Consider the following 237,742-nt stretch of genomic DNA (forward strand, 5'->3'; position numbering starts at 1 on the left):
CGCTGCCCGGATGTACTCCAGGTTGCGGTGGTCAGTCCAGATGAGAAAGGGTGTTTAACCCCCTGAAAGCTGTGTCTTTCACCACAGCGGTCACTCTCCATCTCCACCCCTGATGTGGAAATGCAGTACCCTAGGAAGGAGACGGCCTGCTGGAAGAACAGGCATTTCTCAGCCTTGACGTACAGGTCATGCTGCAACAATCGTCCATGTACCCTGTGCACCAGCAACACATGCTCGGCGCGTGTAGTGGAGTATATCAGAATGTCATCAATATACACCACTACATCCTGCCCATGCAGGTCCCTGAAAATGTTGTCTACAAAGGCTTGGAAAACTGATGGAGCATTCATCAACCCGTACGGCATTGGACACACGTGACTCCTGGGAAGTGCGGCGTCTACCAGGAGATTTATCGCACAATCCCCCTGACGATGGGGTGGTAATTGAGTTGCCTTCTTCTTACAGAAGGCGAGAGCCAAATCGGCATATTCAGGGGGAATGCGCATGGTGGAGACCTTGTTTGGACTTTCCACCGTAGTAGCACCAACGGAAACCCCTAAACACCTCCCCGAGCACTCTCGTGACCACCCCGTGAGAGCTCTCCATTGCCACGAAACAGTGGGATCATGACAGACTAACCAGGGTAGGCTTAGCACCACGGGAAACACAGGAGAATCAATAAGGAAGAGACTGATTCTTTCCTTTTGACCCTCCTGCGTCTCCATGCCCAGGGGCGCGGTGACCTCCCTAGTCAACCCGGACCCTAATGGTCGACTGTCTAGGGCGTGAACTGGGAAGGGCATATCCACTAGAACAATGGGGATCCCTAATCTATGTGCAAATGATCTGTCAATGAAATTCCCAGCTGCTCTTGAATCGACGAATGCCTTATGCTGGGAATGCGAGGAAAACTCAGGAAAAGTAACGTTCAAAAACATGTGAGCAACAGAGAGCTCTGGGTGAGCATGGTGCCGGCTCACCTGGGGTGACGCAAGAGTGCCCTGCCCGCTGTCTCGACTCCCAGAGGAACCTCCCCAGCACCGACCGGCAGTGTGCCCTCTGCGGCCACAGATAGTGCATGAAACAGAACCTCCTTGGGTTTTCCTAAGCGCAGCACCTCCCAGCTCCATGGGCGTTGGAGCGGTGGGGCTGTGGGATGGAACTGACAGACCCTGATCTGAATATCCGCGGGTAGCCAGCAGGTTATCCAACCGAATGGACAGATCCACCAGCTGATCGAAAGTGAGGGTGGTGTCCCTGCAGGCCAACTCCCAACGGACGTCCTTGCGTAAACTGCAACGATAGTGGTCGATCAGGGCCCTGTCGTTCTATCCCACGCCTGGTGGCCAGGGTCTGGGTGTCCAGAGCGAACTCCTGGGCGCTCCTCGTCCCCTGCCTCAGATGTACGAGACGTTCACCCGCCACTCTACCCTCAGGCGGATGGTCGAAGACAGGTGAATTCTTCGAGGTGGTCCAGCACCGCATCTCCCTCTCCCCACAGGGCTCTCCCTGAGAGGCATGAGACGAGGGCGGACGCCCTCTCTCGGTCCGAAGGCGCCGGTTGAACGGTTGCTAGGTAGAGCTCCAGTTGTAATAGGAAACCCTAACATTGTGCAGCCGTCACATCATACTCCCTAGGGAGGACCAGACGAATCCCACTGGGACCGGGTGAAAGAGGGGCGTGTAGTGGAGACCTTGGTTGCGCTGGCGGAGGCCCTGGAGGACCTCCCTTTCTCTGCTAGCAATCCATAGTCTGTAGGACGTGATCCATGATGGCACCGAGATGATGGAGCATTGCACGCGCTCCTCAACCCCAATAACAGGGGTACCTGCTCCTGCTGAATCCATGACACTAGGGGTGTGTGATTCTGTCAGATGGTGGGTGTAGCTGGTGCATGAAGTCAGGCGCAGGAGAGCAGAGATGAGTGAACAACGCACTTTACTAAAGAAAATAGCACACAGGAAACAAATACCAATGTGCGAACAATAATGGTTGCCACAAAACACGGGTTTTTGAAAAGAACTGCCGGAAACATACCGACCAAACAATAAACAATCACACACAAAGACATGGGGGAAACAGAGGATTAAATACATGACCAGTAATTGGGAAATGAAAACCAGGTGTGTGGGAAAATTAGACAAAACAAATGGAAAATAAAAAATGGATCGGCGATGGCTAGAAGACTGGGGACGTCGACCGCCGAACACCGCCAGAACAAGGAGAGGCATCGACTTCGGCAGAAGTCGTGACACGTTGGCTATTATTGTAATGAGCTCCATCCCCAAACAAGACCACATTTGGTTGGTTCGGAACCGAACCAGTCTGAAATAATCACAGATCATTTATAATTATATTAGGACCCCCATTAGCCGACGCCAATGGCGACGGCTAGTCTTCCTGGGGCCCGAAACATAGTGAAACTGTTCAAACGTGAAAAATAGACATTTATGATTGGTTTAGATTTGTTCCGGCCAGGGCAGACAGACCAAATTTCAACAAATGTTCAATGTCCATGGAGGTCCGGAGCCAGTCAGTGCTCAGTGTGTGAGGATGCTTGTTACAGTTAATGGAAAGAGAGTCAGTGATAGGTGTCGTGGTAGGTGTCAATAAGAGCCAGGAGAGGTAATATTTAAAAGAGAGAGAGGGAGAGAGAGAGAGAGAGAGAGAGTTCATTTCTTTGCCACATTTTTTGCAGTATTACTTAACTGCCTTGTTGCAAACAGAAGTTTTTGAATATTTTATTCTGTACAGGCTTCCATCTTTTCACTCTGTCAATTAGTTTATTATTGTGCAGTAACTACAATTTTGTTGATCTATCCTCAGTTTTCTCATATCACAACCATTCAACTCTATAACTGTTTTTTCCTAGCCACCGCACATCTACATCTGCATTGCTTGCTGTTTGGGGTTTTAGGCTGAGTTTCTTTACAGCACTTTGTGGCATCAGCTGATGTAAAAAGGGCTTTATAAATACATTTGATTGATTGATTGATTTTAAAATTACCATTGGCCTCTTGGTGAAAACCCTGAGCAGTTTCCTTTCTCTCCGGCAACTGAGTTAGGAAGGGTACCTGTATCTTTGTCTTGACTGGGTGTACACCATCCAAAGTGTAATTAATAACTTATCCATGCTCAAAGGGATATTCAGTGTCTTCTTTTTTTATTTTTACACATCTACCAATCGGTGCCCTTCTTTGTGATTCATTGAAAAACCTCCCTGGTCTTTGTGGTTGAATCTGTACTTGATATTCACTACTCGATTGCAGGACCTTACAGATAATTGTATTTGTGGGGTACAGTCATTCAAAAATCATGTTAACCACTATTATTGAACACGGAATGAGTCCATGCAACATCTTATGCGATTTGTTATGCACATTTGTACTCCTAAACTTATTTAGGCATCCCATAACAAAGAGGTTGAAAACTTATTGAATCAAGACATTTTAAGCTTTTCATTTGTTTGTCATTTCAAAAATGTTCTAAAAACAAATTTCCACTTCGACTCTATGGGATATTGTGTGTCGATCAGTGACACAAAATCTCAACTTAATCCATTTTAAATGCAGGCTGTAACACAACAAAATGTTGTAAAGGGGTATGAATACTTTCTGAAGCCACTGTATATAATATGTTATCAATAATACACATTTTACAATGTTAATAGGATGGATCAGAAGTACTTCTGTCCCCCTCTTGATCTGGTGACTCTCCTTCAGTGAATGGAAGAGGACACCCCGGAACAAATGTCAATGGGGTTGTGGGACGTGGCACTGTGGGGCATTCTTTGCACACCCCACTGGCGTAATCAGCACAGAGAAAAAAAGTTGCTTTGGGCAGTGGCAGCAGATTGTATTTCTCCAGGGCCAAAAGGCGCAGCCTAAACAGAGGCCTCTTTGTTGCCCCTAAGAATGGCTTTCACTTTGCAATTGTGGAGGTAATTCCAGAGCAATGCCCAATGGGTTTTTCCTCAGAATCGTGACCTGCAATCAGAAAGACCTCTCGGCCACACTTCCCTGAAGCGTCAGCCTGTGAGCACATTGCGATAATGGGTTTACATTACCAAAGAGTGAGATTATAGATATTAACGCAGGAAGCAAAGGGTATGAAGATTCCATGGCAAACCTGAACATTATTTATTAGTCAAGCGGATTGTAAAAATCTGTTTTTAAGAAAAACATATTTTTATCAGCAAACAAGGGGCCACAAGAAGTACAGTAACAATGCTGAAGCACTATCGAAACATAAATACCATGTTTTCCCATCATAATCTTTGCGTTGGTTACTTGACATTTAGTCAACTTCCTGCTGATTGTGGTAATTCAATGTACAAATTCTAACATTGTGCCATTTTTGTTGTTCATGACTCCTGTAAACCCCCCCGCCCCCACCCAAATAACTTTATATGCGAATAGGTTCAACATTTGGACCACTGGTTAATCATGTGTGGTAGTACAGGGATGGCTTTTGACAGTAACTTAGTGCACTGTGCACTGAAGAATAGAGTAGTGCAGGGGAGGTGATGGCTTTTTGGGAACATGTCTGAGCGTGACTGCGTATGAGGGGAGGGAAGTAGATAGGGAACGAGGGGAAGGTACCGAGCTGAAACTCCCACCCTTACTTTGCCTCGGTGTGTTCTCCTCCATTCAGGATACATTCCTGGCACACCACACCCAAGATCATTGTAATTAAAATTCCTGTGCCTGTGCCAAAAGGATCCAGTTGCTGCTAATCCTTTTGCAGAACATCACTCGATCCCAGGGGCCTGCAGAAGTTATGACTGTGGTCCTGCCAATGGTTGGAGCTGGGGGGGTGGTGAGACATCTGGGTTCATGGCACTCCTATTCACTTCCTTTTCCTTTTTTTCTCCTCTTCTTCCTTCTTCTCTCCGCTTCTTCTTCCTTCTTCTCTCCTCTTCTTCTTCTCTCCTCTTCTTCTCTCTTCTTCCTTCTTCCTTCTTCCTTCTTCTCTCTTCTTCCTCCTTCTCTCCTCTTCTTTCTTCTTCTCACCTCTTCTTCTTCCTCCTTCTCTCCTCTTCTTCTTCCTCCTTCTCTACTCTTCTTCTTCCTCCTCTCCTCTTCTTCTTCCTCCTTTTTCTCTCCTGGTCTTCTTCCTTCTTCTCTTCTCTCCTCCTTCTCTCCTCTTCTTCTTCCTTCATCTCTCCTTTCTATCTGGTCCCTTTCTCAGACTTGCATTGATTGAGTGCTTTTTCTTTGAGGCATTTCCTTTCTCCCCTGAAAAGCTAATGATTTGATGGCTGACACAAAACATAGTGTGTGTAAACACATCATTTCCTTTGTTCAAGTATGCATTTGGTTGTTTTCAAACTTTTTTTGGGGGGGGGGGGTTCAAACTATAGTCATTTTTTTCTATGCGCTTTCTATGCACTTTTTCTATGTTATAAATGACATGCTTTTAACCATATCTGCAACACTATGCAGCTCCAGTTACAATTTTTTTGTGTGTGGTAATCTTGAGAGAGGTAATTTGATCTGCTAATGCAGCCCAAACATTGGAGAGCTTCTAATGAGCCCGTCTGACTTTGAACCTAGCCTCTCCTATGACCTCTGTGTCCTCAGGAGGCGACAATATGTGATTCGCCAAGCCACCCCTAGCCTCCTGTCATATGACAAGAGGTGGTTGGCCGATTGGTCCAAAGCTTTGCGTGGCAAGGAAGTGGTTTGAGAACTGACAGGTGAGGGGGACAACAGACATGGATCGGCATTCACCATTACAACACTCCACCACTAGCAACTACTAGATCAAGAGAAAACAGCCATTTCTACAACTCTGGGCTTTCACCAGTTTGAGTTGGTGCCATTCGGCCTATGCATGGCTTCTGCCATCTTCCAGGACCTTGTGTTGCTTCGAGGGGAAATAAAGGATTGTTATTGAGCTATCTGGATTACATTTAAGCAATGAGGCATAGGGGGTGTGGTGTATGGCCAACATACCATGGCTAAAAGCTGTTTGGCAACGCCGTATACTGGCCATATACCACAAACCCCTGAGGTGCTTTATTGCTATAATAAAGTGGTTACCAGCGTAATTAGAACAGTAGAAATGCATGTTTTGTCATACTTGTGGTGTACAGTCCGATATACCATAGCTGTCAGCCAATCAGCATTCAGGGCTCGAACTACCCAGTTTATAATTGAGTTTATTTTCCCTGATTTGACAGCCACCTGAAACACCTGGAGCAGACCTTTGTCAAAATAGTGATGGACAAGATTAGAATATTTAAACCTTAGAGAGCAAACAACTGATTCATCAATGGAGAAAGGAACGAAACCACGATAATAGCCAGTCTATTGTATTTGGTATATTTTATTAGTATAGTGTCTGAAGGAACGCCATTGAAAAGTTGCAGAACCAGATTCACAATCTCTAATTCAAGTAAATGCATGACAGATAAGCTCCCAGATGTATGAGAAACTAGGAAATTAAAAACGGCTGCGTCTGTATTTATCTAGCCCCGGTTGCCATGGGTTGTGTCCCAGCCCCTTTGGCACACACTCTTATCTCTGTTTAAATATCCTGTTACTTCCCGTCTCGCTGAGGCACATAGATACATGTCATTAACAGCCGTATACTATCTCCCCTCCTGGCTTCCTTCCTGTGTGCGTGGTGATGGATTGATTTTCTCCAGCAGGAGTCTCCGGTCTAGGGTCCCATCTCCGTGCTAGCCCTTGGTGCCCAGGGTCAAATCTCTCATATACCTCAGCACAACACGCCACGGCCAATAGCCAGCAACGGAAGGTGTCAGGACCAATCAATTCAAGCGCTTCCTGTTTGTTGCCCTCTAGAATGGCTAAAGGGGGGTATTTTTGTATTACTCAGACATGTCTCCGTCAATGATGCTCCTAGGTTCAATGTAGTAAATCTGGTGATGTGAACTATTAGCTAGAGAACCTTGTCAATAGTGTATCGAAACAGTTAGTGTATTGATCACTGTTGAAATATACCAGCATTGTCCATGTCACATCTGGTATGGAAGGCGGTAGTCCTGCGATACAGCTGTGAGGAAGGGAGCATTCTAAAATGACACAATTATCTTGAAGTATAACCTTTTCTCTCAACACCCTACTCTCCCTCAGCTTTGCGTTACGATCCTATTACACGTCCGACCCATAGGAGTTTTCCCAGCTCATTTCTATAAGAGATGTTTCTCCGTTTTACAGATGCCCTGGAGTTGAACTCTGGAAGAAAGTAAACAGTAGAGAATGGGCTATGCAGGCCTTTCCTTCTCTTTCAGCTGCCCTAATGATGTTGTGTTGTCCACAGCTGTTTCACAGTGACAGGTGTGCAAGTGGGAGCAGACTGCAGTCCTTTCGGACCAGAGGAATGCTAAAAACAAGATGGAAAGAGAGGAGACGGGTGCACAGCAAGAGGAGAAATTAATATCTGCACGAGATATGTCTGCCCCTTAGCAATGGCCCCCAGAAGTTGCAGGATATTCCATAAAAAGTTTCCAGACACCTGGCCATCAGCGTAAATATGATATTGACGTGGTTCCCAGCCAGCCCCTCAGCTCAAATAATTTGGAATCTTTTAAACAATTTCATGCAATATTATAGCCAAGATGCTTGGACAAGAACTTGTCTGGATTGAGACAGCGACATAGCCAGCATGTCTTAGATACACACAACTGGTCAGATCGAAACTGATGGAAATGAAATAGGATAATTTCCTGTTGGGACTTCCTGTTGGGAAACAAATATCCTCCAGTGGAAAGTTTGGAACGTTAAAAGCATGTTGGTTTCAAACTTATTTGTAGCACTTTGTTACCAACATTAAAAAGCAAGTGTTGGAACCGGTTCAAGGAACAGAACCCGAACCGAAAACGAAAGTGATCTATATTGTTCCAGAACAGAACCGTTATTGTAAAAGCATGGGAACTGGTTAATAACATTCTTTCATATTACAGCATTTTTTTCAAGTCCCACAGAAATTGCAACAAAGCGCCTACGCAAAGCCCTCTGTCACTCAGAAACGTCTCAGCGACTGCCTGCCAGCTGTAAATCTTTGCCCGTGGGTGTGTAGGCTACCTGCCCCTCCCCTCTGAAGCATAAGTTACAGTAGCCTACTGACAACATTACAAGCGTAATTCAGAAATTAGGCAGAGATGTTTCATTAGAAAATAATGGATTTACTTTTTTAATGTTAGTTAAAGATACTACGGTAATGGATTTATTAACTACAAAAACGTAGGACGTGTTTTTAATGCTAGTGCTGCACTGTACGCACCAGCTTTTTAGCTAGATAGCTAGCTAGCTAACGTTTACTCTGGTCCAACGTTAAACCAACTCAGTAGTTCAAAGGCATTCAAAGTTCCTCCATAGAAGCCGCTCCTCCGTAGGTATAATCCTGTGGGCCTAATCCAGATAATACATGTCATAACAAGATGCACAGCGCTTTAAGGCAAGCTTCTTCCATCCTCTCTCGCTCTCTCGTCACCCTAAAAATTTCAGTTGCATCTAGCGCCCTACACTATGACTGGCAGCACACTGTGTGTGTTTGTATTTCGTTATCATTGAACCATGCTGTTACGGCAAAATACAATTTGCTCTTAACGACTTTCCTATACAGATTAGACCTGCTCTATCTGCACTGATTGGTGAAGTAATTTCATGTTAAGCTAATGGTACAAAATAAATGTATATATCAGAAGTAATAAAGGAGAGCAGAAAGGAACAATATAAACCGGTACAGAACTTTATTTTTCTGTTCGGAACAGTGGTTCCAACCCCTGTTAAAAAGTGACATAGGACAGCAGTTGCCCTGGTAGTTATCAATATGAAACTTGATTCATTATTTTTACCCAAAAGTTGCTAGTGCTGCAAGAGCTGCAGAGTTTCCAAACTACAGGCGAGTTTCTTAGCCGCTCGGCCTGACTTTGTTAATAGTAAAGAGCAACCAAACACAAATGTCACATCTTTGATTCAATAAAAAGATTAAACGACAGGGGAGATAGTTGTACTGCAGTCATGGTCTAAGCCCCAAAGTGAGGCCTCTGTTGTACTGCACTCGGCATCCCGTGCTAACATTAAAACCCGTCTGTACGTGGTAAATATTAGCTTTCTTCTGATGTTGACAGTTTGTGATTTTCCACACAGACGGAACAAAGGTCTGTGATATCACACGCCCACCTTTTCTTCTCTTAGCTGGGGTAGAAGTTCATCACCAGACTGAATTGAAGCAGATCATTCTAGGGGACAGTTGCGCTATGGATAACCCGTCTGACTACAGATCAGAAGATTCTAGGTTCAACACTGTCTTTAGTGAACCAAAGTCAAGCCCGTGGAAATATGACATACATTTTAGTGTAGCTGGCTGGTCCGCACTGATTAATGAGTTAAGAGGGGATGCATACATTTCTTGTTTTTTTTTAAAGCAGATCATTCTTCTGTGGGGGACAATGATACTAAGCACCCTACAAGAGAACTTGATAGAACTTTATTTGAAGCCAAAAGGTATAAAGCATACAGCATAAGGTTTTTCATAAGCACATTTGATCAAACGGTGCAACAGGAGCATCTGCAATCCACAATGACTATTTGTTTACTTTGGAAGGCACTGTGGGAATTGGCCTACAGTGCATTCGGAAAGTATTCAGACACCTTGACTTTTTTCACATTTTGTTATGCTACAGCCTTTTTCTTAATACATTTGCAAAAAGATCTTAACCTGTTTTTTCTTTGTCACTATGGGCAGTGTGTGTAGATTGATGAGGAAAAACATCAATCTAAAAAACTGAAATACCTTATTTACATATGTATTCAGACCCAAGCGTCACATCTGTAGGAAACCTGGCACCATCCCTACGGTGAGGGATGGTGGTGGCAGCATAATTCTGTGAGGATGTTTTTCTGCGGCAGGGACTGGGAGACTAATCAGGATCGAAGGAAAGATGAACAGAGCAACGTATAGAGAGATCCTTGAAGAAAACCTGCTCCAGAGTGCTCAGGACCTCAAACTGGCACGAAGATTCACCTTCCAAGTTCAATGTACATGAGTGGTCCAGCCAGAGCCCGGACTTGAACCCGATGGAACATCTCTGGAGAGAACTGAAAATAGTTGTGCAGAGCTTGAGATGATCTGCAGAGAAGAATGGGAGTAACTCCCCAAATACAGGTGTGCCAAGCTTGTAGCGTCATATCCAAAAAGACTTGAGGCTTTAATCACTGCCAAAGGAACATACTGTTGAAGTTGGAAGTGTACATACGCCAATTACATTTAAACTCAGTTTTTCACAATTCCTGACATTTAATCCTAGTAAAAATTCCCTGTCTTAGGTCAGTTAGAATCACCAGTGTATTTTAAGAATGTGAAATGTCAGAATAATAGTGGAGAGAATTATTTATTTCAGCTTTTATTTCTTTCATCACATTCCCAGTGGGTCAGAAGTTTACGTACACTCAATTAGTATTTGGTATGCATTGCCTTTAAATTGTTTAACTTGGGTCAAACGTTTTGGGTAGCCTTCCACAAGCTTCCCACAATAAGTTGGGTGAATTTTGGCCCATTCCTCCTGACAGAGCTGGTGTAACTGAGTCAGGTTTGTAGGCCTCCTTGCTCGCACATGCTTTTCAGTTCTGCCCACAAATGTTCTATAGGATTGAGGTCAGGGCTTTGTGATGGCCACTCCAATACCTTGACTTTGTTGTTCTTAAGCCATTTTGCCACAACTTTGGAAGTATGCTTGGTGTCATTTTCCATTTGGAAGACCCATTTGCAACCAAGCTTTAACTTCCTGACTGATGTCTTGAGATGTTGCTTCAAAATATCCACATAATTTTCCTCCCTCATGAAGCCATCTATTTTGTGAAGTGCACCAGCCCCTCCTGCAGTAAAAGCACCCCCACAACATGATGCTGCCACCCCTGTGCTTCACGGTTGGGATGGTGTTCTTTGGCTTGCGAGCATCCCCCTTTTTCCTCCAAACATAACGATGATCATTATGGCCAAACAGTCCTATTTTTGATTCATCAGACCTGAGGACTTTTCTCCAAAAAGTACGATCTTTGTCCCCGTGTGCAGTTGCAAATCGTAATCTGGCTTTTTTTATGGCGGTTTTGGAGCAGTGGCTTCTTCCTTGCTGAGCGGCCTTTCAGATTATGTCGATATAGGACTCGTTTTACTGTGGATATAGATACTTTTGTACCTGTTTCCTCCAGCATCTTCACAAGGTCCTTTTCTATTGTTCTGGGATTGATTTGCACTTTTCGCACCAAAGTACGTTCATCTCTAAGAGACAGAACGCGTCTCCTTCCTGAGTGGTATGATGGCTGCGTGGTCCCATGGTGTTTATACTTGCGTACTATTGTTTGTACAGATGAACTTGGTACCTTTAGGTATTTGGAAATTGATCCCAAGGATGAACCAGACTTGGAGGTCTACAATTTATTTCTGAGGTCTTGGCTGATTTCTTTTGATTTTCCCATGATGTCAAGCAAATAAGCACTGAGTTTGAAGGTAGGCCTTGAAATACAACCACAGGTACACCTCCAATTTTTATTTTTATTTTTTATTTATTTTGTTTCACCTTTATTTAATCAGGTAGGCAAGTTGAGAACAAGTTCTCATTTACAACTGCGACCTGGCCAAGATAAAGCAAAGCAGTGCGACACAAACAACAACACCGAGTTACACATGGAATAAACAAGCATACAGTCAATAACACAATAGAAAAAAATAAGTCTATATACAGTGTGTGCAAATGGTGTGAGGAGGTAAGGCAATAAATAGGCCATAGCAGCTAAGTAATTACAATTTAGCAAATTAACACTGGAGTGATAGATGAGCAGATGGTGATGTGCAAGTACTATAGAAATACTGTGCAAAAAAAAAAATACTGTGCAAAAGAGCAAAAAAGTAAATAAAAAAATATGGGGATGAGGTAGGTAGATTGGGTGGGCTATTTACAGATGGGCTATGTACAGCTGCAGTGATCAGTTAGCTGCTCGGATAGCTGATGTTTAAAGTTAGTGAGGGAAATATAAGTCTCCAGCTCCAGCGATTTTTGCAGTTCGTTCCAGTCATTGGCAGCAGAGAACTGGAAGGAAAGGCGCCCAAAATGACTCAAATGATGTCAATTAGCCTATCAGAAGCTTCTAAAGCCATAACATAATTTTCTGGAATTTTCCAAGCTGTTTAAAGGCACAGTCAACTTAGTGTATGTAAACTTCTGACCCACTGGAATTTTGATACAGTGAATTAATTATAATTGAAATAATCTGTCTGTAAACAATTGTTGGAAAAATTACTGCGTCATGCACAAAGTAGATGTCCTAACCGACTTACCAAAACTATAGTTTGTTGACAAGAAATGTGTGGAGTGGTTGAAAAATTTGTTTTAAAGACATCAAGTTAAGTATGTGTAAACTTCCGACTTCAACTGTACATACTTATGTAAATGTTATATTTCATATTTATATATTTTTTAAATAATTTTGCAACAAAGAAAAAACTATTTTTGCTTTGTATGGGGTATTTTGTGTAGATTGATGAGGAAAAAAAAAAAAACAATTTTAGAATTAGGCTGTGATGTAAGAAAGTATGAAAAAAGTCAAGGGGTCTGAATACTTTCCGATTGCGCTGTATAGCCTACATGATGAGATTATTATGGACAATAGAGACAGATTATTTTGTCAAACAGCAGCCAAGAATCGATGATCATTTAACCAGAATAAGACCCTCAATATTAAATGGAACGGAGCATCAAGCTCTTCACTTTGCACTTTCACCCCCCTGTGAAGTTCATCGTAACTCTTTTCATCTGTAGCCTAATACCCTGCATGCTTTTCTGATGAGTCGTAATAGGAGAACCACACGTCATAGCCTGACTCCAAGTTTACTTAGATGTAAATGGTTATTATATCAACATTTGAGCATAAAAGCGTTTCCACCAACTTTTCTCACACAAAAAGATCCCACTTTGTCGAGTGTATTTAGTTTTATAAACGTTTGTAAAGTTTACCATTTTTTTAAATTGTATTATTATTCTTTATATAAACAAAATTGTCAGGACTGTCATGACAATTTTTATCCAACATGTGTTTTACTCATAAAAAGGTTTGATGGAAACCTGGTTGGTGACTGAAAAAGGGCATAGGGGTTTAAAGGATGTGTGTGTGTCTGTGTGTGTGTGTGTGTGTGTGTGTGTGTGTGTGTGTGTGTGTGTGTGTGTGTGTGTGTGTGTGTGTGTGTGTGTGTGTGTGTGTGTGTGTGTGTGTGTGTGTGTGTGTGTGTGTGTGTGTGTGTGTGTGTGTGTGTGTCTGTGTGTGTGTGTGTCTGTGTGTGTGTGTGCGATCATGCGTGTGTGTGTGTGTGTGTGTGTATGTGTGTGTGTATGTGTGTCTGTGTGTGTGTGTGCGATCATGCGTGTGTGTATGTGTGTGTGTGTGTGTGTGTGTGTGTGTGTGTGTGTGTGTGTGTGTGTGTGTGTGTGTGTGTGTGTGTATGCGTGCGTGCGTGCGTGTGTGTCAGTCATCAAATCTCAACCCAATTGTACACTTATGGGAGATTCTGGACTGGCGCCTGAGACCGAGTTTTTCAGCACCATAAACAAAACAACAAATTATAGAATTTCTGGTGGAAGAAGGGTGTTGCATCCCTCCAATAGAGTTCCAGACACTTGTAGAATCTATGCCAAGGTGCATTGAAGCTGTTCTCGAGGCTTGTTGTGGCCCAATACCCTATTAAGGCACTTTATGTTAGTGTTTCCTTTATTTTGGCAGTTACCTGTACATGTGAAGAATATATCACTCAGGTGCAAACTCTGTTTGCGTTGTTTTATGGCAGGGGGAACCAAAGGGGGGAATTTGTGTTCCTTAAAAGGCTACATAACATACTTTACATGATAATGGCCACTGCATCTTTAAGAGCAAACCAGCAGCCGTATAAATAGTAAGAACTCTCTGGCTTCTTCAATTGTCCGAGTGGCATGTTGGTTTCCCTTGGCTGACTGATAATAACAGACACAAAAATCCTTGTATCCGTTTCTTTTTCCAATGAAATGAGTCACTTCCTTGCCAAGCCCGGTAGCTGGAATGCGGCCAAGAGATACCCTGCTATTTATTGCCCGTTTCCACCCAGAGGGAGCTTGGTAAGTATTTTAAAGGAGCCCCATACTTCCTGCCTGGCTTAGCATCCGACAGGACACAGCCACGTTTGGATTGGACGATTGATATTTGCAATACCCTCGGTGCCTTTAGGTCTAGTTTTCCCATCTGTCTCACAGGGGGCCTGACGAGATTTATGTCCATCTCGGGCAGTTCAGATGTAAACTGTGTCCACACGTACATTTTCGCACACAAACACGGTCTTGTGAAACACACAAACACGCTCTTATGGTAAAAACGGATATGCATAAACTAACGAACGAAAACACACACATCCGTGCAATTGGGTAGGCCTACATACTTTAATGATGTATGGGTAACTTGTATCATTTTAATTGGGGAATATTTGACTAACATCCTCACTAAATCCAGTTTTACTAACCCAAGTTAAGGGGTTAAGGGGATGTTGCGTTTCACATTCTGCCAATTGACAAGGGTTTCAAACTTACTGTTTAACCTTATTAATCAGGATGTGAATATTGCATGAGATTTGTTGAGGCCTTTTTTTTCCCTAATCTTGATCTCGGGTCACTCTTATCCAGCCTATTCAGTAGGGATCACATCAGAGCCTACACACACACACGAGACCCCTTTGAATCCAAAACATTCCAGCTCAAGTTTAGGCACATCCCTCTAATAGTGGGTTTTGCACATTTATTCATGGGCCTGCATTGAAATATGGCTGCTTTATCATTCCAGGGAGCCACATACTTGTTAGCTTTTTTGCTGCTGTTCATTGTACTTCCCGCGTCCGTTTGGAACTTCAAAATTGTAATTTAAATGGCTTTTGAGTACTTCTAATCCTCCGGAGGCACGTAAGTCATACAAAGGGAGCTCCAAAAGGTCTCCAGGAATTCCACCGAGCAAAGAGGAAGTTTTAAATCCCAGGCTCCCCGTAAATACAGCTGAGGTGACTTATTAATGGAATGATTTTGACTTTCTATGAGAGCGACCTTGATCCCCTGTGATGGACTCAGGTGGCTGGAAACAGCAATTATGCAGCACGACAAAGGCCTAAAGCCTATTCTAGTAGCCATTCTATAGGGATTTCTTATTGTTGCGGAGGTAATACAACGGCAGACGTATTTCCAAGAAACCAGCTAGTAAAGACTGTTGAACTGCAGACTTTGCTATATGGATACCGTCACGGCATCTACCACAGTAAAGTCAGATTTGGAATGATTTCACATCCTTCTGCCATTATGCAACATGAGCAGCCATGATGATATGCACAAACACGTTGCCTCTGTTTACGACCTAATATGGGTGGTCCCTTCACCTGCGCACATGGACTCCTCTCACTTTGCATCTGCCAGGACATCAACATGATAGAGGCAATTACTTGCCAAGCAAATTAATCTCCATTTCACCATAAAACTCATGTTTGAAGGCACAATCCATAATTTATTTGTCCCCTGTGGCTGTGCAATGAATTGCGCAAACAGTCAAGTCTAAAACGAAAACATGCACACAGACACGAAAACAAACGTAGTTTCATGCAAACCAATCAGTGCACAGTACATTCACAAAGATACCTCTCCCTTTACTTCTCCCGGCTCAAACGACCAACTGCACCTTTAAAACAAAAAATAACCACAAAAAAACATTAAGAAAACTTTGCTCAGCCATGTAGCTAAACAATAATGAGTTCTGTTAACCCATACTTACTCCCCTCATTAAACAGTGACATTTTGACCAGCGCAGGCTCTTCGTTATACGTTTGGCTTATTGTGCATTTCATATGCTGAGGCAGGCCCCACTAAATGCCTGTGAGGACGTCTGAGTCATGGCAGAGTCGAAAGCCTTCTCCTGCACGCCAGGCTCATTAGGCCGTCATCACACGTCTATTTGCCCTGTCACATGTAATACCTGCTGCTGGCTGCCCCACCAATAAAACTATGGAGGCAGAGGGAGAAAGAATATCACATTTATCTGACATCTTCTTTCAGTTTTGGAAGTCATCAAGGCCAATTTCCTCTTGGTAGAGATAACATCGGCCAAATTAAATCTTTTATGGATCGTATTATGTCAGGTTGAATGAGAGTAACTCCGGCAGGGAGTAACAGCCGGTCAAAATGATGCTAATACTGATTTTTCACTTTAAAAGTATGACAAACAAAAAACATTGATTGCAAAGTTACAACAAATCATAGAACTCTATGCAGAAGGACAACTTTTAACAATTTCCACAAAACATTTTACAAAGACATATTTAATCGAAGAACAGTGCAGATCTAAAGTTTGGTAATATTTTCACAATTATGTGGTGTATTTTGAAAACGCTCTCTCTCTCTCTCTCTCTCTCTCTCTCTCTCTCTCTCTCTCTCTCTCTCTCTCTCTCTGAATACCTATAAACATTTACTGATCATCAAATGTTTTTTTTTCTTTCCCATGTGTGTTCAAGGATGCGATCATTGAATAAATCTTTCAAAATGTAATCAAATTAAATCGCAGTATATATCCTCATTGTTCATGCACTTGGGGAAAAACGGTTTGGTATGGTGCATCCAAGCCTGACAAAGGTCTCGATTGAAATCATTGCATGCCTCATCCATGGCGTCAAGGAGGGTGGTACGCTCGTTAGGATGGCAATCATTCATCATCCGGTAGTACTGTAATTGTAGTGGTCCTGTACGTGGCTCAGTTCATAAGAATATGTTCCTGTACTGTCTTTTTTTGCCTCTTTGATTGCCTCACGGAGGTCATAGGTTGTATGTTTGTACATGTCCATGTTCCCAGTCACTAGGCCATGGTGAAATTCAGTGTTTGTACTGACCTCTACTTTTCTTTACTGTACAGTACAAAGTAGCGGAAAAGACATCTATGATTGGTTGAAATTTGGATGACCCAATTTCAACAACTGTTCAACATCCATGGATGTCGGTCAGTGATCAGTGGTTGAGGTGGGCTGGTTACAGTAAATGGAAAGAGAGGGGGCTCATGGGTAGGTGTCAGTAAGATATAGGAGAGGTGACATTACCTGAAGAGAGAGGCAGAGAGAGAGGGAGGGGTTTCCAGACTGTTTTCACATTCTTGCTTTGACCACCAGATGACAGAAAGAGAAAGAAAACAGCTATGAGCTGAACATAACAGTATGCCAGTGGAGGGAAAGACGGTAGCAGGTGATGCAACTGTGGTTTGTGATACCTAGGATTTCCCATTGTAGCCAATTCAATTGCAGTAATTCCATTATTACTTGGTAACAGAATTATGAGCTCCCTGGCCTCCCGAATGGAGCAGTGGTTTAAGGCACAATGTCGCAGTGCTAGCTGTGCCACTAGAGATTCTGGGTTCGAGTCAGGCTCTGTCGCAGTCGGCCACGACCGGCAGACCCATGGGGCTGCACACCCAGCGTCATCTGAGTTAGGGGAGGGTTTGGCTGGCAGGGATGTCCTTGTCCCATCACGCACTACTCCTGTGGCGGACTGGGCGCAGTTCACACTGACACGTTTGCCAGGTGCATGGTGTTTTCTCCGACACATTGGTGTGGCTGGTTCCGGGTTAAGTGGGCATTGTGTCTCAAGAAGCAGTGCAACTTGGTTGGGTTGTATTTTGGAGGACACCTCTCCCAAGTCCGTACGGGAGTTGCAGCGATGAGACAAGACTAACTACCAATTGGATACCATGAAATTGGGGAGAAAAAGGGGTAAAAAAAAAATATTAATAATTATGAGTTCCCTTTCAGTCTGTCACTCGGTATAACATACTATGGGAAGTCCATAACCAATCATATTCACCTGAAGAAAACTAAAAATACCCAACGGGCCAATGAATGCAGAGCCCGCCCCCGGAAGCCCTGCCTTCTTGGCTATAACGCTCGGGTTAGCATTAATTTCCTCCATTCTTTGCTCTTCAGCTCAGCTGAAGAAGAACATTTCACGCGATTAACTTTTTTTTTGTAAGCACACAAAGACTACTAGATTTGGCTCCAACTTAGGTGTCTGTTAGGGGGGGAGAGAGTTCTCGTCCCCCTAGACGTTGCTAGTTTTGGTCTTGGTATTGGTTTTTGTGTTTGCTAAAAGCTAACCAGTTTCTGATCTGTTTGTGTAGCTGATGCTTCCTTGGTTGAGGAAGATGGCCAGTGGAAAGAGTATGTTCAAAAAGGCTAACCAGCCAGATGACCGTGCACTAGAGCAATGAACAATGAAACTATGAAAATTACAGATACTCACAAGCAATGCTCTAAGCTGCACTCGGGGAAGCACGACATTGATCACGACATTGAACGTCACTCAACTTTCTAGTTTTCCCCTTTAGTTAACACTACCAATGTTTCCCTATACTGTGGGAATTTGCCAAAATTAGCCACTTCAATGCAACATACAAACTTGAAAGAGTAGGATTTTATTGCATTGACAGGCATGACTCAGCCATATTCTATCGTCGTCTGTTCTTCTCATTAGGGGATCTGGGAACGGAAGTTTTAGCGTATCAGTGGCCTCGGACCCTGCTCTATGCACTCCTCCGGTGTTCCTGATTCAGGCCACCTTGGAGAGGGTCCGTCAGGAGGGTCTGTTGTTGATTCTGGTAGCTCCCCGTTGGCCCAGACGACCCTGGCTCCCGGAGATCATCTGGTCGTCTGGATCTATTGTCCCAGGCAGACTGGAGGATATGGCACCCACAACTGCAGACAGGGGATCTGTAGGTTTGGCCGCTGAAAGGTTGAGCTAGGGGTTTTCCTCTCTTTTTTATTTTATTTTACCTTTATTTAACTAGGCAAGTCAGTTAAGAACAAATTCTTATTTACAATGACGGCCTAGGAACAGTGGGTTGACTGCCTGTTCAGTGGCAGAACGACAGATTTGTACCTTGTCAGCCTCAGGGGTTTGAACTTGCATCCTTTCGGTTACTAGTCTAACGCTCTAACCACTAGGCTAGCCTGCCGCCCCAAGGCTGCTGCCTCTAATGTGATTACGACTATAGCGAGAGGATTCTACATGTAAAAGTGACGCGCGTTTGAGGCTGTCAGGTTGAAGGAGTTGTTCCTTTTCATAGCTCTTTGGTGGACATGTTGATGTTCTTGCAAGAGTTTTTTTTAGCAGTGCATTTCTTTTTCCACATTGAAGGTTTATATGGCAGCCATTTCGACGTGTCATGTAGGGATTGACGGCTCTACCCTGGGGTCTCATCCACTTGTGATGCGGTTCCTGTAAGGGGTGTGTCGGCTCAAACTAGTGTATAAGCCTATGGCACCAACCTGGGACCTGGCTTTGGTCCTGGATGCTCTGCGTGAGCCTCTGTTTGAACCACTAGACTCTGTGGACCTGAAGGTCTTTTCCTACTAGACTGCCTTGCTCATGGCCTTGGCGTCAGCAAAGCATGTTGGGGATCTCCACACGCTACCAGTACACCCTTCCTGTTTGGAGTTTGTGCCTAATACATTTTGATCCCAAGGTTATGCCTATGTCTTATGTCTTTCGAGCTTTCCCTTTCTCACTTCTTCCGTTTGCTTCCAGTGAACAACGGAGGTTGCATGGCCTGTGTCCAGTGCGCGCTTCATGCACGTATATGGATAGGAACAAGGATAATCCAGATCGGGGTAAGGTGCATTCTAAGCAGCTTCTTACTCAATGGAATGTGGAGGTGATCTACCTAGCATTTGACAGCAAAGGACAAGGGTTGCCTAGCGGTGTGCATGCTCACTCTACTTGGGATGTGGTGGCTTCCTGGGCATTGTTCAGGGCCAAGACGATTGGCAATATCTGTGCTGCTGCGAGTTGGGTTCCCCACATACCTTCGTAGCGCTTGGATGTACTGTAACTGCTCCCAGTGTGGCTCATAGTGTTCTTATGGCTGGATCCTGGAGGTGTTGTTAGGCAGCTTGCAGGTTGTGCGTTAAACCTGGTTACCACAGTTTCCCTCTGGATTTGAGCCTTGGGCTGCCGTGATTCGTTGATGAGGCGGCGTGCAAATGCGCATTATATCAAGTCACAGCAGGTGCATGTTGTTTTGGACTTGCGGTTCCTTGTGTGAATTTTGACATTTCAGACTCCTTAGGTCTCTGTGTGAGCCTTATTGGAACCAATAAAGTCTATGGACTTGGGCCGCCATGGTCAATGTTAGGCAGCGTTTTGAATATAATATAACTACATATAACTATAATGAATATAACTACTGTTCCCTGAAGGAAGGAACAAGGTATAACATATTTTGGGCCTGTGCTGTCAGGGAGTCTGGGCTCACTGAAGAGCGGTACTGAATTGAGGAAATGAAACCAAGTGTCATAGCCAGGAAGGCGGGTGCTCCCAAGAGCGGGTTCTGCATTCATTGGCCCGTTGGGTGTGTTTTTTTGTTTTCTTCAGGGGCATGGGTCATGGTCATGCTGAAACAGGAAAGGGCCTTCCCCAAACTCTTCTTCCACAAAGTTGGAAGAAGAGAATCGTCTAGAATGTCATTGTATGCTGTAGCGTTAAGATTTCCCTACACTAGAACTAAGGAGCCTGAAGCATGAAAAATAGTCCCAGACCATTATTCCTCCTCCATCAAACTTTACAGTTGGCACTATGCATTGGGGCAGGTAGCGTTCTCTTGGCATCTGCAAAACCCAGATTAATCTGTTGGTCTGCCAGATGATGAAGCATGATTCATACAGATAACGCATTTCCACTGCTCCAGACTCCAATGGCGGCAGCTTTACACCACTCCAGCCGACCCATGGCATTGTGCATCGTGATCTTAGGATTGTGTGCGGCTGCTTGGTCATGGAAACCCATTTCATTAAGTTTCCAACAAACAGTTATTGTGCTGACGTTGCATGGAGAGGCAGTTTGGAACTCAGTAGTGAGTGTTGCAACTGAGGATAGACTATTTTTAACACAATACACACTTCAGCACACGGCGTTCCCGTTCTGTGAGCTTGTGTGGCCTACCACTTTCCAGCTGAGCCGTTGTTGCTCCTAGATGTTTCCACTTCACAATGACAGTACTTACAGTTGACCGGGGCAGCTCTAGCAGGGCATAAATTTGACAAACTGACTATTATGGTGCCACGTCAAAAGTCATTGAGCTCTTCAGTAAGGTCATTCTACTGTCAATGTTTGTCTATGGAGATTGCATGGCTGTATGCTTGATTTTATACACCTGTCAGCAACGGGTGTGGCTGAAATAGCAGAATCCACTCATTTGAAGGGGTATCCACATACTTTTGTATACATAGTGTATAAGTAAATTTGTCCCAACACTTTTGGTCCCCTAAAATGTGGGTACTAAGTACAAAAAGTGCTGTTATTTCTAAATAGTTCACTTGATATGGATGAAAATAACCTCTAATTAAAGCTGTCAGTCTGCACTTTAACCTCCTTGTATAATTTAAAATCCAAAGAGCTGGAGTACAGAGCCAAAACAACAAAACATGTGTCACTGTCCCAATACTTTTGGAGCTCACTGTACCCCATTCACTCATTCAGGGAACAGTAGTTATATTCATAACTGTACGTTTTAATCACTTAATAATTCATAAACATAAATTGATATCAGTTAATGGAATGACAAGGCACAAGGCAATTTTCCTTAAACTTAAAGGCAAATCATTTCTAAAAAACTTAATGTAAGTCTCGATACTAGTTGGAAGGGGTCGTTACTTCTGCGTTGTGTTTTGATGTATTTCTAATGCCTTTTAATATTTAATATTAGACCTGCTTTTGACCAAATTGGATGTGCTCTCATGAACTTAATGTTAGTGCTTATAGGTCCTTTTTACGAGGAAATGCCCAGGCCCAGTGTTCAGGGTGGAAGGATACACACAAGGCAACCATGGTAATGGGCCATGGTAACAGGGGGTGAGACAGGAGGAGAGAATGCATTCAAATACCATTTTGCATTTAATTGGCAACTATTCCAATTAATAAATATATATGTGGATTTCAACATACACCAACCCAACAAGATGAGGAGTTTGACATCTCCAACACAACATAAGGTGAATGTTCTGGTCGAGTGTGCCCTATACAGCCAGAGAGACAGGAAAGGGAACATAAACATTCATTAGTCCTCTGTGATGTTTTAGAGTGCTTAAATGCTCAATCTCTCTTAAAATAATTACACCTGAAAGGCAGAGATCCATCACGGCTGCCTGGGCTGAAAATTGCCCTCAGATGGGCACATTGAGAAGAGCCACATTTGCTAACTATTACCACTATAATTTTTTTTCTCTGTTCCCTGCTCTCTTGATGGTAATGCAGGATGTGGCGACACCAAATATCCCATGCATCTGTGCTGCTAAGCATCTTAAAGCACCATAGGGGAGAACATACAAAAAAGTTTGTTTGAGCGTGTGTGCGTGCGTGTGTTCTAATGGTATGTTCAGCTGGGTGACTTCCTGTTTATAGACGTCAACATAAACAGAATTCAAATCTGCCGAGACGGTCAATACTGGCTCTTCCTAATTTCCTCCCTCCCTTCAGGCGAGCCATTCCATCTCAGATCTGTTGCAATGTACTAGTTCAGCTTGTCATTCAGGGCATGTGTTATTCTGGCCTATGGTCTTAGGCCTTTCTAATTCACTTTTCAATTAAAGGGATAATGTGAGATTCTGGCAATAACATTTTGCTACTTACCCAGCAGGGTAGCCTAGTGGTTAGAGCGTTGGACTAGTAACCAGAAGGTTGCAAGTTCAAACCCCCGAGCTGTGCAAGGTACAAATCTGTCGTTCTGCCCCTGAACAGGCAGTTAACCCACTGTTCCTAGGCTGTCATTGCAAATAAGAATTTGTTCTTAACTGACTTGCCTAGTTAAATAAAGGTAAAAAAAAAAAAAAGGTGAACTCGTGGATACCATTTTGATGTCTCTGCGTGCAGTTTGAAGGAAGTTGAAGGTAGTTTTGTGAGACAATGCTAACTGGAATTAGCGCAATGACTTGAAGTCATTATTTACCACTGAATGAAAACTCTTCATACACCCTTTTGTCGCTCATTGGTTTCCTAAACGTAGTTTTCTCAACGGAAGGCAAGATCGCAAACCTGTATTTTCTCGAGGGCCACACGATACAGTGGTAGTTAATGTTTACCCAGAAATATGTAATTGCGGACTTCCCCCTAATAAACTGTTCCAGAACGCAGGCGGCCCTGGTCTCCAATGTAGTTGTTATCTAAGAGCCTGTGGGACTGATTCTAGAGTCCTCTCTCCCACACATCCTGTTCAACCTAGGCCTGGAGCACACAGAGCCACTCTCTGGAAAATGGAACACTTGACCACATGATTATCTAATAAAGTGCAGGGATTCAGAACCGAAGCTAGTTTCTGATGGTGGTTTATCTTTAGACGAGTTTGTTGTTGACCCTTCAAATGCTGAAGTTGCTGTAGAAAAATGTGTACCATAACATTTAAAGAACTGAACTTTACTCTAAGCTACTATTTTATTAAGCAAAAGAAAAGTTTGCTAGTGAGCTGAAAAGTAAGAAACATACATTGTCTAATAAGGAGTGAGGTTCTTGTACACTATGTCGTATTTCTTTTCTGAGCTGATTGAGTGTGGTTGCATGCTAGCTAATCAAAAGGTATTTACTGTGTTGCCAATTTACAGATAGCTGAAATATAACCTCAAACATTTCATAAATGAGCTAAAAAAGTTTGTAGCTGAAATATAACCTCGAACATTTCTTAAATTAGCTAAAAAGGTTGTTTTACTCTTTTGAAGTCAATATGAAATATGAATCTAGCCAGCATTATCCCATATATCATCTTAGAAAGTATTCTGTGGTTACCATTTTTGGATGTTTAAATACTGAGCACAAAACTTGTACCTGCATGCAATTCCTTCAACTGTGCCTTCAAAAAGGCTTCCATAGCCATGGGGAATTTCAGACATATCAGGCAAGCCACAAAAGGTGAGCAGTGGCTAAAACGGTTGTCAAGGTCAACAAAAGCCCAACTCATGTGAAGAGGTATGAATCACAAACCTAAATGTTACACAGGGTCGTTTATGAGATCCCTGCCTCTCAGTAGCCTTGGAACATATGTGTTAAAAATAGGCTTAATGTTTGTGCCAAAAGCCCCAGGTACATTTTTATATTTATGTCAGATAAAAATGTGACCCTCAGATTCCGACCACGTAGTTTTGCACCACAAAACCGGGGGTAAGCGACTATGGATATCCCCGTAGAAGTAAAGCTCAACGTACCACTAGTATTCATGATTACTGCTTTCACAATATCTTTAAAAGTCCATTTAGAGGAGATTATTTCATGTTTGACTATTTTTATAGTGCAGTTGAGGATCTGGTCATTTCGGAGTACTCACACGGCATTTACACCGTCCATTTTGTTCCATTGCTCCAAGTTTCTTCATAATGTTTTGAATAAATGTTAGTGTCTTGTAACCTTTAGCTATTCAACACAAAGGGAATAAGGATATAGTTGCCTTTAGTGAGGAAAATTATACAATACGAAATCATCCCGAGTCATGAAGTACAGCAAGTAAATAACCATTGAGAGGGAACAGTGGCGAATTTTGCCCCTATTACTCAAATTAAACACTTTGATGGCAAAGTCAATCTCAGTCAATGAAGGAAAGGGAAGGAGGTGGTTTCGGGGAAGGGGCAGGGGTGGGTTGGGAGGAGGGTTACTTTTCTTCCTGTGGGAAAAAAAAACTTGGGATACTTTGGCATCCCACAGAACAGAAGAGGGGCATATTTTTTTCTTAGCCCTCTCACTTCACAGCACTTCACTGCTGGCCGGCCCTCTGACTCGGCTCCGCCCCTTTCCGTGCGCGGTGAGGCAGTCGGAGGGGGCGAGCGCTTATTGAAAGTGAACGGAGTGGAACCTCTTGTATTGTCCCCCCTCTTTCTCCGGGACAAAGAATGTCCTGAATGCCTGGCGTCTCCTGCAGTGTCAAATGACTGAAGGATAGGTGGAGCGCTGCCTGTGCCAAAAATCCAGTCGGCTGGAACCCCCTTGGACATAGACCGAGAAGAGGAGAGAGGGCCACCACACTCACAGTGGATGTTGTTGATGTTAAACTGATAGTTATTCAACTTAAAGGAGGTTTAAATTCTTATTATGAGGGAGTATAATGAGGTTTCAATAGAAATAATCTCTTTCAAATAAGTCGTTTTTCGATTATCTCACATGGCACAAATACAAACATGTTATCTATCAGCTTTTTAAATGTATTTATTTTAGTTATATAGGTTGAGTACATTTGATGTAGTCTTGCCAACCTGGCTGAGTGTGGCCATGGAAACAAAACATTTCCTGAGGTTCACCACACACACAGCTAGACAGGCTCTATGACATGGTGCATGTAATCAGTGATTGTTCTAATTAGTGTGAAGCTGTCAGAACACTGTGGCCTCACGATCACATCAAATCATCCTGTTCCACAAGCCGCCTGTACACAACAGGCAATCCATTATACTGTCAGGATAACATCCGCCCCTCTCCAAGGTATGATGCTGTGGAAATATTATGGCTGAAGTACTGGTCTGAAAGCCATGGAGGTCAAACTGTTGCTTGAATAGTTGTACAGTTTGTTGTACACACCAATATCAAGTCAGGATTTGGCTTATGAGAGTTGTGAATCAGCTGCATGAGTATGCAGAATGCAGTATGAATTAAACCACTGTCTAATTCACCAATAAATGGCCGTGGATGGCCCTATTTACACTGCAAACCTTATGGAAACATTTGTCTCCAGATGGGCCTAGTTGTACAGTAGTTTAATTAATGAGACAAACCAAAAGGTTCACATTGATTTCATCTGTAGCCGTATGACAATCAATCTGTCCTTTTCCTGAACAAGAGGTGCTTCATAAAAAAATCATGTAGTATATATTTTGAAAGCTTTCATTAGCAACGAAATGGCCGCAATAGTGCAGCAGCAACAGAAACAGAAACCAAACTAAACATGTATTTGCAATAAGGCCTTCTGTCATTAGTACGTTCAATCAGTAGTTCAATCAATATTCCAGAAAAGCTCAATTAAATGCAGTCCAGCCCCAAAATATGAAATGTTCTTAAGTGGCAATCAGCAGCTGGAACGATAACAAAGCGTACTCCCTGCCCTTGTTTCACTAAAAAGCTGAGGGATGGGGCTGGAGAAATGGAACCACTCTCAAATTCATAGACAGAATTATGGATGCAAATACTGACCATCCAGGATATCAAAATTATAGTTTTAACCATGTTAGGCTATACAATGTGTAAACATTTGTGCTGTTTACTGACATTGGAGCAAAAAAAGCTTATACTGTGGGTTCTCATGGAGTGTGACAGTTGAACTAAGCTCATGAGGCACTTATAATTAAGTTCTTCAAGAATCATTGTCCCTTTAACTTGCAAATGACCTTATGTTTCACATCTACAGGTAAATTAAATCTACAGGAAATTAAATCAACAGGTGTTTTTCAGTTCCCCAACCTGCACCAAACCAGGCAGGAACCACCAGGTGGCGCTCAACAGGATCCATTTGACCTGGTCATTACTTGCTTCCAGAGCCACAAAGTCATAAACCCTGCCCATTTCTACAATTTCTGTTCTTCAAATGTTATTTTAAATCTAACCCTAACCTTAACGACACTGCTAACCTTATGCCTAACCCTAACCTTAAATGAAGACTCAAAAGCACACCAAAGAGGTGAGAGGGAAAAACTTGGCTCACAATGATTCAGTCTGGACTGGCAAGACAGGAGGTTTAAAGGAATGGTATGTGCACATCCAGAACAAAACTGATCCCATGCGTGGGATTTGAGAAAACAATAGTGGGTAACAATATATGCAGTAGAGTAGGATTTGAGTTACATTTTGTGCAATCCAGAGATCCAACAACATAACATCAATATCTTAGCAAGTGAGTTTCTGTTCTAATGTTATTGAAGTATGTCTGCAATTAGCCTAATAAGGTGTGCTAAAAGTTGATGGAAGGGCTGATGGTTGGTGTGTATACTGCTAAATATTTGGAGGAAACAGGGGACAGTGCAGATAAGTTCCTTACGCTCCTGCAGACACACAGCATTTGTACTGAGAAATAATCGCCATGCATTTTTTCAGATCTCAGTGACATGAGATAATGATCTGCAGAATGGAGAAGAAAACCAGAAGGTTTGAGTGCCAAAAAAATGTAATGTGTGTTCGCTCGGGTGAATTTGTGAGAGTGTGTGTGAGAGAGTGAAAAAGAAGAGTAGTTGGAGTGGGGGGGGGGGTTCTTGCTGATTTGTCCTACGTTCCCCCTTTGGTGCAAGCCTCAGAAAAATGATCTAAATATTACTTCAGGTCATTTGTTCTACCTTGGCCTATCAAATACACAAAGTAGTTCAATCAAGTGACTGGAAACTGCACTTTGAACTCAGCCACTGGCAGAGCTCCCATTCAAACAGAAATGTAAAAAGTTCCTCTCTCCTCCTTGGGGCCCGCTGTTTGGGGGTGTCCCTATAAAAAGACTTATAGATGGTTACAGCAGCTTGGAATTTAGCCCGTAGAGAGACAAACAAGCCTCAACCAGTATTATTTCCTACTGGCCTCTGTTTGGTAAATGTTTTTTTTGGCAGAGTTCCTATTGTAGGCTGAACTCCCCATTGAGAAAACATACAGGCTCCTCCGTCGTCAAGCATGGCACTCATCTTTCTGCTCGACTAGCAATGACTGCTAAGATGCCTCGGTTGCCTTGGTTTTTTGGCCCTGTTTTTCCTCGGGAAACTAGTCACAACTATTTTCTGCCCATAGTCATTTCTCTTGGTGCTCAAAATTAAACCTGTTGTAGGTAGAGTACAAACACAAATCAATCCACATTGAGGTTCCTTTAGGGCTTCCCCTCAGGTTGATTGAAGCTGTTAAATACGTTATAACAGCTGTTTACTGGTTGCATCACTGTTTTTGATTATTGTTTTTGTTTTATGATTTGTCTGTATAAGTAAAGTTCCCAATTGTTTTATTGTGGGTAAATTAATGCCAGTCTGAAAGTTATGGATGTCTCACTTCCTATTTGAACTGCTATTTAGATTTTTTTTTTTTTTTTTTTGCCAACTATTCGAGTGCAAACAGAAGAGATCCGTGGCTGCCTGAAGATGCATTCGATGAACACACAGGCCTCTCATCAGTCAGAGTGTTTGTTGTTGTCTTGACAATGTACTGTTTCAGACCCAATCATTAAGTTATGCACTTAAACCCAGGTGGAAATGTGTTAGCATGACTCGTCACAGTCCAGGGACACAACACTTTGGCACCTTTTGACATTAGCCGCCTCAGTCAGCATTGGCAACATTACAGATTACAAAGTTCTGAGCCACCCGGCCGACAGCCCTAGCTAGCACACATCCGCTCCACAATACATGCCATAATTATCCCCTTCATACTCATCTCCCCTGGCAACTGCACTCATACAGCCAAATAGCTCCAGCTAATTCCTTACTCGCAGAGGAAGTTGGCTGTAAGTAATGACGCCAATTGCCGACCTAAATGCTGTAATAAGACCTCTCAGTACAATGGCGAGGAAATGGCTGCAATTTAAGCTCTTCCACTTCCTAGCAACCGGAGCTTGGGCCCACAATTTTGGGGGAAATGCTTTACATTACCTGTACCCTGCAGCCTGAAACCTAGCCTAATGAAGGCAAAATTGTGCGAATTAAGCGAACAAGAACGAGAAAGCACGGAAAGTGGAAGCATGTGTCAAATGGGTTTCTCGTTTATTTGGGGCTGTCTTGAAATGGGCTAGATTAGAGGGAGGACGGAATTTGCATGGTCGTGCAATCAGGAATGATCAGGGGGGAACAAATGCAAACTGTCCATTCAGTCAACTCGCAAGAGGCATGCTTCTGCTGCTGCTCCATTAGAGATTATGGATGGTTAATAGTGTATTAGTTCATATATATATATATATATATATATATATATATATATATATATATATATATATATATATATATTAACTCATACACTAACTTTATAGTTAATATATATAACTAATAAACTAACTATATAGTTCATGTATATAACTAATACACTACCTATATAGTTAGTGTATATATAACTACTGTCCATTCAGTCAACTCGCAAGAGGCATGCTTCTGCTGCTGCTCCATTAGAGATTATGGATGGTTAATAGTGTATTAGTTCATATATATATATATATATATATATATATATATATATATATATATATATATATATATATATATATATATATATATATATTAACTCATACACTAACTTTATAGTTAATATATATAACTAATAAACTAACTATATAGTTCATGTATATAACTAATACACTACCTATATAGTTAGTGTATATATAACTACAGTTGAAGTCGAAAGTATACGTTGGAGTCATTAAAACTTGTTTCTCAACAACTCCACAAATGTCTTGTTAACAAACTAAAATTTGGGCATGTCGGTTAGGACATCTACTTTGTGCATGACACAAGTAATTTTAAACAATTGTTTACAGACAGATTATTTCAATTATAATTCATTGTATCACAATTCCAGTGGGTCAGAAGTTTACCTACACTAAATTGACACTGCCTTTAAACAGCTTGGAAAATTCCAGAAAATTATGTCATGGCTTTAGAAGCTTCTGATAGGCAAATTGACATAATTTGAGTCAATTGGAGGTGTACCTGTGGATGTATTTCAAAGCCTACCTTCAAACTCAGGGCCTCTTTGCTTGACATTATGGGAAAATCAAAAGAAATCAACCAAGACCTCAGAATGTTTTTGTTGACCTCCACAAGTCTGGTTCATCCTTGGGAGCAATTTCCAAATGCCTGAGGGTACCACGTTAATCTGTACAAACAATAGTATGCAAGTATAAACACCATGGAACGATGCAGCCGTCATACCGCTCAGGAAGGAGACGCGTTCTGTCTGGTGCGAAAAGTGAAAATCATTCCCAGAACAAGAGTAAAGGACCTTGTGAAGATGCTGGAGGAAACAGGTACAAAAGTATCTATATCCACAGGAAAACAAGTCCTATATCAACATAACCTGAAAGGTCGCTCAGCAAGGAAGAAGCCACTGCTCCAAAACCTCCATAAAAAAGCCAGACTACAGTTTGCAACTGCACATGGGGACAAAGATCGTACTTTTTGGAGAACTGTCCTCTGGTCTGATGAAACAGAAAATAACTGTTTGGCCATAATGACCATCGTTATGTTTGGTGGGAAAAGGGGAGGCATTGCAAGCCGAAGAACACCATCCCAACTGTGAAGCACGGGGTAGCAGCATCATGTTGTGGGGGTGCTTTGCTGCAGGAGGGACTGGTGCACGTCACAAAATAGATGGCACCATGAGGGTGGAAAATTATGTGCATATATTGAAGCAACATCTCAAGGCATCAGTCAGGAAGTTAAAGCTTGGTCGCAAATGGGTCTTCCAAATGGACAATGAAGTCAAGGTACTGGAGTGGCCATCACAAAGCCCTGACCTCAATCCTATAGAACATTTGTGGGCAGAACTGAAAAAGCGTGTGTGAGCAAGGAGGCCTACAAACCTGACTCAGTTACACCAGCCCTGTCAGCAGTAATGGGCCAAAATTCATCCAACTTATTGTAGGAATTGTGGAAGGCTAACCAAAACATTTGACCCAAGTTAAACAATTTAAAGGCAATGCTACCACATACCTATTGAGTGTGTGTCAACTTCTCACCCACTGAGAATGTAATGAAAGAAATAAAAGCTAAAGTAAATGTTTAAAGGGGCAGTGCAGTTAAACACAAGATTCTCTGTTTTGGCCGGAAAAATAAAAACACGAAACAGACCAAAATCTTTGGTCCTTTAAAAACCTGCTGTATGTAAAATATTGTGTGCTATAGCATGGGAAATAAATATAAGTGACTCTGGATGACAACATAATGATATTTGTTGCTTAGGGCTGTTTTCCTAAAGAAGTGAAACCCGCTAAGTGTTTGGTTTCCTTATCACAATACTAATGAGTATCGCGATACTGGTATCTTCACGGCCCTACTATAAGGTCGAAATATCACTCTAAAATTGTGAAAATGAGGAGAATGCCCTTTTTGTGTAAGAGCTGTTTGAATATACAGTTGGCATTGCTGTTGATTTTAGTTGTCCTTGATGTCCTTTGTTTTAAATGTATTATTTTGTTTTATTCTTTTTTTGCATTGTTGTTTGCTGTTTTCTTTCGTCTTTTCCTATTTTCTCTTTAGTTCATTCTCTTGGTTGTCGGTGCATTGGGGGGTTCTTGGGGTGGGGAATGGAATTCGTTGTATTTTTTATTTTTCTTCCTGGGGGGACTGTGGGAGGGTTTGGGGAACTGTGGGGGGATCTTGGAGGGTTTGGGATCACATTTTTTGGCCTGGTGACCCTGGATGCTTCTATGTGTCGCTCTGAATAGGAATCTGTTGGATGACTGGTATGATGTAGTTGTTAAGCGGCTTCATTGCAAATATATTGTATGTTTCGAATATTCAATAAATAAAAAAGAACTATAATAAAAAAAATAAAAAGAGCTGTTTGAAAAAAATACTTGGAATTTCAGCCTGTTCAAGTGGGGTGGAACTTTTGGCAGACATCATGACATCACAATGTGATCTGATTATAATAGGCCAATAATTAAATACATTTCAACTCTATATCTGACATGGTACAGGTGTCATCTTTTTTTTAAGCCCATAACTATGTATGTGAGGTATATACATTTGTTTCAAAGTAAGTTTGCTTAAAACTAACAAGAAACACTTGATTTAGCCCACTGCAGTAAAAGGTTCATAGCTGTCAAATACTTGCTTCCTCTGTCCTTGGGAGAATCTTAATTGCATTTCCTTAATTTGTCACATCCTCTCTCCTCATCTCCTTCTCAAAAACATTTGGATGACAAGGTCAGAGGTCCTTCCCCTCTCACCTTCTCATCCTATGGGTTTTGAAAAGGAGGCGAGGAGAGAGGACGTGAGGAATCAAGGAAATTCAAGTGAGAGTCACCCTTAGTTTCCCCTACTCCTCACCTCCCTCAAAGCAAATTGGGAGAGAGGAGTGAAGGTTCCTCCCTTGGGGCTACAATTCACTATCAAGGAGAGGCAAGGAGTGAAGGAAACAAGAACATTGGCAAGAATTTGACAGCTAGTTTTCAGACACAGACTCTCGCACGCATACAATGCTTGAAGACTTTACCGATAATGATTTCATTATTATTATTATCAACGATTTAGTTGACAGAAACCATTGTATTATATTATTGTATTATATTAATAACTATTAAAACAGAAATGCTGTTTATCTTTTTCCTTCTTCATGAATGTTTAGCGTGGCTATAAATGACAGACAAGTTGACTAAAGCACAAAAGACCTGGCAACTTGGTATGACAAAGAAACATGCAGTGTCCATGTTTCTTGTGACGTTTTGAATGACATGTACAGTAGGTGTTATGTAGTTGCTAGGTGGAGTTATGGTCTCATTGTGCCTACCTATACTTTTATTCCTGTAACAACACATGTGAAGCTACAAGAAAATCACATTTAAATATATATCAAACCATTCTGAAATTGACCCTGATGTCACACATTGGCCCCTTTTTTTATTGAAAGACCCATACATGGAATTAGCCCACTGCGCCACCAGGATGGACGTAGCATGCAATGTTTTTCTATCTCATACGAAGATGTGAATTTTTTGTATTTTACCCACTTTTTCAAAATATCCAATTGCGATCTTGTCTCATCCCTGCAACTCCCCAACGGGCTAGGGAGAGGCGAAGGTCAAGTCATGTGTCCTCTGAAACATGACCCGCCAAACCGCGCTCCTTAAAACTCACCCGCTTAACCCGGAAGCCAGTAGCACCAATGTGTCAGAGGAAATCCCGTTCAAGTCAGCCTGCAGGTGCCCAGCCCACCACAAGGAGTCGCTAGAGCGCGATTAGCCAAGTAAAGTCCCCCCCGACCAAACCCTCTCCTAACCTGGACGCTGGGCCAATTGTGCACCACCCTATGGGACTCCCGTTCAAGGCCAGTTGTGACACAGCCTGTGATGGAACCCGGGCCTGTAGTAACGCCTCAAGCACTGCTGTGCCACTTGGGAGGTCACTAAACAGACCCCACTTCAAAAGGAAATAAGCACTCATTAAGATCAGGTGTGGCCAATTAGAGGGCGTGGAACACACTAAACAAGAGTTTTATTGATTTTGATAACAGAATGCATGTTTTTATATAACTTTCTTTGAATGCTATTAATGCTGTGGTTTTTATGAAAACTTCTCTTAATGTACTGAGAGCATGGACTTTAAATAGAACCATGAGGAAACCTGCAGAAAAACACACTGAAGTACTGAAATGTTTTTTTCAACGTTCTGAGAACGACTTTAAGTAGAACTGTTACATTCCCCAGCAAGAATACCAAAAATGTTGCTCAAGCAGAAGGGGGAACTAATAGTCACTGACCAACCACCAAAACGTGGGGTTTTGAAAGACTCGTGGGGGTGTCGAGCAACAACTTCATCCTAAAAAAATACACCCACCATGAGCGCCCACTACATTTTAATTTTTTTATTTTTTACCTTCATTTAACTAGGCAAGTCAGTTAAGAACAAATTCTTATTTTCTGTGGGTAAATACATCGTATTAAATAATTGCATAGTTCCACACAGGGTGCATTCCGTTAGGAATTATACATCGCTTTACAAACCATAATGTGACTTGCAGGCCTGATTAGGTATAACTAGGCCCTCAAAATAAAGCCTTCTAAAATATGTATTGTATTGTCTTAAATAATTGTATTTTAATTATTACATATTCACTTAGGATCTCACTTGGTGGGAATGAATGAACGCAACAACCAGGTCTCTGTCACTAGCAAACACAGTCATGCATGGTACTGGTAACAAAATAAATCACTTGAATGGCACACTGGGAAATATGCAAATAAGGCTCATCGCCCTACAGTGTTAAAGGAAAACTCTACCCAAAAACTCTCTTTTGGTATTTGTTTCATTAGTCCATTGTTGATATAGTCCCAAAATGTCTTGCATGTCAAGTTATCAAGCTATATCACTTTCGAAATACAGAAATACAGCCGGTATGATGCATTTTGCTATATTTCTGTATTCTGAAAGTTATGTATCTTGAGAACATGATTGATGACATGCAAAACAAGTTGGGACTATATCAACAATGGACTAAAGAAACAAATACCAAAATATAGTTTTTGGGGTTGGAATTTTCCTTTAAAACAACAACCAATTGCATTTATCAATTATTTTGTATGGTTTTTCAAAGAACCATCCCGTTTAAAGTTCTTAGAGAACCTGAAATGGTTCTCCAATGGCATTGCTCTGAAGAACATTATTTAGTTCCAATAGTGTAGTCTGAATATTTGGATGGTTTGTGAACTGTATATTGATTATTAATTTCACAAAAAAAATATGTTTTGGCAATCTTTGTGAAGGTGATGTGAATTTCAGTCTGTCCAGAAACTGTAGAAATAATAATGGCAATATCCCCCTCCAAGCAACCACTCAAACACCACAGCTGTAGGTTGGCCCACTGTAGGACTGGATCATCTCTGGGACTTTTGATTGGTTGGCTTATAATTAAAGCACTATTTCCTCCAGCAGCGTCTTGGAAGATCCACCTGTGGGATTAGGTAGGTATCCCAGCCTTTGATTGGTTACCAGATAATTGTCACGTTCTGACCTTTATTTCCTTTGTTTTGTCTTTATTTAGTATGGTCAGGGCGTGAGTTTGGGTGGGCAGTCTGTGTGTTTTTCTATGTTGGGGTTTTGAGTTCAGCCTAGTTGGTTCTCAATTAGAGGCAGGTGTCGTTAGTTATCTCTGATTGAGAATCATACTTAGGTAGCCTGGGTTTCACTTTTGAGTTGTGGGTGTTTGTTTCCGTGTGAGTGTTTGTTGCCACACGGTACTGTTTCGGTTTTCGTTCATGGTTATTGTTTTGTTATTCATAGTGTTCTGTTTATATCTTAAAATAAATGTTATGGACACTTACCACGCTGCGCATTGGTCCTCCAATCCTTCTCGCTACTCCTCCTCAGAAGAGGAGGAAGAATGCCGTTACAATAATGTTATCTGGCTGATATTTAATCACAGAGGACACGGCCAAAAGCGCACTGGGGACAGAAATTGTTCCATAAGTGGACTGGTGTGCAGATGTAGCCTAGCTGGCGAAGTCTACAGCCTCTGTCCAGTGTTAGAGAATAATTGAACTTGAGCTTGTTGGTAGCTGAACTAAATTAAAATCTAGGCTGTGTTTTTTTGCCATGTAGCCATGTAGCTGTCTACTTTTTTTTTTGCAAAAAGTAAAGACACTTTTTTGGCATCAGACATGCCTAATTCTCACTTGAAACAGTTTTTGTGTTAAATAGGTTAAATTACACATTCGGGTAGCATTTGATCCCAAGTGATCTATTCATGCAAATTGTAATCAATGGCATTTCAGATTTACATTTGATAGTTTACTACTTTGTGAAAAAGTATATTTTGCTTAAGGGGAGCTTTAGTGTAACTTAACTTTATTCCAGTGTGAAGTAATTGGTAGCTTGGTAAACTGTATTTTCAAAGTAACTTCCCCAACACTGCCCCCGTGTCATCCAGAAGTCCACACAGACTCTCTAAACCAGGGCTCTCTAACCCTGTTCCTGGAGAGCTACTGTCCTGTCTGGCACACCTGATTCTAATAATTTGCTGGTTGATAAGCTGAATCATGTTAGTTTTACAACTGGGGTTGGAGTGACAACCTACAGGAGGGTAGCTCTCCAGGAACTGGGTTGGGGAGCACTGCTCTAGACGAAGCACACCAAACCAGATCACTGAGAATATGTTGGAAATTGTTGATTAATTCAAACTGTATTAATGTTATTTTCTTATCACGTGCACTAATAAAGATTTGCATTTTCTCCAGTGCAACGCTTGTATCTATTATTAACTTGTACATTTTTTTCATCTTTAAACCTATGCGTCTGCCTAATAAGCCAAATGTGAGGCATTTTGTATTCTAAACGGCATTATGAAAGAATCACAGACACGACATCCCTCTCCAGCCTGAGAGTGTTTTTTGCCTTTATCCGCCTCTGAGGAGTGGGTCACTCCTGAAGAGGACCCCTCCGGTCTGAAATGGTCATTTTGGCTGCTCAAGCCATGTCACCTAAACAATGGCACTTAGGAGAGAGTTTCTTCTTCCTTCCTTACTTCCTTCCTTCCTGTCGAGTGTTCTGCCTGATTTAGCAAACTCAATGTGTCCCAGTCAATCCCCTCCTTCCCCCTCACCTCTCCTCCCACCGACCAAGGGGCCCCCTCCTAAAAGAGCCCAGCCGACTTGATCAGAACTGAGGAGGGGAGAAAGGAAAAACAAATGAAAACAACAAAGCTTACACTCTTATACCCAGGGGCCTCCATGGTGGTGGGGTATACCAAGTCAACGAGCAGGTTCTATTCACATGTAGATGATGGGGGTGTTGGGGGAAGTACTCATCAGCACCTACAGTGCTCTAAACTTTCAACCCCACTCACGACCTCCAGGCTTTTCACCAGATTGACGATGCAGTGCACTTCCTTTGCAAGAGCGTGAATTTTGGCAGAATGAAAGTTGATTTATGTAGTTCAATTTGACTCATTAACACATAGGGAACATCCACAGTTGAGATGTTGTTTCCAGATATGCAATGCCTACTTATATAAGCCTGTAAGCAGGAAATTACCTTTAGTATGAATGCAAATAATTTTCCATAATCAGGAAGCCGATTTATTGCCATTTTACAAGTCTTGACAGCTTTCTTATCTCTATGAGTTTACAGTACCAGTCAAAACTTTGGACACACCTACTCATTCAAGGGGTTTTCTTTATTTGTACTATTTTCTACATTGTAGAATGATAGTGAGGACATCAAAACTATGAAATAACACATATGGAATCATGTAGTAACCAAAAAAGTGTTAAACAAAACAAAATATATTGTCTATTTGAGATTCTTCAAAGTAGCCACCCTTTGCCTTGATGACAGCTTTGCACACTCTTGGCTTTCTCTCAACCAGCTCCATCTGGAATGCAATGTAGAAAATAGTAAAAATAAAGAAAATGTATGTCCAAACTTTGGACTGGTCAGAAGATGTACCAACCTTAGGTACCCCATGTGTACCTAAGGTTGGCAACTCATACGTCACAGTTACACATTTCTCCACACATTATATCTTTAAGGAGCTGTAACACAAAGTCACCTTTTAGCAGTGCAAGAATACTTTAAAAGATCACTATTTTAACATATAGCCAAAATTTGAACCTCCCAATCCCAAAGCCCATCCATTCAAGCACCACTGGTGATTATGTGGGGGCTGTTTTAGTACGGGCTGGGCTCTGGGCTCGCCCACCAAAGGTCTTTTAAGTGTGCACCTGGTAGCATGACATAGCGGAGCAGACTGGAGGCTTGATGTGGGTCTAGTGTGTACTATTCCCTCAGGCAGGAAAACATTAGAGAACCCTTTGTTGTCTACATCTATGCTACATTACGTACATGCCATATAGCGTATATATATTGGAGGGTGTAAATACACGAGAACCCCCCCCCCCCCCCCCCCCCGAAAAAGACCACCACATAACTTCTGTAACATTCCGGTAAAGGCAAATGGAGCGTTTGATTGTGGCAAAACTTGGACTCGGTTATGAGCCCGCGTCGCTGCAACGTCGTAAAGATGAGGCACTTCCAAACAGCTGGTTTCACTTTTTTTCCCTCACGTTCTATCCCTCTCTCTCTTTCCTTTTGTTTCTCCAAAGCGTTGCCGTTCGATTCATCCTGAGGGATGGTGTGAGATTCGCAGGCGAGGGTGGCTGGAGTTTCCTTTCAACTTCTCACCCACACATAACCCACCCAGCTATTCCTCAAGAGCACACCGAAACAGATGCAGAGAAAAGGGCCTGTCTGGGAAGGCGTTATGCTCTCCGCCATATTTGAAGCCTACTAGATTTGAAGCCTGAACATAAGAGGCACAGAAGACATACTGTGTTAAGCTCAGATATAAAGTTATTGAAGAATTGTCCCCCTGCTACATAATAGAACAAGAATAATAAACTAGCCTACTGTAACCTATAACCCTGTTATAACTCTGTCTTAAGTTATGACAAAACTGTAATAAGCTTGAAGACAAACGGACTCTTCCTCGAAAAATGGTTAAAACAATACAACTTGAAATGTAAGATATTTTTTCTCGACACAAGAAGGCAAATCAGGATCCGGAGTTAGGTATTCAACGTGTCACACGTTTGTTCTACCTGCAATATTCAGCATCTCCAATGGAGATAAACAAAACACACAGGTTTAAAATAATTTGTCCTGGTGGTGGGCTAACAACAGGCTCTATAGAATCCACACACACAGTCTGAGGTTTCAATCTTCTGGCAGTGTACTTCGACCAAGTGGAGCCCCGGCTTTGATTGACATGGCTGTTTCAATGAAGCGGATGTGATCTCAACAAATCGAGCTGGGGCATATTATAGAGGGGACAACGTTAATAAGATCTTACAGCTGGAAGAAAGGCTGCCCTCCAGCTTCTGTTACCCCTCTAGCATAATGCCACTATTGAACACAATGGAGATCGAATCGAGCTTCTTGCAGAGTTCGAAATTGAAATGTTAATGCAACTTTTACAGAGAGGAGAAAGATATGGAACTGGACCCTGTTGCACCTAGCCTACACACCAGCCACCGTGTAAACTGTGCTCGATATTGAGGAATTCCAGAAGAAAAAGTTTAAAGGAACCCGGCTTCATCGAAATGTCTCTAGGATGTGATTTTTTTTTTTTTTTTGTTAAGTCACTTCCTTGTCGCCTAGAAGAAAGGCTTTTTACTTATCGTCTCTCGGTAATTTTTTCCCGTACACTTTAAAGGCGCCGAAGAGTGAGCGGAGCCCCCCATTTCAAAGCGTCCGAAGAACAAAAGCATAACAAGATGTAAAGAGGGATTCTATGATCTGGCCCTGTAATTCCTAGACACATTTCTAGAACCCTGTGCTTCACTAAAAGCCCAAAATCAACAACAGATAAGCCTTTTCTGTGTGCCTCGACTTTGATCTGGGGGTCCCCTCAAGCGCATAGAGAAGAGGGGGACTCAATGCTTCCTGTTCGGGGACCCCCCTGCTCCAGAACCCCTGTAGGGAGTTAGAAGGGCTATCCACTAAGCAAAACAATCTCTAACTTACCAGTAGGTAGATTTACATAGCAACATTTTGTCTACATTGCATTTCAAGAGATAACTAGCCAGTTAGACTAGCAAATGCATATTAGCGTTTACATTTACAAGGATTTTTTTGGGGGGGGAGGGGAAACAACAACATGAGCTCAGTTCCTCAATGGAAGTAGGAGTGCTGTTATCAGAGTGCTGTTGCTGTCCATTCTCACCTATTCAAATGGCTGGCCTTCATTACCAGGGTTTAACAGGGGTTTTGTTATAGGTTTATAGTAACATAAAGAGAAGGAGACTAGCGATAAATTACTCGCGTCTCCTATGTTAAACTACAAAGTCATCATTTTCTGTCCTTGGAGTTGGTCATTATAGGGGATTTGAATCTGGATTGGCTCTCCCCGGCCTCAATTTAAGAGCACATATTTTAATCTGACTCAATTGATTTTAGGTGTGTGTGGACTATAACCATCAGCAATTGTTACCCTTCATTGATTGATTCAATTCTTACCCCTATAAATATTTGTCTAGTGGAGTATTTGCATATGATCTCAGTGATCATTGTCCCATAGTATGTATTAGAGATATGAAACAGCAAAGCACTAATCCTGGCTTAATTATGAAGATACATTTTTTAAAGTTATCTGCGCAAGGGGTTTCTACATGACATGTTCTGCTCTGATTTAGCCACTGTCTCCTGTATTCCTGACCCTGAGTTGGCTCTAGAAAATGTCTCCTCCATATTTATTCCTCTGGCAGATAAACACGCCCCATTTAAACAATTCAGAGTCAAAGATAGATCGAACCCTTGGTTTTCTTCTGTGTTATCTGAGCTCATTCAGATGAGAAGTCAGGCCTGGGCCAAAGCAAGGAAAACTGACTCTGTTGCGGACTGGCAATCTTTCAGACAACTGAGGAACAGATGTACTATCTCGATTTAAGAAAGCTAAATCAAGCTACTTTTTAAGCTCTATCTCTGCTGGTGATCCTTCTAAATATTTGAGAACAGTAAATGCACTGAAGCGTACAAATTTCTCTTCTTCTTCTTCTCTTCTGCCTGACTCTGGCATCATAACTGAGAAGAACGGGATAAGTGATGCTTTTAATCATAATTATACCACAGCAGGCTTTTTATTTGAGAGCAATGGTGGTGTAGTTGCCGCTGGTCAGTCAATCAGCTATTCTTTCCACTGCCGGCCTCTAGCTGACACGATGGTTAACCTGTCAACATTTGTTTTCATTTCAACAATGTATGTGATTTGATAGATGCCTTGCTTAAAACGTATGTAAAAACATCCACTGAAGCTGATATGCTTATTCTATTTTTGCTGTAGCTCTCTGCCCCCCGATTGCTGAATCATTAACCCATATTTTTAACCTGGCAAATATATCTGGTACTATCCACAAGGTTTGGAAGGTGGCCCATGTACTCCCACTTCACAAAGGTGGTGACTGTTGTGACCTAAATAATTGTTGGCCTATTTCTAAACGTTCTTGCCAAGCTAAAACGTTAGAATCCTTGATTAATTCTCAGCTAAGATATTTCTTATCTTTGAAATGTATTCCAAATGTACATCAAGCCAGGTTTTGGACCAGGTCATAGCACTATCTCTGCTGCATCCATAGTTATAGATGTGGCTAACTGTATGGATAAAAGGCAACATTGTGCTGCCCTCTTCATTGACCTGTCAAAGGCTTTCCATACTTTTGATCACCCAATGCTAATTCAGAGGCTTTCCTCGGTTGGCCTTGACCAGGCTGCATGTAACTGATTTAAAAATTACTTGACAGATTTAACTCAATGTACAGTATATCTACTGATGGTGTTACATCACATTTCCTGGATATTATGAAAGGTGTGCCACAGGGGTCGATTCTGGGTTCTGTACTATATTAAATTAACAATATTGACTTGTCCGTAAAACAATTGTAACCTGCAATTCTATGCAAATGATACTGTTGTGTATGCTATTGCTCCCACGGTTGACCAAGCTCTATCTGAACTACAGTCTGCTTTCATTGTGTTACAGAAACACTTTATTGACCTGAAATTATTACTGAATGCAGGTCAAACTGATTATTTGTTATTTTCTAGAGGGCATAAAAATAGGTCTGATTATTTAAGCATATGTACTGTGGATGGTGTCCATATTGGCTGGTGTACACATCAACACCCTTATCCCAGAAACCCTAGACCCACTTCAATTTGCATACCGCCCCAACAGATCCACAGATGATGCAATCTCTATTGCACTCCACACTGCCCTTTCACACCTGCACAAAGGGAACACCTATTTGAGAGTGCTATTCATTGACTACAACTCAAGAGTTCAACACCATAGTGCCCTCAAAGCTCATCACTAAGCTAAGGACCCTGGGACTAAACACCTCCCTCTGCAACTGGATCCTGGACTTCATGAGGGGCTGCCCCCAGGTGGTAAGAGTAGGTAACAACACATCTGCCACGCTGATCCTCAACACTGGGGCCCCTCAAGGGTGCATGCTCAGTCCCCTCCTGTACTCCCTGTTCACTCATGACTGCACGGCCAGGCATGACTAACACCATCACTAAGTTTGCCGATGACACAACAGTGGTAGGCCTGATTACCGACAACGACCAGACAGCCTATAGGGAGGAGCTCAGAGACCTGGCTGTGTGGTGCCAGGACAACAACTTCTCCCTTAAGGTGATCAAGACAAAGGAGATGATTGTGGACTACAGGAAAAGGAGGACTGAGCACATCCCCATTCTCATCGACGGGGCTGTAGTGGAGGAGGTTGAAAGCTGCAAGTTGCTTGGTGTCCACATTACCAACAAACTAACATGGTCCAAGCACACCAAGACAGTCGTGAAGAGGGCACAACAAAACCTATTCCCCCTCAGGAGACTGACAAGATTTGTCATGGATCTCAGATCCTCAAGAGGTTCTACAGCTGCACCATTGAGAGCATTCTGATGGGTTGCATCACTGCCTGGTATGGCAACTGTTCGGCCCCCCGACTGCAAGGTACTACAGAGGGTAGTGCGTACGACCCTGTACATCACTGGGGCCAAGCTTCCTGCCAAGCTTCCTGCCATCCAGGACCTCAATCGAGAATCTCTCTCGGAGCCACCATGTGACCACTTACGCAATGTGGCCGCCTGCGGCTATTCTTCAACAGAAATGCGTAAAACTACGTCACAATGCTGTAGACACCTTGGGGAATACGTAGAAAGCGTAAGCTCGTTGATGGTACATTCACAGCCAAATAGGGAGTCATTGGAACGCAGCGCTTTCAAAACCTGGGGCACTTCCGGATTGGATTTTTCTCAGGCTTTCGCTTGCAACATCAGTTCTGTTATACTCACATACAATATCTTTACAGTTTTGGAAACGTTAGAGTGTTTTCTATCGAAAGCTGTCAATTATATTCATATTCTAGAATCTTTTCCAGACAAAATATCCCGTTTAAAACGGGAATGTTTTTTTTTTCCCAAAAATGAAAATACTGCCCCTAGAGTTCACAGCTTCTACCCCCAAGCCGTAAGACTCCTGAACATCTAATCAAATGGCTACCCAGACTATTTGTATTAATAACAGACTGTAGACAGTACACTGCTGCTACTCTCTGTTATTATCTATGCATAGTCACCTTAATAACTCTACGTACATGTACATATTACCTCAATTACCTCGGCTATGTGCTCCCACACATTGACTCTGTACCGGTACCCCCTGTATATAGCCTCGCTATTGTTATTTTACTGCTGCTCTTTAATTATTTGTTGCTTTTATTTGTTATTTTTGGGGGGTATTTTTCTTAAAACTGCATTGTTGGTTAAGGGCTTGTAAGTAAGCATTTCACTGTAAGGTCTACCTGTTGTATTCGGTGCATGTGACTAATGAAAATGGATTTGATTTGATTTAATATTGATTGTGTCCCTGCTTACACATATCTGGGCATCTGGATAGATTAAAAGCTGTCTTTTAAAAAAGCATATTGATGAGTTAGTTAAGAAATAGGTCCTGCCTCTCGCTAAAACAGTAGAAAGCAGATTGTTCAGCCGACGTTCATATCGGGTCCTAAACTATGGTGACATCATCTATGTTCACGCCGCTGCCACTTCATTTAAACCCGTTAGATGCCGTTTATCATAGGGCACTGTGCTTTATTACGGGTACAGTTTTAGTACTCATCACGGCATTCTCTACCAGGAAGTTGGTTGGACCTCTGATGTCACATACAATAGGCTGATACATTGCTATGTTTTCATTTATAAAGCCCTTTTACAAAAAAAATCCCACTTTTACCTAACATGATTACTAAATTTAAGACGTAGGAGTTACCACACCTGGTCTCAGGGATGGCTAACTCTGGAAATTCCTTTGGTCTCTACTGAGTTACAGTATGCAAATCAGGTTTTAGTTTTCTGGCACCTTATTTATGGAAAAATCTTCAAAATGTTCTTACCTGTTATGTTCTGGTGCCTCTAGAGCAATTCAGAAAACTGATTTAAGGACCTTATTACTGATTCATGTTTTTTTATGACCGTGTTTCTCTTTCTACTTGCAGTTTGTATTTGGATGTGTGTATTTTCTGTAATTTATGTAATTCAGGGCTCATCTGTAACAGAGACATTGGTCTCAGTATGAGGCCCTGGTAAAATAAGGGTTAATAAAAAATAAAAATGCTTTCTAACTGCCAAATACTATGTTTTGTGACAACGAGAATACACAACATTCCACCAAACCTATTTTGTAACTTTTTGTCAGCTGATGTTTTTCTTGCAATGCTACGCTGTGGTTCGGGTACACATTTAGTTGGAGATTCTTGGGTTTCATATGGTGGTTATCCATAATATTAGGTATCTTTGTCATTGGAGAAACTATTGATTTGATCTGGTTTAGAAGGAAGCTAAAAAACGAATTGGTCATTTTGAACAAACAAGTGAATGCCTAACTGTTTAAACCTCTATCTTGATCCTCTAAAGAAATGCTTAGGTATTTGGAATTCCACTTTTGACAGAGCAGTGAAACGGATTCCCTGTGATCAATGCTGAAGTTTTTGGAAATGTGAATTCTTAACAAGGCGCAAACGCAGATCAATTAAAGTAGGTAACCAAATAGGGACCCGTCAAAGGCCAAATAGCTGAGCAGCCATCACTGAACTGTTGCTCACCTGTTGACCACTCTCAGTTGACTCAAGGGTCCACTAATAGTAGAGATTAAAAGGGAACATTTGAGGCCCCTATTGAGGGTCATCAAGAAGGAGGGAGGAAAGGAAGGGAGGAAGGGCAAACCATCTCCCTCCCGTCACAATAAAAAAAAAATGACATGACCCCCACCCGATCCCCCCAGCCGAGAGTCGGACGGACTAAAGCCCCCCATTGTTGTCCCTTACACAGGATCACCAAGCCTGCCAGTGAAAAGGGGGAGGAGAGGTGGGAGGGGGGGGGGGGGGGGGGGGCTGCCAGCTCAAACACAATTGTGTGATAGGACTTGGCCCTATCTAATCAAGGGCAGGAGGTCACTTCCGAACAACTGGGCAATAAAAGATTATTTCCAGTCGCAAAACAGAGGAGCCATTGGGGAGGGAGGGAGGGGGAGGGAGGGAAGGCAAGGAGAGAGAGAGAGTGGGGGAGGGGCACAGACTGTCTGTAAGGAGAGGAAGTGAATTGAAAAAAGTCAGCAGACGGGAACCTTCTGGCTGGATGCATAGTCTAATCTTTTAAAAAAAGGGTGAAAAGAGAAGGGGGGAGCAACCCCCTACCAAACACAAACACACCCACACACACTCTGAAAGGGGCCATTGCCTCCAAAGAATGATTTAAGCTGTTTTATTTTTTGAAGTTTTGGGAGGCATTTTTTTTCCTTGGTTGAGATATCAAGGAAAAAAGGAAAGGAGAAGGAGGGGGGTTGTACATACAGTGGGGCAAAATTTAGTCAGCCACCAATTGTGCAAGTTCTCCCACTTAAAAAGATGAGAGAGGCCTGTAATTTTCATCATAGGTACACTTAAACTATGACAGACAAAATGAGAAAAAAAATCCAGAAAATCACATTGTAGGATTTTTAATTTATTTATTTGCAAATTATGGTGGAAAATAAACTTTTGTTATTGACCAAATACTTATCTCAATACTTTGTTATATACCCTTTGTTGGCAATGACAGAGGTCAAACGTTTTCTGTAAGTTTTCACACACTGTTGCTGGTATTTTGGCCCATTCCTCCATGCAGATCTCATCTAGAGCAGTGATGTTTTGGGGCTGTTGCTGGGCAACACGGACTTTCAACTCCCTCCAAAGATTTTCTATGGGGTTGAGATCTGGAGACTGACTAGGCCACTCCAGGACCTTGAAATGCTTCTTACGAAGCCACTCCTTCATTGCCCGGGCGGTGTGTTTGGGATCGTTGTCATGCTGAAAGACCCAGCCACGTTTCATCTTCAATGCCCTTGCTGATGGAAGGAGATTTTCACTCAAAATATCACGATACATGGCCCCATTCATTCTTTCCTTTACACGGATCAGTCATCCTGGTCCCTTTGCAGAAAAACAGCCCCAAAGCATGATGTTTCCACCACCATGCTTCACAGTAGGTATGGTGTTCTTTGGATAAAACTCAGCATTCTTTGTCCTCCAAACACGATGAGTTGAGTTTTTACCAAAAAGTTATATTTTGGTTTCATCTGACCATATGACATTCTCCCAATCTTCTTCTGGTCATCCAAATGCTCTCTAGCAAACTTCAGACGGGCCTGGACATGTACTGGCTTAAGCAGGGAGACACGTCTGGCACTGCAGGATTTGAGTCCCTGGCGGCGTAGTGTGTTACTGATGGTAGGCGTTGCTACTTTGGTCCCAGCTCTCTGCAGGTCATTCACTAGGTCCCCCCCGTGTGGTTCTGGGATTTTTTTGGACCCCACGGGGTGAGATCTTGCGTGGAGCCCCAGATCGAGGGAGATTATCAGTGGTCTTGTATGTCTTCCATTTCCTAATAATTGCTCCCACAGTTGATTTATTCAAAACAAGCTGCTTACCTAATGCAGATTCAGTCTTCCCAGCCTGGTGCAGGTCTACAATTTTGTTTCTGGTGTCCTTTGACAGCTCTTTGGTCTTGGCCATAGTGGAGTTTGGAGTGTGACTGTTTGAGGTTGTGGACAGGTGTATTTTATACTGATAACAAGTTCAAACAGGTGCCATTAATACAGGTAACGAGTGGAGGACAGAGGAGCCTCTTAAAGAAGAAGTTACAGGTCTGTGAGAGCCAGAAATCTTGCTTGTTTATAGGTGACCAAATACTTATTTTCCACCATCATTTGCAAATAAATTCATAAAAAATCCTACAATGTGATTTTCTGGATTTTTTAATCTCATTTTGTCTGTCTTAGTTGACGTGTACCTATGATGAAAATTACAGGCCTCTCTCATCTTTTTAAGTGGGAGAACTTGCACAATTGGTGGCTGACTAAATATTTTTTTGCCCCACTGTAGCTCTGGGGGTGTTAAGGAAGGAGCAAGGACATGATCTTATCAATGTGGGCCCATCTGGCCAGAAGGAAGAGCAGTATACATAGCTAATATACTGTGGCTCATTAAGTACACTTCACTGTAACTCTGTAGCATACAAGGTTTGAGAAAATAGATGGAGATTTTGTTGGTGTATTTTTTCAGAACACTTAGCCATCAAACTGTTGCTTTAAAATATCTAGATGTAATTCTCTTTTCTACACCTTCCCAGACCCAAATGAGCATTTCTTGACAGAATTATCAAACCGTCTTCACTTCTTGTTACATTTGTTAGATTAACGCATCGGCCACTTGGATTTGATTGAATTTGGCATTAGTAGGACACACACTTATCGTTGGTTAGAAGGTATTAGCCATGACTTTGTGATCAGTCTGGGAGGAAGTGGCCTTCTGGATGCTGATGAATCAATCCCGGTGATGAAATAAAAGCTATTGATCTAGCGCAAAGCTCATCTCTCAAACGTGCCTGGCCATTCATTACAATAGGATCCCTCTGAATGATTGCCAAGGCTTGGTTATTGACCCTCTCACTCAACCCCCGCCTTCTCCTCCCTATACCCTACTGGCCTTTGTCCATAAAATGGCAGACAAAGACAGACAGGAAGAGGGGCTTGGGAATAATGTGTGATATCAGATGGCAGTAACGCTGCATAGGCACACAGCACTTGGGGACAATGTGTGAAGGGTTTACACTCTGGCCCTGTGCGAAACCAAGGAGCAAATGCAAAGAGGCTTGGTTCCAAAGGAACACCTCTGCCAAAGTAGTCCCAGCACCTGATAAAACATTGTTTATTACTAATATGTGAATTATAAAAAGGTCACTGAAGTAAATTTTAGTGTTACAAGTTTTCCTTGTAACCAACCAGCCTCAGAATAGAAACCAGACACATCCGCCACAACAAAACACCTCCGCCACACTGACCATCAACAAGGGGGCCCCTCAGGGGTGTGTGCTCAGTCCCCTCCTGTACTCCCTGTATGGCTGCACACGGCTCCAACACCTTCATCAAGTTTGTTGACGACACAACGGTGGCAAGACTGATCACCGACGACGAGGCAGCGTCTAAGGAGAAGGTCAGAGATGTGGCAGTGTGGTGTCGGGACAACAACATCTCCCTCAACATAAGCAAAACAAAGGAGCTGATCATGGACTACAGGAAACGGAGCAGGCCCCCATCCACATTGATGGGGCTGTAGTGGAGCGGGTCGAGAGCTTCAAGTTCCTAGGTGTCCACATCACTAAGGAATTAACATAGTCCACACACAGTTGTGAAGAGGGCACATCAGCGCCCCTTCCCGCTCAGGAGGCTGAACAGATTTGGCATGGGCACTCAGATCCTCAGAAAGTTCTACAGCTGCACCATTTAGAGAGCATCTTGACTGGCTGCATCACCGCTTGGTAAGGCTAATGCAAGGTACCTGACCACAAGGCATTACAGAGGTTAACAAGTATGGCCCAGAACATCACTGGGGCTGAACTCCCTGCCATTCAGGACCTCTACACAAAAAATGGTCAAAGACTCCAGCCACCCAAGCCATAGTCTATTATCTCTGCTACAGCACATCAAGCTGTATTAGTGCACCAAGTCTGGAACCTACAGGACCCTGAACAGCTCCTACCCCCAAGCTGTAAGACTGCTAAGAAAATACTTCTAAATAGCTAATCAAATGGCTACCCAGATTACCTGCATTTACCCCTTTTTTTTGCACAATCTCTCTTGCACTGACTCTATGCACACACACTGGACTCTACCCACGCACTCACACATACTTACACTGACATCCCAACACACACTACATACGCACACGTGCATACTGACGCTATTTACTCCTTGTGTCACTATTTTCTCTTAACTCCACATTGTTGGCAAATGACCCATAAGTAAGCATTTCACTGTTAGTCTACACCTGTTGTTTACAAAGCATGTGACTAATACATGTTGATTTGGTTGTAGCAGGTGTTGTGTTATCTGTTATCTTTAACTTTTACTCCATTCAGATGAATGAAGATTCATCAGATTTCCAATGCTATGGGAAAAAATATTTCCAAAAACATTGAACCAGAAACGTGTCTACATTCACCACGATATGTTTCCCTCCGTCTCTCAGAAAGGGTTTCACCCAACAAAGTCTATGAATGCTAATTTCCATTGAGATGTTATTAAGAAAAGGATGGAAAGGCACTGAGGTTAGGCACACTGAAAGCTGAGCTTTGCCTTTGGTGACGAATGCTCCGGGAAGTGTTTATAGAAAAGCTTCAGCGTCAGCAGTAGTGCCCTGGCTAAGGACAGCCCCGGCCGGCAGCAGAGCTTGTGGGTTCCACCGTGGTGACTCACAGGGTAGTCATGCATGTTTGCACTCTGAAGGCCCCAGTGCTGTCAGAGGGCCCCGGGAGAAGGGCCGCCAAGCTTGACACACTCAAAAATAGCACCCCGTGGGCGTGTGGTGCTGCTAAATTTACTCTGCATCAAGTGCGAGGGAGCCAATTCGCTTTGTGGCAACTTGTGCCATGGAATGACTTAACTGACTCAGATTGACTTTCACCCCAGTGTGGGACTTGACACAAGAATGATGAAAAATGTGGAAGATTGTAGGGGCGATGATGACAAATAATCTCTTAGAGTGGGATCCTTGAAATAGAAAACAAATATTAAGACCCTTAAATTATTTTGGTATTTATATTTTAGTCACTCTTATCCAGAGCAATTTACAGGAGCAATTAAGGTTAAGTGCATTGCTCAAGGGCACATTGACAGATTTTTCACCTAGTCAGGTCGAGGATAAGAACCAGAGACCTTTCGGTTACTGGCCCAACACTCTTAACAGCTAGGCATTTCATCTGATTGAAAAAAAGGAAGGTTTTTAAGGGTCTCTTGTTACAATCTGAGAACTGGAAATGCGGAGCGAAGAGGTTTCCTTATTTGGATCAGGCTGGAAAATACAAAGTAAACATTAGCTTCATGTTGGCCGCCTCCTGAATTCAGTTTTAGCTCTGTCCTCGGTGTCAGGGATCTAAAGTGAAACCTGAAGAATAAAAAAAACATTTGCAAATGTCCAGGAGCCATGAGAAAATGGGGCTCAAATTCAAGCTCTAAAAGGTAACAGAAATGGACAAATCACCAACTCACTCTTAATTCAGTGTAACAAAAATTAACATTCCAGACGCAAAGTGTGAAAAAGCACGTTAAATAAAAGGAGACATCTGGAAGGGTTGTTCTGTTCATGCAAACTGTTGAACCATAGTGACAGGGAATCCTACAGGTTGGGCCCAGCAAGAGCCTAGTCAGCTAAATCACAAAATGCCACTTGGTTTTTGACAAAAATACCCCCTTCTCAATGTTTACCACACAACCTAGTTATATTACACATATTACCTGACTGAATAACTGTGCTTGTTTTACTCGAGGTCAAGAGTTTCCTGCTCCAGCTAAACTGAAACATAGTATTTCAGACTAACTGCCCACTCAAAGTTAAACCCTATTATTCCACTGCATTTCCTGTTGCCGGTCTGCCATTTCAGGCCCACCAACTTTAGAAGTGATGAGCTTATCCCCTGGGGGTCAGAAAACTTCCAGAGTGATAAATTCAATGACAAAAAGAGGCAGCCAAATGGGGTCTGTATCTGCCCCATCTTTGCCTTTAGTGCAGGAACATGCCATAAAAGCTCAGCATTGATAGCTGAACAGGTGGCCTTGGGTAGTCATAATGGTGGCTTTCATTTCTCGGACACACACTGTGGCCTCAATATGGAGACCATTTAGGAGTTGGGAACATCCTGATCTAGCAACTTTTTAAACAAAGGAATGGAGCAATTACTAAGTTTGGTGGTGACCTCTTGGCTGGAATGAAGTTTCTTAAAGGAAAATACCACTCAAACTCTTTTGGTATTTGTTTCATTAGTCCACTATTGATACAGTCTCAAAACGTTTTGCATGTCAACAATCAAGTTGATATAGAACATTAAGATACAGAAAGAATGATGTGTTTTGCACTTTCTATATTTTGAAAGTTCTATACCTTGAACACTTCATTGCTGACATACGTATGACTCACTAAGTTTTTTTAAAAAGTTTTTTTTTACCAGAATTCCAAATCAGTAAATATCAACTTGCTGTTGACCAAAGCATTCCACGTTTTGCAAAGAAAACTTGCTTGAAGTAAATCATCAACCAAAGTTTGTTCTCAGTTTCAGAAATGTACTCTATGGTGTATGCAAGAACCAGACTTGGACCCATTCACTGCTTATGAAACATCAATACCCTGAAAGCATTCAAACCAGCACAAATCACTCCCAAGGGTCAATGTAATGAGGATAATCAAGACAACATTTTTTTTCTTCATTATTAATATATTTTCTGCATTAAAGTTAACATAGCTTTTTCTTTTGTGCCACCCTTTAATTTTTCAGTAAGTATTGATATTTTGTTATATTCAGACATGAGTACATTTAAGACTGTCTTTTGCAATAAATATCATAAAATAGAGCTTCACATAATAAATATTTTTTACAAAAAAAAAAAAAAAAATGTTTTAACAGACATTTTCTTTTTAAAAAAATAGCCAGAATTTACTCCTATGGGTTTGAGCATACAGTTTACAAAATGAAAACAAAAAAAAAACAGGGAAGAATGCCACAGAATGTGTGTGAATGATGAGAGGGGGAAGAGACAAACATATCCAACAGAATACTATGAGATGCATGTGCTTTCCATAATGCAATTCGAGCACAGAAACCCAGATAACCATGGTCTTAGTGTGGTAGCAACTGGGAATTCACACAATCCTCGTTAGCTATGAACACGTGGTAACAGCTACATATTGCCTGGCTAGATAGTCCTTCACAGATTTGGTAAGAGGCTGCTCTCACTTGAAGCTTAAAGCACCAGGGAAACTGCCTAGCTAACAGAATATTCTTAATGAGTAGCTGAAGAGAGACAGAAACAGTTCAGACAAAACACTGGTCTGTAACAACATGGCCCTGTCAGAAAAAAAAGGAAGGAAATATAAAAAATAATTGAGTGGTTTTCATATTCCGTGCTTTACTCCTAGCAGGATTCCCTGTTGGAGAAAGGGAGGCAGATGGGAGGTGCTTCAAATGTTTGATTAACATCAATAGTGAATATTATTATCATCGTCAGAACCGCACGGGGATCGACTGCCCCTCTTCCTACACACACGGGATCAGGAAGGCTTTTCCAGGGCCTGCGGGGACCAGCTCTCCATTTTGCAATAGACAGTGTTGGAGTTCTTGCAGCGGCAGCCGGGCCTGTTGACTTGGTCGTAGCAGCCCTGGCACGCCTTCAGGCACCCCTTGACGGGCGGGTAGCACAGCAAACAGGGGAACAGTACCGACAGTAATCCCATGCAGAGGAAGCGTGAGCAGCAGTGGGAGCGCGACAGCGAGCAGGGGTGGTCGGCGCACGAGTCTCCCTCGTCGTCATTGGAACAGTGGTAGAAGATGCCCTTGACCAGGCACATGCACGTGCCATGCTCCAGGGCGCTCTCCGCCGAGCACAGGCACTGGCCGTTGCAGGCCAGGCAAGAGGGCAGGGTCCTTGGGGTTGTGCAGTCCCCGCACTTGCACTTCCCGCAGCGCTCGCAGATGAACTGGTGGCCAGACGCCACGTCCCCTTTCCCTGAGGGCTTGAGTGGTGCCTCCAGTGGCGGCGGCGGGTGAGAGCCATGCTGGGGGGCTAGCAGCGCCTTGGGCTGAGCCCGAACAGGCTGAGTCCTCTCGGCTCTGTGGTGGTGCTGGTGGAGGGCCACCATCCCCGGTCTAGAGGGAGGCGAGCGGGCCAGGAGTCCCTGCTCAGAGGATGCACTGCTGTTGCTCCCGGAGCTGGCCGCGCTGCCTGTACTGGTGGAGCGATTAAGGCCCGGGGCCCTGGTGCTACACTGCTGGCCTCCGGCTACTACCACCACCCCACTGTGGTGGCCATGCCCTACCGGCCGGTGCTCATAGTTGTTGTTCACATTGACGAGGATCACCTCGTGAGTCCTCTCCTGCTGCTTGTCGGGCCTGGGTGCCATGCGGGGCGCAGGGGGCCTCCGGACCACCGACGGCCCCTCTGTGTACTCGTTGCTGGAGCGAATGGCCTTGATTTGGTCCAGGGAGAGGATGGCGGCATGATGGAGCTCCCGCTCGTAATCCGACCTCTGCCGGCCCTCCAGGGAAGGCTGCTGGATCACCACTAATGAACCGCCAGGGCCATGTTGACTTTGGAGCGCCATCTGGGGTGATCACCACTTCCGACATTCACCGTGGACTTGGCATGCATCAGAAAACCTGCAAGGGGGCGGCAAGGGAGACACAGAGAAGAGCCATCAGTAAAGACAAGGATGCCGTTTGTAAATGTGATCTAGGATGGTGGAGGTTTTGAATACTGTTCCCATAGCATTTTAGATTCAACTCATGATGGGAAAGGCTAAAGAGCTGACAAAGTAAAACCATCAACAGATCCCTGGATGGTCTCTATATAGTTCAAATAGTTTTCAGCAATGATCATCTGTTATAATACACCTCTATTGAGGCGATTATTATTGTATGCTTTTTTTGTGGTTTAGGCTGTTTAGTGCTTTTAAAAATATCTATAATTTCTAACACTTCAGCAGGCCTACCTTCAACAATGTTAAGAGCATGTTCACTTAGCCCAAAAATTGTATTTGATCAACATCCCCTTTACAATGGCACATTTTAATGCTCTGGGCGAAGCAAGCCGTGGAAAAGTATACTATTAACTCGTTTTGTAGCTTCCTCAATAAGCACACATCCAAACTTCAGTACAAATACTTCCCGGTCTAATTTACATATGTATGACTAGTTAACATTATAAAGCGCCACGGCGACGGAACGAGGCCACGATTCAAGAGGACAAAATGAGCCGCCTCACTTATTATTCTATTACTAAACGGAAGACGGTTTGAAGGAAATGTGAAGACAATAGGGTAAAAAAATATATAAAAAATACTAGGGTCGCGACAAAATGCCACAACGTCAGTGTCGACTTTATGTCCATGTAATTTCAAGCAAATGTTTAAGTTATTGTTCTTCTCAATAACTTCAAAAGCACATTTTTACAATCGAATTAAAACCTAATACCGTTACTCGTAGGCCTATTGGATACCAACAGCTTCTGGAATTAGCCGAGGTATCAGGCCTAGCTATAAACGCGTATCCGTCGAAACCGGAGTGCAAATGGGACTGATCGGTAAACACATATTGGCAAGGTGTAATCAGCATGACGCAAGCGAGTTAAAAAAAAACGATAAAATGTACAGACAGGAATTCTCTACGTGAAGACAGCTTGCTTATGATCAAGGCTCTAATTTGTTGACACTGCTTCATGAAAATCCACAGTAGCTCGCACGAAGCACAATAACTAGGTTTAGCCATTATTTGGATGGGTGGTATAATTATTATATATGTATATATATATTTTAAAGGGACATAAATACGCCGTTTTTAGCCATATCATACTTCAAACATTTCTATGCCATCGGGTTAAATTGACCAAGCAACCGCCCATGTGATAGAGATGAATCGAAATAAGGGGGGAAACCTTATGAATGAAAACAACTCGGCTATCGTGGGGGAGGGGTGCTTGCGCGTGAGATCCTCGACTCTGACAACCCTACTATGACCGTTTTGATTCTTTTCGAAAGTCGAATGACCGGTGTTAAATAGACACACCGAGTAGAGGGCACACGCGTGTGAAGAATGTTAAGCCAACTCTACAGATTCGAGCACCAGATGAGTGTTCCCAAGGACACCCATCGACAAAAAGCCTATTTCATGCAACTACAGTGGCAACAATGTTCCCAAAGCCGGAGTTCTGAACACTATGCGCATAGCCTACTTGCATCAGAGGGTTTGACGTATCCAGTCTACATTTAAGTAACAAAGAATCGATGACCAAACCCGATATTTCAAATGTGTTTCACGCATTGAGGGGGAGATACGCACCCATCTGCAACCATCCATAACGTCGATTCCATCAACCAATATGCCAAAACTCCATCCAAGTAAATTGTCCAAGCGTATTTTAATTAGCTCTTAACATTCGTAACGATTGCGTTATATCCCGATACGATGTTGTAGCTTATCTTCTTTCGTTATTCCTTCTTAAAATCTGGTGCATTACACACTGTGTTCCAGAAATTGTAAATCCACGCTTCTTGATACACCCAATAAAGGTTGCGCACTTGAAGCCGATCTAGTCAGACAACCCAGTTTAGTCCTAGAGCGGAGTAACACTTGTAGGAATAATCTTCTTTAGGATTCTTAAAAAGCACACTTTAATTAATTTACAATATGAAAACAAATAATTATATATCCAATGGCTTCCGTCTTCGAATTCTAATGAGTCATTTTTTGTAAAATAAGGTTTTTGTTATGCGGAATGCTCAAAAGCAAGCGCTAATCGAGGACGTGCTCTCTTCAACACTGCATGCCTGTCTAACTCTGAATGAATGAGAACGTAGAGCTCAGTGTTTGCTCGACAAGCCAACTCCCATTGGCCATTCACTCCACTGAAAAAGGATACATCGCATCCGCTCTTAATTCATTGGGCAGATGTGGAAGGCCGGGCGATAGAGATGTGTGCAGCAGTTAAGGTGGAGCTGTTTGAAATAGCAGAGAAAGCTCATTTTGTTCTTGTGCTTACAAACTATGGAACAGTGACAACAGAAGTATCAATCTTTATAGCGTTGTTTTATTTAATTCCACGGCATTCCACGGCGTCTCACCATTCCAATTACGCATAGCATAGTTAGAAATCAAACTCAAGACAGAAAATCATTTTAGAATGTATTTTTAAATGGTTTATTTATCCTTTATTTAACAAATTATTATTTACAATGACGACCTACTGGAATAATGTTGGCCTAAGACCTAAATCCGTAATAAAATTGGGTATATAGAAAATGAAGTGACAACTTCTTCATTACACCGTTGTATTATAACTCCAGTGAATAATGGGCCTAAACATAACTTCGGAGCCACCTTAAGAAAAAGGCACCCCGCAAGCGAGGGGAAAGATTCCCCCACCCGCCGCATCCCCCCCTCTGTTCTTGACTGTCTGGTTTGATTGGTGTCGCGGATGCGCTACATCCGGATCCATGAGAAAAGGAAGTTCAATACAAAGTCAATTTATCCTCTTCAAATGGAAAAATCAATAGATGAATGACCTCAATACCATCTCGGGTCAGAACATTCCACAATACTTCTACATTAACGGACTGATAAATGCATCTGTAGGCCTATGTCTCTGATGTTTGGGCTGGATAGACTATGTTAAAAAAAAGTAGTTTGGAGCTTCATGCATGATGATAAGGTAACTCCTGCTGGATTCGCAAACGACAGATGGGAACGTCTTCATTGTGGTCGGAAGTGCGGAAAGCGGTTGGACATTTTAGGATTACAGTAATTAACAGATTTTCCATGGATGCAATGATTAATGTACCATCCGTGCTTCCTTTTCTCCCCCTGGATATATCCAATACGCAAATGCAAACCAAATGTAAAGCAAATTATTAAAGTTGAATTGCAAACGTTTTCCTTAAAAATTTCCACCCAGTGCAATAATCAAAGGGGCAGATCGAAATGTAATGGGGGAGGGCTGGGGAGGGTCGTGTAATAGAAAATTAACGAGTTACCCTCTTGTCTGTTGTCTATATCTGTATAGCAGACGCAGTAGGCATCTGACATACAGTTAAAGTCAGAAGTTTACATACACCTAAGCCAAATACATTTAAACTCAGTTTTTCAAAATTCCTGACATTTAATCTTAGTAAAAATGCCCTGTTTTAGGTCAGTTAGGATCACCACTTCATTTTAAGAATGGGAAATGTCAGAATAATAGTAGAGATAATTATTTATTTCAGCTTTTACTTCTTTCATCACATTCCCAGTGGGTCAGAAGTTTACATACACTCAATTAGTATTTGGTAACATTGCCTTTAAATTGTTTAACACTCAATTAGTATTTGGTAACATTGCCTTTAAATTGTTTAACTTGGGTCAAACATTTCGAGTAGCCTTCCACAAACTTCCCACAATAAGTTGGGTGAATTTTACCCCATTGCTCCTGACAGAGCTGGTGTAACTGAGCCAGGTTTGCAGGCCTCCTTGCTTGCACATGCTTTTTCAGTTCTGCCCACAAACATTATATGGGATTGAGGTCAGGGCTTTGTGATGGCCACTCCAATACCTTGACTTTGTTGTCCTTCAGCCATTTTGCCACAACTTTGGACGTATGATTGGGGTCATTGTCCATTTGGAAGACCCATTTGACTCCAAGCTTTAACTTCCTGACTGATGTCTTGAGATGTTGCTTCAATGTATCCACATAATTTTCCATCCTCATGATGCCATCTATTTTGTGAAGTGCACCAGCCCCTCCTGCAGCAAAGCACCCCAACAACATGATGCTGCCACACCAGTGCTTTACGGTTGGGATGGTGTTCTTCGGCTTGCAAGCCTCCCCCTTTTCCTCCAAACATAACGATGGTCATTATGGCCAAACAGTTATTTTTTGTTTCATCAGACCAGAGGAGATTTCTCCAAAAAGTACGATCTTTGTCCCCACGTGCAGTTGCAAACTGTAGTCTGGCTTTTTTTATGGCGGTTTTGGAGCAGTGTCCTCTTCCTTGCTGAGCAGCCTTTCAGGTTATGTTGATATAGGACTCGTTTTACTGTGGATATAGATACTTTTGTACCTGTTTCCACCAGCATCTTCACAAGGTCCTTTGCTGTTGTTCTGGGATTGATTTGCACTTTTCGCACCAAAGTAAGTTCATCTCTAGGAGACAGAACGCGTCTCCTTCCTGAGCGGTATGACGGCTGTGTGGTCCCATGATGTTTATACTTGCACACTATTGTTGGTACAGATGAACGTGGTACCTTCAGGCATTTGGAAATTGCTCCCAAGGATGAACCAGACTCGTGGAGGTCTACAATTTTTTTCCCGAGGTTTTGGCTGATTTCTTTTGTATTTCCCATGATGTCAAGCAAAGAGGCATTGAGTTTGAAGGTAGGCCTTGAAATACATCCACAGGTACACCTCCAATTGACTCAAATGATGTCAATTAGCCTGTCAGAAGCTTCTAAAGCCATGACATAATTTTCTGGAATTTTCCAAGCTGCATACAGGCAGTCAATTTAGTGTATGTAAATTTCTGACCCACTGGAATTGTGATACAGTGAATTATAAGTGAAATAATCTGTAAACAATTGTTGGAAAAATTACTTGTGTCATGCACAAAGTAGATGTCCTAACCGACTTGCCAAAACTATAGTTTGAGAAATTTATGGAGTGGTTGAGAGACTAGTTTTAATAACTCAAACCTAAGTGTATGTAAACTTCCGACTTCAACTGTAAATAAATGCATGTCAGTGTTGTAGCATACCACCAGCATATCTCTATCTCTCTCGGGTTAGGCCTAAGCTTCTCCTCCTTTATATATATATATATAACAATATTAATTTCATACAAAGGACACCTAAGCTTATAGGCCTTTGCATGCAATGCCGTGATGCATTTAGTGCTCAAATCTCTGACAGTTGAACCATGAGGTGGACAATTATTAGCAAAGCAGCCTAACCCCCCCCCCCCCCCCCCCCCCCCCCCCCCCCCAAAAAAAAACAACATGTTGGCTATAAAGTTCTTCATATCCTACACATCGAAACACAAGGAATAGTGTTTTTGGAATTCGTTTTAAGGCTGTTTTTAAGGACATGTTAATGTGGTTCATTTGACCAATATCCCTCGTTTATTGATGGCGCTGACTGTGCCAGATTGGATCTTAATGCAGATGGATGTCCATTATATTTCTCAAAGGTCCGGTTGATTAAAATCCTCCCTGTCATGTTGTCCGGCACCAAATTTTCCTAAAGGAAACTCTGAAATGGCATATTGTTTTTATGAAGATTTTAGAATACTCACATGAAAATCTGTCACCAATTGTACAGAAATCTAGCTATCGATACCTTAAAGACTCGGCCAAGTGTGCTAGTCCAGTGCTACTTTGATTATGCTGCACATCATGGTTCACCAGCAGCCCCAAGCATCTAAAGAATAAGCTACCAGCCAAACAAGCTTGTACGAATTGTACTTAAACTCCCCCCCTCATACTCATCTAGAGGTTGATCATTTTTTCATCTCTATCATTGTAATGTGTCTATATCTATGTAGTTGTATATGTATTTATGTAAAAAAAAATAAGGACCACAATGGAAATAGTTCCCAAGCCTTTGTTGTGCAATCCCTGTCACTTAAAAAAAAGTATTTGTGTATATATATGTATTTTTTTTAAATGACAAATAATATCAATTAATCAATCCAAACTGTGCAGTGGCCAATTGATGAATGGAAAGAGACATCTGTTACAAAACACCAAAATGTTCAATGACATTCGGACATTGTCAAGCCAAGCCTTCTATACTGGGTAAGCCTACAAGGTAGTCGAGATTGACATAGTCTATTTATTGTGGTGTTGAAAACGCAAACCATGACATTGAAGTGCTCGTAGTCGGTATACTTTGTTTATTGGTTGTGTGTTGCATTGGCACAGAAACCTGTTGGTGAAAATGTATTATTTTATATAATTGTAAATATGTTGAAAATCTAATTTCCCCCTAGTTGATCATTGTCTGCAGCCTGCTCTGATCGTAAAATAATGAAACAGGCAGCAGGGAGAGTGAGCTCATCTGTGGTGGTCGGCGAACCCTCAACCTTCTGGCCCGTAGCCCTGCATGGCATCAACTGTGAAACAAAAGCATGCTGAAGTGGCCCAGTCCATATCCACGTTTATAAACACAGGATTGCTACATTTGTTATTTGCGGTTGTTAACATTATTGAGTTAATTCTATGAGGTGTGAAGGTGTTCAATTTACTTCACAGTACAAGGGGAGGGTCATGTGAAAATATTTGTAACTTTGTGGAGAGGGGGAGGGAGGGGCATGTTTTTTTTTTTTGTGACACCTTGATTTAGACCCATAACTTTTGCTTTGAACATTGCCCATTGAAGAGCCCTTGAAAAATGTATAAATGTTGGTTATTTTTCTGCACGGTAATCTTTTTGCGTGTGTACCCATGCCTAATATATTCAATTTGTCTTATGAGGATAACATAATAAAAAGCATTAACAAGCATATAGAGAAACAATTAATTTATTACATTGTAGCCTAATATTGCATTTCAGGGAGCACAGGTTTGTAAATAACAATTTTGTCGAGAATTTAGGTTATTTTTGGTGACCAAGAATAAATGAGCACATTACAAAGTAGCATAATGGTTCAATCACATGGGCTATTCTCGCCTATTGTTTCCCCCTAATCCAGTGTTTCCCAAACTCGGTCCCGGGGACCCCAAGGGCACACATTTTGTTTTTTGCCCTAGCACTACACAGCTGAATCAAACAATCAAAGCTTGATGATGAGTAGATTATTTGAATCAGCTGTGTAGTGCTATGGAACAAAAAAAACTAAAATGTGCAACCCTTGGGGTCCCCGGGACCGAGTTTGGGAAACGCTGCCGCCTATTCACTGATGTAATGTCCATTTGGAAAACCCTTGCGACTTCAGTGGATAACTGCATTTACAGTAACCATATGCAGTCGGTCCTGTAGGCCTACTGCTTATTCTAGCAAAGACTCCTTTCGCAGGTTTGGAATTTTTCCACGCCGACGTCAGAAGAAGCGCAGGCCGCGTTGCTGTTGATAGTTGATATACGACTGGATGAGAGAGTCTGGAACTCGAGGCTTCACGGTGTTCAGGGCGCTTTCAAAGTGTCTCCCCATGATGAGCTGTGCTTTGATGTCCTCTTGCAGGGCCAGCAGGGCAGCCTCTCTGCATACTGCCGTTATCTGCGACAGGAAACAGATACAGGGCTGTCAGACGGCCAGATTACGACTATTTAAAATCATGCTAGCATCCACAGCCACTAGGCCAGTGTTTCCCACTGCCAGTCACCGGGCCTTAGTCTTATCACCGTTAATTCAGTGGGATATTATAAAACAGGTGTGGTAGGTGGGGGGTCTGCTGACACCGCCACCTCCCTCCATGCCAGGGGAAACCACAGAGGGCTCAATGTGTTTGGAAAACAAGACCTATATACGGAAATCTCACTGGAGGCGAGTTAGTGCTGGGCTGGAACAAAAGCCTGTGTGCACATTGGCCCTACAGGACCGGATATGCCCGTCCCGATTCTAAATTTAGGCTTATACGGTGTCCTGGTTTCCTCCACAAACAATCTGGGTCCATATTCATTAAGCCCCTCAGTGTATGCGTGGTGATTTAGGGTCAGTTCTGCCTTTTAGATCATAATTCAGATGATTATAAGGATATGGGGGGACCTGATCCTAGATCAGCACTCCTACTATGAGGTGCTTTGTAAATCCGGACGGTCCGGAACAGCAGAACTGAAACGTTGAGGGCATAATTACACCTGCAAAGGCTGCGAATGTATTCAATCTATTTCAAGTGGAGGAAACTGAACCATTTGGAAGGTGACCTCACAAATTCCCTTGGCATATTTTCCCCATTCCAAGAAGGGGACAGCACAAATGGGTACCCTACAATTAAGGATTCAAAGAACTTAAAGAGGCGAAAAAAAGTATTCCTAAAAGGAATAACCCCCTTATTGTAATGGGAAGGGCGAAGAGAAAATAAAAATTGTGGTTCCCCTTGAGCTCATCCATGGGACAGAGGCTGGCAACAAGATGGCAGACTGTTGACATTGACAGACATTGCAGGGTAGAAGTCGGCGAAAGGTACAGATCTCCGTTCCTAATCTTAACCATTATGGAGAAAACCACAAAACAGATCTTAGATCAGAAAAACAACAATGGAGGAGGGTTGCAACAGCCAACAAGAATATTTATTTATTTATATTGTAGCTGAAGTGAATTCGTAGCAAAATAGCTCCATAGCTGCTTAAAGACATGCTCCAGAACTTTGGTGACTGCTAATCATTTTTTAAACCTCCCACTTTGGACTGAATGTGTCAATGTGTAGTTCATACATGCACTATGAGTATAATTACTGTCTTACCTCAATTAGCCAAGAACCCCCCCCAAAAAAACATTTTGGGAAGATGTGCTGCACCATTTCCCCTGCACTTTCCATCATGTGGGCCAGCCCCCTAGCAATTTGAGTTCTAGCCATTGAGCTTCAGCGCTTCACCATTTGAGTGACAGCTAGTAAGATGCATACACAGCAGAGCGAGAGAGAGAGAGAGAGAGAGCAATGATGTTGTGCATATATCTGCGTAATTGTGACGTGGTAGGCAATTTTCGGGGCCCACTTTTGGCTCGTGAGCTCAACTTTCAGAACTACCGGCTAATAAGTATACAAAAGTACCGGAGAATCTCTTTAGCCACTTTGCCTGTGTGTATATTGGGCCAGGTCGCTGGTTCGAATCTCAGAGCCGACTAGGTGAAAAATATGTTGATGTGCCCTTGAACAAAACATTTAACCCTAATTGCTACTTTTAGTCGCTCTGGATAAGAGTGTCTGCTAATTTACTAAAATATAATGTAAAAAATGTGTGTGTCTGTTTAAGAGTGAGTACTGTAAGAGTATTTCTACTTTGACAGATTAGTTGTGGTACCAGCATCCACCAGGGTTACATATTCGCTCAGGTATGGTAATAACCCATTAGTATCCACTTCTCCGACGACTCACTAAAGATCTGTGTGTGCACTGTTTGCTTGTTTTTGCTAGTTCAACTTCTACTCAACATAGTTGACGGAGCGGTCTTCTGGTCAGGCTCCGTAGACAGGCACATCGCCCACAACTCCCGAGTATACTACGAGCCAATGTCGAAAAAAATCAGAGCAAGGGTTGCCTTCCAGAGCGACATCAGAGATTGTAACGTTCTCTGTTTCACGGAAATATGGCTCACTCAGGATACGTTATCAGAGTCGGTATAGCCACTTGGTTTCTTCACGCATCGCGCCAGTCGTGTACACCCCCCCCACCCCCCCAATCACGGACTACAAAAAGAAAACCAGTCCCGCCGCGGACCCCGATGTCTTGCTCCTAGACAAACTTAACAACTTCTTTGCTCGCTTTGAGGACAATACAGTGCCACCGACACGGCCCGCTACCAAAACCTGCAGACTCTCCTTCACCGCAGCCAACGTGAGTAAAACATTTAAATGTGTTAACCCTCGCAAGGCTGCCGGCCCAGACGGCATCCCTAGCCGCGTCCTCAAAGCATGCGCAGACCAGCTGGCTGGGTTGTTTACGGACATATTCAATAAATCCCTATCCCAGTCTGCTGTTCCCACATGCTTCAAGAGGGCCACCATTGTTCCTGTTCCCAAGAAAGCTAAGGTAACTGAGATAAATGACATTCGCTACGTAGCACTCACTTCCGTCAATATGAAGTGCTTTGAGAGACTAGTCAAGGACCATATCACCTGCACCCTACCTGACACCCTAGACCCACTCCAATTTGCTTACCACCCCAATAGGTCCACAGACGACACAATCGCAATCACACTGTACACTGCCCTAACCCATCTGGACAAGAGGAATACCTATGTAAGAATGCTGATCATCGACTAAAGCTCAGTATTTAACACCATAGTACCCTCCAAACTCGTCATTAAGCTCGAGACCCTGGGTCTCGACCCCACCCTGTGCAACTGGGTCCTGGACTTTCTGACGGGCCGCCCCCAGGTGGTAAGGGTAGGAAACAACATCTCCACCCCGCTGATCCTCAACACTGGGGCCCCACAAGGGTGCATTGTCAGCAGTCTCCTGTACCCTCTGTTCACCCATGACTGCGTGGCCATGCACGCCTCCAACTCAATCATCAAGTTTGCAGACGACACTACAGTGGTAGGCTTGATTGCCAACAATGACGAGACGGCTTACAGGGAGGAGGTGAGGGCCCTCGGAGTGTGGTGTCAGGAAAATCACCTCACACTCAACGTCAACAAAGCAAAGGAGATGATCGTGTACTTCAGGAAACAGCAGAAGGAGCACCCCCCTATCCACATCGACGGGACAGTAGTGGAGAAGGTGGAAAGTTTTAAGTTCCTCTGTGTACACATCACGGACAAACTGAAATGGTCCACCACACAGACAGCGTGGTGAAGAAGGCGCAACAGCGCCTCTTCAACCTCAGGAGGCTGAAGAAATTTGGCTCGTCACCAAATACGCTCACAAACTTTTACAGATGCACGATCGAGAGCATCCTGTCGGGCTGTATCCCCGCCTGGTACGGCAACTGCTCCGCGCACAAATTCTGGCTCTCCAGAGGGTAGTGAGGTCTGCACAACGCATCATCGGGGGTAAACTACCTGCCCTCCAGGACACCTACAGCACCCGATGTCACAGGAAGGCCAAAAATATCATCAAGGACAACATCCACCCGAGCCACTGCCTGTTCACCCCGCTATCATCCAGAAGGCGAGGTCAGTACAGGTGCATCAAAGCTGGGACCAAGAGACTGAAAAACAGCTTCTATCTCAAGGCCATCAGACTGTTAAACAGCCATCACTAACATCGAGTGGCTGCTGTCAACATACTGACTCAAATCTCTAGCCACTTTAATAATTAAAAATTGGATGTAATAAATGTATCACTAGTCACTTTAAACAATGCCACTTTATATAATGTTTACATACCCTACATTTCTCATCTCATATGTATATACTGTACTCTATATCATCTACTGCATCTTGCCTATGCCGTTCGGCCATCGCTCATCCATATATTTATCGTGTACATATTCTTATTCATTCCTTTAAACCTATGTGTATAAGGTAGTTGTTGTGAAATTGTTAGACTACTTGTTAGATATTACTGCATGGTCGGAACTATAAGCACAATCATTTCGCTACACTCACATTAACATCTGCTAACCATGTGTATGTGACCAATACAATTTGATTTGACATATTTGATGGGGATAGGATGGTTTGGAGTCTTAAGACAGGAAGGGGAGTTTTCGAGATGAGTATGTACAAGGAAGTATGTCGGTTGTGTAAGACAGGGCTAGCTCACTTGGCTAAGGCAGGTGCTAGGCAGATGTCAGGAAGTGAGCGATTTCTTTGTTCAGGGCCAGCCGAACAACATGATTCAGACACTGTAAACAGCGTCCAGGACTAAATGTCTTTGAGAGTTTCCCATCATTCAAATCATTTAGCTTGTTGTCAATGGTGATGTGAAACAATGAAGGTTTTGCAACACAGGCCTCAATTAAGGACGGAGGACATTGAAATAGAGAGGGGGAAGAGGGGGGTGCGAGCGACTTCAACAACATGATTGAAGGAAGTTTCCACACGCACAAACACATGGACCCAAAAACACAAACTCAATTGTCTTCAATTTCTTTCTTTTTTTTTTTTTACTTTGTTCCCGACATAGGGGACATGTTAAGGGCCTCGTCTCAATCCCATTACTCAACAACAAGTAATTTGGCTATTTACGCAGGGCGCCCCGCACCCAGTTCGACAAACCAACAGAGCTGCTAACAAGTATATACTGTAGCAATAGCAGTACACACTGACGTATTCATCTCTCTCATTTAGGGGGGGTCTCTAGACGCTGCTGAACGCAGCAGTTTTTATTTTTTTCTTGCATGTGTGTTTACCATGCGCAATTTGAAAAGCCACAAAGGCAAACAGGGTGAGCAAAAAGCAGTTTGTTTGTAAACGTGAAGAAATTCCAGGCCCCGAGCCAACACAACCCCTTAAAGCTGGGCCCCCCGCCTTCAGAGAGAGGGACAAAAAAAAATGCAAACGCACAGCAATGAAATGAAGGGGGCGGTGGCAGCCCAAGCTAAATTATGGATCGTTTTTTTTTTTATTTATTGCAATGCAGACTTTATTTTTCATTCCCTTCATAAATTATGTCAGCAATCACTTAAATATATGGAGGGACTAAACTGATGCATTGCAGCAGCCATTCGTTGGAGATGTGGCGAGTACTTTGGATATCTGGCTGGCTGGCGGTGCAGTAACAGCCATCAAAGACCACCTAGGACCAGGTCTATTTAGTAGCATTTTCCAAAAACAGGTTATGACCACAAAAACAACAACTGTAAAGAGTATTCGATGCAGAGTGAGCCAATGCGTTAGTTTTAAATGTAGCCTATATACTGTATCTGTTCAATTACAAGATCTTGTTCTTCTATTAGATCCCAACCTAAATATACACTTTCTGTAACGATGACGTTAATAACCCTTTGTTAATATCGCTTCCATGAAACCTGTGTTCCACACACACACACAGATATTTATTTCTGATGAAAGACTGTTTATTTGACGTAGTCGTGGCCTCACAACAATCACCTTATGAGTGTAACGCACTCTTGGCAGCCATGTTTGAATACCAACCACAACGTACTTCTACTTAAGGGAGGCTCTGGGACTCTCCACGTCGGTCAAAGTGATGAATAAAGAAGTCATTCGAGTGGCCTGGACCCCAGTGATCTAGACAGGGAAAGACACACAACCGCCTGATTGAACTCCGACCACATCCTTGTTTCCACTCGTTCAGCTGATTTGATCTCCTCCTCCGCTGCTCCCAAAACCCCTCTTTGCGAATGATGCCTGTCGTGCGCGAAAATAAGGAAAATGCGATCCGAAGAAGTGATTACGCAGACGATTTACAATCTGTCATCATATTTCCCGACCGTAAGAGGCGAGAGGGGGGGGGGGGGGGGGAGCCCTCTGGTAGACCATAATGATACGTTGCTGCAGGTTGGTAGTCACATTTAGTTCGGTTCTTTGTTGGTCATTTAATTGGGGCAGGAAAAGCAATTTGGATCTCCAGCTTAAATGGCATAGGGCTAAGCATGGTCTTTTTAGCCCAGTGCAGGGAGGGCGGCCGGCCCTCAGTGCTGTTGTGAGGAGCTGTTTAACGCCATGACATCAGCTTTGGCACGCGCACGGGCATTTTTCCTTCAGGCTTGAGGCTTTTCTCATTTCCCTTGCTTGGAGTCAGACCGCCACAACACGAGCCCCAGATACTTCAGTGGCCTCTGGACATGCTCCTGCAACCGCTTCCCTCCTCCACTGGCTGTTGGCTGTGTGTGTGTTATCCCCATCCGATTCCCTCCTCCACTGGCTGTTGGCTGTGTGTGTGTTATCCCCATCCGATTCCCTCCTCCACTGGCTGTTGGCTGTGTGTGTGTTATCCCCATCCGATTCCCTCCTCCACTGGCTGTTGGCTGTGTGTGTGTTATCCCCATCCGATTCCCTCCTCCACTGGCTGTTGGCTGTGTGTGTGTTATCCCCATCCGATTCCCTGCCTTGTAATGGAAGTAACACCTGCCTAACACTCAATGCACACTTACAGACATTCACACACACTTATGTACACACACACACTACAGACTGTATTCATTGGGATTCTGTCGGTGTTCCTTTACATAGAAAATGTGGCCTCGCGGATTCCCATATTTGTCATGTGTCAGTTGTACGAAAAAATCTCTCTATTTCTTTTCATAACATTCAACAACATTTTTAGTTTCCATTCCAGTTTCAGTAATACAAGTGTGCACAGAAAGTTTTCAGGATTGGATGAAGAAGCTAACCGGCAGCGCATACCAACGGGCTCAGGTCAAACCCACCCAGTATGCCGTCGCTTCCTACTTCAACAAAGCCGCTCAGTCCCAGTATCAAAAAGCCTTAATTAGGGGCTGGTTTGGTGGCTACCTGCTCCTGCAGCATATCAACGAGGCCAGGCAGCGTAGTAACTATCGAGCCGGCCCTGTGTCCTTAGGCTCTGCATTACACCAACACTTGTCCCAGCTCTCTTGCTATCAAACACACACACACACACACACACACACACACACACACACACACACACACACACACACACAGTGATGATATTGGCTCATGAAGAAGTTCTTAGGCCAACGCCAAAAATATTGACTCCCCCTTTTAAGAAAAATAGTCCCCACTGCATCCGACATTCGGAGAGGAAATTAAATAATATAGAAATCAAACAGCGTCACGCTCCAACCAGAAATAAAATGTTTCATTTTCCAAGAAGGCAAAGAGGAAGTGTGCAGTGACAGCAGGCTGCCAAGAGAAACAAGGCCTGTCCACAACCCATGTGAAACCTACAGTATTTAAGATTAAAAGGCAGGGGGGGTGCTGGTTAAGTTGAGGATAGGGGAGAGGAGAGTGGTGAGGAGTGTATGAGTTGGGGGGGTTATGGAGTTACGTGGGGGGGGGGGGGGGGGGGGGAAGACGTGAATGGAAACATACCGCACAACCATAAAGGAGAAGGAGAAGAGTCACGGGATTCAGATTCCATAGAAAACATGGCTCAAAAATGGGACGGGTGCTCGTTTCAAGACCACACAGTGTTTGGTTCTCTCTTTCGCCCCCCAGAATAACTTTCAAAGCAGGGGTGACTTGGCTGTTATGAGGTCCATCCCTAGCGCATTACTACCCCCATAACTAGCGCATTACTACCATCAATCGCTCTAATCCAGAACCTATAAAACAGCTGTCATAGCTGATGCTGACCAATCAGTTGAGATTACGAAACTCTTTCAGAAGGGCCCCCCCCCCCCCTCCTCACCTCCACACTGTTTAGGAAAGGCCCGTGTGGAATAGCACCTGTGTCGAGGCTCTGGGACGAGGCGGCCGTGGCGTGTAAGGGGGAAACAGGGCCTCACTTTGAAGGGCATATTTGTCCTCGCCGGTTAATCAGGCGAATGAAAGCGGCACATTCTCCCCAGCGCTGGGAAGGAAGAGATGGCATATTTACTAAACATGCCCACACTGGAGCGACCTGGAGACCCCTCTCTATGGCTCTGTGTGTGTGTAGTCTTGTGCACTACTCTGCCCCTGAGTGTGTGTGTGTGTTTGCGTGTTGTGCTCACATGTTTACACAGTCCTGATCACATGGTAAGCAAAATTCACAACGTCCGTGCCCATCCTCTATTCTAAAATTGCTTTAAATCGTATGGGTAACATGGTAGCCTCACAAGCCACCTAATCCCACAAGATTACATTAAACGCTGCATGGATATCAGTCTGGTAGGGCTGAGAAGGCATGCTTCTTAGCTCCGCCTTGTCCCATCACTGCTGCTTCCTCTGATGAACTATGGCGGTGGCGAACGCAAAGCTCCGTTGTTGACAGGCAGTTAACAGTAGGAGAACAACATGTAAAGTCATATTTACGAGGTGATAGCTAAATATAAAGCTTTACATGACAGTTAAAAAGTAGCAAAAATAGACTCTGCTCCCTATCATACATGCTCCATTCTATGCCACAGCATATAAATGACAAGAAGGTTCAATAAACTGTAGGCAATCAGAGGTTACTGTAGCAAGACGATCACTGTATTGAATTCGATGCAGTAGGCTAATCTCTATCATCGCTATGGTTTGGCAAAAACATTAGTAGGTTACTTTATTTCTGTTAGTCTCACGTTGACACACAGCACGTTATGCATGTATGTACAGTACCAATCAAACGTTTGGATACCTACTCATTCAAGGGTTTTTCTTTCTTTCTTTCTTTTAAAAAAAAACAATTTTCTACATTATAGAATAATAGTGAAGACATCGAAACTATGAAATACCAAATATGGAATCACTTTTAACAAGGCACACCTGTTAATTGAAATGCAGGTTGAGAGAATGCAAAGAGTTTGCAAAGCTGTCATCAAGGCACATATTGGCTACGTTGAAGAATCTCAAATAGAAAATATATATATTGATTTGCTTAACACTTTTTTTGGTTACTACATGATTCCATATGTGTTATTTCATTGCTTTGATGTCTTCACTATTATTCTACAATGTATAAATTAGTAAACAAAGAAAAACCCTGGAATGAGTAGGTGTGTCCAAACTTTTGACTGGTACTGGTACTATATAATGTTTTGTTGCCCTTTTGTTTTTGGGCTCATTATCCTGGTGTTCGATGTGCATGTTTTACTTCCTCAAAATGCCCTAGGTTAAAGATGACAACTTCTCTTTAAACCTAGAAAATGTCGCGCTGCGGCTTCTGTTTTCTGATTTTTTTTGTCAAAGGTGATCCAATTGCTTTCGAATTTCTTATGCGCAACGCCCATTGGCCAAAACGGCTTCAATGCTATCAATTCCAGACTGATAGCACAGAGTTAATTACGAGGCCCTTGAAAAAGACATTTGATCCCAATTGTTCTGGCCAGTACAGCTGAATAAGACTATGGCTAAAAGGCATAGACATAAGGGTACAATTACATTTTGAATGGGAACATGTTGGCACACAGAGACACAAACATTTTCAAAGCAATGGCTAAGTGGAACACCCTACAAAAGTAAGAGTCAACAGTATCACCAATATTCTCACAATTCCTCATGAAACCAAGACAAGGAAAATACCATGTGTTTAGGGAATTTCACAAAATGTAATGGCCCTTTGGAGGAAGGACACCTGCTCTTTCCATGACACAGACTGACCAGGTGAATCCAGGTGAAAGCTATGATCCCTTACTGATGTCACTTGTTAAATCCACTTCAATCAGTGTAGATGAAGGGGAGGAGACAGGGGTTAAAGAAGGATTTTTAAGGCAAAGGAGTGGCCAATCCACAGCTGTTTGCGAGGTGTTAAACGAGAGACTAGCCTTCCTGGGGGCTGCTCAGTGCAGCGTTTAACTACAGACTGACCTCTTGGCCCGTGTGGGCCTCTGAAACAGGCACACCTCCACCTGACAGTGGCCTATGGGGCCTAAGGCCAGGGTAAGAAGAGGAAGATCCGGGGGGCCAACTCAATAAACTTTTTTTACAGGTTCCTGGAGTTCCTATTGCTGAAGCGCTGGTCTTCTTCTTTCCTTATATTTTCGCTCTTTCTCAATCTCTCTCTCGCTCACTGTAGTTTGCCTCCTCTCCCATCCAAAAGTCCCTAGGATTTTTTTTTTACTGGTTCCTTAATGCTGGAGGGGTAAACATCCTTCTCTATCCTTCCTGCTCTCCCTCCGCCCTTTCCCTCCCTCCTGCCTCTACCCCAAGCCAAGAGAAACATTACAATGAGTACACTTGAGTGGTTCATATTTCCCAGGAAAAATTTAATTTGTGCCACGCGTGTACTTGGACCGAGACCACAGCAAGGTCTTTATATATAAATGCAAAAAGGCAGAGCTGGAAGTCTTTCCTTTTCATACGTCTCCCATTTTGACAGCCAGGACTCTGAATGAAAAGGAAAAAGATGACTTTATAACAAGAATTAGAGAGGTAAACAGCTATTCGTTCCAGACAATCTGACATACTTGCCGGGGTAGTAAATTGAATATTATATGCACATATTTTTTGGCAATCTCTTCCTGCTTCCTATGGTCGGAAAATGTCAAAACAATAGTGGTTCGCTGTGGCAAAATTATACTGTGCATTTAAAAGCTCACAGATTTATAAAACTCACCTACGTTTTGGCCTCGAACAAACGCAACATATGCATATTTTCTTGGTCAACATTGTGATTTTATTTATCTTTCTCTGATCAGCAGAGGCCAGACGTACACTTGCGTCATTGAGTCTTCATTGAATCTTAATGCTATTAAAACAGCAACAGCTTTGTTGATGCGTTCTTCTGGGTGTCCTTGATAATAAAACATCTTTGCAACAACAAATATGGGGTCATAAATCTTTGTTGGGGAACAGGGCAGAAGAACAACCACAACAGGTGTTAAGAGGAAGCCATTTATCTTCCTGCTTGGAAAACAAATTATATTATGGTGTTTTTTTGTGGTTTTCTTTCTCCCCCTCCATAACATCAATGTTATTTCAGTCTTTCCACCTACAGATTGAGTATACGAGGCATTTTGATATTTCAAAGTCATACATTGGTTTTGGATGGCTGGTAATGTTAAGCAATCTTTACAGTTTCCTCAAATAAATCTAAATCAAATGAAATCAAATGTTATTGGTCGCACACACATGGTTAGCAGATGTTAATGCGATTGTAGTGAAATGCTTGTGCTTCTAGGTCCGACCGTGCAGTAATATCTAACAAGTAATCTAACAATTTCACTTGTTGGAAGCAGCCACTCAATGTTAGTCATGGCTTTTTAACATAATAGAAGCTGTTTTTCAGTCTCTCGGTCCCAGTTTTGATGCACCTGCACTGACCTCGCTTTCTGGATGATAGTGGGGTGAACAGGCAGGGGCTCGGGTGGTTGTTGTCCTTGATGATCTTTTTGGCCTTCCTGTGACATCGGGTGGTGTAGGTGTCCTGGAGGGCAGGTAGTTTGCCCCCGGTGATACCTTGTGCAGACCGCACTACTCTCTGTAGTGCACTACGGTTGTGGGCGGAGCAGTTGCCGTAACAGGCGGTGGGTGATACAGCCCGACAGGATGCTCTCGATTGTGCATCTGTAAAAGTTTGTGAGCGTTTTTGGTGACAAGCCAAATTTCTTCAGCCTCCTGAGGTTGAAGAGGCGCTGCTGCGCCGTTTGGAGGGTACTCTGGTGTTAAATGCTGAGCTGTAATCGATGAACAGCCTTCAAACATATTCCTCTTGTCCAGATGGGTTAGGGCAGTGTGGTTGCGTCGTCTGTGGACGGCATTTGATTGTAAGGAATTCTAAGTCAGGTGAACAAAAAGGACTTGAGTTCCTGTATGTTGTTATAATCACACCACGACTCGTTAATCATAAGGCATACACCCCCGCCCTTCTTACCAGAGAGATGTTTGTTTCTGTCGGCGCGATGCGTGAAGAAACCGGGTGGCTGTACCGACTCCGATAACGTGTCCTGAGTGAGCCATGTTTCTGTGAAACAGAGAATGTTACAATCTCTGATGTTTCTCTGGAAGGCAACCCTTGCTCGAATTTCGTCTACCTTGTTGTCAAGAGACTGGACATTGGCTCGTAGTATACTCGAGAGCGGTGAGCGATGTGCCCGTCTACAGAGCCTGACCAGAAGACCGCTCCGTCTGCCCCTTCTGCGGCGCCATTGTTTTGGGACGCCTACTGGGATCCGATCCATTGTCCTGGGTGGTGGTCCAAACAGAGGAGCCGCTTCGGGAAAGTCGTATTCTTGGTCGTAATGTTGGTAAGTTGACGTTGCTCTTATATCCAAAAGTTCTTCCGGGCTGTATGTAATAAGACTTAAGATTTCCTGGGGTAACAGTGTAATAAATATAACATTTAAAAAAAACTAAATACTGCACAGTTTCCTAAGAAGGCGAAGCGAGGCGACCATCTCTGTCGGCGCCATCAGAACGTCCACAACACATGGTGGATATTTTGACAGCAGGGGATTTCGTGGATAAATTACCTTCTGTAAACAGGAAAACTATGAAATGTGGATCCACCTAATCAACCACAATGTCCCCACAGTAGGCCTATATGATGTCCCCATACTGGGCCTATATGATGTCCCCACAATGTCCCCATACTGGGCCTATATGATGTCCCCACAATGTCCCCGCACTGGGTCTATATGATGTCCCCACAATGTCTCCATACTGGGCCTATATGATGTCCCCACAGTGTCCCCATACTGGACCTATATGATGTTCCCACAATGTTCCCATACTGGGCCTATATGATGTCCCCACAGTGTCTCCATACTGGACCTATATGATATCCCCACAATGTCCCCATACTGGGCCTGTATGATGTCCCCATACTGGGCCTGTATGATGTCCCCACAATGTCCCCATACTGGACCTATATGATGTCTCCATACGGGGCCTATGTGATGTCCCCACAATGTCCCCATACTGGGCCTATATGATGTCCCCACAGTGTCTCCATACTGGACCTATATGATGTCCCCACAATGTCCCCATACTGGGCCTGTATGATGTCCCCATACTGGGCCTGTATGATGTCCCCACAATGTCCCCATACTGGGCCTATATGATGTCTCCATACGGGGCCTATGTGATGTCCCCACAATGTTCCCATACTGGGCATATATGATGTCCACACAATGTACCTCTGCCCATTTATGAGTAAACCAAGTTCACAGAGTCCTCCGGAAAACCGAGAACCCCTTATTGACGTGCGTCCTCTCCGTGACACCCGTGCAATCTCCCGCAGGCTAACATGGGAAACAATGCTGATTCCTAGTAAAGAAGCCTCCTCTATCAAAGCTAAATGAGCCAACAGGTCTCCACCAGGCTGAAGGATTTGGCCTCTCTCTGACTCGGGACATGTGATGGAGTACATAAATCCTCGGATACTTCCTGTCAGGGCTTGATCATAAAAAAAAGAGAAAAAGAAACGCGTCACCCTTCCCTCCGGACTAGCAGCAATCCCTCTTTATGACAACACAATGCAATTACAGTATCGAATGTTACTTTGTTGGACGGCTGAAGGCGGATGGTGAAGGCAGGAGCAGTGCTGATGGACGGGTATGGTGGTTAGGGGGTGTAAACTTGGGGAAAACAGATGTCACTCTGGGCAGGAACCTGCCGGGTGGAAGACGTGATTTTAACAGGGCTTCTGGCTCGGAGCTGACATGACAACAACTGCCAGTCTTGTCACTCTACCAGTCCATTCAACCTTACCCTTTCAAGACTTGGGATGCAAAAGGGTCTTTAGATGAGAAACACAAAATTAGGCAACACTTCAGACAAAGTTGCAACAGTGTCATTAATGTGAAGTGTAAGCCAAAATCATATTCTCTCCTCACAAAGTCTGACAACTAACGCAAGACTCAATGCTTAGTAATGTCCTTGCTCATTCTCTTAAGAGTTCCTAGTACTTCAGTTGGCAGAGAGAGGAGAGAGGGATGAGAAGGCTGTGTGTGAGCGAGAGAAATATGACTCGGCAAACCGGCCTCCAATTTCAATAAGAGCCCGGACGATTTACAAGGGCCCCTCATCGAGCTTGTTCCCCTGAAGCGTGGGCTTGATACACGACTGATGCCCATCCGCCATGGCACGCCTCACCGCCCTCTGCAGAAATCCCGCCGTGCCAAGACAAATATCCCCGCTCAGTAGCATTTCAAACAGATGCATAGCACCACGGCAGGCTTTTATGACCTGTCATGCCAGGAGTATTCATGTTCACGTACCCTCAGGAGAGCTATAGTATATTTAGTATAGACAAGATGCCTTTAAGCACTCCATTCCACCTATATGTCCCACCTTATGGCCACCAAAAGACACTGGATCAAAAGAGCTACTTATTTACAAGCCGATTCATCGAATTACTACATCTAATGATTTGCTATATTACAGTTTGTTCATGTTATTTATCTTATTAAGTTAGAGCATTGAGGAGCATGAAAATGGCTTCCAAATGTCCCCTGACATACAGAGGTACTACAAAAGCGCTGGCAACAACAAAGTGTGTAACAGCTCACAGACCATTGACTTTAAGCTTGTGCATGTTGTGCGAAGCAGCACATACTTCTGGGGGGGGGGGGGGGGGGGGGGGGTTTGTGGGGTTACCGAGAGTGAACCTGAAAACAGAGATAGCAAACTTTCCACTGGGAGGTGAAAGCTCTATCCCAAACACCCCGATGTAAAATGCAACACCTGATACCGAGGGATCGGTTTCCAGCGCATACCTTCTCCAGGTGCCTGCTCTAAGCTGCTTTTGGGTGGGGGAACTATGGAGGGAAGGAGGGAGGAGAAAGGAGGGTGGGGGTACATGTTTTCAACAGATCTCTTCAAATCCCTAAAAGGTCATGTAGAGAAGCAAATTCCTCGACAGCTGTGTTCCTCTGATCAGATCTCCAAGAGAATAGCCAGAGAAAAGTTAGTGGCCAAAAGGTCCTAGACACAGAATTGACAAATCCTCTTCATAATACCCATGTGGCCTTGCAACCACATTTTGATCGACTGGAACATTTTTGGACAACTGGAGTTGATTTTATAGCCACTGAAGGATGTGTCATCATTAAACCACCAAAAGCATGAAAAACATCTTGACAGGTAGTAGGGCTTGTCAGGGCTTCAACGGCACCACACAGTTTCTCTGTCAAGACAACGTGATTCACACCCCAGCCCAACGTCAAGAGACAAGCCTGTCACACAATGGAGTGTTTGTGTGCTCGCTGCGAGTCCGCCAGCTGTGCGATCACGAGGCCCTTGACACAGCACAGACATAAAACAGACAGTGGAAGGCGAACAACATCTCCTTGCAAACGCTGGCCACCGCTCTCTTATTTCCTGTAATCGTTAAAAGGTAGGCTTAAAAACAATAACAACGAGGAGAGAGAGAGAGAGTCTTTCACCTCAATATTTTTCTCCCCATGTTGAACTTGACTTTACGGTCTCCGTGTTGGGTTTGTCTTAGCCGATTTTTCTCGGACAGTCCGGCTCTTGCCAGGGTGGCCAACCATGAATCAGGTAGCATGCCTTCGATAAATCTCACTTCAAGGAATTGATTCAAACCTGGACTAAAATCCTCGATCATTTGGTCTAATAAAAAAACAATTTGCCGCCAACCATGACTAAATGGCAGAATTGTTCCTGGACGTGTCCTTTTCATTTGATATAAAAACACATACGGGCACTAGTGCTGATATTCTTACATTCAATATCACATTCTCAATGCTAATCACAATGAGGTGAAATCCTAACTTGAGATCTGCATATGTGTAACTTAGATTTTTGCGTAAACTACGCATTGATGTCAATGGGAGATGAGCCCCAGAATCGTTATTACATTACAACGTGTATTACATCCTGCATCTTCTATGTATTCTACCGTAAAATGACTTATTATAGAGTACGTGTTGTTTATTTGCAACCATAAATCAGTACTGTTTGTCTCACCTCTGCTCCGGAGTACTTTTCCGTTCGGGTCACCAGGTCATCCAGACACATGTCCTGGTCCACGGGCATGCTGCGGAGCTGCAGCGCGAAGATCTCCCGTCGCGTGGGGCCGTCCGGTAGAGGGACGTACACTATCCGGTCCAGTCGACCCGGACGCATCAGGGCCTAGGCAACAGAAGTGAGGGAAATGTTAGTCATGTGTGTGTGATTGTCTCTGCTGCTGGGTGACAAACATCCCTTTGAGGATGGAGTCTTCATCAATCAATCAATCAATCAATAAATACATCTTTCCACCTATCCTTCTCTCTTACTCCCTCCCTCCATCTCTCTTGTTAGGAACCTGAGACGAGAAAAATTCCAAGCACTGATCGCAGGTGTGGTAAACTTGCCCAGAAGCAAGGCCTGATTTGCACAATTGACCTCAGCTCAAATCAAGCGTGAAGATTATTATTCCAAATGGAGGCCGTGTGCAGTCTCAGGAGGACCATATCCAATCAAAGTCCACACCATTCGCCGGTTTCCAAGGCACAGAAAAACAACACTGGATGAAAGAATGCACATTTCAACTATTGTTTACCATGTGAAATGGAAGAAAGGAAATCGCAGGTGAATATTCGTTCTAACACGTCGTCTTGCAGTGGAGGTAAGAATACTGTTTTGGTTGATCTCCGAGAAAGAAAAGATGAAGGGAACTATTCTGAACTAGTTTGTTAGGAAGGCATTTAAGTCCTTCAATATTGACTGAAGGCCGTCATTGCTCTTGGAAAGGAAGTTAACATGGCTAAACACAGCCGGATCATCAGTCGCAGGGGGCAAACAGAATAGCTTTCCTCCCCACAACCTAGTGCACGGGTAGGGAACTAGATTTAGCTGCGGGTCGATTTTTGTTTGGAGCGAATAGTCGGGTCTGGAATATAATTATAATAATGTGTACACTGCAAATTGACCACAACTAATCCTCAACAGAGATTATTTTTGAAAATAACAAACATTTCATATCTCGATTACATTGTGACAAGATCACGTCTCTTTTTTATTTGTGGGAATACTTGGGGACAAATTTTCTAAATTAAACTCAAAGCTAAATTCTAATTATTTTACCAAAAACTAAAATCCTAAAAAAAATATATAAAAATATGTTGCCGACCCAAAAATATCCCTCCAACCACTGCAGTCTCTCTTCCCTGATGTCATAGAGGGACAGTTGGCTGCTCAGCACAGACAGACAGACGGGCCTGCAGAGGTGGAAGTAATGTCTGTGCCTCTGGTGAGCAGTGACCTAGCCCACAGCCTTTCAATTTTTTGTTTATGTCCTCGTCACATCCCCTGCTATAACCTTCTGGATATACAAAGGACTTTCAAGCCCAGAGACTTCCTTCCTATATGTACATATTTAAAATCTGTCTGCGCTTCCCTGTGCGGAACGTTTGCAAATGGGGGGAGATTTTTTTGTTGTTGTTGACGTAACCATAACAGTCTGGCTAACAAATTAACGATGTATCACGAGAGGATCATTTTTTGTTGTTGTTGGGTTGTCCAGATTCCTCCACTTGGATCCGCCCTGCTATGCGCTACCAACATGAATAGGAAGACAACAATGTCACTGTGATTAGGATGGGGGAGATGAACAGGCCCCAGGGCCACTGCCAAAGGAAAATAATAAAGGTCCATGCTGGCTAGGGGCCAGAGTAGCTTGACAACGTGTGTCTGGAACAAAAACACGTGAGGCTGTCTCTTCTTTGTCATCGCTCTTCCCACAGGGGGGACAGAGGAGGGGGTGGGGGGCTGTGGTTGATTGTCGCCGAAGTGCGTACTCCGCTCCACTGTGGACGTGCCAGGGACACTTCCGGAGTTGATCTCCCTGGAAGTATGTGGCGGCCGCATGCCAGAGCAAACTTGCCGACCCCTCACACACACACAGGCAGACAGACACACACACACAGCCTCCACAATACAACTAGCCTAACAGGACACACTGGGGAGAACTGAGTGTTAAGATGATCGAGCTCAACATGCTAAATCCATTTATGTTCGTTAACCCTAGATGTTGCTTGCAACAGATTATCTGGGTATTTCCTACAAGTAAAGTTGCACGCTTGCTCTACCATAAAAACACACACATTCACGCGCGTACAAAAAGCTACACATGCACACTCCCAATTATCCAGGTGCTCACACAAATAGGCCCAACTCTGGGCTTTTGAGACTGCTAAACTCATTTGACTTCCCTGGAGGCAAAGGTATTTTTTTCTGGTCCACTCAGGAAGAGCAGGGGCCCATCCATCACTTAACAAGATACACTTCCTGTTTTCAAGGATCCGGGGGGTGGGGGGGTGGGGAAGGACCCCAAAAGAAAAATACTTGGCTTGGCATGTCGGGCAAGCGTTGACGGGCTCTTTCGTAACGCCATCCTTCCACCTGAAGCCTTGGCTTGACAGCAGAAAGACAGTGATGGAGGGGGGACGAGGGGGGTGGACAGAGGCAGGGAGGTATAAAGACAGCTGGAGCAGAGGACACTGACAAAACCCACTATAACCTCAGGCTAACAACTCTCAAAACGTCACAGAGAAGAAACACTGCAGTTATTGTTGAATAAGGTACCTATATTCAAAGTATGAGGTTATCACAGTAGCCCATACTCTTCTCTGAGTTAACTATGAAGAGAAATAGTCACACTGATCATGAACCTCTGCATCTCAACATGGAGACATCAGATGGGAACGTTCCACCAAATACTTCAAAATACTTTGCAATCGCAGAAAAAAAGTCAGGATACAGTATAGTGGCTTCAGTCCGCCTGATCAAAACAGGTTGAAAAAAAAGCCTCGCCCGCTCGCTGCCAGCCAAGTTTCACTGCCGATAACAACAGTAATCATTCCAGGGATTGCGATCCTCCTCGAGAAGTGATTACGCTATAACGACAGATGACTTCCTATCTCTGAAGGCCACTACCTCTCTGTAACATTTCTTTAGACATACAATACCAGTCAAAAGTTTGGACACATCTACTCTTTCAAGGGTTTTTCTTTATTTTTTTAAAACTATTTTCTGCATTGTAGAATAATAGTGAGGACATCAAAACTATGAAATAACACATATGGAATCATGTAGTAACCAAAAAAGTGTTGAACAAATGCACTGTAGGCCTACTGAACCTTTCCAAATCATGTCCAAGAAATTGAATTTCTTGAATTTACTAGTGGAGTCCAAGTTGTAGAAACATCTCAATGGAAACAGGATGCACCTGAGCTCAATTTCGAGTCTCATAGCAAAGGGTCTGAATACTTACGTAACTAATGTATTTCCATTTTTTTAAACGTATAAACATGCAAAAATCAAAAAAAATCGCTTTGTCATTATGGGGTATTGTGTGTAGATTGATGAGGATTTTTATTTATTTAATACATTAAAGCCTTGTTAAAAAATGTAACAAAATTTGGAAAAAGTCAAGGGGTCTGAATACTTTCCGAATGCACTGTATGTGGTTCAGTAGGTCTACAGTATATGTGGTTCAGCAGGTCTACAGTATATGTGGTTCAGTAGGTCTACAGTATATGTGGTTCAGCAGACCTATATGTGGTTCAGTAGACCTACAGTATATATGGTTCAGTAGGCTCATAAGTGGTTCATTAGGCTTATAAGTGGTTCAGTAGGCCTATTTGTGGTTCAGTAGGCTTATAAGTGGTTCAGTAGGGCCTATATGTGGTTCAGTAGGCTTATAAGTGGTTCAGTAGGCCTATATGTGGTTCAGTAGGCTTATAAGTGGTTCAGTAGGCCTATATGTGGTTCAGTAGGCTTATAAGTGGTTCAGTAGGCCTATATGTGGATCAGTAGGCCTGTAAGTGGTTCAGTAGGCCTATATGTGGATCAGTAGGCCTGTAAGTGGTTCAGTAGGCCTATAAGTGGTTCAGTAGGCCTATATGTGGTTCAGTAGGCCTATAAGTGGTTCAGTAGGCCTATAAGTGGTTCAGTAGGCTTATATGTGGTTCAGTAGGCCTATACGTGGTTCAGTAGGCCTATATGTGTTTCAGTAGGCCTATATGTGTTTCAGTAGACCTATATGTGGTTCAGTAGGCTTATATGTGGTTCAGTAGGCTTATAAGTGGTTCAGTAGGCCTATATGTGGTTCAGTAGGCTTATAAGTGGTTCAGTAGGCCTATATGTGGTTCAGTAGGCTTATAAGTGGTTCAGTAGGCCTATATGTGGTTCAGTAGGCTTATAAGTGGTTCAGTAGGCCTATATGTGGATCAGTAGGCCTGTAAGTGGTTCAGTAGGCCTATAAGTGGTTCAGTAGGCCTATATGTGGTTCAGTAGGCCTATAAGTGGTTCAGTAGGCCTATAAGTGGTTCAGTAGGCTTATATGTGGTTCAGTAGGCCTATACGTGGTTCAGTAGGCCTATATGTGTTTCAGTAGGCCTATATGTGTTTCAGTAGACCTATATGTGGTTCAGTAGGCTTATATGTGGTTCAGTAGGCTTATATGTGGTTCAGTAGGCCTATACGTGGTTCAGTAGGCCTATACGTGTTTCAGTAGGCCTATATGTGGTTCAGTAGGCTTATATGTGGTTCAGTAGGCTTATATGTGGTCCATTGCAGGAATCAAACTCACAATCCTGGTGCTACCATGCATCATGCTCCAAACAACTGAGCCATCAAATCCACATACAGAATCCTTTTTTCATGCCACATCCTTTTTTATGCTTGATTGTTATCTTCTTCTTTGAAAGGGACATTTCCCCACGCTGGTTGGCTGGGAGTATGGCTGGCTGAGACATTAGTGGAGTCTCTTCCCTGCCCCAAAGGCATCCGCTCTATGTGGTTTCCTAAACCTGTCAGTCTGCAATCCGCAGAGGCCCAGGTGACTCACTCCTTTCCACGGTGGAGATACATGGGCCACCCTGCAACTATGCTGGCCGGGGACACTACAGAGATAAAGTGGGAGCACAACAACGCACACCGTGCAGCTGGTCCACACCATCAGACCAGGGGGGTGCATAGGATGGTGTCTTTAGGGAGGGCAGGGGACCGGAGTGGGGGGCAGGCGGTAGGAGTTGGTGCCACCCAATTACATTGTGGAGAGGGTTACAAAAGAGAGAGAGGCAGAGGAAGGGAGAATTGGGATCAGATCAAAATATTAGAGGCTTTCAGTCTGATTAGAGGCTTTCAGACTGGTTTTGCCCTGGAGTCAAACTTGTTTGGGACAGGCGAGGCCACAGTGTCCAAGAAGGGATTGCTCTGGTACCTGTTAACACCCCTTATGGCACCTGCTGCCCCAATCACAGTCTGTTGCAGAATGTTTACATCTAGCCATTGTGAGTAGATCTTGCAGGACCAAAACCACAGGACGCGTTGGTTCACAGCTGACCACAAACACCTGTCATGTTACTTGGTTTGTCGTAGAGTGTTTGGGAATTAACGGAAGCACCACGTTAACATAGGCCCCTCTTTTAGGAGGTGTGTGTGTGTGTGTGTGTGTGTGTGTGTGTGTGTGAGACAGGTGCGGTTCACTGTCACATACCGGGTGTGGACCAGGTGAGAGGGTGGGCTGGTAGGATGGTAGCAGCTGCATCCCACTTATGGGGATGCCTCCTAGGGGGGGGGACGGGGGAGGTCCGAGCTAATACGGCCACAGCTGCTGGGTGTGTAGTTAAATTGCCAGGCTCTAAAACAACCCCCTGAGCACCTCACAACTCTAGCAACACTCACTCAAAATGGCAGCTGTCAAAAAGTGTCTACATTTATTTGGATAGGTCACAAAAATAGCCAAGACAAACGTTAAACACGGAAATAAAGGGACATGTGGGTTAAGTCGGAGTGAGCCACCAAAAAAAAAAAAAAGGTGAATAAAAGGAGAGGAAATTAGGCCGAGCCCCGTTGAAATGTCAGGTCACTGGAGCCCGGAATAAAATAGCAGTAAAACAGCTGCCATAAAATACATGTATGTTTGCTTACCAGAGAGGTGTATCCTGTGAGCTGTCCCGTCCACAGTTCACAGTTGAATTATAAGGGGATTGCGTTAGGTGTAAACTATCAATGTCTGGTTTCCACAATCCGTCAGAACCCATAAAGTGGCCTGGTTTGATGTGGTGGCCCTTGCGCCGGCCAACTCGTTACCAGCGCCTCCCCTCTCAAAATGTCAGAAATATTTATCTTGTCTTTCACCCCCCCCCCCCCTCAAAACTGTCCCCCCCTTTTTACAGTACCAGCCTTCTTCATCCCCCTTCTTATGGGGGATGACGGACGAAAGCAAGGGCTTCCGAATTTCATTTAACAAGCGGAAGTCCAGTGACAACAAACAGAGTGGATCTGGGGGTGCTGGGAACAGGGGTTGCTGGGAACAGGGGTTGCTGGGAACAGGGGGTGCTGGGTACAGGGGGTGCTGGGAACAGGGGTTGCTGGGAACAGGGGTTGCTGGGAACAGGGGTTGCTGGGTACAGGGGGTGCTGAGTACAGGGGGTGCTGGGAACAGGGGGTGCTGGGTACAGAGGGTGCTGGGTACAGGGGGTGAAGGAAATATCTTCTAGTTGCAGCCTCTTCCCCCCCGTATCCCCCTCCCCTCCCAGTGGCTCTCCCATAATGATAACCAAACATAACAAATACATTTAGTACAAGTGCTGCAGGTTGCACTTCACCATCCTCTCAGCCACAGACCCCCCCCCCCCCGTGGAAATGTCAGATCCCCCCTTACAAGTTCTAATTAGAGGGTTGACAGTCCCCTATGGTGTGTGCAGAACTGCCACTCCAGCCAGACTTGTCACATGACCCTGCAGACAGACGGGCACAACCACAGATGTATTTTCCTCCATCTCCCCTCCTTTTGGTACATTCAAGTTCCTCATAACTTCTGTCACACTGCGATGTCCCGTTGTATGCCTCAGCTTGTGACCTAGTGTGTGTGTGTGTGTTGGGGGGGTCTTCGGGGGGGGGAGGGGGGGGGGGGTCTTCGGGGAGAAATTAAACGACTATTCATAAAACTGACTGCTGAAAGAAATGTACCGACTGTTTTTGAGATATGACAATAACGAGGAAAAGCTCTCAAACCGAAGTACAGAGAATCTGACTGTCAAGATTTCAAGTTTTTATGGTCACATGCACAACTACAGTGAAATGCCTTTCTTGCTGGCTCTTTCCCAACAATGCAGAAATAAATAGATTTTTTTTCAACATGAGAAATAGAAATAAGAAGAACACGAGAAAGTAAGTAAGCTATATACAGGGTCAGTTCCAGGGTCAGAGCCAATACCATGTTTACAATGTGCATGGATACTGGAGTGGTAGGGTTAGATATCATTTGGCATGGCAAACTGAACAAAATATAACTACACACCTGAGGTCCCAAATGCCAAGCGGAGTCACAAGCTGCATGAGGGGTGAAGATCTAACGAGGGGGAGAGGCGAGAGGGGTGGCCACCCCGTCAAGACTGCTAATAGGGCATGGGAAGAAGGAGGAAGTGCTGTTGTGGGGGACGTGGACCGGGCCTGGGGAAAGGGGTGGGGTGGGGGTGACCCAGCTCTCCCCAACCCACCCTGCTCTCCCTTCCCCTCCAGCCAGACTGCAGGTGCCAGCCCACCTCAGGGTCCCCGCCAGGCTCTCATTATGCCCGGTGCCATTCAGCTGGCTCCTAACACGCAACCCTGAGCGCATTGTGTTTCTCTGGCGGCCCTTGTCCTCCTCCCCCTTCTCTCTGTCATGTAGGAGTGATGGAAAAAGAGGACTTTTAAGAGTAGGAGTTCAAGAGGTTTTCTTTTTCTTCATTTGATGTTTTAATATGAAGGCTTCAGGTGTTCTGTAGTCTCGGTGGCTATCACCTTGGTTTGCATTTGTTTTTGTCTTTCACACCAGCACTCCCTCATGCTCCCAGATGCCATTATCGTCACAGTAATCACCGGCATCAGACACAGGTCAGCCTGCTGGCAGGGTGCTGAAAGAATCACCTCAGCTTCCTGAATACACACACACACTCAATAGTTTCGAAAACATACCTGTAAAACACACACAGCCTCAAGCTTGCACACACACACACACACACACAGACACACACACGCACTTGCAACACATGCGCTCTCACTCACATCGAGGCCTACTTACGTGCATACAAACAGAGAGACAAACATAAACACACACATTGCTGAGTGACGAGGCTGACTCAGTCGGATCAGTTTCCACTTCCGTGAAATATAAACATTAGCTTGTTTACCCTTTACCCCAGTGGGATTCAAACTTTTTCAGCAGGGACCCCATTTTTTCTGCACTCATTTCTGGGGAACCGATTTTTTTAGCAAGACTTTCTCGCGACCCCACCCCAAATCTAATGGCACAACCTTAAAATTGGTTAATTTAGATTTTTACATTAACAAATAACATTAAATTCATTATATTTCCATCTATTATCAAATTAAAATAAATAAATAAATACATTTACTCCATAAACCTGGTCTTTTCTCAAAAATGTATGTATATTGTCCCACACAATAATCTGTACTCTTCAATTTTTGTTTCTTAAAAAAAAAAACATGTATTTTATTTTGGCGACTACACTGCAGTTCCCCCACGACCCCACCAGGGGTCATGACCCCGGCTTTGAATATCACTGCTTTATCCCAAGCTGAGACGATGGTGGGGAGGGAGTCCTGGGCGTGTGTGTGTGAGATAGAGAGTGCGAGAGTGAGAGATGACATAAAGAGTACTCTTTCTCCCTCTCCATAATCCTTCCATCCTGTCCCCCTCCTTTGGTCTGGCAGGTGCCCATGAGCACCAATTGAGTCGGCCAGGCAAGGACAGGGGTGGACGGGGGGAGCATCCAAAGGGGTGGGTACCTGTGGATGTAGGAGGCAGAAGGGGGTGGGTGGGAGCAACTAGACCGGGAAACCCTGTCAACAGGCTTAATTAAGAAAAAAGAATATCTGGGCTATATCTAGCTCTCAAAATAGAAATTAGCTGCCCCAGTGTTTGAACACCCAGAAAAAGAGAGAGGGAGAGAGAGAATGAAAGAGATAAGAAAAAAATCCCCCTGCATGTGAAGACCTGTGTTTGGATTTCGAGGTAGACAAGGTCATCCTCTCCCTTTTTTCAATGGCTTGGCCCCGTAATCAGACCCTGCGCGAGGGCGACAAAACCTGTTTTGTCACAACGGAGTGCCCACTTGGTTTACATGCCCCATTGTGTACACAACACCTCTGCCCTTCTCCTGCCCCCCCCATGCTCCTCCCAAACACACCCCACCAACCTCCCTCTTCCACCTGACGCCTGAACAAACCGCCCACTTACCTGTCTAGCTATTCCCCCACCACACACCATCCCACCCCATGCCACCAACCAGAGAACCTGCCCCCCTTTCCAAAACCGCGCAATATCATTGGCAGAGTGTTGCTCCGTACATCCGTACAACACTCAGTATGTTTGTAATTGTGTACCCTATCATTCCGGCTGGTAATCCCTACCAGCTGCCTCCCTCCCTCCCTCCCACGTTTTTCCTGGCCCACTCCAACCCTCTCTCCCCCCGTACTGCAGAAACACTGAAGCTCCACTCCAAGTGTGTTCAACGGGCCCCGGTGGATACACCCTGTTGACAGTGCCAAGCCTTTTATGCACTGAAAACACAGTATTCCCTTTCAGACACAGAGAGGATGGGGGGGTGGAGTGTGTTGTGGAGGGGGGAGGGGGATCAAGGACAGCACCTTGACAGACTCCAAACTTCAAAATCTCTTTCCTCATCTCTTCAAGTAGAGAGCAAGAAGGAGAGAGTGAATTGAGAGAGAAGCACAACAAAAAATGTACGCACAAAAGAGTGCATAATTAGGACAGGATATGGTAGGAGAGGGAGCTCTGGGGTAAAAAGAAAAAGAAAAAAAGAAGCAGGCTGGCTGGGGTCGCTTTCCCAGAAAGCCAAGCTGCGATACCCGACCCGTTTGAATGGAAACCAGATAATCTGTTAACACAAGGAATGGCCCAGATCCTGCCTGCAGACTGACATAGATAGGTTGGTTCCTGTTCCAATCCGCTGCGGTAGCAGTGTGTGCTTGCAGTGTTGCCGAGGCAACCGGGTGTTCCGGCCAAACTCTTCTCCCCACAGATGGGAGGGCAGGAGGCGTAAAAACAACAGGTGGAACTTCCAGACAGGCACAGTAGGGGCACCTCACAAACCGAACACTGTGGTGGTGGGGCAAAACAGGCAGAATAAGTTGAAGACCCCATCCAGCACAGTGCCTTGCTATACTAGCCATGTTACTCCTGTTTAGTCATATCAAGTACGGAGAACAAAAATGAATATCAGTAAAGGTACAATTTACATCTTCATTTCTTTCCTCTATTTTTCCCTGTGCTAAGCTCCATTGCTGTTATTTTGTACAAAATAATGTTGGTTAAAGTTGCTCAAGCCTGCGACCGACTGTTCATGCATTCAGCTCCCCAACCCTTCCACATACTGACACGTATGAAAAGACAACACCAATCGTAGAGTAGTAGGTTTGTCGATTTGCCTCCGGGGTGCGTGGGGTAGCAGCCGAATGTCATGGCACTGTAAGGATCAAGTTTGGTTGGCATCCATTGAGTGGCCCAAGGTACCATAAAGCTATTAATTACAATGGCCTTAACAACTATATAGTTTTCCCGCTGAGGTTAACAGGAGGCCATGCCACTAAATCAAGCTGTGCAAAGGTAGCTATTTCAGCCTCTTTCTCCCAACCACATTCATATTTTAAGAGCTGAGACTCAGGGCCGGCCCGCCCATTAGGCAGGATTAGGCAGCCGCCCAGAGCTAAACTGACCAAGACGCACCTCCAACAACACTTAAAAAAATTCTGCCCCAAAACAATGAAAACTTCTCTCACCCAGTGGTATATGGGCTATTAAGGTGAGCGTTGATGCAGCCCCATGATAAGAAGTGCCCACCTGGCCAAAGGCAGGGGCGCAAAATATGCATCTCATCCATTCCCAGCGCCGCCACTCCATGGTGCGGTTGGAGTAACGCAGGGCTGTGGCGCTCCACCAAAGCTCCGTCAAAGTCGTCTAACATGAATCACGTAGCTTATACGTTAGAAAGAGGATATACATCTACTGTACAAAACATGAAGAACACATGACAGACTGACCAGGTATGAATGCTGGTGAAAGCTATGATCCCTTATTGATGTCACTTGCTAAAGCCACTTCAATCAGTGTAGATGGGAAAAAAATAATGATTTTTAAGACTTGAGACAATTAAGACATGGATTGTGTATGTGTGCCATTCAGAGGGTGAACAGGCAAGACAAAAGATTTACACCAGCTTGCGAAAGTATCATTTGATTTACACAACATAACTACCACTTTGAAGATGCAAAATATTTTTTTATTGTGAAACAAACAAGACATTATACAAAAAAAAACAGAACTTGAGCGTGAATAACTATTCACCCTTCCCCACCCCTCAATAGTTTGTAGAGACACCTTTTGCAGCAATTACAGCTGCAAGTCTCTTGGGGTATGTGTCTATAAGCTTGGCACACCTAGCAACTGGGACTTTTGTCCATTCTTCAAGGCAAAACTGCTCCTGCTCCTTCAAGTTGGATGGATTCCGTTGATGTACAGCAATCTTTAAGTCATAGATACTCAATTGGATTGAGGTCTGGGCTTTGACTAGGCCATTCCAAGACATTTAAATGTTTCCACTTAAACCACTCAAGTGTTGCTTTAGCAGTATGCTTAGGGTCATTGTCCTGCTGGAAGGTGAACCTCTGTCCCAGTCTCAAATCTCTGGAAGACAAACAGGTTTTACTCAAGAATTTCCCTGTATTTAGAGCCATCCATCATTCCTTCAATTCTGAAAGTTCTTCAAAAAGTTTCCCAGTCCCTGTTGATGAAAAACATCCCCACAGCATGATGCTGCCACCACAATGCTTCAATGTTGGGATGGTGTTCTCGGGGTGATGCGAGGTGTTGGGTATGCACCAGACATAGCGTTTTCCTTGATGGTCAAAAAGCAAACATTTTGTCTCATCTGACCAGAGTACCTTCTTCCATATGCTTGGGGAGTCCCCCACATGCCTTTTGGCGAACACCAAACATGTTTGCTTATATTTGTCTTTAAGCAATGGCTTTTTTTCTGGCCACTCTTCCATAAAGCCCAGCTCTGTGGAGTGTACGGCTTAAAGTGGTCCTATGGACAGATACTCAAATATCCACTGTAAAGCTTTGCAGCTCCATCAGGGTTATCTTTGGTCTCTTTGTTGCCACTCTGTTCAATGCCCTCCTTGCCTGGTCCGTGAGTTTTGGTGGACGGCCCTCTCTTGGCATTTAATGGGATGTTCAAAGTTTTGGATATTTTTTTATAACCCAACTTTTTAAAAATGTTTATGTATTTAATTTGACCTCTTTTTCACCCCAATTTCGTGGTATCCAATTGTTTTAGTAGCTACTATCTTGTCTCAATGCTACAACTCCCGTACGGGCTCGGGAGAGATGAAGGTTGAAAGTCATGCGTCCTCCGATACACAACCCACACAGCTTCTTAACACAGCGCGCATCCAACCCTGAAGCCAGCAGCACCAATGTGTCGGAGAAAACACCGTGCACCTTGGTTAGCGCGCACTGCGCCCGGCCCACCATAGGAGTCGCTGGTTCGCGATGAGACAAGGATATCCCTACCGGCCAAGCCCTCCCTAACCCGGACGACGCTAGGCCAACTGTGCGTCGCCCCACGAACCTCCCGGTCACGGCCGGTTACGACAGAGCCTGGGCGCGAACCCAGGGTCTCTGGTAGTACAGCGCCCTTAACCACTGCGCCACCCGGGAGGCTGATCTGTACAACTTTTAAAAAATAAAGTCGACCCCTAATCTTAGTCCATGTATCTTATTATGTGATTTGTTAAGCTATATTTTACTCCTGAACTAATTTAGGCTTGCCTAAACAAAGAGGCTGAATAATTATGCAATGACTATATTTGAGTGATATATTTTTTATTAATCTTTAAAAAATGTTTTCTTCCACTTTGACCGAGTATTTTGAGCAGATTGTTGACAAAAAAAAGACAATTATATCCATTTCAATCCCACTTTGTAATATAATAGATTGTGAAGAAATCTGGCAAGGCACTGTAAAATTCAACTAATGCGAGTACACCGGACTCTATCATATGGACACATTGATAGGCCTCCACCTTGAGCCATTTGCAGCTAAAGAAATGAGCGCATGGAACTCAGAGTTAGAAGTTACTTGGCCTATAGACTATCGTCAACTAAGTAAAAAAAAAATGCATAAAGCTGACAAATAAAAACAGTAGAAAATATCCTGATGAAAATTCAGGTTCTTTCAATCACATTCATCTATCTACTCCGCCTGTCTGCCTCCCTTTCTATCTGTCTTGACTTGAGCTATCGTTAGTGAAGTCCAACATTGTATCAAATCAATCAACTGGGTTAATCCCAAAGCTGTCAATAGTGAACTTGCAACATTGTATCAACTTGCCTATTCCTGGCAATCAGAGTTTCCTGTGCCAGTGAGCTCGGGACATACAGCTGTTTTTACGCTATGGAAAACTGTTCAGCCATTTTATGACATTTCCACTGGATATATGGGATCCTCAGAGAATGATATTTTGCTCTTTCACACCATGGCTTGATGACTATCGAGGGAGAGTGTGGGAAAGATTTTTCAAATACTATGAGGAACAATTAGCCTGTCATTCGCAATGGATGTTAAAAAAACAGACTTTGTTAACTTACTGTGTGAGGTGAAGAAAAAATTACTGAGAAGCTCAGTAGGGGTGGTCAGAAATCAGACATCCCCAAATGGGCACTTTGTGCACAACAGGACAGGAATCCTACTTTATGAATAATCATGAGATATGCGTCTATATCGTCGCCACCCACCCTTTCTTCTTGTCTCAACATTTCAAATTATAGTCAAGACACATTATCTGTACACATATTTTAGATGCTTTTCACAGACAGCCTCAACTCAATCAGCTAGGCCTATTGCCATGCATGCTCTGTCAGGTATCAGGACTATAAAGCCAATGCAACTACAAACCACACGGATAGGCATTCATAAAAGTGCATTGCGGGGCGACACTGTATAGCCTAGGTTACTATTCTACTTTTTCGGGGATAGGAGGACGACAATTTTTTTGGTCTAGCCTAGAGCAGCATATCGGCCAGGAACGGGCCATCCTGTGACTTTACAACAAGGAACAAATCAGAGCAATAAATGCCTAACACTTGACCCTCGTTGTATCCCAGCCTCTTTGTGATAATCACATATCTGAGCATGTGAAAAAGAAAAGCATCTACAAAGCCCATTTCCCTGACTCCACCTCCGCTCCCCTGCTTCAAGAGCAAGGCGACACAACATTCTGCACCGTACGGGTTCAAACATCCCCTTCCTCCAAAGGGGAAACAATTTCATTGTGTTCTCTGAGATAATTGCCAATCCTTTAAATGAAAGGGTTTTCTTGGTGCTGTGGTAATTACTAGATGCGCAGCAAGGGTCTGGTGAAGGGAAGAAAACATGACAGGCAGGTATTAAAATCCAGAGGGCGGGACAGGAAGGAAGTTGAGAGAGGGATGTGTTGAAAGAGAGAGAGAGAGGGAAGGAGGGGGAGGCGTGCTGTGCACCAGGGCTGGTCCTGTTTAGCCACCGTTTGGGGTTGAGGGAGGACATGTTTATGGTCGGAGGGTTGGGCCTTTTTTGATCCGGGTAAGCAACCCTCTGCCAAGTGCTGAAGACACATCTGCTCCCGAACCCTCCTTTGCAGTGGAACATGATTTATGTGGTGATCATTGACCTCTTTCCTAAATCATTGATCTTTTTTTTAGGAACTTCCCATTGAAATATAATGCAGCTAAGATGAGCTGAGATACTTGGCTAGTCTTTTGGTGAGCAGAGACGATTACGAGCATAAAAAGAGAATTCCTTAACAATTTGATGTGCACAATACGAGTTCACAGGATCTTGACAGTGTTTTACCGATGCCATTGCTACATCTCTACACTACTGACTTCAAGGTCTGGAGGAAAACTCCAGCCCAAAACGTTTTGAAGTAGACTAAGAGTAAGGATACAAATGCAAACAGAAGAGTTAACCGAAAAGAGCCCTGTGAAACAAATTGAAAATATGGTCTGGGATTGGTGCTAGATATATACCACAGTGAGGAGAATGGGGGTTGGAACAGGAATTGGGATGGGTCTAGGAAAAGTGCGCAATGAGGAAAGGACATGGATGGTGGGGCACGGAGACCATGGATGTGGGGATCAGGAAGGCAATGCTGAATCACAGCTGAGAGGAGGAGGGCACTAAAGAGCCTCACTGGGTGTGCGGCACCAGCTGTTGTCTAATTGTGTCCTGTCATTCAGAGTGATTTGCACCTCTCGCTCTCTTGATTTCGTACCCCTTCACTCTCGCTCCTCCACTTTTATTCCACCTCCCTTTCTGTCTATCCTAAACCAAACCGTCTGTCACCAACATTTCTTTTCATCAAGGACAACTCGATGGCATCAGATAGTTTTCCTTATAACATGGCTAGCATGACCAGCATATTCCGATACATAGATTACAAGGTCATTCATTGCAAAAAATATCAGGAGTCGTTCAATTAAAAAGCATATGTCATTCCATCAAAAGTAGCAATATGAAGAAACGTAGTAAACTCTTGTATATGTGCATCTGGATAGTGGAAGTCCAGACCACATCATTCCATCTAATGGAAGAACGATCCAATAAACGTTTTTCATTTTATATAGCACATTTCCTTTTTAACATTTTATTTATCTCTGTCTAGACATACAGAGACAAAGCACTTCTGCAGTGTTGCCAGGGAGTTACCTGTCCAAGGACTCTGGATTGGATAAAAGTGTGTTTATTGTCAAGCAATGGCAAAGAGGGGCAGACAGCACAGGGAGGAGGGAGGGTTAAGGCGTGAAACAATAGCCCCAATCAAGAGGAGGAGGCCCGTCAGAGAAGCATTTTTCTGCAATTTGAGAAAGTGGAATCTGGTCGAATTGGTGTGTTCCGAGTTCAGATCGCATGAGTTATGTGAAGGGGAGGCGGGTGGAGGGTGGCCCTAATTTATACTTTCAGATACTTTTCAGGGGTTAGGGGTGGGGTTGGGTGGTGGTGGTGGTAGCAAAGCCTCACTAATGCTGAGCAACATTCCAGATCAGACTGTCTGTCGCCATGGTGATGACTGAGGGGGCAAGCTTGGACAACGCAGGAGAGAGTGGACCCGGCAACAGATATAGTGACAGACTGCGCCACAAGCTACAAAACAGACTCCAGCCGCAAGGTCAATCATCCCAACTAGCATTATCATTCTTTACGCCAGCCAGACAATATTGGATTTACAACAGAGTAAAACTCATAGCGGAAATAGTGCATATTTACAATACAAACCGAAACACTCATATTGTGCCATTGACCTAATACCAGTACCCCTCTAATCCATATTAATTTACTTTGGTATTAATTACCTAATCAATATGTGCCTGTGGTAGATCTCGCTTTCAGTGCTGGCCAAAGAACCTATGGAATATCACCATTATGAACATAACCAATGTTGTAGAGCATACAATTGTCCATACTGTATGGTTATTTAAGGAAATGCCATGTTGATTTGTATTTTATTTATTTAACCATTATTTTACCAGGTAAGTTGACTGAGAACACATTCTCATTTACAGCAACGACCTGGGGAATAGTTAAAGGGGAGAGAAGAGGGGATAAATGAGCCAATTGGAAGCTGGGGATGATTAGGTGTCCATGATGGTATGAGAGTCAGATTGGGAATTTAGCCAGGTCCCCGGGGTTAACACCCCTACTCTTATGATAAGTGCCATGGGATCTTTAGTGACCAAAGAGAGTCAGGACACACGTTTAACGTCCCACCCGAAAGACGGCAGCCTACACAGGGCAATGTCCCCAATCGCTGCCCTGGGGCATTGAGTGCCTCCTACTGGCCCTCCAACACCACTTCCAGCAGCATCTCCAATCCAGGGACCGACCAGGACCATCGGAATAATCTGACACTGCTCTTTCCAAGACACTCACTCTCAGTACACTAGACTCAAATCAGTAATAGTCGTATATCCTGTTTTCTATTTTACAAGAGGATATTAGTTGAAACTTTCCTGACCTTGGGCACTGTGCGTGAAATACAACACCATACACAAGTCTATTTCTGTATTTGTCTTACTGTAAGCTCCTTGGATTTTAATTATACACTCCTGGACTGTGCCATGAATAGTGGTGTATACAGACACAAAAGTAGATGCTTATCGAAATGTACAAGGAACTGGCTTATAAATGATTTTTAATTAGATAGGTAGTGGCTAGCTAAAAGCTACAGCCTAACTGTATATCTGTGTGGTGGCCAGCTCTGGTTGCTAATGGCTGGGTTAATGGTGCAAGTGCAGTAGCACTTGCCGTCTGACATTCTGTCATGTACGCTCATTTAAAACTCTGCCAACTAACCGCGCCTCCAGTTGTGTAACACTCCGGATCTAGGTGATTCCTTTCGGCATAAAAAAAAAACACCCTGCGTTTCTAAAGATAGATAAACTGGTCTATTCGCATGCTGTCAAATGCTTCATCTCAAAACAAACAAACCCAAAAGTCGTGAATTTATCCAGTAATATTAAACCTCTTTGAATCTCTCTTGAGCTGCACCCATAGTGTGAGCAACATTCTGTTATGGTGCACTAATACATGCAAAAGACACTAGTGTACACAATTAAACATGTGAAAAATAGGATATAGTCTACACTCCTACATGCTATTGCAGGGAGGGCTGTTATACTGTGGAATGATGATGACTTTGATAATATAGTGTTGATAATGCAGCATTGATGGGCTGTGAAAAAAATGGTTTTACCACCTGAGCATAACAGCAGGCACATAACCCATGAACCTGCACAAAGTAAACAGGTAGAGACCCAGTACAACACCCTTCGACACATACGCATGCGCGCACACACACACACACACACACACACACACACACACACACACACACACACACACACACACACACACCTTTACACAACACCTCACAGCCCATTTCCTGCTCCGGCAGCAGATTATCTCACGAGAAGAATGGCAGAATCTTTTCCCCTCCCCACCCCCACCCACCTACCTCCCTCCCTCTCCCCCCCACCTACCCTCCTTCCTCTCTCCCCCCCACCTACCCTCATCCCCCTCTCCAACCACCTACCCTCCTTCCTCTCCCCCCCACCTACCCTCATCCCTCTCTCCCCCCACCTCCCCCCTCTCCAACCACCTACCCTCCTTCCAACCACATACCCTCCTTCCTCCCCCCATCCTCCTCCCTCTCTCCCCCCTACCTATCCCCCCCACCTACTCTCCTCCCTCTCTCTGTACTTCGACGCAAGGTGAGGATCACAAAAGGAACACCTGGCAAACACGGATGTAGCCACCCCCCCGACTCCCTTTTCAGAGGCGCTCGGCCCCACAGCCACAGGAATGGCAAACAAGACTTTCAGGAGGGCTCCGGCTCCCCAGGCTCGCCTTTCACACAACAGGAAGTGGCATTCAGACCCAGGAGCTGCATCTACATGTCCCATTCACTCCTCCAGAAACATCTATGTCTGGGTGAAAAAGTGAGTGAGTGAATGTTTGTGAGTGAGTGAGGCAGAATGGGAGAAAGAGAGATAAAAAGGGGGAGGAGGATAAAAGGAGGGAGGTAGGGAGAGGAAAGAGAGAAACAGGGATATACAGTACATTCAGGAAATATACAGTGCCTTGCGAAAGTATTCGGCCCCCTTGAACTTTGCGACCTTTTGCCACATTTCAGGCTTCAAACATAAAGATATAAAACTGTATTTTTTTGTGAAGAATCAACAACAAGTGGGACACAATCATGAAGTGGAACGACATTTATTGGATATTTCAAACTTTTTTAACAAATCAAAAACTGAAAAACCCTTTACTTTCAGTGCAGCAAACTCTCTCCAGAAGTTCAGTGAGGATCTCTGAATGATCCAATGTTGACCTAAATGACTAATGATGATAAATACAATCCACCTGTGTGTAATCAAGTCTCCGTATAAATGCACCTGCACTGTGATAGTCTCAGAGGTCCGTTAAAAGTGCAGAGAGCATCATGAAGAACAAGGAACACACCAGGCAGGTCCGAGATACTGTTGTGAAGAAGTTTAAAGCCGGATTTGGATACAAAAAGATTTCCCAAGCTTTAAACATCCCAAGGAGCACTGTGCAAGCGATAATATTGAAATGGAAGGAGTATCAGACCACTGCAAATCTACCAAGACCTGGCCGTCCCTCTAAACTTTCAGCTCATACAAGGAGAAGACTGATCAGAGATGCAGCCAAGAGGCCCATGATCACTCTGGATGAACTGCAGAGATCTACAGCTGAGGTGGGAGACTCTGTCCATAGGACAACAATCATATCGTATATTGCACAAATCTGGCCTTTATGGAAGAGTGGCAAGAAGAAAGCCATTTCTTAAAGATATCCATAAAAAGTGTTGTTTAAAGTTTGCCACAAGCCACCTGGGAGACACACCAAACATGTGGAAGAAGGTGCTCTGGTCAGATGAAACCAAAATTGAACTTTTTGGCAACAATGCAAAACGTTATGTTTGGCGTAAAAGCAACACAGCTGAACACACCATCCCCACTGTCAAACATGGTGGTGGCAGCATCATGGTTTGGGCCTGCTTTTCTTCAGCAGGGACAGGGAAGATGGTTAAAATTGATGGGAAGATGGATGGAGCCAAATACAGGACCATTCTGGAAGAAAACCTGATGGAGTCTGCAAAAGACCTGAGACTGGGACGGAGATTTGTCTTCCAACAAGACAATGATCCAAAACATAAAGCAAAATCTACAATGGAATGGTTCAAAAATAAACATATCCAGGTGTTAGAATGGCCAAGTCGAAGTCCAGACCTGAATCCAATCGAGAATCTGTGGAAAGAACTGAAAACTGCTGTTCACAAATGCTCTCCATCCAACCTCACTGAGCTCGAGCTGTTTTGCAAGGAGGAATGGGAAAAAATTTCAGTCTCTCGATGTGCAAAACTGATAGAGACATACCCCAAGCGACTTACAGCTGTAATCGCAGCAAAAGGTGGCGCTACAAAGTATTAACTTAAGGGGGCTGAATAATTTTGCACACCCAATCTTTCAGTTTTTGATTTGTTAAAAAAGTTTGAAATATCCAATAAATGTCGTTCCACTTCATGATTGTGTCCCACTTGTTGTTGATTCCTCACAAAAAAATACAGTTTTATATCTTTATGTTTGAAGCCTGAAATGTGGCAAAAGGTCGCAAAGTTCAAGGGGTCCGAATACTTTCGCAAGGCACTGTAAGTATTTGGTCACCTACAAACAAGCAAGATTTCTGGCTCTCACAGACCCGTAACTTCTTCTTTAAGAGGCTCCTCTGTCCTCCACTCATTAATTGTATTAATGGCACCTGTTTGAACTTGTTATCAGTATAAAAGACACCTGTCCACAACCTCAAACAGTCACACTCCAAACTCCACTATGGCCAAGACCAAAGAGCTGTCAAAGGACACCAGAAACAAAATTGTAGACCTGCACAAGGCTGAGAAGACTGAATCTGCAATAGGTAAGCAGCTTGGTTTGAAGAAATCAACTGTGGGAGCAATTATTAGGAAATGGAAGACATACAAGACCACTGATAATCTCCCTCGATCTGGGGCTCCACGCAAGATCTCACCCCGTGGGGTCAAAATGATCACAAGAACGGTGAGAAAAAATCCCAGAACCACACGGGAGAGCTGGGACCAAAGTAACAAAGCGTACCATCAGTAACACACTACGCCGCCAGGGACTCAAATCCTGCAGTGCCAGACGTGTCGCCCTGCTTAAGCCAGTACATGTCCAGGCCCGTCTGAAGTTTGCTAGAGAGCATTTGGGTGATCCAGAAGAAGATTGGGAGAATGTCATATGGTCAGATGAAACAAAAATATAACTTTTTGGTAAAAACTCAACTCGTCGTGTTTGGAGGACAAAGAATGCTAAGTTGCATGCAAAGAACACCATACCTACTGTGAAGCATGGGGGTGGAAACATCATGCTTTGGGGCTGTTTTTCTGCAAAGGGACCAGGACAACTGATCCATGTAAAGGAAAGAATGAATGGGGCCATGTATCGTGACATTTTGAGTGAAAATCTCCTTCCATCAGCAAGGGCATTGAAGATGAAACGTGGCTGGGTCTTTCAGCATGACAATGATCCCAAACACACTGCTCGGGCAACGAAGGAGTGGCTTCGTAAGAAGCATTTCAAGGTCATGGAGTGGCCTAGCCAGTCTCCAGATCTCAACCCCATAGAAAATCTTTGGATGGAGTTGAAAGTCCGTGTTGCCCAGAAATAGCCCCAAAACATCACTGCTCTAGAGGAGATCTGCATGGAGGAATGGGCCAAAATACCAGCAACAGTGTGTGAAAACCTTGTGAAGACTTACAGAAAACATTTGACCTCTGTCATTGCCAACAAAGGGTATATAACAAAGTATTGAGATAAACTTTTGTTATTGACCAAATACTTATTTTCCACCACAATTTGCAAATAAATTAATAAAAAATCCTACAATGTGATTTTCTGGATTTTTCCCCCTCATTTTGTCTGTCATAGTTGAAGTGTACCTATGATGAAAATTCCAAGGAACAGGACCCTAATCTGGACGCTTATAAGACATCCCGCTACGACCTCTGACGAGCCATCAAACAGGCAAAGCGCCAATACAGGACTAAGACCGAATCCTACTATGCCGGCTCTGACATTCGTCGGATGTGGCAGGACTTGCAAATCACGTATTACAAAGGGAAACCCAGCCGCGAGCTGCCCAGTGACGCCAGACGAGCTAAACGCCTTCTAAGACTTTTAAACCGGTAAACATTCACAAGGCCGCAGGGCCAGATGGATTACCAGGACACATACTCTGAGCATGTGCTGACCAGCTAGCGGGTGTCTTTACTGATATTTTCAACCTCTCCCTGACCCAGTTTGTAATACCTACATGTTTAAAACGGACCACCATAGTCTCTGTACCCAAGAACGCCAAGGTAACCTGTTTAAATAAATATTGTCCCATAGCACTCACATTTGTAGCCATGAAATGCTTTGAAAGGCTGGTCATGGCTTAACACCATCGTCCCAGACACCCTGGACCCACTCCAATTCGCATACCACCCCAACAGATCTCCAGATCACGCAATCTCTATGCCACTCCACACTGCCCTCTCCCACATAGACAAGAGGAACACTTATGTGAGAATGTTGTTTATAGACTACAGCTCAGCATTCAACACCATAGTGCTCTCCAAGCTCATGACCCTGGGACTGAACACCTCCCTCTGCAATTGGATCCGGGACTTCCTGACGGATGCCCCCAGGTGGTGAGGGTAGGCAAAAACACATCCACTACGCTGACCCTCAACATGGGAGCCTTTCTGAGTGATGTTGGGTCCTACTCTACGGATGTTGTAGAGCATGAATCTGCAGGACTAAGTCACTGCTTTGATGTTTGCAGAGAACAACAGGGTGTTGTCCAGGGTCACGCCAAGGTTCTTTGCACTCTGGGAGGGGGACACCGTGAAGTTGTCAACTGTGATGGAGGTCTTGGAACGGGCAGGCCTTCCCCGGGAGAAAGAGCAGCGCCGACTTGTTGAGGTTGAGGTGGTGGGCAGACATCCAAGTTGAGATATTTATCAGGCACGCAGAGATGCCTACCTCAGCCATTGTTATAGTGAACGGAGGTAAAAATTTAGAGGAATCAGAGATGCCAAAAAGTACAGAGCGGTAGCCCTTCTTCCTTCGGCTTTTCAAATGATTATCATAAAAGAAAGAAAACATGAGAAAATTACTAAACAGAAAGGCATTTTGTTCTGGTGCATTCAAAAGAGGAGGAAGGGACCAGAACATCAGAACACGGTGAGCATTGAAGATGATGAAGCTCCTTTCACACACCAATACAGGTACCTGTACTAGAGAAAAAGCATCCCTCCTCTCTAATCCTTTGTAAAAGCCAGGATGTTGTTGTAAACCAATGCCCCCAGACCTATTGATATTAAAGCTATCAACGTGGCGCATCAAATTGCACACCGCCATCATGTGATGACCCCCATGCAGGTCTGCTGAGAAGAGACTGTGTGTTTGTGTGTGTGTGTGTTGTGTGTGAGTAAGTGAGAGACAGACAGGTACAGCCTCCACCATCAAACTTCCTGTTTACCCAGTAGGCAAACTGCTGTTAGGCCAAAGAGAGGGGGCAGGGGGAGTGAGGACAAGAAGGGATGGTAAAGAGACAGGAGGAGGTCGCAGAGGATGGGCCCTGTTCAAAGCCTGGCGTTTTGTGCTTCAGGAAGGACGCCCCGTCGAGTATTTATAACCTACAACCTTTTTAGAGCCCCTGCTTCAGCCCTACCTGCACTCTGGGCTCTTTCTGCGCTGGTCCCCGCTGTACTGTAATACTAAAGCACTTGTGGGCTTGTAAATCTCTCAAAGGGAACCCAGGACTTCCTACGTCTGCTAAAACAGCAGAGGAGCCAACATGACTTGAGAGTGGCTATTTGCCTGTCAAAATTTATCTTGGGTATCGGTTTTGACTTGAGGTGGCTTTTACTGTGTTTGAAGAAAAGGAATGAATGCAGTGTGCAGTTGTACTTTCACGGATAGTTATATAATTTTCTGTGAGAGGAACAAAATACAGAAACGGCTAGGCTATAGGAGCACCAAAAACAAGTCATTTGAGCTCTTATTTCAAGCTGACTATCTTTGATAGCCTCAGTGGCAGATGGAACTACAATACTCACATCCAACAAATCACCAACATTTCTATATTTTTTTTATTTTACCTTTATTTAACTAGGTAAGTCAGTTAAGAACAAATTCTTATTTTCAATGATGGCCTAGGAACAGTGGGTTAACTGCCTTGTTCAGGGGCTGAATGACAGATTTTTACCTTCTCAGCTCGGGGATTCGATTTCGCAACCTTCCGGTTACTAGTCCAACGCTCTAAACACTAAGGTACCTGCCGCCCTGCCATAAAACTCATAAAAACTCACCCATTTTATTGTTTTGTAGTTTAACATACACTGAACAAAAATATAAATGTAACATGTAAAGGGAATGTCCCATGTTTCATGAGCTGAAATAAAAGATTCCAGACATTTTCCATACGCACAAAAAACGTATTTCTCTCAACTTTTGTGTATAAATAAATATCCATTCAGCTGACAGATGTGTTATATCAAGAAACTGATTAAACAGCACGATCATTACACAGGTGCACCTTGTGCTGGGGAAAATAAAAGTCCACTATAAAATGTGCAGTTTTGTCACACAACACAATGCCAAAGATATCTCACATTTTGAGGGATTGTGCAATTGGCATGCTGACAATTTAATGTTAATTTCTCTACCATAAGCCGCATCCAACGTCGTTTTAGAGAATTTGGCAGTACGTCCAACTGGCCTCAACCGCAGACCACATATATGGCTTTGTGTGGGTGAGTGGTTTGCTGATGTCAATGTTGTGAACAGAGTGCCCCATGGTGGCAGTGAGTTTATGGTATGGCCAGGCATAAGCTACGGACAACGAACACAATTGCATTTTATTGATGGCAATTTTAATGCACAGAGATTCCGTGATGAGATCCTGCAGGCCCATTGTTGTGTCATTCATCAACTGCCATCACCTCATATTTCAGCATGACAATGCACGGCCCTATGTCGCAGGGATCTGTACACAATTCCTGGAAGCTGAAAATGTCCCAATTCTTCCATGGCCTGCATTCTCACCAGACATGTCACCCATTGAGCATGTTTCAGATGCTCTGTATCGACGTGTACGACAGGGTGTTCCAGTTCCCACCAATATTCAGCAACTTAGCACAGCCATTATAGAGTGAGACAACATTCCACAGGCCAAAATCAACAGCCTGTTCAACCCTTTCACTTTTCCCCATTTTGTCATGTTACAGTGTTTTTCCTCATCAATCAACAAACAATACCCCATACTGGCAAGCAAAAACAGGTTTAGAAATGTTTGCACACACATATATATATATATATAAAAACTGAAATACCTTAGTTACATATGTTTTCAGACCCTTTACTATTAGACTCGAAATTGAGATCAGGTGCATCCTGTTTCCATTGATTATCCTTGAGGTGTTTCTCCAACTTGATTGGAGTCCACCTGTGGTAAATTCAATTGATTGAACATGATTTGGAAAAGCACACACCTGTCTATATATATTCTTGTGAGGAAAAATTTGGACTTTGTCATCTCAAAGTCAATGTTCACTCTCCAAATCTTAGCGTCTAACATCAACCACTCAGATTACTTTATTCTTTCACGACACACTAGCTACCTACAGTATAATTGTTGCTACTCTTTATGCAAAGTAGTTAAAACTATCATTAATGGCCGGTTGCTGTTGCACTGTTTAAGACATTTTAGCCCTATATCTATATAGCAGATATCAAATGTACATATCCATTTTCCCCCAAAACAAACTCAAATAACTAATTTCCCTTTTTTTTTCAGCAAAATATCAATCAAAGGACCCAGAGCAAACTGTTTTTCCAGTTGTCAGTAATCATCTCTACACTTCTCTGTGGGACCTCGTGCAGTAACTCATGCATATTGACAACCATATGGAATAATGCTCTCTCTTGCTTTGCTCCGCAAAACACACTTCAAAATCATTCTTTTTTTTATACCCCGGTGAGCCTTTCCTCTGGTATCTCAATAAGAATGCAAACATTTTGAGAAACGTTGGAAAACGATATACGCAGATATTGACCAGAAGTTTGAAATATGGGTTTCTCTACAGTTGCCCCTATGAAATTGGAAACAGTGAACAGCTCACTTAATTTATACCTAACAGTAATCATTTGTTTGTCTAACTGTCAATTTTGACACTGTTTAGGGATAGGCAGAGCATAATTGTACTGTTGGTAAGTGAGTGCTAAGCTGGAGTAGCACAGCGTGTCCTGGTGTCACCAGCGGAGGTGGAATGTAAGAGTACATATTTACCTTATATTTGCTTATATAACTGGGGGAAAAAAGAAGAGGCCCCATTCAATCAAAACAGAAAGGAGGATTTCCTGCTAGTGAGGATGAAAGTTTGAATCCATATGCAGTTGTTTAGTTCATGGGAATTCATTTTTCCATCAATGATAGCAAGCTGTCCAGGCCCTGAGGCATCAAAGCAGCCCTCCACCATACTTTAAAGTTGGGATGAGGTTTTGATGTTGGTGTGCTGTGCCTTTTTTTCTCCACACATACTGTAGTGTTGTGTGTTCCATCCAAACAACTCAACTGTAGTTTCATCTGTCCACAGAATGCCAGTAGTGCTGTGGAACATCCAGGTGCACTTTTGCAAACTTCAGATGTGCAACATTTTTTGAACGGGGCATGCTTATTTAAGATGGTGAGGAAAGCACTTTTAAAGAATAACCAGGCTTCCTCTACTGACAGAATGAGGTCAATATCCTTCCAGGATACCCGGGCCAGGTCAATTAGAAAGGACTGCTCGCTGAAGTGTTTTATGGAGCGTTTGACAGTGATGAGGGGTGGTAATTTGACCGCGGACCATTACGGACGCAGGCAATGAGGCAGTGATCGCTACGATCCTGGTTGAAGCCAGCAGAGGTGTATTTGGAGGGCAGGTTGGTCAGGATGATATCTATGAAGGTGCCCGTGTTAACAGATTTAGAGTTGTACCTGGTAGGTTCCATGATAATGTGTGTGAGATTGAGGGCATCAAGCTTAGATTGTAGGACGCCCGGGGTGTTAAGCATATCCCAGGTTAGGTCACCTAGCAGTACAAACTCTGAAGATAAATGGGGGGCGATTAATTCACATATGGTGTCCAGGGCACAGCTGGGGGCTGAGGGGGGGTCTAGAACAAGGGGCAACAGTGAGAGACTTGTTTCTGGAAAGGTGGATTTTTAAAAGTAGAAGCTCGAACTGTTTGGCACAGACCTGGATTGCATGACAGAACTCTGCAGGCTGTCTCTGCAGTAGATTGCAACACCACCCCCTTTGGCAGTTCTATCTTGGCAGAAAATGTTGTAGTTTGGGATGGAAATTTCAGAATTTTTGGTGGCCTTCCTAAGCCAGGATTCAGACACAGCTAGGACATCAGGGTTGGTGGAGTGTGCTAAAGCAGTGGAGAAAAAAAACTTAGGGTGGAGGCTTCTGATGTTAACATGCATGAAACCAAGGCTTTTACGGTTACAGAAGTCAAGGCTTTTAGAGATACTTTTGTAACCCTTTCCAGCTTTATGCAAGTCAACAATTCTTAATCTTAGGTCTTCTGAGATGTCTTTTGTTCGAGGCATGGTTCAAATTAGGTAATAGTTCTTGTGAATAGCAAACTCAAATTTTGTGAGTGTTTTTATGGGGCAAGGCAGCTCTAACCAACAATCTCGTCTCATTGATTGGACTCCAGGTTAGCTGACTCCTGACTCCAATTAATTTTGGAGAAGTCATTAGCCGAGGGGTTAACATACTTTTTCCAACCTACACTGTGAATGTTTAAATGATGTATTCAATACAGACTACAAAAATACAATAATTAGTGGGTTCTTAGTTTAAGCACACTAGGTTTGTCTATTGCTGTGACTTCGATGAAGATCAGATGAAATTTGATGACCAATTTATGCAGACATCCGGGAAATTCCAAATGGTTGACATACTTTTTCTTGCCACTGTTTTCTGCGATTTGTTTTACCATGCTGCACCACGCTCCTCAGCTTGGCAACAAAAACAATAACAACGGTGGTGGGGCGGCCAATGGTGCAGTTTCCACCTACTGTGGATTACATCTTTAAAAAATGAAATCATCAGCCTTGGGATTTCTTTCAATTGAGCACATAATGATTACGACTAATCCTTTTCAAGCCTCATCTCCTGTCTATACTGACTCGTCTAACTCCTTGTTAGGTTTGTCCCCTATCACTATGTCAAATCAAAAGTAATAATAGATACACAATGAGTAACAGTAACGTGGCTATATACAAGGGGTATCAGTACCGAGTCGATGTGCAGGGGTACGATATAATTGAGGTAGATATGTACATATAAATAGGAATAAAGTGATAGATAGTAAACAGTAGCAGCAGCGTAATGAGTCAAAAAAAGTTTGAGCAAAAAGGGTATATACAGACAGTTAACTATTTAACCAAATAGCTACCCGGACTATCTATTTACCTGTCTATTGGCTTCGGGGTAAAAGCTGTTCAGGGTCTTGTTGGTTCCAGACTTGGTGTACCGGTACCACTGGCCCTGCAGTAGAAGTGAAAACAGTCTGACTTGGGTGGATGAAGTCTATTTTTAGGGCCTTCCTCTGACACTGCTTGGTATAGAGGTCCTGGATGGCAGGGAGCTCGGCCCAAGTGATGTACTGGGCTGTACGCACTACCCTCAGTAGCGCCTTACGGTCGGATGCAAAGCAGTTGCCATACCAAGCAGTGAAGCAGCTAGTCAAGATGTCCTTAATGGTGCAGCTGTAGAATTGTTTGAGGATCTGAGGGCCCATGCAAAATCATTCAGCCTCCTGAGGGGGAAAAGGCGTTGTCGTGCCCTCTTCACAACTTTGGTGTTTTTGAACCATGATAGATCATTAGTGATGTGGACACTCAAAGCTCTCAACCTACTCCACTTCAGCCCCATCGATGTGAATGGGGGCATGCTCAGGCCTCCGTTTCCTGTAGTCCACAATCAGCTCCTTTGTCTTGCTGACACTGAGGGAAAGGCTGTTGTCCTAGCACCACACCGCAAGGTCTCTGACCTCCTCCCTATTGGCTGTCTCATCGTCGTCGGGGGGCAGGCCTACCACCGTTGTGCCGTTGGCAAACTTAATGATGGTGTTGGAGTTGTGGGTGAACAGAGTACAGGAGGGGACAAAGCACGCACCCCTGAGGGACCCCAGTGTTGAGGGTCAGCGTGGCAGATGTGTTGTTGCCTAGACTCACTACCTACGGGCATCCGTCAGGAAGTTCAGGATCCAGTTGCAGAGGGAGGTGTTTAGTCCTGGGGTCCTTAGCTAAGTGATGAGCTCGGAGGGCACTATGGTGTTGAACGCGGAGTTGTAGTCAATGAACAGCATTCTCACATACGTGTTCCTTTTGTCCAAGTGGCAAATGGCAGTGTGGAGTGCAATAGAGATTGCGTCATCTGTGGATTTGTTGGGGCGGTATGCGAATTAGAGTGGTTCCAGAGTGTCAGGGATGATGGTGTTGATGTGATCCATGACCAGCCTTTCAAAGCATTTCATGGCTACAGATAGTCATTTAGACATGTTACGTGTGCGTTCTTGGGCACTGGGACTATGATGTCTGCTTGTAGACATGTAGGAATTACAGACTGGGTCAGGGAGAGGTTGAAAATGTCAGTGAAGACACTTGCCACGCTCCGAGTACGCATCCTGGTAATGCTTCTGGACCTGTGCCCTTGTGAATTTTAATCTCTTTAAAGGTCTTACTCACATCGACTACGGCTGGTGCGGCTGGTGCTCTCATGCATGGTTCAGTGTTGCTTGTCCTGAAGCGAGCATAGAAGGCAATTAGATAATCTGGTAGGCTCGCATCACTGAGCAGCTCGCTGCTGGGTTTCCCTTTGTTATCCGTGATAGTTTGTAAGCCCTGCCACATCCCAAGAGCGTCAGAGCCGGTGTACTAACAATTGTCAGACTCCAGCCACCCTAGTCATAGACTGTTCTCTCTGCTATCGCACGGTACCGGAGCGCCAAGTCTAGGTCCAAAATGCTTTTTAACAGCTTCTACTCCCAAGCCATAAGACTCCTGAACAGCTAATCAAATGGCTACCCAGACTATTTGCATTGTCCACCCCCCTCTTTTACACTGCTGCTACTCTTTTTTAAATGATCTATGCCCAGTCACTTTAACTCTACCTACATGTACATATTACCTCAATTACCTCGACTAACCTATGCCCCCCCGCACATAGACTCTGTACCGGTACCCCCTGTATATAGCCTCGCTACTATTGTTTTCCTGCTGGTCTTTAATGATTTTTTCCCTTTGTTTTTTCTTAACAATTATTTTTCTTAAAACTGCATTGTTGGTTAAGGGCTCGTAAGTAAGCATTCTACTGTAAGGTGTTGTATTCAGAAACATGTGAGAAATACAATTTGATTTGATTTGCGTATGAGTATGATCTTATTCCTGTATTGTCGCTTTGCTTGTTTGATGGTTTGTTGGAGAGCATAGCGAGATTTCTTATAAGCGTCCAGGTTAGTGTCCCGCTCCTTAAAAGCAGTAGCCCTAAACTATTGCTCACTGGAGATGTTGCCTATAATCCATGACTTCTGGTTGGGATATGTATGTACGGTTACTGTGGGGACAACGGCACTTATTAATGAAGTCGGTGACTGATGTGGTAAACTCCTCAATGCCATCGGATGAGTCCGGGAACATATTGCAGTCTGTGGTAGCGAAACAGTCCTGTTGCTTTGCATCCGCTTCATCAGACCACTTCCATATCGAACGTGTCACTGTTAGTTCCGGTTTGAGTTTATGCTTGTAAGCAGGAATCAGGAGGATAGAGTTATGGTTAGATTTGCCAAATGGACAGCGAGGGAGAGCTTTGTATGTGTCTCTGTTTATGGAGTAAAGGTCATCTAGAGTTTTTTCACCTCAGGTGACATGCTGGTAGAAATTAATTAAGACGTATTTCAGTAGAGGCAGTTTATTTATTTGTGCCGCAGTTTCTTCAGGGTGCCTGCACATTGGCCTCTCATTCTATTCCGAGTGTCGGGAATAAGGGCCTGGTCCTGGTGAGAAGTATGTCCTGCGCTACCGACCCGTTGAAGTAGAAATCTTTATCCTACTTGAAGTTAGTGATCGCTGTTCTGATTTCCAGAACCTCTTTTTGGTCATAGGAAACGATGGCGGAAACATTATGTACATAAAAACACAAATTGGTCAGGAGCCCGTAAAAAGGCTGCTTTTACATTCCAGCGTAGGTCTTGGCGATATGGTCTAAAAATCATTTCTTGATATTTTTCAAACTTGTGGCGATTCACAACTTCTCTATTTAAAAAAAAAATGTTTTCTCTAAACAAGATTTGTACAACTAAAGGTCAAACACACTGCACTTCAAACAGTCAACAATAACCTAATGAATTCAGGGCTTGTGAAATTACACCTAGACTAAATATAAGCCTTCCACAACCATAAGACCCACTAATAATTGAATTACTTTATTTAGAAAATGTTGAAAATACCCTGTTTGTTACAAATTTTACCAAACCATGCATAAATGCACATTCACTAATCATTTCTAACTTCTTGTAGCAGGCATCTTTGGTTAAAATGCTGCTAGCGGAACAAACTGAGCATTTCCCAGAATCAATGTTCATTGATACTCTTGTTTTAGTAGTGACAATTTGAGTAGTTGAGACATAAAAAATATATTGTTTGAAAGTTTAACTTATGGGCCTCCCGAGTGGTGCAGTGGTTTAAGGCACTGCATTGCAGTGCTAGAGGCATCGCTACAGACCCAGGCTGTATCACAACCGGCCATGATCGTCAGTCCCATAGGGCAGCGTACAATTGTCCCAGCGTCTTCCGGGTTAGGAAGGGTTTGGTCAGGGGGGCTTTACTTGGCTCATTGCGCTTTAGCTACTCCATGTGGCAATACTGGCGCCTGCAGGCTGACCTCAGTCGTCAGTTGAATGGTGTTTCCTCCCGACACATTGATGAGGCTGGCTTCCGGGTTAAGCGGGCAGGTGTTAAGAAGCGTGGTTTGGCGGGTCATGTTTCGGAGGACGCATGACTCGACCTTCGCCTCCTGCGCCCGTTGGGGAGGTGCAGGAGGCGAAGTACGCAAGAGAAGTACGCAAGCAATGAGACGAGATCGAAATGGGGAGAAAAAGGGGGTCAAATAAAAATATTACAGTAAAATAATGATTCTGATTCTGTTGGACCAGACCTCAAACAGCAAGATAAAACCGCTTGTTAGAGGAAGATGTGATCAGGGGGAAGGGCATGGGGAGTCTGTGTAAACCATAGAGGATGAGGCAAAGCGAGAGGTTTCACACTCGACAAAATCTGTCCAAAACAAGCCCAATGCGTTTTTATGGTCTTATTTTGGACCTAAGCTTGTCACCTGACTTCCTGCCTTTGGAACGACTCCCATTGTCAGAGCGGAGACATGTGCAATTCATCATTATATACAGATCTCTGCCGTAAAGGGGAAGGTGCACACAGCACAAAAGGAGTGAAGAAAACAAGACCAAAAAAACAACATGAGAACAAGCGAAAATAAAAGCAAAAAAAACAACATTGATTCTTGCAATAGAGGCATTTGGAATATTGCGCAAAAACTAAAATTCAATATATCTCCCTGCCCTATGCCAGTGCCATTTTCTTAACAAAAATGCCCATGCTCAGCCAAATACATTTGTCATATCTCACGTACAGTTGAAGTCGGAAATTTACATATACTTAGGTTGGAGTCATTAAAACTCGTTTTTCAACCACTACACAAATTATTACGAACTATAGTTTTGGCAAGTCGGTTAAGACATCTACTTTGTGCATGACACAAGTCATGTTTCCAACAATTGTTTACAGACAGATTATTTCACTTATAATTCACTGTATCACAATTCCAGTGGGTCAGAAGTTTACATACGCCTGAAGGTACCACATTCATCTGTAAAAACAATAGTAAGCAAGTTTAAACACCATGGGACCACGCAGTCGTCATACTACGCAGGAAGGAGACGCGCCCTGTCTCCAAAAGATGGACGTACTTTGGTGGGAAAAGTGCAAATCAATCCCAGAACAACAGCAAAGGACCTTGTGAAGATGCTGGAGGAAACAGGTACAAAAGTATCTATATCCACAGTAAAACGAGTCCTATATCGACATAACCTGAAAGGCCGCTCAGCAAGGAAGAAGCCACTGATCCAAAACCACCATAAAAAAAAGCCAGACTACGGTTTGCAACTGCATGTTGGGACAAAGATCATACTTTTTGGAGAAATGGCCTTCGGTCTGAGGAAACAAAAATATAACTGTTTTGCCATAATGACCATCGTTATGTTTGGAGGAAAACGGGGAGGCTTACAAGCTGAAGAACACCATCCCAACCGTGAAGCACGGGGGTGGCAGCATCATGTTGTGGGGCTGCTTTGCTGCAGGAGGGACTGGTGCACCTCACAAAATAGAAGGCAACATGAGGGCGGAAAATTATGTGGATATATTGAAGCAACATCTCAAGACATCAGTCAGGAAGTTAAAGCTTGGTCGCAAATGGGTCTTCCAAATGGACAATGACCCCAAGCATTCTTCCAAAGTTGTGGCAGGACAACAAAGTCAAGGTATTGGAGTGGCCATCACAAAGTCCTGACCTCAATCTTATAGAACATTTGTGGGCAGAACTGAAAAAGCGTGTGCGAGCAAGGAGGCCTACAAACCTGACTCAGTTACACCAGCTCTGTCAGGAGGAATGTGCCAAAATTCACTCAACTTAAGGTGGGAAGCTTGTGGAAGGCTACCCAAAACATTTGACCCAAGTTAAACAATTTAAAGGCAATGCTACCAAATACTAATTGAGTGTATGTAAATTTCTGACCCACTGGGAATGTGATGAAATAAATAAAAAGCTGAAATAAATCACTCTCTACTGTTATTCTGACATTTCACTTAAAATAAAGTGGTGATCCTAACTGACCTAAAACAGGGAATTTCTACTAGGATTAAATGTCAGGAATTGTGAAAAACTGAGTTTAAATCTATTTGGCTAAGGTGTATGTAAACTTCCGACTTCAACGGTATGTGTCAGCCATAGAAGTGCTTCCTTGAGTTGGCCATGTGCAAACACCAGAGGTGTCACCTGTAAATCATACCTCACTAAATACCATTAAGCAGCAGTGCACACATGATCATTTTACTAAGATTTACCAGTGAAAGGCTGGAGTTTGGGGCTAAATTGGTATTTATTAAATAGCCGCCCAGTGGAAACATTGGCCTACGCAGTTAAACCCTGGTGTTCTTAGCCTGGATTTCATCATTGGATGAAACCATTAACCACAGAAACTTCTGCTAGTAATGGCTAGCACCACATAATCCGAACCAATAAAATAATGACAAGGCTCAGAGCGGGGGAGACCAATTGTACAGCGGAAATCCACAATTATCCTTTCATTTACTCATTTTCACACAAATTCTCCATTGACACGAGGGTGTGATATGATTTACAGTTTCAGTTGGAGCTCCATGCATCTTGAGTCAGAATTCAGGCCTTAGTGATTCATATTTCCAAAGTCAAAGCCGAGCATGAATCTTATTGAGCACCAGTTCTTATTTTCCCAGAAGTGGCGACCATCTTGGAGTTTGGAAGAATACATGGAACTATAAATGCTACATGCAATATATTTGTCAACGTTTAACATTTGAAATGGCATTCTCTCATACAATGATGTACTACAGATACTTTTGAACTTCAATACTGACTACAACTATTCCTCCATCTGTACACAGGTTGTAGAACTAGTAGTTACTTGTATGTTTTGGTATTCATATGAGGAAATTAGTCAATTGAAATAAATTCATTAGGCTCTAATCTATGGATTTCACATGAATGGGAATGCAGATATGCATTTGTTGCTGACAAATACCTTTTTAAAGAAAAGGCATGACAATGGCCCTCAAGATCTCGTCACTGTACCTCTGTGCATTCAAATAGCCATCGATGAAATGTAATTGTGTTCGTCATCCGTAGCTTATGCCTGCCCATACCATAACCCCACCACCACCAACCGCTTACCCACACAACGACATACACGTGGTCTGCAAGGCCGGTTGGACGTAATGCCAAATTCTCTAAAGCAAAGTTGGAGGCGGCTTACATGCTGACCACACCACTCGCGCATAATATAACACATACATGTTATTCAATCATTGCACCCATACTGCTCACACGTGTCTGCATAGCCAGGCGCTAAAATAGAACTTGGTTCTATTTAGAACTTGGTTCTATTTTTGACGCTTGGCGTGCTGCAAGTCCCGCCTCTCCCATCTCCTCATTGGATTTTAGGAGCAAATACCCATGTTGGTGATTGAAAGATGAACTGAGGTCCACACTCCAGTTGGGAGTGGTAATCACTTTAAAGTTGGTTGCCAACTGCCATATAAAGTCCAAAGAATAAGAATAAGACTGAAGGAGGAGAGATTACTAGAAACAAACTTGGTTTACCCTTTTATCTGTGGATTAATTGTCGGAGTAGAGGACCTTGGCATTTCAGGTAAAATAACAACCCAATGTTTATATCCCAGGACCAAATTGGCAGGAAGCTAGCTAGCTAAATTGCCATAAATGTTTAATGCTTTTCAACCTGTCCCCAAATTAACATAGTTGGTTCAGAGTTTGTTTTGATATTTCAACCTGCGTGTCCTGATCGCATCTGGTGTGGGTGGACAAACTCAACATGTGTGCTAGTAGTCTGGTCACCATGTTATAGTAGAGAAATTAACATTAAATTATCTGACAACAGCTCTGGTGGACATTCTTGCAGTCAGCATGCCAACTGCATGCGCCCTCAAAACTTGAGACACCTGTGCTCATTCTAGAGTGGCCTTTTATTGTCCCCAGCACAAGGTGCCCTTGTGTAATGATCATGCTGTTTAATCAGCTTATGCCTGTCAGGTGGATGGATTATCTTGTTAGATAAAAAAAAGATAAATGCTTACTAACAGGGATGTAAACAAATTTGTGCCTTAAATTTGAGATAAATAATGCTTTTGTGTGAATGAACATTTTCGAGGATGTTTTATTTCATGAAACATGTTGCATTTATATTTTGGTTCAGTGTAGAATGAAATTCAATTTCTTCTCTCTACCACACTCTGCTCTCAGACATGAGCCTGCAACTCATCTCTCCAGAGTTGCACTTCATAATTTATTTGAAAGTTATTTAATATGCAAATTCATTTTTAAAAATCATACAGAATTATAGTCGCGGCAAGGGTCGTGGAAGTGCTGCGTTTTTAAATACATTAGCTAAAATTATAGAATTAGCTACTCCTGCCTGTAGCCTACATGAATAAATGAAATCCAAAATACTACACCAGAAAGTAGGTCTATAATTTAGCCACAGAGGATCAATAGCCTAGCTAAAATATGCTGGATCGAATCCCCGAGCTGACAAGCTGTCGTTCTGCCCATAAGCAAGGTAGTTAACCCACTGTTTCCTGGGCACCGAAGACGTGGATTTCGATTAAGGTAGGCCCCCGCACCTCTCTGATTCAGAGGAGTTGGGTTAAATGCAGAAGACAAATTTCAGTTGAAGGCATTCAGTTGTACAACTGACTAGGTATCCCTCCCTCCCTTTCTTTTAAAACATAGCTGTGGATCATGTAAAAAGTGTTGCCCAATCACAAAGAATAGCCTACAGTCGGGAAAGCGCGGCAACAGGCTACCAATCGGCAGCCAAAACAGGCTTTTCACAATATCTAATATACAATCCCGGGAAAACCACACATTGTAGAGCAAATGGCTCCTGCTGAAAAACGAATATGTCTAATAGAACACTCTAATCTGTCTGTAGATACCAAAATATTGTATCAACTCCCAAATAGTCTGGTTGACGAACAGCATCGTTTTAAAAAGTAAAACGCCGGTCAGTGCGCTGCGCATCATTGGGTGAGTCAGTGACACTGGAAAATGTCCTCCTCATGTTTGATCTACCATCTCTCTCCACTCCACTCTTTTTGTTGGCCTAGGCTACTGTTTGCATTCAAGATGAGGCTGCTCTTATGGATCTCTGTCGGTGTCAGAGTAGCCTGACATTTTGATAATTTGTGTGGTATTAAAATAGATTCTGCTAAAGTCTCCAGTCATGTAAAATGACGTAGAATTGCAATAAATGCAATATAAAAAATATTTTACCCATGTGTGCAAATTCTGTAAGCACCTCTGCTCTACTCTATGCCACTACGCAAATGCCATGATATCCATGCAATGCTTGATTAAAGGCAATTTTTTTTTTCATGCGTTCCGATCAACCCCCTCTTGCTCTCACTTTTTTATTCCAGCACCTCCCGATTTACAAATAAACACTGGTCAAAGGCAGTCAGTGTGCTTCAGTTCAGCTGGCGGTTAACCGAAGTCGGCTAGGCAAACCGAACAAGTGTGCTTGCATATTCCCTGAAAAAAACCTTTGCTTGAAAAACGAGAAAAAAGCGACGATAAGGGTTTGTCCATTTTGAGAAGCTATTAGTCTGGGAAGCATGTGGACGCTTTTATCCACATCCCATAACAACCCAGAGCTTTTTTTTCACCTAGCATGTGAGCCCACAACGTTAGCCTAGCCTTGGTTGCTAATTTGTTTGCATCCTGGCCTACTTCACTGTATACAAGTGACTTTCAAAAACGCAGGCGAGCATTGCAAGTGTCATAGCACAGGTCCATTGTACTTTGTAATTTTAATTATTTGTTTATTTGTTTGCCTTCCGCTCCACCATTCCCCCTCCTTTTCTTCCTCGTTTGCAGGGCCTTGTGAGCGGGTCTGCACAGCACAGTTGTGGGTCTGACGGACAGAGTTTAAAGAGCACTAATTGGTGCTTCCCCCCCTTCATGTTGTTTATGCACTAATTGGGCCACTTCCTGAAGCTGGGGCCAAATAGGGAAGGGAGGAATGCATGGCAAAAGGCCACTCAGACAGGCTAGCGTCAGGGGGAGGTGTGTGTGAGAGAGAGAGAGAGAGAGAGAGAGAGAGAGGAGAGATAATACATGTCCCTGTTTATCTCTAGAGCAAGGACTGTTCATGACATAACATTTCAAATCTCCAAGGCTCCCACAGAATACTTCAGTTATTCTCAACAACCCTAAAATGCCACCAAAAGCACTGTACTCTCCTAATTTTCACTCTAAACAAACTTAACTAGCGTGCACAATCAGTACAATGACAGAATCCTTGTGTTATCCCTGACCTCCACAAAACCCGACCAAACACAATGGCTTTTTTCTTCTTCTACAAATGCCAATAAATCATGGTATTGACAAATGGTGAGGTTCATGTTCGTTTTATCCTGAATGAATATCTATGCGCTTGGTTTCTGTTTGATGTCCAGGTCCTTTGATGTCAGCCTAGGGTCTATTGGTCTTTTCCAAGGGTTAGAAGTTGAGCCCATAGCATTTATAACTTGTGCAAGGCTGGTAAAGGATGCCAGATGAGTATCCAGCATCTGGGAATATGGGAGGTGAGTGCCAGTAGTAAACTCAGCAAAAAAAAAGAAACATCCCCTTTTTCAGGACCCTGTCTTTCAAAGACAATTCATAAAAATCCAAATAACTTCACAGATCTTCATTGTAAAGGGTTTAAACATGGTTTCCCACACTTGTTCAATGAACCATAAACAATTAATGAACATGCACCTGTGGAACGGTCGTTAAGACACTAACAGCTTACAGACGGTAGGCAATTAAGGTCACAGTTATGAAAACTTAGGACACAAAAGAGGCCTTTCTACTGACTCTGAAAAACACCAAAAGAAAGATGCCCAGGATCCCTGCTCATCAGCGTGAACGTGCCTTAGGCATGCTGCAAGGAGGCATGAGGACTGCAGATGTGAGCAGGCAATTGCAACGTCCGTACTGTGAGATGCCTAAGACAGCGCTACAAGGAGACAGGACGGACTTCTGATTGTCCTCGCAGTGGCAGACCACATGTAACAACACCTGCACAGGATCGGTACATCCGAACATCACACCTGCGGGACAGGTACAGGATGGCAACAACTGCCCGAGTTACACCAGAAACGCACAATCCCTCCATCAGTGCTCAGGCTGTCCGCAATAGGCTGAGAGAGGCTGGACTGAGGGCTTGTAGGCCTATCGTAAGGCAGGTCCTCACCGGACATCACCGGCAACAAGGTCGCCTATTGGCACAAACCCACCGTCGCTGCAGCAGACAGGACTGGCAAAAAGTTATCTTCACTGACGAGTCGCCGTTGTGTCTCACCAGGGGTGATGGTCGGATTTGCGTTTATCATCGAAGGAATGAGCGTTACACCGAGGCCTGTAATCTGGAGCGGAATCGATTTGGAGGTGGAGGGTCTGTCATGGTCTGGGGAGGTGTGTCACAGCATCATCGGACTGAACTTGTTGTCAGTGCAGGCAATCTCAACAGCTGTGCATTACAGGGAAGACATCCTCCTCCCTCATGTGGTACCCTTCCTGCAGGCTCATCCTGATATAACCCTCCAGCATGACAATGCCACGTGTGATTTCCTGCAAGACAGGAATGTCAGTGTCCTTCCATGGCCAGCGAAGAGCCCGGATCTCAATCCCATTGAGCACGTCTGGGACTTGTTGGATCGGAGGGTGAGGGCTAGGGCCATTCCCCCCAGAAATGTCCAGAAACTTGGCAGAGTGGGGTAACATCTCACAGCAAGAACTGGCAAATCTGGTGCAGTCCACGAGGAGGAGATGTACTGCAGTACTTAATGCAGCTGGTGGGCACACCAGATACTGACTGTTACTTTTGATTTTGACCCCCCCCTTTGTTCAGGGACACATTATTCCATTTCTGTTAGTCACGTGTCTGTGGAACTTGTTCAGTTTATGTCTCAGTTGTTGAATCTTTTTATGTTCATACAAATATTTACACATGTCAAGTTCGCTGAAAACAAACACAGTTTACAGTGAGAATACGTTTATTTTTATAATGTGTTTATGTGTGCATGTGTCCCTCTATAAGAAGACCTGCAGGAATTCCATGTTTGATTTTGACTGGCAAGCATTTCTTTATATTTCTGTACGACGATACGAAGTCTCTCATAAACTAATCCAGGTCTCCTTCCTGGACAACAATCTCAATCACTAGTCAAGGAGTTTCATAAATAAACACCTTAATGCAAACTAAAGCCTCCTCAAAACACTTCTTCATGTGCGATAAAAAATGAAATGGCCACCATTTTGAGCCTGCATGGACAAACCTTCAACAATATATTGCTTTAGGCCTGCTGTCTGTCAGAGCAAGGGATGTAGTAGTGGTCTAACCTGGGCCCTGATAACATTGTAAATCAAATAACATTATTGACGTATAGTGGGAAAATGCAATCCTGCAAAATTGAGGGGACACTCCCCTGGCAAAACATGTAGCTAATTCAGAGTGATTGATGTCCAGAGACACAGTGACAGTGTGCGGACTCCAGGGTTCACAGGTAGCCCATTTAGACAACAAAACAGGCCACTCCACAAGGCTGCTTGGTGAGAACAGAATCAGACTGGGCAATCCGGAGGGGGTTGTGACAGATGCAGGCTCCTTCCTGTTGTCCTAAATAGCAACAAACGAGGGAGCTCCATCTCCCAAACTTCCTGTTATATCAGCTTCTCAAGAAAATCTGGACTAGTGGAGTAGGAGGAAAGAAAATAAATATACAGCACAGCATGTCACTGGCAACACTTTGGACAATAGTGAAGTATTATAATCACAGTCAAGTGAACAACAGAAGGTTAGAGCAGAATGGATTCATGGGTGTGTGTATATAGGTGCATGTTTGAGCCAGTACTTATCAAAACGCCAGACGACAGAGTGAAGGGATAAAGATATTGTACAACAAAATATTATTTCTGATAGAAAACTTTTTCATACATTTGTTTTCAGATACGGCAAGTTCTCTGTTGCTTCCCCAAGACACATTCTTGCATGGTGAAACAAGATAATCCACAGGGGGCTTGGGGAGCCAATGCAACTGGGGAAGAGCGAAAGAGGCCAGCCAAGTCAAAACACTGGAGGTCCCCGACGCTGTCCCCGGCGCTGGCAGACGCGATGGCGTCGTCCGCAGGTGCCGTGCGATACCCGGGCCGCAGGCTGTTCCAAAACAGGATGTCTGTAGCTCCCCAGGCTTGGGACTTCATCCTGGAGCTTGGCTGTCCAAGGGTTCCACGTTCCCAGAGCAAAGGAACACATTACAGAGCTGTCCGCCGCTCAAAGTTCTCCCCCCCCCTTCCTTCTCTTCCCCCCGCCCAATCCCCTCCTGACAATTTAAAAGATAAATACTCACCTTGGTGCTTTTCCAGAGGAAATGAAATGTTTTCCCTTCTCAGTTTTGCATCAGCGGGCACGGAGAGTGAACCCACCAAACCGTTAATAAAAATGGGGCCTCGGCAGCCAACAGCCCCAAAAGAATCCAGCGCAAACACATTAGGAGAAGCAAACACAAACACTGATAATCAAGCCAATGCAAGGTAGAGACTGTATCATCTTGCTTTGTTTGGGGGGTTTAAGGAAGCCCGATTAGTGCTGGCACAATTACCATATAAAAGACAATTTATGCTTGATTGGAAAATGTGGTCGGAGTCTTTGCAGGGAGGGTGTGTTGCAATTGCGGAGCATCTGAAAGCATGCAATGGCCAAATCAAGTGGTATGCAAAGGCCAAATCAAGCAGTGTAACCGCATCGCCGTGCGCCTCTCAAATGTTGTAACAACGCTGGAGGGCTTTGTATAGATCCGCATTGACATGATTGGTTGACAGTAAGTGCGGGCGGTACGTCCTGTATAAACACAAATTAATTTCCTTGAAAACTTCCTTCACAATAGCTCTGCTCTGCTCCACTAAGTGCAAGAAGTATGAAAGTCCTGAAGTCTGCAGAGGCTGCATCACAGTAAATAATGTATGGCCTTTTCAGATGCTGGATTGACCATGCAGAGACTTTAACCGTGTAACTGACAGTTATGGATAAAGACCGTCATGGAAATAAAAAAAACTGAACAGCTGACAGAAGACGGGACGGCCGGGCATTTGTGCGAATGTGTTCGTTTCGGCCCTAACACGGACTCTAAACAATGTGATGAAACTTTGTCAGTCCTTGCTGAAACAAGCCTTTGGGTTGCCTAGGCAACACACCACAAAAATGCAGTAGCAGCACACATAGATATATAATGAATAGAATGGGCTTGGAACCTCTAACCCTGGCATTTTGACTTGTAAACTCATGGGTACCCTTGCAATGGCTGCCTGGTATGATCATTTCCATGGTGATGTAGAATGTTAATTTAAATGATATTAAAACCTCTTGAACGTTTTGGAAAAATGTATATTTACGCCTAAAAGTAATTACTTTTCATGAGATGGCCATAAACAATAACAAAAAATGCTGTATAGTTCTAGAAAGGTCTGGATCTCACCTTTCTGCTAAAAATAGTCATAAATTGCTGCAATGTACTCACTTTTGAGAACACAAGCTCAAGTACACAGTACAAAAATATCATATATGATTATTTTCTTATTCAACGAAAGTGGGCTTGAACTGACAAATTGCTTTCTAAATATAGTAACAATCAAATTATAAACGACTTACTATAAGATATAAAACTTTTATTATAATTGTGAAATAATTGTTAAATAAAAATGATCATATTTAGTAACAGTACATATTTGACCGCATTTCATATAACTGACGACAGTTTGACTAGAGAACGAATCAATGTGATTCGCTTTGATGCGATACGATGTACTAACAGTTGTTGCATAAATATATACATTTTCAATTCTAATTTAAAATCTGCTGCTGATGGAGCTTATTGTATTGGGACAGCAGCTGTTCAAGGGCCTGTTGGTGTCAGACTTGATGCACCGGCACCGCCTGCCGTGCAGAAGCAGAGAGAATAGTCTATGGCTTGGGTGGTTGGAGTTTAACGATTTTCTGGGCTTTCCTTCTACGCCACCTGATATAGATGTCCTGGATGGCAAGGGGTTTTGTAGCGCCATGCAATCGAAGGTGGTGCTATGGTCATACCAGGCAGTGATGCAGCCAGTCAATGGTACAGCTGTAAATCCTTTTGAGGATTTGAGGCCCCATGCCAAAACTTTTTCAACCTCCTGAGGGGGAAGAGACGCTGTCACACCTTCAGGACTGTGCGCGTGTGTTTGGACCATTGTAAGTCTTTACTGATTTGGACACAGAGGAATGAGAGTTGTGTCTAGCTTACTTTTATTCCAGGTACAATGGTGCTCGAGTACACCCAACAGCACACATTTTCTTTGTTGAAGCCCCGGACAAAAGCACCCCATTCAACTTACCAAAGGTTTGATGATTAGTTGACAAGTAGAATCAGGTGTGCTTGTCCGGGGCCACAAAAATATGTACTGTTGGGAGTATTCAAAGACCGGAGTTGGGAACCAATGGACTAGGCTACTGATATTCCCTATGGTTGTTTGGCATGCAAAAATGACATGTAGCTTTCTGGCACTATAAGAGCTCAGACACACCGGTAGGATTGGCAAACGTTTGACAAACGTGAACACAATAGAGATTGGCAATCTCTTTTCACTCAGACTTAAAATACTCCAAACCATAAGGTGGCAGTAGCGTTGTTTGACAATGCATGTCTGTGTATGTTCTTTACGGTCTAGTCAATGTTAGCTATTGTTGTAGAAAGCCCTTGTTGATATTAGGCACTCTCCATAATCACATACAGCCATGGATACAGTGTCTTGCAAAAGTATTCATCCCCCTCGACATTTTTCCTATTTTGTTGCATTACAACCTCTAATTTAAATTGATTTTTATTTGGATTTCATGTAATGGATACACAAAATAGTCCAAATTGGTGAAGTGAAATGAAAAAATAACCTGTTAAGAATTTTTTTTTGCATAAAGTACATGCATATGCATTCACCCCCTTTGCAATGAAGCCCCTAAATAAGATCTGGTGCAACCAATTACCTTCAGAAGTCACATAATTTGTTAAATAAAGTCCACCTGTGCGCAATCTAAGTGTCACATGATCTGTCACATGATCTCAGTATATATACACCTGCTCTGAAAGGCCCCAGAGTCTGCAACACCACTAAGCAAGGGGCACCACCAAGCAAGCGGCACCATGAAGACCAAGGAGCTCTCCAAACAGGTCAGGGAAAAAGTTGTGGAGAAGTACAGATCAGGGTTGGGTTATAACCAAAACTTTGTACATTCCACAGAGCACCATTAAATCCATTATTATAAAATGGAAAGAATATGGCACCACAACAAACCTGCCAAGAGAGGGCCGCCCACCAAAACTCACAGACCAGGCAAGGGGGGAATTGATCAGAGAGGCAACAAAGCGGCCAAAGATAACCCTGAAGGAGCTGCAAAACTCCACAGTGGAGATTGGAGTATCTGTCCATAGGACACATTTAAGCCATACACTCCACAGAGCTTGGCTTTATGGAAGAGTGGCAAGAAAAAAAGACATTGCTTAAAGAAAAAAATAAGCAAAATGTTTGGTGTTCGCCAAAAGTTATGTGGGAGACTCCCCAAACATATGGAAGAAGGTACCCTGGTCAGCTTCTTGGCCATCAAGGAAAACGCTATGTCTGGCGCAAACCCAACACCTCGCATCACCCAGAGAACACCATCCCCACAGTGAAGCATGGTGGTGGCAGCACCATGCTCTGGGGGGTGTTTTTCATAGGCAGAGACTGGGAAACTGGTCAGAATTGAAGGAATGATGGATGGCGCCAAATACAGGGAAATTCTTGAGTGAAACCTGTTTCAGTCTTCCAGAGATATGAGACTGGGACGGAGGTTCACCTTCCAGCAGGACAATGACCCTAAGCATACCGCTAAAGCAACACTTGCATGGTTTAAGGGGAAACATTAAAATGTCTTGGAATGGCCTGGTCAATGCCCAGACCTAAATCCAATTGAGAATCTGTGGTATGGCTTAAAGATTGCTGTACATCAGCAGAACCCATCCAACTTGAAGGAGCTGGAGCAGTTTTGCCTTGAAGAATTGGCAAAAATCCCAGTGGCTAGATGTGCCAAGCTTATAGAGACATACCCCAAGAGACTTGCAGCTATAATTGCGACAAAAGGTGGCTCTACAAAGTATTGACTTTGGGGGAGATGAATAGTTATGCAAGCTCAAGTTTTCTGTTTTACGGTTTCACAATAAAACATATTTTGCATCTTTAAAGTAGTAGGCATGTTGTGTATATCAAATGATACAAACCCCCCAAAAATACATTTTAATTCCAGGTTGTAAGGCAGCAAAATAGGAAAAATGCCAAGGGGGTGAATCCTTTCACAAGCCACTGTACATGTTTAGCTAGCTGGCTAACGTTAGTTAAATTGTTAGCATTATTTGTTAGCTAGCTAGGCAAAGTAAAGACACTGCATTGACTCTCATCAGCCAGCTACAGTCAGCTACAGCAACTAATCCATTGTGATTTATTATAATGTTACTAGCTCAGTGGCCAGATAGCTAGCTTGGTAAAGCATTATGTGTTGTGTGCATTGTGCTGCACTTAACACTCCATTCTTTCACATGAAGTGTGTGTGACTGCCTGGCTCAGTTAGCAAGCTAACACTAGCTGAATAGCTAGCTTGCTAGCTAATAAGCTAGTGCACCTTATCAAACCTAACAAAAAGCACAAAACTCCTTAGCTAGATGTAATCAATGTAAAGACTTGCTCTAGAAGAAAAAATATTATGCTTTATTGTTTTAGTTCCCGATTCTGATGAAAGGGGTGGATTAGGCCAGATTGTTTCTTATTCTTGTCACTCCTGTCGGCTTCCCCATGTGGAGGCTTGTGCTCCCTGATGGGCTCAAAGTCAAGTTGTCAGCCACTGCCGAGCGTTGCGATACCTACAAGTAGAAACGCCAGTTCCGTCAGTGCCAGGTCAGTAGACAGCAGATACTTATTTTGTTCTAGCAAGATAAGGAACGGCCTCCTACTGTGATAAGTACCTATCGGCAGTCAGATTCTCTGTGTGTTTCATGCTTAAGGCACTGGACCCTGCGACATTCACAGAGTGCTCTGTACAATAAAATGTCAGTCGGAACCAGTCCAGAGCCGCTCCAAGTCTCATAAATCTGATGTGGTTCATGCAATGGAATAGATTTTTGAGTTGAATCATCAATTTCCTGCTTTACTCCTTTGGGTACAATCTAAATGGCCGCCAGTCCAATTATGCCATCATTGACTTGAATGGGGATTTCCCATTCTATTCATTCTATGTCTATGGCAGCACAGGCCGAGAGGACAAAATGTGCTTAAAAACACAACATTTTTGTTATTCGAACGGTTATTACAGTGACCCCGGTCATTTGGCTGGCCAATTACCATCATCCAAAATTCCATGACAGTCACAGCCCTACGCCTGATTATCAATGCTTTGTCTTTCCCCTGCCACTACTTAGGTGATGCCCCCCACCTAGCACTATTGTCCCGCCCATTAAATAATTACCTTCAGTTGGTTTCAATTGGAAACATTACAACATCAGAAAAGTGGGTCTTTCTGGTAGTAATTCTCCTCTCAAACTGTTTAAGGGCTAGCAGCTGCACGGGCCGTGTTCACAAGCTTGAGCAGTGTTAATACCATTAGCAAAGATAGATGAAAGATGAATCTGCCTTTGAAGGGGTGGTGGAATAAAAGTGGCCACATTAGAACTGTGGAGTGTGGTGAGGAGAGAGCGGGGGATGAGGGGTATAGGGGGCTTACTGTCCGTTGGCCCTGCGGGGGCTGCTTCTCGCATTACCCACCCGGCCGGATCACAGTGATTTCGTTAGGATGGCGCGCTGTTGCCAATGTGGTTCTAATCGGGGTAAACTGTAAATAAAACCCACAGGAAATGCAGCTGGGTGACAGACTGTCCAAAAATAAAGAGAGAGGGGTTGGGGGGGGGTTGAGGAGGAGGGGAATAAGCAAAATAAAACATGTGAGGCGACGCCAAATGGAAGGGGGGCACTGATGATTAACGATGCCGACACTTTGAAGACAGGAAGACACCTGGCGACCATCTTGTCTCTGGGGTGGACGGACAGTAATGCTTCAGCATGTAGGAATTAGGGGCTACGCATCTCCAGGCTTTAGTAAGGATCCGCTGCCCAGATGGAGGCTAAGCCATGGATTGCGGAGGACTCAAGGAATGAGCCTACGGCTGGAGCTGGTGAACAGCCTCAGTGTAGTCTCCTTGGCAGAGCGCTTTAGAGAGTGAATACTACCCAGACCCTTTCCTGATTCACTATGAATGTGTGTAATCCCGCCCACACTGCCCTGCTTGCCTTGGGAAGACCAGTGAGGTGATAGATCCAGAATCACTGTGTCATGGTTTAAACAAACATCACAAAACTAAACTGTTATTTTCAGGTATAGAAAATATCTGTCCCATTTTGGAAGAATAATAGGAATATGAATCTGAGAAAATACAAGGGCATTCTCTGATAAATTCAGAGCCATGAACTGTACTGACCTGCTTTTAGTGGTGAACCCAACTCCTATTGGTTAAGGAAAATGCATGACGGATGTTTAATGTAATGAACCATTTCCTGTCTGCAAGCAATTGCCTCCTCCAGACCCTGTACACACACCGTATGGGAAACATAAAAAATGTTCTCACAGTTCGCAAGAAAGAGAAAAAAAAAACGATATGTCAAATTTAGCAAATTAAGCAGTCAAAAATCCAGTTTCCCAAACCAAAGCTGGCCAGAATAGCCATGACAGGAAGAGAGTTGTGGGAATCTGGATTTGGGATTTGGAATAGCCCGGAGGCAACTGCTCCAGTGGATCAGGCTTTGGAGTTGGAGCCACTCCTCACAAAGACGGGAAGCCGTGTTCCTAAGACAGCGGAGTCGAGTTTCTAGTCCCGGGGTCGTCTTTGTCAGACGTGGACTGGTAGTTAGCCACTGACAGCTGTCTCTAGTGACCCTGGGTGACAGGGAGCAACAAGCTCAGCACTGTCATTAAAACACTGCCTTTGAAGAACCAAACTTCAGTCCCACTCTCTCCTTCCCACTTATTTGTTATTGGTGAAGGTCAGTCGATATCCCATCAATATCGCTTGCTAGTTAACGTGTCTGATCCAGTTGGTTCTGATCAGGTCAGAATCAAAACCAGTTCTTCAGATAAGTCCAAAAAACAATATAATTTCAGCGCAGCAAGACAGCATGTTGTGATTGTGTTTTATGTTTCACATTGTAAACAATGTCTAATTGAGTATATGGATCCAGGCGCACATTCTTACACAGAAGAATAATGTTGGTACTGAATGTAGTTTGATTTAATAATAGGACCCTAAGAGTACAGTGGTAAGATGTGTACACAATTCAACATCACCAAAAGTACTGTGTTAAGACATTGAACATTTTCTAGCGTGGACTCCATGTCCTAACCAGAGAACAGCCAGTCTTTGTGTAGTGTGGGCCAGGGCTCTATAAATACACACATCCAGTCCAAATGGCCACAGAACATGCCACAAGAAAGAGTGGCCTTACAGAGACCATGGAGGAGGAGACAGGGCCCGCAGCGCAACTCAGAGCAGGTCTCCAATCAGTGCTCCGGGAGAGCAAAACATATGTTAGCTGTGTTATGGTTAGAATTAGCATCTTTGGTTTTCAACGGATGTGGGTTTGATCCCTTTGGCCTCCAGGCTCAATCAAATCAATCTAAAATTAGTTGCTGCCTCTTTTTCCGGAAAGTAGATAATTCCCTGTTGATTGTAGAGAAGAAAAAAAACACAGAGGAAGCTAACATTGCAGGGCAACAAACGAGTCTCAAAAAGTAATATGGTTGGTGCACAGGGCGCAAAAGCACATGCTACGTCTTGACGTGAACAACGACAGGTGCACAATATATTTGCACCCATCTACTTTCTTCGTCGCCATAGGACAATTAAATTAGACTGTCCAACAACTAAAATATGTCATGTAGTCCTCTCCTTATGCATGAAATGTAGTCCCGAGTAGACACAAAACTCACTGCATCCTCATCTTGCAAGTGAAAACAATGTACAAATAGTATGCATAAAATGTGTTTGGCTAATCATCTGCTCCTGACTGTTGGTCTCGGTTATGCAACTGTATGATTTTCTTGTTTACATAAAAAGGTATGTAAACAACATTTGGCAAGATGGTCAAAGGAGAACATTGATCTCAGACCGGGCAGCCAGTCAATAGCCGCCTGTGATTGTGACTGCGACAGGAAAAGAGTCACCTCTGTCTCAAGCTTCAATGGTTCCCTATAGGGTTGCACAATTAATTGAATTTTAATCGAAATTGCAATATTGACATGTGCAATATCCATATCGCAAGAGGCTGCAATTTTTTTCAACGCCATGAATGTAACATTCAAATGTGATAAGGGTTCCCTGGGAATCTCTGTCCAACACTGTGGTTCCTACCCTGTTACAACAACTTCTAATGTACATGGCTTTTTCATTAGTTGTCGTGCCAAACAATACTAACCATTGTATCGGAATACTCATTTATTTTTCTATGATTCCAACAGTTCCCCCAAGTGTTTTGATCGAAATCGTGAGTAAAAATCGCAATATTTGATAAAAAAAATGTAGACCCTATAATATTATCTGCTCATATCGTGCAGTCTAAGTTCCCTCTACAACAATGTGCAGAGGCCTGCGTCTGGCCTGTGAAGCAAGAAACACAAAAGAAATAGAAATAAGAAGAACACGAGAAAGTAAGTAAGCTATATACAGGGTCAGTTCCAAGGTCAGTGCCAATACCATATTTACAATGTGCAGGAATACTGGAGTGGTAGGGTTTAGTGCTTATTTAAACAACTAATTGACCAACATAGGTTCAATTATTTTAATTTAATTTTGTTCGTTTTTGATGTTGTTGTGAAGTTTCTCTAGAGATAAATCCGGTCATGTCCAAACTGTGTGATGAAGTAAGGATTTGTAGTTTCCAACAGGCCAATGTTCTACATAGTTTAGCGCAGAGAATGTGGTAATTAACTACAACGACCATAATCCACTGCACATCTACTTGTCCGGTCTGTGTGTTTATTTTACGCCTACTATGTTAGGATAGTGTGGGACAGAAACTGCATGATCAAGCGGGATAGAGAGCAGTTGCATTAGGCTGTTTGAGGTTGGAATCCTAAGCAACTTGCATACACATTGTTTGAAGTAAAACATAGCAACCGTAGTAGCTCAATGCTGTTTGCAGTAAAAAGTTAGTAGAGCATGGGTGGAGTGGTGCTCATGTGAATTTCCTTTCTTTTTCGGCTTCAGACCAATGCCTACTTCTTACTTAAAACTTTTTTTTTGTTTTTCATTTCAATGGTTTTTACACTGGAAGGTGATTGATTTTTACAACATTTCCACCTGAAAAATGTTGATTTTCTGCACAAAAAAATCTGTTTTGCCTCACAATTTATTGTCCAGGACCCAGTTTCCCAAAAGCATCTGAAGGCTAAGTTCATTGTTAGAACATTCGTAGGCGCATCATTAAATCCCAGAGCTGTTTCACAAAACCGTCATCACTAAAGATGCACTTGAAAACACTCATTATTTACCTGCCTCAGTCCACTCATAGAACAGCTAACTGGGTCATTAGATGCTTTTTTGCCCTTCCGAGTCACTTTGTACACAGAAGATCTCTGCTAAACTTAGTATCAAGATGTTTATCTGTCTCACTGTCACCGCCAATAACCTCAGAATGAAGTTGACTACAATACAAAGGTGCTAATGTGTTTGCAATTGTTATAAACAAGCAAAGGGTAAAACGATAATTCAAATGAAAACTGAGATGACTCCATTAAAATATCAATACAGTAGGCTCTACATAGGCCTAAACATTTAAATCATATTGTTCAATCAATTGAGTTCTATTTTGCTAATTGTAGGTTACTGTTTGTAATTTTTGCCTCAATTTCATGATGTGTACGCCTAACAACATTTACGCAATGATATGCAAAATATTTGAATTAGTGCATAGCCTAAAGCATTAGAATAAGGAGGCTAATGTATTTCTTGGAGTTGATCTGTTGTCAGTATGTACCTAATGTTAAGGTAAGATTTCAATGGAGAATGCTGATTCGTAAGCAGAGCTGCCTTTTTTTTAGATCCTATCAGCATCAACACACGCTCTAACGGCGTACTTATCGAAAGTCCTTAGGCCGTTATAGAAACAATGTATCGTTAGAACACTGGTAAGCATAAGTTTCATCGCTATTGGGAAAACGGACCCTGCCTATTACTTCATAGACATGGCTATTTGCATTCATGCAAAACATATGGATTCTCCCTTTAAAGAGGGGAGGGAGGTGAATATCAACAGCTGCTTTACATTAAGTGACTCAAAGTACGGAATAAGTCGGCTGAGTGACCCCCCTCTATTTTTTTGCTTGTTGATGGCTACTTCCCACTAAGGGGTCCTACGCCGACATCTTTTGGACGTCATTCTCTCTTTGTTTTGTGCTGTCCAGACCTTCCTTGACTTCAACGTCCATGGACGGGACTCCCTAAAAACACTCTACTTCGATACAAGAAACATTTCGTAGGATGTTAGGAGTGTATTTTCGTTAACTTGAACCCTTTTCCTAACCTTAACCTAATTCTCCTAGCTTGTTACGTTAATTCTCCTAACCTGCTGCGTATGTTCTATAAATCTGTTACCAAATGTAGCTGTATCAAAGTGGTGAGGCTTTAGGGAATCTATCCCCCTTTTCTCCCCGAATTTCGTGGTATCCAATTGTTAGTAGTTACTGTCTTGTCTCATCGCTACAACTCCCGTACGGGCTCGGGAGAGACGAAGGTCGAGAGCCATGCGTCCTCCGAAACACAACCCAACCAAGTCGCGCTGCTTCTTACCACAGCCGCACCAATGTGTCGGAGGAAACACCGTACACCTAGCGACCTGGTCAGTGTGCACTGTGCTCGGCCCGCCACAGTAGTCGCTAGTGCGCGATGAGACAAGGATATCCCTACCGGCCAAACCCTCCCTAACCCGGAAGACGCTAGGCAAAATGTACCTCCTGGTTGCGGCCGGCTGCGACAGAGCCTGGGCTCGAACCCAGACCACTGCGCCACCCGGGAGGCCCTCACGGACGTTGATTTTTGTTCTCTTCCGGATAAAATCTGAACCAATCATAGACGTCTGTTTGGTTTAGGACCGACCTTGATTTGGCCCAAACAATGTTTGCTTCAGTTTTGGTCCTGTCCGGACTGGACCAAATCTGAACCAATCATAGAGATCTATGGTTCACCAGTTTGGAAGCACAGTACAGAGCAACACAGTAGAGTAGTGGTTCGCAAACCTCCATGGGAAACCCATGCCATTCCATGTAATTGATCTATTCCAGAGCAAGCACACCTTGCAAACAACTTGTCAACTACTACTCCTCATGCTCTCCAATAGCTAGTTCGGAGCTACATCAAAATTGTGAAATATCTGTAGATCCCAGAGGAGAGGTTTGAGAACCACTTCAGTAGAGCACAGCAGATTGCAGTACATTAGAGTACAAACAATTACAGAAAGTATTTTCAAAATTCATTCAGAACCAAAAATGTACCTAATTTCAATGCCCGGATTTTATTTTATTTTAATCGTCTGGAAAATACGTATTTTTTGACATCCAAAGAAATATGTATTTTCAACGTCCGGAAAATACATGTTTTAAACATCCTGAAAATACTTATTTTCACCTTTTATTCAGAACCTAAAATTCAACGTCTGGAAAATACGTATTTTAAACGTAATTTTGTTTACTGGGTTCAGATCTTTGGAAACACACTGAAATCTAACTTGACACTGTTGGTCAGCAAAATGTGGGTTAAAATGGCATGAAGAAAATTGCATTGACAGAGGACGGTGTACTGAATGAATAAGGCAAGGGCTGGAATTTGTTCTGGATGCTCGTGTGTTGATCTAACTAATTCGCTAGCTAGCATGTGTACATTCACTGCAATGCACAGCTGATGTGCTACTTGCATGTGCATTGGCAGAGTTTATCAAGGCAATTTGTTTTTATCAGTTTGTGTTGTGAGAGGCTGGTCTTGGTTGAGGAAATGTAGGCTAGCTAGCATGGTTTGTGATGAAACTGGCATCTGGCTGCACACGTAGCTATCATGATGGAGTAGCTAGATGGGCAATGCCCAGAACATTGCATGTGTAATATGTTAGCAGTGTGGCAGTTTCCCAAAGATTGGTATTAACTTTACTTTGCTAACTAGATAGCTACGCTTTATGGATGAATGTAGCAAGCTATGATATATTGTCAAATTGAGTTGTGGTTGGTGCACAATCTATACAGCTATGGTACAGTCTCGTTGGCTTGTAACTACTGACTAGTTGGTTAGCTAACTGGATATAATAGCAGCCAAGGACTTTCACTAGATTATTTGTTTGTGCTAAGATTTAGTTTACACAGATGACTTAGCAAAATAGCATATACCTAGCTAGCTAGATTCCTTTTCTTGCAGCTTGCTTCTCATTTACTGGTGTTAGGTACCTGCTAGTATGCTCCTAGCTAGCTGCTGCTGTTGCGCAGCAACGGAGTTGTTGGTCCCAAAAAGATTTTAGCATGGTCAGAAATGCTATAAAAAAGTAGTAAATCATTGGTTCTTAAATTGACTTAAATGTACACGTGAAAAGCGATAAAATATACATTTTCTAAAAACTGTTGCAACAACAAAGGTTTTCAGTCCAAATGGATCCAAGTCTAATTGTCACCTTATTGACGCTGTAGCCTCATTTTAATCTGATGTCTATAATTTTGGCTAGGTTTGGGTAAAGAAAACTCTTGACAACCCTAACGCTAAAAACCGTGTCAAAAATCCGGCATAGTGGTTCTTGGTAAACGCTGGACGGATCATGACGTGAGGCGGGGAGTGTGTTGTGTACCTCCAATGAAGTTGATTTGCAAATTTTCATCGACATTGGTGTTATATTGGCTTAGATTTTAAATGAACATTGAGCTTCAATCAACCCCTACCGGTCGGCGCTACTATAATGTAAAAATAGACAATTGCTGAGCATTAGTCTGAGCTCCGCCCCAAAACAAGGTTTTGTGTAGAAGAGTTACAGATTTGATCAAAATGTACTTGTCGTAGCAGGTTCAGGAGAATTTACGCAGCAGGATAGGATAATTAACATAGCAGGTTAGAAGAATTAGGAGAAACTGTATACAATCTAGACATAACCCCAAAACAAGGCCAATAATAATACCCAGTGTGCTTTGCAGTTCATTTTGGTGTGTTCATTTTCACATAAACATTCACATTTTGGTCATTTAACCTCTTGGAACTCCCTCTCCCGGAGAATTGTCTGACACTAATTATCATAACGCAACGGACAAAAAATATTCCTCTAAAATATTCATATTCATGAAATCACAAGTGAAATATATTGAAACACAGCTTAGCCTTTGGTTAATCACCCTGTCATCTCAGATTTTGAAATTATGCTTTACAGCCAAAGCAAGACAAGCATTTGTGTAAGTTTATCGATAGCCTAGCATAGCATTATGCCTAGCTAGCAGCAGGCAGCTTGGTCACGAAAATCAGAAAAGCAATCAAATTAAATCGTTTACCTTTGAGGAGCTTCGGATGTTTTCACTCACGAGACTCCCAGTTAGACAGCAAATGTTCATTTTGTCCCATAAAGATTATTTTTATAGCCGAAACACCTACGTTTGTACTTCACGTTTGGTTGAGAAATCCACCGGAAACTGCGGTCACGACAACGCCGAAAAATATTCAAAATTAGATCCATAATATCGACAGAAACATGGCAAACGTTTTTTTATAATCAATCCTCAAGGTGTTTTTCAAATATCTATTTGATAATATATCAACCGGGACAGGTGGCTTCTTAGTAGGAAAGAGAGAAACAATGGCCGCATTTGTCTTTTACGCACAAAACACTCTTGAGAGCCTCCAGCTGACCACTGACGCAATGTTGTCGTTCAGGCTCACTTTTCAAAATAAAAGCCTGAAACGATGTATTGTGACACTAGACACATTAGGGAAGCCATAGAAAAAGGAATCTGGTTGATATCTCATTCACTGCTCAATAGGGACGCATAGGAACGCAGAGCTTTCTAAATAAGAGTCCCTTCCTGCTTGGATTTTTCTCAGGTTTTCGCCTGCAATATCAGTTCTGTTATACTCACAGACAATATTTTTACAGTTTTGGAAACTTTAGAGTGTTTTCTATCCTAAGCTGTCAATTATATGCATATTCTAGCATCTTATCCTGACAAAATAGCCCGTTTACTTTGGGAACGTTATTTTTCCAAAAATGAAAATAGTGCCCCTTAGTTTCAGACTCTCTTATCCAGAGTGATTTACACTCAGTGCCAACAATTTAGGTAGATAAACAACACAGATTACAGTCATAAACTAAAGTTTCCATCCAATTTATTCAAAAATCTGCATAAAACAATAGGCGCATTTTCCCACCAGAGATATGTTTCCATCAAATTGACTTAATGTGGATAAAAGACTGTGTGATGACGTTATGCACATAGAAATCTTACCACAAAAGTATTTTTTATGTACCAAATAAAAAATTAAAAGTTAAATGGGTTTCCATCGCATTTTCAACTCTACTGATGGTTTTTGTCACAAACACTGTTGTGTTATATAGCGATCTGTACCCACTCTGGTTTTGGTACGTGCGCTCTAGCCGTCAGCTCACAGAAAGTGCGGTTAAGCTACGGTTAAGCTACCTGCATTATTAGATTATTATGGATAAGAGCGTTACATTTTTAGGGGGGGTAAACGGCAGCCAAGCGTCAATCATCATGTCCAATAAGATATTTATTGGAAAAGAGCATCAAGCTCATCATGTGCACTTTCACCCTCCTGTGAAGTTCATCATAATTTATTTTATCTGTAGCCTAATAAATTGCATGGTAATGGGAGGACCACAGAACGTACCATCGTGTGACTCCAAGTTTACTTCAATATGATGGTTATTATATCAATATTTGCGCATAAAGGCATTTCCACCGTCATTTCTCGCATACATTTTACAGAGACCATTATCCCACCATGTCGAACAAAGAAATTGTCTGTCGGCATTCATAAAATTGTAACGGCATATCCTGTTCCAATCAGACGGTTGTGATTTTTCTTCAATTGTCAGTTCATTCATCCGCATTAAATGGGTGGATGAAAACCTGGTCAGAGCAAGTAAAACGTTTCTGTAACCATTACTGAGAATGTGGTTGCTGTTCGGGCTGGGTACTTGCAAATGTTTTTAAAATTCAAAACACATTTATTTTAATTAAATACATTTCAAAAAAGTATTTTGGAGATTATTTTTGATACATTGATCTTAAATGGTATTTTGTAATTGTATTTTGTAATTTTTGCCCATCCTTTTGTGTGTGAGAAAATTAAGTATGAGTGAGTGTGCATAGAGAGAGTGCAAAAATAAAATAGAAAAGGTCAAAACAGATGTGTAGCCATTTTGTTAGCTATTAAGCAGTCTTATGGCTTGGGGATAGAAGCTGTTCAGGAGCCTGTTGGTGTCAGACTTGATGCTCAGGTACCGCTTGCCGTGCGGAAGCAGAGAGAACAGTCTATGGCTTGGGTGGCTGGAGTCAAAACATTTCCGGCCCTTCCTTTCACACTGCCTGATTTGGATGTCCTGGGTGGCAGGGAGCTCGGCCCCAGTGAATTACTGGGCTGTCCGCACCACCCTCTGTAGCGCCATGTGATCGAGGGTGGTGCAATTGCCATACCAAGCATTGATACAGCCAGTCAATATGCTCTCAATGGTGCAGCTGTAGAATCTTTTGAGGATTTGAGGGCCCATGCCAAATCTTTTCAACCTCCTGAGGTGGAAGAGGTGCTGTTACGCCTTCTTCACAACTGTTTGTGTGTGTGTGGACCATTGTAAGTGCTTAGTCAGTTGGACACGAGGAACTAGAAGCTCTCAACCCTCTTCACTGCAGCCCCGTCGATGTAGATTGGGGCGTGCTCGCTCCTGCATTTCCTGTAGTGCACGTTTAAGCTCCTTGGTCTTACTGACATTGAGGGAGAGGCTGTTGTCCTGGAACCACACTGCCAGGTCACTGACCTCCTTCCTGTAGGCTGTCTCATCGTCACCGGTGATCAGGCCTACAACTGTCATGTCATGCGTGGCCAAACAGGAAGTACAAGAGTGGACTAAGCACACACCCCTGTGGGGCCCCCATGTTGAGGTTCAGCATGGCAGAGGTAATGTTGCCTTCCCTCACCACCTGAGGTTGGCCCGTCAGGAAGTCAAGGATCCAGTTACAGAGGGAGGTGTTGAGTCCGAGGGTCCCAAGCTTGGCGATGAGCTTGGAGGGGACTATTGTGATGAATGCTGAGCTGTAGTCAATGAACAGAAATCTCACTAGTTAGTTACCTAGTATATCTGCTTGTATTTTAGTCACAGACTCATTCAAAGACCAACAAACAACCCAACAAGCGATCACACAGACATTTATACAGAATACCGTCACCGGAGAATACATAAAATATATAATTCTTATAGAATTTTCCCATAAACTGACACATTCACTGGATTATCAGTGCGGCCTAGTCCCTTCCAGGTTCTTCAAAAATGTTGATATATGTTGTGATGTGCTATCCTGTTTTGTACATTTCCTGAAACCCAATGTGTAAGGTACAGGAAAAATCAAACAGGAGTGGGATGGACGGCCTTCAGCTCTCCCAGTCTGGAAAAAACATTAGTTGAAATGAGAGGGAAGTTACAAGGTCTAAGTTATTTCTGCTCTTTTTCTTTTCTTTTCATCATTTGCAGGGGGAAAAACATAATTTTTCCTCCTTGCAGTGTGAGTACTACCATTCGTGGACAGGAAGCAATGACAAGGGCTGAGGACACACTGGTGTGCCATGCAATACCCCAAGGCTATGTGCATCTGGCTCCAAGGCCAGAGAGCGGAGGTGAACCTTTGTGTGCGTGCATGCGCATGTGTGTGTCTGTGTGTCCCATAACTACTCTTGATAAAAACTTGATTTCATTTCTTGAGTTTTGACCTAAGCGAAAAAATGCAAACAAGACGATCAAATAAACACTAAAAACCAACCAGAACCTTCTAAGCATTAATTGAAAGTGTGTTAACACATTAAAACATACTAATCCACAACATAAAGACAACCTCTCAGTGATTGCAGGAATCAGACCCCTTGAATCTGCATGGGGTGCTTCGACTATCATTACGACAAAACAAAAACTGCCAATGTCAGTCACACATTGTTGGACGATCACATTCATCCTGCACTAACCTGTTTTGGCTGGTGAGCCACTTTAAAAGGGAGAGGAAGTCTGACTGTATGACAGCTTGAGGCAAAAGGTTATTTGTTTGTTGCCAAGAGGTTAGGTAACCACCGAGACATAGAGCAACAAGCTCAATCAGGAAATTGGATCATAAAAAAGGCCCTGATCCTTGAGTCGGCCCGGCAACCTGTGGTTTTCCTCAGGTGCTCAGTATTCCCTGCGAGTTCTCCGAAGCAACCGTTTTGGTTAACCAACTAACCACTTGAGCATAATGCAATCTTCTATTCATAACCCTCACAACGTATTGGCAGCTGTCCACAACACAAATCCAAGTCAGAGAACGAAAATACTACAACAAACCTTTGCTGAGGAGTTTAGGTGAATGGTTTCTTGTCGATTCAAAACGCTGCATATTCTCTGAGATTTGTCAAATTCTCGATTCTGTTCGAGAAGAGACATTTATAGTAGTGCTGGTATGTTGTTAGAGACTTTCCAAACACAGAGGCAGCAGCAGTCTTGGAATGTGCACTGGTGTACAAACCAAGCTCTGAAATTATGGCCCTCGCCATCGCTAAAGAAAATTAAATCGATGCAATCTGTAGACCATGTAGCTTTTAATTAGTGGCTTCCGCCTCCTAATTGGTTTCTCTAAGATTCCCCCACCCTAATTTAGGATCCGACCAATTGGCTGTGCTGTATTTAGTAGGCTTTGTTGGTCTTAGGAGAAACCGTACACCGTAATCAAGGGCCGGAATGAACGTTTTAAAGGGCAACACAAGCAATCTGTGTTAGCAAACACGACCTCAGTCAAAGTTATTTTTACTGTGCAGTCAGTCTCAAGGTCCTCTGGTGGAAAACAGTTCTGCGGCAGCACCTCAGATTTAAAATGCACTTTTCTGGTGTAGCAATTGTAACTGATAAAAAACATTTCATTCATAGCTGATATGTGCATTTACTGGACACTATTGCTGCAAGGGGAAAACAAGTAGAGCTTAATTTGTGTAAAAGCTAACGACAACAGCTATATGGAGCACAATGCAAAATGGCTGCTGGAAAGTCTATTATTCAAATACAAATGTTTACAGTCCACCTTACAACCGAGCCACGTTCTTTGCATACAACGACCGTATCAAACAAGTACAAACACAGAATGCCACAAGTTTACTATGACATGCTTATATCTGCGTGTATAACCTCTTTAGTGTTTTTTCTCATCAGAAACTCTGCAAGTAAACACTCCCATGTTGCTGTTCTGTTGGTGCTGTTGTTTCTCCATGACATAGGACGTATGCAAACTAAATGGTACACTTCTCCGGATCTTTCCCACTAATGTTGTGTGTTCCCTCGCTGAAGAAATAAAAACAGACCTGGATCGCATCTCCCTCTGTCTTATTGATGCTGACAAGGGGAGATAAACCATTGGTTGTGGACATGGCCAGTCGATAACTCCAATCAAATTTGTTTCTAAACAACGCGGGCTCTCTAGACCAAACATTGTGGGAAACCAAAAGTGAGAGACAGAAACAGAGACGGAGGAGGAAAGCAGAGACGGAGGAAAAGGGAGATAAAGATAGATAATGAGAAAGTGTCACTGAGCATAAAAGGTTGAATAAATAAACAAAGTGGCAGCTATCTCTGTGGGTTGAAATGACGCAAGTGAAGCTAGTAGATCTGTTGAGTTTTAAAAAATAATAATAATCCATTTTGGCACGTTGAGTCTTTGAAGAGATGGTGTGTATCTTGACAAGGTGCTGTCAAACTGTCACAGAGAGAGGAGGTAAAAGGAAAAAGACGGCGAGAGACAGAGTTGGAGAGAGAAACAGAAACAGAGGCAGCTCAAGGAAGCGAGTTAGCATGCCTTTGTAGTGAGGGTTTGTGTTGACTGCAGCCTGGCTTGTGACTCCATCATAAAAAGGCAAACCCTTTTGAGGTCAGAGACAGGTCTGGTTGCCCAGTGCTGCTGGGTAACACTGGAACGTGACCATCCCTTCTCCCCCGCGTCTCCCCTGGGACACCCCCCCCCTGCCCACCTTGTTTACTGTAACTCCTAATCAACACCACGTTTTCCAGTTGCCAGGGCAACTTTCAAGAAATATGTGCAGAAACAAGATATCAGATGACTTCACAAACCTTCAACTACCATTACATGTGCTATCTGATGCTTGAGATTAAACACAGCAATGACTGTTCAAATTTAATAAATGTTAGCATATTATACAAGTTATTTTAATTAATTTGGAAAATTATTTCAACAAAGTGATATTATGTCTTAACAGTGTACCATTTCAGATAAGAACTTATAACGCATATATTGAGGTAGCTACAGTGCCTTGCGAAAGTATTCGGCCCCCTTGAACTTTGCGACATTTTGCCACATTTCAGGCTTCAAACATAAAGATATAAAACTGTATTTTTTTTGTGAAGAATCAACAACAAGTGGGACACAATCATGAAGTGGAACGACATTTATTGGATATTTCAAACTTTTTTAACAAATCAAAAACTGAAAAATTGGGCGTGCAAAATTATTCAGCCCTTTTACTTTCAGTGCAGCAAACTCTCTCCAGAAGTTCAGTGAGGATCTCTGAATGATCCAATGTTGACCTAAATGACTAATGATGATAAATACAATCCACCTGTGTGTAATCAAGTCTCCGTATAAATGCACCTGCACTGTGATAGTCTCAGAGGTCCGTTAAAAGCGCAGAGAGCATCATGAAGAACAAGGAACACACCAGGCAGGTCCGAGATACTGTTGTGAAGAAGTTTAAAGCCGGATTTGGATACAAAAAGATTTCCCAAGCTTTAAACATCCCAAGGAGCACTGTGCAAGCGATAATATTGAAATGGAAGGAGTATCAGGCCACTGCCCTTGACTATTTCCACAATTTGTTACATTATAGCCTTATTCTAAAATCGATTCAATTGTTGTGTAGATTGATGAAAAAACAACAGCATACCCCATAATGACGGAGCAACATTTTGAAAGTGTATTGAAGCACCATTGGCAGAGATTACAGCCTCACGTCTTATTGACTATCATGCTACAAGCTTGGCACACCTGTATTTGGGGAGTTTCTCCCATTCTACTCTGCATATCCTCTCAAGCTCTGTTAGGTTGGATAGGGAGCGTCGCTGTACAGCAATTTTCAGGTCTCTACAGAGATGTTGGATCAGGTTCAAGTCTGGGATCTAGCTGAGCCACTCAAGGACATTCAGAGACTTGTCCCGAAGCCACTCCTGCATTGTCTTGGCTGTGTGCTTAGGATTGTTGTCCTGTTGGAAGGTGAACCTTCGCCCCAGTCTGAGGACTTGAGCACTCTGGAGCAGATATTCATTAAGGATCTTTCCGTACTTTGCTCTGTTCATCTTTCCCTCAATCCTGACTAGACTCCAGTCCCTGCCGCTGAAAAACATCCCCACGCTTCACCGTAGGGATGGTGCCAGGTTTCTTCCAGACATAACCGGGTTGCCAGCTCTAGGTAGAGTATTCGTGGTTCCAAACTTCTTTCATTTAAGAATGATGGAGGGCACTGTGTTATTGGGGACCTTCAATGCAGCAGACATTTTCTGGTACCCTGCTCCAGATCTGTACCTCGACACAATCTTGTCTCGAGGCTCTACGGACAACTCCTTCAACCTCATGGCTTGGTTTTTGCTCTGACATACTGTCAACTGTGGGACCTTACACACAGGTGTGTGCCTTTCCAAATCATGTCCAATCAAGTGGTAGAAAGATCTCAAGGATGATCAAAGGAAACAGGATGCACCTGAGCTCAATTTATAGTCTCAAAGGGACTGAATACTTATGTAAAAAATGTAATTTTTTTGAATACATTTGTAAAAAAAATCTAAAAACCTGTTTTTGCTTCGTCATCAATCTACATCATTGTGTGTAGATTGATGAGGAAAACAATTTATTTAATACATTTTAGAATAAGGCTGTAACGTAACAAAATGTGGAAAAGATCAAGGGGTCAGAATACTTTCCGAATGTACTGTAGGTAGGTGTAAAGTGACTAGTCAACAGGATAAATGAATTTAGTCTCTGCGGCCAAGAAGGGGGCCTTTAAGAAAATAATCCTAGGGGAAACACTGTGTGCGCGCACCAAAGCAAAGCTACAGGAAATACTGTGGGGATGCTTCAAACAGAAATCAGACGCAATTAGCATGCATATAATGATATTGAGTTGAAGTCGGATGTTTACATACACTTAGGTTGGCGTCATTAAAACTCGTTTTTCAACCACCACAAATTTCTTGTTAAAAACGTCTTATGTCCATCCGGGGGCAGTATTGAGTAGCTTGGATGAATAAGGTGCCCAGAGTAAACTGCCTGTGACTCAAGCCCAGTTACTAATATATGCATAGTATTAGTAGATTTGGATCGAAAACACCCTGAAGTTTCTAGAACTGTTTGAATGATGTCTGTGAGTATAACAAAACTCATACGGCAGGCAAAAAACATGAGAAAAAATCCAACCAGGAAGTGGGAAATCTGAGGTTTGTAGTTTTTTAAGTCATTGCCTATCGAAAATACAGTCTCTTTGGGGTCATTTGCACTTCCTAAGGCTTCCACTAGATGTCAACAGTCTTTAGAACCTTGTTTTAGGCTTCTACTGTGAAAGAGGGGGGAATGAGAGCTGATTGAGTCAGGGGTCTGGCAGAGTGCCATGAGCTGATCACGTGCGCTCACGTGGGAGTTAGCTGTGTTTCATTGTATTTCTACAGACAGACAGGGAATTGCTACAGACAAGGAATTCTCCGGTTGAAACATTATTGAAGATTTATGATAAAAACATCCTAAAGATTGACTCTATACTTCGTTTGACATGTTTCTACGAACTGTAATATGACTTTTCGTCTAAACTTTCGCCTGGACTTGCCCGCGCCTCGTGAGTTTGGATTGTGTACTAAACGCGCAAACAAAAAGGAGGTAGTTGGACATATGATGGACTTCATCGAACAAATCAAACATTTATTGAGGAACTGGGATTCCTGGGAGTGCATTCTGATGAAGATCATGAAAGGTAATTGCATATTTATAATGCTATTTCTGATTTCTGTTGACTCCACAACATGGCGGATATCTGTATGGCTTGTTTTTGTGTCTGAGCGCCGTACTCAGATTATTGCATGGTGTGCTTTTTCGGTAAAGCTTTTTTGAAATATGACACACTGGTTGCATTAAGGAGAAGTTTATCTAAAGTTCCATGTATAACACTTGTATTTTCATCAACATTTAAGATGAGTATTTCTGTCAATTGATGTGGCTCTCTGCAAAATCATCGGATGTTTTGGAAGAAAAACATTACTGGACGTAACGCGCCAATGTAAACTGAGATTTTTTTATATAAATATTAACTTTATTGAACAAAACATACATGTATTGTGTAACATGAAGTCCTATGAGTGTCATCTGATGAAGATCAAAGGTTAGTGATTAATTTGTTCTATATTTCTGCTTTTTGTGACTCCTCTCTTTGGCTGGAAAAATGGCTGTGTTTTTCTGTGACTAGGTGCAGACCTAACGTAATCGTTTGGTGTGCTTTCGTCGTAAAGCCTTTTTGAAATCGGACACTGTAGTGGGATTAACAACAAGTTTATCTTTGAAATGGTGTAAAATACTTGTATGTCAGAGCAATTGTAATTATGAGATTTCTGTTGTTTTGAATTTGGCACCCTGCACTTTCACTGGCTTTTGTCATATCGATCCCGTTAGAGGGATCTAAGATATAAGAAGTTAACAAACTATAGTTTTGGAAAGTCGGTTAGGACATCTACTTCGCGCATGACACAAGTAATTTTCCCAACAATTATTTACAGACAGATGATTTCACTTAATCACAATTCCAGTGGGTCAGAAGTTTACATACACTAAGTTGACTGTGACTTTAAACAGCTTAGAAAATTCCAGAAAATGATGGCATTGTTTTAGAAGCTTCTGATAAGCCAAATGACATTTGAGTCAATTGGAGGTGTACCCTTGGATGTACAGTTGAAGTCGGAAGTTTACATACACCTTAGCCAACTACATTTGAACTCAGTTTTCACAATTCCTGACATTTAATCAGAGTAAAAATTCCCTGTTTTAGGTCAGTTAGGATCACCACCTTATTTTAAGAATGTGAAATGCCAGAATATTAGTACTTATAATGATTTATTTCAGCTTTTAATTCTTTCATCATATTCTCAGTGGGTCAGAGGTTTACATACACTCAATTAGTATTTGGTAGCATTGCCTTTAAATTGTTTAACTTGGGTCAAACATTTTGGGTAGCCTTCCACAAGCTTCCCACAATAAGTTGGGTGAATTTTGGCCCATTCCTCCTAACAGAGCTGGTGTAACTGAGTCAGGAAATTAGGCCTCCTTGCTCGCACACAATATTTGCTGGTGGTCCTTGTCCATTTGGAAGACCCATTTGCGACCAAGCTTTAACTTTCTGACTGATGTTTTGAGATGTGCTTCAATATATCCACATAATTGTCCTTCTAAATGATGCCATCTATTTTGTGAAGTGCACCAGTCCCTCCTGCAGCAAAGCACCCCCACAACATGATGCTACCACCCCCGTGCTTCATGGAAGGGATGGTGTTCTTAGGTTTGCAAGCCTCCCCCTTTTTCCTCCAAACATAGCGATGGTCATTATGGCCAAACAGTTTTATTTTTGTTTCATCAGACGAGAGGACATTTCTCCAAAAAGAATGATCTTTGTCCCCATGTGCAGTTGCAAATCGTAGTCTGGCTTTTTTATGGTGGTTTTGGAGCAGTGGCTTCATCCTTGCTGAGCGGCCTTTCAGGTTATGTCGATATAGGACTCATTTTACTGTGGATATAGATACTTTTGTACCCGTTTCCTCCAGAATCTTCACATGGTCCTTTGCTGTTGTTCTGGGATTGATTTGCACTTTTTGGCACCAAAGTACATTCATCTCTAGGAGACAGAATGCGTCTCCTTCCTGAGCGGTATGACGGCTGCGGGGTCCCATGGTGTTTATACTTGCGTACTATTGTTTGTACAGATGAATGTGGTACCTTCAGGCGTTTGAAAATTGCTCCCAAGGATGAAGCAGACTTGTGGAGGTCTACAATTTTTTTCCTGAGGTCTTGGCTGATTACTTTTGATTTCCCATGATGTCAAGTAAAGAGGCACTGAGTTTGAAGGTAGGCCAATTCCATGCAACATTTATCAATGAAATATGACACCAAACACCATTGAAAAGAGAGGGCTGAATTATTAAGAAGCAGAAAATAAGATGGATGTAAAAGAAAATTAGGGAAGAGAGGAGGGAGAGACAGAAAAAAGAGAAAGACATAAAGAGAGAGGGAGGAAAGATAGAGGCTCTCTGTGTTCCTCCTTGTGCCTGCTGTCTGCGACCACTTTGCCCTAGAGCATGAACGCGAATGTTAGCCCGCCTCTCTTCTCGGTCTGTTCACAATTACCCAGCCACTAATGAATCTTCCACGAATGACTGCTTAACTGGCAGCACTGACTCCTCAGGAACAAGGGAGCTATTAGTGGAGGAATTGAGGAAGGAAGGAAAAGGGGAAAGCCAAAGGGAAGGCAGGCCAGCTCAGAGGCCCAGGCAGGGAGGGAGGGAGGAGGGCTCAGCTGCATCCCCCCGAGGTGATGTCTTTAACAGAAGAGATCCTGGAGGAGGGAAGTGCGCTCTCCACTTTCTCCCCCCCAGCAACCAGAGATGAAAAAGATTAGTTCTGGGTCTGGCCCCGAGGACAGTTTTTGACTGGTGAACATCTGAAATGCTTCATTTCTCAGGCAACAGGATTTAGGATGGGACCCTATGTCCTTTAGAGGTGGTAAATACATGAAAATATTTTTGCGGGGCACTGTCCAAGTCGGGGGTTTGGTGCATGAGACAACTTCGGGTGTTTCCAGCCAACCGTAAATTACTTTATTTCGGGGTTTACATGTGTTTTGGAAAAAACTCCACCCACAACCAGTCAACATGAACACGCGTGCACACGCGCATACACAATTTGTATGAAGATGTATGAAAAAAAAAAACATTCTGATTTCGGTACTGACTCCAAGGAGCTTCTCAAACTATAAGCCATCTCAACCTGAAGTCTGACACGGACTGTTTGTGTGACAGCTAGGTAAAACTTTAACAGATTAGATGAAACCTCCTTGACAAATAAGAAGTTGGGGCCAAACTATACCAATTGGTGCTCATGCAACTAGTGAGAAAAGTGACAAACCAATGCTTACACAGAGACATGAAACAGTGAAATAGCGTTGAGAAAAGAACACACATACTGTACACATATGAGAGTGAACACACACACACACACACACACACACTTATGACCCAGGCACATTTCACAGGACCATTTATCAAGTTAAAGTCCAGGTAGCAGCTAATGGACCCCCCAACAGATATTTATGTAGTTTAGGGCTGTCCGCAATGTAAAAAAGAGTCTGTTCTTTCGAACCAATTGATTGGCCGGAATATTAAAACGGGTATTTTTCCATATATAGACACACTATGTTTGAATAAAATCAACTATATGTAGGCTACTGAGCTTGTATGATGCTTTAAGCACTGCAATTAAAAATTAAAAAGACACACAAAATACTAAAGAGGGAGCTAAAGATCAATATAGCCTAACCAGAAGAAGAAAAAAAACTCCTCCCACTGCCCGCTGCTGCTGGCCTTCGCAGATTCTGCCATTATGCTCCTGAAGTTGCTGGTAATAGGCTACACCAGCAGTTGACAACCTTTTCCATTTGAAGTGACAAGTTATTGTACCATTTCTACAATTCTGCGTGGCAGTTATGACTTTCATATTTTCATGGAACAGTTTAATTTAAAATAAAATCGTAACATCTCAAAATCAAATGTGGTTAATCAAAATTGTATCTAAATGAACATGATACAAATTTTAAAGTAACTTATATTGCCATTGCCAATATGTAAAAATAGCCTACAAAAATCCGACAAAGAAAAACATTGCAGTCCACAGTTGTGGAAACATTTATCAATATTCAACAACATTCATCAACATTCATCAATACAAATATTGTGATGAAAATAAATATCCTATAAAATTTGCTACGTATTGCCTATCTGCAAGGAACTTGACACATTGTATCAACTATTAATTTGGTCTGGCCCAAAGCTAGTGTTGCACACTTGCACACTATATAAAATATTCTGGGTCCTCAAGAGTTTCACACCAGCGAGCTCCAGACAGACAGAAACACCTGTAGGTTATTTGCACAAAAGATAAGAAGTAATCAGGTAGCCCTATTTTATTACGTGTCCACCGGAGAGCATGACATTTTTTTTTTAGAAAGGGAGAGAGCTGGAACATTTTTCAAATAGGCTACATTGAGGAACTATTGACATTCTCAATGGAAGTAAAAACAGACTTTGTTACCTTGCTGTTTGAGACGAAGAAAAAAATTACTTTAAATTACTTTACAGTGACGGTGGGTTAAGACAATCAGATAAAGGCTCAATGTACTACTGTTGAGCCATCTCCGTGGCCCGCACAATGGATTAGTCCACTCAGACAGGCATGAATCAGACAGGTGTCTCGTGTGCTGTACATTTATTTTTCATATATTTGCCACTGCTCAACAACAACAAAAATAATGGTTGATCAACAGCCTATTGACAAAACAATTGACCAGTTGACTAAATGGGTTCAGCCCTAATGTATAGTACCAGTCAAAAGTTTGAACACACCTACTCATTCAAGGGCTTTTCTTTATGCTTACTATTTTCTACATTGTAGAATAATAGTGAAGACATCAACTATGAAATAACACATATGGAATCATGTAATAACCAAAAAATACTTTTTGTTAACTACATTTTATATGTTAGATTCTTCAAAGTAGCCACCCTATGCATTGATGACAGCTTTGCAACATCTTGGCATTATCTCAACCAGCTTCACCTGGAATGATTTTCCAACAGTCTTGAAGGAGTTCCCACATGCTGAGCAATTGTTGGCTGCTTTTCCTTCACTCTGCGGTCCAACTCATCTCAAACCATCTCAATTGGGTTGAGGTCGGGTGATTGTGGAGGCCAGGTCATCTGATGCAGCACTCCATCCCCCTGCTTGGTCAAATAGCCCTTACACAGCCTGGAGGTGTGTTGGGTCATTGTCCTGGTGAAAAGCAAATGATAGTCCCACTAAGCACAAACCAGATGGGATGGCGTAGCGCTGCAGAATGCTATGTTAGCCATGCTGGTTAAGTGTGCCTTGAATTCTAAATAAATCACACAGTGTCACCAGCAAAGCGCACCAACACACCTCCACCTCCATGCTTCACAGTGGGAACCACACATGCAGACAATTTGGACTCATCAGACCAAAGGAAGGATTTCCACCTGTCTATTGTCCATTGCTCGTGTTTCTTGGCCCAAGCAAGTCTCTTCTTTTTATTGGATTCCTTTAGTAGTGGTTTCTTTGCAGCAATTCGACCATGGAGGCCCGATTCACACAGTCTCCTCCGAACATTTGATGTAGAGATGTGTCTGTTACTTGAACTCGGCAAAGCATTTATTTGGGCTGCAATTTATGAGGCTGGTCACTCCAATTAACTTATCCTCTGCAGAAGAGGTAAATGTGGGTCTTTCTTTGCCGTGACGGTTCTCAGGAGAGCCAGTTACATCATAGCGTTTGATGGTCCTTGCGACTGCACTTGAAGAAACTTTCAAAGTTCTTGTCATTTTTCTGATTGACTGACCAGCCATAATATGGCCATATCAAATAGGGCTATATTCTGTATACCACCCCTATATGGGAAGCAGGTAACCTAATGGTAAGAGCGTTGGACTAGTAACCGAAAGGTTGCAAGTTCGAATCCCCGAGCTGACAAGGTAAAAATCTGTTGTTCTGCCCCTGAACAAGGCAGTTAACCTACAGTTTCTAGGCCGTCATTGAAAATAAGAATTTGTTCTTAACTGACTTGCCTAGTTAAAGATAAAATGGATACCTTTTCACAACAACTGATTGGCTCAAAAGCATTAAGAAGTAAAGGAATTCCACAAAGTATTGTCTACTGAACTGTACATGGTAAACTGTAAGTGGAACTTCACAGGTTGTAAAGAAAACTCCCCCGGAGCCACAAAATGGCCGAATTAGGGCAATGCGCAGCACCCACAAACACCTTGAAAACTTGCTCTGTACAGTAAGTGACCTCCGTCGCAGCCAAAACTACTCTTTCCCATATCTATAGTATGACAGAATCAGCAGCTGGCAGACATTTTTACATTTGGTTAGTTGTATCCGTGTTATTTAGATGGAGCTAAATGTGCAATAGCTAGCATAGAAGTAGCAAGCTAGCTCTTTCACTTACCCAGTTGACCTCCATGATCACCGAAACCCATGATAATGCTGTCTCTGCTGGTGCTGCTGGCTGTTTGAGATGCTTTAGAAGCCACATTGATGGTAGGGACAGAATCCACTTTGAGAAGCAACTTTGTGTTGAAGCACTCCTTCCATTGTTGATAGCCATGGAAGTTCTCAGGGATGAAATGTGCCCTGCAGATTGATGAGTAGATACCCAATTCACCCAGTTTCCACTAGTTACCACAGCCACATTTAAGGTTAGGCATAATGTTAGCAGTGTGGTTAAAAGGACCAATTTGACCACCTCATTCTCACATGTATTTCTTTAACCTTTTTAATACACAATGTGATGCTGACCGAGGGGCATTGTGGAATTACTTTTTCCGAAATTAGAGTTGATTTGGAGAAAACCTCAGGCCCAACTTTTAGAACAACATTATAATATAACAATTGATTTAGAGTTTATAATTTGGGAACTTTTTCTTGGGGTGCTCTAAGTTCCTATTATATGTGTTTCTGGCATTAAGAAATAAGTGATACACTCCCTTTAAGAGAGTAAATGTGTTGGCATGTCCTCTTTCCAGTGTGGCTGCAAAGTCCCAGCAACAGCATTTGGGAAAGACCTCCAACATATTTGTTCCGTGGTTTATTACTGGCCCTTGCCACGCCTGACCCCAGGGTTCCCCCACTTTGAAGATTATTTAACGACGATTCCACCCTTCACAAGTTACTGCCAGTGGACACTAGCACCGAATTGAGGAATTTCATGGAAAGAAATGTTCCTTTAAAAAAAAAAAAGTGGATACAACTAGTCTGTTGTTTTAAGACTCAAGGAAATAATTAATTACAGTGCTAAACTATGTAAGCACATTGCATTTCATTTGATAGAAAGCATTTAAAGGGACGGGATTCTTTCTTGAAACTTCGGATATTGAAAACTACCAGTAAGCAATCTATGACCACAGGATCCAATCTCAAATTGATGTCAAATTGCACAGATTGGACTGTCGCCTCATACGAAACGTTCAGGAAAATCCCCACTTGAAAAAGTCACAAAGCAGTTTGTGCAATAGTTGCATTACAAGAACAACCCATGTCAGAACATGGATTTAACCTCAAGTCAGAAAAAGCAACACAACTGTCCCCATTTCCTCTGCAAACATGCTAAAACACATAGAACCCCAATATGTTTTTCCCAATGTATTTTCACAGTGAAACTAACATACAAATGTGGCTTTATATTCCAGCATTATGGATTTGAGATCTAATGTTTCATACGAGGTGATAGTACAGAATGTTACCTTTTATTCGAGGGAAAATACATACATATTATTTAGAAATTAAAGTACTTTATTATCTGGTCCCCCCCCCCCATGTGAAGAAATCATAAGTATTTGGACAAATGCACTTATAGTGTATCAAAGTAGCGAAAGGTTTTGTATTTGGTCCCATTTTCCTTGCACGCAATGACTATATCAAGCTGTAAAACGGCACATTTCTTCTCTCCTCCCCATGGGGAAATTTGTAGAATTGCCGCAAACTTGCTTTAAAATGGCTCCATTTTCTCTACAGCCCATGGCAAAATGTGTAGAATTACACGAAAATAACTTTAAACCTTTAATATTTCTCCACCGTCAAGAAGGGGACAACTAACCACCACCCCCCCCCCCAAACAATTCTCACTTAGGATCCCAAAAGGCTAAATTTAGCTTGTGTTATGTTTTGCCCCAATATTAACTGAATGGCGAATGATGACTGAAGTCATTTTCTTTCTAAGTGAGTAGATATGTTTCTAAACACTTCTAAATGAATCCTGATAATGCCATGATTAAGAAAAATCATGAATTAATCAGGAATGATGATGAGTGAGATGCCGTTCAGAGGCTACAACAAAACATGTTAACCACTCACCATTACCAATAACAGGGCAGGTTAGCATTTTTTTGAGAAGTATCTTTGTGCCTCTGTATGCTTATTCATAATCATGGTAGCATCCACATGAATGTAAAAGTGTTCAGAAACAGCTTCTACTTACAATAAAAACACATGATTCACTATTCGGTTCCTATTGGGCAAAACATAATCCCTAACACAACCAAAACAAACCGCAAACGCATCCAACAAGTTTGTAGAGTTACACGCTTGGTTTAGGGATATGGGACCAAATACAAAACTTTTGACTACTTTAATACACTAAGTGAATTTGTCCAAATACTGTTGACTTCTTCAAATGGGGGGACTAGATACATAAAGTGTTTATTTCTAAATGGTAAAACAGATTAGAATAACCTCAAATAAAAGGTGACTGTCCAAATACATATGAAGGAGAGTGTAGTTAACCAGCAGTTGGATATATACAGCTCCAGAACACGGAAACATTACTCCCGCTCTGACAGCCAAATGGGCCTCGCAGAAGAGGCTTGGTTTGATTTAATTTCACTTACAATGGGTAACTTAAATCTTGATGATAAATCTTGATGAAGATGAATGGGCGGATTGAGGATAAACTTTGGGATACCGTTACCATCTCTCCGGCACCGCCTCCAAATCGTCGCTCAGATAATAGCTCATTTGTTAGCTGCCCAAACAGCACTAGCACTAACCTGTCCCGTTTATGAATGGACAGCAATACCCTCAGTCGCATGTTACAATACCCCGCTCCCATTTAAATCCCCCAAACTTACACCTAATCCACCTGTAAGCGCCTCTTAATGTGGTGTCGGGATCCCCCGGCCAGGGTGATCTATTCTGGGGGCTTTTGGAGAAACACAAAGGCGGTGTTATTAGGAGGTAGCCCCTCCCAGGTCCCCTGCTGCTGTGGACCTGGATCTATGGCCGTATGATGGAGGTGAGGACTGATGAGTCATGCAGCTCCCAGCTCCCAGGCTGTTAGTGTGGGGAGCACTGGGAAGTAGGGAAGAGTGGGGTCGTTTAGGTGTTTTTGTCTTTGCACGTCTCAAATGTGCAGTCAAATAAGGTCCCTGCCCTCTTGAAAATACCAAGCCCAAACTTCCAATGTACTCCTGAGGCTTAAAGTGAAGTGAATTAAATGGGACAACAAGACGCTTTCTCTTCTATGCACAAATACACCAAATGCAAGAGAAGGAAAGGGTCGCTCAATGTTACCACAGTCTTAGCACCGAATGCTACACCAGTCTAACGTGCGCTCCACTCGTCACCTCAAGACTTCACAGCAAAAGAAGTAGACCTTCACCTCAACATGTACCATGGTATATGTACTTTAAACCTAAAAACCTACACCTCAATGAGTACATTGATTTATACATTTCCCGTTAGACTCGACAAAGCTCCAATGAGAGAGCGGGGATGAGAAGAGAAGCTCTCCAGTGGGATTGTGGAGGGGTTTAGGCACAGCATTTATGAGAATAAACTAGATTTCCTGAACTGAAAGCATTCCAAGGCCCCGGTGGTCTCTGCTCGCCAAGACGGCAAGACGACACACGCTGGAGATGTCTCCCTCACCCTCCCTCTCTCTCGCTCACCAAAACAGAGGAGCAGCCGGTGGAAGTGGAATGTGCGTATTAGTTCATTGTCATTTAGTATTTTGTATTATCTATGCATGCTCTGCTACTCCCAATGTGGACAGCACATCATCAACCGCCTTTCAAGTTGAAAAGAAGCATGCAACGACCAGGACTATGTTTAATACACTGCCACCGCATGAAAAGGAGCAAAAATGTGATGAATCGCATTAAACTGTCCTCATAATTATGCATTTAAATCAGCGTAATTTGGTGCATGGCGTGATCAGAGTTTTTGGTATCCTGGCGGGGGCTTGACTGATGTTGTCAGTTCTACTACAGTGAAAATACGCTGATTTGCTAGGGTTCTGTTGATTTGCTTGATGGTATTCTAAAACGTACACTGTGTAATCTGACACTAATACAGCCCTTGAAGTTTGATACTTGCCTGGGGATAAACCCCACCCCCACCCATCTCCTCCCAGAGCTCATCCCTCCCCTGCTGGTATCCCGTTGCCTGGACACACACACACACACACACACACACACACACACACACACACACACACACACACGCAAGCAAAATCTCCCATTTGTTTTCGTTTGCCACTGAGCTACATCTGTAGCTGGTGTCTTTTCACGTAACTGATTTCGACAGGCGAAAGAGTGAGAATTGGGGTAAAATGCTGTATCATTTACCAGTAAACAGAGATACTAATACTTTGAAATAACATTGACAGCCAAGCTTTCAGAGAGACATCCTGTGCTGTGCAGCACCACCCTATTGAGAAGTGTACAGTCAGGAAAACAGTGAATGAACTCTAATCCTTTAAGACAGCACAAATAGAAATTCCATCATGGTTGGCTCACCTTGAGTGAGAGACAGAGATAGAGCGAGAGAGAGGCAGTGAGGCAGAGAAAGAGGGATAGAACAAGAAAGAGAAACGGATAGAAAAATAGGTAAAGCTTCGGGGAAGATAACCAAAACACAATACAATATGGCCTGTTTTGACTGGAGGGCTTATTACTGCTCTCTTTTAGCTAATATTGATTTCTTGCCAGGTCAAGGTTGGGCCCAAGTAGGCTTCTGTTGGATGAGTGGCAACACAGGAGGAGCGCATCATTCAAACAGTGAGAGTCACCCATGACCAGTGTCTGCTAGGTGGATATAGTTGATAGTTCCCCATGTTGGAGTGAAGAGCCAAAGGAGACACATTTATAAAACGTGAGAATGTTTACGTCTGGTCAAAGGTCAATGAAGAGTTGAAGACACATTTTCACAACAGACTGTTCTTGTTTCAAAGACTAAATGCACTTCTGTCGCCCAAAACAATGGCACTTAAAAAGCTAAGTCTATGATGGGATGTCTGGGAATGCCATCTGGTTGAATGGTGATTGGCGGTGTGGTAGGTTTCCAAGGCAAAACAAAATTGGCGTCAGCAGGCAACTCTGATACAATCCTTTTCACCGATACACCAAAGACTACAAGAAACTTTATTAAAAAGGTCAAGGCACATTTGTGGCTAAGGGCTTTTTATAGGCTTGGGAACCTGGAGCTAGAAATAAAGGCTCATATTCACATATTTACAAACTGGCCCACAAATTACAGACTAGGGCAATTAGACTCTGATTACGATTAGAAATGTCCAACGTTGACCATTGGCTTGAAAAATACTGACAGATGTTCAGTGATCTCATAATCTGCAGTCGTGTGTCTGTTTGCATATAAAATCAACAGCTCAAGTCCAGCTCCTCTAAAACATTAGCAAACACAAGGCATGACCAATGTTGAGATGTGGTGGTGGAGTTTTCAAATAAAAAATCTTTGCTTTCAGTTTTTTTCGTTCCCCCTTAAAGACACTAGGAGACATGCAATTAGTTATGAACCTTTTTCCCACCCTACGGTTATTAACAAAGTTCTGAGAAGAAAAGGTGAGAGGGGTCAGATTCCGTCATTTTGCAATCTTGTGTGGCAAATTTTAAATTACTGGGGGGGAGGTAGTTTGGTCCATTTTGGAGGTTTAAACACTGCCCTTTGGGAAGCTGCAAGTATTAGGCCGCAGATTAATACGCTGATAAGGACTCTTTCAAGATGCACAAGGGAGGCATACCAATTACCAATGGTGACATGCAGACTGTGTAAAAGTACAGTGTTCAGAGAAAACAAAATGTGTCTGAGGGCAGTATGTGTTGGGGTTCCAACCTCGAGCATAACTTTGCAATCTCCTGCATGTGTGCCTTTATTTTTGCACTCATAGGCCTTAGCCTTCACTCTTGCCATCGTAGAATGCTAAATGTAATTGTGTAGAACAACCTAATAGCCAATGGAACCAGCAAAATGCTAACATGTTTAGAATAAAATGTGTAAAACAAAAGTCCACAGGACTAATAGCTCGACATAATTGTTTATGGCGGAACAGTACCTGATGTGGCGCCATCTCCTGTTCACAAAATAAACTACACAAGCCCTGTGTTGATTGGAGGGAGGGGATTATTAAAAGAAGCATGAAACACCACACATCTGTTATCCACAGACCTGATAAGAGCCCAGTCGGTAACTTCTGGTTAAAAACAAACTCCATCTGGCAGTAATCACATATACTGTAGCATTCCCACCTCCTGATAGAAGGGTGGGAGCTCAACACATATGTTAAATAGGCTATTCAGTAGAACAACAAACCAACAGTATCCTTCCTCAAGGAAAAAGTGTGCACATGTGTGTGAAGGGGTGGGTCGGGGGGCTGTTTTAGATGGACAGCTGTTACAAAAACAGAGTGACACAAGGCTAGGGGGCTCTTCTCCAAAGCAGGCTGGGTAAATAGAATAGTGCCACTCATCAATCGTCACAGGAGACTCAAAATGGGTCAAAGGCGGGATGGGGCGATTGGTGCAATACAATCGCCTGTTGAACTGTGGGAATTTTGTATGATTATTTATCGGTATGAAAGTGATAGTTATTTAACACAAACAGGTTGTGTAAACAGTCTAAGCTGTATTTGTTGGAATTATTTGTGAGAGAAAGACGAGCTCCCTTTCCACTGTGGAGCCAGTTCTAAAGGCTGGCTTAAGGAGGTAGATAAGTAGGAAGTAGACACTTGACTCTGTTAGTGGCTGAGAGACAAAAGCAGACCCACCCAAACTACATTATGCCCCATAAGTACATGCATACTCCCTGTCTTTCTTCCCCCCCCACTCGGTCCATCAAACTAAGAAGTCCCTGTGCTCCATCAATGTGCCGACAATGTGCCTCATTGACACCCAAACATCCCATTAATCTTCATTTGTCTCATCATATCCTGCCATTCTCATGGAAATGGCTGCCTACTCCTGTGTGTTGACAGTTTGGGGGTGGTGGTGGTGTGTAAGTAGGGTGCCAGACCAAGGGAAGGGGGACCATAGAAAGTGCCGCTCCATTTGGCGGCTTGCGTTTCCCATCACGCCTAATGTGTTTTGCATTCAAATAGCACCCCCTACTAACCCCTTGGTAGGGGGGGGGGGGGGGCAGGCTAATCTGATTTCTCAGCTGTCTGGGATCCCTGCTTCCTGACAGCAGCAGCAGGGTTGGCTTGGTGGGGCTGCTGAGGATGCCTGGGGTTTCTCATGCACCCCCCCCAGGGGCTCGAACCCCAACTGCCCACAGGGCTTGGAGTGGCAGGCCAGGCAGTAGCAGGGGAGGAGGAAGGAAGGAAATGGTCTTCAGTTGCTAGGCAAGCCAGGGATGTGTCAATTCTTCACCAGTGGCCCTGGAGGAGACTTCCAGCTGTTCAGCTGTCCATAAGGAAGCACTATGAGGGTTTATCCCACCATGGGGCCTCAGCAGCCACCTGGCAAAGTGGGAGCAAGAGGAAGTTCCCCCTCGGAACTGGACTAAAGGATATCTTCAGTTTTAAGTTTTCCCCTCCTAATCACTCTTACTTTCTGATAAGAGCAGAGAGACGATTACATTTCAGAAAGCAGAGTATGTTCATAAGCAGCAAGTGCATACATAAATGGAGGAGAGAGGAAGACGGAAAAGAGGGAAAGCTACAGAGAGCGAGAATGAGATAAGAGCAAGCTGTAAAAGCCTATAGTGCCTGTGTAGCGCCAGGCCCTTTTTCCTGGGTGTGCTTTGACAGGGCCCAGGCTCTGTCTTTGATCAGCACTCATGAAGTTTCATTAAGAGATAGATGGAGGATAAGAAGCAGAGAGAGAGAGAGAGAGAGAGAGGCAGAGAGAGAGAGAGAGAGAGAGGCAGAGAGAGAGAGAGAGAGGCAGAGAGAGAGAGGCAGAGAGAGAGGCAGAGAGAGAGAGGCAGAGAGAGAGGCAGAGAGAGAGGCAGAGAGAGAGGCAGAGAGAGAGGCAGAGCGAGAGGCAGAGAGAGAGGCAGAGAGAGAGAGAGAGAGAGAGAGAGAGAGAGAGAGAGAGAGAGAGAGAGAGAGAGAGAGAGAGAACTCTGCTGGATCTACCTTATCTATCATGTCAGGCCGGTTGGTGGCGGCCAGCACGGTGACGTCCCTGAGTTGCTCGATGCCGTCCATCTCTGTCAGGAGCTGGGCCAGGACCCGGTCCCCTACGCCACCAGACCCCGAGGAGCTGAGAGAGAGGAGGGGGAGTACAAATGGAGAGGTGGGTGGGGGGGTGACAGGGGGAGGAGAGAAGGGAGATATGAAAAGACCTTTAACCAAAAATGTGTCTGTTCAAGTTGTCATGTCCCAGTCCCTGCACTGAGAAATAGTAAGGTGTTTATTTTCCATAGCACAGTGTAGTGTCTTTCCCTCCTGTTTCTGCTCCCCACCTCTGTGAGACACACACGCTCTCTCTCTGTCGCTGTTCACAGGGCCAGCGGAAGTGCCACACGTCATTACCACAGACAAGGCCTCAGAGGAACACAAAAGAGACCTGTCACTGTGTTATGACCCTGGGAGGAAGAGGCCTTGCGACTAAGAGAGAAATCTGCCATGCTGCTTCCACCTTTCTCTTTCATTCTCTATGAACCCAATGCCTCCCTTCTTTTCCCCCTCTCCCCTTTCTCTTTATGCGCCTGTCTCCAACGGTCTCTCTCAATCTTCTTTTCTCTGTCTCAGTATCAGAAAACTCATACCGACAGACGCCCCTGCATCAAGCAAATTTGAAAGGCAGGGTTCAAAGAATTTCATACAATCCGGTCAATTCGGGCATGCAGTTAAATTAGAAAATATCTAGTGTAAGTGGGGCATTTTGTCAGGTCGAATACCATATCCAGTCCATTCCTGAGTTGACTTAAGTTGACCCCCTAGCTGATATATATACAGTTGATATCGGAAGTTTACATACACTTAGGTTGGAGTCATTAAAACTAGTTTTTCAACCACTCCACAAATTTCTTGTTAACAAACTATAATTTTGGAAAGTCGGTTATGACATCTACTTTGTGCATGACAAGTAATTTTTCCAACAATTGTTTACAGACAGATTATTGTACTTATAATTCACTGTATCACAATTCCAGTGGGTCAGAAGTTTACATACACTAAGTTGACTGTGCCTTTAAACAGCTTGGAGAATTCCAGAAAATGATGTCATGGCTTTAGAAGCTTCTGATAAGCTAATTGACATCATTTGAGTCAATTAGAGGTGTACCTGTGGATGTATTTCAAGGCCTACCTTCAAACTCTTTGCTTGACACCATGGGAAAATCAAAATAAATTAGCCAAGACCTCAGAAAAAAATGTTTAGACCTCCACAAGTCCAGTTCATCCTTGGGAGCAATTTCCAAATGCCTGAAGGTACCACGTTCATCTGTACAAACAATAGTACGCAAGTATAAACAACATGGGACCACGCAGTCATCATACCGCTCAGAAAAGAGAGATGAACGTACTTTGGTACGAAAAGTGCAAATTAATCTCAGAACAAAAGCAAAGGACCTTGTGAAGATGCTGGAGGAAAAAGTATCTATATCCACAGTAAAACGAGTCCTATATCGACATAAGCTGAAAGGCCGCTCAGCAAGGATGAAGCCACTGCACCAAAACCGCCATAAAAAAGACAGACTACGATTTGCAACTGCACATGGGGACAAAGATCATACATTTTGTAGAAATGTCCTCTGGTCCGAGGAAACAAAAATAGAACGGTTTGGCCATAATGACCATCGTTACGTTTGGAGGAAAAAGGGGGAGGCTTGCAAGCCGAAGAACACCATCCCAACGGTGAAGCACGGGGGTGGCAGCATCATGTTGTGGGGGTGCTTTGCTGCAGGAGGGACTGGTGCACTTCACAAAATAGGTGACATCATGAGGAAGGACAATTAAGTGGATATATTGAAGCAACATCTCAAGACATCAGTCAGGAAGTTAAAGCTTGGTCGCAAATGGGTCTTCCAAATGGACAATGACCCAAAGCATACTTACAAAGTTGTGGTAAAATGGCTTAAGGACAACAAAGTCAAGGTATTGGAGTGGCCATCACAAAGCCCTCACCTCAATCCTATATAAAATTTGTGGGCAGTACTGAAAAAGCGTGTGCGAGCAAGGAGGCCTACAAACCTGACTCAGTTACACCAGCTCTGTCAGGAGGAATGGGCCAAAATTCACCCAACTTATTGTGGGACGCTTGTGGAAGGCTACCCGAAACGTTTGACCCAAGTTAAACAATTTAAAGGCAATGCTATCAAATACTAATTGAGTGTATGTAAACTTCTGACCCACTGGGAATGTGATTAAAGAAATAAAAGCTCTGACATTTCACATTCTTAAAATATGGTGCTGATCCTAACTCACCTAAAACAGGGAATTTTTACTTGGATTAAATGTCAGGAATTGTGAAAAACTGAGTTCAAATGTATTTGGCTAAGGTGTATGTAAACTTCCGACTTCCGACTTGGGCCATATGACACTGCAGGTCGCAGTTGAATCGCATGTATGAGTTATGCACACTGTTTAGTTTTGTGATCTCATGGACATCATAAGAGAAGTTTGGAGCTAAATCCCACTTCAAGTATTGCAAGTACTTCAGCAGACACAAAATGTCACCCTACATGCACTAAATGGCAAAATGGTTTTGGAAAGAATAGACACTGTGACCCATCCCAGGCTCTGTCCAATTAGGCTTGAGAGAAGGCCATGTTTGAACCATATCTGGAGTGGTCTTTTGTCTGGTCCTAAACCACTGACTTTCAGTGGGGGTTTATCGGGAAGTAAGCCTCATATTTAGCTTCCCCCATCTGCTGTGGCGTGCACAATGAAGCGCTTGTCTGCCGCGGCCTGTGTCCTCTCTCTGTCCCTTTTTTCTTCTTCCTGAAGCCACAGATGTTCCCAGTGCCATCCCATTGAGGCGCCTCCGGACAGACTGGCTCTTCTGTTTGTCAGTGTGTACGTGCATGCTCGTGTGTGCATGCGCTAGTGAACTGTCTCCATGGGAACTCTACAGCCGGCTTTATCAGTGTAATTATTGTACAGACTTGGGGGACTATAGACAGTCAGTCATTGAAAGAGTCATTGTTCTCATTTCTGAGAAGAAATACCTACCTTCCTCTTTCTCCAGCAAGAGCGTCAATCTCATCGAAGAACACAATGGAGGGTGCGACAGCTCTGGCCTTCCTAAACAACTGGTATTGGCATATGCCAACATATATAGAGAGACACGCATTAATATATAGTAGACCCCGATTCTGCATATACATTGTACTGTAGAACATGTGTCAAACTTATTCCACGGAGGGCCGAGTGTCCGTGGGTCTTCGCTCCACCCTTGTACTTGACTGATGAATTAAGGTCACTAATTAGTAAGAATCTCCCCTCATCTGGTTGTCTAGGTCTGAATTGAAAGGAAAAACCCAAACCCTGCGGACACTCGGCCCTCTGTGGAATGAGTTTGACACCTCTGCTGTAGAATATTAAATCAATTTATTTTAAATGTAAGAAGTCCACATATTCAGTGTATTGGGTGTACTGTATGACAGACAATGAAAGTTGGCCTGGTACTCACCTCTCTGACAGCTCTCTCAGACTCCCCTACATATTTACTCAGTAACTCTGGACCCTGAAAGAGACAGAGGGAAGTTGGTTCTCCAGTCCAGTGATTCATTATAGGACCAGGAGTGTTCCATACGAGGGAAAACCTTGGACCGTAGTTATACAGTACAACTATTAATATCAATATAAACACTAATGATACACCTAATAACACTGTTTACCTAACTACAAGCTAGCCTCACCACTAATTTCTGACAGGAACACACCAAAACAACAATGAACAAACCACTGAGAAGTTATTAACAGCCCGCCAAGAAATCTTTCAGACATGAAAGGGATAGTTATTTAAGGGATAGAGGGGAAGGGAGGAAAAAAAAAAAGAAAAACAATAATTGAGAAGGAAGGCAAAGAGGACCAAGGAGGTATGGTAAGTAAAGCTGCTGTGGCTACTCTGCACCCTCCATCCGAGGCAGGTAAACATCCCCTCAGGCCGTCAGGACGCACTTCCTTCCCCTGCAATCCACCCTTTTCAACACCTCTGAGCAGGCAGGGACACAACACTTAAACGGCAGCCCTTTTGTCTCCTCAGAACACAACAGCGTTGTGGAGACTGACTCATTTATCCCCAGTTTCTCTGTGGTGGTGTGGCCAGGCCGGGTCTGGGCTTGATAATGTATGAAGTGTGTTTATTTTACCAGCTAAAACAGCACATTTTAAAGTGTCCTTTTATTGCCCGCAGCACAAGATGCACCTGTGTAATGATCATGCTTTTTAAGTTAAATTAAGGTTAAATCAAATAAATAAATACAATCAACTTCTTGATATGTCACACCTGTCAGGTGGATTGGATAGATTATCTTGGCAAAGGAGAATTGCTCACTAACAGGGATGTAAACAAATTTGTGCACAATATTGGAGATAAATAAGGTGTTTGTGCATATGGAAACCAACACTTTACATGTTGTGTTTATATTTTTGTTTAGTGTAGGTACATTTCTATGTAGCTATGTATTAGATAAATGCCTCTATTGGCTCCCGTGTGGCGCAGGGGTCTAAGGCACTGTATCTCAGTGCTAGAGGCGTCACTACAGACCCTGGTTCGATCCTGTATCATAACCGTCCGTGATTGGGAGTCCCATAGGGCGGAGCACAATTGGCCCAGCGTCTTCCAGCTTTGGCCAGGGTAGGCCGTCATTGTAAATAAGAATTTGCTCTTAACTGACTTGCCAAGTTAAATTAAGGTTAAATAAAAAAATAGGTGTGTGGGACAACATGATAATGAAGTGTTAGGGTTTTACTGTACAAGACAGAAGTAGTATAAAGTATAGTAAAGCACAGATAATGTATCAGAGTCAAAGCTACCAACACACTAGGGGAAAGTACGTCATGATTTTGTAATTGTAAAAGTACTAGCCTGGACTTTATTCCCAAACAACATCTACGAGAAAAATAGCCCCTTTTGAGAGACTTTTACAGTCTGTCTTTTCTTGCTAATATAACAGCCTATCCACCATCTTTTACCACTGACCCCCTCTAAATCAGGCTGGCTGACAGCTTCTGTCACGACCCCATTGCACCCGGCAACAGCTTCCAAAATAAGCGCCAATCAACGATTGCTGAGCTGATCAATCAATCTCCATCAAGAGGCCTGGACAGAGCAGGGCGAGGGGTAGGTAGAAGGAAGGTGTAGGGGCGAGTGTTGAATTGGGGTGGAGGGAGAGGGGGGTAGAGAGGATGGGGTGATGATTGAAGAGGACAAAGACAGGGTCGGAGGGGTCAAGTGAGGAGGCCAATAGGTCTGCCTCCAAGGAAGCCAGAGAGTCTGAGGTCCTTGAGAGAATCAGGGACATATCCCTTTGTTTTTTAACTGGGTTAAAGACAAGGGAATGGCTGCTGGTATATGTAAATAGGCATGGCTAAGTATTTCTCCCCAATTTTGTGATTACGATCTTGTCTCATTGCTGCAACTCCCCAAAGGGTTCGGGAGAGGCGAAAGTCGAGTCCAGCGTCCCCCGAAACATGACCTGCCAAGCCGCGCTTCTCAACACGCACTCGCTTAACCTGGAAGCCAGCTGCACCAATGTGTCGGAGGAAACACCGTTGAACTGATGACCGAAGTCAGCTTGCAGGTGCCCGGCCCGCCACAAGGAGTCAGTAGAGCGCGATGAGCCGAGATAAGCCCCCCTCTGCCAAACCCTCAGCCAAACCCAGAAGACGCTGGACCAATTGTGCGCCTCCCTATGGGACTCCCGTTCACAGCCGGTTGTGACACAGCCTGGGATCCAACCCCATTGCCTTAGACCGCTGCGACACTCGGGAGACCCGCAAAGTATTTTTGGGACAACAGAAAAATGTGGTGATAGTGTTACTAGCTATAGTTGTAGCATTAGTTACTTAATGTTGTGGAAACAACAAAGGTCCATGCTAGGTCAGCCATAACTAAAGGAACTGTGCTTAAAGGCGATGCAACTGCAAAACTGATGCATTACAGGGGTGGGATTTATGGTAACTTGTAGGTGTAAAAAGGACACCTCCCTGCCCATACATTGACCATTTGGAGAGAATGCAGGCAACAATCCAATGTTAAATGACCATCACCTTGATGGCGAGAAAGTTGAGTCCGCTCTCATTGGCCAGAGCCTTGGCGATCATGGTCTTGGAGCAGCCTGGGGGCCCGTAGAGGAGCACCCCTTTAGGGGGCTGGATGCCCATGCGGGTGAAGGCCTCAGGGTGCCTGAGGGGCCACTCCACCGCCTGCTTCAGTTTCAGCTTCACCTGCTCCATGCCTCCCACGTCCGACCAGCGAACCTGCAAGGGAAACAGTCAGCAAGGGAAACAGTCAGCAAGGGAAACAGTCAGCAAGGGAGAGAGTATGCAAGGGAGACAGTCTGCAAGGGAGACAGTCTGCAAGGGAGACAGTCTGCAAGGGAGACAGTCTGCAAGGGAGACAGTCTGCAAGGGAGACAGTCAAACCATTTGGACAATAATATGTGTTCCTAGATACAGAAGTTTTATAGACAATGGAAAGAGAGATGTCCCTAATGGGCTGTATAGGATGGCAGTTTCAATGGGGCTTGGTATCTAGCGGTGTTATGGTAGCTTCAAGAAAACCCAGGTTTGAAAGGATAAAAAGTTTTCCAAGTCAAAAGTAACATCCTTATTATGGCAAGAAAGTTGTGGGTTCTGTGTGCAGTGTTTATTTCTCTCTACAGCTGTAATTAATCAATCACTGAAATACTGTTTGTATTTTTGCTCTGGGCAAATTATTTGGAATAACAGTACAATAACTAGTTGAGATACACAACAGGAAAAGCATTGGGCCAGATCTGGGCGGAGAGTGACAACACAGAGAGTCGGACAGCAGCTGCCACTTTGACGGATGATGGGCAGAGGCGCGCGACCCCAGGGAGATAAAACCGATAAGGAGAGCAGGGGTTGGACAGAGAAATAAGGAGAGCAGGGGTTGGACAGAGCAATAAGGAGAGCAGGGGTTGGACAGAGCAATAAGGAGAGCAGGGGTTGGACAGAGCAATAAGGAGAGCAGGGGTTGGACAGAGAAATAAGGAGAGCAGGGGTTGGACAGAGCAATAAGGAGAGCAGGGGTTGGACAGAGCAATAAGGAGAGCAGGGGTTGGACAGAGCAATAAGGAGAGCAGGGGTTGGACAGAGCAATAAGGAGAGCAGGGGTTGGACAGAGAAATAAGGAGAGCAGGGGTTGGACAGAGCAATAAGGAGAGCAGGGGTTGGACAGAGCAATAAGGAGAGCAGGGGTTGGACAGAGCAATAAGGAGAGCAGGGGTTGGACAGAGCAATAAGGAGAGCAGGGGTTGGACAGAGCAATAAGGAGAGCAGGGGTTGGACAGAGCAATAAGGAGAGCAGGGGTTGGACAGAGCAATAAGGAGAGCAGGGGTTGGACAGAGCAATAAGGAGAGCAGGGGTTGGACAGAGCAATAAGGAGAGAGCAGGGGTTGGACAGAGCAATAAGCCGCCCTTTCCTCCCCCTTTCATGACATCAGCATGACTTTTCTACTCTCGCTCTCCTTCTCTTTCTCACCATCTCTCTCCTTCCATCTCCACCTCTCTCTCCCTCCCTCCTTTCTCTGCCCGAAGTAACACATCCCAGGCCACCGGCGCCGTCTCCCGGGAACAGAGCACCCAATGGAAACTTGGCGTCCGACCACATACTGTAAATACCACACGTTGAACAATTTATAGATAGATAGAGAGATAGATAGAGAGAGGACGGTGGGTGAGGAGAGAGAGAGAGAGCGAGAGATATAGATGGTGAAAGGGAGACTGGAAGAGAGCGTGAAAGGAGAGAGCAAGAGACAAGCGAAAGCGAGAGAAAGAGAGAGGCACAGCTTCCCCTTGCCAGAATCTATGGGGTGTAAATCAATCAGGCAGCTTCAGGTGCCTCTACCCTACCAGGCTAGCAGCAGATGTGCACAGCAAAGATTTATACCCCTTTTCTCCCCCTGAACCTATTTTGTTGTGTTTCTGTTCAAGTTTTCTGCAGACAAAATGAACATGGCACTGGCGTGAATGACAGTAAAAAAAAAAATGTAAAAGCATAATTGCAAGGTGCTTTTGTCACGAACACGGCGGATGTACAATTAGAGGGTGCAGTTTGAGTCACACCTTGCTTCGTTGATTTTACTCCCCCTGCCTCTTTTTCTCTCTCCGAGACCCAGTTATTATCTTTTACTGTTGTTGTCTGAAGTTTACAAGGGGCCTCTTAGGGCCCGGGCTTTGATGGGGTTGCCTGGGATGTGGGAGAGGAGGGCGGGTGCGACAGTAGTTGTGGTGGGTACTTCTCCAGACAAGAACTTGGAGAGGAGAGGAAGTCGAAAAAGGGGAACGGCGCTCTCGGCTGCAGCTGCCAGATCCAAACATTAAAAGGTCCGGTCGGCCTGAGAGAGAGAGGTGTGCTCTGCTCTTGCTCTCGCCAGGCCTGGCTCCACTGAAAGTTTCTTATATAAATGGATTAGAAACAAATGTTTTGCACTCATATGGATATAATCAAGTCGGAGCTCTGCAGCCAACCCTTCAGCTGCAGTGCACTGAGGGAAGGAAAAAAACTCAAGCCCATCTTTTGTTTCCAGGAACTGGCCGCAAGAACTGAATGTCTCGGGGTGAGCTCAGTGCAGAGGAGCATTAGGAGGAAGGAGAACGGACTTTTTTCTATTTTTTTTCCCTCTCTCGCTCTCTGGCAGGAACCGATGTCGACCCGATCTGCTTCCAATTAGTGCTGGAGATGATGTTAGCCTCTTCCTGTCCGTTATGTCTTGCACATGCAAACTCCAAAACATCCTGGAGTCTCACCACTGCCCCCCCCCCCCCGAGTGTGTGATTCATCTCCGTTTCAGGGAGGGCAGCAGTATGGCTGTGGGTCATTTCCATCCGACGCTTCCTCGGTTTGAACCCTCGGTGAAAACCGCACATCAACAAAAGTAACTGGGGATCTGAAAGTATCTTCTCCGATGCACAAAATACTTAATGCCTCACTTGATTACTCACCGTACTGTTGACATAACACATTGACTGGTAATCCAATGAGTAATTAAGCGATTTGCGCTCCTGAGAAGATTTGTTGACGTTTCAGAACATGAGACTAGAAAACACTTTCCGTTGTGCCGGTGACATCAGCAGAGCTGTTGTTCCATCTTTGGTGGCACCCGCTAAATCGGATGACAGTTTGTATGCCGACCTCACATGCCGACAATTTTCATGCCGACCTTCAAAAAGGAGTCCAAGGGACTATAATCCAGACATACCTTGGGGACATCGATGGCGACCTCCCTCATGGCACTTGGTTTGACCTCTGACATGGCCCACTGGAGGTCCTGGAGGGTGACTGTCACTGTCCCCATCAATTGGAGGTCTGATGGCTGGGAGCCACTCCCGAGAGCATGCCTTAATGCATGCAGCCCTGTAAAAAAGACCAGATTGATAAACTTATTTGTTAAACGTACAGGTTTTCAAAATGTCTAGGTTTAGTTGACAATTTCCTGTAGGGTGATATTTTGGCGAATAGTGCATGGTGGGTAATAAGAGGTAGAACATTCTGATAAAAGAACATTGTCACGTTAGAGACGCTTTAGAAATGCAAAATTCACACAGGATGGACATTTTGCAAGTCTAAGATGAGTTGATGACGTGTACAGTTACTAGGAGGAAAGATGCCCCAAGCTGCAAAACAAGTCATGTTTTCTAAAAATCAATACTTTGTCATTCAGCAACACGCCATCGTCAAAATGTCAACAATAGGCTAAGCCTCACTTTCCTCCTTTTTAAAAAAACGACAGGCCATACAGTGATGGACAGTTTCCCATAAGTCCTTGGCAGCCGCTCCACGACTCCAAACACACACTTACTTTCACACAGTAGAACTTTCACCTAACCTCTCAGGCTCCTACATGTCGTGATGACGAATCCCTGACGAATGCCTAAATCTCCAAATGAACACTAGTTCCCTTCACTCTTTCAATTCAACAGGGCACATTGGACACGCATAGCCAAGAAGAAAAGCTGCAGAGGAACTGTAATTGACGCGTTGTGTTTGAGATTAACTCTCTCGTGACTAGAGGCGATTCTGTTACCGGCCGAGTATTAAAAAGGACGGTACAAATAACTTAATCTGTGCATTAATATTGGTGTTGGATTTTGAGTTCGTGTTGGGCCTTGCAGAGCAGGGCCACAAAAAGTGTGAGCCACGGAGAGAAATAGGCCCGTGTACAATCAGCATTCCAAGGGGGCCGGGGTGATGATAGCTCATGAATAGGCCACATCGGCGCTGGTGACGGGACAGGGAGCACGCTAGAAGGCGTAACCACAGGAGGAAGCGAGCAAGAATAGGGATTACGGCCTACATCAGTATCACCGACAGGGAAGGATTAGAACAAGGATAAAGCCTTGTTTTCCAAGAGTGTGTCTCTTGGAATACTGTGGCATTAGAATTCTGAATTGAATTTTCTTGAAGATGGTTTCGGAAAAAAATGAGAGAAAAAACTCCTCTCAGGGAGTGTTTAATACAAAGGAGAAATTTTGGCTTCCTGTGGGTTGTGGCATATTTGTCATGTGTAATTTGTCTTAAACAGTCTGTCAAATACATCATACAAAAGGAAATAGATAAATCTCTGAGACTAGATAAACATGTCACGTCTCCAGTCAATAAAAGATAAGTCAAATTATGTGTAAGGATCAAGGGCAAACAAAACTCTGAATAAGGCTGGTTGAACTCTGTGCAATAGATAGTAGATACAAATATGAATGGGAAAATCCTGAATGAAAAGCTGCTGCTAGGAGTAAATCAGCCTCATTTTTAAAGAACCCTACCGCATGACATTGCAGAAAAACCTGCAGAAAAACCTGCACTCGACTAGAGTAGCCACCGCTCATATCCAGTTGTATAGATTCAAGCCATGCATGTAGGATAACAGGCATTTGATGAACAAATGATACAATGGCTGAGCGCATGATTACCGAAGGCTTCCACCTCTCCTCCGAGCTGGGGCCAGGGACTGGGGTGGGGGGGGGTGGAGGGGGGTTGGGGCTGTGGGCCAGGGCAGACAAGAGGGGATTTACGATCAGACAAGACTGCATCCTGTTTATATTTTCCAGGATTTGAGAAGACTGAAAAAAGGGACAGAGAAAAAAAAGAAAAGCATAATATGGAGAGAGAGAGCGAGCGTCCGTGAGCGGATCAGGCCAAGGTCAGTGTGTTCTAGGGTCCTGGGCTCTGCTCTCGCTGTGTCCCGTCTCCTCTCCCCAGAGTCCCCCACCACATCACATCAATCCCGCCTGACCTGGCCCTGCCCGAAGACATGGCCATCTCTTCTCCATTCAAAGCTCCAGGGCTCTTCGACTAGCAGTACAAAAACATCTGCCTCAGCCTGGAGCCTGAGACCATGCACAGGGAGGGGAGGGGGCAAGCATATTTTTCTGGGGAGAGGGGGGAAACGGGGGCTACCACATGTGCTACCAGAGGGACTCTTTACTCCTCCTCCTCCTCTTCTCCACTGCTCAGCCTCCTCATCGCATTAAGAGGGATAGAAGGATGTTCAAATGGTAATGGAGGTTAGGGCTTGGTTCTGGTTCGTCAGGCAACGTCTACTTCAGTGATGGGGGAGAAGAAAATCTATATAGTTAAACATCTGGCCATTATTTTTGATTATATGATCGTATTGTTTTGACAATATCGCAATATTATTTTTGCGCTAGATGGCTGTACCTTCATAGCTTGTTCTCCATCTTCTTTTAAAAACAGGGAAACAATTTGTTTTCAGCACTTTTATTTCCCTGACTGAACAAAACTTGTTTTTCTCGTGACTCTCTTGTCCCTCTGCAGCAGACATATGGTGAGCAATATGTTAGGACCATGGAATCCCAATACAAATCACAGTATCGAATCGCATACATACAGAAATCGTGAGAATCACAATACATGTAGCATCGGCAACCAAGTATTGTGATAATATCGTACCGTGAGGTCCCTGGGAATTCCCGGCCCTAGTCTATTTGCCTTTGAAAAAGAAGCCCACTTGACAGTCGGGCGACCGTGACAGCCTTCTTACCTGCTCCAGTGCATCGTAGTAAAAACGATGTTTGGCTGTGGTGCGTTAACCCGGAATTCTAGACAGAATAAGAAAGAAAAGTCTGCGCTCATAAGGCTGAAGAGCTCAAAAAAAAGCCCCCGAAATACTGTCTTCTTGGATTGACAAACGTTTCGTCCAGCTAAAGGATCTTTCTCTAACCAATCGCTGGACACAAAACACTACAGTTGCTGAGGAATTAACCTACAGAACAAAAATTGACCAAATGAAAGTCGGACCAACTCACGACCCATTGTCCGTATGAGCAACTGATGGGTGTCTACACAACCTAAGCAAATGCTTAGTTAGCAAGTACATTCATGAAGCAGATTAATGTAGTATCCAGCTTGGAATCTGGATAGCCCAAAGGCAAAAGGAAATGTAATTCAACAATGCGACTCCAGCATTTCCGCTTCAGGGATGATATCCCCTGGCTAGGCTTGGCTCGATCCGAGCACACATTTGGTTTAGTTATGAAAACATCCGATGCACTGTTAGAAGAGGAAAAAGGAGCGACACAACAAAGTTTAATCTGAACCTTATGTGGATTCTCTTTTTTTCTCACTTGTTCTTTCCCGAATGCTTCACATTTACCAGCAATCTGCGGGAAATTGAGAATGGGGTGCCCCTGGCTTGGGGAGGAAGAGACAAGGTGAAGGCAGGGGACTGTGGGCTGGTAAGAAGAAGGGATGTTCCCAATTATCTGGCACCAAAACAGGCCCTCCCCGACTCGAGGCTCTTCTTCCGGGGCCACGTCCACCAGCCCGGATCTGTAAGGGAATGTGAGCCAAGTACACAGACCAACATATCTAAGACACCGGTGCGTCCTACTATAACTACCTTCAAAAACGACTAGCTTGGATTAATTTGGGCAGTTTACAACTTTGCTACAAAGACAGGCAGAGGACACTGAGGTAACTCTAGTCGCGGTAAAGTAAAAGTTCCCCCTGCCAAATTCATGGGCTTCTTATACAGCTCTATTGTCTTGATATGTCAACAACAACCGTGGGTAGGTCATTTATGGAACTCCATCTGTGGGTGTCCATCTGCACTTCTACAACATGTTCAAAACTTATTTAGACAAGAAAAACCCCTCCGTAACACCTTCACCCCCCCTGTCCCGTCCCGGGGCACTTGTCAGCAGAGCTGTGTGGGTCGGGCGACGTTGTCCTCAAATTAATTGTGAAATACTTTTGGCTCTACACCATAAAAAAAAAAACTGGAACGTTTTCATTACTCTGAGGGGCTTCCGGAACGCTCTTTGCACCTGTATTTACAATACCCAACATCTGTTCCAGCACTGAAAGACTGCAATAATATGTGCTCTTAAACACACACACTGGGGAAAGGGAGGGAAGGAGCGCGCAAGCTGCCATTAATAAAGGTAAGGACCGAGGATAAATAGTACAAGGCGAACATTTCCGGATTTTATAAACAGAGCCGGCAAATAAACGTCACATACTGATCTGGCAATATTTATGTAGCCTGTCCTAAAATTCCAAAAGTGCCTTTAAAAGGACTGTGGAGTCGGGAAAAGTGCTTTATATGGAAGGCTTCCTCTGTAAACACACATCAAGCATTTACCACTGTTGATCTCATTCATGTCTCTGCAACAAGATTTATGTCAAACAATACTCGCCTCATTTTTCCCTGACATTTCTTTCCACTCATACTTGTGCAATAAAATAAATCGGCATTCCAAAAACTAAATCAAATCAAAGTTTAAGGTTTGGGCTCCCGAGTGGTGTAGTGGTCTAAGGCACTGCATCTCAGTGCTAGAGACATCACTACAGACACCCTGGTTTGATTCCAGGCTGTATCACAACCGGCTGTGATTGGGAGTCCCATAGGGCAACGCAAAATTTGCCCAGCATCGTCCGGGTTTGGCCAGTGTAGGCCGTCACTGTAAATAAGAATTTGTTCTTAACTTTAACTAGCAAAGTCAGAAACCAGAATATATAAATAAATACATACATACACATACAGTGCCTTCAGAAAGTATTCAGACTCTTTGACTTTTTGCATATTTTGTTATGTTACAGCCTTATTCTAAAATTGATTCAAATGTTTTTTTCTCCTCATCAATCTACACAAATTCCCCCACAATGACAAAGCAAAAACAGGTTACCCCACAATGACAAAGCAAAAACAGGTTTTAGAATTGTTTTGCTAATTTAGATATTTTTTTACTGAAATATCACATTTACATAAGTATTCAGACCCTTTACTCAGTACTTGTTGAAGCACCTTTGGCAGCGATAACAGCATTGAGTCTTCTTAAGTATGACATTATAAGCTTGGCAAACCTGTATATAGGGAGTTTCTCCCAATCTTCAATGCATATCCTCTCAAGCTCTGTCAGGTTGGATGGGGAGAGTTGCTGCACAGCCATTTTCAGGTCTCTCCAGAGATGTTCGATCGGAGTCCGGGCTCTGGCTGGGCCACTCAAGGACATTCACAGACTTGTCCGAAGCCACTCCTGCCCTGTCTGTGTGCTTAAGGTCATTGTCCTGTTGGAAGGTGAACCTTCGCCCCAGTCCGAGGTCCTGAGCACTCTGGAGCAGGTTTTCATCAAGGATCACTCTGTACTTTGCTCCGTTCATCTTTGCCTCGATCCTGACTAGTCTCCCAGTCCTGCTGAAAAATATCTGCACAGCATGATGCTGCCACCACCATGATTCACGGTAGGGATGGTGCCAGGTTTCCAGCCCTATTTGGTAAAAGACCATATTATGGCAAGAACAGCTCAAATAAGCAAAGAGAAACGACAGTCCATCACTACTTTAAAGACATGAAGGTCAGTGAATCCAGAACATTTTAAGAACTTTGAGTGCAGTTGCAAAACTGATCAAGCGCTATGCTGAAACTGGCTCTCATGAGGACCGACACAGGAAAGGAAGCCCCAGAGTTACCTCTGCTGCAGAGGATAAGTTCATTAGAGTAAACTGCACCTCCAAATGCAGCCCAAATAAATGCTTCCCAGAACAAGTAACGGACATATCTCAACATCAACTGTTGAGAGGAGACTCCGTGAATCAGGCCTTCATGGTCAAATTGCTGCAAAGAAACCACTACTAAAGGACACCCATGAGAAGAAGAGATTTGCTTGGGTGAAGAAACGCGAGCAATGAACATTAGACCGGTGGAAATCTGTCCTTTGGTATGATGAGTCCAAATTTGAGATTTTTGGTTCGAACCATCGTGTCTTTGTGAGACGCAGAGTAGGTGAACAGATGATCTCCACATGTGTGGTTCCCACCGTGAAGCATGGAGGAGGAGGTGTGATAGTGTGGAGGTGCTTTGCTGCTGACGCTGTCTGTGATTTATTTAGAATTCAAGGCACACTTAACCAGCATGGTTCCCACCGCATTCTGCAGCGATACGCCATCCCATCTGGTTTGAGATTAGTGCGATTATCATTTGTTTTTTAACAGGACAATGACCCAAAACACAGCTCCAGGCTGTGTAAGGGCATTTGACCAAGAAGGAGAGTGATGGAGTGCTGCATCAGATGACCTTGGCCTCCACAATCCCCCGACTTCAACCCAATTGAGATGGTTTGGGATGAGTTGGACCGCAGAATGAAGGAAAAGCAGCCAACAAGAGCTCAGCATGTGGGAACTCCTTCAAGACGGTTGGAAAAACATTCCAGGCGAAGCTGGTTGAGAGAATGCCAAGAGTGTGAAAAGCTGTCAAGGCAAAGGGTGGCTACTATGAGGAATCTAAAATGTGTTTAACACCTTTTGGTTACTACATGATTCTATATTTGTTATATCATTGTTTTGATGTCTTCACTAATATTCTACAATGTTGACAATTGTAAAAAGAAAATAAAAATCCTTGAATGAGTAGGTGTGTCCAAACATTTGAATGGTACTGTATGTATGTATGAACAGTTGAAGTTGGAAGTTTCCATACACCGTAGCCAAATACATTTCAACTCAGTTTTTGACAATTCCTGACATTTAATCCTAGTAAATATTCCGTTTTAGGTCAGTTTAATCATTTTATTTTAAGAATGTGAAATGTCAGAATAATAGTAGAGGGAATGGTTTATTTCAGCTTTTATTTCTTTCATCACATTCACATACCGAATTAGTATTCGGTAGCATTGCCTTTAAAATTGTTTAACTTGGTTGGGTCAAACGTTTTGGGTAGCCTTCCAGAAGCTTCCCACAATAAGTTGGGTGAATTTTGGCCAATTCCTCCTGACAAAGCTGGTGTAACTGAGTCAGGTTTGTAGGCCTCCTTGCTCGCACACACTTTTTACGTTCTGCCCACACATTTTCTAAAGGATTGAGGTCAGGGCTTTGTGAAGCACACTCCAATACCTTGACTTTGTTGTCCTTGCCATTTTGCCACAACTTGAAATATGCTTGGGGTCATTGTCCATTTGGAAGACCCATTTGCGACCAAGCTTTATCTTCCTGACTGATGTCTTGAGATGTTGCTTCAATATATCCACATAATGTTCCTTCCTCATGTTGCCATCTATTTTGTGAAGTGCACCAGTCCCTCCTGCAACAAAGCAGCCCCACAACATGATGCTGCCACCCCCGTGCTTCACGGTTGGGATGGTGTTCTTCTGCTTGCAAGCCCCCCCTTTTTCCTCCAAACATAACGATGGTCATTATGGCCAAACAGTTGTATTTTTGTTTCATCAGACCAGAGGACATTTCTCCAAAAAGTACCATCTTTGTCCCCATGTGCAGTTGCAAACCATAGTCTGGCTTTTTTATGGCGGTTTTGGAGCAGTGGCTTCGTCCTTGCTGAGCGGCCTTTCAGGATATGTCGATATAGGACTAGTTTTACTGTGGATATAGATACCTTTGTACCTGCTTCCTCCAGCATCTTCACAGTGTCCTTGGGGAACTTTAAACTTTTGGGGAGGGGGGGTGTGCTCTCTCTGCTCTCCTGTAATCCACAATCAGCTTTGTCGTTTCGTTGACATTGAGGAAGAGGTTATTTTCACTCCGCTAGGGCTCTCACCTCCTCCCTGTAGGCAGTTGGCCTACCCCTATTGTGTTATCAGCAAACTTGATGATTGAGTTGGAGATATGCATGGACATGCAGTCATTGGTGAACAGGGAGTACAGGATGGGACTGAGCCCGCACCCCTGTGGGAAAGGGGGATACTTAACTGAAATGTGTCTTCCGCATTTAACCCAACCCCTCTGAATCGGAGAGGTGTGGGGAGCTGCCTTAATCGACATCCACATCTTTGGCACCCGGGGAACAGTGGGTTAACTGCCTTGCTCAGGGGCAGAATGACAGATTTTTACCTTGTCAGCCCGGGGATTCGATCCAGCAACGATTCGGTTACTGGCCCAACGCTCTAACCACTAGGTGGCCCTGTGTTGAGGATCATAGGGGCGGAGGTGTTGATGTCGTCTCCTCAGCAAGTCCAGTACCCAGTTGCACATGAAGGCGTTCAGACCCAGGGCCCATGAGCTTAGTGATGAGCTTGGAGGGCACTACTGTATTGAAAACTGAGCTGTAGTCGATGAACAGCATTCCTACATCAGTATTTCTCTTGTCCAGGTGGGATAAGGCAGTGTGCAGTATAATGGCCATTGCGTCATCCGTGGATCTGTTGGGGTGATATGTGAATTGTAGTGGGTCTAATGTGTCGGGCAAGATGGAGGTGATATGATCAATAACTAGCCTCTCAAAGCACTTTATGATGACAAAAGTGAGTGCTACGGGGCGCTAGTCATTTCATTAGTTAACTTCACTTTCCTGGGTAAAGGAACAATGACGGACATCTTGAAGCAAGTGGGGACAGACTGGGATATGGAAAGATTGATTATGTCAGTAAACACTCCAGCCAGCTGGTCTGCATATGCTCTGATGATGCGGCTTGGGATGCCATCTGGGCCGGGCAGCCTTGCAAGGGTTAACACACTTAAATGACTTACTCATGTCAGCCATGGAGAACGAGAGCCCACAGTCCTCATGACAGTCGGCGGCTCAATGTTGTTTTACTCGAAGTGGGTGAAGGTGTTTAGATCCTCCAGGAGTGAGGCATCGGTGACCGCGACGTGGCTGGCTTTCCCTTTGTAATTTGTGATTATCTGGCGTCTCTGCCACATACATCTTGTGTCTGAGCCGTTGAATTGCTACTCCACTTTGTTCCTGTATTGTCGTTTGACCTCTGATTGCCTTATGGAGGTCGTAGCTGGTATGTTTGTAAACCTCCATAGTCCCAGTCACCTTGCCATGGTTAAATGTGGTGGTTCGTGCTTTCTGTTTAGCGCGAATGCTGCCATCTATCCACGTCTTTTGGTTTGGATAAGTTCTAATCGTCACAGTGGGAACAACATCCACTATGCACTTCCTGATGAACCCAGTCAACGAGTCAGTGTATACATCGATACTATTCTGAGAGGCGACCCGGAACAGTTCCCAGTCCGCTTAATCAAAACAGCCTTGAAGCATAGATTCCGATTGGTCAGACCAACATTGAACAGTCCTTGCCACGGGAGCGTCCTGTTTAAGATTTTGCCTATAGGGGGGAGGAGCAGAATGGAGGCAGGGGATGGCCTTGTAGCCATCCTGGAAAGGAGAGTAGCAATGAACCAGGGTCTGTGTTGCGCGTGTAAAACAGGAGATGTGTTGCTAGAATTTCGGTAGCTTTTCCCTCAGATTTCCGGGAGGTAATACGGTCGGCATTTGATAGTGAGGTATTCCAGATCGGGAGAACAAAAAGACTTGAATTCCTAAATGTAACCACAATCACACCATAAGTTGTTAACCATGAAACAAACCCCGCCGCCTTTCTTATTTCCATAGAGTTCTTTTTTCCTGTCCGTGTGATGGATGGAGAGCCCCGCTGGGTGAATGGACAGGGACAATATATCCAGAGAAAGCTATGATTCTGTAATACTATGTTACAGTCCCCGATGTCTCTCTGGAAGGAGATCCTCGCCCTGAGCTCGTCTACTTTATTGTCCAGGGACTGAGGGTTAGCAAATACTATACTCTGAAGCGATGGATGGTATGAACACCGCCCAAGTTTAACTAGGGCCCTACTCCTACATCTTATCCAGCATTTGCGTTTCGGTGCAGCCCCCGGGATGAATAGAGCTGCCTCGGAAGTTCAAACAAAGGATCCAGGTCAGGGAAGCCTAATTTCTGCTTGAATTTCTGGTGAGTGACCGCCAATCTAATATCCAAAAGTTACTTACGTCTGTAGATAATAATACAAGAAACGTTCTGAGCAAATAATGTAAGAAATAACAATGAAAAAAACGAAATACTACAAAGCTGGCTACGAGCTAAAACCAGGGTGTCCTTGTCTGTTGTACGCCATCTCTCTTTGGTCAGCAAGGTTCAAATGAACTACCTCCAAAGAATGAATTCCAAAGTTTAGAACTAAAAGGTCCACAGTTACAAAAATAATACTCATAGCACATCAAATCTACAGTGGATTCGGAAAGTATTCAGACCCCTTCCCTTTTTCCACATTTTGTTATGTTACAGCCTTATTCCAAAATTGATTAAATTGAGGCATCAACCAAGCTAGCTAGTCATACATGAAGCTTAACACACAATGTAACTATTTTTTGGAAGAAAAAAAAATGCATACAAGGCAAAAAAATATATCTTAAAAACCAACATTTTAAGAACAGTACAGGCTTCTATTCTCCTTCATTTTCCAAAGGGCTTCCCCTGTTTTAGAAGGCTTTGTAAATAGTTGGTCCGGAAGTGGCACACAGCAATTTACACTGTTTAGACTCAGGAAATGATTAATCTGCCACCACTAGGATCAGTTCACCATCATAACGACAACATAAAGACGCCTAAAAACCCTGGGAGAGAAAGCATGCCGGGACAGGCCGACAGGACTCCATTCAAAACAGTGAAAAACACCTAGGGTTGATCACAGATGGGGACAACAGAGAAAATATTTGTAGAAACTTACATTAAAATCAATAGGTCTACAACAGGCTACCTTTGTAATTTAATTCTTAAAACATCTATAATAAATCACTGTGTGTTTATTTCATTAATACAAAAATAACTCCAAAGTATATTTGTAATCACCCTTGAAATGCTCAGTCTGATCAAGTGGGCGTGAGGAAATACATTTTCAGGTACAGTGCCTTGCGAAAGTATTCGGCCCCCTTGAACTTTGCGACCTTTTGCCACATTTCAGGCTTCAAACATAAAGATATAAAACTGTATTTTTTTGTGAAGAATCAACAACAAGTGGGACACAATCATGAAGTGGAACGACATTTATTGGATATTTCAAACTTTTTTAACAAATCAAAAACTGAAAAATTGGGCGTGCAAAATTATTCAGCCCCCTTAAGTTAATACTTTGTAGCACCACCTTTTGCTGCGATTACAGCTGTAAGTCGCTTGGGGTATGTCTCTATCAGTCTTGCACATCGAGAGACTGACATTTTTCCCATTCCTCCTTGCAAAACAGCTCGAGCTCAGTGAGGTTGGATGGAGAGCATTTGTGAACAGCAGTTTTCAGTTCTTTCCACAGATTCTCGATTGGATTCAGGTCTGGACTTTGACTTGGCCATTCTAACACCTGGATATGTTTATTTTTGATCCATTCCATTGTAGATTTTGCTTTATGTTTTGGATCATTGTCTTGTTGGAAGACAAATCTCCGTCCCAATCTCAGGTCTTTTGCAGACTCCATCAGGTTCTTCCAGAATGGTCCTGTATTTGGCTCCATCCATCTTCCCATCAATTTTAACCATCTTCCCTGTCCCTGCTGAAGAAAAGCAGGCCCAAACCATGATGCTGCCACCACCATGTTTGACAGTGGGGATGGTGTGTTCAGCTGTGTTGCTTTTACGCCAAACATAACGTTTTGCATTGTTGCCAAAAAGTTCAATTTTGGTTTCATCTGACCAGAGCACATTCTTCCACGTTTGGTGTGTCTCCCAGGTGGCTTGTGGCAAACTTTAAACAACACTTTTTATGGATATCTTTAAGAAATGGCTTTCTTCTTGCCACTCTTCCATAAAGGCCAGATTTGTGCAATATATGACTGATTGTTGTCCTATGGACAGAGTCTCCCACCTCAGCTGTAGATCTTTGCCGTTCATCCAGAGTGATCATGGGCCTCTTGGCTGCATCTCTGATCAGTCTTCTCCTTGTATGAGCTGAAAGTTTAGAGGGACGGCCAGGTCTTGGTAGATTTGCAGTGGTCTGATACTCCTTCCATTTCAATATTATCGCTTGCACAGTGCTCCTTGGGATGTTTAAAGCTTGGGAAATCTTTTTGTATCCAAATCCGGCTTTACACTTCTTCACAACAGTATCTCGGACCTGCCTGGTGTGTTCCTTGTTCTTCATGATGCTCTCTGCGCTTTTAACGGACCTCTGAGACTATCACAGTGCAGGTGCATTTATACGGAGACTTGATTACACACAGGTGGATTGTATTTATCATCATTAGTCATTTAGGTCAACATTGGAACATTCAGAGATCCTCACTGAACTTCTGGAGAGAGTTTGCTGCACTGAAAGTAAAGGGGCTGAATAATTTTGCACGCCCAATTTTTCAGTTTTTGATTTGTTAAAAAAGTTTGAAATATCCAATAAATGTCGTTCCACTTCATGATTGTGTCCCACTTGTTGTTGATTCTTCACAAAAAAATACAGTTTTATATCTTTATGTTTGAAGCCTGAAATGTGGCAAAAGGTCGCAAAGTTCAAGGGGGCTGAATACGTTCGCAAGGCACTGTATTTAAATACACAGCCCTGATTGGATGACAGGATGGTCAAGACCTCACCCCCTTACCTAGATGAACAGCCATTGATCTATTATAATCAGATCACATTGTGATGTCATGATGTGGGCCCAAAATCCACCCCACCCGAACAGGCTGAAATTCCAAGCAATTAAAAAAATTTATTAAAAAAAACAGCCTTTACACAAAAAGGGCATTATCATCATGTTGAGTGTTAAATTGACCTTATAGTGTGAAAAAAAAACACCCTTTTAAATGACTATACACAATTAACTCTTCACCATAATTGATTTCTCCCTTTACGCGTTTTTAAAACCTGTTAAACTCTGAGCTAAGGGTACCCCCAGAAAAATATATTGCCCCCCCCCCCCCCGCCCCCATAAAGGCCATAAATCATGCACTATGGTCATATTCATGGAGCATGCAATATAGGTAAACATTTAGTATGCAATGGGAATTGTCCCCCACCGCTATGGGACACCTTCTTTAACCATGTCCAAAGGGCAATTACAGGTGCACACAGTGGAATTTCACGAGCAAATGCCACACATTCGACCATCCTATGACAGGAAAACCTTTTAAAATTAAAGATATCATAGCATAGTCTACCTATTGAAATACACTTGTGGCCTGGCCTATGTGGTTAAGACACGCCGGGCACTCAATAAACACATATCCGAACATAGGAGTAGAATCAGATACCAAGACCCCAAAAGTCCAGTCGCTATGCACTTTATGACAGCCAGACACAATGTTGCCTCATTAAAGTACATGGGTATCGAGTATATCAAAGACCTGAGGCGAAGGGGGGACATCGATAGACTTGCATTGCAAAGAGAATAATGTATAGACTGCTCTAATTGCCGTTTCTCTTATGTCTATAAATATGGGTGTAGTACACTCCCGGTGAAATGACCTGGCGAAGATCCTTGCAGGATGGAAACGTTGTTTGTATATTCATGAAAGTATGTGGTTGATACTGACTTTTTTTCGCCACCCCACTTAAAGGATGTGGGTTTGATCACACTTGACTGCAAGGACTGATCTTCCATGATATCAAAACATTTTAACCATGTTAAGGCTTTACGGTGTTTGTTTACATTTAATTTGTTTAGAAACATTGGAGTAGAACAAGCTTATATTTTGGGTTCCGATGGGGTACGACAGTTGACCTAAGGTCATGAGGCATTTATACATTATATCCTTCAAGACACAATGGGACATATCAGAATTGATGTAGCAACTGCTGATTGCCGCGTTAAATTAGACAAAAACATATTAAACTCGATGCACACAAAAATAACTCACTTCCCTATTCACATCTGCTTTTCTTGCTAACCTAACACAGAAGCACACAAATGTGCAGACGTCCGTCTTGGCCTTGTCATCTTTCCCTTTGTCTACAGAGTGTCCGTCTCAGGTGAGAAAAAGAAAGAATTTTAAAAAAGGAAAAAGAGGGAGAGCGAGAGAGACAGAGAGAGAGAGAGACCAGGATAAGCTACAAATAGCCTTCTGCAGCCGGGTCTGGTCTAGCCTACAGCAAGCAGGGCACCATTGTACTGCTGGGGACTGGGGGAAGGATGTCAGAAGCCCCTGACCCTGTCCTGGGGTGAGAAGGGAAAAGCGGGGGGTGGGGGAAGCTGGTCGTGGGGTCGATCCGTTCGTGTGCATGACACCCTCACTGCCCTTCTATTTACAGGAAGAGACGATGCAGCGAGCCACGTTCCCCCTCGCAGGTCATTGTTACCTGAAGAGGACTGGGAATTGGGGGAAACAACTGGGGTTCCTTGAGAAGTTTTCATGACCGTATGTTGTTGTCGCAGACGGCAACAGAGGAAAAAACACACATCAACCTTGTGGTGCTGGACAGGGTCTATTAGAGTTGAGTGTCCCTTAACTCAAACATAAAAACACACACACACACACACACACAGAGTGGACACTGGAGAAAAATGTGGAATGGGTTGAAATGGGTTTATGTGACCGATACTGTATCTGAACTACCATTATGTATGGATCCATAGCATTGATAACCTTGATACGGTCGGATCGAGAGATCCAATCTTCTCTGGAGACAGTTAGTTTTTCCTGTGGTGCACATGTGAGGTTCTGTGTTTGTCTAGTGCTTTGGGTTTCAGCATCGGAGAGAGAGGGGGGGAATCTTCCCTCCAGGGGATTTCTCTGAAAACACTGCCAGTCACGTCTGGCCTCTGCGGACAGTAAATCACTCTCTTCACCAGAGCGCTTCCGTGAGCCGAAGTAGTAGCCCTCCTCAACTGGAAATGCAATACGCCACGTCCCCGAGACCACCCAAGAGGCTCTGAGGGTCACACACACACCACACACACACACACACACACAATAACACACACACAACAGGGCCTCTTAACCGTCGGCCACAGAATCACCCCAACATCCTGTTATCCTGACACTGTTTACCGGCTAGGGGGATTGGGTTGCAGGGTTAAAGCTATGTGGGCTATGAGGAATTTCACAACAAGTTTGTTTTTTACTTTAAAAAGAGTTTTCTCAATGGGATCCACAAGCCAAAGTAAAAGCCCACATCCTTAGGTCAGGAGAGTCTCAGAGGGTTGGTGTGGTGAGCCACTCAGTTTCAGATAATGAGAAGCTACAATACGGTGGTGAGAAAAATGGCTTTTTCATAGCGTAACCAGCTAAATGGTGATAGCTACATTGGTGGACATTAGTATAACGAATAAACGGTATCATATACCAATCCCTCACCTCAATTCTTAGGCCTCCCATTGGCTATAGTGGGCTAGGCCGTTGCTCCTGGATTGGGCCAAGCATACAGAAACATCACATAGCCTTTGCTTGCGGTTAGCCTAGCGTTACTTGCCTGCCTCCTTGCAGACGGCGGCCAGGTCTGCCCCGACATATCCATGAGCGCCGTCCGCTAGCTGGGTTACCTCGTCGGGGGTCAGCCTACAGGGCACAGAGGTCAGCAGCTTCCGTAGGATGTCCGCACGCTCCGCCGCGCTTGGTACGCCCACCTGTAACCGTACATTAGTTTAGCGAGTTTATAGTGCATCGGCTAGCTAATCCTGATTGAAATACAAGGAAGTGTTGTTAAGCAAGAGCAATTACGACCACTAACAGCCAGCTTGCGTAGTAACAAAAATGGAGGTTGGGTTTCTCTGTCAACAGATGCTTCAATGGTGTCAGACTACTGATGAAGCGGATTCTGCTTTCAGAGGCCAAGTTAACCTCCCATTTCATGTAAGAAAGTCATGACCATCAAGCTTTTACGGAAAGAGGATCATTTTGTACATGTATTAAGCTGCGAGTTTGACCAATTCCAGTCCCCGTGCTTAGGGGGTGCAGGGTCCTCCCCGGGAATATTTTTACGTAGAAGGATGGAGAAGTTCAATTCTGGTGAATGAAAACTTCTACTCCAAAATGTATGAAAATAAAATCATGCTGATACCATCTAAAATATAACTTCCACCTCCAGAAATGGACACAATAACATATTGGACCATGCATATAGCCTAGCCTATGCATGGTCTATATTATCAGATGTGCTATTTAGCAATAAGCATTATCACCTGTAGCCTAACTGTAGATATAAATACATGGGCTGAAGCATGGGGTTTTTCCATCTGCATTTACCCCATTGGACACAACATCCTGATTGTTATTATTTACTAAAATAATATATACTTTTTTTTGTTTCTATTGCAAAGTAAGTCATTGCCCCTTTAAGAGCTCTGTTGTGCAGCTGCACAAAACTGCATTTGTAAAACGATGCCACGTGTGCAATTGAAGGAGTAGAGAAATAAACATGGTATCAATGGAAAACTGGGATCCCCCTCTTTTTTAACAGAGGCCAAAACTTATTTCAAAATACATTTGCCAAAACTGTTTAAAAGTGTTTCCCCCGCGATTGCATTAAGAATTGTTGTGCATTGACTGCTTGTCAGAATACATGCTTGGCTCTCCCAACTTGAATGCGCCTCGAGAGGAATATTACGCTCTCGTAGTGATTCTACAATGATCTCAAAAACAACCTCACCAGAATCCATATGACAGAAATATGTCGCAGTGACTGAGAACTTTGACCCCTGCATAACCTCTTCACTCTGGCTAAGCTGAATTACCCACCTCCAGTTCCTTGTCGAAGCGTCCGGGCCGGCGGAGGGCCGGGTCCAGGGCGTGGGGCCGGTTGGTGGCCCCTAGGACCAGCAGTTGGCCTGAGTGGCCCTCCTGGAGGAAGAGACAAACCAGGTCAGGGAATAAATAATAATATAGATTGATAATCAATAAACGAGGCGTTTGAATGTAAGAGAGGGATTGGAACAGTAGGTGTAATAAATCATTAATCATAGCCCTAACCGATGACACCGGCACTAAAGGTTCATCAAACATGAACAACATTTTCAGACTGTAAATGTGTCTAAGGCTTAATAACTTACTAGTTTACATCTTCTGAAACCATCAGGCATTCTCTGGCAATGCAACATTTACACTTTAACAGAGCTCCTTGTGCTATATGCGAAAATGAACGTCCCTGGCTAGTTTACACGCTGCTGTGTTTTCCGAGGGTGGTCCGGCTGAGAGAGGAAAAATGATTCCATTTCCACCTTCCCCACTGACCTCCCTCCAATACCACAGGGCTATCAGGGGGGCCAAAACACAAATAAATTACAGTGAGAGAGGAATTCCGTGTGGGTGCAGGAAGTGCTTTCTCCACATTCCACAGCAGCAGGCCCATGGTGGTTGGATTATACAACAAGCCTTAGCATTGGTCTGGAAAACAGACAGCAGGAGGGAGAGCAGCTGCTTCAGTGCACCATCTGCACCATGGAGCTGGGCTGGGGAGATGAAGATGTACTTGGCGATAACGTGATGCTAATTTGGCACGTCATGGAGACCGGCGGTGATGGGTTTCCCAGGCTCCCTGTGTTCTCTAAGGGGGAGGAGGGCGGCTGTCGAGCCATCTCTGATCGTAGGCCTGAGCTCTCTTTTTCTCATTAGCCTGATTCGCTGACAGAACACTCAAGATTCAGCAGACACTCAGGAGATACAGACAGAGAGAGAATGTCTGAAGGATGTCCAGGAGAGAGCGGGATGTGTTGGATGTCAGTCTGCACTTCCAAGGTTAATGTGTTTATAAAATAAAAGTATCACTGTCGAGATTGTGTGTATACTCTGTAATTGCACTCACTGAACCAATCCCATCCATGAGAGTGAGGAGGGAGGCCACAACGCGCTTCTCCACCTCGTTCTGAGCCCCCTCTCGCTTGGGACACAGCGCATCCAACTCATCGATGAAAATGATTGCAGGTTGCCTGTGTAAACAATGCAAAGCCTTAGTTGTTGAACACTTCTTAGAATACTCTACTTTTTGTGTAGTGAAATGTATGTTGATGATAGGATTTAGAAAAACACATAGAAAAAGGGCACAAATACGGGACACTTGTTTTCATTATTTACCTTTGAGAGGCTTCTGTGAATATCTGTCTCAGTCTGGCCTCTGTTTCTCCATAAAACCTGTAAAGACAGGTTGAACACAAAATTAAACAAAGGTAATTTGGTTTGGCTGTATGAGCATCACTAACCCTCAATATATGATATTGAACTTATACTTGGTACCCAACCACATTTCATTAGGTAGGAATAATGTGACCATACTTGCTCATGATTTCTGGACCGTTGATTACAGTCATGTGTGCACCGACCTCATTGGCTATGGCTCGTCCAATCATAGTCTTTCCTGTTCCTGGGGGGCCATAAAGGAGAACTCCCCTAGGAGGTGTGATTCCTGTATCATCAAAAGCACAAAAATGCATAAAATCAGAGTTGAGTTTTCATGAATTTGAGCTACAGCAAATTGTTTTTAATTAAGAATTTTCCAATTCAACTCGGTACAGAGTGCCACCTTGAAATGAATAACATATCTGCGTACCGTAATTGGAGAAGAGCTCTGGGTGTTTGAGAGGCAGTTCAATGGTCTCTCGGATGACGTTCAACTGGCTGCTGAGGCCCCCAATCATACTATATGTGACCTTTGACCTCTGGGCTGCTGTATCCTCCATCTGCTCCTCTTGAGCCTCTTTGTATCTGTCTCTGAACTTCACTTTAGTGGAAAAGGAGAGGCAGTAGAAGGTGTCAGTGCTCAGAGCTCCACCAGGGGGAGTAGTCAAGTGTTTGTCTGTGTTGGTCTGCTCTGGGCTGAGGGCACTCCTATCCATCTCCAGACTGAGGCTGCCCTCCTTGGGCTCAGTGGAAGTCTGTGGGTTGCAGGGGGGAGTTGGGGGGACACATGGCACACAAAAGGGCCTGCAGGGGGTACTGGCTGCAGGACCAGGCTCCCCCGGATCCCCGGCCTGCTCCTCTATGGTCAGGAAGCTGAGCTGCAGAGACAGGTCCATGGAGGTGGAGCCCAGGTCGGAGGTAAAGCGCAGTGCGGAGCTCATCAGAGAGGTGTCCTCCGGGTCAGGCTCCAGTCCCGGGGAAGGCGGGGGTCTCTCTAGGGAGAGGCCGTCCACCCCTTTCACCTGCTCCACCCGCAGACTGCACGCTCGCCCAAAGTACGTCAGGGATAGGGAGTTTCCAGGGAGTGGGATCTTTCCATCTAAAATATAACCATTTGGACACTTACTATTAAGGTAATGCAATGCAAAGTTTTACATTGAAAAGTTGCATATCCCTCCTATATTTTTTTATTTTACCTTTATTTAACTAGGCAAGTCAGTTAAGAACAAATTCTTATTTTCAATGACGGCCTGGGAACAGTGGGTTAACTGCCTGTTCAGGGGCAGAACGACAGATTTGCACCTTGTCAGCTCGGGGATTTGAACTTGCAACCTTCCGGTTACTAGTCCAACGCTCTAACCAATAGGCTACCCCCATGAAAAATAAACTGGCTTACCCAAAGATCGGAGGAAGAAGTTACTGAATTCCTCCGAATTGAGCGCATCATCCTTTAGTCTGCATTGATAAATGAAAAGCAAAAGACAAAATGTAATATTCATCATGCAATTAACATAACTGTGAAGGAATTTCTGACTCATCACTGAATTGACTATAAAACTGTTGTTGCACGTGCCTCAACAGCAGATGGCGACATTAACCTATAGTATAAAACATCATCACCTGACAGCAAGGAAACTGGCCTACTTTGTGCTGCCATGGGTGTATGTGCCTTTTGTAAGCAGGATTCAGACATATTTGACTTAATGGGAGTATCAAAAACAAATATTTCCTGTCGTGAAGTTGTCCTTCCTCCCAATGTACCAACACCTCTAAAGACCCAAGGGGAATACGACAGCAATGGCAGACAAATACATCATTGTTCATCATATTTATGGATTCACAAGTAGCTTTAGCTCTACTGCTTTACCTGGTGGAGAGAAGCACCTCTTCTGCCTGTAGCACAGGTCCTGTCAGGGGATGAACAGTAACTCCATCCCCAGGCTTCACTTTCAGGCTGTTCTGAGTACTTTTCAGTAGGCCAACTTTACCGCCAGGGAAAGACGCTGCCGGCCAGGCCAGACACACCTGGAAAAAAAATAATCAGCATATAAACTTGGCCTGGGAATTATTCGACAGCATTTGGGTTAGTGTAATATTATTCAAGATTGACTGTTTCTGGGTCAACTGCTGATATTGTCTCCCCGTTGTTCGATTCATAGTCAATAAGTACATGCACATATACAATATACCTATTACGTTGATGAACACACTGTTGACATACCTCTTGTTGCCCAGTATTGCTCGACAATAGGACAGGTCTTCCAATGCAAATGTTACCAGACTTCATTGCATTTATGCTCAGCTGGACAAGGAATGCTCTGCATCTTTTGGAAAGCTTATCATCCGCTGTATACAAATGTTGACATGGGGATGACATGTAAGACAGTAAGAGGGTAACACGCATGGCAAAGGCCGTGTGATCATGACTCTTAGTTCCACCACATTACACATAAATCATTAGATGAAGGCGTCTTTTGTACGGGGGAGTTTTGTTAAGCACCACGACGCTCAGTCTGAACATTAACACGCATCACCTGCGGTATGGTTTCGGAAGCATAAGGACCTTATCTTTCATATGAGTGAGAAATCTTTTTTTTTTAAAACAAAATATTCAATTGATGCACACCGTTAAACGGTTTGTGTTCCCACACGGCCATATCTCCGAGTTACAGTGCGTGTTTACAGAAAATAATGTTGACTACCTATGCTAATTATATAACTATCTGTGTCTCCTAACACGTGTGTAAATGGGAAAACGGACAACACAAACTTGATGTCACTGAAGAATATTGTTGGCTACAACTGTGTTTAAATCGGTTAAAACAGTGTCCTGCACAGGAGTCTGCTGAGGGTGCTCATAATAATGGCCAGAACGGAGCAAATTGAATGGCATCAAACACATTGATATCATTCCCCTAACTCTGTTCCAGCCATTACCACAAGCCCATCCTCCTCAAATAAGGTGCTACCTTATAAAAGTGTGTATTTTCCATTTGTTAAAATATTTTTGACCTGATATGAAAGTAGAGGGATTTATATTTCTAGAACATACCACAGGTAAGAAACGATTTTAGTTTAGATTGAGTATTTGGCTTTCAGAGCCAATTCGCCTTCAAACGGAACAGGTATGGTCCTTGGACAGTTAGGAGTAACGTTAGGCTCCTTTAGTCCATTATTGGGCTTTGTGTACCCATATGCAACTTAACCAAAAGATTGGTCTGTGTATCAAGCTACACCAGGGCCCTCTAACCTTGTTCCTGGAGCACTACCCTCCTGTGGGCTTTCGTTTAAATCCCAGTTGTAACTAACCTGATTCTGTTTATAAACCAGCTAATTATTAGAATTTGGGGCGCTAGATTTGGGTTGGAGGGAAAACCTAGCGCTCCAGGAATAGGGTTGGCGAGCCCTGAGCTACACCATACATTAATCAGGTAACTGTTAAGTGCATGCGCAGTGCTAGAGCTCTGTTCATTGGTGAACAATCTACATGGTAAATGACATTTCCATTGCATTCAGACATGTTATCATGATAGTATCATAAGTGCAGCAAAACTAGCTAACAAGATACAGTAGCTGGCTACCTTTCTCAATGAATTCAATGACAGTGAACGAGTTGGGATTCTTGCTGCCTCCCCCCTCGTGCCCCGAGCTTTGCAAGCTAGTTGAGTCACTGGAGCCATCTCTCAGTCCGCTTGAGTTGTCACCTTCAATGACTCTCCTAACTTTACTTTTGTTTTTCTTTGAAGACATTTCTCTAATTCAATTTTGCAATAGCATAGCTACATGTATAACATAACTTTGATCACAAGCATGGGTGAATCCGCTAATATACACTTCCTGGTTAAAGTTCAGTTCCTCCTCTTTTACCGTAAAGCGTGTGGTTAAATGACGTAGTAAATGCTACTTTGCCACTCTGTTTACAATTTTGCGCAAAAACGGACGATGTATTGAAATAATATTTAGAAAATTATATATAGCTATATTATTATATAGCTTTGTATGATATGCTTTTAGTTGTTAGCAACTTACAATAACACAGCATGTAGCAAATATGTCCAAATAAAATCGAAGTACAAGTGTATTACGGTGTTTATGCAACTTCAGAGTGTTGACTTTTATGTAACCGGCGAGTAAATTCATATTTCACGGACGCGTTTTCATCTAAATATATTTAAAGGCTTTGGTAACATGGCAACGCTTACTCGCAAACTATTACCTCTTGTAAGAAACGCGCTTTCAAATCAAACGCGCCTCGCATACGCACATACAGGGTCAATGAGGGCTGTTCGAGCATTCACATGCTCAGCAAGCCTGTTACAACTACAGAATGAGCATGGGACAAATGTCCATGTTTTGACTGGGAAAGTGGACAGATTCGGCGGAGTGACAGTGAACCTCGGTGACAGTGATTTCCCGTCGAATATCAGCGAAGGAGTATTTAGTAGTCTACTACGAGGTTAGTATGGATAGATAGATGGACACGACTGTATGGTGTTGCATGCAGGCACCTTCTTGACTTGGACAGAAAAGAAGCAAACATGCATGACATGCAAGAACCTTGAAAATGCATAAAACAATGCATATTGCCTTATAGCCCAGCTAGTTTGAGGGCCAAAGAGGGCAGACAGATATCCTGGTTAATAAGTGATGATGCACAGTAACAGCAGTAGGGAAACAATCAATGATTCAATGGCACTTGTTAAAAACTAATACAAATAATTCTGAATATATATATTAGATTCAGATTCATTCTAATTAATATTAGACTTTGATAAATCTACACGGACATTGAAAGATGAATCTAGTCAGACATGCTCATTGACACCCTCTGACTGTGATGTTTTGTTTGCTTTTCAGACTCTTTGGCTCAGTGGAGGACAGAGGGCCGGGTGGCTGTCTGGCTTCATGTGCCCATCTCTTTGAGCCGCTGTGCCGCAGCAGCTTCTGCTCATGGCTTCACCTACCATCATGCCAAACAGGACCAAGCCATTCTGGCTCTGTGGCTGGGAGATGGGCAGAGCAGGCTGCCTGGGTTTGCTACTCATCAGATTGGAGTGGCAGGTACCCCAGGTCTACTGCCCTGACCTATATCACAGATTCATACTGCTCAGGATCAGGTGTTAGGTTCAGACCTCTGGGTCAGGTCTGCTTCAGGTTTCTTGAAGCCTTCTGCACACACACTCATGCCTTACTTGTGTAAAAATACAGGTAAGGCAAACCATCAGTTATTTCCACCTGTCACTGGATAAACTACAAATCTAGTTTGTGTTTAACTTGCAAACAAAATCTGTGATAGAGAACATTTTTGATGGTAGTTAAATCACCACCAGTCAACCACCAGGTGGCATGCTGTTGACTTTATTCCTCCCCAAAAGTGTATGCAAGCATGTCAGAACATGTCTGTGGAAGGAGGATGGCAAAAACCTGGTCCACATGGTCTGATGGCATGTTTCCAACAGTGACTTTGAATAACTCACCATTTATTTCTTCCACAAATTGAAGAGTTTTTGGACTGCTAAAGAGTATTTGTACCAACACAACACACATGGTTCCCAGTGGGGGGGGGGGGGGGGGGGAGTATCCAATTGTCTTACTTGAGTAAAAGTAAAGATACCTTTAATAGAAAATGACTCAAATGAAAGTCACCCAGTAAAATGCTACTTGAGTAAAAGTCTAAAAGTATTTGGTTTTAAATATACTTAAGTATCAAAAGTACATGTAATTGCTAAAATATACTTGATCAAAGTACAAGCATAAATCATTTCAAATTCCTTATATTAAGCAAACCAGACGGCACCATTTTCTTGTGGATCGACCAGGGGCACACTCCAACACTCAGATATAATTTACAAACGAAGCATGTGTTTTAGTGAGTCCGCCAGATCAGAGGCAGCAGGGATGACCAGGGATGTTCTCTTGATTAAGTGTATGAATTTGACAATTTTCCTGTCCTGCTAAGCATTCAAAATGTAATGAGTACTTTTGGGTGTCAGGGAAAATATATGGAGTAAAAAGTACATTATTTTCTTTAGGAATGTGGTGAAGTCAGTTGTCAAAAATATAAATAGTAAAGTGCAAATAACCCCCAAAAAACAACTTTAGTACTATAAAGTATTTTTACTTAAGTACTTTGTTTCCTTCATTAGCTAACTTAAACAGCAATTGAACTGTGAGAAAATCCACCTATTGTGTGTTAGTGTTCTCATGATACCAGAATTTGGACTTCAATACCGAGTACAGGTTTACTAACACAATACGAGATACCATCACGATACTCTATACTAAAATGATACCACGGTGAAAGAAAAGGCATATTAGCCAAAGTCACAATGGCACTTGATGCAGTGCTACGGCTCTTGTCAATCGTTGGGAATCTTTTGAGTTTAATATCCTTACATTTGAATTGCTTTGCCTCAAACATTTTCTGAGACAGCCATGTATGCATTAGTGAATCAATTATACAGTCATACAATCAATTTGACTTTGTTTCTACCAATCTAACTATGTAACAGAATAATGGTAATTTACTTGAATGGTAAATCTCTTGATAAACTGTGTAAATCAAGATGTAGCCTAGGCCTATCCACAATACAGGTGAATGCATATTCAATAGGAGTGTGTGCATGCATTGAGTTATTGAGACTCATTTCATGGGGCTACATGAATTCATGTAACTTTCTACTGGCAATTTGGCCCACTCTTCAGCACCAAACTGCTCTAAATTTTAAATGTTTGAGGGGTGACCTCCACCATCTGCTCTGGGGCGGCAGGCAGCCTAGTGGTTTAGAGCTCTGGTACTGGGGGCCTTGAACATTTGATTTATTTATTTCACCTTTTATTTAACCAGGTAGGCTAGTTGAGAACAAGTTCTCATTTACAACTGCGACCTGGCCAAGACAAAGCAAAGCAGTTCAACACATACAACAACACAGAGTTACACATGGAATAAACAAACATACAGTCAATAATACAGTAGAAAAAGTCTATATACAGTGTGTGCAAATGAGGTAAGATAAGGGAGTAATTACAATATAGCAATTAAACACTGGAGTGATAGATGTGCAAAAGATGAATGTGCAAGTAGAGATACTAGGGTGCAAAGGAGCAAGATAAATAAATACAGTATGGTGATGAGGTAGTTGGATGGGCTATTTACAGATGGGCTATGTGCAGTGATCTGTGAGCTGCTCTGACAGCTGGTGCTTAAAGTTAGTGAGGGAGATATGAGTCTCCAGCTTCAGTGATTATTATTTGTTTTTGCAGTTCGTTCCAGTAATTGGCAGCAGAGAACTGGAAGGAAAGGCGGCCAAAGGAGGAATTGGCTTTGGGGGTGACCAGTGAAAAATTCCTGCTGGAGCGTGTGCTACGGGTGGGTGCTGCAATGGTGACCAGTGAGCTGAGATGAGACAGGGCTTTACCTAGCAAAGACTTGTAGATGACCTGGAGCCAGTGGGTTTGGCGACGAGTATGACGCGAGGGCCATCCAACGAGAGCGTACAGGTCGCAGTGGTGGGTAGTATATGGGGCTTTGGTGACAAAACGGATGGCACTGTGATAGGCACTGTCTGCATCCAGTTTGTTAAGTAGAGTGTTGGAGGTTATTTTGTAAATGACATCCCCAAAATCGAGGATCGGTAGGATGGTCAGTTTTACGAGGGTATGTTTGGCAGCATGAGTGAATGATGCTTTGTTGCGAAATAGGAAGCCGATTCTACATTTAATTTTGGATTAGAGATGCTTAATGTGAGTCTGGAAGGAGAGTTTACAGTCTAACCAGACACCTAGATATTTGTAGTTGTCCACATATTCTAACTCAGAACCGTCCAGAGTAGTGATGCTGGACGGGCGGGCAGGTGCAGGCAGCGACCGGTTGAAGAGCATGTATTTAGTTTTACTTGCATTTAAGAGCAGTTGGAGGCCAAGGAAGGAGAGTTGTATAGCAATGAAGCTATTCTGGAGGTTCTTTAACATGGTGTCCAAAGAAGGGCCAGAAGTATACAGAATGGTGTTGTCTGTGTAACGGTGGATCAGCAAATCACCAGCAGCAAGTGCAACATCATTGATGTATACAGAGAAGAGAGTCGGCCTGAGAATTGAACCCTGTGGCACCCCAATAGAGACTGCCAGAGGTCCAGACAACAGCCCCCCGATTTGACACACTGAACTCTATCAGAGAGGTAGTTGGTAAACCAGGCGAGGCAGTCATTTGAGAAACCAAGGCAGTTGAGTCTGCCGATAAGAGTGTGGTGATTGACAGAGTCGAAAGCCTTGGCCAGGTCGATGAATACCGTTGCACAGTATTGTCTCTTATCGATGGCGGTTATGATATCATTTAGAACCTTGAGCGTGGCTGAGGTGCACCCGTGACCAGCTCTGAAACCAGATTGCATAGCGGAGAAGGTACGGTGGGATTCGAAATGGTCGGTAATCTGTTTGTTAACTTGGCTTTCGAAGACTTTAGAACGGCAGGGTAGAATAGATATAGGTCTGTAGCAGTTTGGGTCTAGAGGCAGGGTAGAATAGATATAGGTCTGTAACAGTTTGGGTCTAGAGGCAGGGTAGGATAGATATAGGTCTGTAGCAGTTTGGGTCTAGAGGCAGGGTAGGATAGATATAGGTCTGTAGCAGTTTGGGTCTAGAGGCAGGGTAGAATAGATATGTCTGTAGCAGTTTGGGTCTAGAGTGTCTCCCCCTTTGAAGAGGGGGATGACTGCAACAGCTTTCCAATCTTTGGGAATCTCAGACGATACTAAAGAGAGGTTGAACAGGCTAGTAATAGGGATTGCAAAAATTTTGGCAGATCATTTTAGAGAGGGTCCAGATTGTATAACCCGGCTGATTTGTTGGGGTCCAGGTTTTGCAGTTCTTTCAGAACATCAGCCATCTGGATTTGTGTGAAGGAGAAATGGGGAGGCTTGGGCGAGTTGCTGTGGGAGGTGCAGGGCTGTTGACCGGGGCAGGGGTAGCCAAGTGGAAAGCATGGCCAGCCGTAGAAAAATGCTTATTGAAATTCTCAATTATAGGGAGGAGGTGCTCTTGTTCTCCATGGACTTTACAGTGTCGCAGAACTGTTTTGAGTTTGTGCTACAGGATTCAAATTTCTGTTTGAAAAAGCTAGCCTTAGTTTTCCTAACTGCCTGTGTATACAGTGCCTTGCGAAAGTATTCGTCCCCCTTGAACTTTGCGACCTTTTGCCACATTTCAGGCTTCAAACATAAAGATATAAAACTGTATTTTTTTTGTGAAGAATCAACAACAAGTGGGACACAATCATGAAGTGGAACGACATTTATTGGATATTTCAAACTTTTTTAACAAATCAAAAACTGAAAAATTGGGCGTGCAAAATTATTCAGCCCCTTTACTTTCAGTGCAGCAAACTCTCTCCAGAAGTTCAGTGAGGATCTCTGAATGATTCAATGTTGACCTAAATGACTAATGATGATAAATACAATCCACCTGTGTGTAATCAAGTCTCTGTATGAATGCACCTGCACTGTGATAGTCTCAGAGGTCCATTAAAAGCGCAGAGAGCATCATGAAGAACAAGGAACACACCAGGCAGGTCCGAGATACTGTTGTGAAGACGTTTAAAGCCGGATTTGGATACAAAAAGATTTCCCAAGCTTTAAACAACAAGGAGCACTGTGCAAGCGATAATATTGAAATGGAAGGAGTATCAGACCACTGCAAATCTACCAAGACCTGGCCGTCCCTCTAAACTTTCAGCTCATACAAGGAGAAGACTGATCAGAGATGCAGCCAAGAGGCCCATGATCACTCTGGATGAACTGCAGAGATCTACAGCTGAGGTGGGAGACTCTGTCCATAGGACAACAATCAGTCGTATATTGCACAAATCTGGCCTTTATGGAAGAGTGACAAGAAGAAAGCCATTTCTTAAAGATATCCATAAAAAGTGTCGTTTAAAGTTTGCCACAAGCCACCTGGGAGACACACCAAACGTGGAAGAATGTGCTCTGGTCAGATGAAACCAAAATTGAACTTTTTGGCAACAATGCAAAACGTTATGTTTGGCGTAAAAGCAACACAGCTGAACACACCATCCCCACTGTCAAACATGGTGGTGGCAGCATCATGGTTTGGGCCTGCTTTTCTTCAGCAGGGACAGGGAAGATGGTTAAAATTGATGGGAAGATGGATGGAGCCAAATACAGGACCATTCTGGAAGAAAACCTGATGGAGTCTGCAAAAGACCTGAGACTGGGACGGAGATTTGTCTTCCAACAAGACAATGATCCAAAACATAAAGCAAAATCTACAATGGAATGGTTCAAAAATAAACATATCCAGGTGTTAGAATGGCCAAGTCAAAGTCCAGACCTGAATCCAATCGAGAATCTGTGGAAAGAACTGAAAACTGCTGTTCACAAATGCTCTCCATCCAACCTCACTGAGCTCGAGCTGTTTTGCAAGGAGGAATGGGACAAAATTTCAGTCTCTCGATGTGCAAAACTGATAGAGATACCCCAAGCGACTTACAGCTGTAATCGCAGCAAAAGGTGGCGCTACAAAGTATTAACTTAAGGGGGCTGAATAATTTTGCACGCCCAATTTTTCAGTTTTTGATTTGTTAAAAAAGTTTGAAATATCCAATAAATGTCGTTCCACTTCATGATTGTGTCCCACTTGTTGTTGATTCTTCACAAAAAAATGTTTTATATCTTTATGTTTGAAGCCTGAAATGTGGCAAAAGGTCGCAAAGTTCAAGGGGGCCGAATACTTTCGCAAGGCACTGTATGTGCAAGGCATCATGATATCAGCAGATTATCTGGTGTTTTGGAGTCCAATGTTCAACCCAGTTTCCTTTGAAGGCTGTGGGTCATCCAGCAGGACAACGACCTCAAACCCACATCAAAAACCACCCAGGAAAGATTCAACAATAAATACTGGACTGTTCTGGAGTGACCAGTCAAGAGTCCCCATCTGAATCACATCCATAACCTATGGAGAGAGCTGAGAACAGCAGTTGGAGGGCACCCGACAAACATTGAAGAATTAAAGCAGTTTGCTGATGAAAAGTGGGACAAACCTCCAGTAGAAAGGTTCAGCAAGCTCATTGATGGCTACAAGAAGCATTTGTCTGCAGCTATCTTGGCCAAAAGCTGTGTAACCAAGTGCTTGCTCTGGGGGTATCTATAATTTTGTCCATACCATTTGTCTTTATTTTCTCAATTAAAATTGTGAACTTAAGTTTACCAAAATAAAATTGGTTCTTTGGTGTTGAAAATCCAATAACACAGCAGTGACCAAAAGCTTTTTTAATTAAAAAAAATATATATATATATATATATATATTTGAGAAGAAATGGGGGAATTATTCAATAAAGGTACAAGGGTGCCCATATAATTGGTCGGAACTGTATGTCAGACCACTTGTTCATCGTAGGCGTAGGACATGCAGTGACTCCACACCAACCTACCCTTTCGGAAGAACAGTCTCACACATAAAGTCTATCAATATCCAAGCTGTCAACTGCAGCAGCCAATAATTTTACATGACCCACAATTCCCCTCTGTTGATTACTTGGTCTGCTGCCTCATTCCCGAGTTAACGAACGGACCCAGGAAACTTTTCCTCTCCACAGGCTAACCTAATGATGGCTTTTCAGTCTGGTACCCGGGCAATCTCCTGTGATGTGGTTGGCTGGGGATGACATCAATTTCCACACGGAATGCCAAGTTGAGGATTAGACAACCCATCCCTCGCCACACATCTGGGAAATTCATTCAAGGACTGGATGGTGTCCTGGTGAGACGCCAGACGGAAAAATAAGGGCCCATTTCCTTCCCCCCCGGAGCTGTCAACAGAAGCAAATAGTTGGCTGTCTTAGTCACAACCTGTTGGGGAAAAAAGTGATTTATTTGTCAAAAAAAGACTGCTCCCACTAGGCCGAATGGGATGGCAAACATTCCACAACTATTGCTGAGTCATCCTTTCTGTTTCACTATAGACTGTACTTGTTAATTCCTTGTAAAAGGCCCCATAAGCACTGTGAAGTTCGTAGGAGCACATCAAATTTGGTGTCAAATTGAAAGCTAATATTTTTGAGAAAGTGAGGCACACATACAAGCAAAGGCTTTGATTGCTGGTCAAAGAGATGGAAAGGGGCATCTAGCACTAACAGTCTTAAAAGGTGTTAGAAATACAGCAAAGTAAAGACCCCTGCCAACTAATATCAACATTTTATATTTTGTTTTTGGCAGAAATGATTGCCTATTGTCACTCTTACCAAAAACCCACATACAGTGCCTTGCAATAGCATTCAGACCCCTTGGATTTCTTAAAATGTTGTGTTACAAAGTGGGATTAAAATGGATTTAATTGTAATTTTGGTCAACAATCTAAACAAAATACTCAATGTCAAAGTGGGATACATTTTTAAGATATTCATTTTTTTTATTTATCTTTAAAATATATATAACTAAAATATAGTCCTTGCATAAGTATTCAGACCCTTTGTTTAGGCAAGCCTAAATTAGTTCAGGAATAGAATGTGGCTTAACAAATCACATAAGTTACATGGACTCACTCTGTGTGAAATAATAGGGGTTGGCATGATTTTGGAATGACACCCTTCTTCTGTCCCCTTTCCATCTGTAAGGTCCTTCGGTCAAGTATTGAATTTCAAGCACAGATTCAAAGACCAGGGAGCTTTTCGAAAGCCTCATAAAGAAGGGTAACATGGTAGATGGGTAACCAATAACAAATCAGACATTGAACATCTCTTCAAGCATGTTCAAGTTAATAATTATGCTGTGGATAATGTATTAAACCACCCAGACACATCAAATACACAGTTGTCCTTCTGAACTGAGCTGCAGGACAGGAATGAAAGTCTCCAGGGATACGGCGCAGGCCTATGCACAAGTGTTCAAAAATGCAATTTGCAGGAAACACCGTTCTAAAATGCACACTGCACATGCGAGCAAATTCATGGACAGAGATGGAATTATCGGTTAGAAATGTAGTAAAGGGGAGATCTATGCAACAACTATCATGGGTTGCTAATATGAACAAGATAGTGCCTTTGGCTGCTAGACAATGAATTAAAGTTTAAAACCAATAGAACAGGAGAGTGCATATGAGGAAGTCTTTATAAAATAATTGGCAACAGAGTTACCAAAAAATCTGTGACAATATGACTGCAACTGAATTGGCTACAATGGGAAATCATAGTAGTCACAAACCACAGTTTGGTCCCCTGTTGTTACAGTCCTCCCTTCCACTGGCATACTGTTATGTTCAGCTCATAACGGTTTTCTTTCTGTCGTCTGGTGGTCAAAGCAAGAGTGTGAAAACAGTCTGGAAACCCCTACCCCGCTCTCTCCAGTTTATGTCACCTCTTCTGGCTCTTACTGACACCTACCCATGAGTCCCCTCTTTCCATTTACTGTAACCAGTCCCCTCACAGACCATTGCAATTTGGTCAGTCTAAATCTGAACCAATCTTGGACGTCTATTTCATAACTTTGGACAGCACAGTACAATACAGAAAAGTAAAATATAGGGTCAGTACAGTATAACTTACTGTAGTGTACTGTATTGAACTCTACTGTGAACTCTACTCTACTACAGCTGCACCATTGCATAACCCCCCCCCCCCCCCCCTTTTTACACTGCTGCTACTCTCTGTTGTTAAGACACAAACAGCTTAGGCAATTAAGGTCACAGCTTTGAAAACTTAGGACACTAAAGAGGCCTTTCTACTGACTGAAAAACACCAATGTCCGTACTGTGAGACGCTTAAGACAGCGCTACAGGGAGACTGGACGGACAGCTGATCATCCTCGCAGTGGCAGACCACATATAACAACACCTGCACAGGATCAGTACATCCGAACATGACACCTGCGGGACAGGTACAGGATGGCAACAACAACTGCCCAAGTTACACCAGGAACGCACAATCCCTCCATCAGTGCTCAGACTGTCCGCAATAGGCTGAGAGAGGCTGGACTGAGGCCTTGTAGGCCTGTTGTAAGGCCGGTCCTCACCAGACATCACCGGCAACAACGTCGCCTATGGGCACAAACCAACCGTCGCTGGACCAGACAGGACTGGCAAAAAGTGCTCCTCACTGACGATTCATGGATTTGTCTCACCAGGGACGATGGTCGGATTTGCGTTTATCGTCTAAGTAATGAGCGTTACACCGAGGCCTATACTCTGGAGCGAGGTCGATTTGGAGGTGAAGGATCTGGGGCGGCGTGTCACAGCATCATCGGGCTGAGCTTGTTATCATTGCAGGCAATCTCAATGCTGTGCGTTACAGGGAAGACATCCTCCTCCCTCATGTGGTAGCCTTCCTGCAGGCTCATCCTGACATGACCCTCCAGCATGATAATGCCACCAGCCATACTGCTCGTTCTGTGCGAGATTTCATGCAAGACAGGAATGTCAGTGTTCTGCCATGGCCAGCGAAGAGCCCGGATCTCAATCCCATTGAGCACATCTGGGACCTGTTGGATCGGAGGGTGAGGGCTAGGGCCATTCCCCCCAGAAATGTCTGGGAACTTGCAGGTGCCTTGGTGGAAGAGTGGGTTAAGTTTGCTGAAAATGAACGCAGTTGACAGTTTATTTAGGATAAATCACCATGAAGAGAATGACATTTATCATTATGCATTTCTGTATAGTACAGATCAGAGACCCATGATGCCATTCTCTTGCATTCTGTTACTGGGTGTTAATTCACTTCACTTACTGTAATTCATTAACCAAAATATATATTTTTTTTAAACTCAAGGTGCATGTCATAGCTGATACCCCATTCTTTCTGCAGACATCTTTGAATCTTAATTCAGAGTAGATGTTTGGAAAACTTTGTCACACAAACTGTTTCTCACCTTTTATTTAATCAGGAAAATCGATTTTTACAAAAGAGACCTTTTAGTCTGTAATCGCAAGCCACGGTGGTTTATGATGGTCCAGAATTAATCGGTGTGCTACCTCACTATAGGGGAATGGATTGTCCTCCTTGCCAAATTAGAGCGAGAGTTGGCACAGCATAACACATTCACAGCAAGCGCAATCATTTCATGATCATTGCAGGTTTTTTGTTGTCTAAATTGCTAAAAATGTAGCCTCATAGAATACAGTCAACATTTCTCTCAAGTCTCCGATTGTTTTTTGAGTTGTGGTGGTGGCCTCTCTGGCAGCATGGCTAAAGCCCGGCCCCAGGCCACTCACTGCTCACTCCACATGGGTCAGTTTAATGAAACCTTTCATGTTCTCTCAAACCCAATAATTACCGCTCAACTCAATGCCAACTGGTTTCTAGTCAGTTTTCTGGAAGCTGTCTTCAAAGTTCTTTGGCTTACACACCAGCAATGATTAAATAATTAGCTTAATAACACTTTCATTATCATGCTGTTATGTCTGTATTTTCTTGGCTAGTAACTTATTTGATTTTGTCTATAAAAGGTGCAGTCGTTGATGAGTCAAATGGAAAGGTTCTCGTCGTTCAAGACAAAAACAAGGTATTGTACTGCTTCTCTGTATTTTATCAAAGGGGGACTGAACTTCCCGATTGGCCTCGTTTTTTTTTAGCTTTCTCTGATGAAATGCAGCGGCCGTGGCTGAAGCCAAACGAGTTGTCTTGGGTGTGTGGTTTAATGTGGGTGTCTCTTGTGTGTATGTTCACATGTGGCAATCATTTGTACATTCTCTCAGCCAAAACAGTACACAGTTAGTCACTCACCCTTCTAGATAACTTGAAACAGTCTAATCAGGTCTTTTGTTGGTTTGACTTTGTAACTAGCCCCAGAGATAGGCTATCCACTTTGTAAATGGGACAATATTTTCATGTTGCACACTTTTTAGTTGTCTCATTAAGTGCTTTCAGTATTTGTATGTGAATGTCTACAATTTATAGTGCGTTTGATGTTTTTATGTCATTGAAATTTAGCGCTATTGACATTTAAAAATATTTTCCCATGTACATTGTGTAATTTACTTGATGGTCCCTAACTAGCCCCCATAGGGATATTGAATGTCAAACCAAATTGACCGTGGGCATTAAGATTGGGTCGTGTGCAGCTGCGCTCCAAATTGATTATTACTTTGGGCAGGATTAAATAAACCCAACCCAAGGAAAACTGTTACGGTATCCCATTTTTTCCGAATTATCTCGCAAAGACTGACTAGACTGACTTTATGACTAAAAATATCCTATTTACACTTTGTTGTAAATTTGGACCCTAGATGAAATGTTTCATAATCCGTTTTCTACCAGAAATTATTTATTACCTTCAGTTGCTTTTAAAAAGTCCATATAAGGCAACAAAAAAAGTTTTAGTTCACCATTGCAGAAGAAAAATCGACTTGCATTCTAGTGATCTAAAAGATCTAGGGAAGCAAAGCTAAACCATTGTAAGACATATTATGGAAAAATACAACTTTTCAGTCACAGTCCAACTTCTGGACGTCAATGTGCTTCATCTAACTCTCATAATCCCCAATCGACACAGGGGTGAATGGCAGTAGTTGTTTCCTTCCTTCCCACTGCTATGAATGGCTCTCGTTATGTCTTTATTTAGGCAGTTTTCCTGGCATCTGCTGCCCCTCTGTCTGTCCCTCTCCATGGGGAGAATTACTCTCCTCTCAGACTTTACCTTGACTTCTGCTGCGGCACCATCTACCATAGCATAGCTCCTCACGTTATGCAACCTCAAGCAAACATTCTTAACCCATGCCGAGTACGCCACACAACATTTCCTACATTACAATAAAGTGTGGTCGCAAAGAATTCCCCTGTATTTCTAAAGCAATTTGCAGTGTGGAAGTATCAAAACATCACTCAATGGCAACTCGTTGGTTGAATATTTATCTGTGTTCCCAATCACTACAATAGATAAAGAGTGGTGCTTAGGGCACATTGTCTTGCGTGTTAGTTTTTTTTTAGGAAACAGCAGCGAGCAGTCAGTGTTTGGGAAGTGAGAGGAGTGTTTTTTATCTCCTGTCTCCTCATCATTTACTGGAAGAGGGCCTCTTTCACTCTGTCTGGCCTTTGGCCATCAACAAAGTATGGCAGGCTAAGCCCATCCAGAGCCGCTCTGGGGTTGTGTTTCCTGAAAGTGAACCCCTCTGGTTCATTATCACTGACGCCTGTGCCAAGACAGTAAATGAAAGGGATGCTGGGTAATTGCATTGTAGCTAGGTGATTTGTGATTGAAACAAGATACAATTTGTCGTGTTGAAATCTGATGAAGTAATGTGTAATGGGTTGATGTATGTTTTTAGAACAGGAGTCATTGGCTGTTTGCGATTTAAGAATTACGAGTGCAAGTTAGTCATGGTTCTTATTTGCTATTCGTTCTATTTGTTGTTATTCTTTTTTTACTTATCTGCTCGTGACCACACTCTCCAGATTAATTCAATGCCTAGACTGTATCAGATTACCCATATATAGAATCACAGCCACATTGCCAGAGCACATTTAGGTAAACCACACAAAACATGGTGTATATTGTTAAATGATAAGTTTATTCTTACATTGTTGTAAAACAAGTAGCTCCAAAAATAAAACAATTGTTTTTCAATAGCAAAAGTATATTTTGAATTAAAAATTAATCAAAAACTACAATAAATGTATTCAACAACTACATAATTTAACCAGCAGCGATCTGTCTTTAAATATATTTAAAGAGTGGTGAAAACACCAAACTTCATTGCTTCAATTTTTTTTTCTTCAAGAATAACATACAATCACATCAAAATGAATATTAAACTCATAGGGAAGATCCGAGTGCCTAACTTATAACATCAATGCATACATTTTACCAAAGTGTGGATTTAAGTTTGGATTTGGCCCTATGCACATACAGTTGTAAAATACTTATTAATGCTGAAGTACACTTTCAAAAATAAAATACTTGAATGCAGCCCAAATTTGAGTCCTAATACAAAATGTATTGTTGTGATTTTATTTTAGACAGTAAATGCATGGAAGTTCCCTGGAGGGCTCTCGGATCCAGGAGAAAACGTTGGTGAGTGACGCAACCACAACTTCATAATCCTGTATTGTAATTGACTGTACACAATACATTAAGGTATACCATACACAGAGAAACTGCCATCTCAGACCTTCACGTGAGCTACACTCAAGTATATACAGTATCTAAACAATTTGACTTAAAACAACTACTTCAAATAAAACTTTTACTAGTTACAAGTTCAACTTGTTTAACATTTTGAAGCAGCTTTGAAACAGACCCACCCTCTGAAGCAGCGTATGTGACTAAAATACATACATTGATTTCCCTTTATTTTTAACCATTTCATTTTCGTGACTTAACGTTCCATTTTTGTACTCGCATGCGTATCATACAAAAATGTTGATACAGAAATGTCAGTTATTCTGTGAGTATTATCATACAGTCCGATAGATCTACAGTACTGGAGTTTTCTTGACAAAGATCTTTTTTTTAAAGAACAGTACAAACATTAAATCCATGTATCCTCATCTTTTTTCCCCCCTTTCTTTCATTCTCTTCAAGGCACCACTGCGGTCCGAGAGGTCTTTGAGGAGACTGGAGTCCGCTCTGAGTTCAAGTCCCTTCTGAGCATCCGGCAGCAGCACAACCACCCGGGTGCTTTTGGTATGTCCGACATGTACATAATCTGCCGCCTCAGCCCTCTCACTCATGACATCAACTTCTGCACCCAGGAGTGCCTGCGCTGCGAGTGGCTGGAGCTAACCGAGCTAGCCAAGACACGCGCCACAACACCCATCACTAGCCGCCTAGCCAGCCTCCTGCTTCACGGCCTAAACCAGGGCTTTGACAAGATTGATCTGGCTATGGAGGAGCTGCCGGCTGTCTACTCAGGGAGGTTCTACCAGCTGTACCACAGGGAGCTGCCGCAGGTGCTAAAACACAAGGCCTGAGGACAGGGTCCGGCCTTGCCTAGCACAACGATGCTAATTGCACTAGCACGTCAGTGCTTGTCATATTAGCGTGTGGATGGTGTTTTACCATAATAATTGGAAGTGTATATTTATGGCAGACTGGAATATGTTTTTATAAACTGTTACTACGGAAGGAGGGTGTAGCAAATGGTACCGATGATGATCACTGTAAAGGACATTTTGCACAAATCACAAGATGTTCCTCGTCTGTAAAAAAATAAAAATACACAATTTGAAGAAATTGGCAACTCTGTTTGGGAAGAACCTCAGGGCCACTAAGTTCTAAAATCAAACAACTAATTTATAGAGAGGTAAAATATGTACTAGGTCTACTGTTTGTCTTGCAATGAGTTTAGTGTAATGGTGTGCTTGATTTAGCTTTGCCAACCCAATGTTCTATTTGAAGGTTTTATCAAGTAAAGTTCTGGGCATAAAAGCTAACCTTAACTGCCGTGCAGTAAAACTCTACTTTTTAAAGCCCAGAACTACTAAGAGGGATTTCACTTTTGTCTAAAATTATGTATTTCAAAATTGTTAAATGAAGAAAAATAAGCAGATTATCAAAGTACGATACAATATTTGAAGCAGCCTTAGTTAAACTCACATTTATATAGCTGAATGGCGAAGGTGCATAAAGATGGAGGACTTCAGATATGACATTGTTTGAGCACTATCCAGAGTTTTTAAACTACGGTGCGTGACATGGTTCAATGCACCAATAAATCAGCACAATCTACTTTTTCGTTTATTCAAATTGCCGCCTTCTTGGAGCTAGAATTGGTATCGTGTATACTGTACTAATGCCGATATTTAAAAAAAAAAAAATAGTAATGGAGAGTACAATACGGCGAACATAGCATATTAGGTGTTTGTAAGTACAAGGAGGGACAGCAAAAAAAAATGTAAATACATGGGGGCCACCAACTTCATGCACATTCACCATTGATTGAAATGCCTGCCATTGAAGAACCCAACTGCAGGGATGATGTCACTGAGGATGAGTGAGCTCTGTCTTTTTCATATCTTGTTTGTTTGTTTGCACTGCAGCCAGGCTGAGTTTTAAGATTAGTAAAACAAGGTGAGCTCAGCTCAGCGTCTGGCTGACATGGGGAGAAAGAGAATGGCTTTTTGGCCCGGTCCAGTTTTGGATCCTGACTTGTGCTGGCCAGTCCTTTTCAGCGCCACATACATGTCAGGGTACTTCCGAGAGCGGTAGGTGTTGTAGTTGTTACTCTCCAACCTCTCCATGAAGTAGCATTCATCTGTTGTCCGTCTCTGAAGAGGGAGAGAACGAAGAAAAAACATAAATTTCATATCTAGAGGTTAATTTAATACACTTGTTGGTCCAGTTGTGTTATTCGTGGATACGCTTGATCCAGTTTCATATTGTATACTGAACCAATGATGAATGTCAATGAAACGAAACACAATGGGCCGATTACCCAGACCCAGATTAATAAATCTACTCCTGGATTAAAAGCCATGTTCAATGGGGAATGTCCACCAGTGCCAAGCTTTGGGCAATGATGTTTATTCATAGTATTAAACAATAACTAATTTCATGTCATGTACATAACTTAGGTCCTAGGTCCTAGCTACCAGGGGTGGAACGTGGAAATACTAATAGTTGTAATGTTAACAAAATGTTTAATCAAAGCTGTGTCTCGGTCCTTATGACATTTAATGAAAATAAGCCATTTAATGTTGACAGCATTTAATATAGTTCCTTTTTACATGCTCTGTGGAGAAAGAGGAAAAGCTTGTAATGTTGACATTTTAATGACGTTGATTTACTCTGTAAAACACCTCAGACCTCAATACCCCCATTGTTTCAGTGGAGACTCCAGAACAGTCAACTGCTTTTTAATGTCACACACTAATGAAGATATTCTTCAGTAGTTCAACAGAAATTTTGCCAAGCCAAAGAGGTGTGAATTTATTTTTTAAGTAACTTAATTTCAAGTGCACAAATCCATATTCAGTGTTCAATAATATATTTCCTGTATAGTTTTTTTCATTACATGAGTATGAATGGGAAAACTCACACTGTTTCCACAATGTGGAAGACCTGATGACATCAATCACATCTGTCTCAAATCTATGTTGCCAGCTGAATTCTCTGCCCATGTCCTATCCAACAAGAGGGGGCCTGTTTTCCATTCAACCATGGCTACCTATAAAGGAGAACTGTTATGGCCTTAACCAACCCTACAAGGAAGCATTTCCTGGCACTTACAACAGGCATGGGAGAACCCAATAGGAAGTTCAATTCAGAGGTTAGGGAAACAGTAACTATATTAATTTATTTTTAACTCAAATCAATCCCCATGACCTAATATTTTCTAAATATATTGTATGAATATAGTCTATCCAAACAGTGACATATGACAGTGATATCATGGAAACTTTGCTCAGGATTAGATCTATTATTAGGGGAAAGAGACTTGAGGTGAAAAGAACAATGCTTGTACAGCAGCTTGTGACCCTGTACATAAGACTGGTGAGTGTGGCTAAGTAAGGACAAATAATACAATCCCAAACACATAGCAACCTACTTCCAGCAGGCTACAACTAAACTGGAGCTTTCCCTCACCCTGCGAGCAGCTTCTGAGTGATTGACCACATCAGTGATGGTGCAGTGCCTGTAATGTGTCTACCAGTGAGTGCCCAGCGGCTAGCCTGGTTACTCATTAGGAAGTGACAGGAAACACTTCCTGGGGTTTAAATACACGGTGGAGGAGCCCTCTGAACCACAAAACCACGTAAGTCAGTCATCACTGCTCACACTTCTACAGTAGTCCAGAAGTACAGTGGGGCAAAAAAGTATTTAGTCAGCCACCAATTGTGCAAGTTCTCCCACTTAAAAAGATGAGAGAGGCCTGTAATTTTCATCATCGGTACACTTCAACTATGACGGACAAAATGAGAAAAAAATCCAGAAAATCACATTGTAGGATTTTTAATGAATTTATTTGCAAATTATGGTGGAAAATAAGTATTTGGTCAATAACAAAAGATTATCTCAATACTTTGTTATATACCCTTTGTTGGCAATGACAGAGGTCAAACGTTTTCTGTAAGTCTTCATAAGGATTTCACACACTGTTGCTGGTATTTTGGCCCATTCCTCCATGCATGATCTCTAGAGCAGTGATGTTTTGGGACTGTTGCTGGGCAACACGGAATTTCAACACCCTCCAAATATTTTCTATGGGGTTGAGATCTGGAGACTGGCTAGGCCACTCAAGGACCTTGAAATGCTTCTTACGAAGCCACTTCTTCGTTGACCGGGCGGTGTGTTTGGGATCATTGTCATGCTAAAAGACCCCGCCACGTTTCATCTTCAATGCCCTTGCTGATGGAAGGAGGTTTTCACTCAAAATCTCACGATACATGGCCCCATTCATTCTTTCCTTTACACGGATCAGTCGTCCTGGTCCCTTTGCAGTAAAACAGCCCCAAAGCATGATGTTTCCACCCCATGCTTCACAGTAGGTATGGTGTTCTTTGGATAAAACTCAGCATTCTTTGTCCTCCAAACACGACGAGTTGAGTTTTTACCAAAAAGTTATATTTTGGTTTCATCTGACCATATGACATTCTCCCAATCTTCTTCTGGATCATCCAAATGCTCTCTAGCAAACTTCAGACGGGCCTGGACATGTACTGGCTTAAGCAGGGGGACACGTCTGGCACTACAGGATTTGAGTCCCTGGCGGCGTAGTGTGTTACTAATGGTAGGCTTTGTTACTTTGGTCCCAGCTCTCTGCAGGTCATTCACTAGGTCCCCCCGTGTGGTTCTGGGATTTTTGCTCACCGTTCTTGTGATCATTTTGACCCCATGGGGTGAGATCTTGCGTGGAGCCCCAGATCGAGGGAGATTATCAGTGGTCTTGTATGTCTTCCATTTCCTAATAATTGCTCCCACAGTTGATTTCTTCAAACCAAGCTGCTTACCTATTGCAGATTCAGTCTTCCCTGCCTGGTGCAGGTCTACAATTTTGTTTCTGGTGTCCTTTGACAGATCTTTGGTCTTGGCCATAGTGGAGTTTGGAGTGTGACTGTTTGAGGTTGTGGACAGGTGTTTTTTATACTGATAACAAGTTCAAACAGGTGCCATTAATACAGGTAACGAGTGGAGCATAGAGGAGCCTCTTAAAGAAGAAGTTACAGGTCTGTGAGAGCCAGAAATCTTGCTTGTTCGTAGGTGACCAAATACTTATTATCCACCATAATTTTCAAATAAATTCATAAAAAAAATCCTACAATGTGATTTTCTGGATTTTTTTTCTCATTTGTCTGTCATAGTTGAAGTGTACCTATGATTAACATTGCAGGCCTCTCATCTTTTTAAGTGGGAGAACTTGCACAATTGGTGGCTGACTAAATACTTTTTTTTGCCCAACTGTACCTCCGCTCACTGCTAACAAACACTTGAAAAAAAGGGTCCCAAAAGTTTTTCTACCAAAATCATTTTTATCTGAAGAACACTTTTTGGAAAACAAGGGTTCTTTGTAAGACAGACTTTTACCTAGGGCCTTTTTTCACCCTAAAAACCATTTTGGGAAGACAAAATGTTATTTGATGATTCTTTAGACGCCAATAAATATTATTTGGAAGGAAAGATGTTTCCCTCCCCCCTTTTAAATAGTGCCTGAGTATTAGTGTTTAACTCAGTGTTTACATTTTAACATCAGCAGTTTAGCTAATCTGATCAATTTTAAACGGTAGGTGTGAGAATGTTTGAAACTGTACCTATATTATTGGAATATTTGTGCATGTACACTAGATGACCAAAAGTATGTGGTACCTGCTCGAACATCTCATAAAAAAATAATGGGCATTAATATAGAGTTGGTCCCACCTTTCCTGCTATAACAGCCTACACTCTTCTGGGAAGGCTTTCCACTCAATGTTGAAACATTGCTGCTGAGACTTGCTTCCATTCAGCCACAACAGCATTAGTGATGTTGGGAGATTAGGACTGGTCACAATTGGCGTTCCAATTCATCCCAAATGTGTTTGAGGTTGAGGTCAGGGCTCTGTGCAGACAAGTCAAGTCAAGTTCTTCCACACCGATCCCGACAAATAATTTCTGTATGGACCTCGCATTGTGCATGGGTGCATTGTCATGCTGAAACAGGGAAGAGCCTTCCCCAAACTGTTGTTACAAAGTTGGAAGCACAGAATCGTCTTAGAATGTTATTGGGTCAATAATGTAGTGTTAAGATCTCTCTTCAATGGAACTAAGGGGCCTAGCCTGAACCATGAAAAACAGACCCAGACCATTATTTCTCCTCCACCAAACTTTACAATTTGGACTATGCGTTCGGGCAGGTAGCGTTCTCCTGGCATTCGCAAAACCCAGATTAGTCCGTCGGACTGCCAGATGGTGAAGTGTGATTCATCACTCCAGAGACGTGTTTCCACTGCTCCAGAGTCCAATGGTGGCGAGCTTTATAACACTCCAGCATGGTGATCTTAGGTTTGTGAGCGGCTGCTCGGCCATGGAAACCCATTTCCTAAAGCTCCCGACGAACAGTTGTTGTGCTGACGTTGCTTCCAGAGGCAGTTTGGAACTCGGTAGTGAGTGTTGCAACCGAGGACGCGGTTCAGCACTCAGCAGTCCCATTCTGTGAGCTTGTGTGGCTTACCACTTCGTGGCTGAGCCATTGTTGCTCCTAGACATTTCCACTTCACAATAACAGCACTTACAGTTGACCAGGGCAGAAATTTGTTGGAAAGGTGGCATCCTATGACAGTACTACTTTGAAAGTCACTGAGCTCTTCAGTTAAGCCATTCTACTGACAATGTTTGTCTATGAAGTTTACATGGCTGTGTGCTCCATTTTAAACACCTGTCAGCAACAGGTATGGTTAAAATAGCACTAATTTGAAGGGGTGTCCACATACTGTTTTATATACAGTGCATTCGGAAAGTATTCAGACCCCATTCACTTTTTCCACATTTTGTTACATTACAGCCTTATTCTAAAATGGATTAAATAAAAATTCCTCAATCGACACACAATACCCCATAATGACAAAGCAAAGTGTTTTTTTTGTTTTCCACATTTATTAAAAACAGAAATACCTTCTTTACGTCCACTACCAGTCAAAAGTTTAAAAACACCTACTCATTCAATGGGTTTTCTTTATTTGTACTATTTTCTACGTGGTAGAATAGTAGTGTAGACATCAAAACTATGAAATAACACATGAAATCATGTAGTAACCAAAAAAGTAACCAACAAATCATTCAAATCATGTTAAACAAAACATATTCTTCAAATAGCCACCCATTGCTTTGATGACAGCTTTGCACACTCTTGGCATTCTCTCAACCAGCTTCATGAGGTAGTCACCTGGAATGCTTTTCAATTAACAGGTGTGCCTTCTTAAAAGTTAATTTGTGGAATTTATTTCCTTCTTAATGCATTTGAGCCTATCAGTTGTGTTGTGACAAGGTAGGGGTGGTATACAGAAAATAGCCGTATTTGGTAAAAGACCAAGTCCATATTATGGCAAGAACAGCTCAAATAAGCAAGGAGAAATGACAGTCCATCATTACTTTCAGACAAATTTAAATAACCTTGAAAAGTTTCTTCAAGTGCAGTTGCAAAAACCATCAAGCAATATGATGAAACTGGCTCTCATGAGGACCGCCACAGGAATAGAAAACCCAGAGTTACCTCTGCTGCAGAGGATAAGTTCATTAGAGTTACCAGCCTCAGAAATTGCAGCCCAAATAAATGCTTCAGAGTTCAAGTAACAGACACCTCTCAACATCAACTGTTCAGAGTTGACTGTGTGAATCCGGCCTTCATGGTCGAATTGCTGCAAAGAAGCCATGACTAAAGGATACCAATAAGAAGACAAGACTTGCTTGGCCCAAGGAATACGAGCAATGGACAATAGACCGGTGGAAATGTGTCCTTTGGTCTGGAGTCCAAATTGGAGATTTTTGGTTCCAACCGCAGTGTCTTTGAGATGCGATGTAGGTGAACGAATGATGGAGGAGGTGGTGTTATGATATGGGGGGTGCTTTATTTAGAAATCAAGGCACACTTAACCAGCATGGCTACCACAGCATTCTGCAGCAATACGCCATCCTATCTGGTTTGGGTTTAGTGGGACAAACACGTGTTTTTCAACAGGACAATGACCCAACACACCTCCAGGCTGTGTAAGGGTTATTTTACCAAGAAGGAGAGTGATTGAGTGCTGCATCAGATGATCTGGCCTCCACAATCCCCCGACCTCAACCAAATTGAGATGGTTTGGGATGAGTCTGAACGCAGAATGAAGGAAAAGCAGCCAACAAGTGCTCAGCATGTGGGAACTCCTTCAAGACTGTTGGAAAAGCATTCCAGGTGAAGCTGGTTGAGAGAATGCCAAGAGTGTACAAAGCAGTCAAAGCAGCTTTAACACTTTTTTGGTTACTACATGATTCCATGTGTGTTATTTCATAGTTTTGATATCTTCACTATTATTCTACAATGTAGGAAATAGTCAAAAATAAAGAAAAACCCTTGAATGAGGTGTTCTAAAACGTTTGTTTGAAGTATTAAGACCCTTTACTATGAGACTCGAAATTGAGCTCCTATTCCCATTTATCATCCTTGAGATGTTCCTACAACTTGATTGGAATCCACCTGTGGTAAATTCAATTGATTGGACATGATTGGTCCATATAAGGTTGCAGAGTTGACAGTGCATGTCAGAGTAAAAACCGAGCCATGATGTCGAAGGAATTGTCCGTAGAGCTCGGAGACAGGATTGCGTCGAGGCACAGATCTGGAGAAGGGTACCAAAAAAAGTCTGCAGCATTGAGCTTGCCGCCCAGCCAAACTAAGCAATCGGGGGAGAAGTGCCTTGGTCAGAGAGGTGACCAAGAACCCGATGGTCACTCTGACAGCGTTCCAGAATTCCTCTGTGGAGATGGGAGAACCTTCCAGAAGAAAGCCATCTCTGCATCACTCCACCAATCAGGCCTTTATGGTAGAGTGGCCAGACGGAAGCCACTCCTCAGTAAAAAGCACATGACAGCCCGCTTGGAGTTTACCAAAAGGCACCAAAAGGACTCTCAGACCATGAGAAACTAGATTCTCTAGTCTGATAAAACCAAGATGGAACTGTTTGGCCTGAATGCCAAGTGTCACGTCTGGAGGAAACCTGGCACCATCCCTACGATGAATCATGGTAGTGGCAGCATCATGCTGTGCGGGTGTTTTTCAGTGGCAGGGACTGGGAGACTAGTTAGGATCGAGGGAAAGATGAACAGAGCAAAGTAGTACAGAGAGATTATTGATGAGCACCTGCTCCAGAGTGCTCAGGACCTTAAACTGGGGTGAAGGTTCACCTTCTAACAGGACAATGACCCTAAGCACACAGCCAAGACGATGCAGGAGTATCTTCGGGACAAGTCTCTGAATGTCCTTGAACATCTCTGGATAGACCTAAAAATACCTGTAAAGCAACGCTCCCCATACAACCTCACAGAAATTGAGAATATCTGCAGAGAAGAATGGGAGAAACTCCCCAAAAACAGGTGTGCCAAGCTTGTAGCATCATACCAAAGAAGACTCAAGGTTGTAATCGCTGCTAAAGGTGCTTCAACAAAGTACTGAGTATTCTAAAAATACATGTTTATAACTGCAAAAATGTCTAAAAACCTGTTTTTACTTTAGCAATGTATTATTGTGTGTAGATTGATGAGGGGGAAAACGATTGAATCAATTTTAGGATAACGCTGTAACGTAACAAAATGTAGGGAAAGGGGTCTGAATACTTTCCAAATGCATTTTACATATAGTACTGACATAGAACTCATGGCAAAGATATCAACTGGTCTTTCACATTAATATTTGTGATTTTATTGAGCAGGGAGTTGAGTCTGAGTGAACCAACAGCAAATTGGCCAGTCCTACCTAGTTTTTTTCAGTTCTTCATTTCTAGTGATTCAGAAGTTAAATTAATACTCGTTGACTCAGCGGTGTTAAAGAACTCCAGTCTTGGTCTTAATAAGCCGAGTTAAGTGTGAGAGTAAAACACTCAAAACCATGCCCATCATCATATTTCCCAGCATGCTATATTGCAGGTTGATTTTCAGAATTGTTTGTTTCAATTTCTGTGTTTTTGTATTGATTGTGTAGAATAACATTAATCGTACAAACATAAATCATTTTTGCTGGAAAAGGAGAGGGTTATAATTGGTATACACCAGAGGTGCAGAGACCGATACATAAACCTCAAATTGCTGAAGAGCCTGTACCAAAGCGAGCGTCTCCTTCTCGTTAGTAGTGTTTTTGATATGAGGCCAATTTCGTTGAAAAGTACACCGCTGGCATCGGTGTACAGACAAGACAGACGCTGGAAATCCGGAGCAAGCAGATAGCACCGGCGCTAGAGACCAAAAGGGTCTTTTTCTTCTCAAAAGCCTCCTGACAGTCGGGGCTCCAACAGAAAACTGGTCAAATTTGTAAGTGGCGCAACAACCTTGGCAAAGTTCTTGCAAAAAGCCTGGTCGTAGCCAGTCATTCCCAAGAATCAGCATAGTTCCTGGCAAGAAGCTGGCACTGGGAAGTTATTGATGGCCTCCACTTTTTCCAGGACCGGTCGGACTTTCCCTTGCCCCACCACCTTCCCGAGATATTTAACTGTTGCTCAGGCAATTTTGCTCTTTGTCAGGATAACTGTCAGGTTGGCAGCTGCGAAACGCCTGACTAGACTCAATATCCTGAAGGTGCTCAATATCCTGAAGGTGCTGGGGCCTGCCAATATTCCTTTAGCAGATCCAACTTGCTAACGTACTTAGCAGCGCCAACACAGTCCACACGTCGACCCTGAGCAAAGGGTACGAGTCCAACTTTGTAACGGCGTGGAGTTTCCGAAAATCAGAACAAAACCACAGGACCCATCCGCCATAGGTACTAATATACAGGGCGAACTCCACGGACTGTTACCATATTGTGCAATGCCTTGCTCAAGAATATACTGTACCTCACTGCGGAGTTTCTCTCTCATTTCAGGGTTCACTCGACTGGCAACTACATTTACTTCACACATTCCTAGAGAAAATATTGTACTTTTACACCATACATTTTCCCTGACACCCAAAAGTACTTGTTACATTTTGAATGCTTAGCAGGACAGGAAAATGGTCCAATTCACACAACAGAATATCCCTGGTCATCCCTACTGCTGCTGATCTGGCAGACTCACTAAACACACAAGTGTTGGTGTGCCCCTGGCTATCGTAAATAAAAAACAAAAAAATGGTACCATCTGGTTTGCTTAATATAAGGAATTTGAAATTATCACATTTTTGATACTTAAGTATATTTTAGCAATTACATTTACTTTTGATCCTTAAGTATATTTTAAACCAAATACTTTTAGACTTTTACTCAAGTAGTATTTTACTAGGTAACTTTTACTTTTAGTTGAGGAATTTTCTATTAAAAAAATGTATCTTTACTTTTACTCAAGTATGACAATTGGGTACTTTTTCCACCACTTTTGAGTTGGCACATTGAGAATAAACCCTGATATTCTAAAAGCAGTGCAACAATGTCGCCTTTTTTCGCCGGAGACAAGTATGCCAAAAAGACAATCTCTAAATTACTCAGACACAGGGTGTCTAGGGCTATGATTCTCACTTCGGGTGCGAGAGGTCCTGGGTTCAAATTCCAGACTAATCCCTATTTTGTTACTTTCCCCAGTAAGAAAACCAAAAATTGTTGCTCAAACAGAAAAGAGAACTAACAGAGTCACTGACAAAAACTAAAACAAAAGACACTCATGGGGGTGTCCACTGAAAGTTGACTAGCAACAACAACTGGAACCTAAAGACCGATAGTGAGTGCCCACTAAATTTGCCCAAGAACAGGCTAACAATAAAACACAGACCAAGCTTAAAGACAGGAAGCAAACCAAAAAGTAGAGCAAAACAAAAACAGGGAAGATCAGATAAAGGATTGTTTGTCTAGAAATCAAATCAGAAGCGTAAACTACAAGGTGTTAACCCTCCACATCTCTTAAGACAACTGGAGCACTGAGCCAGCCACTGTTAAATAGCACCTGGGCCAGCACAGGTGAAACACATACTGACTAGTGAGGTGACACCAATCGGTGCATCCTATGTGCTAACGTGCTAAAAGTCCAACCTCATAACACAAATAGAAAAACCAAAACCTGTAACAGTATGACAACATAATATTTGCTTTCAGCATAACTGAATTAAAACCCTTTATCTTAGGCATGATACTGTCCCTGTTATAGTAAAGCATGAGTTGTTGATCATGACAATATCAAAGCAAATGGAATGGAGTTTCCTTGTGAACGGTGCTGCTCAAAGGAAGGTGAGGCTCACTCACCGTTCCAAACAGTCTTCCATCTCCATTCATGGCCAGATAACGGTTGGCTGAGACCCCTTTGATCACTACCTCCCCCACTGAGGTCGCCTGGAGTTGAAGCTTGACTGAGGAGAGGAAAATGTTTTAGTGTCACAGTAAACTCCATTTACTCTATACTGAACAATCAGTCAATTGAAATAAATTCATTAGGCCTTCATCTATGGATTTCACAACTGGGCAAGGGCGCAGCCATGGTAGCCAGGACCTGCCAATTAGAATTAGTTTTTCCCCACAAAAGAGCTTTACTCCTCCGTTTTATCAGCTGTCTGGGTGGCTGGTTTCAGACAATCCCGTAGATGAAGAAGTCAGATGTGGAGGTCCTGGGCTGGCATAATTACATGTGGTCTGCAGTTATGAGGCCGGTTGGACATACTGCTAAATTCTCTAAAACGACGTTGGAGGCGGCTTATGGTAGAGAACTTAACATTCAATTCTCTGGCAACAGCTCTGGTGGACGTTCCTGCAGACAGCATGCCAATTGCACGCTCCCTGAAAACTTGAAAACATCTGTGCCATTGTCTTGAGTGGCCTTTCATTGTCCCCAGTAGAAGGTGCACCTGTATAATGATCATGCAGTTTAATCAACTTCTTGATATGGCACACCTGTCAGGTGGATGGATTATCTTGGAAAAGGATAAATTCTTGCTAACAGGGATATACATAAGTTTGTGCACAAAATTTGGGAGAAATAAGCTTTTTATGCATATGAAACATTTCTGGGATCTTTTATTTCAGTTGATGAAACATGGGACCAACACTTTACATGTTGCGTTTATTTTTTTGTTCAGTATAGAATAGATGTAATACACCGAGTGTACAAAACATTAAGAACGCCTGCTTTTTCCATGACAGACTGACCAGGTGATAACTATGATCCATTATTGATGTCACTTGTTAAATCCACTTCAATCAGTGTAGATGAAGGAGAGGATACAGGTTAAATAAGTATTTTTAAGCCTTGAGACAGATTGTATGTGTGCCATTCAGAGGCTGAATAGGCAAGACAAAATTTTTAAGTGCCTTTGAATGCGGTATTGTAGTACGTGCCAGGTGCAGCGGTTTGTGCCAAGAACTGCAACGCTACTGTGTTTTTCACGCTCAACAATTTCCTGTGTGTATTAAGAATACTCCACCTCCCAAAGGACATCCAGCCACCTTGACACAATTGTGGGAAGCGTTGGAGTCAACATAGGCCAGCATCCCTGTGGAACGTTTGACACCTTGTAGAGTCCATGCGCTGGCAACTCAATATTAGGAAGATGTTCTTAATGTTTGGTACACTCAGTATATGTTATGAATGGTGTTGAAAAGAGACAGATATAGCAAACATATATCAAATAAGCAAGATTTTAATTATTTTTTTATTTCACCTTTATTTAACCAGGTAGGCTAGTTGAGAACAAGTTCTCATTTACAACTGCGACCTGGCCAAGATAAACGCATAGCAGTGTGAACAGACAACAACACAGAGTTACACATGGAGTAAACAATAAAACAAGTCAATAACACAGTGGAAGAAAAAGTGGAAGAAAAAAGAAAAAAAAAAGGAGAGAGTCTATATACATTGTGTGCAAAAGGCATGAGGAGGTAGGCGAATAATTACAATTTAGCAGATTAACACTGGAGTGATAAATTATCAGATGGTCATGTGCGGGTAGAGATACTGGTGTGCAAAAGAGCAGAAATTAAATAAATAAAAACAGTATGGGGATGAGGTAGGTAAACTGGGTGGGCTATTTACCGATAGACTATGTACAGCTGCAGCGATCGGTTAGCTGCTCAGATAGCAGATGTTTAAAGTTGGTGAGGGAGATAAAAGTCTCCAACTTCAGCGATTTTTGAAATTCGTTCCAGTCACAGGCAGCAGAGAACTGGAAGGAAAGGCGGCCAAATGAGGTGTTGGCTTTAGGGATGATCAGTGAGATACACCTGCTGGAGCACGTGCTACGGGTGGGTGTTGCAACCGTGACCAGTGAACTGAGATAAGGCGGAGCTTTACTTAGCATGGACTTGTAGATGACCTGGAGTCAGTGGGTCTGGCGACGAATATGTAGCGAGGGCCAACCGACTAGAGCATACAGGTCGCAGTGGTGGGTGGTATAAGGTGCTTTAGTAACAAAACGGATGGCACTGTGATAAACTGCATCCAGTTTGCTGAGTAGAGTATTGGAAGATATTTTGTAGATGACATCGCAGAAGTCGAGGATCGGTAGGATAGTCAGTTTTACTAGGGTAAGTTTGGCGGCGTGAGTGAAGAAGGCTTTGTTGCGAAATAGAAAGCCGACTCTAGATTTGATTTTAGATTGGAGATGTTTGATATGAGTCTGGAAGGACAGTACAGTCTAGCCAGACACCTAGGTACTTATAGATGTCCACGTATTCTAGGTGATGCTAGTCGAGCCTGCGGGTGCAGGCAGCGAACGTTTGAAAAGCATGCATTTGGTTTTACTAGCGTTTAAGAGCAGTTGGAGGCCACGGAAGGAGTGTTGTATGGCATTGAAGCTCGTTTGGAGGTTAGATAGCACAATGTCCAAGGAAGGGCCAGAAGTATACAGAATGGTGTCGTCTGCGTAGAGGTGGATAAGGGAAACGCTCGCAGCAAGAGCAACATCATTGATATATAAAGAGAAAAGAGTCGGCCCGAGAATTGAACCCTGTGGCACCCCCATAGAGACTGCCAGAGGACCGGACAACATGCTCTCCGATTTGACACACTGAACTCTGTCTGCAAAGTAGTTGGTGAACCAGGCAAGGCAGTCATTAGAAAAACCGAGGCTACTGAGTCTGCCGATAAGAATATGATTGACAGAGTCGAAAGCTTTGGCCAGGTCGATGAAGATGGCTGCACAGTACTGTCTTTTATCGATGGCGGTTATGATATCGTTTAGTACTTTGAGCGTGGCTGAGGTGCACCCATGACCGGCTCGGAAACCAGATTGCACAGCGGAGAAGGTACGGTGGGATTCGAGATGGTCCGTGATCTGTTTGTTGACTTGGCTTTCGAAGACCTTAGATGGGCAGGATGGATATAGGTCTGTAACAGTTTCAGTCCAGGGTGTCTCCCCCTTTGAAGAGGGGGATGACCGCGGCAGCTTCCCAATCCTTGGGGATCTCAGACGATACGAAAGAGAGGTTGAACAGGCTGTTAATAGGGGTTGCGACAATGGCGGCAGATAGTTTCAGAAATAGAGGGTCCAGATTGTCAAGCCCAGCTGATTTGTATGGGTCCATGTTTTGCAGCTCTTTCAGAACATCTATCTGGATTTGGGTAAAGGAGAAGCTGGGGATGCTTGGGCGAGTAGCTGCAGGGGGGCGGAGCTGGTGGCAGAGGTTGGAGTAGCCAGGAGTGAGACATGGCCAGCCGTTCAGAAATACTTGAAGTTTTCGATTATCGTGGATTTATTGGTGGTGACTGTGTTACCTAGCCTCAGTGCAGTGGGCAGCTGGGAGGAGGTGCTCAAAATATAAAAACGAAATAACGATGTAACAATATTTTTATATTGCAGTAATGGTTTATTGAAAGTCAAGTATTTAGTTGAAGAGAAGCACCCAGATTCTAATACTTTTTGTAGAGTCAGATAAGCCTACATGTGCTGTGCCAACGGAGCATATTTCAACAACTTATTTTTAGCATAGTTCAAAAAACAAAATGAGTTCCTATCAAACTGGCCTGATAAGGCAAAATGGCAAGACAGTACATTGTAAACGTATATACAGTATATCACAAAAGTGTGTACACCCCTCACATTTTTGAAAATATTTGAGTATATCTTTTCATGTGACAACACTGAAGAAATGACACTTTGCTACAATGTAAAGTAGTGAGTGTACAGCTTGTTTAACAGTGTACATTTGCTGTCTAAACCGCTGGCAACAAAAGTGAGTACACCCCTAAGTGAAAATGTCCAAATTGGGCCCAATTATCCATTTTCCCTCCACGGTGTCATGACTCGTTAGTGTTACAAGGTCTCAGGTGTGAATGGGTAGCAGGTGTGTTAAATTTGGTGTCATCGCTCTCACACTCCCTCATACTGACTGGTCACTGGAAGTTCAACATGGCACCTCATGGCAAAGAACTCTGAGGATCTGAAAAAAACTAAATTGTTGCTCTACATAAAGCTGGCCTGGGCTATAAGAAGATTGCCAAGACCCTGAAACTGAGCTGCAGCACGGTGGCCAAGACCATGCAGCGGTTTAACTGGACAGGTTCCACTCAGAACAGGCCTCGCCATGGTCGACCAAAGAAGTTGAGTGCACGTGCTCAGCGTCATATCCAGAGGTTGTCTTTGGGAAATAGACGTATGAGTGCTGCCAGCATTGCTGCAGAGGTTGAAGGTGTGGGGAGTCAGCCCGTCAGTGCTCAGACCATACGCCGTACACTGCATCAAATTGGTCTGCATGGCTGTCGTCCCAGAAGGATGCCTCTTCTAAAGATGATGCACAAGAAAGCCCGCAAACAGTTTGCTGAAGACAAGCAGACTAAGGACATGGATTACTGGAACCATGTCCTGTGGTCTGATGAGACCAAGCTGAACCAAATAAGTTTATATGGTGTCAAGCGAGTGTGGCGGCAACCAGGTGAGGAGTACAAAGACTAGTGTGTCTTGCCTACAGTCAAGCATGGTGGTGGGAGTGTCATGGTCTGGGGCTGCATGAGTGCTGCCGGCACTGGGGAGCTACAGTTCATTGAGGGAACCATGAATGCCAACATGTACTGTGACATACTGAAGCAGACCATGATCCCCTCCCTTCGGAGACTGGGCCGCAGGGCAGTATTCCAACATGATAACGACCCCAAACACACCTCCAAGACGACCACTGCCTTGCTAAAGAAGTTGAGGGTAAAGGTGATGGACTGGCCAAGCATGTCTCCAGACCTAAACCCTATTTAGCATCTGTGGGTCATCCTCAAATGGAAGGTGGAGGAGTGCAAGGTCTCGAACATCCACCACTCCGTGATGTCGTCATGGAGGAGTGGAAGAGTACTCCAGTGGCAACCTGTGAAGCTCTGGTGAACTCCATGCCCAAGAGGGTTAAGGCAGTGCTGGAAAATGATGGTGGCCACACAAAATATTGACACTTTGGGCCCAATTTGGACATTTTCACTTAGGAGTGTACTCACTTTTGTTGCCAGCGGTTTAGACATTAATGGCTGTGTGTCGAGTTATTTTGAGGGGACAGCAAATTCACACTGTTATACAAGCTGTACACTCATTACATTGTAGCAAAGTGTCATTTCTTCAGTGTTGTCACATGAAAAGATATACTCAAATATTTACAAAAATGTGAGGGGTGTACTCACTTTTGTGATAAATATATATAGTATCAGAGGCATCTGTATGCACTTAGGGTTTGCGTAATGACTAATGTCATGAAGATCCATTCCTCTCTGAATAAATACATAATTAGTAGTTGTTACGTGCAAGGGAGCATGAAAGTTTACTAAACATCTGTGCAATAGGTCTCGTGATCTCATCTCTAAGTGAAACTTTCTCTTTCAGCCATGGTTAATTTCATCATCCCTTGCTTTAAATCATATGGATAATGCAAATGGGTACGTCAACAGTGTTCTATTTGAATGAATGGTCATAACAGAAAATGAGGTTCTCTTCCAGTTTCGTGTATTTGTTATTACATACACATAGAATATATGCCTTATTGAGTAAAGATAAATGGTACTGTAAAGCACATGATGCCAATATTTGGGCAGTAATTGAAATGACTAATGTCTGTCGTCTCGTCTCTTAGTAGTTAATTGCTTGTGATTTTGGACAGCTGTTTGAGTGCACCTGTTCCATGTCCCATCCCCTATCACCCAAGGATCTACTGAGCAGTGCTTCCTGTGATGAAAACCCCCTCTTCGACATGGGCCCCTTCTCCTCCTACCAATTACTGATGCAATGAGATACATACATTGAAGAAAAAAAAACAACTAGATCGTGAGTGATGTGGTTTAAATATGTCAAGGGCAAACCTTACATATTACTTGTTGCATGTTACATTTAAAGCTAATCAATAACACTCCAATATATATTATACTGAAGTGCTAAAAACACAAACCTAGATCCTCAATTACAATCAATCAATGGCCTTTACTTATGTGAAGTCAAGAGTTGGTCTATGTATTAATACACATTTCACACGAAAGTTATATTTTATTTCTGGACATTTCAATTACAAGTGACATAATAGCAGTGCCTTTTTAATGTATGGCAGTGTTACACACCCAGGTGACTTGAATGAGATCAAAATATACACTTACCACATTCATGAAAGCACGTGCAAAGGCTAATGTACAAGAACTAGACAAACTTATTTGAATGTTGGAGAAGCCATAAACGCATGCATTTAAATTCACTTTAGTCCTCCATGATTTCCCAGTTACTTCACTGTCGCCCTTACAAAGCATAAAGAAGCTTTGTCTGCCATGCAATGGACTGGAACCACTTACTGTGGGGGTCGTTCTTCTCTCGGATCCCATCCACGCTTCCATTAGAGTTTATCCTCAAGAAGTAGCCACCGTTTTTACAGTACAGCCTCTTGGGCTCCTTAAAGTTTCCTGGAGGGAAGCCGCCACTGCCTCCATCTTCAGGTGTGGCGGGTAGAGTGGTGATTTCTCCTGTGGCCATCTCTTCCCTTTTTCCCTGCTGCTGCTGTGTGTTAGCAGTGCAGCAGCCCTACAGTGGCCTCACGCTAACTGCTGTTCCCTCCCTCCTCCAGCAAGCCTCACAGAACCTGATTTTAGTTAACCACCAGGGTCAGATAGTTTGTTCGAGAACCCCCCCTCTGGTGCAACATGCCGCCTACTCCCAAGCCGAGAGGAAATGAAGCGTGAACAACACTTGGAAAGGTGCTTGTTATCCTCGATGGCAAGGTCCACCCCTCTCTGGCCTCTTCTCGTTCCTTTAAGAAAGCCTAAGAGTTGATATTCGAAAGTAGTTTGAATGGAGATTTGCGTGTTCCCCCCTCCATAGTCTTCTTCCTCTACTCTGAAAAGTTTATAGCAGGGCAGCTAGCTGAAATCTGGAGAGGCTTCCCCTGTGGGCCTCAGATAACATGCGCCCTCCAATGCGAGTACAGACACACCGACACTTGCACAAGCCCACTTTGACGTTGTAACTGAACCAGCCAACCCTGCACAGCACTAGCAGAGAAAAGACTGGGCTTACTGACAGACCTGCGTCATAAAAGACCCTGGGCTGGTGCAACCTGAGACCAGTAGAGGCTTCAGCTTAGCCCCACAGCTTGGAAGAACTTTTGAGCAGAATCAGTGATTCTGTGCTATGTTATTGAAGAACAACAACAAAAATGCAGCAGAAAGAACAACAGAGTAAATTACAATGGGCTTGTCTAATTTAACAAAAGTAAATTGACTATTTGAATGGCCCCTTCAAACAGAAACTCTGCGTTAAGTCGTGAATTGCATAAAAGCTGTTTCTATGAAGTATGCCATTTAGACATTTTGTCTAATCAATTTTAACCTGAGTCAAAGACATGAATGTGTGTTTTCAAAGTAACCACTGGACACAGACTAGAAAGAACAGAGCTTTACACATCTAAAACTCAGATTATGGTTGATAATATCACGGTAATTGGATGCATGCATATCAATGAAAAATGTAACCACAGCCAGACAACAATGACTCAGCACAAAATAATACTTCCTGTTCACTTGACTATCCTCACACGGACTGATGATTATTTTAGAATCATACGGAGTTGAAACAGTAGGTCTTGTGTGGGCTTTGTGTGCCATGGACATAATTTTCAGACAGTACTTCAGATACAAATGCTTTCATCTAATTCCAGGTACACTGTCTAACTCTGTTTGCCATGACGAAGTATTAGGCCTTGGATTCCTCCAGACACTCCTCAAACATAAGTTGGGTTGTGAGCAGACATAAGAATTAAAAAAAAAAAAAAAAAAGTGTCTAGTTTGACCTTCTAAATGTGTCCCTAGTTTGGTCTTACCCATTTCCTTCTCAGTTGTCATGTTTTCATTGGTCATCATCACACACCAACCAATTCACAGAAACACAACCACTGAGTGATGCTACAGTTAAAATAGCTTGGATTCCAAAATACAGCCATCACAGTCTGTTAGAATATGACCAATGGGAATAAAAATGGTAAGTTCTAGTTCATAATTAAGTTCACTGTTAAATAAAAACAAGACAGCTTCTGGGACCTAGTGAGAAATTTTGATATTTATTTAACCTTTTTAGCAGGGTTTTGGATTAGTCAGACCTGAGACATTTACTTTGTCTACGAAATGTCCTTTTCTGCAAACTCTTGCTATGTTGTTATGACAAACAGGACCAAGCAAGTCATGAAACCATGCCCTGTTGGCTGGGATTTAGGCAGTGTTCAAAGTTGAGACACATAGGAAGCAAATCGAGACTCAGGTAAACACTGACAACAAAAAATACATTTTCCTTTTTCAGTGACACTTCAACAGTACATTATTCATTGGGTTTAAGAAGATGAGCTCATCTTTGAAGTAGCCTGTTACATGTCATTGGTGGCAAGATGTTAAAGGGTCGACACTGGACTCTGTGTTTAATCTTCCATGTTGAATACCGCGAGCATCACCTCAATAGCCTATAATGCTCACTTTGTAGTCAGTAATGAGGTTGATAAAATGATGTCACACATTCTATGCTTGTTCTGTAATTTTGGCTCTGGGTGGAATGTATCATATAAAATGTGCATGAGGTGTGATGTGAGACGATCAACATGTAATTCTAGGATGGGTATAATCATGAAAACATTTACTGAGCTCAACACACAAAGAAACCATGAAGTGACAGAGTGCAATGTTCATATCCTTTGTCTCCACCATGTGGTAAAATTCTGCCAGGCCTGCTAACAAGCTCTAAAAACTTCAATTTCAGCATATTTGAATTCAAAGAATAAAACATATATGCATTTCACACTGTTTTCAATATATAAAAAATTATAGTACAAAAAAAACTGTTCAATTAAAAACCATCATAGCGCCATAACATTTGATTGCCCTTCCACTTGTTTAGGATCTATAACAGTAATAATCTCTGTCTGTCTGCAACACAAGAAAGACAAAATCCAGGGCTTTGTTCCCTGCTTTCAACTTCAACGTCACATTGGCATAGACTTTCCCAGCACTGTGCTTCATATCTTGGGACATTAAACCATCCTCGGCGTCATCTCTCAATAGCAGTCTTGAGAAATTAGCATCTAGAGATAATTCTCCATTCAAATCTTTCAGCTGCTAATTGATTGTCGTCCAAGCACCATGAGTTCACGCACATCAGACCTGTATGGGTTTCCTGCTCTTCCTTGTTAATCCTGTGGGACAGAGGCTCCATCTTTTCCTGTTGTTTACTTACCCGTCAACCACAGGTATACAGTGTCTAAAGCAGTGCTGGGATAGTCTTTCACTTGCCTCACCATTGACCAAAACTAGATTCACATTGTTTTTCAACAGAGTTGTTAAAACTTTGTTTTGCCAATCATTTCTTTGCTGAGACTGTTCAAGTCCAACTTGTCGGTCATATGGCTGATGTCAGTTGTATTATTGAAACCAAGATGGCGGTATTTTTCACAGAGATCTCTATTAATGAGAACAACTTGCCACCTCTGCTCTTTCATGTGATGAACAAGGGAAGACTGCTCTGCAGAAAGCAGAATAGGGCTCCCGAGTGGGGCAGCGGTCTAAGGCACTGCATCTCAGTGCTAGAGGTATCACTACAGACCCTGGTTCGATTCCAGGCTGTATCACAACCGGCCGTGATTGGGAGTCCCATAGAGCGGCACACAATTGGCCCAGCGCCTGTCCGTGTTAGGGCAGTCATTGTAAATAATATTTTTTTTTTAACTGACTTGCCTAATTAAATAAATGTGACACTGAAACATGTGCACACACCAAGGAGGACTCTCCCGTCTTAAAACTTTTTTTTTTATTGGGGCCCAAAAAGGAATGTGTGACAACCGCCAAACCTGTGAGATGCTGCAGTCCATTATGAAGTCTCTGATTAATTACAGTAATTCCCATTTCCTGTAATACCAGTAAGATTGGAATTTGAGGTTAGGGTAATTCTGGGGGGAAATAGAACAGCTGTCCAAACTATTTACCAGAAGGATAATTAATTCTGTCAAAATACACAGTGAGATGTACAGCAATGAATACCTTTTGGTGTGGCTAGTTCTGCAGTGTAGTTGTCTAGTAGCTAGCTAGTCCCGAATGTGGCGATGCTTTCCATTATGTACAGCATAGTCACACACATTGACATCGAACAAAACCCTAAACATCTCTCGTCTGTCATGAATGTTGAGTACAATAATGTTTTACTTACTCTGCCGATTGGCCGTGGGGTTGGTCCTTCAACTGTTCAATATTTTAGACAAAATATCAACAGGAAAGTATTATTAAACCCGACTTTAGAACGCGGGTAACTGTGTGTGGCAATCAAGATGTGTTTGGCACGTGCAAAAGATGGAAGTACATGCGCATGATGCATGCATACTAACCGAAGTCTTGCTGATGTTTACATGGTTTTGCGCATGTGCCAGGTGACCGAAACTTCAATGGCAGTACCAGACCTCTAAAAAGTTGGGTAAATAGAACTTTGCTGTGGATATTTTGGCTCTTAATTCAACCAGCTGAAGCACCAACCATACAGATAACCGGTAGAGTAAGTTAAAATGTAATTGTATTAAATAGTTTGGCTAGTAAAGAAACTTTCCAAGATTTGCAGATTTGTTCAGACTGTATACCAAGAATTAGTATCATGAAACAGGTTTTCATCCAAACTTTTTATGCAAGTAAAGTACATGCCTGATAAACATTTGAAGACAGGCCTGATGGAAACAGTACATTTGTTGGTAAACTTTCCAAATGTCGAGAAAACAAAATACACTAGACAAGGTGGGATCTTTTTGTGTCTAAAATAAATTATGCAAGAAATGTCGGCGGAAATGCCTTTATGTGCAAATATTGATATAATAACCATCATATGAAAGTGAACTTGGGAGTCACATGATGATATTGTTTGGTCTTCCCACTTTGACTCGGGAAAGCATGCAGTTTATTAGGCTAGATTAAAACAATGACGATGAACTTCACAGGGTAGTGAAACTGCACTGTGATGAACTTGGTGCTCCTTTCCAATAAATATCAAGGGTCTTATGTGGTGATGATCGATGCTTGGCTGCCGTTTGACAAATAAATGTAATCTCTCTCTCATCATGGATACCCGTATTTTATATGTGAGCTGTTGGCTACAGGGCACGTGATACAATAGCGCAGGGGTGTCAAAGTCAAATGGACGGAGGGCCAAATAAAAAAATCAGCTACAAGACGAGGGCCGGACTGTTCGAATGTTCATTGAAAAATTTTTAAATGACGCATATAGTCTAGTGAACCTAATTGAACCTACTGAAAACCTAACAAATATATTACAATATGATCAGATAAATAAAGCAATATTTTCTTATGGCTCTGTCAGTAATCTTTAATTTTCAACAGACACAAAAGACAAATTTCCTTTATATAAATATCCCCATAACATGAACATTAAATGAAAGAAACCGGTATTCAAGGCACCATCAGTAGACTATATTTTCTATTTTAGCAAAAGTGGGCTAAATTTACTTCAAAGAAAAAACAATAATAGCAATTTTCTATCATCCACTCAACTGAAATATTTTTAAAATATAATTGGATTGAAATACAAAAAAATAAAGTGCAAAAATCTATTAATCAAAAACAACACTTTGTTTAAGGAGAAGTAACATGCAGTGAAAACAAATATTAAATTTTAACTTTTAAACTTGAACTGAGTAAAAACTCTAAATATGTGATTGCACAGTAATGTTCACTTGTTTGAGGTTGAGGGTGATACTTGGTGGTGTCCCATCTTTTCCACAAGTTCATCAATGTTCGGGGTAAGGCTCTGAGCTGAAGAAATCCTCAGAATTGAGTGGAGGTGTTCAGCAGTAAGTCGACTTCTGTGTGATGTTTTGTTCAGGTTCATCAAAGAAAACAGTTGTTCACACAGGTATGTGCTGCCAAACATAGACAACGTTTGAGCAGCCTGGATGCGCAGCTGGGGCATTGTGCCGGGGAGGAAACGGGCGAACTCCGCAGCACCCACTGCCGCATATTTTGCCCTCAGTGCATCATTGCATTGGAGGTCAATCAACTCCATTTGGAGGTTTGGTGGTGAGCTTTCCACGTCAACAGCAAATGGGTTACCGAGCAGTTCCAACCTGCTTTTTTGTGCTTCAAAGTCAGCAAATCGGCGTCGAAAGTCAGCGGCAAGCATACCTATTTTATCAGCCAACTGTGTGCTCGGGAACGCACTGGTAGAGAGCTTCTCTTTCATGGTCTGGCAGCTGGGAAAGTGGCTCAAATTTTCTTTCCGCATCTGCGTCTCCCACAGAGTCAGTTTGGTTTTAAATGCCTTCACTGTACTGTACATATCAGAGATGACACGATCCCGACCCTGCAGCTGCAAGTTTATTGCATTCAGATGACTCGTAATGTCACACAGAAAAGCCATTTCACACAGAAACATTTCGTCTCGGAGTTGTGTTGTGTCTTTCCCTTTGCTGTCCAAGAACAGACAAATCTCCTCACGAAGCTCGAAACATCTTTGAAGCACCTTTCCCTGGCTTAGCCATCGCACCTCTGTGTGATAAGGCAAATCACCATGCTCCGTTTCTAACTCCGTCAGAAATGCCTTGAACTGGCGGTGATTCAAACCTTTGGCTCTGATAAAGTTAACTGTGCGCGTGATGATGCTCATTACATGCTCCATTTTCAAGGCTTTACCGCACAACGCTTCCTGGTGTATGATACAATGATAAGCTGTCAGCTCACCTGTCACGTTTTCCTCTTGCATCTTTTCCCGTATCTTCGCCACCAGTCCGCTCCTGTGTCCACACATCGCAGGTGCTCCGTCGGTTGTCAAACCCACAAGTTTTTCCCAAGGCAGCTCCATCTCATTTACACATCTTGACACCTCTTCATACAAATCATGCCCCGTAGTTGTGCCATGCATAGGACGTAAAGCCAAAAACTCCTCTGTCACGCTTAGGTTGGAGTCCACTCCGCGGATGAAAATTGACAACTGGGCAATGTCAGAAATGTCGGTGCTCTCATCCACAGCCAAGGAATATGCAATAAAATCTTTTCCCTTTTTCACAAGCTGCTCTTTTAGATTGATGGACAACTGGTCTACTCTCTCGGCAATGGTGTTTCTGCTCAGACTCACATTTAAAAAGAGTTGCCTTTTTTCTGGGCAAACTTCGTCACAAACTTTAATCATGCAGTTTTTGATGAAATCCCCCTCCGTAAATGGCCGGGCTGATTTAGCGATCTCTTCTGCCAAAATAAAACTGGCCTTTTGTAGCCTTTGTTCCATGTCCATATTCTTGTTTTTGTCCGCGTGTTTCGTTTCATAATGTCGTCTCAGATTATACTCTTTCAGTACCGCCACACTTTCTCCACACAGAAGACACACAGGTTTTCCAGCTACCTTCGTGAACATATACTCCGACTCCCACCTTGTTTGAAACCCCCGGTTCTCAGTATCCACCTTCCGTTTTGCCATTTTTGATGGGTATCTGAAAGTTAATTTTACTGTGATGCTGACGACTGCTGTGCCAATAAATATTGAAATGAAGCAGCCTACTGCTCGGTGCGTCACCTTTGCATTGTGGGAAATGTAGTATTGGTGCGTGTAAAAGATCTGCGGGCTGCCGGCTTGCTGCGGGCCGGTTCTAATAATAAATCAAGATCATCCCAGGGGCCGTAAAAAACCTTCTTGCGGGCCGGATGTGGCCCGCGGGCCTTGACTCTGACATATGTGCAATAGCGTATTCGCTATATAATGCAACATCTTCTTGGAGTTGAAAATACAATGGAAACCCGTTTAACTTTTTTATTCAGTAGATGGGAATTGAACCGTAAAAGTTATTAGTATATGCACCACATCATCACGCACAGACTGTTATTAGACGTCGATTTGATATAAACATCTCTGTTGGGAAAATGCCAATGTAGTTTTTAATGTGGATTTTAGAATATTCGCATGAAAATCGGGTTCTGTTGCCCTAAAACATCAGATAATGTACATTGAAGGGAAACTTACATTAAATTGAAGATGATATTAATTTGCAAATCACAACTAATTGCACGACTACGAAATGTTTTCTAACAACTTGCTGTTCGTGTGCGGCAGCTCACAAGCTGTTCCAGTTATGTATGAGCGCGTGCGCAAACAAGCACCGGTTTGCACGTTTGTTGCTAGGAGACAGGAAAAGAACCATACGCACCGTGCGCCAGCGCTAATGTTCCACCCACTTACTCCACTATTGGCCAAGGCAAGCCATTCCGTGTTTTCTTCAAGATTTACTCATTTTCTATTGGACTGTTCCCTTTTCATTTAAAATACTCTCCTACTGTAGTTTCAGGCAACCTTTGTTTACCTGCCGCCTGATACTGTTCTAGCTTTACCTTGTTGAATTCAAGTTGCAATAAATCATTTTTTTTCGTCCCAGGGTCGATATTTCGAGATGGTATGTAACTCTCCTTTACTAACTAATATCTATAGCTTTCTAGTCAGTTAGTTTAATATTTTTTTCAGTTGAGCTAGCTAGATGGATTTCAAGGTAGCTAACGTTAGGTACTGTAGCTAGCTAACGAGCTATCTTATTAAACAGATACTTTCACTAAGTTACTAACGTTAGCTAGACATTCATCTGTCTAGCTAGCTGACGTAGCTGGAATATAGCTGTAACTTTTCAAGATCACATTCACAGGGTTTAACTGGGTCATTCCACGAAATTAGTACCTTTTGCGTCACTTTGATATTTTATTTAGAAATTGTGCACATATTGAATTCCTTATTAAATTAAGTGCCCTTTAATTATGATGATAGACCACATGGAACATTCAATACATCTGTTTGAATAAAGACTTGCTGAAGAAGTACCAAAATTCAGCTTCTTGATATGTCACTCTGTCCATCCTCTGACTTCAAGGACGATTTTAACTCTTAACCCCAGCATTTCTCCAAGTTTACACCATTGTTGTAAAGTATTATTTTGCTTTGACAGAGTAATTTTTGAAGATTATTATTCATATAATGTGATTAATTGTATTTTTTTTTTTTTAAACCTGTCCCTCATTTTGAGGTCAACCCAGCTACATGAACTGAACTTTACTTTTAATATGGTGAAACTATTCCCTTTTAAATATTTCTCCTCAAGAAACATTGAACAGCTAATAGTCAAATCATGGTGTAAAAGCAGGTGAGGTGGTTCTACTGTTTTGTAAAAATGTTCTGGTGTTTCGTGGTGGAAAACTGAGCTGGTCAATGTTTTCACAAATATTTTGGGGGGTGAGCTTGCATTCAATGGCAGACGTGCATAAGGATTGCAGAATTCAGATATGACATAATTGTTTAAGCTCTATCCACTGAGTTTTAAAACTATGGCACACGATATGGTTCAATGTTCCAATAAATCAGCACAATACATTTTTCAGTTTTTTTAAATTGCCTGCGTCTTGAAGCTAAAATTGGGATCATGTATACTTTGCTAATGATCATACAAAAACAAAACAGGATAACTGAGAGCAATGTACAATATGGGGAACTTCTTGTAGGTACAGGGGGGCCGTCATCTTTATGCACCTCTGCTATTGCCCCCTCCCTGTTTCACACAACAAGCTTTCATTCCGCCTGTCTGAAGGGGATTTATGGATGATTTAAGAGGAAATCGCCAACCCTGTTACTATAGTATTTTTTTTATTTAACCTACTGAGATGGGAAAATATGTTTTTTATTAAGTTGAACATGTGCTCTTTGTGACAATGTTAAAATTAGGTGAACGTTTTTTTTCTCACAAAGTTACACTACTCACAAGGCACCTAATTGGTGGAATGACCCAGCTACGATGTTTCTGCTTGCTTAACTTTTCTATGTATCTAAGTTAGCTTCATTGACTTGGGCTAGGTCATGGTATTAATTTCTTGATATTACCAAGTTTATTTCTGGATTCAAAAGGGGCTTAGGTGGTGGGTGTGTTAGGGGCTGTGGCAATGTGTGCGGTCGGCATTCGGCGTGGCTACATTTTAGAGGCCCCCCATCTTGGTGCTCCGTAGAGAAATTGTAGCATTTTAAAGCCAATTTCTCCATGGAGCTTTTTTTAAAGCTAATTTCCTGCAATGCTACACATTTTGCCATGCAGCTGAAAGACAGCGTTGCATTGTTAAAGCAAATTTCCTGAAATATGACGTATTCTGCCATGGATAATGCCGTGTTCTTTGCTTAAACATAATAACAAACATGAATACTGCTAAATGTATTGTTTTGGAATGTTCTATTCTCCCTGACTGTCTAGCTTTTTTTTGGTAATTGTTAGTTCTCAAAGATTATATAATAAAAAATATATAGATCCATTATCTTTTCTGCATACGTTATCTGGTTTTAGTTGTTTAAGTTTACACTTAAAGCGTTTTTCCCCTCACGAAAATGTATACAATTAATTATATACAATACCAGTCAAAAGTTTGGACACGCCTACTCATTCCAGGGTTTTTCATCATATGTACTATTCTCTACATTGTAGAATAATAGTGAAGACATCCCATCTGGTTTGCGCTTAGTAGGACTATCATTAGTTTTTCAACAGGACAATGACCTAGGCTGTGTAAGGGCTATTTGAGCAAGGAGATGATGGAGGGCTGCATCAGATGACCTGGCCTCCACAATCACCCGACCTCAACCTAATTGAGATAGTTTGGGATAAGTTGGACCACAGAGGGAGGGAAAAGCAGCCAACAAGTGCGCAGCATAGGTGCGAACTCCAAGACTATTGGAAAAACATCCCAGATGAAGCTGGTTGAGAGAATGCCAAGAGTAGGCAAAGATGTCATCAAGGCAAAGGGTGGCTACTTTGAAAAATCTCAAATATATTTTGATTTGTTTAACACTACATAATACTACATAATTCCATATATGTTATTTCATAGTTTTTATGTCTTCACTATTTTTCTACAATGTAGAAAATAGTAAAAATAAAGAAAAAATGAGTAGGTATGTCTAAACTTTTGACTGGTACTGTATATTTACATCGTTTGAACTTAGGCGACCTGAAAAAATGCTAAGACGGCCCACCCAAAGATTACAGTGGCTGATTTCCAGGCTGTATCACAACTGGTCGTGATTGGGAGTCCCATAGGGCGGAGCACAATTGGCCCAGCGTCGTCCGGGTTTGGCCGGTGTAGGCAGTCATTGTAAATACAATTTTTTTCTTAACTGACTTGCCTGATTAAATAAAAGGTTAAATAAAAATTCAAATGTCCCATGTGCTCCATGCACTCTCTTCAGTTTTAGCTAAGCAGGGCCCACTGAGCAGGGCCCAAAACGAACAATCCATACATTTTGACCAGCCACAGGGTATTTAGCTAAATAGGTAGCTAACATATTTTATTAATGGAAATGTATATGCACTTCATAAATGCTGTAAACAGTGCATCAAGCTAAATCTGCTATGAATAAAAGGTGTTGGCTAAATCTGACCAGTTACCACTAGAATAATTTTATCTACAGCTAGGGTATAACAACAGCTAGCCATCTACAATTAACTGTGTAGATAGTGATTCTAGTTCATGTTTGTCTCATGTTCAGCTTTACAAAGTTAAACTGTCGGCTTGTTGTTATGTTACAGGCTTCAGGCTACAGAAAACCCAACACCACTTCCAACCAGAGGAAAAAGGCAGGTCCTAAACCAGATTTGACAGAGGAACAAAAGCAGGAGATCAGAGAGGCCTTTGACTTGTTTGATACAGATGGGTCGGGCACAATTGACGTGAAGGAACTCAAGGTAGGCTATACCAATATGAACACGACACTCAACTAGTCACCATAATGCCAACTACTGGTTCAGAGTATGCTTCATTTTTTTGTGATAACGTTTTTCTTTATTTTCTTAAATATAACCAATTCATGTATTTCTGCTGCTCCAGGTTGCCATGCGTGCCCTTGGCTTTGAACCAAAGAAAGAAGAGATCAAGAAGATGATTGCAGACATTGACAAGGAGGGCTCTGGGACCATTGATTTTAATGACTTTCTCTGTATGATGACACAGAAAATGGTATGTATTTTCTTAGTGGAGAAGAGATTAAATCTTTTACAGATCTTTGGTTGGACTTGGTCTCCCCTACACGATCTTGATAGACTTCATTAGATTTGTATTCTCTTTTTTTGTTTTGTTAGAGTGAAAAAGACTCAAAAGAAGAAATTCTGAAGGCTTTCCGCTTATTTGATGATGACGGCACGGGCAAAATCTCCTTCAAAAATCTCAAGAGAGTTGCCAAGGAGCTAGGCGAAAGCCTGACAGATGAGGAATTGCAGGTATGTTATATCCTAACTTGTAACTTGTTGATCTTCCATCTCACCTCCTAAACATATTCATTGCAGCAATCCTACTGTTAAAACAATCTATCTTTCAAAGGAAATGATTGACGAAGCAGACCGAGATGGAGATGGAGAGATCAACGAGCAGGAGTTTCTAAGGATAATGAAAAAGACAAGTCTATATTGAATGTCTTATGTTTCCCAACGTTTATTTTCCACTGCTGGAACGCTCTCAGTTATATGTCTTTGATTCTTTTATGGGTACTTTATGATATAGTGGCTTTTTTCATATGCGTTGTAAATTATTATAACAGCTCTATACACCGATTGTATGATATTTGAGAAAAAATAAAACATATTTAATCATTTCAAATGTATCTAGACTTTTTCAATTTAATCATAGCTTTTATCTAAGTTAATGTCTCCTATTTACCATGGAAGTGAAATTATCATGTTTATTCAAACACCCTTGCACCTAACATTACTGTATGGCTATTTGGTTCCCTCTTGTGACACATAAAATTAAGTGCAGCTATAATTGTCTTGACTTACATGATTTAGCCTTTTCCCTCAAGCTCAGTTAAACAGTTTGATCATCCAAATATATTTTGATTATACCCTTCACATTATCTAGAGACAGACTCACTGCTCTGAATCCAAGAAGTCATATGAACATATGCCAAGACTGGCTGAATGTGTTATGACTAAGTCACTTTCGGATAACTAAATGCATGGTATACGAAATGACTGGGTTGAATTTAAGATGACTAACTGTCAGTAAAAGTGATCACTTGGTGAGTCAGTAACCATAATTAATTTGATCTAGCTTATTCTGCCAATGGCAGACTGCCATCCTGCTTCCTCGTGTATTGACCGCATAACATCACATTGACTTGAACATTTACAGGGTCTTGGCCTTTTGACTTGTGTAAACATTCATGCCAAAAACACGACGATAGTATTAAAACCGAAACATGGACAAAAAGTTTGAATGACATGAATACAGGTATGGTAACACAGAGACGAGAGATGAGATGATCAGGCACTCAGATAAAGCATGACACGTAGGAGTCTAAGAAAATGTACCATTCTGCTCTGCCCTAATAAACAGGATATAATGCTGACGTATTTTTCCGAGCCTCGTACAACTGTATTATTTTGACGATGCTTCTTATCGTCAAAGTTCTGATTACCTGATTGAGCGAATCAGATGGAAAACATGAATGGAAGCAATTTGTATTAAATGTGCCTCAAGCCTCTAACAAGGCATTGCATTAGTAAACATCCAGTACATTCAGAAAGTATTCACACCCCTTTTCCCAAGTTCCCAAGTGTTACAGCCTAAATATAATATCTATTACATTTAGATTTTTTTTGTCCCTGGCCTGCACACAATAGCCCATAATGTCAAAGTGGAATTATGTGTTTTGACATTTTGTATTAATGAATTTAGATGAAAAGCTTAAATGTCTTGCGTCAAATAATCTAATAATTTGTTATGACAAGCCTAAAGTAAACATTTTCTTAACAAGTCACTAAGTTTCATGGACTCACTGTTTCAGTTTGTTTCTTTGGTTTGATTCCTACTGAACATGACCTTGTTTCAGTTATAGGGATTCCTTACCTTTTGTCATTATCCTTCCACTTATCTGCTTATGTTGATAATAGTGTTTGACAAGATTTTTGTAATGACTACCTCATCTCTGTACACACATACAATTTCTGTAAGGTCCCTCAGTCGAGCCGTGAATTTCCAACACAGATTCAACCACAAAGACCAGGGAGGTTTTCCAAAGGCTTTCAAATAATATATAAATAAAAAACATTGAATATCCCTTAGAGCATGCTGTAATTATTAATTACACTTTGGATGGTGTAGGGTGGCGTCCTTCCTAACTCAGTTGTCGGAGAACAAGGAACGGCTCATTTCAATATGAGGCCAATGGTGACTTTAAAACAGGTACAGAGTTTAATGGCTGTGATATGAGAAAACTAAGAATGGATCAACAAAATTGTAGTTACTCCCCAATACTAAACTGACAGTGAAAAGAACGAAGTCTGTACAGAATACAAATATTCAAAAACATGCACCCTGATTTTGAATCATCCTTTGTCACAAGGCTATATGGCACAATGTTATACTGCAAAAAATGTGGCAAAGGAATAAATTTATTTGTCCTGAATAAAAAGTGTTATGTTTGGGGAAAATCCAATACAACACATTACTGTGTACCACTCTCAATATTTTCAAGCATAGTGGTGGCTGCATCATGTTATGGGTATGCTTGTAATCGTTAAGGAGTTTTCCAGGATAAAAAAGAAACCGAATGGAGCTAAGCACAAGCAAAAGAGTAAAACCAGGTTCAGTCACTAGACCCTGGGAGATGGATTCACCTTTCAGCAGGACAATAACCTAAAAAACAAGGCCAATCTACACTGGAGTTGCTTACCAAGAAGAATGTGAATGTTCCTGAGTGGCGTAGTTACAGTTTTGACTTAAATCTACTTGAACATCTATGGTAAGACCTGACAATGGTTGTCTATCAATGATGAAAAACCAATTTGACAGTTTGAATAATTTTGAAAATAATGGGTGTGGAAAGCTCTTAGAGACTTACCCAGAAAGACTCACAGCTGTAATCGCTGCCAAATATGCTTCTACAAAGTATTGCCTATTTAATAAATTTGCAAACATTTCTAAAAACACGTTTTCACTTTGTCGTTATGGGGTATTGTGTGTAGATGGGTTTTTTCCATCTATTTTGAAACAACAAAATGTGGAAGAAGTTGAATACATTCTCACAGCACCATAGTATATCTTAGGAAATGTACCTAGGATCTAATTATGTGCTCTAATTATGTGTATTAATCAAGTAACCTAAATGTATAACAAACCAGCAGAGAATATCACATTTTCAGAAATAGGTCCATGAGTCGAATTAGTCAGTCCACTTTCTCAACTTGACCAAGGTGAGATTGAGAAAGGAAACATCACTGTCTAGTGTTTAGTGAACAGTTACCATGGCCATTACCATGGTCTAGTTAGTGGATAAATGGAGATATAGGCCAAATAGCTAGTATTAGACGGTAAACATCTTGAAAGCAGCCTTAACACCCCTGGCGAGAACCACTATACTGTCGATACACAAGGCTGGTTGAACTCAGCCCCCCATTGAGTGTTATTCCCCTATTCTTGTGCTTGAAGATCTGTTCAGAAAACTTGTCTTCATTTGTTGAAATACTCCCACACCCAGGCTGCTTTTGCTCTATTCCCATAAATCGACCAATTACCAAAGCTCTTAATGCCCTTTCATCTTTGCTTGTTAAAGATGGTAGCCGTTGACTCCAAAGGTCAAGTATGTGTCATTGCTATGACTATTTAGAAGGTGCCATTATTTAATCAATGGTCTAAGCATAAGTTCAAGTGAAAGAGATCACATTGGTCTTGGTTGAGGTTTACGAAGGTTGATTACCTTAATGGTATGTACATCTCTATTTGAACCTCCTAGAGTAGCTGAGTTAAGTCTTTTAAATAGAAAGTACTGTATGTGATATTCTTGAAGGGCGCCAGGTGATTTTAATGGTTATTTACAAGCTCTGTATTAAGACATTGGAGATTTATCGTTATTCTGAAAATATTAAAATTGCTGAATTAAAGTATTTAGAAACAGATTTGGAATTGTAAATCGGTAGAATTCAGTGTAGTTTGAGGTGTTTATCAAACCACTTTTGCAAGAGGTTGAACAATTATGAAATATTCTATTAATATAAATCTTTAAATCAATAAAGGTTTATCAATGTTTCATTTTTTTTTTTTTTTACCTTTATTTAACCAGGAAAAAGCCGATTGAGACCCAGAGTCTCTTTTTCAAGGGAGACCTGGCCAAGAAGGCAGCAACAATCAATACATTACAGAATTAAAACATACAACATAATCCAGCTATTAATTTAAATTTTTTTTAAAAAAAGAGTCTCCCATGATGGATTTCTTATGGATGTTGTTGTTTAAACTGTGTGAATTTCACCCTTTCCTTTCACAATAAAACATAAGAAAAATCAGATTACAGTAAGTAAAAGGAAGCATAACAATTTTAGGACACGTGTTCATATAATATTTTTTATAATATCACAAATCATCACAAATATTCTATACATGTAATTTATGAATGTTCAGTTTAGGGTGAAAAGAAGTTGACACTGTTGAGCATAAAGGAAAATAACAACAATATGTGATCAAACAAGGTAGGCTGTAGTAGACCCTGTTACTTCTACTTATTCAAAGTAATACAATTTGTTTCAGGTCAAATGTTTTATTTATTTTAAATATGTTTGTCTTTCAGATTTGATCTTAGTCAAGCAAGCCTTCATCTTGATAACCTTTTTGGGGGCACTCGAATGTGCCTATTATGTCAATAAATGCATATGTTACTGAGTTAAATTTTACAGTAACAGATTGACATTGTCACAACAATGGGTTGAATCAATGGTTCCCTTTTGATGTGGAGGACCAACAGAGGCGATCCCCCACCCACGGCCTTTCTTCTTCCTGCATGTATACTTACCGTATTATTGTCAATTTGTTGTTCTGTTTTCTCATTTTGAATCATCCTAAAAGCACCACCTTTAACCAACACAGTTCCAGATTGCATAGTCCTGTTATTTAATTGAATCAAATGTTTCAAACCGTGACAATTTTCTCTTTTCAGAGTATTCATAACAAAAGAAACAAATAAACAATCAACTTGGCTACATGCCCAGTGTGTTGAGAGTTATCGTCAGCCCCTCCGGAAATGCTTATTAACACTCTACAGCGAGGAGACCGCAGTGTTGGAAATATCAACACCGTAGGTGGGTGTTCAGAGTATCTGTCACAATCGAGTGTTTTGTATTTCATGAATGATCATTATTTAGAAGATGATGAAACAGCCGGTCCTCGTCCAATGATATGATTAACCAATGCAACCGATATACATAAAAAAAAAAAAAAAGAATTGCAGTGAATTCCATTGATTTAAACTTCAAATTTGGAACGGTTGATTTTAGCTGTTAGATTTTATTAGGCTTAAGGTTGCTTAAATCTACCATAAACTAATTTACTTAGTCTTTAGTCGATATAAAGCTCAAACAATAAATAACATTTACAATTATTTTACCATCAAAGGGTCGATTGTCAAGAAAGTGGTACTTAATATTTCTCAGTAGCAGGTCACTTATTTTATACCCTCCCTTCAGGGATAAAATTGTATACTTTTACTTGTATAGGGACAATTTACAACTAAAATATAAGTCTCAGAAAACTGAGAAATGATGCGTTGAACCAGATTTAGCTAACCTCTAATTTCCATCTGTAGTCCCCGGCAGATTACATAAAAGCACCTGATAATAACAGATTACAAAACATGTTATCCCTGGAAAAAGAACATTACAGTTGTATTTTGAATTCATTTGTCAATACACAGACATGATGGTATTCTTTTGAAAAGAAAATGGTACCGTGCATTCGGGAAGTATTCAGACCCCTTGACTTTTCCCACATTGATGCGTTACATCTTTATTATAAAATTGATTAAATTAGATGTTTTTCCTCATCAATCTATACATAATAACCCATAATGACAAAGCAAAAACAGTTTAAAAAAATAGCAAATATATAAAAAATATCACATTTACATAAGTATTCAGACCCTGTACTTTGTTAAAGCATCTTTGGCAGCGATTACAGCCTCGAGTCTTCCTGGGTAGGACGCTACAAGCCTAGCACACCTGTATTTGGGGTGCCCATTCTTCTCTGCAGATCCTCTCAAGCTCTGTCAGGTTGGATGGGGAGCATCAATGCACAGCTATTTTCAGGTCTCTCCAGAGATGTTCGATCGGGTTCAAATCCAGGCTTTGGTTGGGCCACAATGACATTCAGACACTTGTCCCAAAGTCACTACTGCGTTGTTTTGGCTGTGTGCTTAGGGTCATTGTCCTGTTGGAAGGTGAACCTTCGCCCCAGTCTGAAGTCCTGAGCACTCTGGAGCAGGTTTTCATCAAGGATCTTTCTCTGTATTTTGCTCTCGTCTCAAAGTCCCTGCCACTGAAAAACATTCCCACAGAATGATGCCACCACCAAGCTTCACCGTAGTAGGGATGGTGCCAGGTTTCCTCCAGACGTGACGCTTGGCATTCAGGCCAAAAATTTCAATCTTGGTTTCATCAGACCAGAGAATTTTGTTTCTCATGGTCTGAGAGTCTTTAGGTGCCTTTTGGCAAACTCCAAGCGGGCTGTTGTGCATTTTACTGAGGAGTGGCTTCCGGCTTCCTGTCTCGGACTCTATGACAATTCCTTCCACCTCGTGGCTTGGTTTTTGCTCTGACATGACCTGTCAACTGTGGGTCCTTATATACTGTAGACAGGTGTGTGCCTTTCCAAATCATGTCCAATCAATTGAAATTACCTCAGGTGGACTCCAATCCAGTAGAAACATCTCAAGGATGATCAATGGAAACAGGATGCACCTGAACTCAAATTCGGGTCTCATAGCAAAGGGTCTGAATAGTTATGTAAATAAGCTATTTCTGTTTTATACATCTACAGAAAAATGTAAATAAACTGTTTTTGCTTTGTCATTATGGGTTATTGTATGTAGATTGATAAGGATTTTTAAAAATCTATTTTAGAATAAGGCTGTAACGTAACAAAATGTGGAAAAAGTGAATGGGTCGGAATACTTTCTGAATGCACTGTATACTAACCCCAAATGTTGATTGTTTATTGAACGTGAACTATCAGAAAATAAAATATTAAAACATTAAAGTAGATCATTATTTAGTTTATTATCACAGTTAAGGAACCATACCATATCTGTACAGCTGTAATTTAGCCACATGTCTTCCACTGTGTTTAACACCACAGCAAACAACTCTCCCTTTCTGATTTCACAGTGACAGAGTTCTCCCCGACACCAACCTTTCCTCAATGCCAAATGGCTCGCACAGGCATATCCCACACGATCACACCAGGTCGTATTGGTATATGACTGGACAAGGAAAGTTCTGATTCGTCTCACATCTACCTGAGGACACAAATCCCTTCCATGTGTCATAACCAACTCTCAGACTCCTTTAGTAATGGAATAGCCAGTTCCACAGAGATACACCTTACCGCAGGATGATAAGGGAGGCTCGTGAGGGCCTTTCCCCTATACGGTGACACTGTGTGTAGTACTAGTGTTCGCTGCTTCACAGCTCGTAGGCACAGTCCCCACCCACTATTTCCTCTATGCTGAAACAATGACCAGGGAGACAGAGAAGGAGGAGTTATCTCTAATCTGTCACAAGCTCACTTCCTCCTCTCAAGATAGAAGCCAGTAGTATAGCTTCCGCTCCGTGACAGGATGGAACTCCTTAGGTAAACTAAGAATGCTGACGCTGCAGAAACCGGGTTAAGTACACTTGGACACTACACTGCTTCCTGTCTGACTAACACGAGAGGTTATATCAAATGAAATCATGGGGAGGATCCCCCCCCCCCCCCAAAAGGGAATTATTATGACACTGTTTGGAATAAAATAATTAAATAAGATGACACAGAGGTTAAAAAGAACACGTGAAGTGTTAAAAGTAGCGCTAAGATAATGGAAAACAGTGTTCATTAAAATTACTTTTCCCCCTTTTTGATTATCAAATGAAAAGGTATGATTTGTGACCAGACAAGTTGCACCCCTTTAAGCCCTCAGAACATCCTCAATTCGTAGTGGCATGGACTCTGCAAGGTGTCAAAAGCGTTCCACCGGGATGCTGGCCTACTGTATGTTGACTCCAATGCTTTTCACACTTGTGTCAAGTTGGCTGGATGTCCTTTGAGTGGTGGACCATTCTTGATACACACAGGAAACTGTTGAGTGGGGGAACCCCAGCAGCTTTGCAGTTCTTGACACACTCAAACTGCTGCGCCTGGCACCCACTACCATAACCTGTTCAAAGGTACTCAAATATTTTGTCTCGCACATTCTACCTCTGAATGGCACACATACACAGTCCATGTCTCAATTGTCTCTAGG

General features: G+C 42.9%; 5 protein-coding genes across 10 annotated transcripts; 2 read left to right on the top strand and 3 right to left on the bottom strand.

The window, feature by feature from the left end:
• Window positions 1-50,578: 50,578 nt before the first annotated feature.
• spry1 (sprouty homolog 1, antagonist of FGF signaling (Drosophila)) lies at window positions 50,579-55,271 on the bottom strand. The gene is made up of 2 exons (XM_021584045.3): window positions 54,665-55,271; window positions 50,579-52,987 (listed from the first exon to the last, which is right to left on the bottom strand). Exon 2 carries the CDS (start codon window positions 52,930-52,932, stop codon window positions 51,883-51,885), a length of 1,050 nt encoding a protein of 349 aa, XP_021439720.1. The 5' UTR covers window positions 52,933-52,987; window positions 54,665-55,271; the 3' UTR covers window positions 50,579-51,882.
• Window positions 55,272-59,854: 4,583 nt separating this feature from the next.
• Window positions 59,855-184,896, bottom strand: afg2a (AAA ATPase AFG2A). Of its 2 annotated transcripts, XM_021584047.3 has the most exons (17): window positions 184,525-184,896; window positions 183,165-183,289; window positions 182,811-182,968; window positions 182,340-182,398; window positions 181,374-182,042; window positions 181,100-181,229; window positions 180,902-180,958; window positions 180,633-180,756; window positions 179,570-179,671; window positions 178,305-178,458; window positions 162,906-163,060; window positions 159,729-159,938; window positions 157,144-157,197; window positions 156,684-156,763; window positions 153,642-153,768; window positions 76,400-76,564; window positions 59,855-60,565 (listed from the first exon to the last, which is right to left on the bottom strand). In XM_021584047.3, the coding sequence occupies exons 1-17, from the start codon at window positions 184,691-184,693 to the stop codon at window positions 60,389-60,391; spliced, it is 2,715 nt and encodes a 904-aa protein (XP_021439722.1). In that variant the 5' UTR covers window positions 184,694-184,896; the 3' UTR covers window positions 59,855-60,388. The 2 variants fall into 2 exon arrangements, with proteins under 2 accessions (XP_021439722.1, XP_090075864.1); XM_090219738.1 differs by lacking the exon at window positions 159,729-159,938.
• nudt6 (nudix (nucleoside diphosphate linked moiety X)-type motif 6) lies at window positions 184,824-200,112 on the top strand. 4 transcript variants are annotated; one of them, XM_021584050.3, is made up of 5 exons: window positions 184,824-185,399; window positions 185,801-186,004; window positions 196,389-196,444; window positions 198,898-198,952; window positions 199,463-200,112. In XM_021584050.3, the coding sequence occupies exons 1-5, from the start codon at window positions 185,132-185,134 to the stop codon at window positions 199,849-199,851; spliced, it is 972 nt and encodes a 323-aa protein (XP_021439725.3). In that variant the 5' UTR covers window positions 184,824-185,131; the 3' UTR covers window positions 199,852-200,112. The 4 variants fall into 4 exon arrangements, with proteins under 4 accessions (XP_021439725.3, XP_090075866.1, XP_090075865.1 ...); XM_090219741.1 differs by having other exon boundaries at window positions 185,041-185,399; window positions 185,801-186,151; XM_090219740.1 differs by lacking the exons at window positions 196,389-196,444; window positions 198,898-198,952; window positions 199,463-200,112 and adding exons at window positions 188,207-188,312; window positions 191,779-191,916 and having other exon boundaries at window positions 184,988-185,399.
• Window positions 198,431-218,450, bottom strand: fgf2 (fibroblast growth factor 2). Of its 2 annotated transcripts, none has more exons than XM_021584053.3 (3): window positions 217,741-218,450; window positions 211,251-211,354; window positions 198,431-201,147 (listed from the first exon to the last, which is right to left on the bottom strand). In XM_021584053.3, the coding sequence occupies exons 1-3, from the start codon at window positions 217,916-217,918 to the stop codon at window positions 200,962-200,964; spliced, it is 468 nt and encodes a 155-aa protein (XP_021439728.1). In that variant the 5' UTR covers window positions 217,919-218,450; the 3' UTR covers window positions 198,431-200,961. The 2 variants fall into 2 exon arrangements, with proteins under 2 accessions (XP_021439728.1, XP_090075869.1); XM_090219743.1 differs by lacking the exon at window positions 217,741-218,450 and adding an exon at window positions 212,423-212,553.
• Window positions 218,451-225,600: 7,150 nt separating this feature from the next.
• Window positions 225,601-230,070, top strand: LOC110505087 (uncharacterized). The gene is made up of 5 exons (XM_021584052.3): window positions 225,601-225,851; window positions 229,008-229,163; window positions 229,306-229,434; window positions 229,557-229,694; window positions 229,795-230,070. Exons 1-5 carry the CDS (start codon window positions 225,849-225,851, stop codon window positions 229,882-229,884), a joined length of 516 nt encoding a protein of 171 aa, XP_021439727.1. The 5' UTR covers window positions 225,601-225,848; the 3' UTR covers window positions 229,885-230,070.
• The last annotated feature ends 7,672 nt before the right edge of the window (window positions 230,071-237,742 follow it).

This window comes from Oncorhynchus mykiss, chromosome 25 (assembly GCF_057628025.1).
Source record: "Oncorhynchus mykiss isolate SJ-2025 chromosome 25, ASM5762802v1, whole genome shotgun sequence".
Taxonomy (NCBI): Eukaryota; Metazoa; Chordata; class Actinopteri; order Salmoniformes; family Salmonidae; genus Oncorhynchus; species Oncorhynchus mykiss.

Coding starts and splice junctions, on each gene's coding strand:
- nudt6 (XM_021584050.3), top strand. CDS start 185,132: ATGGCAACGCTTACTCGCAAACTATTACCTCTTGTAAGAAACGCGCTT. Junction 196,445..198,897: donor TCGTTCAAGACAAAAACAAG/GTATTGTACTGC, acceptor ATTTTATTTTAG/ACAGTAAATGCATGGAAGTT. Junction 198,953..199,462: donor GGATCCAGGAGAAAACGTTG/GTGAGTGACGCA, acceptor ATTCTCTTCAAG/GCACCACTGCGGTCCGAGAG.
- spry1 (XM_021584045.3), bottom strand. CDS start 52,932: ATGGCGCTCCAAAGTCAACATGGCCCTGGCGGTTCATTAGTGGTGATC.
- fgf2 (XM_021584053.3), bottom strand. CDS start 217,918: ATGGCCACAGGAGAAATCACCACTCTACCCGCCACACCTGAAGATGGA. Junction 211,355..217,740: donor AGAGAAGAACGACCCCCACA/GTAAGTGGTTCC, acceptor TCCTCTCCTCAG/TCAAGCTTCAACTCCAGGCG. Junction 201,148..211,250: donor ATGGAAGACTGTTTGGAACG/GTGAGTGAGCCT, acceptor CTCCCTCTTCAG/AGACGGACAACAGATGAATG.
- afg2a (XM_021584047.3), bottom strand. CDS start 184,693: ATGTCTTCAAAGAAAAACAAAAGTAAAGTTAGGAGAGTCATTGAAGGT. Junction 178,459..179,569: donor GCTTCGACAAGGAACTGGAG/GTGGGTAATTCA, acceptor GTACGGTTACAG/GTGGGCGTACCAAGCGCGGC. Junction 157,198..159,728: donor TCAACTTTCTCGCCATCAAG/GTGATGGTCATT, acceptor TGTCTCTTTCAG/GGTCCAGAGTTACTGAGTAA.
- LOC110505087 (XM_021584052.3), top strand. Junction 229,164..229,305: donor TTGACGTGAAGGAACTCAAG/GTAGGCTATACC, acceptor CTGCTGCTCCAG/GTTGCCATGCGTGCCCTTGG. Junction 229,435..229,556: donor GTATGATGACACAGAAAATG/GTATGTATTTTC, acceptor TTGTTTTGTTAG/AGTGAAAAAGACTCAAAAGA.